Below are 272,780 nucleotides of genomic sequence, written 5' to 3' on the forward strand. Positions count from 1 at the left end.
CAAGGTGCCTGTTCAGTTTATCAGAAAGACAAAGAAGCAAATTGCGTGATATGGACACATCCATACTACTTCTAAACATTGTTGGTGGAAAAGTAAATTGACATGGGCTCCTGGGGATGGGGAGAGATTTGTTAAAGGATACAAAATTACAGCTAGGTAGGAAGGACAAATTCTAGTATTCTATAGCACTCTAGGGTGACGATAGTTAACAGTATGTTAACAATATGTATCTACAGTTCAAGTAGCTAGAAGGAAAATACTGAATCTTCCCAACACAAAGATGTGATAAATGTTTGAGATGATGGGTATGCTAATTACCCTGATCTGATCACTATGCATTGTATGTTTGGAAACATCACTATGTACCCCATAAGTATGTACAATTATTATGTGTCAATAGAAAATATTTATAGTAAAAAACCCTAGTGTATATTCTTCTGGAGAGCAATGTGGCCTCTGTATCAAAGCTTACAATATGCATATGCTTTCAACCAGAAATTTCACTTTCATTTATTAATCTTAAAGAAGTAGTAGTGGATATGTGCAAGGACTTATCCATGAAGTTATTTATGGAAGTGTTTTATAATAGGCAAACATTGGAAGTAGCCTAGATAGGCAATGATGGGCATTGGTTAAGGAACTCATGGTATGAACATATAACAGAAAAGTCTATAGCTATTAAGAATTATTTCTGTGTCCTTTTTGTTGATTTTACAATATGTGGATAATGGTTAGGCGTATAAGCTCTGAGGTCAGCCACCTGGCACTGAGCCTAAGCTTCAATTCTTGCTGGCCGTGTGACTTTGAGCAAGTAACTTAACCTGTCTGTGCCTTGGTTTCTTCATCTGTAAATTAGAGGCATATAGTAGTACCTACATCATAGATTGGTTATAAATATCAATTTAACTAAAACGCGTAGAATAATATTAAGCCTATAACATTAACCTGAGGAACATTAGCTATTTTTATTCTATTGCTAAGTGAATAAAATAAGCTACATTTTTGTTAAATATACTTTGTGTGTGCAGAAGAAATTATTTGTCCAGGAATCTAATTGCTAGAAAAATTAAAAAATTGCATTGCTCTACAAGATTTTTTACATGTCTAACCATGTAATGGAATCACATAGAGTTACAGGGCTTGAGAAAACAGTGATCCTCTTGGCTGCAGATGACGACAGGCTGCTGAAGGAATAGCTGTGCTGCAAGAAAAACGTGTGTGTGTGTGTTCTTAGAGATTACACACACTCAAACACACGTACACACAGATATACACACACCAAATGTGGGCCAAAATATTAATCAGAATCACTGCATCTCTGTAGTATTTTGTTCTTTTGGAAGTAAGATATCTAAACTCCAAAAAACATAAATTTAGAACAGTTGGGCTTTGGGTAAGTGCCATTCTTCTCTAATATGTCTGCATCTACATCTATATCAAATGAGAAAAACACAGAGGTCATACATCCAAAGATTAACAGTGATTATCTCTGCATGGTGCTTTTAGTTTGTGTGTTTCTGTGTTTTCTATTTTAGCATTTGTTTTTGCAAAGAAAAGCTATCTGATACAGTGAGGCTTTGTGTCCCCACCCTAAACACCTGGGGATTATAATTCAAGATTACACTTCATCTTAATCTTGAATTATAATCCCCAGGTGTTTAGGGAGAGACTGGGTGGGAAGTGATTGGATTATGGAGGCAGTTTCCCCCATCTTATTCTCGTGATAGTGGTTCTCATGAGAGCTGATGGTTTTGCAAGTGTCTGCCATTTCCCCTGCTTGCACTCTTTTCTCTGCTGCTGCCTTGTGAGAAGGTCCAAGCTTGCTTCCCTTTGCCTTCCACCATGATTCTAAGTTTCCTGAGGCCTTCCCAGCCATGCAGAACTGTGAGTCAATTAAACCTCTTTCCTTTAAAAATTACCCAGTGATATGGTTTGGCTGTGTCCCCACCAAAATCTCATTTTGTACTGTAGTTTCCATAATCCCCACGTGTCATAGGAAGGACCAGGTGGAGATAGTTAAATCATGGGGGTGGTTTACCCGTCCTGTTCTCATGATAGTGAGTTAGTTCTCACGAGATCTGATGGTTTCATAAAAGGCTTCGTCTTTCACTGGGCACCCATTCTTTCCCTTTTCTCTGCCATGCTGCGAAGAGGTGTCTTCTGCCGTGATTGCAAGTTTCCTGAGGTCTTCTCAGCCACGCTGAACTGTAAGTCAATTAAACCTCTTTCTTTTTTAAATTGCCCAGTCTCGGGTATGTCTTCATAGCAGCCTGAGAATGGACTAATACGCCCAGTCTTGGATATTTCTTTATAGCAGTGTGAAAATGGACTAATACACTATTTTTGATAAAAGAGGAGTAACCTTGCAAAAGGTTTAGGTGGGTCTTTAGTGTACCTGTTGACTTTTTCCCTCAGCGAAAACCACAGCCTTTATCCCTGTTTAATTGGTGTTTGTCTATGTGGCTGGGGGATCCTGTTCATGCTTCTCTAACCTCTTACCCTACTCTTTCTCTCTCACTCCATACCCAGCAGGGGAGGCTCTAGTTTGTTCCTAGACTGTGTGCCACTGGGCTGGGGGTGGCGGCTCCTCTGGGACGGGTGGAGGGACTGTGAGCAGAGCTGGGCTGGAGGCACAGCTGCTCTGGCTCTGGGCCCTTGGCCCTGCCTGGGTTGCTCTGTGCTGCTCTTCTCTCCCCTCAGGAGGCTCGGGTAGTTAAGCATTTGGAAGGGTGTCTCCTCCACAGACCCGCACTGAAAAAGATGTTCTAGAAAGCCCTTGCAGTTTACTTCAGCCTGCCTCCAGTCCTGGGTAAAGGAGAGCTCATTGTTCATGATGGACAGGCCAGGTTGCAGGGAAGCAGATGAGGTAAGAATAGAAACTGGGTCTTTGCCATCTCTCGGAGCCCCAGCAGAGGCACCAGTGCCATGGCAGTGGGTATCCTAAAGCATCCTATGGTCCTGGGTCTTTGTCACAGACAGATCAGGGTAAGTGTGATGTTAAGAAAACTGCAATGTGGGAGATGGTTCTCTCCAAAATTCTTGAGTACCTGACCGCCTTCAGAAGTACTCTACTGAACAGCACTAGCACCTAGGCAGTCACTGAGTGGACAGTACTGTCTGCCTGCCTTTCAGGACATCTCATCACCCACTCATTCCAGAAGCTGGCAGGATGTAGCTCGGGTATCCACTGTGATGGACTTGGTGACCTTCTGATCTTCTGGTCCCACAGACTTCTCTCCAGTGAAGTCTTCCCTATCTCTCACCACTGCCTCACCTTTTGACACAGGGATCTAGCTCTTCATTCTGATCCTGAAGACCCTGGTCAGAGCAGGCATGGGCAACCAGAGTGACCTAAGAATGCTTGACTCTTGATGATATTATGGCCAGTTCTGGGATCTGTTGTGCTGCAAAGAGGTGTGAATGGTACTGTGAAGTCCACTCAGACTCCCAGACTGCTCTGTCATGGATTAAGGGAAAGGGCAGTGGTGGAGCTAGCTCCAGGCCACATGCAGGTATGCAGTGTCCTCCCTGCACTGACTCCCTCGTTGCCTGCATTCCTCTCCTGCAGGAGGACATCCTTTGGACTCTGACCTCTTTGACAGCTTGGACCTGCTCTCTTTTCTCATCCTTACCTTCAGATTCGGATTTGTTTCTATAACCTCTTTGTCTTGATGTCTGAAGCTTTCCTTGGGGACAGTGGTGGTAGATGTCCCTTGACTGAGGACCCACACATGGATGTATCTCCTGTTCTTGAACCTGCCCTTTCACATCCTTGCCTAGCCCTGGCTCCACCCCTATCCTGGTCCCCTTGCCCAGGAGGAAAGACCCAGGGCAAAGATACAAATTCCTCTAAGTTGATTTGTGAATCTGGTGGGGCATGGTGGCTCAAACCTGTAATTTCAGCACTTTGGGAGGCTGGGTAGATCACCTGAGGTCAGGAGTTCGATACCAGCTGGGCCAACATGGTGAAACCCCATCTCTACTAAAAAAATACAAAAATTAGTTGGGCGTGGTGGTGGGCACCTATAATCCCAGCTACTTGTGAGGCTAAGGTAGGAGAATCACTTGAACCTGGGAGGTGGAGGTTGCAGTGAACTGAGTTTGTGCCACTGTACTCCAGCCTGGGCAACATAGCGAGGTTCTGTCTCAAAAAAAAATTATGAATCTAATGCAATTTTAATCAAAATTCTAGTGATTTTTTGTTTTTCTTGGAACGTGGCAAGCTAATTCTACCTTACTAAAACTGATCTAGTAGACGAAGTGGTTAAGACTAGTCAAAAGTTTTTCAAGACAAAAACAAACGTTATGGGAACTTGTACTGGAAAGTCAAAGTATCCTAGGATGCTATGGTTTTTTGCTCATAAAATGGAGGAAAAGATGCTTCCTTGCAGGATTTTTTTAAAAGATAATAAGGCATAATGTGTAAAGTCCGTGGGAACTGATAAGTGGCAGTGGAGATTATTTTATTCTTGATGTAGCTTAGATAAATGTGTGGGGTTGGGGGCACAGTGAAAGCAGCACCTGCCTTCTCATGTGTGCTGCTGAACCAGGAAGGACTTCTGGATGGGAAAGGGGAAGTGTCTGGTGTGAGACCCAGATGAGAAGGAAAAAACTCTAAGCACCCCCAGCTGACTGAATGGACCCCCTCTTGGCCAAGAGGACCCCAGAGAAACCTTGGAAGTTTCATTCCCAGCTATGACATGATGGGAGGTTGAACATGCCTCGTTGTCCCCCAACCCTCGCTAACCGCCATTAGGCTTTCTTCCCTAAGGGCTGAACAGAAGCCCTTTCAAAAGACTGCACCACTGAGTTCAACCAACCACCTGGAGCTGCTCCTGCCTTTGGCAGTTTTGACAAAACAACCCCTGATTCTCTCCTGATGAAAGACCACAGACCATGGGGTGGTTCTGTCCTGTTTAGGGAGGAAGTGCAGTGAGGGTTTTCATGTCCTCTGCTTCACCTTTGACATCAGAGGTCCTAAAACTACTCTTGTGTCATGCTAAGGCTGCATTTTTTGAATGTGGTCCCACAGGGAAGCATGAAGCTCACTTGCACATGAGCATGCTTCTCCTCTCATAAATATTCATGACTCCTCCTGTAGCTTATTGAATATGTATATTTGGCTGCCTAATATAGCATGAATCTGTCTTATGGATGTTTGTGGGGTTACGGGGATGAGCACAGTAAAACACCCTTGAAGTTCCTGTTTCTGGCTTCTGATTGTAAGCTATGATTCCCAGCCCACATGTTGCAATATTTTATGAGAATCAAAGCTCTCCTTTCTAAATTATGAACCTCGTCATTATTCCACTGTTACAGAGCACATCAAAGGTCTAGAGTAGCAGCTAGAATTGTGCTGCTGATCAAGGACACGTGTGGTTGAGGGCCTAAATCAGTCAGGAACTCACTGATACTTGTTGTATTACAGAGTGGATTCCCTAGTGGTTTGACCGTGGGCAAGTTACTTAACCTCTTTAGACCTTTCTTCTCTAATATGGAAAATGTGAATTAATAGCTACCACCTATAATATTGCTGCAAGCAGCAAATGGTAGTGTATGTAAAGCATTTAGCAATCTGCTTTGGTTTTTTGTTGAACTCTCTGGACAATATCTGGGTGCCCTATAATTTAACTCAATTCTAACGCTACCAGGATTTAGTGTAGACCCCGTAAGTCTGCCCCCCATTTCAGATGCCAATTGCAAGTGGTGGGTCCTCCCCAGGTCACCTACAACTTCTGTCTGACTTGGCTACAAATTGGGGGTTTCTACAACACCCTCCTTAGATTGGATAATTTGCTATAACGGCTCCTAGAACTCAGGGAAACACTTGCCTTATGTTTATCTGTTTGTTATAAAGGATACACCTCAGGAACAGCCGAACAGAAGGGATGCATAGGGCAGATTTGGGCCAATGTGCATGGAGCTTGATGATCTCTTTGGTTATGGCACATTCCTAGCACCTGGATGTGTTCATGAGGCTGAGAGCTCATCCTGTCTTGTTCAAGACAGGGCTTAGTCTCCAGCACCCTCTCCTTTTTTGGAGGTTGACTGGTGGGGCTGAATGTTTCCATCCTCTACTACTTGTTCTTTCTGGTGACCAGCCACATCCTGAGGCTCTCTAGAGGTCCCACCTTAAGTCACCTCATTAGCATGAACTCAGGTGTGACCAAAGACACTCCTCTTACTCTAGAAATTTCAAAAGTTTGAGGGACTCTGTGCTAGGAACCAGGAACAAAGATCAAATATATTTCTTGTTAGCTCGCAGTGTATTGCCTGGCACACAGGGAGTACTCCATGAGTGGTGGCAATGGTTATTTTGGAGGCAGATAGTTGATTTTGCTGTACTTTGCAGGGAAAGGGTGACTGAACCAGGAAACTGAGGGCTCTTGTGGTCCAGATCTAAAGCAAGAGCTCCAGGTTGGATGAGGAAAGAGGTAAGAACAAGATGGGAGATTCATAACATGCAGATACCCAGGGAGATGGGAGTGATTCTCTTAATATTTCCAAGTGCACTAGTAGTCACCCACATGGCCTTCAGTCTGTTCTGGAAGCAATCTCAGAACCATATGGGCAGGAAATTTTGGGCCTAGAATATCTGGGGGTGGTTCTCTGGACTTGTGAATTCCTTGCCATATCCAAGGTGAGGCTCCTGAATGTCAAGGTAGCATGCAGGGCCTTTGCTTGCCTGAGCTGAGGACTCTATTGCTTGTCTGGACAGCTTCTAACTAGCAAACTAGAAAAGGACACTTGTCCATCAGAGTTGTTTTTCTTCATTTTCTGTAGAGTCTTTCTCATGTGATTGCAGTCCAAAGCAATGCCTGGGGACCTTGTGCCTGAAGCATGAGGATCTTGTCTTTCTGGCTTTGTCCTCATGTTCTGTTTAGGTTTACAGCGGGAGACACACTGTGACGATGAGAGGATATCTCTTCTAAAAATGGATGTGAATTCTTTTCAAACCTTGAAGTTCCCCACCATCTGCACAGGACTGAGCTTGGAGAGGAGAGTTCTTTTCTTCCCTTAGGAAATCCTTATCATAGAGTGGCAGGATCCCCCCTGCCCTTCATGTGGGTGGCAAGCAGTGATAAAATCAGCATCTCTTCAGTCACCAGCTAACAGGGAGCAAGGGGATTAACTGGTGCTCATTTTGTAAGTCATTAAAAAATATGTTACCATGATGAACTCTGGGAGGAAATTTTATGGAAGCATTATTTACTATTCGGAGAATTTCAACTCTGAGTCCTAAAAGAGCCTCCCAAGCATCAAGGCTGGAAGTAGCTGCAAAAGGAATAATAACTTTCAATATTGGTGTCCATGTTTTACTGGGGCTGGGTCTCTCATTGCCTTCCTCATCAGAATGTAAAAACATCAGATTTTCTCAGCTCTCTTACAGTGTCACAAAATTAGGGACTACTTAGTGTTGCTGAGCACAGGAGACTGACAGTGCTTGCTTTGGGAACTGGTGCCTGGTGTAGTGGCCATAACACTATGTTCAGGAATGCCCTTAGTCTAGATATTCTGCCATGCTTCTAAAACTGTGTGCTTCCACGTGTGTTTATTGTGGCACTGTTCACAATAGCAAAGACCTGGAACCAACCTAACTGCCCATCAATGATAGACTGGATAAAGAAAATGTGGCACATATACACCATGGAATACTATGCAGCCATAAAACAGGATGAGTTCATGTTCTTTGCAGGGACATAGATGAAGCTGAAAACCATCATTCTCAGTAAACTAACACAAGAAAAGAAAACCAAACACCACATGTTCTCACTCATAAGTGGGAGCTGAACAGTGAGAACACATGGACACAGGCAGAGGAACCGTACATACCTGGGCCTGTCGGAGGATGGAGACAAGGGGGAGGAATAGCATTAGGAGAAATACCTAATGTAGATGATGGGGTGATGGATGCAGCAAACCACCATGGCACATGTATATCTAGGTGACAAACCTGCATGTTCTGTAAATATACGCTAGAACTTAAAATACACACCTATATCTATATATCTCTATCTGTCTATCTATATATCTCTGTGTGGTTTGATTTCAGGATGTTAGAACATTATCAGAAGTGGGTAGTTAATATGCTTTTGGAGAAAAACCATATTAAACATTTTACTAGAAGCTTTATTATACAAAGCAGAGAATTTGAAAAGCCATGCTGTAATTTAGGACAGCATTTGAATATTTTGCATCGTAGCAAGTTTCTCTTCTTTGCAAGAAGTGAGTTTGTTGTGGGGAGAGAAGAAACGTTATGCTGGTTCTGGACAGCTGGAAACTGAGCAGGTGCTTAATTGTGCTATGCCTCAGTTTCCTCATCTGTAAAAGAAACATACTCTGGACTTTAAAAGTTGGCTGTGAAGAGTAGGTTAGACAGTGTGTATAAAGTGCCTATCACAAGGAGGTGTTTGAAGCCACCTAATGCATGCCCTGGTTGCTAACCCTTTGCTCAGCTCTTGGTTCCACCTTTCATAGCTTCTTGAATCTCAAGATATCTCCTGGTTTAGACCATTTGCAGGGATCCAATCTCTCCACTTTGCTTTATTGCTGGCTCTTTGTCCTGTTCTGAATTTCGCTTCTTACCCAACTTTGGGTCCCACCATTGCCCTGACCTTTCCTAGCTCCCTGTGTGCTCCTTGTTAGGGAGAGTGGGTCCTGCCCACTCCTCAAGTATTCTTCCACCCATCCCATGAAGGAGTGAGTAGCTTAATCTGATGGTGAATCTGGACAAAATAAACTGGTAGGCTCAGCTCTAAGACTCCTTTTATCATTTTGGGATGAGCTGCCTCCAGGGAGCAGCGGTTTCTTTTAGCTTTTCCACGCTGTGTCAGCCTTGGGCAGACTCCTCCATAACCTACCTGGTATGGGTATCCTGGTTTTGCACTGCCTATAGGGCATCCCCTCACAAAGCTCATTTGTCCACAGATATTAGCTGTGTCCTTCAACTTGACTCTTTAATAAAGAATAAAACTGAGAGTCTATTGTATAGTGGGGCAAATTGGTTAAGAAATTGGTCTCTGGAGTTCAAGTACCTCGGTTCAAATCCAAGCTCTGACACGCACTCGGAGTGAAAATTTTTTATGTGAAAATTTTGCAAATCCCTAAACTCCACTGAGCCTCAGTTTTCCTTCTGTATAAAAACAGGAAACAATAGAATCTACTTCATGGTTCTGTTGGGAGCATTACATGAGTTAGTGTATGTACAACATTTGGAGCAATGCCTGCCCTGGTAGGCCACACCTGAGTGTTGGCTAACTGTACATAACAGTGTATTCAGAGCTTGCCCAGGGAAGGTGGAGAAGAGCATCACTTGGGCACTTCAGAGACCCATTCCTAGGTCCTCCTCCTCTACTGGTACCCTCAAGAATGGCTTCAGAGCCAGGGCCCTCCTGACCACCCCCCAGCACCTGCCTTGGTCATGCTTCCCATGTACGTCCACTTAATCCATGTGTGTTACTTCTCTAGGCTTCAGATAGATTATTATCTCTGCTGGAGGAGAAGGGAGCAAAATGAAATTGGAGTATTTGCCGCCTCCTCTCATCAGTTACCATCACCCCATCCGCCGAGACCACAGGCTGCCTCCTACATATTCATGTTATTAATTCAAAGAGTGCTAGGATTCCCCATCTGTTTTTTCCCCCAGCTTTCAAAAACTTTTGCCTGCTCTGGATTTCAACCTTCAGGGAATCGTTCTTGCAGATATGAACCACTGGTTGGTAATAATCTTTGATCATTGATTTTCCATTGTTTCTTAGTAGGCTTCTTTAAATGCTGAGCTCTTTTGAGAGCACCCCAGACCTTCTACCCCTTCAATAGCTATTTACTACCTGATCCCCTTTGTCATTTGGGAAACCTTTATTGACCAGTGGCTATGGGCTGGGTGTCTATGGGAAGGTAAGATAACTGCCCCAGAAGGATTTGTAGTCCAGTGGTGCTTAAACTGTGCTCCACAGTGCCCTATGTGCCCTCTAGAGGCCCCTCGGAAGTCACCATGGAGATAGTGTGTGTGTGTGTTAGGGGTTCTGAGTGGGTGGGGTCTTACCCTACTCCCAGTATCAGTCCAGAACTGCTTTGTTATCCTTTCTTTTGCATATTGTGCTTCTGAGTAAGATTTCATCCAAAGAAAGGATTGCACTGTTAAAAAAAAAAAAGGTTGAAAAACCATTGACCTAATTTTTTCCACTGAATTTCTTTGACATGGCTTTTTATAGTGGTTTGACCCTCCCAGCTTGTGTTTGGCCAACAGAATGACAGAGCTATCTGGCCAATGTCTTGGCACCAGTCACCTACAGACTCAACCAGAGAGGACCTCTGAAGCTGTCCCTTCAGCAAGTGACGCTCACCTTTTGTATTGGAGAAAGATGTTTTGTGGTCAACTTTAGTATTATTTGCAATAGTAAGTAAATAAAGAATTTGCTGGGGAGAGGTACCACACATAAATTGACTCTGAAGGCAGTCTCAAAAGAGTTTCAAAAATATTTTAGGCAGTGACAACACTATTGAAATACACTTAGGTCCCTAAAAATACTAGAAGCTCTAAAATAAGCTCTCAAAGTTGTTTTGTAGGACCCATAATATCAAACTCTTACTTTCCAAAGGACAGGGGACAGGACTTTGCTTTAACTTTGTGGTGTGTTTGTTATGGCAAAAACCCAGGGATCTAAGATAATCAGGGGCTGATGGCTCAATCACTGATCTATAGAGATGTGTCTAATATAACCAATCAACATCTAGCTCATTCTGTTTTTATAAAAATATTTAAGCAATTCACATGTTTGCATGATCATAGAGAATTTCTGGAAGATATTCTAGCATGTTAGCTTCATAGAGGAAGCCTTATGTTTTTATTGTTCGTTCGCTAATGTGGTCAAAGGTGATGCCTGGCATGTAATACATTTTTAATAGCTATGCATTGAATGCATTAACTCACAAGAAAGTGGTAAGGGTGGTTACCTCTAAGTAGGACTAGAGATTGTTGAAACTATTATTTTTCAATTTATATCCACATGTGGCATTTATATGAAGAGGGCAGGAAGACCATCTGCTTTTCTCTTTGTATTTGCTCCTTTACTCACAGATAGGAAGAAATTTCTGCCTTTGCTTTCACTGCTATCCTTTGGCCTTATGACTCCTCAATGGCCCACCCAAACCAAAAAGGAATGCACAATCTGGCTGGTTGTTCTTGGACTACATATTCTTAGTGGGGAAGATTCCACTCTTCCTCACTCATTTCCCATCTCCATTGCTAAGATCATGGCCTCCCTTCCAGAAGAAGACCTGGTTATGATGGTACTCTCATTTTCAGCTTTTCCATTAGTGTCTGGTTTATGGGGCTAGAGGCATGTAAGTGTTGAAATTTGTTCTTGTCTTAGTTTATTTGGGCTACTGTAACAAAATAACATAAATAGGTGGCTTATACACAACAGAAATTTATTTCTCACAGCTGGAGGCTGGGAAGTTCAAAAGTAAGGCACTGGCAGATTTGGTGTCTGGTAAAGGCCCATTTTCTGGTTCATAGGTGGACATGTCCTCACTGGAAACTTTATGCAGCAGAAGGCACAAGAAAACTATCTGAGCTGGAGTCCTCTTCCTCCTCCTCCCCCTCCTCCCCCTCCTCTTTCCCCTTCCTCCCCCTCCCCCTCCTCTTTCCCCTTCCTCCCCCTCCTCCCCCTCCTCGCCCTCTTCCCCCTCCTCCCCCAAGAATCTTGCTCTGTTGCCCAGGCTGGAGTGCAGTGGCATCATCTTGGCTCACTGCAACCTTTGCTTCCTGGGTTCAAGCGATTCTCCTGCCTCAGTCTTCCAAGTAGCTGGGATTACAGACATGCACCACCATGCCCAACTAATTTTTGTATTTTTAGTAGATACGGGATTTCACCATGTTGCCCAGGGTGGTCTCAAGCTTCTGAGCTCAGGTGATTCATTGGCCTTGGCCTCTGAATGTGCTGGGATTACAGGCATGAGGGATTACAGGCTGAGATTACAGACCACACCCAGCTGGGTCTCTTCCTATAAGGACAAAAATCTCATTGACGAAGGCTTTGCCCTCATGATCTAATTATTTCCCAAAGGCCCCACCTCCAAACAGTTTTACAATGGGAATGATGTTTTAACATATGGATTTTGGAGGGACACATAGCATTCCTCAAACCTGGACATTTTTAGATGGAAGCAAGTTGGGTATAGGAAACCCTGAGTGAGACAGAGCAGCCCAGCAGAGATGCTTTAATTTTGGGAACACAAGCTCTCCTGGTGATTAATAAAAACTGTAAGTTGTTTCCCATTTGACTCTTGTCCTCCTATGTACAGTTTTTGCAAATGAGGGCTGCAGTGTTGTATGTGATAGCATTCAGAAACCCAGAGCCCATCCCAACCTCATGACATTGTAGTGCCATGGTAAACTTGTTTAGTTTACCGTGTGCATATATAATTTTGAAATGAGTGTACGGATCACTGTAATAACATGTGAGGAGTGAGTACGAATGAAGTATTTTTTCCTCCACCTGCACAACAGAATAAAATAGTTGTTTTTTATACATTCTGTTGAAGGCAATTTGTATTGATAAACAGGAGCATTAATAATAATAATTGGCTGGCAGAATGATTTGGCATTAAGAGTCCTTTTGTCTAAGAAAACTAGTCCATAGAATCATTAAATACTTTCATTAAAGTTGAAAAGTGAAGAAACAGAGTTACCCCAAAATTCTGGAGTCTGAAGCAGAGACTGAACAAATTCAGCATGACTGAGTATAAGGAGTAAGTGCTATGTAATGCCCAAAAAAGGATTGTAATGTTGCCACACATACCTCAGAAAAGTTGCCCTACTAGGGACTCCATGTGGATGGACACTTTTGCTGTTCTGAGATGTCTGTGATTTGTGCTAATAGGTATCAGTATTGTGTTAACAATAAGAGCAATTGCAACAACAACAGCTAAGATGCATTGAATGTTTATTATGAACTACACAGACATTCTTTACATGTATCAGTCCAACGAGGAATGTTATCCCATATTACAGATAAGGAAATTAATACTCAGATTAATTAGGTCACATACTGCTAAGGGGAAGGGGGTGGGGTCAGTGGTGTGCTGAAGTTGGCTTGCACAGGTTTCCGAGAACTGACTGTGCACATCTCTCCCCAATAGTGTGTTCAGCACCACCATGTTGCTAGCTTGAATTTGGCCATTGTGGGAGAATTTACATCCCCCAAATTATATATATATATATCTATATAATATCTATATCTAGATATCTAGATCTATATATAGATATATATAATATATAGATATAGATATATAGATATATATAATATATAGACATAATTTATATATTATACATATTATATATTATATATTATATATATTATACATGCTATATCTATATAATCTATATCTATATAATATATATATAATCTGTATAATATACATATTATATTCTATATAATATAGAATATAATATATAAATAATATAAATAATATATAATATAATATAAATATATTATATTATATATTATACAATTATGTAATATAGATATAAAATTATATATCTATATAATATATATATCTATATTACATAGATGTATATGTATATTACATATACATATATAATATATATATACATATATACATATATATTTTTTTCCCCCAGATAACTCACTGACAAACATTCTAATAAATCACTAGATAGGATTCAAACCCAGGAGGTTTGACTGGACAGCATTTTGGGAAAGATGGATGCTTCCAGGCCAAAGTATTGATAATATTATTAACAAATTTCTTACTGTGTGAACCACTTTTATTTGGCTATTTTATTGCTTGCAGCCAAATGTGCCCTGATTTATTTTTAACACTTTCTCATAGAGTTGTTATGAGGGTTAAATGAGATGATGCATTTGAACCAGTCAGGGCAGGGCTTTACATGGTAAATGTTAGCACTGCTATGAAGGAACACATAGCAGAGATATGGTCCTAACATCATTGCAGTCATCTGTTTCTAGATAATTCTCTACTTCCGCAGAAGCCAATGAGTGGCAAAGTATGTTATCTGTACTTCATCTCTCTTCTATAGTCTGCAGCCCAAGGTAAAAGATAGATGAGTTAAAAAGAGAAGTCATCAGAATAATCCAGTTGTGTTAGTCTACAAACCAGTTATGCCACTACCAAGCTCCACAAAAACAAAGCCTGAACAATTGCAAACTTTTATGTACCTTAGGATGCCCTCCCAACCTGCACCTGCCCTCCCTTTTCCAGCCTCTGTGGGGCTTTGGGAGTAAGGTCAGAGTCATGCCGATTGATCCTGAATTGTGACCAAAAGGGCATCTGTAGCACATGACACCATTTGGCAAAACCCAGATCAAATTTTAAGAGATACGGCGGTATTGAAGTGGTGTCATTGGTCTGGGGTAACAAGTGAGGTTCATGGTCTCACGCCAAGGAAATTGAAGATGTGGACACACAGGGAGTGGGTTTTAGAGTAGAAGTTTAATAGGTGAAAGAAAGGAGAGCGCTTCTTTGTGCAGGGGAAGGGGCCTGAGTGGGTTTCCCGGGTTTGGGGTGAGAGTTAGATGAGCTTGAGGAGGTGGTGTCTCATTTACATAGGGCATAGTAGATCCCTTGGACCTAGTGTGCTATTTACATAGTGCCGGAGGAGGGTGGCCATCCTACCCTAATCTTTTATTATGCAAATAAGGTCTTTACCTGGCCCACGCCACGTTACCTGCACAAGTGGCAACAAAGAAAAGGGAAGGGAAAACCTCCTGGAATATACCTGACTTCCAGGTAGCCCTTTTTTATTGGTACAGCTGCCGGTATTTACCTATGCAAACTTCCAGCTTGCTTATCTTTGCCTGCAGCTTGATTTTTCAGGCTGCTTTTTGTTAGAAAGAAATGATTTTCGGCTGCTTGTTATTAAAAAGAAATTCCACCGAGAGCTCTTTTACTTTTAATAACTGCCTAAATAATTTCTTTTTCTTTCCACTCCCCTCCGCTCCCCTCCGTTCCCCTCTGCTCCCCTCCCCTCCCCTTTCTTTGCAGCTGTGTGGTCCGTGATCTTCTCTAACCGTTGCCCTCATAACCTATCGCCGTGATTTTGCGTAACTTTGTATGTCCTGTCCTGAACACATCCAACATTTTCATGTGTCAGACTTCTAATAGCACCTTCCCCTGCTACCTGCCTCTACACCTGAAGATCCAGGTGTATTATGGTCCTTGTCCATATCTTGAATGCAGCCCCTGTACACCCGATGTCCTATCTACCATATTTATTATTATTTGTTGCAATATACTTTCTATTTTGTTTTTTAAAGTGAGGATTATATATATTTTTTAAATGAGATTCTTTTTTTTTTTGTTTTTTGAGATGGAGTCTGGCTCTGTTGCACAGACTGGAGTACAGTGGCACAATCTCAATCTCGGCTCACTGCAACCTCTGCCTCCCTCATTCAAGTGATTCTCCTGCCTCAGCCTTCCAAGTAGCTGGGACTAGGGGTGCCTGCCACCATGCCTGGCTAATATTTTGTGTATTTTTGTAGAGATGGGATTTCACCATGTTAGCCAGGATGGTCTCGATCTGCTGATCTTGTGATCCACCCGCCTCGGCCTCCCAAAGTGCTGGGATTACAGATGTGAGCCATTGCATCCAGCCTAAAATGAGATTCTTGAAGAAAATAATAGTGTTACCTCTGGGAGGCAAGCTTAAAGTCACCTTATATTTTGCTCTTCCCATACTTATTTTCTACATTTTCTATAATACATGAGTGATTTCTGTAACAAAAAAGTGCTACTTACAAAAGGATAAATGAAGACAAATCTTAAAATAAATCTTAATCTCTATTCATCCAAGAAGCAAAGGACACTTTGCAAACTATTACGATCTACCCTATTTAGCGGGCTGGAGACACGAACTTTCTTTGTCTGCACTACCCACTCCATTTCTTGAGAGACATTAACAACACACCATGATTGAAGAACTAGGGTGTTATGTGTTTAAAGAAAGAGGTTTAAAATATTTTATTAGAGAACACATATCAATATTGAACAACACTTAAATAGATGGCATCCATAGTTATAAGGACAATATAAATTCTTATAATTTGAACAGTCACTTTCAACAAATAAATTCATTTTTATCAGTGGGCATGATCTATGAAGAATATTTTTTCAATAATTTATTCATCTGCTTAGTACTATATACATTCATTTTCTTTGAAAAGAAACATAAAACCAACGTGATTGTTTACCACATCACATCATAAACAGATGGACCAGTAAAAATGGCGTGTAGCAAATTCAGAAACACTTAAACAGCACATTCCAAGGATACTGAGTCCATTTAAGAGAAATTAAACGCTTTGAAGCCATTGTAGTCAGCCTGGGTATCGTATATATGCATCGATACAAAATGTCACAAATTCAAGTATAATGATTCACACACATAAATATATTATTCTGACATAGAGAATGCTCCCTTGAATAGTATAGAGTGCATACCAAACTCTCAGCACAATTCAGATTAACTTTTTTATTTTTGTGAAATGGAAGAAAAGGTAATGACATTGCCAACTTAGTCGACCAAATACCAAACCTGGAAAAGGTGGACGTGGTTCACAAACGCTCCACAGTTAGAAATTGCACCTTACAGGGATTGTATTTGTCACAACAATTGCTAAAGGTTACAGAAAAACAGTAGCAGCTAAAATCAGCCAGTCAGCCCACATTTGCTTCTCTGGCAACGTGGAAATGCTGTGTTTGTATTTTGAACAAACGTAACAAGAAGACGAGCAGAAATGCTGCAGCAAGCCAGGAAATGTCACTGGGTTCGTGGTTAAATGGCGTCAGCTTTATTTACTAAAGTATAATTTTAATTTCACAGGCAAAATGAACCTCCAATTTTTTTTCCTTAGCTCCAGCAAGTCAAATCCTTCTAAACTGCTAGTTGATTGCAAAAGTGCAGCTTCAAGTCTGTCCCATTTGCTTCCATTTCCCCCACCACCTTTGCTCCATTTGTAACACAAGTAGAAACTCTTTTTGTCTTTCTTTTTTATCTTTGAGATGGAGTCTCGCTCTGTTGCCAGGCTGGAGTGCAGTGGCCAGATTTCAGCTCACTGCAACCTCCGCCTCCCAGGTTCAAGCGATTCTCCTGCCTCACCCTCCTGAGTGGCTGGGACTATAGGCGTGCACCACCATGCCCAGCTAATTTTTGTATTTTTATTAGAGCCGGGGTTTCACCATGTTGGCCAGGATGGCCTCAGTCTCTTGACCTCACAATCCGCCCTCCTAGGCCTCCCAGAGTGTTGGGATTACAGGCATGAGCCATTGCACCCGGCCCAGACACTCTTTCATAAGCTTCAATGCAGTATGAGATGTGACCCTTTGATGATGTGAAAGCCAGCCTTGGGGATGTTATAGTGATTCAGTTATTTTCTGGGTGGTTTTTGTTTTTTTATTGTTGTTGTTGGAAAAAGTTGTTTTTTAAAAACATGCTGCATAACATCGTCTTGCTAAAAACAATTCCTCAATTAGTAGTAACACTGAATTGCCTTGTATATGATTTGCTTGTTAAGGCATCCAAAGCATTTGGTTATTCTTAAGAATTAAGCACCTCCATTCTTGAGCAAATATTTATTTGTATGAAGAGAAAGAAATAGACCTTCTTCTCCTTTTTTTTTTTTTTTTTTTTTCTGTTTAGCCATCTCACTGTAATGCTGCACTAAGCCTTGAGAACAAAGAGAATCAGACAACTGGGAAAACAAGGCTTTGTGATTTTCAGCCAAGCCAAACACAGTCACTCTGTCAGGAGAGCCCTGGACTCACCACTGACTGACTGTTTCAGTGATTCTCTCTTGGCTTAAAAAAAAGAGTGAGAAGAAGAGCAGTCATGTGGTTTGCCTGGGGGGACTTGGGGAATGGGGGTGTGTACAGCCAAGTGGCCACCATGATAAGCAAGACTGCCTTCCCTGTGCCCCGAGCTGTGGGAGGAGGCAGCACCCCCAGCACACACCCGAGGTTCACCAGCCCCTGGGCCTTTGCACAGATTCCTTACTTCCTTGCCTGGAACAACTGCTTCTGTTCCCCACCCCATTGTGTCCTCTAGGATTCACCATAGAGATCACCACTTTTGAGAATCCTAACTGCAGCCTGCAGGGGCCCTTCACCAAGCTCCCATGGCCCTGTATCAATCTCGTAGGTTCTTGGAGGGCAAGGACTCTGTCTCTGCTCTTGTTAATTTCCACTTCCTGGACTGGGCCCTGGAGCACAGTCAGCCCTTACTGAATATTATAGCGTGAATAAAGAAATGAGAGAGCAGAGAGTGCAACAGCAGCTCTCTTTGAATGAAGAAGCTTTTATTCTGCAGCATGAGTTACATGTCTATGAATGTTCTAGAATTTGAGGAACACTTACTTTTACAAGTGAAAAGTGCCTAACTTCTTTTTCTTTTAAAAATATTTTATTCTAAAAAATTTCAAACATGCACAGACATGGAAGAACTGTATGTGGCCTTGTCTGTCATTCTTATTTCGTCTATCACCATTGCTTACCCACTTTTGGCAAGACAATTTTAAAGCAAATTGTAAACATACTTCGATATGTACCTACCAGTTAAGGACAATGCCATTATCACATCTAACAAAATTTAAAGTAACCATCTAATTATCTAACATCAAATAGGACCCAGCCTATGCTTAATCTTCTCCAATTACTTCAAAAATGACTTTTTACACTTAGTTTCAATAAAGATCTAAACCAACAAAGCTTATACATTATACTTGATGAATGTATCTCTTAAGAATATTTGACCCCATAAATTTCCCTTTTTTAGAATGCCATTTACTTATTGAAGAAACTTGGGTGTCTTACGGAATTTCCAACACCCTACATGTGGCTGATGATTCTCAATGAACTTTTAAGAATGAAATGGGGGAGGGATTTGCAAAAAATCAAGCTATTTGTCCCCAAAGACTCGTTTCTTCTTTCCCTTAGCATTCGTAATCATTCCTAATCATTAATTCATAATCATAATAATCACTAAGTTACTGTTTTTCCTGCATGAACAACAGTAATATGTTGGATTTGTGTCTTAGTCAGATGAATGCTTGATAAAGAAGTAAATCCATGTGTCAGGCAAGGCTCCTGGCTCCTGGGCTCCTGGGGTCGATTCCAAATACAGTGGGTAGCAGGACAAGTGGTGGGTTTCATGCTCCCCTTCCTTGGGCAGTAAGGACAACAGTTGTGGACAGGAAGCTGGCTTCATGTCATGGGTGTGTGTCCCTTTAAAAGACAAGGTTGACTAACCTTTAATTAATCATGCATTTTTAATATCCTAGGCATCATGCATCAACATGATTACAATTTTATCTTTCTGTAGAGTAAGAATTCTTACACCAAACTTAATGTATCCATTTTTACAAGTTCAGACTTTGGTAGAGTGAGTTCTTAAATTGAGAACCCCTCTAATTTCCTCATTAGCCAGACTGATCACATTCTGCTCCCTGTGAGATGATGCTTTTGGTCTTCTTTCTCCAAACACTGACAGAACTGAACACTCTTCTTTTTAATTTGGGCCAACACCAATCCGTTCATCCTTAAAGCTGCTTCTCAAAATCCAGAAGACTGAAATAGCCATAGACTGTGTTTATATAAAGCAGAGTTGGACCAAGAACCTCATCCCCGAAAGTGACTTTTTTTTGAGATTCGGAGTCACGAGAGACCATTTGGCAGGGAGATGGCAGCAAGTCCCTGCCAAATTCAGCCTCCAAGCATGGCTGACTGCCCTGTCAGCCTGAGTCATGGTGAGCTGAGCTTGCAGTGTGGACTTCCCTGTGAAGACACCTCCCTAGAAGGCTCCTGGAGACCACTTAAAGGGCGCCCTAGAGATGTCTAGACGCGACTAGCAGAACCTGAAATTAGCACTGAGATTGTGACCTGGAGCTTCCATGAGATAGATTTCAATTTGAAGTGAAATCAAAATGGCCTCTGTTCACGAATGGGAATTTGCTGTTTTATCTTGTTAAACATTTACTTCCAACAGTTGCCCAAGCCAAGAGGTGCTCAGCCCTATTTCCTTAGGTGACTTTACATCTAAGCTTTGCTTCAAATGCTGTACTGTCTTCCAGTGATCACAACTACTTCTCTTTTCCATAACATCAGTTATATAAACACACACCCATGCACACACACACACACAGGCACACACACACACATTTTCTATAATGATGGCATTTTATGTAGAATCCTTCATAGGACAACTATGATAATTGAAAATACCTCCTATTGCAAAGCAAGTAGCCAGTGTGAGGAAGATGACAAACACCAGCCTTGGATACTCTTGTTCTGGGTTGTCTACAATTCAGAGAGCTTGATGGAAATCTTCAATGTAGTGCAGTTTGCCTGATTTTTAAAAGCTAAGACAAATTTTCCAAGTGGGGGTATTTCCAACCCAAAGAAAACAGTGTAGCGTGGAATAACCGAGCATTGGGATTTGGTGCCTAGCACCTTGAATGTAGGAATGACAGGACGCAAGCTGTGGTGCAGCAGGTGCTTTGGGACCTGCTTTCTAATGACAGAGAAATGAATGTCTTCAGGTGGGGATGACCAGCTCCTGGAAATGAAAACCTGAAGTGAGATAAAGAGCAAAGGAAAGTGAAGGACTTGTTTTCTCTTTTCCTGCACTTGGCATTTTCAGTGCTTGAAGATGCCTTACCCGTGATCTAATTTATAGTTGCATCTTATTTAGCTAGCATTTGAGAGGGGAAATGAAGATGGGAAAAGAGTGTTAGCCTTTATTGGGGGCCTACTATGATTTCATAGCTTTATCAGCTTATAAGCGTTTCATGTACACAATTTTATCTGCTAATCCCGTTTCACAGGTGAGGAAAATGGCTCAAGAGAGGTCACGTGCCTTGTTTAGGGCCACTTAAGTAGGTACAGAGATGGGGACTGCAATTATGCCCAGGTGTGTGGCTTTCAGTCCATCATCGGCCGTCTCTCAACTCCATTTTCAAGGTCCTTCCAGTGCCCTTCCTAGCATGGGCCTTGGGGTGGCGTTGGGAAGGTTGCATTTAGCAAGCTAAGAGGTGAGCACAGGAGCACACCAGGAGAACATACAAGACAGCCAACTCTTTCCGGTCTTTCTCTTTTTTCAAAACTCCCTGCAGACTTGACTCTTTTTGCTCTTCTCATACCCATATTGTTGTATTTATTCTCTGGGAAAATATTTCTTTTGTAATGTGACTACGAAATCTCATACCTTACCAAAAAGCTCGGCATGTAGTTGATACTCCAAAAATATGATTTTTACTTTTTAAACTTTAGCTCTGCAAAAATCATCATGGATGCATTATGGGGAGCAAAATGATTTTGTTGTCAGCATTGTTGGGATAAGTTTCCGTGTTAATACTGGAGAGTGAATTGCTTGTGACTTGTTACACCCAAAGATAAAAATAGTTTGTTTTCCCTCACATCTGATGAAGAAAGCATGTGTTTTTGATTCGGCTTTAAATGCTGAGGCAGAATTTCTGTTGCACGAATGTCACCTCGCATTTATTGAAGTTTAGGTATCAGGGTTGTATGTGATGTTCAGAAGAGGAAGATGGGGCCAGGCAAGCTGCTGGGAATGGAGACGAGAGCAAGCAAGGTACCTCAATTTTTACTCAATTACTTCCTAATAAAAGTTTGACTCTTTTTTTTTAAGTATGTAGAAAACTAGCAATAAATTGTTATTTAAATATTTGTAATGCTTGCTTTGATCTTAAAAATACTTCACAGGTGTTCTTTTTAATAGCTTTTTACTCGTCAGATTGAATTTGAGCATCCTTATTTGTAGATTCAAGCTGCTTATTCAGCATCCCATTCATCAAGGTTCCCTCCTTCTCTGCTCTTTATGATCACTGTCACCTCTGTCATGACTCCAGGACTGACTGGGGGAGGCACTCTGGGGCGTGAAGTACTCTGCCTGATGCTCAGCTTTTGACTAATGGGCCACAACCCTCCCATCACCTGAGACTTCAATTAGCCTGTCTTTTCATTATGAGAGATAAGGCTGCATTTAACAACAGGAATGAAGACAAGGGAGGGGAAGAAATGCAATTTTTAAGGATAAATCAGTAAGCCATTGCTATACTTATTCGAACCTAGTTTTGGATGGCTTTTGGCTTGAATAGACCGAATACTTTTGTAGGATTTGCCTTTTGTTGTGATTTTCCCCCTGTTGTTTCCAGAGTGGACTGAAGCTGGTGCATCACGTGACTCTAGACAGCAAGGGTGTTCTGATGTGATTGATACTGTGGAACCAGAAACACTTCCAACCTGAGAGTCCCCAGGGAGGGAGGAGAGGGGATAGGAGGCCACAGCGGCATTGTCTTTTGCCCAGCAAACACAACAGCACATGCCATGTAGTTAGAACAGTCCTCATTCTTCCAAATGAGGATAAATGCACGTTGTTTCTCAGGAACCAGGGCAGAAAAGAATATATCACTCTGTGGCTGTCAGGGAAACACTATGAGGGCAATACAAGGGGCTTGGGTTCAGTGATTAAGTAGAAATGGCATGGGATTTTTCAAGAGGCACAAGGTGGGCAGGCCAGGATGCCCTGAGACTAGGTAGAGTGGGCAGCTGCGCAGCAGGACTATCTCATTGCGCTCATGAGGGCTTAGTCTTTTAGAGTGGAAGGTGGTCTTCAGAAGGTTGAAATTAAGACAGCTTTTAGCAGGGCCTGGCTGTCTGTGTCCTCATATTGAATCCAGACAGTGCAGCTTCCTTTCCTCTTTTCTGTCTTTCTTAGGCTATAAGAAGAGTAGAGGAAAAACTACCTGAGGCTGTTTGGCACCCATTTTTCAAGCCAATACTGATAGAGGGCAGACAGCACTGACATACCCTTAACCCACCTATCGCTGGCATGGAGAGCCCGGGGTGATCATAGGGCTCTCATGTGGTCCTCAATGCCCCAGTTCCCAAGACTGGGCTCTGCTGTTGATTCTTAAGCCATCTTGGTCTGTCTTGCCCTCCCCTTGGAGTCTAGGGTCTGTCTTATTTAAGGATGGGGCTCTGCTTTCTTGGGTAAAGATGGTCTCTGGGTGAGCATATGCCCAACTGACTTAAGATGTCTGGGATTCCCCACTGCTGACCTGGGGTTCCCCACTGCTGTGCTCTGCACAACTAACTGGGATCTTACTGTCCCTAAGAATCATCAGGGTCATCAGCCTGAGCCTTTCTGGGTGGATTGTCTGATGTTTCCAGGTCCCTGGGGACTGGCCTCCCAGTCGGTGTCTGTAACTAGTGGTTAGATCTGATTACTTGCTCTGCTGTGCACCCCTCTCTCTGTGCCTCCTTTGGGGCTGGAGTACTGCCATGGGCATGCTAAGTGACAGAACATTGCTGCCATCCAGGAGTTCTCCTCTAGTTGAGAAAACAGAACTTATATAAGTACTGTGTATACAAGGTATCCTTTAAAATACTTTAAATAGATATAGTCTTTTAAAAACAACAGAAAGATTACAATAGAGTACAGAATTAGCTGCCAAATATGTTCTACAGACAGTTGCTATAAGAACTTGGAGAGAAATTGGGATGATCAAAAAGGGCCGAATTTAAACTTCTGATCTGGGAAAAGAATTATGGGTACATTTCGTATGGGCAGAAATGAAAGAGTGAGGAGGGAGTCCTTATGGGCTCAATTGAGTCTCCCACAGATTCCTATGTTGAAGTCCTAACCCTCAGGACCTCAGAATGTGACTATATTCAGCAACAGTGCCTTTAAAGGCATGGTGTGGTTAAATGAGGTGATGAGGGTGGACCCTAATCCGATAAAACAGGTGTCTTTATAATAAGAAATTAGGACAGAGAAATGCACAGAGGATAAACCACATGAAGACACAGGGAGAAGGTAACTATCTACAAGTTAAAGAGAGATGCCTCAGAAGAAACAACCAGCCAACACCTTGATCTTGGACTCTCCAGCCTCCATAATGGTGTGATAATAAATTTCTGTTGTTGAAGCCACCCCGTTTGTTTGTTACGATTGGCCCAGGACACTAATATGGGTGGTGGGATACAAACGCATGGAGCTGTGCTGTATCTGCAAAGCAGGAGCATACTGGTTGGTAGAAGATCCTTTGTTGTGGATCTTCTGAAAAAGTGGAAAAGTTCCTGGAACAAGAATATGATGAGTTGGCAGAAGGACTCCGTGAACAAGTTCCAGTAGCACATGGGCTGCTGGGGACAGGGACAAAGAGCAGAGTTTCAGAAGAGAAAGAACACCCTTTGCCTGGCTGACAGTTCTGCTTAGGGTATACATTCTGAAGGGTTAAGCATTGCTTAATGCCAACATAAAACCAGGTTTACTTTATGGGATTAATCAAAGGCCTTGAAGGCCCTCAAGCATTCTTAAGAGGGAAAGTCAACAGGAAAGGAACAAGAAGGACAAGAGACAGAAGATGCAGAAGAAGAGAAAGAGAAGCTGATTTTGCTGGGCTCAGTAGAGACTTTTGAACCATTAGAGAGTGGTAAGAGGTGCACAGGTTGTGGGGCTGATAGAAATACTGCAACCACTCACTCTGACCACCAGCTCTTTTCTAAAATGTGGCTGCTTGTTGTTTATACCTTTCACTTGGAAGTAATTGTATACGAACAGAAAGGCAGCACTGCAAGCAGAGGATAAAAGTCCGTGGGGGCCTTCAGAATGTCCTCACTCTCCTGGCACCATCTCCTGCCCTGGGCTCTCTGGATGCTGTGGGCCTGGAGCTCACAGAGTCAGGCTGATCTGGGAAGGTGATGGAGTTGCTGAGGGCAGCCCCGTCTTGTCCACCAGAGCATGCATTCCATGGGAAATGGCACCCTCTGGAGCAAGGACACTCACCTCAGCCTTTTTCATTGCTGTAAGTTTAGCAAAAAGGGGAGGGTGGAATTATGGAGAAGACAGCATCAGGAAAGGAGGTGGGAAAGATGAAAGGGCACAGGATCAAGACCCACAGGAAGGGAAGGTAGGGGAGGCTGCCACGTAGCATCATCCCAAGGTAATAGAGGTGTAATTACTGAATGGCCTCAGTATTTCCAGGTTCTTCCATATCAGTTCTGCACCCACCACCTCCATGCCCCACCCGAGAGCCCTGCTGTGGAGTCTCCTCTCTCAACACTGTGGGCACTGTGCCCTTGACTGCAGGAACGGCACTTTATTTCTGATCAGGAGAGTCTTTTTCTTCCTCGTTGCCCATCAGGACTGGAGAGAGGAAGGAATAAGAAGTCCCTCCAACAAAGTATGTCAGCTCAGAGAAACAGGAATCTGGTATCCCCAGGAGAAGGCTAAATTTGCTTCCCCATAGTAATATCATTTGTCTTCCAGTTAGGCAAAGAAAAAGGAAAAATAAGAAAAGAAAGAAGTGGAGGAGGAGGAGGAAGAGGAAAAGGAGGAGAGAAAAATTCTGAATCCTGTCTGTCTTTTGAAAATACCCCACTGTACTAAGCATACTTTCTGAACCCCATGACTCTTCTTGGTGAGCTCCAGGCAGGCCCTCAAATACCCTGGTGTGGGGTTCCATGTCCAGGAGGTCTTCCCAAGGAGCCAAGTGTGACACGGAGATTCTTTGGGGGGCCTCTGGGGCCCTCCACTTGGGCAGGTTCCAAGGGTCTGGGAGGAATTTTAGGTTGGCCTTGGTCAAGAGGTGTGTATTTATTGTTGCTACTCTTACGGTCAGCCAGATTGTGCTGTGGGGATTTCCCTGATGGGGCAAGGAGCTGAACAATGTTGAGGCCCCCCGGGCTCCAGTGGACCTTCCTGCTCTACAGAGGACAGCAGTGGGGGTGACAGGTGCTCACCTCTTACCCTGATGCCTGCTTGGAAGGTCAAATGATAAATGGAATGGGCCCACTCTGAATATGGACTTGTCACTTTATCCAATGACTCATGCAGATTGGGTACATGAATTTAGCTAAATAGAGATGTATCAATGGCATATTAAAAAATATTTGTAGTTTGAACACCGAATCCCATTGTTTAGCATCATCTGTGCTATACTATCAGCTAGTAATGGCACGGATCATGATGGCAAACTACGGCCCATGAGCTCGCTCTGGCCTACAGTCTGGTTTTTTTTTGTTTGTTTTGCTTTGTTTGAGAGAAGAAGGGTTTTGTTTAACATTTTGGAGGGTTGTCTCCCTCCCTGAAAAAAGTCAAAACAAATAAGAATATGTGATAGAGTCTGTATGACCCCACAATGCCTAAAATATTTACTATCTAGTCACATGCAGAAAAAGTTTGCAAACTACTAATGTACATTAAATAGATTTTTTTTTTTTGGCTCATCTGGAAACATCCTCCCCCTCCCCCATTTATAACAATGCCTCTTGGAAAAATGCATTTTTGACTTTGGAACAGATGAACATGGACTCCATCCAGCTTGTAGGCTGGGGACTCTCTGTGCCTCTCTGTCTTTTTCATGCCAAGTGCAGCGTGGGGTGCAGGAGACGTTATTTGCTGCTGGCGATGACCAGTGTGTATGCAATGACCCACCGGCTAACCGGGAAAAGAATTATTCCCCAAACTCCCTTTGGGACCTCTGCATTCCTGAGGACAGTAAGGTGACAATCACTGCCTTACTTGTCACCCTGTGGAGCAAACCGAGAGCTTCCTGCCCTGCCTAGTTCTTTGGCTCTGCTGCTGCCATCTAGGGATAAAGAACAGAATCACATGTGCGTGTCTTTCAGTCAATCACAGAAGCAAAGACAAATATGCCTTCGGCCCCTGGAACAGTGCGGTGCTGCCCAGCCATGGCAGAGATACGACCGGAGAGAAGGTGCCAATAGAGCTGGAATTATAGATCAGGGACAAATGAGTGAGATATGAAAGTCAGAGTGTTGGGAAACACAGTGGGCCTGGGAAACACTAAGGTGCCATGGAAAAAGGAGTCGGAGGCTGGATTTGGGGATATTCCAAGAAACCTTTAAATCTCCCACCTCCTCTTTTCTTTATATGCTAAAGTGTAGGCAATAATCTCTTTCTTCTCCTTCTACTGCACAGGGATGACTTAAGATAAGCAAAATTACTTTGACAAATATAAAGTGCTATATAAATGGACAGAAATAGTAAACTTAAGTTGGGATTTTTTGTCTTAGCTTTCTCTCTACTGCATTTGAGTGCACCTATGGAATCCAGGCTTTTGAAGAAGCCAGTGCCTTTATTTTTTTTTTTAACTCCAAATACAGTGTACATTTGCTCTTAGATTTTCTGCCTAATTAAGCCTGTAGTTTTCATAGTTTAGCAATAATCATTTCCAGCTTATAATGTGGCTTCACTGAATATGATATGGCGAAAAAGTAAAGTAATAACTCCTGAGCCACATGGAAAGGAAAGGCAATTATTTTGTCTTTTGAAATGAATAAGCCACAAGCTTTAGGGCAGTTCCTTGCTTATCAGTTGCAGCAAGGCATGACTCAACCATCCTGCTTTGAGCAATGTCTATGGTAAATCTTCCTGCTGCTAAACCCCTCCACCCACAAACCCCACAACCTTCTTTTAGGTGAGAGAACCAGCAACTCATGTTGCAGCAGCAAAGTAGAAATGACATTTTCCTGCATAGAGAAGATAAGGCCATTTTTAGCCCCTCTTCCACAACATTTGGGTCTGGGGAGCATGAACAAGCTAAGGCTGATGGGAGCAGCAGCAAGGGACTGGTGTCCTCTGCTGAAATCCTAACTTGCTTTTGTCAGCCCAGCCCCACAATGGTCATCTCCACTCACTCAGCTCCCAGGGACTCTGGAGGGCCAGGAGGCCACAGCTGCCATTGCTTTCTGAAGATGGTGAGCACCACAGCAGCCTGGCTCAGCCCAGCTCCCCAGCACAGTCTGCAGACACGGAGCAGGTGCAAACAGGGTTCCAACTGGGCTCCACTGGAGCTGTGCGCAGGTGGTTTCATGGTTAAAAGTCCTAGTAGTGTAAAAAAAATCAGAGTAACTGGTGAGCATACCTCTGATGTCTCCACATTTGCCTCCTCTGCTTTCTTTTTATCTGTTTTCTTCTTGGAGAGTTTACCTCCCATCTGCTTGGGCGCCCTGTGCTGATGAGCAGCGCTCTTTCCTTAATTAAGTCAACAAGTATTCATACACAGAGGCAGCATCTTTTATGACCAAAGGACCTGAAAAGACCAGTCCCAGAAGCAATTGAGAAAGTTTGTCAAGCTCTTATTAAGTAGCCGTGCTCGAAGAGTGAACAATTACCTGCCCAAGCAAATAGTTCCTAAAATGTTCTCACTCCCAAGTCTTAACCATGAAACCTACTGGGCCAGAAGGTTGGGATATCCAGTTTTCACTTGTGAAAAGAAGTTAGGAACAAGTAATGTCACCTGATACATAGCCATAGCTTCCAACTGGTGCCTCATTTTTCAAAGACTGTCTAGGTCTTCAGCTACCTGGAGGTCAGCATTCTGAACCCTTTCCCCATGGTGACATCAAAAAATTCACATACTTGATATGCTCTCTGCAATTCTTGGTGAAATATCTATAATCCCTTCCCCTCTGTCCAACTAAAAAAAAAAAACAGTTGGAATACAGGCGAGTGAGAGTGATGTTGTATTTGTTTTCATTTATTTTTTTTAAAAGGGATGTACTTCCCAAAAAGTGTTTCTGTGAACTGTGGTTGGTCATCAATAACTTCAACACAACACTCAATATGTGTCCTATCTGCAATGGGATTGTACCGTTCTTGGCCAATGTGGCGTCTTCTGCATTCTCTTACATGCCCATCTTCCCCCAACATGGCATAGTATGTCCTTGCAAGGATGTCATCACATTCCAGGCCATCATCACATTCCAGGCCATTAACTCCTAAAAATGTGGTGCAGTCTGATGGTTAGAAGTGCAGACACCAAACCCTTCCACGGATGCCCTGCTCTTGGGTTTGACTGGGCTGGAGATTTGGCAGCATGTTTGCCATGGTTAATTTGGAGGCAAATCCAAAGGGAAGAAAACATTAAAAAGTTTGGCTGTGCCTTGGCATCCTCAGCACACCCAATCCAAATGGGAAAAGTCTTACCCCCATTCTTTTGAAGAAGGGGAGCTATGGAAAATGTACAGGTTCAGAATAGGGAGATGCAGGTTTCAATCGTGGTTGTCCCTTGGCCTTGGGCAAGTCCTTAACCTCTCACGATGATCAGATTTTTATGTGTATAATAGGAGTAGCAGAGTTTCCAGGGAGTTTAGAGGCAATGGGTACAAAATTTCCTGCAGATTCCTGGCACACAGTAAGACCTAACAGAAAAATCTTAAGAGAATATTTATTTATCCAAACACTACTGTCTACCATGGAATATTTATTTTTGAATATTTTGTAGAGTTTTAGATTTGCTATGTGATTATAAGCAGAAACCCTCTTGGAGGAGACATGAGAGAGGAAAAGGAAAGATAACTGATGAGTAAAATGCTTTTCTGAAGTCCGTGACATAATCTGGGGAAATTTTTGAATAATGAGATTCAGGGTCTCTCTTAATGCGTGCAGTTTGAGTTGCAGAATAAGCTCAAATTTCCCCTGTCCCATAATGTCACATTGATTTTTGTCATGTTTAGACAATCCCAAAGCAACTACTTTTTATAACACATTAGAGAAGACATCGTTACTCTGGGTAAATTCTTCCAACCCCAAATAGAAGCAGTAAACATGTGAGTATAAATATGACAATTATTTTCTGTACTGCAACAATTTTAGATAATTTTTGGCATGCTTAAAAGTACAGAGATTTAGGAGAAATGAGCAAATCATATATTGTTTACCCTACTTTGACTAAGTTTTGGGAGACATTATCAATTTCTTGTAAAATTGGTGTATCATGCTATGGGAAAGGAAAAATACGTTAAAAGTTTACCTCCCTGGAGAGAGGGGACTGGAGAAGAGTGTAGCAAATAATTATTTACGGATAGTTTTACATGATAGAATTGTTATGGTTTTATTCTGATGACCAAAAAATTCTCTAGTTGTTTATTTTGATTAGATGTGGCATTAGTGCCAGATTTCCTGTGTTTCTAAGCTTTCCCATATCTAAAATTTAAATGTATCTGTGAAGATGTTTAATGATCATCTCAACCATGGAACCATAATTTATTGAATAAAAATGATAACCATTCTTCCCATGGGAATGCTCTTCCTGGAAGGGGGAGTGGGGCAAGTGATTTTCTTATTCAGATCCTGGACCAAGCTCTTCTCAACAATGAAACTGATCTTTCCTATCAAGGCAGAAGCGAAGTGAGGGTTTGCATATTCATGTTCTTCTTAGACGCTTGCCTCTGTAATAGGATATCCACATCTGGCCGAGCTCTTATGGGACATGCAGAGAGAACAGAAGACTAAAAATCTGGCCGACATCTCAGTGCCAGAATCCAAGTTCTGAACACAAGGCTGAATATGTATCTGGCCAGTAAGAAGACACTTTTCAGAAAAAGGCTGAAAAAAGTCACAACCCAGGTCTAAACACAACCTATAACAAAACCCAAATCCACATGCAAACATACCATCTATTGCAATGTGGAAAGAGACTTGTTTTTTTAGAAGGATTTAAGGAAATTATCATTTTGCTGCAAGGGAAGAAGAAAAAGATTTCAAGGCCACTACTCTTGCTGTGAAGGTTACGGCTGCTTTGATTTTCTTAGAGGAAATTACCTTAATAGAGGAAAGAGGCCAGGCAAATGGTCTTTCATTTTAGATTACTGATTGTCGAGAATTATTCCAAAAATATAACTCTGATTTAAAATTCTTATTGTGGAATGACAGCCACATTTTGATTTTTACATATAGTTGCCATCTTCACCATTAATAATCTATAGCTTGTGCAGCCCTAATCCAAAATTCTGAAATCCGAAAGGCTCTAAGATCCGAGATTGTTTGAGCACCAACATAATGTATAGGTGGGAAATTCCACACCTGATCTCCTGTCTATGGGTTGTAGTCCAAAACAGCCAATTAAAAATATTGTATAAAATTACCCTCAGGCTATGTGTATGAGGTGTGTATGAAACATAAATGAATTCTGTGTTTAGACTTGGGTCCTATCTCTGAGATACTTGATTATGTGTATGCAAATCTTTCAAAATTTGAAAAAAATCTGTAATCTGAATCACTTCTGGTTCCAGGAATTTTGGAAAGGAGATACGCAAGTTGTGTACTGAGTTATTATGGTTTACCAAAATCTGGTATACATAAAGCAAAATACAGCATGTTCCCCAAGTTCTTGCAGAAAAGTAGGAATAGATTAAGTTGAATTGACTACCAGATCTTTTTCCTGAACAAATGGGCTTCTATCAAAAAATGTTTGCAAACTCTTGCTTTAGACAGTTCTTTGTGGTCCATCAGTATCTGTCTGAAGCTAAGCATTAGCATTTTTCAAAGTTCGGGGAGAATGTACTTGGATCATAAGGCTCATTCCAACATGCCACAGGCGAAGCTTATTCATTATGCAATAGTGAAGCAGATGAGAAGTAATGAGAGCCAATCTTTTGCCTTTCAAAATATTATAAGCTCTGGATTTTCATAACAGAGTTCTGGAATAGGTAAGTGATTTGCCAAGAAAGGCTTTTCTAAGCCATGTTGAAATGACTGTGCAGTAAGTGAACAGCCTCTATCTTTGCAAGAAATTAATAGCCCTCCAAGCTCTTGGTCTTTAAAGATACAACAGAGGAAGCCTATCATCATCTGATCTTGGAACAGTTTAATGGATTTTTCTCTCTAGTAGTTAAATGGAAAGAACGATGCTCTTGTCTACTGTCTTATCTTGGGAAAAGCCATACTGCCCTGATTTGTTCTTTCAACCCTCTCCTGACCCAAGGATAGAGAATGCTACATTCTGAGACATCATGAGCGTCCCTCACTCTCATTGGGAAATGAGAGGCAGCATCCATTCAAAGTGCGGCCAAAGGTAAACCTCACTGTCAAGTTTCCCTCAAGCTGAGAAACTGGATGTATTAGAAAGGGTGGAGTTTCAGGACTTGCTCTAAAAATAATGTGTCTGGATCTCGGCCACCATCTTATGCTCTTCCTCTCTAGGCCATCTCCCCATAAATGTCAAATGTGGCTGTCAGTAGGTTCAGCCTGAAAATAAAATCCCCTCACTTCCATCAAGAAATAGCTCCAAACTTAGAGTGTGTGCTCAAAATATTCATGATGAAATCATAATCTTATATTTATAGTCTTTTGGATTGTGCATGAAATTCTGTTTCCCATGGTGGTTTTCGTTGAAGCGGGTGCAGAGTGACCGAGAAAGCATTAGCTGCAGGGAAATGCTGTTCAGTATGGTTCTGAACTGGTTGGTTGTGAGACACTCTCCCTCTTCCCTGCACCCTACCCGCTGCCTGATGAGGTGGGTCTACCCCCCACCCCATTCCCAGAAGGTCCCCTCTTTGATTGGTCCTGTCTTGTCCTCCAGGAAGAGCTCGCCTTCCAAGAAGAAAGTGGAATGGGTACCTAAGACTATTCCCCTTTCCTCTGCATCTTTCCTGTCCTAGACTTCTTCCCCGTTTTCACTGAGGGAGATGGTGTGGACCTTAATGGTTGGAACTTGATGGTTCTTGTCAAGGCTGGGGGTTGAGGGCCCTACACAGCAGCAGACCTGCAAAAAGCTTTTACTTCTCACCCGGGCTGTGGTGCAGGAGGATTGGTCTTTGGACACTGTAATCCTGGCAGATCCTCGGGGCATGGAAGAGAAAAATTTCCATTCACAAATGCCATCCGTCTTGGAGATCCTGTAGAAGGTCTCTCCTGATCCCACGGGGATGCGCACCATGTCCTTGTGCTGCCCTTCCAGGGCCTGGCTGGGGGGGTGCAGGGTGTAGCCCAGGGCATGTTTGGAAGACTGCCTTCTGCGGAGACACTGGATTCTCAAGACGTTCTGAAAGGCCTTTTTGAACTCTTGGCTGGAGCATGGGTATATGATGGGGTTGATGCAGCTGTTTAGATATCCAAGCCAAAATACTATTTTAAAAACGGTTTCAGAGGGCTTGAAATCAGGGAAGAAAGACCCTGGAAGAAAACACACAGATTCATACATATTATTTGCAAGTCAGCAGGCCACTTGGCTAGAAAAACAATCAAACAAACATCTTCATATATTTTTAAAACGTTTAAAATGATCCCAAACCCATTGGAGTTTCTCACATTTGACTGACTAGCTCCCAAGAAAGTCACCCTTTTGCAGTGTCTTCAAAGACCATTCCTACTTGGTCCGTGTGTGTTACCAATTACTGGAGCAGGCCCGGTGGATACGGCTGCATTGGCTCTCAGTGACCAATGGCTACTATAAGTTTTACCAAATGAAAATGTGAAATTCAGACTGAGTCCACATAGGCAAAGTGTTTTGCCTAAATTGAAAAGTAAGTTGGAATCCATGCAGATAATCCGTATTAAAATTCAGTTACCTGGACATGCCCTTTATTCTCTGATGCAGTGTCATGTAAAATATACAACTTCAGTGTTGATGAATTCCTTCCCTCCTGAATATTAGAATTACGGATTTTGATGAGAGTCTCAACTTTACACAATATTGACCTTACCACCTTTGGACCAGTGATTCTCAATCAATTTTTCTAGATGATGCCTTTGATGTCACCATGAGATCCCCTTGTCAGTATCTCCTGATGACTCCCAAATGAATGTCATTTGCTTCACATTCAGGGACCTAACCAGCTTTCTAATATGATTGCTTATTATTATTTTTCTCTAGCCAGACTCATTACACTTTTTCTCTAGGCCATTGGTCACTTTTTTTGTCCTCTCAAGTTGGGCCACTGTGTCCTTGATGCCCCTTTCCACCTTCTCTATCTACCCAAACCCTGCTTGTTGATGTGCACCGCAGGAACCAGGCCTCAGGACCCTTCATGTCCTGCACAGAGACTGCTACGGGGCTTTTGGCAGCAGAAGAACAAAACTGTGAAGTCTTAAAGGAGGGATTATGTTCTCCAATTACTCAATTTACAAATTTTAAAAATGCTTGTTAGCCTTTTCCCAGCTGCTGACAAGATGCTCTACCCTTCTGAGCTGAGGCCGCATTGGCATGAGGCCCTCAGTGCATCCAGCACTAGCACTGCTCCTGGTAGCCCAGCCTTGCACTTGTCCGCACCACGGACTCTGTCTCAGAGCTCACCTGCACTGACTCAGCCCTTGTTCTGCATAACTCTGAGGTGATCATATAGAAGATAAGGTTAATATTCTTACTAAAGCAGCTGGGGTAAATGATGATGGCTTTTGGCCTAGCTTGTCTTCCAAGGCCCTGGCCATTGTGAAGATCAGGAGCCTCCTCTGCAGTAGAGGTGCGGGACAGGAGGACTTGCTCCAGCAGCTGGCGGTGCACCTGCAGGAGGTCCCGCCCCTCCATCATTGCTGCCCAGGCCAAGGAGAAGAAAGTGGAAGCAAAGAAAGAAGAATCTGAAGAGTCTGACGATAACATGGGCTTCGTTTGTTTTTGGGTAACCCTATTTTAGAACATGTTCGATAAAAAGCTGAACTCTTAAAAATGCTTATTAAAGAGATAGTCACAAACCTCATTGCTATAATACTGATAAGAGTGATGGATAAAGGGTATGGGACTCCCAATCAGATGTTCTTTATTCTCAGATTCTCAGATTGCCACAGGCTTTTACTAAAGGAGCTCTATGAATTATGCAATCTCAAACGTCCCTCTTCACTCCTTTCAGAGAAATTGCAAAATAACATCTTGACTTTCCTTTCACTTCCTTTCTTTTTTTCTTCACTCCCAAGCTCCTTTTCCTTCTCCATGGGCTTTTAGTCACAGCTTTGTGTACAGTTGGCAGAGTGGCTTTGGAGAAGTCCTGTGATCCCTTTGGGCGTTCAGTTTTCTTATCTGAAAAAGGAGTAGGTTGAATGGATGATTCCTAATGGCCCTGAACAATTTTTGTTGTTGTTGTTTCAAACTTAAGGTCTTGATTTTATGTCTTCCTTTTCCTCTCTGCTCTGTGGGCCTATCAGTGTCGTGACAAATCGCCGGTGCTCTTAAAATCTACTCTGGCTTGGGAGGCCGAGGCGGGTGGATCACGAGGTCAAGAGATCGAGACCATCCTGGTCAACATGGTGAAACCCCGTCTCTACTAAAAATACAAAAAATTAGCCGGGCATGGTGGCGCCTGCCTGTAATCCCAGCTACTCAGGAGGCTGAGGCAGGAGAATTGCCTGAACCCAGGAGGCGGAGGTTGCGGTGAGCCGAGATCACGCCATTGCACTCCAGCCTGGGTAACAAGAGCGAAACTCCGTCTCAAAAAAAAAAAAAAAAAAAAAATCTACTCTGGCAAACAGTGCTAGTCAAAAAGTGCATCAGTATAGACAAAGAGTAAACTTAAATATTGAAGAACCCAAAGAAGACAAAATAGTGTGGTTGTTGATGGGAGCATTTATTACCTCTGAAGCACACTCCCTGCTGAGTTCCATGTGTCTCAAATTCACACACACACACACGCAATGGGTGTTTATTTAGGAAGAAAACATGTTAACTGAGAAAGTTTTGTTCTTTAGCTCTAAAGCTTTTAGTGTTGTCCTATAATTATAATAAAGTTTATAGTCTTTCAGTGTCTGATTTAAGCCAGGCAAGGCACTGTGCTGAACACTTTCCATATGATTTAATCATCATGAGTAACAATGAAGAGTTGTGACTCATATCAATATCCCCATTTTACAAATGAAGAAACTGTGGTGTAGTAAGTTTGAATAGCTCAGCTTAGGTCACTCACATAGTTACTGGTAGGCTTGAAATTGGACAGCGTGATTTCAGGACCCATGCTCCTTTATGGAATCTCCAAATATATTGGAATAATACATCTCTTAGGAGAGAGGATGGCCTATGGGAAGTGATGAAGTATGCAGCTGGGGGAAGCCAAATTGAAGAAAACGCTTTTCTGAACCTCATCTGTGATGGAAAAAAATGGTTAATGCCAACATGACTAATGGTTTTGTGCAAATGCAGTCAGTTCCAGGAAGAAATTTGTCTTACATTGTGATACCTATATATTGTCCAATATTTCCTCCTAATAGTGACAGTGATGTGATTAGGGAAACCCATTTCACAAAGACCTGCCTGGGCCTGTGCTTAATGACTGCAAGAATGTCTGAGCTGAGCACACCAAAACTCACCTTGTCTGGGAATGTCACTACTCTGTAAATCAGCGAGGGAAGGGAGGGTCTTTTCCTTACTGAAGAATTTCAATTTTTGAAAAAGAAAAAAAATAAATGCACTATGAATGTGCATGCTAATAAAAACGATTTGAGAGTCTTGGGACTTCCCACAATTCCTTCAAGGACACCCATTCTGCTTCAGAGCCCAGTTTTACACTCATAAACCTCAACATTTCCTTTCAGTCACTTTCTTTCCATAGAGCCAAGCTCTTGGGCCCTCTCTGTAGTCTCTTGCTGTGTTCCTGTCTTCACAGGTGAATCCTGGCCTCCCCCTTTCCATACCCCACTCAACACACTCATTTCTTCAATGTGGCTCAGATTTAAGTATAGGGTGAGAAAGAGAGTTGGTTAAAACAAATTTTCACTAAGATCTGAATGTCAGTTACTCTCTAGCCCTAACCCCAGGAATATTTTATTTTTAACCTAAGCAAATCTCTAGATGTTGGATTTTCAGACAGTGAGTGGGAGATGCTTCCAGGCCAGAGACCTTCCCGTAAATGACAACGTTTTATTTATCCCATCAAGTGTGTGACAGCAGCCAGATGTGTGTAAGCATAGCAGGGATTTGGATGCTCCCAAACTGACAATTCCACCAGGGGCAGGTTTCAGGATTCATTCTCATGCTTGGAGTATTCTTCCCTTGTGACAGGGAGTGCGTTGCGGGAGCCATGTGATTTTCTTTGAGCAATTGCTGACTGGGTGGGGTTAGGGGAGAAACTCATAGCTATGCTTCCTTCAGGAACTTTCCAAAGAGTGAGAAAAGACAGCAAAGGTGCTAGGCATGGTGGCTCATGCCTGTAATCCCTGCACTTTGGGAGGCCAAGGTGGGTGGATCGCTTGAGGCCAGGAGTTTGAGACCGGCCTAGGCAATATGGTGAAGCTTCATCTTTACTAAAAATACAAAAATTAGCTGGGTGTGGTGGCATGTGCCTGTAGTTCCAGCTACTTGGGAGGCTGAGGCAGAAGGATTGCTTGAACCCGGGAGATGGAGGTTGTAGTGAGCCGGGAGTGTGCCACTGCAGTACAGCCTGGGCAATGGGCAATGGGAGTAAAACCCTGTCTCAAAAAAAACAAAACAAACAAAAAAAAAGGGCTCTTCCCCTCCTTATTGACATTATTTCCATCCTCATATGTCTTCCTTCATTTTTCCTCTCCTAGGAAGGAGAGATGGGGCTGGAATCAGGCTTCAATAGCAGCTGCCTGGTGCCAATCAGGGTTCCCTCCTCCTGCTCTCATCTTCTCTGCCCAGACCTTCCCGCCCCAGCGCCCTTTTCTCTGAACTCTGCATTAGTTCTATCTCCAGCCTCCATTCTTCTCAAATATCTTTCTTTCTGAGGACTGGCAGTGCCTTTTATGGTGGGAAGACAGCTGGAGAATGCATGTCCCTGGCCTCCACCCATCAGGACCTAGAGTGTCAGGGCTGAACCAGCCTGGTTTACAGGTGGATGGATGCCTTGACCCCATCACTGGGTGGGGACGTCCATTTGAGCAGCCGTCTATCCGATCAGCTTTGCTCTCTCATGGAGCTTCAGAATCCAGTACAATGCTGGAGTCTTGAAGGCATTTTCCGAGTTTTTGCTGCATGAATGGCCGACCCTCAGACTGACTGACTGACTGGCTGACTGAATGACTGTGTCTCTGTTTTCTTGCCATGGCTCTGCTTCACAGTGTGGCTTGGTTTTCTTCTCTGCTTGACAGCTTAGCCCCTATTCTCTCCCAACCCTGCTTTCCTTCAGCTGTCTCATTCCCCTTTTTTGCCCACCATTCCTGTTTGGTCATCTGGGTTTTTTTTCCTGTAATGTTATTTCACTATCATTTTTTCCTTGCTCTATCATCTGGCATCGGACCCTCTAGTTTTTCTGGTCATGCTTCCTAGGAAGAGCCAGACTTCTGAATCACCCACATGAGAATAAGGGTTCCTGTTTCTTTGGTAATAAAATACCAAAGCATAGCTATGATTTTCTCCTCAACAATCTCTGCCTCAAGAGGAGCCAACAGCTCCTCACTTAATCCTGGAGCACCTTGCCCTGCAGCTAACACCATCCTTTGCATGTGAATTTGCCTGGTTTAATTCTTGGACTTTGGAAAATCCCCGCACTCTATGGATTCGTCCTTCACTGAGTTTCTTTCTACCATTTGGTCTGCTGCAGAATTTCTGTCCCTTTCCTGACCTTTCAGACACCCTGACCAACTTACACTGGTCAGACTGAGGTAGATAGAACAGGTGTTTACGGCCAAACACCATCAACATTCCTATCTTTGTAGATTCAGAATCCTTACTTCCACTGTAAAGGCCCGTAGATGCCAAAAAGAAATGGAAACAAAGAATTTACAATGTTGCCTCTATGTCTTCTCTGAATGCTCTATCAGTTGGGAACATCTGACTTCACTTTTGATCTGGGGCTCATCTAATAGGCTTATGGGTGGCACTAGGAGTCATCTCAGTAAAGGCTTGACCACTAGAATCACCTTTTCTTATAAAATTACTGCAAAGTGTGCCTCAATGGCTCCAATACAAGATAAAACCCTTTCTTTTTCTGCCCATGTTGGTCTCCTCCATGAGTTTGCTACACCAGTGAGTCGTACGGTTTGCTTCAAAAGTTGAGGAGAGTAGAAACTGAGTTCTAGAATTCCCACCCAGTACTGGTCGTTAGAGGGTTTCCCCTTAGTTCAAATGTTTCTCTCAGAAACATTTGACTCGGTATGGAAGCTGAAAGTTGTGAGGCAGTCTTCTTGGTTCCAGCCTCCAGCTTTTGTGTTTCATTTTATCCCCTGGAAAACTTGACATCTTAATGACAACTTTGAGAGACACTGGCCTGTGATAAACCCTAATTAGCTGGAGTCGCAGAAGACTAGAATGTGAAGACTGGCAGGCACTTAGAGATCAGTGCTGTCAACCTGTCCTTTACAGGTGAAGACAGCAAGGCTGGAGACAGGAGTAGCTCCCCAAAATCACACAGCTAGACCCAAACTCGGCTCCCCCTCACCCACTTCCTCTCCTGATCTTTGTGTGCCATTTAGCAACCCTACAAGGGCGTGGAAGGGTACTATGTCCAGCTTTGGCTGAATGGCAACAGGTTTTGCAGAGATAAGGAGAAAGAAGAAATTGGAGAGGAGTATCCTCAATAATTGCAGCTGGAAATTATTGGAAAGCAGCTGCCTGGTCCCAATCTGGGTTCCCTCCTCCTGCTTTCTCCTTGGCTGCCCAAACCTTCCTGCTCCAGCACCCTTTTCTCTGAACTCTGCATTAGTTCTATCTCCAGCCTCCATTCTTCTCAAATATCTTTCTTTCTGAGGACTGGCAGTGCCTTTTATGGTGGGAAGACAGCTGGAGAATGCGTGTCCCTCACACTAAATAAAAGGGATTTTTAAATCCCTTTTATTTTAAAAGTCAGAGTGTGCTGTTCAGACGGGTTTGTCGGCAGCACATCACATTCTGAGAATTGGAGTTTGAATGATCTCCATTTAAAAAAATGTGGACTCCAAAGAAGAAGCTAATGTTACGTGAACCACAGGAGAAAATAACCCTTAATTGTTTCTCCTTGCACAGCTAGTGGTCTCTCCGATGTGGCTGGTACACATCCAATGAACAGAGGAGAGACAGGCCAAGGAGCTCCAGTGCCAGTAACATTCAGGCCAGACCTGATGGCGCCTTCTTACCAGGAAGAAAACTGCTCCATCAAATTAAACCCCAGAGACAAGCTGTAGAATCAGAGTTTAAGAGCAATGTGCTATCCCATAGTCTACCAGATGCCTTTGTGCTAAACTACCTTGGCCTGAGCCCTCCTTGGGTTTATGTGTGGCTACCTGGGCAGCTCTCAGTCAGCAAGACGTTTTTAAATATTTCTTTTTTTTTTTTTGAGACGGAGTCTTGCTGTGTCACCCAGGCTGGAGTGCAGTGGTATGATCTTGGCTCACTGCAACCTCTGCACCTCCCACGTTCAAGTGATTCTCCTGCCTCAGCCTCCCGAGTAGTTGGAACTACAGGTGCACACCACCACGCCTGGCTATTTTTTGTATTTTTAGTAGAGATATGGGGTTTCACCATATTTGTCAGGCTGGTCTTGAACTCCCGACTTTGTGATCTGCCCACCTTGGCCTCCCAAAGTGCTGGGATTACAGGGGTGGGCCACCGAGCTCGGCTGACATTTTTCGATTATCTGCCTTAGACGGTGGCCAGGGCTCTCTAAGAAGGTGTCCAGATAAAGCATGGACTGTAACCTTAGGTTTTCAATCTCAGGTTCACAGACAGACTTCCCATAACTGACATTAAATGTGTACAGCCAGAGATACGTTCTCCTGGGAAAAGCCCTTAGCTTCTATTAGCTTTTCACAGTGATCTCTGGTGATAGTAAAGGTGGTCCATCCTGGATCCCAGGTGGAGAGGACAAGCTGTACCCTAGCTGGGGAACCTCACTTAGCCTGTATGTCCTAGTGATAGAATCAAGCTTACCAACAGAGCAAGCAGATGTGACTTCACTGTGCCAGTCTTTTCTTCCCCTGTTTAACTGGGACTTGAAATTGTGCGGTTCTCCACTCATGTATCTGAGTAAAGTCATGGGCATGCTCACTTGAGAGTGTTGGCACTGGAGTCTTTTCTGAACTTTCTGGCAGAAAGTTTGAGTGGTAGGCAAAGTGAGGAAGGCTGCACCAAGCACGAAGGGAATTAGCTCTCCTCCTGCATGGAGCACAGTATGGGAGCACGGCATGGGAGGGTGCAGTGAGTAAGGGGAACAGGGCACACTGCGCTGGGTACACAGCCCCAAAGGAGACAGGCTCAGGGCATCCTGGGGGCCTGCCCAATGTGGGATGGAAGCGCTGTCCACTTTTCCAGGGACTGGGCTATGTTCGTCTATGGTTACTGTCAAAAACCATGGCTCCTTCCAATCCAGGGAAGGAAAGAGGTCAGCTGGGGAGATGTCCTCTCATCCCTCAAACTTCTGCAACTGGCAGCTAAAGCACTCTTGATGAGATCTGCCTGGCTGGCCAAGCAGAGCTCTGTGGAATCAAGAATTTCATCCTGGATGAGTCTGAGTTGCTCAGATTACAACTTGTCAAATGGTTTGTCTCACCAGTTAACAAAGCCCAGGCAGCATTTATCCTTTCAGGAAAAAGGAGCAGGTCCACTCGAATGCATGATTTGGACCCCAATGCCCATAGGAACTCTGGAAAGAGTAACAGGGGACCCCTTATGCTAGACCGAGAGAGAGCGTTTCTCCCTAGAAGACCTCCTTGTATCAAATAAATACTTTGATTTGAAACACTCTCAAAACATAGCAAGGTTCCCTACCCCATCCCCTTAATTTAAAAGATTATTTGTTCAGAAAAAAGCTAGCGATAAGCAAGTCATCATGTGCTTTTATGGGCTGCTTCCTTAAAAGCAGATCTCCTTGCATGAGCCAGTGTATTTTCCAAGCCTTGCCACTTTTACTAAGGTCATTGTTTCACGAATCTGTCACTTAAAATGTATATTTTTTTTATTGTCTTGGCACAAAAGCTCTCCCTGAGACCACCAGTGTAAAGAAGAGTAATCTTCAAACTCGCACCTGCTGAGTGGCTTATTTATTTCATGGTACATATCACAGTTTGTACGTTTTCTTATTTACTTGTTTTCTTTGATCGTCTCCTCCTCCAGAGCACAGGTGCTATGCTCTCCAATGGCAGGAGACCCAGTTATCTCTCTCACTGCAGTGCGAGGTCAGGGCAGGAACCCAATTAATGGTTTCTGCCAGAAGTATGTGTATCTACTTCCTTCCCTGACCTTTTTTGCCTCTTACATTCCAACTAGTCACTAAACCCCACAGTTGTCTTTCCTTGAAACGCCTTCCAAATTTGCCTCGTCCACCACCTCCATCCCAAGTACCCCTGAATGGTGAACTCGTTGTTTAAAGCTGGGTGAGTCATTTTTCCTTCTTGTGCCTCAGTTACCTCATCTGTAAACTTAAAGACTTAGAACAGTAATGGATACTACCCCTTCCTGTCTGTAAGAGTAGCTGCTTCTAGGCAAATGGAAGCAGTCAAAAGGGGAAAACAGGCCCATGGCAAGCAGGATGATGAAGGAACATGGTGGAGAGATGGCTAGAAGGGAAGGCGGCAAGCTTTGGAAGGAAGATGGGAAACTGAGGTTTGGGGGAGGGCTTTGAGAAGACACCCTGATACCTATCCTACGGGTGTACTCTGAGATCACAGAAAGGAGGGGTGGGAGGAGAATCCAAAGGCTGCTGTCATGGAGTGCACCTGTGTAGGGACCGAGGCAACTCTCTGATTGCACCAAGCAGGAATGGAATTAGCTCTGTTCCTGCATGGAGCACAGACAGTTTTGGCTGCTGGTGGCTTCAGAACTCATGTGCTCTTTAACAATACACTGGTTGCACACCTCCACATCTGGGGCCTGGGAGGCTAAGGCTGTGTTCATCTCGTCCTCTTCAAGGAGATGGAATGGAAAGGGTAGAAACCATGAGGGGAAAATTCCCAGAAATAACTAAAGGGAGGGGAGGCGTATCAAGGGGCTCAGTATTGTAGCTAAGGAAACCTCATAATGGGGTATCTGCAAGACTTGGGTTGTGCTTTTTTTTTTGAGACAGAGTTTCACTCTGTCACCCAGGCCAGAGTGCAGTGACATGATCTTGGCTCACTGCAACCTCTGCATCCTGGGTTCAAGAGATTTTCCTGCCTCAGCCTCCCAAGTAGCTGGGACTACAGGCATGTGCCACCATGCCTAGCTAATTTTTATAATTTTAATACAGATGGGATTTCACCATGTTGGCCAGGATGGTCTTGATCTCTTGACCTTGTGATCTGCCTGCCTCAGCCTCCCAAAGTGCTGTGATTACAGGTGTGAGCCACCGTGCCCAGCTCATTATCTTTTTGTTGCTGATAAGATCAAGTTCAAGCTCCTCACTCTGTCATTCAAGGCCCTTCATTATTTGGTTCCACCAGCCCTACACAACCTTCTCCTCTATTCCTCATTCACTTAACACGCAATTTACTTAGCACCTGCTCAGGCCAGGCAGTGCCATAGATATGGTCAGGAACATGCGAAGGTGTTTACCTTCTACGAGTATCTTCAGCAAATGCCTGTTGACTTGAATCATGAGTTTCCAACACCAAGGCTTTCTTCCTGCCAGGTGGACTTTCCACTCTAACTTCGTTAGTCTGCTGAGGTGACTGTGACCTCAGCCCCTGTGGTTGTGGTTCTCTGCTGCATTCTTCTGCTCTTTGCCAGTGATCTGTCCCTCTCCCCTCTGTCTACTCAAACTTGAATCTGTCCAGTTCTTTCTGTCTTCAAGGCTGTGTTCAAAATCCCACTCATGCACGAGCCCTTCTTTGTTATAATATAACTTCCTTTCTTGCCGTTTCCCCTATGGATTTAGCACCAGTTACTTTTCTGCATAGCAGGGAAAACCCCCAGGGCCACAGACCACTACCAGTCTGTGGCCTGTTAGAAACCAGGCCACACAGCAGGAGGTGAGTGGTGGGCAGGCGAAGCTTCATCAATATTTACAACTTACAGCCGCTCCCCATCGCTCACATTACCGTCTAAGCTCTGTCTCCTGTCAGATCAGCAGTGGCATCAGATGCTAATAGGAACACCAACCTTATGGTGAACTGTGCATGCGAGGAATCCAGGTTGTGCACTCCTTATGAACATCTAATGCCTGATCATCTGTTACTGTCTCCCATCACCCCCAGATGGGACTGCCTAGGTTCAGGAAAACAAGCTCAGGGTTCCCACTGATTCTACATTATGGTGAGTTGTATAATTATTTCATTATATATTACAATGTAATAAAAATAGAAATAAAGTGCACAGTAAATGTAATGCTCTTGAATAATCCTGAAACCATCCTCCCATCTCCAGGACCATGAAAAAATTGTATCATGAAACCAGTCCCTGGTGCCAAAAAGATTGGGGACCACTGCTCTATAGCACTTATCACCACTTTCTGTGCTTTACTTATTTCTATTTTTGGTTCCTTTTCTTGACTATAAACTCCCTTGAAGGAAGAGCTTGTTGTCTTTTTAATTTACTGCTGTATCCTCAAAACCCATAATGGTGTACAGCATTTAGTAGGCTCTCAACAATATTGCTGAATGAATGACACAGTCAATCCTCATGGTTTTAGTCTCCTTAAAGACACACCCTCCTTTTATCCTTCATTCGTATCTCTCTAAGTGATGAACATGATTCTCAATGAATGTTTATTGAGTCAATGGATGACATTTGTTGATGGAATAAAACAACATTTTGAATACAACTCCTGCTTCAATTGCTGACAACTGGACACAGATTCTTAAATTCAGAAACAGAGCCTGTTTTAACTTACATTCCAAGGAGATCTTTCGGATCTTTAAGACACGCACATTTACATGAAAACAAGACCATTCTCCAAATAATTGTATACAGCTAAGTTGCAGGCGCTTCATAAAATGATTACTTCCAGTACTTATAAAAACATTTTATAGGGTCCCGGAGGAAGGATTGAAGCCTGTAATTCAGATGTGATAGTCATAATTTCCTCTCATATTTGTGGGATTCGAGTCCAAAGTCAAACACCACACATCTGAAGCACTGACACAACCAAAACTGATCTCTCAAGGAGGAAGTGTGAGACTTTTTCAGGACTCTGTCCCGTTATATTCAGCTTAAAGGCTAAGGCAGGTTGAGGTCCTCATCCTTGCCAGCAAGGACACAAGTGAGTTGGTTCATGCTTGAGTAGTCACAGGTGAACAGGGGAGCAGGAAAATGGGTTTTTGGTTCTGGACTGCTGCAAAGATGCTTAAATCTGAGTGCTCTGGACAGTTCCCTACTTGGAAAGCACATACCAGGTCCTCTTCCAGGCCACTGGCTCACCCAGAGGTATGGCCCTTGTATCTTCCAGCAGCATCTTCTAGCTCTGTGCAAAGTAGAAATATGAATAACCCCTTGGTCTTCACTCCCAGCTCCTGCACAGCTCCCTCCCCTGCTTGGGTTAAGCTAGGGATGAAGATTAGCTGTAGGTCTTTGCTCTTTCTCCCACGCCACTTGGGTGAACAGTCTTAGGCTCCATCTGGACTAGAACACCTGACCAGGGCCTGACCTCCATCAATCATGGGACCTGTATTCAAATGGAATAATACATATATATAGGAATTATAACAGCTCATTTAAAACATACAGAATGTCTTTTTTGAAGCTATAATATGGCTTCTAAGTATAGCTGGGCAGACCAATTTTAAAATGCAGAAAGGGATTGGGGCAATTTCTTCTTTAATTTTAAAAGGTAATAGAGTATGGTACTGTTTTGATTATAGACATTTTTGAAAATAGGAATTGGTCATGCCTCCCTCCTTTATAATAAATGCCACATTTAGAAAGCTCAGCTTTGCTTGCAAGAGATATCCTCGTTCTTTTCAAACTTAACGAAGCCTTCTGCATTATCAACTGAGAACTGGCTGGTACTTTCAGGGGGAAGACCAAGGTCAGGGCAGCTCATTCATTTCATGCCTTCAGTTTCTTTCTTTTCCCTGATGACTCCTAAATCTTTAAGCCTAGACCATCTCTGCCTCCTCAGCTCCAGTCCTGCATACACAGGACGATTAGCAGACACAACAAATACCAGACATCCCTCCTGATGTTCCCAAACCATCTCATCCTTAACATCATCGAACTGAACTCACCATCTCCCACAAAACAGACTCTTGCTCCTCTGCTTCACTTTTGGCAGCCTTCCTCTCAGTTGTCCAAGCCAAAAACCCACTGTCATCCTCAACCCTGCACTCTCCAACTTTTTCTACAACATCCAATCACCCAGCCCTGACTATGAAAGCTCTGCATGCCTGCATGCCTGGGTCACCTTACCTTTTCCTAGGTGACCTTTATGGAATGCAATTCTAATTCAGTGATGTTTCCACCTAAAGGCCTCAAACACTCTCCAGTACTCTTAGATGAAGCTCGGTGTCTGTAGCATGGCCCATTGAGCCATATGATCTGCTCTTGCCTTCCTCTCCTGGCCTGCCTTTCATTCCCTTTCCTATCCCCTGTTCTGGCCACTTTGACCTCTTTTTTAATTTTTAATTCCTTTTTGAGACAGAGTCTCACTCTCTCACCCAGACTGGAGTGCTGTGGTACAGTCTCGGCTCACTGCAACCTCTGCCTCCCTGGCTCAAGCAATTCACCTTCCTCAGCCTCCCAGGTAGCTGGAATTAACAGGTGCATGCTACTACCACCTGGCTAATTTTTGTATTTTTAGTAGAGATGAGGTTTCGCCATGTTGGCCAGGCTGGTCTTGAACTCCTGACCTCAAATGATCCACCCACCTCAGCCTCCCAAAGTGCTGGGATTACATACCCTGATCTATTAATCTATGGAATACTTCTCTGCACCAGGCCCTGCACTTCTGCTCTTCTCCTTGCATGGAGTGTCCTCTCCACCTCTGTCCCCTCCATTCACTCTTTACTTTTTTTTTTTTTTATGAGACAGTTTCACTCTGTCGCCTAGGCTGTGGTGCAATGGTGCGATCTTGACTTATTGCAACCTCTGCCTCGTGGGTTCAAGTGATTCTCCTGCCTCAGCCTCCCAAATAGCTGGGATTACAGGCACGCACCACTACACCTGGCTGATTTTGTATTTTTAGTAGAGATGGGGTTTCTCCATGTTGGTCAGGGTGGTCTTGAACTCCTGACTTAAGGTGATCCACCCTCCTTGGCCTCCCAAAATGCTGGGATTACAGGCATGAGCCACCACACCCGGCCTCACCCTTTACATCTTAGCTTATATCCCCTTTCATCAGGGGAATGATTTTTGCTCCCCTCCACCCATCCACCATACCTCAGACTCCATACTGGGTGTGTGTGGGTCTCTCATTAAATACTATCAAAGCATCCTAAACTTTTTCTTCATAGCTCAAGAAATTGTTCTTATATATTATGTGAGGGATGATTTGTTCAGCATGTCTCCCTATATAAATTTCATAAAGATAAGATTTGTGCCTGGTACATTGTAGGTGTTAAATAAATATTTGTTCATGAATAAAACATTTATAGAGCACTCATTATGTGCCAGACATCATGCAAAATATTACAAAAACATTATCCCATTTAATTCTCCCAAGAACACGATGTGACTATATTATCAAACTCATCTTACAGAATGAGGAAACTGAGGCTTAAGGAGTTTAATTTGCAACTAAGGAAAGTGGCTGAGCTCAGATTCAAATCCAGCCTTGATTCCCAAACTCATGTTTTAAATTTCTAGATGATGCTATCTGCGAGTCTGTCACTGCTTTGCTGGCTTTATAGTGAAAGTAGTGCATAGTGTCATAGTACTTGAAGTTCAAAACAAAGACAATCATCAGAATATCCAAAAAAATTAATCACACATTCCATGTCCTATTTTTCAGAAAGCAAACACATGTATAATTCAAATCATTAACAGGAAAGTTAAATTCTTGAATGTTAATAATTAGGTTTGTTCAGAATAGACATGTTTGGACATGAAAAAAAAACCACGCATACTATATTCTGTCCAAAAAGCCTTTGATAAAATGCAACTAGTAAAGTATGCCTAAAAAATAATCAGGTAAGATTGGTCAGAAAGTGCGATTTGTTATTTATAACAAAATCTGAGTGAAAGTATAGGACTAAAAGGAGAATTGCCATCTGTAGTTTTTAGATATGGAGAGAAGGGAAAAGTGAAGGAGTGATAACAGAACTAGTTACCATCTCGTGTGCTGCATAAAAATATCAATGCCTGACACAGACTTCTTAGTTCTTAGTTCTTGTTCCCCAGGGAGGAAATCCTGATAGCTCATTTAGTGGTTGAGGGATGGGGGGCAAGTTTGTTCCCTTTTCTATGCCTCAGTTTCCTGGCACATGTAAGTGCAGTTTCTGGCTGTAAGCATTTGCTCATTTGCTATCCCAGCGCTATGATCAGTTTCCTTCTTCCGCATGTAGCAGCTCTGCATCTACTTTCAGGGTATCTGCTCAGTCATTAGTGCTTATCTTGACTATTTTTTTTTTAACATTTGGGAATAATTTCCAAGGTCAGAAACTGGACATTGAGTACATCTTCCTGCAGAGATGCCCCTGGATCTGTGGTTCTGGCTTACACAATGGTTACCCAGACGTCACACCTGTCAGCTGCTCTGAGAATCCCTGAGTATTTCAAGATAGTTTCTCTTATTCAGAGTGTTTGGGAAAAAGACACAGAGTGAAATGTGTTCACATTTCTTGCATAGTCTGTTGTCTAATACTACCTAACTATGGCTACAGAAAGGTAAGGTATAATTTTATTTATTGGAGATTTTTTTTTAAAGACTAAGTTGAGTCTAACTGGGGAAATAATAGGTGTGTTTCTGCAAGTTGTGCTAAGTCCACTCTAGAGCTAAGGCCACATGTTTATTACATTGGATTTCTTGCTGGAGTTTTTTCCTCATGGATACCTGGGCTTTCTATCACATCTGGCACTTTGTTTCTTCTTTTTGTCACCTATAGAAAAAAAAGTCTCTTAGAAGTTGGTTAGACATAATTTTTGAAAAACAGTTTGAAAAGTTTTTAAGTTTCATGATCTCATAACCCGTGTGGAGAGTTCTTCCGCGCACCATGAGGGTGATGATGGTGGCACTAGCACTAGCAATAGTAACTATAACAGTAGATGTAACTTATTGGTATTTTCAAGCGTCCAGCAATGTGCCAAGTAGTTTCATGCAGTACCTCATCACCTCATCTCAACCCTGTAAAGTATGCATTGTTTATCCCCATTTTACAAATGAGGACAATGAGACTTGGAGAGTATAATAACTTGCCAAAAAACAATCAGCCAGTAAGAGTAAAGCTGAGTTCAAACCCATGCTTGCCTGGCTCCAGATCCTGCCCTGTACCCCTTGAACTTGCTAAGAATCTGTACAACCCACTGCCTGGTTTCTCTGCTACTGTGCAGCGCTGTGTGCTTATTGCTAAATTTTCACTGGCAAAATCAGATTCTGATTTAGACAACAAAAGCAAAGCAGTTTAAATCAATTATTAAGAAATTAGTTTTTTTTTTCATGGTTAAAAAGATTTTTTTAAAAAAATTTTGCTTTAAGTTCTGGGGCACATGTGCTGAATGTGCAGGTTTGTTTCCTAGGTATACATGTGCCCTGGTGGCCTGCCACACCCACCAACCCGTCATCCAGGTTCCAAGCCCCACATGCATTAGGCATCTGTCCCAATGCCCCCTCCCCTTCTTCCCCACCCCCCAACAGGCCCCTGGGTGTGATAGTCCCCCAAATTGTTTTTAAAAAGGGTAACATTCATATGGAACCACAGAAGAACCCAAATGACCAAAGCAATCCTGAGCAAAAGAACAAAGCTAGAGGCACCATGCTACATGGCTTCAAAATATATTGTGAAGCTATAGTAACCAAGGCAGCATGGTACTGACATAAAAACAGACACATAGACCGATGGAATAGAGAATCCAGAAATTAATCCATGTATTTGCAGCTGTTTTTCAACAAAGGTGCCAAAAACATACAATGGGGAAAGAATAGTCATTTTGATAAATGGTGCTGGGAAAATTGGATATCCATATGCAGAATAAAACTAAACTCCTATCTCTCACCTTATACAAAAATTCACCAAAGTGGTTTAAAAACTTAAATGTAAGACTCAAAACTATAAATATACTAGAAGAAAATGTGAGGGAAATGCTTCAGGACACTGAACTGGAAAAAAATAAGACCTCAAAAACACAGGCTACAAAAGCAAAAATAGACAAATGGGATTATATCAAACGAAAAACCTACACAGCAAAGGAAACAAGCTATGCATCTGACAAGGGATTAATACCCAGAATATAAAAGGAACTAAACTGCTAAACAGTGAAAAATGTGATAATCCAACTAAAAAGTGCAAATAATGTGAACAGACATTTCTCAAGACATACAAATGGCTAACAAATACATAAAAATATCACAAATCATCAGATATATGCAAATCCAAACCATATTAAAAATGTCTATTATCAAAAAGACAAAACATAACACATGCTGGTGAGGATGTGAAGAAAAGGGAACTATTATACACTGTTGGTGGGAATGTAAACTAGTATAGCCATTATAAAGAACAATATGAAGGTTCCTCAAAAAACCAAATACAAGTAGAACTACCATGATCCAGCAATCCCACTACTGGGTCTATAGCCAAAGGAAAGGAAATCAGTATTCTGATTCCTGTGTTTTTTGCACTCCTGTGTTTATTGCAGTGCTATTCACTATAACCAAGATACAAATCAACCTAAGTATCCATCAACAGATGAATGTATAACAGAAATGTGGTATATATACACAATAGGATACTACTCAGCCTTATAATAGAATGAAATTCTGTCATTTGTGGCAAAATGGTTGAGCCTGGACGACATTGTGTTAGGTAAAATAAGCCAGAAACAGAAAGACAAATACCATGTGTTCTCACTCATATGTAGAAGCTAGAAAAGTTGATCTTATAGAAGCGGAGATTAGAATAGTGGTTACTGAAGGCTGGGAAGAATCGTAAGGAGGGGGACAGGGAGAGATTGGGTAAAAGATACAAAATTACAGATAGGAGGAATAAGTTCTAGTGTTCTATAGCACTGTAAGACGACTATAGTTAAAAAAGTTATGATATATTTTTGGATAGCTACAAGAGAAGATTTTGAATGTTCCCAACACAAAGGAATGATCTTATACATGTTTTAAGTGATGAACATCTTGTTAATCACTATAATTTGACAACTATACACTGTATATATCAAAACATCATGATGTACACCATAAATATAATATGTATGATTATTTTGTGTCAATTAAAGAAATAAAAATAAATTGTTAGAAACATCCTAACATAGATATTTATAGTGGGTTTCTTTTTGGAATGTTTGATCTATATTTAGGCACCAAAACAGTTTGAAGAAAGTCATAGCAACTATGTTTAAAAATTATGTTTTTTTTTTTTTTGCATTTTAGGTTTTGGGGTACATGTGAAAATCATGCAAGGTTGTTGCATAGGTGCATACGTGGCAGTGTGATTTGCTGCCTTCCTCCCCTTCTCCTATATCTGGCATTTCTCCCCATGCTATCCCTCCCCAGCTCCCCACTCCCCCCCAACAGACCCCAGTGTATAGTGCTCCCCTCCCTGTGTCCATGTGTTCTCATTGTTCAACACCCACCTATGAGTGAGAACATGTGGTGTTTGATTTAAAAATTATGTTTTTTAAGATACAAAATTAATATACACCAAATTTGTACAATCTGTGATATTCACAATCAGTATGCCCCCCATGCACATGTAGGTGCATGTGCACACACACACACACTCACAGTACAAAAATCAACCATGATGCTACAGTCTAGAAATAAGAACAAATTTTAAACTATGATTTTATTTAGAGCACATGCTTTTGTGACCACCCTTTTTTCATGTAATATATCATGAACATTTTTCTATTTTATTTTCATTACAGAACACATTTTTTCATGGCATCTTAGTATTTCATCGCAGGAATATAACAAAATTTATTTATCTACTTCTGTAAATTTGAATATTTTGGTTATTTCCAGTTTTCTCTATTATAAAGAACTATAAAATAAATATTTGTGTGGATAGATTTGGAGTATTTTCTTAAGTTACATTTCTAGAAAAAGAATTCTGGGTCATATAATATAAATTTTATATGGTTTTTTTATCCATATTGCCAAATTTGTATCTGGAGAGGATATACCTATTTTTCCTTATCCAGCAATGAAAAGTAATGACAGTATGATGATGATGATGGCAGCAAATTATGAGTGCCCACTGGGTGCTCAATTCCTAGAGTTTCACATGCAGCAGCTGATCTAATTTTCCCATCTGTTCAGTGAGGTTGGGTGCCACCAAGTCTGTTTTATACAGCCATGTTTTATCTGCATAAGCGCTAAGAAAGACATGCGTGCCGAAGACTATAAAGGTCTGCCTGACCTGGCCTCTGCTAATTGGCAAGAAAACATTTAACAGCCATGCTAAAACTCTTTTTACTTCTTAAACTGCCCAGATTTTCCTAACTGAAAGCTTTTGTATTCATTCATGTTCCTTCTTTTAGAGATGCTCTTCCCTTGGGTGTGCAGGTTTCTCTTTTATGTCTCAGCCCAGAGGCTGTTAAGTGAGGTTGGGTGCCACAAAGATGCATGTTCTAAACATGCAATCTAAAGGATACTTCTGTCCTTACTTCCCAATACCCCTAACAGCAGCCTCCCTATCACATCAGCCCACTCTATTTCTTTAATGGCTCTTGCCCTTTTCTGAAACATATAAAAATTTTCTGTTTCACCCATGAAATGTAATTTCCTGAAGGAAAAGGAGCCCTAGAATAGGGCCTGGTAAACAGTAGGAACACAATACATGCTTGCAGGCTGATGAATAAATGCCCATATGAAACGACAGCTAAAAAGCAGCCATCAGGATTGGAACCCAGGTCTGCTTTTGAAACTTGCTTTAATCATCGTAATATACAGAAGATGTTTCCTCTCCCATCCTCAGCAGCAGTATGTATTTATTTGCTCTTTGCCAATTTGATAGGTAAAATATGATATCTTTTTATATTTTATTAATTATTTGTATTTCTGCTTTTATTAATTACCTCTGCCCATTTTTTCCATTGGTCAGTCATCTTTTCTCATTATTTGTATTTCTCAATATTTGTATTAGACCACTAAATATATCCTTGCCAGGTAAGATAACAGGTAGAAAAGAAGAATACATGATTAATTTCATAGATGTAGAAAGACATTAAGTAGAATTAATTACCAATCCTAGATAAAATCCTTTTAATGCATGTAGGCTGGAAGGATGCTCTCTTACTAGCACAAAGAAGACCTGTAAGTTCCATCACAATATTTCATAAAGAAATACTAAAAACATAGACATTTAGATCAGTACTTTGTCACTCACCCTTTGACTCAGCTTCTTTATGTAGTAAATGTTTACTTTGTAAGCATCAAATTAATTAATTAATGTAGAGAGGAATATATACATCAATGTCTGGCACATAGTAAGGTCATATACATTGGTGATTATTATTATTACCACTATCTAACATATGCAATTAAAATAATGAGTTTGTAACCATTCATTAACTCTTGCTTATATTTTTAGTACATCCATGCTTACCCTTTCATGAGTAAAATTAAAACATGTTCAAATATGTGAATTATAAAAATTAAATGGATTAAAGCTCTGTATTTAAGAGCTTAAGTTAAGAAAAATGTTGAATATATACTGTTTGTAAAAGACACAAAAGATGGTTACAAAAATAATACAGTTTGGAAATATATACTAAGTCTAGTTAAAAAAAAAAACTGAGACAGCAATATTAGTATTAAACAAAGCAGACTCCATGACACAAGGCATTTCATGGAATAGACAGAATTATTTTAGGTTTATAAAAGTCATGCTTACCAATAGAGCTATATTTAGTAAATTGTATGTACCGAGAGATAGCAAATATGTAGGTATATGTATGTATGTTTTAAAAATGCTTAAGAACTGATATAATTTTACTTGAAGTAGATGACTAAAATACAACAAAATTTGTATCAAGTTTTCAGTTTAAGAGTAAATCAAAACTGCAATGACAGATGACTTAGAAAATACTGAAAATGAGAGCTTCATGAAAGAAACCAAAGTTATTCTCCTCTGTGAACGCTTAGATGAGTTATATTTAAACAAGAAAGACGCAAATAGCTTAATTTGGACATTAGGGTAAATAAATTGGAAAAGAACTACAAATTAAAATAAAGGAAGCAAAAATTAATGAATTAAAAACTGGAAAATCATTAGGGTTAATTAATACATTTAAACTGGACATGTCTCTGACAAGCCTAACCAGAAAATAAGAAGAAAAGCATAATTGTCCATCAGTAATGAGAAATAATACATTTTCAGATGCTTAAAGAAGTGAAAACAATTTCAAGTAAAAAACCATATGCAGATAATATGAAGAATTTTGATAAATTTGAAGATATTTGTCAAATTTTATTCAAAGAGACGTAATACCTGAAAACTATGATTATAGAAGACAAAAAAATTGACAAAATTTATCCTTTGAAATTGTTGGATCCAAATAGTTTATATTCATGCTATATAAGTATTTTCAGAGTCTTTAAGTCTGTAAAAAACTTCCTAATTCACTTTCAAAGCTAGCATAATCCTGATCCCAAAACTGAGAAGCAGAGTCAAATCAAAAGAAAACAAAAATAGGAACAACCCACAGTCACCACAAAACACACAATTCCACAGATTTATATCATTTGGAAATGAAGTTGAAATATAATAAAAGTTGTCATTGTATCTGCCAATCTATTAAGTAAAAACAAACCATAACTAAGTAGGACAGGAACTGGCAAACTTTTGGGGTTTTATTATTTTATTATTTTTTATTTTATTTTTTAAAAATTTATTTATTTTACTTTAGGTGCACACTATATCTGGCATTTCTCCCCATGTTATCCCTCCCCTCCCTCCCCACCCCTTGATGTCTCTCCCCTACCACCCCAACTGCCCCCAGTGTGTGATGCTCCTCTCCTTGAGTCCACGTGTTCTCGTTGTTCAACACCCACCTATGAGTGAGAACATATGGTGTTTGCCTTTCTATTCTTGTGTCACTTTGCTGAGCATGATAGTTTTCAGATTCATCCAAGTCCCTACAAAGGACACGAACTCATCATTTTTTTAAGGCTGTGTGGTATTCCGTGGTATATATGTACCACATTTCCTTTGTCCAGTCTATCATTGATGGGCATGTGGGTTGGTTCCAGGTCTTTGCTATTGTACACAGGGCTGCAGTGAACATACTTGTGCATGTGTCTTTATAGCAGAACGATTTATAGTTCTTTGGGTATATACCCAGTAGTGGGATTGCTGGGTCAAATGGAATTTCTATTTCTAGATCCTTGAGAAATCGCCACAATGTATTCCACAATGGTTGAACTAATGTACACTCCCACCAACTGTGTAAGAGTGTTCCTATTTCTCCACATCCTCTCCAGCATCTGTTGTCTCCAGATTGTTTAATGATCGCCATTCTAACTGGCTTGAGATGATACCTCAGTGTGGTTTTGATTTGCATTTTTCTAATGACCAGTGATGATGAGCATTTTTTCATATGTTTGTTGGCCTCATATATGTCCTCTTTTGAAAAGTGTCTGTTCATATCCTTCACGAAAATATGGAACGCTTCATGAAGTTGTGTGTCATCCTTGTGCAGGGGCCATGCTAATCTTCTCTGTATCGTTCCAATTTTAGTATATGTGCTGCCGAAGCAAGCACGGGTTTTATTATTAAAAACATCAGGGAATAATGGAATAATTAGCAGGAAGGGGACACTTTCATTTTAAAGATTAAAGTTGTAACCTGAGGTGGCTCTTTTTGTACACAGCGATACATCATTAGATTCTGTATCATCTTCATGCAACTTTATCTGTCTCTTCATTGTCGTCAGAATAAATTAAGAGAAAAAGTGAAATTTAGGAGAAAAGAAGCTTGCTATCTCTGATCCTGGTAATAGATAGTCTGTGTGGTTCTTCTGGCCTCAGAATTGTGGTTCATGAATTTTGCATGAATTTTGGGGTACAGGGCTAGATAGTAAATATTTTAGGCTAGCAGTGTGGTCTCTGTTTCTATTATTCAGCTCTGTCACTCCAGCTTGAATGCAGCCATAGTTGTTAGGTAAATGAATGTGTGTGGCTATGCTTTAACAAAACTTTGTGAACACTAAAATTTGAATTTCATGTAATTTTCCTGTGTCACAAAATAGATTCTTTTATTTTTTAAAATCTTTTAAAAATGTAAAAATTGTATTTAATTCATGTGGCCATACCAAAAAAAAGAATACAGGTTGGATTTGACCTATGAGCTCTAGTTAGCTAACATTTAAGGGTGGATTTATCCTTCACTTTAAAGGGAATTGAGAACAAAAGTGTTTCTTCTGTTCTTTGATTATTAAGAATATTATTATGAACAAGAAACAGATGTCTAAAATTATAATCAATGAACAGTGTTCTAGAAGATTCAGTCAATATAATGAGAGAAGAAAAGAAAGGAGATATAAATGATGGAAAAGGCACCTTATTAAGATTTGTATCCTGTGTACTATAATAATTTGTTACCTGGAAAATAAATGGTGTATTCTTAAAAAAATCTTTTTTCTTAACTTTGAATTCTAAAAAAACCTAGAAGCAATGATTAGTGCAGTTGCAATGAATATTCAGGTCCTTCAAACACCATCTCCTACTAAAAAAGGACCAAGACTCCTTAGAGAAATGGCTGATTCCAGGTCTGGGCAGGAAACATACAAGAACAGACTTACTGCCACAGGTCAGATAGCCATAAAGACTGCAGTATTGTGTTAGAAGAACTCAGGAACTAACTTGAATAACAACCATTGGCCAATGATGAGACAATGTGAGACTCGATGAGGATTCACAAAAGATTAAAAATCACTACAAGGACTAATACTTTGTTTCAATTAGTAAGCTCTCAGTGATGCTGGGGGAAAAGAGACCTTCATTTATTACCTTTGAAGGAAACTAATAACTGCCTTATTATTTTGAAAATTGATAAATAAAGAACTAGGTGTATATCCCATCTTTCCTATAAAATCTACACCTCAGTTAATCAAATGGTTGATGAGTGGAAGTTGCTCCATCTAGGTGTTTTCCAACTAATAAATGAAGGTGGAATGATAGAATGTCACCATTTGCAACACTAATAAATAAAATAAATTAATAAATTTAGGCAATCACTCTTATTAGTAATATTTTGAAAGGACAATAAAACATGTACATCCTGATGGAAGTATATATCATCTAAGCATTACTTTTACAACAAACAAAGTGATAAATCCTTCTAAGTTGAATAACCAACTTCCAGGAACTGTAAGGAGAAGGAGACTACATTAAATGATACCATTGTGATGAAGTCAGCAAAATTCAGACTATGGAAAATTGTTTATTCAAAGAAAAATTAAATGGAAATTCCAAGAAAAAAGACAAGGGAGAACTTGAACAAGAAACAAGCTTAGACGTATAAACCATATCATATGAACCTGATTTGGATCTCAATTCAAATAAAAAAGTTCTAAAAGTGTCCTGAGAAAATTCAAGATAGTTGATAATAAAAATTGTTGTCGGCTTTTGTTTAGATATAATAGTATTATTGCTATACTTTTCAAAAAATCAGTATTGTTCAGTGGTATATAGTTAAATATTTACAGATAAAATGACATGCTGTCTATAATTTGCTTCCAAAGCATCTGAGTGGAGTGAGGAATGTGAATAAAATAAAACTGCCTGTGAATTAGTTTACAATTATTAAAGTTGTGTGATAGTTACATCAGCTTCATTACGTAATTTCTATACTTTTATATACATTTGATAATATCCATAATAATTACTTAACATATTAAAAAAGAATAAAAGTACATAACTAAAAAATAACTCACTGATTACCTACAACATTTTGTTACCTGTATCTGCATTTATAAGTTTTTTAAATAGCTTTCTTAAATAAATTTGCTTTTTAATTCATCCTATTTGAAAGCCAAATGCATTCCCAGCTGTGAAGGACACAAAGAGGTGGGATTTTGTTCCTGACCTCCTGGATTCATTATGAAACAAGACTCCTAGAAATCCTACAGTAATTCATAGCCTACAATGCCGCAAAGACATGGAGGAACGATTCGAGGACAAGTGTATCCTACCCGTGGACTCAGAGAACAGACACCATGGGGACATATGAGACAGCAGAGCAGAGGATATTTTAAGTGAAGGGGAATGATTCTAAAAGGAAGGGGTCAGAGTGAACAAAGATAAAGAGATGATTATTTAGAAAGGGGGGTACAAGATGAAGGGACACCCCTGAAATTGGGCACAAGCACGTAGATTTGATACCATGATTATCAGGCAGCCTCTGTAATATGTGATCACAGGAAGCTCTTGCATTGGCTTGTTTTAAAGGCAGATGTGTTCAGGATGTATTGGAGAGGTTTATTCCCTCACTGAGCAAATTTTTTTAGAGATGAGACTAGAATCGAGAGTGAAGTGAAGGGAGTCGTATTAGAGCATCAATTCTCTCAATGTTCTCTTCCAGAGGAGCTGCAAAGTGAACGATATATTTACGATCATACTAAGAAAGTATTTTCCTTTGCCATTATCATTCTGTTGTGAGAGTAGAATGAAATGTTCCAGAGATGAAATGATGTGTGTTATTGTAACAGATTAAATGAAGAGCAGATACGAGGATCTATCTATCGTTTACAGCCCGACACCAAAGAGATTTGCAAAAATGTAAAACAACATCACCCTTCTCACCTTTTTAAATTTGGAAAATATACTTTGTTTTCACAAAAGTGTGTTATTTATGTTAATATGCAATGGGTTTATTATTATTATTTATTTATTTTTGAAACAGGGTCTTGCTCTGTTGCCCAGGCTAGAGTGCAATGGTGGGATCACAGCTCACCACAGCCTTGAACTCCTGGGCTCAAGCAATCCTCCTGCCTCAGCCTCCTGAATAGCTGAGATTACATGCATGAGGCATCATGCCTGGCTAATTTTTTGATTTTTTTTGCGAAGATGTGGTCTCATTATGTTACCCAGGCTGGTTGCAAACTGCTGAGCTCGAGTGATCCTCCAGCCTTGGCTTCCCAAAGTGCTGAGATTACAGGTGTGAGCCTTCACACATGACCTTTTATTGTTAAAGGAATTAATAAATATTTTTAAATTTCTCAGTTTTAATTTTGAATATGGCAAATATCAACAGATAGAGTCTACATACACAAAAACTCTTCAATGTCATATGTAATTTTAAGGGTATATAGGGATCTTGAGACCAACAGATCTGGGAATTACTACATTTGAGTGTTTATTGAGGCTATGGAGAAGATGGATTTGAGAGGAATTTCAAAGGAAAAGTGATCATGACATGGTGTTTACTTCAATAAATAATCATTAAGCACTCACAATGTCCAAGATCTTAGACCCGAAGTAGAAAGACACAAGGTGTCTTCAGGTGGTCAATGTAGAGGTCTGTTTGGTTTAGATACAAATTGTCATCTGCATTGAGAAGTAAGTTAGTTTTTTTTTTTTTTTTTTTTTTTTTTTTGAGATAGAATCTTGCTTGTTGCCCAGACTAGAGTTCAATGGCATCATCTATGCTCACTGCAACTTCCACCTCCCAGGCTCAAGCAATTCTCCTGTCTCAGCCTCTTGAGTAGCTGGGATTATAGGCGCTCACCACCACACCCGGCTACTTTTTGATTTTTTAGTAGAGATAGGGTTTAACCATGTTGGCCAGGATGGTCTCGAACTCCTCACCTCAAGTGATCCTCCCATCTCAGCATCCCAAAGTGCTGGGATTATAGGTGTAAGCCCCTGCGCCTGGCTAGTCAGTCTTGAATAACTTCTAGTGATGTTCCAAGTGATGTATTCTTTAAGAGAATTGGATGGGCCAGGTTCTAAATCTCACTCAGAAATGCATGGCTTTTTTTAAACCTACATAGAAAGAATGTTTTCTCAAAAGGACTCAGTATCTTAAGCAGAATCAAATATACTTATCCATTTGCTTACACAAGTCATAAACTCTGTCAGCTCTCACCTACCTCCTGCTTATTCTCATTTACTTTTGTTCAAAGGACATATTTTTATTCCCAAATTATTTCCTCAGACAGGGATAATAATTCAGTATCTTGACATTCATTTAATGCATGTGCACAGGAAGTCAAGTCATTTGACTAGAGTCTAATGAAAAGCAGAACTAGAATGGTATCTGCCTGTGAAAAGACACAAAGTTTAGAGAATACATTAAAGTTTACAAAAAGAAGATTTTGGGGGGTTATGTAGGTTACCATTATTAAATACTCAAATAAGATTATTTCTATAAGAAAGAGTTTAAAACACCACTCACCTACCACCATCCCCATGACAAAATTAAACACTCTCCTTGTGCTCCCATGAGTACTACAATTTTTCTCCTATAGTATTACCAACACCTCTGCTATATGACAGTTTGTTAGATTTCCTTCTTTTTTCCTCTCTGCCCAGGGAGATCTTGCAGAGCAGGTGTTTTGCTTTATTCCCATTTGATTTCCAACAATCCCTTACATGGTGCATTCTATCTAGCAAGTCTCAATAATGGATGTTGAATTTAATGAGCTAAAGAAAGTCCTGAACGTTGCCAAGATTGCTCTTGTTCATTTAATGTATGCAGTTGTTCAAAAGTTCATTAGTGGGGTTTAGCTATGACACAGTAATGGGTATGATATACTATTCTGCTGTAAAAAAAGAGATGTAATTGATTATAATATATGAAGTCCCTGTTTTTAAATATTTAGGATTTTGATCTTCTGGAGAAGAAAACACATGAGATGAGCTCGATGTTACTCTGGCTTTCTCCTTCAGGGAATTTTAAAGATTGTGGCACAGAGAAGTTGGGCCCTAACAAAACTGATCTCTGGGTGGAGAAAACAGACATTGGCACTCAGGGATACTGAACTGAATGAAATTTGCAAGGCCAGGTGCCACAGAGGAAGGAGCTGTGCAGTGACATCCAGTGAATCTATATGCTGGGTCTCAGTGAAACTACGGCCAAATATTTGAATCTAGGGTCAAATATACCCAGTGCAATCATAGGGTAATTGCCTGCAAGAATACTAGTAGATGGGTTTATTTGATTCTTTGAGGCATGGCCTTAAGCTTTGCCATTACTTTTAAGGCTAAAGCAGTGCTACTTTAAGATACACTTTCCTGGGGTCTCAGCTGTGCCCAGATTATGGAATGAGCTCTCTATTGTAGCTTGTTTCACCTTCAATGTCTCATGTGTGACCTTTGGAGTCTCTGCTGAGTTTGCAGCCTTCTGGGACAATAAGTGAATATTTTAGACTTTATGCCAATAAATTAAACAATCTAAATGAATTTAACAAATTCTTTGAAGTACACAAATTTTCAAAAGTGATTTAAGAAGAAAGAACACTTGAATAAATCAGTTTATGTGGAAATGCAAATAATCTAGAATTGCTAATTCAATTTAGAAAAAAATAAAGTCGGAGGAGTTATGTTACTTGACTTCAGGATGTATTAAAAAGATTATCATCTGGTGGGCACAGTGGCTCACACCTGTAATCCCAGCACTTTGGGAGGCCAAGGAGGGTGGATCACTTGAAGTCAGGAGTTCTAGACCAACCTGATCATCATGGTGAAATCCTGTTTCTACTAAAAATACAAAAATTAGCCAGGCAAGGTGGTGCATGCCTGTAATCCCAGCTACTTGGGAGGCTGAGGCATGAGAATCACTTGAATCTAGGAGGCGGAGGTTGCAGTGAGCTGAGATCGTGCCACTGCACCCCAGCCTGGGTTACAGAGTGAGATTCTGTCTTAAAAAAAGAGAAAAAATGATCATCATCAAAACAATATTACATTAGTATAAGGATAGGCTAATAGATGAATAGAAGAGAACAGAAACTCCAGGAACAGGCCAAGACTCGAAAATGGACTTTTCAAAAAAGGTATATAAGTAATTCAATGGGGGAAAGTAGTTCAATGAAGGAAAGTCTTTTCAACAAATGGTGTAAGAGTAAATGAATTTCTATATTCAAAAAGATCATCCTTGAACCTAGAAGAAATGGATATATATTCCTAGATACATACAACCTACCAAGACTGAACCATGAAGAAATCCAAATCTGAATAGACCAATAATAAGTAATAATATCAAAGCCATAATAAAAATGTCCTAGCAAAGAAAAGCCTGAAACCCAATCAATGGCTTTATTGTTGAATTCCATCAAATATTCAAAGAAAAACTAATAACAATTCTACTCAAACTATTTCAAAAAATAGAAGAAGGAATACTTCCAAATACTCATTATATGAGGCCCGTATTACCTTGCTACCAAAACACATGAAAAATAATCAAAAAGAGACATCAAAAAAGCCCCAAAACTACAGAATAATATCTCTGATGAAAATTGATGCAAAAATACTCAACAAAACACTCGTAAACCAAATTCAACAAAATACTAAAAAGATTATTCATCATTACCAAGTGAGATTCATTCTAGGGATGCAAGGATGGTTCAACATATGTAAATCAATCAGTGTGATAGAGCATATCAACAGAATGAAGGACAAAAACTGTATGATCATTTCAATTATTGCTGAAAAAGCGTTTGATAAAATTCAACATCCTTTCATGATAAAAAGCCTCAGAAAACTGGATCTAGAAAGAACATTTTCCAGCACAATAAAAACCATATATGACAGACCCAAAGCTAGTATTATATTGACTGGGAAGAAGTGAAAGCCTTTCCTCTAAGATGTAGAATGAGACAAAGATCTTCACTTTCACTGCTGTTATGTGACATAGTTTTGTGAGTCCTAACTAGAGCAGTCAGACAAGAGAAAGAAAGTAAACGCATCCAAATTGGAAAGAAGTCAAATTATCCTTGTTTGCAGATACAACCTTATGTTTGAAATATAAAATATATTCTTGTTTGTATATAATCTTATGTTTGAAAAAAACCTAAAGACTCCACCAAAAGGCGATTAGAACTGATTTAAAAAATCAGTAAAGTTGCAGGATACAAAAATCAGTAGCATTTTTATATGCCAATAGCAAATGGTTTGAAAAAGACTTTAAAAAAGTAATTCAATTTACAATAGCTACAAATAAAATACCTAGGAATAAACTTAACCAAAGAAGTCCCAAAAATTTCTACAATGAAAACTATAGAACACTTGTGAAAGAAACTAAAGAAGAGACACAAAAAATGGAGCTATTCTATGTTCATTAATTGGAAAAATCAATATTGTTAAAATGTCCATACTACGTAAAGCAATATACAGATTCGGTGCAATCCTTATCAAAATACCAATGAGATTCTTCTTAAAAATAAAAGAAATAATCTTAGAATTTATATGGAGCCACAAAAGATCCAGAATAGCCAAAGATATCCAAAACAAAAAGATCAAAACTGGAGGACTCACACTACCTGACTTCAGATTACACTACAGAGCTATGGTAACAAAAATAACACGGTACTGGCATAAAAATAGGCACACAGACAAATGAAACTGAATAAAGAACCTAGAAATAAATTCATATATCTACAGTGAAGTCATTTTTGACAAAGGTGTCATGAATATATATTGGAGAAAGAATAGTCTTTTCAATAAATGGTGCTGGGAAACTGGATATCCACATACAGAAGAATCAAACTAGACCCCTATCTCTTGAAATATACAAAAATCAAATTAAAATTAATTAAAGACTTAAATCTAAGCCCTAAAAGTATGAAACTACTAAAAGAAAACATCGGAGAAACTCTTCTGGATGTTGGACTGGCATACATTTCTTGAGTAATAGCCCAAAGCACAGGCAACCAAAGCAAAAATGGACAAATGGAATCACATCCAGTTAACAAGCTTTTGTGCAGCAAAGGAGGCAATCAACAAACTGAAGAGATAATCCACAGAATGGGAGGAAATATTTGCAAACTATCCATCTAAAAAACCTAATAACCAAAATATACAAGGAGCTCAAACGACTCAATAAGAAAAAATACAATAATTTGATTAAAAATGGGTGGAAGATATGAATAGACATTTCTTAAAAGAAGACACACAAATGGCAAACAGGCATATGAAAATGTGCTCAACATTATTCATCATCAGAGAAATGCAAATCAAAACTACAATGAGATCTCTCACCCCAGTAAAAATGGCTTTTATTCAAAAGACAATAACAAATGCTGGTGAGAATGCGGATAAAAGGGAACCCTCATACCTTGTTATTAGGAGTGTGAATTACTATAGCTGCTATGGAGAACAGAATGGGGGCTCCTCAAAAAACTAAAAATAGAGCTACCATATTTTCCAGCAATCTGATGGCTAGGTATATACCTAAGAAAAACGAAATCAATATATTGAAGAGACATCTGCATTCCCATGTTTTTGGCAGCACTATTCACAATAGCCACGATATGGAAGCAACCTAAATATCCATCAACAGCTGAATGAATAAAGCAAATGTGGTACATATACACAATGGAGTACTATTCAGCTGTAAAAAGAATGAGATCCTGTCACTTGCAACAACATGGATGGAACTGGAGAACATTTTGTTAAGTGAAGTAAGGCAGGCAAGGAAAGACAAACTTTGCATATTCTCACCTATTTTGGGGAGACATGAAAACACATCCACATGCAGGCTTGTCTATGAGTGTTCAAAGAGGCTTTATTTGTAAATCCCCAAAGTAGAAACAGTCTAAATTTCATCAATATGTAGAATTATAAAACATTATACCTATACTCTAGAATAAAAAAGAATAGACTATTGATACATGTAATGTGCATCTCAAAATCATTATCATGAATGAAAGAGGCCAAAAAGATTCATGCTGCATGATTTTCTTCATGTAGGAATCTAGAAATTGCAAGGTAATCTATAGTGATGGTAAATGGATCAATATTTTCCCAGGGACAGAATTTGTAACTCCATGGATTCCATGGGTGTCAGAGTTGTGCTCTGACTTATCTAACTTATATTTGATGAACAAATGATCACATAAAGTGAAAAATCAACCTCCAGACTCAAAGTTTGGAGTCTAATTCCAGAATAACACTGATAACCTCTGTGTGTCCCATTGGAAGAACATATGATGCTTCGAGGATGGTTGTGTCAGAGATAAGATGAGATGGTGTGTGAAAAATAATAGCAATTATAAGATCTGATAGAAATTTAATTTATTCTTGTTTGCTATTAATAGCTAGAGATAAGCCTGAAATTGGAATTTCATAGCTCATCAGTGAGGGCAATAAAGGATATGCATCAAATAAGCTTTGGAGTCCCACCCCCCCCGTCTCTCTCTCTCTCTCACACACACACACACACACACACACACACGTGCACTTATGCAGCACACACACAAACATACATGACTCGGGTTTCATAGACATTGTTTCTGAAGATAAAGGATATGGCTGTGAATTTTGTTTCTAATGCCGTTGGTGATTTGCATGCTAATTCTAGCCTAGCAATCAATCCTAAAAGATCAGTTAGACTATGCCCCACTGTGGCCACTGAAAATGGGGCTCTCACCTCTGCCTACCTGGCTCTTCACTTGAAATCACCTTCCTTGTCTGTCCACTCTCAATTTACGCCTGTTGCCTCAGTATGGTTATTAATTGTGGTTTCTTAACATTTTGAGTGATATGAGCTAGACAGTAAATTAACATTGAATTAGTATTTCCTGGTTTGGGTCTACAAGGTGGGAATTATTCCCACTTTAAATAAAGATGAGGCAAATTGCTCGTCTACTATGCTAACACATTGCCTTAAAGAAGGGAGACCAAGACTTCGGGTAATACAAGACTGAATACTTACTGCATGTCTACTCTATGCCCAGTACTTTCTAAATGCTTTCCATATATTAGCTCATTTAATTTTCCAAAAATGCTAGGAGGATATCAATACATTAGTGTTATTACAGATTAGGAAACAGTCATGAGAGGCTAAGTAACTTGCCCAAGGCCATGCAACAAGTGAGAGATGGAACTGGATTTGAACTCTGGTACCCCAGCTCCAGAGCTGGTGGGTAATAATTTCTTGCTGTGAAAAGTATTACAAGGCTCTCTTTTTGTGTTGGTTCTACCTGGTACAAAAACTTTGATGAGCCAAGAGTTACTGGAACTTTAGTAAGCTCATTAATTGAACAGATTTATTGTTATAGCATTTTCCCCCCACAAAGGTTTGACATTATTAACAGAGCCAAAGGTAAGCTATGTTGGCCCTTGGTAAAGACGTAGCTTATCAGAGCCTGGGAAGCTGAGGGTTGTGGCTGGTTCTCCTTTTCTAGGATATTCCCTGAGGTCACTTCTAACAGACCAATGTACTTGCTCTTCCTACTTTATACTTCCAGGCACGGGGCAGCTTTACGCAATGAGTAATGACCAAACTCCCAAATGCTCCCTTTCTATCCTGCCTCTCTTCCCCTTACTCCAAGAATGGGGAATTAGCACTGCCCTGTTTTTAACTAGGTTGCAATTCATGCAGCCTCCTAATTGCAAAATCACTCCCCTGCAGCTTTCCTCCAGACAAGGTGGAACTGGCCCCAGAAGCTGAGTGCTTACACCAAAGATTTTTTTTTTAATTGAAAGCTGCCTTCTGTTTTGCTCTTCCGTTGTAGCGTCACAGATAACGGGGTGCAAAAAGCCCTTTATCCTGTTAGTAGTGGCCTTAGGTAAGAAAAAAAAGAGCATGATTCAAATTTTCTGTGGCCTCTGGCTCAGTTGTAATGGAATGTAAGTGCAATGCCAGAGCCTGGTAAAAATAGAAACTCTCCAGTGTCCAGAATCCTATCCAGATGGTGTGGGAATCCAGATAGTAACTCATCACTAAGGAGGGTCACCATGAATTAATGGGGAAGTGTCATGCCTCACACTGGGGAGTAAATGAAATGGGCTGTAGTTTAGAGTGGAACCTCTCATATCACCAGAGAGTCCCAGGTTGCTCCTTAAATCTCTTTACTCTGGCTTAATTGAAAGTTCGGTCATTACATAAGGCTGTGTGCCTGGAAGAAGGAAGTAGGAAGAGCAAGCGCAGTGGCCGCTGCTAGAAGTGGCCTTATGGAACATCCTAGAAAAGGAGAACCAGCCACAACACTGAGCTTCCCAGAGTGGGTGGGGAGGAGGCCGGCATCTGTGATAATGAGAGAAGATGCCTAGAGGGAGCTGGCCCCAAACTCTGATAAGCTGTGTCTTTACCAAGGGCCAATATAGCTTGGCTTTTGCTCTGTTAATGTCAAACTTAGGTCTAGGGGAAAGTGCTATAAAAACAAACGTGTGCAATGAATGGGCTTACTAAAATTCCAGTAACTCTTGGCTTGTCAAAACCTCAACAAAACTTGAATCATGCTTTTTTTTTTCCCTTACTTAAGGCCACTATTGTCAGGTAGAATCAACACAAAAAGAAGCCTTGTAATGTTTTTCACAGCAAGTAATTATTACCCTTCATATGAATTAGAAATTTAACCCCTTTCCGTTAAAGCCCCCTAAAAGGAATTAGCTTTGGGCCCTGGGCAAGCCACTGAACTCTGCTAGTCTCCCCTTCTTTATCAATGTCATGAGGGTGATCATATCCATTTTCGCAGGGCTACTTCTTTTGGAAAATAAATAACAAGAAGGTACAGGAATCGATCGATCCAAGATGGCCACTTAGGAGGAACTCGGGAATGTAGCTCCGAGAGAAAGCACAGAGGGTGAGTGGACGCCGTATTTCCAGACTGATTTTTACTGCCCACAGACCAGGAGATTCACAGGCAGAGGAGCCACACGGGTCGCCAGCGCCGCTGGTTTGAACAGCGCAGCTGCTGGGCCTGCGCCCTGAGGCAACAGCTCACTGTACAGAGTGAGAGAGTCTGAGTCCCCTATAAGCCAGCAAGGGGAGCTGAAACGGGGAGCCAGGCCAGCGCCACGAATCTCAGAGCCGCGGCTTTAACCAACGCAGCGGCTCTGGAGGCAGAGCAGATGAGACGGTGTCCCCTCTTAGCCGGCAAGGGGACCTGAAACAAGGAGTGAAGCCAGGAGATTCCCGAGCAAAAAAAAGCGCCACTGCAAACACAACTGAACCCGGAACGGTCCAGCTCTGTGGAGGAGGGGCGTTCTCCATAGGCACCCTGCAGTTCCCAGGGCAATCTACCAAGGCAACCCGCCACTACACAGACTCCGTCACTACAGGGGCGGGCCAACATAGTGGAAGCAGTTCTAACTACGCCCATATAAACAGGACTGCAGGGAAGTTCACACGGAAGCTGGGCGGAGCCCACAGCAGCTTAGCGAAGCCTCTGCAGGCTGAGTGTGACTAGGCTGCCACCTTGTGGGCAGGGAAAACAGCAACGGCACAGGGGAAAATCATAAAGGCCTAACTCCCTGGGACAGAACACCTCGGGGGAAGAATAGGGGGTTTATGAGTTCTACCGCTGCAGACTTAAAATTACCAAAATCAGAAAGACAACAACTACAAAGTCAACAGGTGGATAAATCCACAAAGATGGGAAGAAACCAGCGCAAAAAGGATGAAAACACCCAAAACCAGAACACTTCTCCTCCTATAAGGGATCACAACTCCTCACCAGCAAGGGAACAAGACTGGATGGAGAATGAGTGTGATGAAATGACAGAACCAGCTTTCAGAAAGTGGATAATAAGAAACTTCCGTGAGCTAAAAGAACATGTTCTAACCCAATGCAAAGAAACTAAGAACCTTGAAAAAAGACTTGACGAAATGCTAACGAGAATGGACAACTTAGGAATATGAGCGAATTGATGGAGCTGAAAAACACAACACGAGAACTTCGTGAAGCATGCACAAGTTTCAACAGCCGAATTGACCAAGCAGAAGAAAGGGTATCAGAGGTCGAAGATCAACTCAATGAAATAAAACGAGAAGGCAAGATTAGAGAAAACAGGGTAAAAAGGAATGAACAAAGTCAACAAGAAATATGGGACTATGTGAAAAGACCTAATCTACATTTGATAGGTGTACCTGAATGTGACGAAGAGAATGCATCCAAGCTGGAAAATACTCTTCAGGATATTATCCAGGAAAACTTCCCCAACCTAGCAAGGCAGGCCAATATTCAAGCCCAGGAAATACAGAGAACACCACAAAGATATTCCTCTGGAAGAGCAACCCCAAGACACATAATCATCAGATTCACCAGGGTTGAAATGAAGGAGAAAATACTAAGGGCAGCCAGAGAGAAAGGTCGGGTTACCCACAAAGGGAAGCCCATCAGACTCACTGCAGATCTCTCAGCAGAAACCCTACAGGCCAGAAGAGAGTGGGGGCCGATATTCAACATCCTTAAGGAAAAGAACTTTCAACCCAGAATTTCATATCCAGCCAAACTAAGCTTCATAAGTGAAGGAAAAATAAAATCCTTTGGGAACAAGCAAGTACTCAGAGAGTTCATCACCACCAGACCAGCTCTACAAGAGCTCCTGAAGGAGGCACTACACATAGAAAAGAACAACCAGTACCAGCCACTCCAAAAACACATGAAAAGGTAAAGAGCATCAACAACATGAAGAATCTGCATCAACCAAAGGGCAAAACAGCCACCTAGCATCAAAATGACAGGATCAAATTCACACATAACAATATTAACCCTAAATGTAAATGGACTAAATGCCCCAATCAAAAGACATAGACTGGCAAATTGGATAAAAAGCCAAAACCCATCAGTGTGCTGTATCCAGGAAACCCATCTCACATGCAAGGATACACAAAGGCTCAAAATAAAGGGATGGAGGAAGATTTACCAAGCAAATGGAGAGCAAAAAAAAGCAGGAGTTGCAATTCTCATCTCCGATAAAATAGACTTTAAAGCAACAAAGATCAAAAGAGACAAAGGACATTACATAATGGTAAAAGGATCAATGCAGCAAGAAGAGCTAACGATCCTAAATATATATGCACCTAATACAGGAGCACCCAGATACATAAGGCAAGTTCTTAAAGACTTACAAAGAGACTTAGACTCCCATACAATAATAGTGGGAGACTTCAACACACCATAGTCAATATTAGACAGATCAACGAGACAGAAAATTAACAAGGATATCCAGGACTTGAACTCAGACCTGGAACAAGCAAACCTAATAGACATTTACAGAACTCTCCACCCCAAATCCACAGAATATGCATTCTTCTCAGCACCACATCACACCTACTCTAAAATTGACCACATAATTGGAAGTAAATCACTCCTCAGCAAATGCAAAAGAACAGAAACCATAACAAACAGTCTCTCAGACCACAGTGCAATCAAGTTAGAACTCAGAATTCAGAAACCAACCCAGAACCGCACAGCTACATGGAAAATGAACAACTGGCTCTTGAATGTTGGCTGGATAAACAATGAAATGAAGGCAGAAATAAAGACATTCTTCGAAACCAACGAGAACGAAGACACCACATACCAGACTCTCTGGGACACATTTAAAGCAGTCTCTAGAGGAAAATATATAGCAATAAGTGCCCACATGAGAAGAAAGGAGAGATCTAAAATTGACACCCTATCATCAAAATTGAAAGAGCTAGAGGAGCAAGATCAAAAAAACTCAAAACCTAGCAGAAGACAAGAAATAACTAAGATCAAAGCAGAATTGAAGGAGATAGAGACACGAAAAACCCTACAAAAAATCAATAAATCCAGGAGCTGGTTTTTTGAAAAGATCAACAAAATAGACAGACCACTAGCCAGATTAATAAAAAAGAAAAGAGAGAATAACCAAATAGATGCAATAAAAAATGACAAAGGGGATATCACCACAGATTCCACAGAAATTCAATCCATCATCAGAGATTATTACAAACAACTCTATGCACATAAACTAGAAAACTTGGAGGAAATGGATAAATTCCTGGACAGTTGCCTCCTCCCAAGCCTAAACCAGGAAGAAGTCGAAACCCTGAATAGACCAATAACAAGGTCTGAAGTCGAGGCAGCAATTAAGAGCCTACCACCCAAAAAAAGCCCAGGTCCAGATGAGTTCACAGCAGAATTCTACCAGACATACAAAGAGGAACTGATACCATTCCTACTGAAACTATTCCAAATAATCCAAAAAGAGGGAATCCTTCCCAAATCATTTTATGAGACCAACATCATCCTAATACCAAAACCCGGCAGAGACTCAACAAGAAAAGAAAACTACAGGCCAATATCCATGATGAACATAGATGCAAAAATCTTCAATAAAATACTGGCAAGCCGATTACAACAGCACATCCAAAAGCTTACCCACCATGATCAAGTAGGATTCATCCTGGGGATGCAAGGCTGGTTCAATATACGCAAGTCTATAAATGTAATTCACCACATAAACAGAACCAAAGACAAAAACCACATGATTATCTCAATTGATGCAGAGAAGGCCTTCGACAAAATTCAACAGCCCTTTATGCTAAAAACTCTCAATAAACTAGGTATCGATGGAACGTATCTCAAAATAATAAAAGCTATTTACGACAAACCGACAGCCAATATCATACTGAACGGGCAAAAACTGGAAGCATTCCCTTTGAAATCTGGCACTAGACAAGGATGCCCTCTCTCACCACTCCTATTCAATATAGTATTGGAAGTTCTAGCCAGAGCAATCAGGCAAGAAAAAGAAATAAATGGTATTCACTTAGGAAAGGAGGAAGTCAAATTGTCTCTATTTGCAGATGACATGATTGTATATCTAGAAGACCCCATCATCTCAGCCCAAAATCTCCTGAAACTGATAAGCAACTTCAGCAAAGTCTCAGGATACAAAATCAATGTGCAAAAATCACAGGCATTCCTATACACCAATAACAGACTTAAAGAGAGCCAAATCAAGAACGAACTGCCATTCACAATTGCTACAAAGAGAATAAAATACCTAGGAATACAACTAACAAGGAATGTAAAGGATCTCTTCAAGGAGAACTACAAACCACTACTCAACGAAATAAGAGAGGACACAAACAGATGGAGAAACATTCCATGTTCATGGTTAGGAAGAATAAATATCGTGAAAATGGTCATACTGCCCAAAGTAATATACAGATTCAATGCTATCCCCATCAAGCTACCAATGACCTTCTTCACAGAACTGGAAAAAACCACCTTAAACTTCATATGGAACCAAAAGAGAGCCCGCATAACCAAGTCAATTCTAAGCAAAAAGAACAAAGCGGGAGGCATCACACTACCGCACATCAAACTATACTACAAGGCTACAGTAATCAAAACAGCATGGTACTGGTACCAAAACAGAGATATAGACCAATGGAACAGAACAGAGGCGTCAGAGGCAACACAACATATCTACAACCACCCGATCTTTGACAAACCTGATAAAAACAAGCAATGGGGAAAGGATTCCCTGTTCAATAAGTGGTGTTGGGAAAACTGGCTAGCCATATGCAGAAAGCAGAAACTCGACCCCTTCCTGACACCTTACACTAAAATTGACTCCAGATGGATTAAAGACTTAAACATAAGACCTAACACCATAAAAACCCTAGAAGGAAACCTAGGCAAAACCATTCAGGACATAGGCGTAGGCAAGGACTTTATGACCAAAACACCAAAAGCATTGGCAACAAAAGCCAAAATAGACAAATGGGACCTAATCAAACTCCACAGCTTCTGCACAGCAAAAGAAACAGTCAATAGAGTGAATCGGCAACCAACAGAATGGGAAAAAATTTTTGCAGCCTACCCGTCTGACAAAGGGCTGATATCCAGAATTTACAACGAGCTAAAAAAGATTTACAAGAAAAAACAAGCCCATTCAAAAGTGGGCGAAGGATATGAACAGATACTTTACAAAAGAAGACATACATGAGGCCAACAAACATATGAAAAAATGCTCATCATCACTGGTCATTAGAGAAATGCAAATCAAAACTACATTGAGATACCATCTCACACCAGTTAGAATAGCGATCATTAAAAAATCTGGAGACAACAGATGCTGGAGAGGATGTGGAGAAATAGGAACACCTTTACACTGTTGGTGGGAGTGTAAATTAGTTCAACCATTGTGGAAAACAGTGTGGCGATTCCTCAAGGACCTAGAAATAGAAATTCCATTTGACCCAGCAATCCCATTACTGGGTATATATCCAGAGGATTATAAATCGTTCTACTATAAGGACACATGCACACGAATGTTCATTGCAGCACGGTTTACAATAACAAAGACCTGGAACCAGCCCAAATGCCCATCGATGATAGACTGGACAGGAAAAATGTGGCACATATACACCATGGAATATTATGCAGCCATTAAAAACGAGGAGTTCGCGTCCTTTGTAGGGACATGGATGAACCTGGAAACCATCATTCTCAGGAAACTGACACAAGAACACAAAATCAAACACCACATGTTCTCACTCATAGGTGGGTGTTGAACAAGGAGAACACATGGACACGGAGGGGAGCACTATACACGGGGGTCTGTTGTGGGGGAGTGGGGGGGACAGCGGGGGGGTGGGGAGTTGGGGAGGGATAGCATGGGGAGAAATGCCAGATATGGGTGAAGGGGAGGAAGGCAGCAAATCATACTGCCACGTATGCACCTATGCAACAACCTTGCATGATTTTCACATGTACCCCCAAACCTAAAATGCAATAAAAAAAAAAAAAAGAAGGTACAGGAATCAAGGAGGGTGACAAGCACATGGGTGGCTAAAAATTTTAACTGAAGAAGTCAAAGCAATACAATTGATTGGCACCACTAAGAAAGAGTGTAAGAGAACTGGAGGGAACCCCTCTGCTGGTCCGTTTTTACTATTTGGATTAAATGTCACCTCTATCATGTTTCGTTGTTAATCTCAGTGTCTGTCTCTCTTAATAAATAGACAGTGATCCTTCTAAGTGGGGAGGACCATGGCATGTTCACATCTGGGGTCCATTATAGCATTTCGTGCAAAAAGGTGCTTGGATGTTTATTGAAAAAAAGAATGAGTGAAGATTTGGAATAGTGGAAAACATTGGGAAGGGTGTTTGTTTTGGTGGGAATGTAGTGTGATGAAAACTAGGGAGTTACTTAGAATGTCCAGGAAAAGACAGAAGAGGGTGGCCTGGCTGGAAAACAGGGACTGGGGAGTGCTGAGCAAGAGACACACCAAAGAGGCCAGGACCCATCTACCTTATCTCCTCACCTATACATTTTGTTCCCCTCCTACCTTTGCAAGGTTCAAGCCTCACAAGATGGCTCCCTGTCTCCACCATCACCTTCTGCTCCTCTTTGGAAATGGAACCACAGTTCCCAAGCTCTCTATACTAGACACAGGGCTCTGCACTCTGCACTTACTTTTCTAAGTTCATACTTTGAATAGGTAATACATTTACGTGGCTCAAAAATTAGAACAATATAACAGGTTATACTTTGAGATGTCATACCCTTGACTACATCTAACCTATTCCCCTTCAATCCCTACACATAATTCTTTTAATTAGTTTCTTATTCTTCCAGTGTTTTATGCAAATATAAGAAGGTATGTCTATATATTTTTGCTTATGTTTCCTACACAAAAGGTTACATACTACGTATATTTCTACATATTGCTTTTTTCACTTAATACACCCTGATCCTCCTTTCCATATCAGTGTTTAAAGATCTTCATTTTTTTATAGCTGTGTAGTATTCCATCGTATGTATTTATTATAGTTTATTCAACCAGTCTTCTATTGCTGAATTTTTTTCATTATATGCACTGTGGAAATGAATAGCTAGTAATTTTGAACAGTTTTTGAATTTAGCCTTTTGCCTGATCATTAATGCCTTTTTTTCTTTGGTGATCTTGGCAATTCTTAGAACTTCATAGATCACTTCTATGCTGATGACAAAGCCCCCTTGCCGTGTGCATCTCCTCTCCTGCTTCTAGCTGCCTTCCTGATCTATTACGATGTGTTATCTCACAAACACCTAAACAGCCACTCTAAACTTGACCTCATTTTCTCCTCCCACCCTCCTCTGCTTAGGAGGTTTTCTTAATGAAAAGAATATGCTGAGATGTCACATTCTCTCTCCTTCTCACTAAGATGAGAAACTTAACTTGCCTGTGATTTCTTCCCTTCCCTGAACTCTGCATCCAGTAGGTGCAACAAACACATTGCTTTCTTGCACAAAATTTTGGACATATGTCCTTTCTTTTTGTTCTTAATGTCATAAGTAACTGATTTTTCCACATCTCTCTTACATGTCATCTGCAATCATCTAGACAGCTTTGGTAGGAAAAGTCTCACAACTTTGGTGGGATCATTTTTCTGCCATTACTTGTATCACAGTGCCAATGAAGAAAGTGTACATTGCTGTTTGAGAAACTTGCTGTCTTTTTATTGGTGGGTGAGCTTTTTAGGAGTAGACACCTGCCTCATTCACCACAATACCCTTAGCACCTGCCATGATGCTGGGCATAAGATATGTGTTCAGCAAATAACTGTTGAATTTGTCTTCGTGATATAATTTCAATGGGCATTTCCAATCTTACCTTCCATTATTCCTCTAAATGAACTTTATTGCTAAAGTCAATTTGTACTACTGTCCAGATATACTATTTAACTTTCATGACTTGGATTATGCCATTCTCTCTGCCTAGAATATTCTTCCTTCTGTCTCTATGTGCTTCTCTGTTCACATACTGAAAAGCCAACACTTTCCAAGGCCCAGCACCTCTGAGAAGTTCTATCTCATTACCCTGAAAACACTGGGCCCAAAAGAAAGTAACTTCCTCAGTAGAGGAAATGGAACTAGAGATGTCATACCCTTGACTTTATCTATCCTATCGCCCTTCAATCACTAAATGTAATCCTTTTAAACAGCTTCATGTTTATTCTTTCAGTGTTTTATGCAAATATATTAAGTATATCTATATATTATTTGCTTATGTTGCCTACACAAAAGGTTGCTTACTACATAGACTTCTACATGCTGCTTTTTTTACTTAATACACCCTGATCCTCTTTTCTCTATCGATGTGTAAAGATCTTCATCCTTTTTTATAGCTGTGTAGTATTCCACTGTATGTATTTAGCATAGTTTATTCAACTAGTCTTCTGTTGCTGGATTTGTTTCATTATATAAACAGTAGAAATGAATAACTAGTAGTTTTGAACAGTTTTTGAACTTAGCCTTTTACCTGATTACCTGGTTTCTCAGCTCTCATGAGCCTAGAAAGAGCAGAGACTCTAAGATCCAGAACTACCCATTCTATTTCTCAGTGAGCCATGGCATCCTGCCTTGGAGGCTAGAATGATACTTGCCTTACAACTTTATTGGTTAATAGGGAGGATCCCATGGAATGATGGCATTAGTAATCATTTATAAAAACACAAAATCTTATAAACTGTAGTGAAGTATATAGTGCATTTCTATTCAATTAAATAAACATGTATTAAGCTCCTACCTCTACGTATACTGAACAATGTGCTGCTACAAATGGAATGGTCTCTTCCCACAAAGGGCTGAGGAAGAGAGCTATGGCTTTATTGAAGCTATTGATTTAGCCTCAATAAATGCAGAAGGATGTCATCTATTCATATGAAGATAAAAGAGTTACAGTTATGGACATGGCTTACTCTCTAAATAGCTTGCTATATAATTTTGGCAAAGTCCCTTGAACAGTTTGGTCCTTAGACATCCTAGGTTGTTCACGAAACTTTCTTCTTAGATTATTACACCCTGTTCTGTGTCTCAGTTGCAATTTTTATCCCAGCAGAGGAACCCTGGTTCTAAGAAGGAGATGTGCTCTTGAACACTGGCTGCCTTATTACTTCCTGCCCTTCAACTGAGCTCCACTTGCTTGCACATATCATTTTTGTTAACCATGAATGCTTTAACAAACTCAGAGGTCAAATCAATAAAGCGAAGATTTTTGACCAATTCTGGTCATCACAAGTACCAAAGCAAACGTTTACGAAAGGGTCGCCGTTCAAGTTCTAGTAATTCAGGGCAAATGCCACTTTGGGTTAATTTCATGCTGCATTTCTGAATTCCCAAAGCAATTTCTACTGAATGTCATCATGATTACGGATTTTTTTCCCTTGATCCATCCTAAGACTTGGTAACAGGAAACAAGCCTAAAACAGCCACTGTCTTTCACTAGGGAGAGAGATTCCGTGTGTACCCTGAAGGAAACCATCTTCTAGAATCTGCCAGCTGTGTGATGATGGAGAATGAAATGGAGAATTTTTCAAGGATCTCAGTTGAAGGTAACAGTATTTATGGGATGATCTAAAACAACTCAAATAAGAAAGCAAGCTTTAAGTAACAATACTAGTAAGGCAGCTCTGGCATGGTCCAACTTAAAATATGGCCAGTGATTTGTTTGTAAAAAATTAGCTATTTCACTGGAGAGATGGCACAGAACTTTAGAGGAGACCTGGACTCACTTTTCAGGTCCCATTCTTCAACCTCAACATGCCCACTCCCATAGAATTATATATGGCCAACACATCTTTGTTTCTTAGATGGCAAGTTTTGTAGTTACTCTTAATGAGTATGCTTCCTACTCAACTGACCCTAAATAGTCTGGAAGCAAAATAAAGAGAATTGCCCTAATTCAACTATGATTAATCAATTCGCTGAAAAATCAATTACCTAAAAAAAAAATTCAAGATTCACTTGGCATGACCTTTTAGTCTTTCATCATTTCCCACAATTGTGCTCCTGTGTTCGAACAGCTTTGGAAGGAAATTAATAGATAAAGATGAAGGAACTGTTTTGAATCCATACAAGACATGGTTTATCAAACACTTAGTTCACTAACAAACATAGATGAACGCTGGGTGCATTTCTTCATCATCATTTTGTGTGAGGCTTTAGGGGAAGAAACAGAAATAAAGGCTGGATTCTGTCCATTTGGGTTTCACTGTCTAGCTTTCTAAAGACAAATTGGTATTTACACCAATCTCTCCTTGTCACTGGCACTAAGCTCCAGTCTGCTAGAACCCACGCAAAAAATTTTCTGAACTGACGGGAGCATCACTTTTGAGATTACTCTCAAATTTCTTCTATTTTTTAGATGGACATAACTTAAAGATTTGTGAAGTTCCAAATCTTCAGATATAGAACATTTCCAGCACCTCAGAAGGCTCCCTCATGCTCCCTTCCTATAAAATTAACAACTATTCCCACCTCTAACACTACAGCTTAGTTTGATCTGCTTTTGAATATAAATTAGGTCACCTGGAATGTACTATTTGTGTCTGACTTTGTTTACTCAACATTACCTCTTCATGACTCACCCACATTGTCATAGATAGATAGATAGATAGATAGATAGATAGATAGATAGATAGATAAATCAGTGCTTTGTTCCTTTTTATTGTATAGTAGGAATATAACACAATTTATTTACCTATTCCACAGGTGATGGGCATTGGTGCTATTTCCTGCTGTTAGGCTATTACAAACAAAGCAGCCAAATACATTCCTTTTTTTTTCTTTTTCTTTTTTTTGAGATGGAGTCTTGCTCTATCACCAGGCTGGAGTGCAGTGGCACGATCTTGGCTAATTGCAACCTCTGTTTTCCAAGTTCAAACGATTCTCCTGCCTCAGCCTCCCAAGTAGCTGGGACTACAGGCGTGCATCACCACAGCCAGCTAATTTTGTATTTTTGGTAAAGACAGGGTTTCACCATGTTGGCCAGGATGGTCTCGATCTCTTGACCTTGTGATCTGCTCACCTTGGCCTCTCAAAGTGCTGGGAGTACAGGTGTGAGCCACTGCAGCCGAACAACATTCTTATGAATATCCTTTGGCTGATATGTCTTTTCTAGACATCAAAATTTCTTATTTAATACATTACATGTTTTCTAGCTTGGAAGACAAAGACAGTGAGATCTAATGAAACAAGAGGCTGAGAAAACTGGACCGGATTAGATGCATCCAGAGGTAAGCTGCGCAAAGACTGTGTCTTTTCCATCGTTGATGTTCGCTTCTTCCTCCTCTTCTGCTCCCACTTTTAGCGGTGGCAATTCCTGCTCTCACATTTTTCTTCTGAGGCTTTTCTCTGACTTATCTCCATATTCTCTCAACTGACAATCACTCAGAAAATTTATTAACAAATAACTGATACTTTGGTTAAAATAATAGTTACACTACTCTCCTGAATAATCCGATAACTAATAGGTTTAAATAATAATGATACTACTTTCCTAATGACATGTGCACATTTATAGGAAACAGGGATCTATTTTTAGTGGAGAAATTTTAGACGTGAGTACAGTTCAGGAGATAGTTTTTGAGTAGGTAAAAGTGATTTTCAGTACCAGTAAATCATAAAATAAACATCTTTCTTGTAAAGCCAGTTCTTAATACATCCAAAAAAGGGAGTTGCCTTTTTAATAATATATTTAATTTTTTAAATATGCTGATGAAGACCTCTAGTTTGATCTACAATTCTCAGAGTTGCACTATCATCTAACTACAATTTTCCACTGTTAACTGTAGCCATGCCTTTCCTGTCAATTACAAGCTAAGGGACAGATAATAAGACTATGCTTGCATTAATAGTAAAACATACTAGGGAAAAGTTTTTCAGTTAGAGTTTCAGAAAGTCGTTCAGTTGCTGTGAAAGAGTGGAAACTGATAAATATTTGCTTCATTCTATTATAAACACGGCAGGCAACCTAACCTAAGTCACCAAAGGAGCAGGTAAAATTATTTTCAGTGACATCGTGGGGCTAGGGTTTTTAAAGTAAGATTAAGAAGGAGGCAAAACAACTATAAAGCATCCTTTTGTTTTTTTCTTTCCTAACCCACTCATCTAACTTCCTGCCTAATTGAGCTTTCTTCTTACAAATAAGTGAATTAATTAAGACCCTACTTGCAAGAAAGCCTGGGTTATAAAAGGGATCTTAATTCACCTTGCATCCATCCATCCATTTATCTATTAATCCAGCCAATCATCCCTCAGATGCTTGGCTTGGATCCCAGGCCAGTAGGTTACACTGTGGACATCCATTCTGTGCTTGACTGTTTCCAGTGATATGGAATTCATACAAGCCAAGCAGCCAGCTTGCTTCTGACATGGTAACAAAGTCACCTTATTAGAAGGTAATCAATAGGTAATTTTGCTAAGTTGGCATTTTTTCGCCTTATTTTATTTCCCATTGTTAAAACTTTTTTTTTTCAAACACTAGGTAAATATGATATTAAAAACAAAAAGCAATTTCATATGTAAATGTCTTTTTAGACTAGACTAAAAAACCTGGACACAGTAAAGGATGATGTTGACAGCTGACATTTTTCTATCTGACTTGGAGCAGGTGAAAGATTTCTCTACAAGGGACATGGTCCTGCTGAGTCAATCCAGTGATTCTCAGCTCAGGCCAAGCTTTGTAAACTGGGGCCCACAGATGTGGTTTGTTTGGCTCACACAATATTTTTAAAATAATGAGTTAGTTGCCAAGTTTTAAAATTAGACTATTTTACATAAAATTTGAGTCTGGCTGATCCTAAGAAAAAGAGGGTGCTTATTTTCATAATTTTTTTTTTCTTAGCTTTAAAACACTGGTTTTAGTGATTACTATCTTTTATGATGAAAGAAAAAACACTTCCTGGACTTAGATAATTACTTTTTAAATTTGTTTCATTTATTTATCTTGTAAAGACAAGGTCTTGCTCTGTTACCCAGGCTGGAGTGCAGTGATGGGATCATAGATTACTCCAGCTTGAAATTCCTGGGTTTAAGCAGTCTTCCCACCTCTGCCTCCTGAGTAGCTGGGACTGCAGAATAGCTGAGACTTCAGGTGTGATTCACCACACCTGGCTAATTTTAAAAAGTATTTGTAGAGATAGGGTCTTGCTATGTTGGCTAGGCTGGTCTTAAACTCCCGGCCGCAAGGAATCTTTGACCTCCCAAAGGCCAAAGATTTCAGGTATGAGCCACTGTGTCTAGCCAAGCGATTCCTTTCATTTAGCTTTAATTTTACTTCTGTTAAATAATTTAAATTTAGTACTTATTTAAGGTTAAGAAATACATATCATCTGTTTTATAATTTTCTTTCTCTCCATCTATTTACTCATCTATCTGTCCTTCCATTTAGAGAGATGTCTAGATTTGTTTTGGCCAAATGATAGTGGCGGTTACTTCTGTATGGTGGAATTTTAGATGAACTTTAACTTTCTATTTTGTATTTTACTTTGCTGAATTTTCAGTACTTGACACGTTTCATTTTTATATAACAATAGTCCTTGTCATTTAAGAAGTCCTTTAAAATTAAAATATGTCTCTCTTATCCCTTGAACTGAACCTTTAATGGATGTGATTAAGTAAAGTCTAAATTAATGGTGAATGCCAGTTTTCAGGAAACAAAAAAAATTTTAAAATTTGATATTTCTTGTTAGACAACATTCTCCCGTGATACCAAATATTTATATACTTTACTCATTTTAGTAATTCAGAAAACATGTGTTTTATTTCTTTTGTTGGTGAATGTAATTTAGATATATGGGCCAGAGTATCAAAAATTTCCACTACCAAATCCTCACGAACATACTGGGTTAAATCTTGTGGCAAAATATAATAAGATAACACTTTTAAATAGATACTTGAAATCTCACGCAAATTTCCTTTTCTGGAAATAGGGCATTCTAGAATACTGAAAAATATTTTGCCAGAAAGCATCCAGACAGAGCGGAAAATTTGATAAGCTCTCTTTCACATGCATGGTTAGGTTTGCAAGATAGCAATCTTTTTCCAAGACAGCAAAAAATTCTCCAAAGCACTAAAACAAGAGGTAGCTGAAAATCTAAGTATTAATATAACAGTGACTTCAACCTGCCTTATGGGATTTGTTGGTCTTGACAATCCAGTGATGTAAGTTTCATAAGCCACATCAGGACAGAAGATGAGGCCTTGGGCTTACATAAGATTGGAAGGAATATAAATGGAGATCCCTCTGTGCAAGCTTGAACCCTCAAAGGGCTAGGCCAGGCTAGACCGTTAGTGAAAGGTAGATAACTAGGAACCTGATCAGTTTCACTGGATACTGTTTGTGGGAGAGAAAGGTCTCTGTTGAGTACTGAACAAGAATAAAAATAAAGCATACCAAAACTTTTAGAATGCAGCCAAAGCAATACTTGAAAATGTGCAGCCTCAGATACTTCTACTAGGGAAGAACAAGGCTGAAAATTAATGAGCAAAGTAGTTGTCTCTGTTCCCTGTAAAACAAAGAGTAAGGCAGTGATTAGGTGCTAATGCTTCATTGGCGAGTTTCCAGGGCAGAAGGAGTGAGAGAAAAGGGAAACGAGTCAGGGAAGGAGGAGAAGCAAGGGAGAGAGTGAGTCCATGTGCTGCTGGTTGCTTTATCATGAGCCTTGAAAAGAGGTAGCTGGTTTCCCAGCAGGTGTACCCATTTGGTCACTCTTTTAGATTTCCAGAAAAGCAAGACAGAGAAACAACACCTCACAGCAGCATCCTGAGGAGGTGTCCCTTTTAGTGTAGGCCTGAGGAGGTGGGGAGGAGCAGCCCTGCAGGAGAGGTGTAAAATCCCACCTGGATCTGTCTTCCCTATATTTCCTTTGGAACAAAAACCTTAAATTGACGTGATAAGGACACAAACCCTGTCGCCTTTAAGGAATTGGAGAAAATCCACTGAAACTGGGGAAGGGCATTGGAAAAACCGTATTCCATGAAAGTGCGGGCAGAGTTGCTGGGTTCAGACCTATTGACTGGGGACAAGGCAGATCACTGGAGACTCCTCTCCTGAGACCCGAGGATGCGGTGCCCGGCAAGGACAGAGACTTAACCAGAGCATCAGAGCACACCCATGTGCTGGCCCTGGAACCAGTGTAACACACATGGAGTAACAAGTAACAGTGGTCCACGTCTGGGAGAAGGGCAAAAACAAGAAGAGAGGTGCTCATGGTGTGTGTGTGTGTGTGTGTGTGTGTGTGTGTGTGCATGCGCACATGTGCACACCCGCATTGTGTGCACACACTCATGTACACACGCTTAACACACTGAGGCAGCATGCACGGCACCCAGACCAGAGCACCTGTGCCCTGGTCACAAACACTTGAGTGGACACTAGCTCACCCACACCTCCATGTGGCACCTCAGCATCCAACAGCTGCTCAGCAGCTTGTCCACACGCCTTCTTTTAGCACAAGGGGAAGTACTAAAGGGGAAAATGAAGACACTGTGGAAGCCCTGGCATGCCAACCCCCATCGTACAGGAGTTCAAAACCCCCTCTCTTTGCAACAAACTAACTCAAATGTATCATAGACTCAAATGTAAAACTGCAAATTGTAAAACATCTAAAAGAAAATTTAGTGGAAAAATCTTTGTGATCTGGAGTTAGTCGAGGATTCTGGGGTTAAATATTTCTTAGCTACAACTCCAAAAGCATGATCTGCAAAAGAAAGAGGATAAATTGGGCTTCATCAAAATGAAAAACTTTAAGACTTTAAGGAGTCTGTGCTGAGAGAATGAAGGGCAAGCCATATACTAGGATAAAATATTTACAAATCATATATCTGATAAATGACTTGTATTCAGAATACATAAAACCCTCAAACTAAGTAATAAGAAAACAGACATTTCAATAAAAATAGAAGTCAAATATTTGAACACATATTTCACCAAAAAGATATGCAAATGTCAAATAAGTAAATGAAAAGATGCTCAATATCATTAGTCTTTAGGAAAATGAAAACTAAAGCAATGATGAGATGCACTTTACATGTATTAGAATAGCTAAAACCAAAATGAAAACAAAAACACTCTGAAAATTTTGTGGACTGGATTGTTCGCATATTGCTTAAAAGAATGCAAAATGATACAACCACTTTGGAAAACAGCTTGGTGGTTTCTTAGAAAGTTAAACATGTGAGCCGGGCATGGTGGCTCATGCCTGTAATCCCAGCACTTTGGGAGGCCAAGGCAGGTGGATCCTTTGAGTCCAGGAGTTTGAGAGCAGCCTGGGAAACATGCAAAACCCAGCTTCTACAAAAAATACAAAAATTAGCTGGGTATGGTGGCCAGTGCCTGTAGACCCAGCTACCAGGGAGGCTGACATTGGAGGATTGATTGAGCCTGGGAGGTTGAGGCTGCAGTGAACTGTGATTGTGTCACTGCATTCCAGCCTGGGTGACAAAGCGAGACCCTGTCTCAAGTAAACAAAAATAAGTTAAGCTTATCCTACCAGCCAGAAATTCATTTGTTGATATTTACCCTAATTAAATGAAAACTAGTTCATTCAAAACCCGTATATGAATGCTTACACTGGCTTTAGTTTTAAGAACCAAAATCTGGAAATAACACAGACATACATCCCTCAGCTGGGGACTGATGAATACACTGTGGTATATCCACATAGTGGAATGCTACTCAGCAACAGTAAGGAACATCCCAGCAACACATGAATGAATCTCAAATGCATTACACTGAGTAAATGAAGCCTGACTCTAAAGGCTACAAACTGTATGACTCCATTTGTGTGACATTTTTACAAAGACAACACTATAGAGACAAAAAGTCAGTGGTTGCCAGGGATGCCAGTGGTGGACAGATGGTTTGACTCTAAGGAGACGTAAGAAAACTTCTCACGTGGTGATAGAACTTTCCTATCTTTTTTATGGTCATGGCACATGTCTGCAGAAATTTGTCATGACTCACAGAACTGGACACTACAAAAGTAAATTTTACTCTATATAAATTAAATCTTAATGTTAAAAATGGAATAATATTAAGTAAAGAAGAATTCCTTGGAATCTCATTATCCAAAGACAACATTATTAACATTTTTTGCTTTAAAATTTTCTGAAATCATTTTTTAAAATCTGTGCTTGCTGTTTCTCACACATGAACAACAGACCCAGAAAACTTTACAGATGAGTTTCACCAAACATTCAAGGAATTGATGGCTTAAATATTTCAAATCATAATACATAGGAAAAGGGACAAAATTTTCCTTGTTCATTTTATATGACTATAATAAAAGAACAAAAGTGAAATTCTGGAGCAAATAATACATTAAAAAAGAGTCAAAGAGAAAATTCCTGAGCTGGATAATACAATAATACCTCTGGAAATGAGGTAGAGAGCTTTAACAGCAGACTTGATCAAGGAAAAGAAAGAAGCTCTGAACAAAAAGGCCAGGAATTTGAAGTTATCCAGAGAAGAAAAAGTAAAAAAATTAAAAAGAGTGAAGAAAGCCTCCAGGATTTATAAAATGTCATCAAGTAAAACAATATATGCATAATGAAGAACAGTAATACACATACACATTGGATAACGTGGAAGAAATGAATAAATTCCTAGAAGCCTACAACTTACTAAGACTGAGTTACGAAGAAATAGAAAATTGAAACAGACTTATAATGAGTAAGAAGGTTGAATTAGTAATAAAAAGTCTCCCACTAAAGAAAGCCCAATTCCTGATAACATCCCTGGTGAATACTACCAGACATTTAAGAAGAACATCAGTGTCAATCCTTCTCAAACTCTTCCAAAAATTTGAAGAGGAAACACTTCCAATCTCATTTTGTGTGGGTAGCATTACCCTGATAGAAAAGCACCCCCCACAAAAAAAACCCATAACTAAAAATAGCATTAGCATATGACCCACAAACCCCACTACTTGATACATATCCAAAGAATTTGAAGTCAGTATGTCAAAGAGATACCTGTACTCCGTGTTCATTGCAGTGTTATTCACAGTAGCCAAGATACGGAAACAATCTAGGTGTCTATCAATAGATGAATGGATAAAGGAAATGTGGTATATAAATACAATTGAATATTATTTAACCTTAAAAAAGAAAATCCTGCCATTTGGGAGAACACGAACGAACCTGGAGGACTTTATGCTAAGTGAAATAATCCAGACACAGAAAGGCAAATACCATGTGATGTCACTTATCTGTTGAATCCAAAAAAGTCAAACTCATAAATGCAGAGTAGAATGGTGATTGCCATGGTAGGGCATGGAGGAAATGCCGTGTTAGTCAAGGGGTACAGAATTTCAGTTATGCATGAGGAATAATTTCTGGAAACCTAACGTACAGCATGGTAACTATAGTTGATAATACATACATTGTATACTTAAAATTTGCTGCATAGATTTTTTTTGTTCTCATCCCTTCATGGCCCTCTAAAAAGATAACTATGTGAGATGATGCATGTGTTAACTAGCTTGATTGTGGTGAATATTTCGCAATGTATATGTGTATCAAAATATAATGTGTGCCTTAAATGTATACAGGTTTTTTTTTGTTAATTATTACCTCAATAATGCTGGAAAAAAAGTTTAAATCTCAGCCTCAGGGATGCCTTCTTGACTAAACAGCTTTGATCACCATAGGTTTACTTTGTCTCTGTCCAGCTGGATAGTACAGCCATTCTCTTCTCAGTGTAGACTTTTCACCACCTTCCCCGTGGCGTAGACCGAGTGAGCATTTTCTGATTCTTTGCAACCACCTTACAAATCCATGCATTTGTGGGCACATGTACCATATGCTCACATGTATATGACAATATGCAAGCACTGTTAAAAAGAATTGACTTGATGACACTGAGATTCTGAGAAGATGCAGCTTCTATAAGTGATGAGCGTATATAGCTAGTCACATTTAAAAAAAAGTAGAATTTATTTTGAGTTAATTGTAGATTCATATATGGTTGTAAGAAATGATACAGGCAGATTTAGTGTAACCTTTACCAGATGCATTAGGCCATTTTTTGTTGTTGTTGAGACAGAGTCTCGCTTTGTTGCCCAGGCTGGAGTGCAGTGGCACGATCTCAGCTCACTGCAAACTCCACCTCCAGGGTTCAAGCGATTCTCCTGCCTCAGCCTCCTGTGTAGCTGGGATAACAGGCGGGTGACACCACGCCCGGCTAATTTTTGTATTTTTAGTAGAAATGGGGTTTCACCGTTTAGCCAGGCTGGTCTTGAACTCCTGATCTCAGGTGATCTACCCACCTTGGCATCCCAAAGCGCTGAGATTACAGGTGTGAGCCACCATGCCTGGTCACATTAGGCCATTTTTTGTGTTGCTATGAAGAAATACCTGAGGCTGGATGAGTTATAAAGAAGGAGGTTTAATTGGCTCATGTTGCTGCAGGCTATACAAACATGGTGCTAGCATCTGCTTCTGGTGAGGGCCTCAGGAAACACACAGTCATGGTGGAAGGCTAAGGGAGACCAGGCAATATCACATGGTGATAGTGGGAACAAGAGAGAGCAGGGAGTGGGGAGGCCTCAGACTTTTAAACAAACAGATCTCGAGTGAACTGAAACTCACTTCACCACAGAGATGGTGCTAAGCCATTCATGAGGAAGGCAACCCCCTGATCCAATCACCTCCCACCAGGCCCCACCTCCAACACTGGGAATCACATTTCAACATGAGATTTGGAGGGGACAAACATTCAAACCATGTTACCAGGTTTCATCTAGTGGCAACTCTTGCAAAACTACAGTAGAATATCACAACCAGGATATTGACAATACAGTCGAGATACAGAATCGTTTCATCCTGGCAAGGAGCTCTCAAATAGCCCTTTTATAGCCATACTCACTTCCCTCCTGCCCCACCCCGATTGTCACTCCTGGCAACCACTAATCTGTTCTCCATTTCTATAATTTTTTCATTTCAAGAATGTTATATAAATAGAATTATACAGTATGCAATCATTTTGGGATTGGTTTTTTCCATTTAGCATAATTTTCTGGTGCTTCATCTAGAGAATGTTGCATGTATCGATAGCTCACTCATTTTTATTGCTAAGTAGAGCTGTATTACCATTTGCTTAACCCTTCATTCACTAACAAATATCTGGATTGATTTCAGTTTGGGGCTATTACACATAAAACTGCTGTAAAAACTCCTGTAAAAGTTTTTGTGTGACCATAAATTTTGATCTCTCTAGAATATGTGATCAGAACAATTACTGTGTTGTATGCTAAGTGCATGTTCAGATTTCTAAGAAATTGTGAAAGTTTTTCCAAAGTATGTATCATGGTTGAGAGAGAAAACTGTGGAGTCAGACCAAGCGATATCCACCATTTTTCAGTTGTATTTGTCTTGATAAGAGAGCAAATCTCTCCAAGACTCAGATTCTTTGTCTACAAAGCTATGCCTACTTCACAGAATGTTTTGCTAAATTGTCTGAGGGTTAAAAGGGATTATACAAACAAGTTCTTATCATGCACCTACTCAGAACTCGAAATGTGGCCAGGATCGTTGAGGAAGTGAAGCTTTTTATCTACTCAATTTTAAATCATTTAAATTCAAATAGCCACATGTGGCTACTATATCAGACTGCACAGATTTACATTGTTATGAAATGAAGATTACAATGATCCTTACAGGGCTAATGCAGAATGAAAAAAAAAAAGGAAAAGACAGCTGTGTTGAAAACATTGTAGTGTACATCCTAAGGTGCTATTTATAGACAGTAACCCAAGGATGGTTTAGATACAGGCTGTAATAGTCTGTTCATGCATTGCTATAAAGGAATGCCTGAGACTGGGTAATTTGTAAATTAAATTACAGAACTTTAATTGCCTCATGGTTCTGCAGGCTATGCAGGAAGCATGGTGGCTTCTGCTTCTGGGGAGATCTCAGAAAACTTACAATCACGGTGGAAGGTGAAGGGGAAGCAGGCATGTGACTGGAGCGGAAGCAAGAAAGAGGTGGGAGGAGGTGCCACACACTTTTAATAACCAGATCTCATGAGAACTCACTATCATGATGACAGCACCAAGGGGAGATGGTGTTAAACTATGAGAAACCACCCCTATGATTCAGTCACCTCCCACTGGGTTCCATGTCCAGCATTAGGGATTACAATTTGATAGGAGATTTGGGAGGGGGGGCGGACACAGATCCAAAATACATCACCGGCCAAGAACATTTTTCTCTCCTTTCCAACTGTGAAGTCTAATTTTCTGTTATGGATATTAACAGAAGAACAAACACCAGCAAGAAATGAGCAAAAAATGGGGGAGGGCAGTATCCTGAAGCAGAATGTGTGGCTAACCTTTCTCTGAAGTGTGCTCCTCTCTGTGACACATGCTCATATGGCCACATGGTATAGTGTCTGCCTTCCACACTCTGTCACGTGCTGGAGGCTGGGCATGGGTGGTGATTTCCATCTGCTTCCTCATGGAGCACAGCCTCACGGAATTCACCATCGATATAGGTCATGAATGGGAAGGCACACCAGCATAATATCTTTGTCCCTGGTGAGACCTATCTCTAATACCTTCTAAAACATTAGCCAGAGAAAGTGGAGGTGGTCCATTGACAGGTTATTATTGTTCTCCCATGAAATCTGTGAGTTCTGTGAAGAACAAAACCTTCCCTCCATCTTGGCAGTTGGGATGAACACACTGGCTCAGGGAGCACCAGGCTAGGGATCGGGCTGCTCAGGCTATCAACATATTTGTGTCACCACCTATCTAAGTGGCACCAGGAAGCCCACCTCCCTTTTTTCTATAAGACAGAGGATCAGGACAAGATGACCTAGGATTCCTACCATGACCATCATTTCTTCATTTATACTTGACACCTGCATATTTTTGCAATTTCAAGGGCACAGTCACTCTCTGATGTGTGTTATAATTATAGTTGTTGAAGTGAGGAACCAGAGGTGCCATAAGACTGTGGGTCGGTCAAAGCCCCGCAATATAATAAGATGGTGGCAGAATTAGAAATGAAATCTTCATACTCCAAGCCTTTCTTTGGGTCTTCGTTCCATACTATGTTACTCTGAGCTCATTTAGAAGAAGGTATTGCCCAGGGCTGGAAAATGGGGTGCCTAATGAATAGAGCTAATGAATAGAGCTACTTCTCTCTTCTTCCCCTGCCTCTCCTTGCTCAGCCCCCACACCTGCTATACTGGCCTTTGTTTGGATGTAGTAGGAGAGAGAAGAAAAGCAGAACAAAAGAGGTATGGGCAAGTAAAGAGAAAATAGTAGAAAGATAACAGAAAGGATGTATAGTAGTTTTCCATCTGTTCAGAAAGAAAGGCACTTAGAGCTTCAGAAGAGCCACAGTTTTAAAGAATCATGAACAGTTAAGGAAGGACCCAGAGGTGAAGTGACTCATCCTGGGTAACAGGGGTCTATTTAATAAGTAAAAACTAATAAAGGATGACAAAGCCTAGGAATTAAGGCCAACTAGAGTCTCCATCTCAGCCCTATTGCATGCCCAGTGGGAAGCCACGGTCAAGGTGGCCTCCTCCAAGCTTTGTTTTTCTCATCTCTGAAAAGGAGGTCATGATACCAGCATCATAGGGTTCTTGTGAAGATCAAACAAGATAATGCCTGTAATACAGCTGTCCAAAATGTAAGAGCATAATAGAAGAGAAAATTGATGAGTTTGGGCTAGAACCCAGATATTCCAGTTCAATCAAGTGCTCTTCCCAGTGGAACATGCTGCCCCTCCCACTTCCTCCCTTTTTTACTCAATGCCAGTGAACTCCCTTAAGCCCTCTAATTAGCTAAATAAAGAGTGCAGACAGGGTCTAGGTTAAAAATTGCTTTCTGAGCCAAGTGAAATCTCTAGGGAAGTGAAGTAAAAAACACACACACTCACACACACACACATGGCCAATTACCACAGCATCATTTCATTTCCTTAGAGTGACTAATACCCAGAGACAGTCACTTAAACACTAATTGCAGGAGAACAGGTAGAAATCATGTTAAATGAGCCCATCTTTATTCCTGGAAGAAAAGACAGCAAGGCTATCTGATGCATGAGTATGTCTGCCTCTTAATCATCTGCAGGAAGAGGGGGTGGCTTCCTTCTCTGATTGAACATTGGATTTTGATGGCATCGTAGTTCTTGAACTAGCTGGCAGATCTGCAGCATGGAACTGAGTTACCAGTGGAGGAACATGTCACCTTCCTTCTGACAGCGTTTGACTGTTCAGAATTCAAGCATGGCATAAAATAATGCCTGCATGTTGCAGAGAGACACCGCCCCCCACAGCCCCCATATGTCCCACCCTGAGCTTGCCAGGCCTTCCAGGGTCTTGGTCCTGACATCTGTGTTGGGAGAGGCGAGACAGCTCCTTCATTAGGGCATGGGAGTAATAGAGACGTGTTCACTCCCTTGCTTGTTTTCTTCTTTCTGACTGTAGCTTCTTTTCTTTTCTTTCTGCCTTTAACCATTCTTCCCTGAAACACTCAAATGGGATAGTTTGATTGTTTGACAAAACATGGGGAGGTTGGGCAGGGAGGAAGATGGGACTTGTTTGTTTTCTAATTCTGCCCTACTTCATTTCCTGTAAAATGACCATGAACACTTTTCACTGGTCATCCTGGAGCCTCTCATCCCCCAAAAGCCATACCACCCCAACTTCTAGTTGTCAGCTATTCTTGTCAAAACTTCCTAATTTTGATACTTAGATCCCACTTATTCCCTAAATCCCGGGTCAAGTTTCACATCCTCCACAAAGTCTTTTTTAACTATGTCAGTTCACAGAGCAACTGTCGTTCTTGAAGAAAAATCAGAATTTAGCTTGTAATGATATATAAATTGTACATGCATGCTAATTTATCCTCTCCCTCCTGATTTAACAATCCTTAAGAGAACAGTCTCTTTTGTATCCTGCAGGTGTTCTGGTTTGATACTAAAGGTTGATTGACTATTTGTTACTTCCTTAAAACAGAAAAATCCACTTCCAAGTTCTGCACACTGCTGTTTGCATGAGGGTATGAACCCCATTCCTTGAATTCCTACAATGTTCCAGGTGCTGAGCTGGGCACTGGCCGTGTCAAAAACACATTCTGTCCAGAGAGTGCTTACCTATTCTTCCTGAGGAGATGGCCAGGTCACTTATACACTGAATTCATTCTCCTCGTGGAGATCATGAACAAAGGGTACATTCCAGCTGAGCTAGTACTTCCTGCCCCTCAAAGCTCAGCTCGAGCTGAGTTTCCTTCTGTGGCCTTCCTCAGGCCATGGAACTTTAAGTTTCTTCATTTTTTCCGTAAGACAATGAAAGGAAGAATGCTACAGTAATTAACTGAAGTCTCATGAGATGATCTCTTGTATCTATTTTCAGTGGGTAGTTGGGTGTTACTGATTGGCAAGCAGTTCTCCTGCAGACCAAATTCAGGGATCCAGGCTCTGTCCATTTGTAGCTCTGCCACCCACAAAGGCCTTGGAGTGACCTGCATCCAGGGGGCAATGGCAGGGTCACATTATGACTCTTATGGCTCCAATGACTCTTACCTTCATAGGCTCCTTCTTCCATGCAAAGTGTTAAAAATTATATTGTATAACTCTATTGGTAAAAAGATGACTATATTGTATACAAATACGTTTTCTTTGACCAAAAGTCTGTTTTGTTGTCTCGATTTTAAAGAAATGAAGACATTTCCTGAGGCCTTAACAGTCTTGCAGACCTGTGCTCATCTTTGTCTGTGCTTACCTCCCAGTCTGACCACTGTGATGCTCCTTGGTCCTATGCCCTTGGCTCCAGCATGTGTCACCTTTCTTTGCCTTCTTGGTATGTTCCTGTCAGCCTCCCCAGACAGAGAGAAAGATCTTGGGTCTTATGCTAGCTCCCTAGCACATTGTATCATGCCTTGCATAGGGCGAAGGTCTCCCAGTCTGATCCCTGAATAGGACCTGTAGGAGAGCTGTCTGCCAACCAGAAGCACCCAGTTACCAACTGGAAATAGATTCAAGAGATCATCTCATAAGACTTCAGTCAATTACCATAACATTCTTCACTTCAGATTTTAGGAAAAATGAAAAAACTTAGGGTTACACAGTCTGAGGGAGGCCACAAGTTTATATGTATTGATGACACAGCCATGCATGATCGTGCCCATTCGGCATCTTGATAACCCTCAGTTTCCTCATCTGTAAAATGGGGTGCAAGAACTGAATCCCCCTCGTGGTACAGTGTGACGATGAAATTAGATGATTCATGCAATGTGCTTAAAATAGCATCTGGCACATGGTAAGCACTAAATAAAGGTTAACCTTTCTATTATTATGACTTAATACAACAATGATTCACGTTTGTGAAATAATTGGGTTTTTCTAAAAACTGCCACAGGATGGTACCATAGCTATCATTTTAATGTCTCACTGCAGCCAAAACTTGTTTAAGGGAAATGTTGAAATTGAATGGAAATCTTGTAGACAGATGTGGATTTAAATTCCAGCTTTGCCACTTGCTAGCTTAGTGACACATGATACCTATTTAAATTCTCTGAGTGTCTTAGTCTGTTTGGGCTGCTATAACAAGATGCCCTAAATTAGCTGGCATATAAAAAACAGAAATATATTTCTTATAGTTCTGGATGCCAGGAAGTCCAGTAACCAGGTGCCAGAAGATGTGGTGTCTGGTGAGGTCCGCTTTCTGGTTCATGGAAGGCTCCTTCTATCCATGTCCTCACAAGGTGGAAGGGACAAGTCAGAACTGCCCTGGGAAAGGCACAGCCGGAAAACAAGATGGTGCCTGGGGAACTTTCTCAAAAGTGGGGTAGCAATAAGCTATATGCACTCCTTAAAGCAAAGATACTTCAAAGATCCCAATTCATCCCACATTTTTAATAAATATGTCATTCTAATAGAATTTTCCTTGGCATTTAAAATTATAATATGAATTTTACCCATAGGGAAAAAAAGGATGATTGAATGAATGAAAAAAGGAAAAACGGTCAGTAATATGATAAAATGCGTAATAACCTCTTAAAGAAATACAGCTACAAGTTAAATAATCCTGGATTTCACATCTGGAAACAAGAAATACTCCCTGTGTTTGGAGTTTATTATAAAGATAGGCAAAAAGGCTGCAGTGGAATTCAGAACAGCCTAGTAGAAAATTAAAACCTGGAAAAAAAGCAATTCCATAACACATCACTTATAGACAGCCCCACAGGCCCCTACTATGTTTTTTGCAGAAGAACATGAAAATCCTTAGCTAAGGTGCAAACAAGCTAAGTAGAGGTCAAAGCATTTGGGAAATAGTGGCTCCACACTCCTGAATGTCAAGAGTGTATGTCTTGGGGGTGGGGATGGATGGGGAACTGGGGTGTTTCAGGGAGAAGGAATGTCTGATGATCAAAGATAGCACCCAGTGTATATGAGAGTGACCACTGCCCTGAGCCTCTAATGGATTCCATTCTGAGATCTATGTCAGAAGTGTCAATAATTCAGTCTATCCATTTATCACCTCCCGCCCAGAGCTGACTCTGCTTCTGGGATTGCTTCTGGACAGGTCCCCTGAAGAGAAAGCCGAAGGATGGGTAGACACACAAGACCAGTATTAGAAGAGATGCTTCATGGTTTATTTCTTCTGCACCTGCCCTCAAAGCTTGAAGGCAGCTCTTGATGCCCTTATTTCAAAGAAAGGGGAGAAACTTGGCTGTGACATTATGGTGCTCCCTAAGATCTTGCACTCTAAAAGCTGGCTTGGAGCCTTGTTTTCTTCTGGCATCTCCAGAACCTCAAACATACTCATCAAGACTCCCTTGTTCATGGTAGGATAACACATGACTGGACCACAGGGAAATAAACAGCCATGAAAAGATGACACTCTGAACCCAGACAATATTTTCCTAACATAGAAAGGGGAAGAGTTAACAGAGGGTTAAACCAAAGACAGTTTGGCTGGAGAGACAGCATAGTCAAAACTTCTCATCAGTTGTGGCTGTAATAAGAGTTTGCCGAGATGAGGATTTATTTAAGGAATTAACCAAGAAATAAGCTGTTCTGCCCACAGTCATCGCAGCTGCCAAAACTCAAATTATTTGCTTACCCTGAGATGATCCTAGGGGAAGGCACAATTCAAGTTCTACCAGAGTGTCAACTACTCCCTCTGGGCCTGTGTTAACTCCCTTGGAATGGTAAAATTGCTTCTACAGCCTGCCAGAACCCAGCTAGGTTGTTGCAGTAGCCTCCCAGATGAGGTTAGGGTCATTGAGGATGGGAGGGAGTCTTTCTCTCACCCTTTTTCTCTTTATCTTATACACACAAAGTTAAATGACTGAATGAAAGCCCAAGATATTGGTCTGTAGAAGTGTCTTCGTTCTCATGGATGCACTGTTTCTTCCTGGACTTTGGGGAACTGAGATCTTTTATAGTTGAAGAAATATACTTGGGAGATGGGTCTAGTTGGGGCTTTGCCGCTGCAGTCTCTGGAGCTGTAACCTAATCACATATCCTTGGCAGCAAAGGCAAGATCCCCTGCTGACTTGTCAAACTCTCACATGGATGTTAAGAAGATTAAGATAATAGCATGCTTAACATAGCTAATAAGAGAGATTTAAAACAATTGGCAGAAATGGATTAAGTTATGAAATGCTTATTATGGATAATGATTCTGTGTCACAAAAACAGCATATAGGGTCAGGCTAATTTCACACAGGAGTAAGGGGAGAGGAGATGCCAATGATGATGACAAGGCAGAGAGAGAGAAGAGGGGGAGTGGGGAGTGGGAGGGGGAAAGAGAGAGAAAGAAAGAGAGGAGAGAGGCGGGAGAGAGAAAGAGAGACGGTGCGGGGAGAGAGAGCCTGCAATGCCTTGCCTGGTGCTCAAGTGGGCAGGCTGATACTGAGCTCTGCTGTGACTGCCCAGTGCCAGCCCCCTCCCCACACCCCACCACTGATCATGGCCAGTTTGGAAAGGCTATAGAGGTCACAGAATTGCCAGGTTACACCCAATGTCCTAGACACTGGAGGAGGTGCATCTGTGCCCAAATATCCTAAATAGATTTTCCTAAATTTAAGAATAGCCACTTCAATCTGTTTTCTTTCCAGCCTAGGTAGATCAGCCACATGCCCGTTGTCTTCTTGCTTTCTTTCCAGGACAAGAAGAACATAGTTTCACTTGCAAGGAACAAAGGACTGTTTTGGGCCCTGAGGGGAACATGCTGCATGCATCCTCCTTCCCATCCTGGCACCTTCTGTGCCATCTAGTGCTCCTTGTTGTGGTCTCTGGGGCTGTCAGCAGCCACTACCCCTGCACTGTGGGCTCCCTGCCCTGTGGAGTCCCGTGCTCCAGGCTGGCTCCCACTTCTCCCTAAGGGATGCCTGGGCCTGGCGGTGTGGTTTGTACGCTGGAGTAGGGAAAGAGGCCTGCTGGTCTCGGCCCACATTTATCATCCATTTAGAGAAAGAAATCACCTGAGAACCCAAGGATACTTCTCAGGCCCACCAACCTTCTCTTCCTCCTCCCAATCTCCCCTCCCTTTCACAAGAGAAGGGACGAGATTGGGTTTGCAATGAGAAATGTTAAAGTTGTGAACAGAGTCTTTGGAGTGGATTAGCCCTTGATCTGCAGGTGGGATCTCCAGGTGGGATGCTCACGGTGAGAGCAGGCAGCAGGCTACTCTCCTGCCTTGCTGGTGAAACCGTGTCCCAGACCCCTGAGAAAGTGACCTGGCAACATCATTAAAATTACAAGCACACATGCTCTTTAAACCAGAAGTCGCCCTCTTAGGAGTCTCTCCCACAGAAGTAAAAGCATCTAGGTACAAAGGGACCCCTGTAAACAATGTGCACTCTTTGTGGAGGCAAAAGTCTAGAAACTAGATAAGTATCCTTTGACAGAGGAAAGGAGGAATCAATAGATTACAGACAGCGTTCAGAGAAAACTTAATGAAGACACTGGCAGATACAAATCAGGTCAGGGACATGGACGTGGGTTTTCTTGGGAGAAATGAAGGAAGCTGAAGTTGGTGTATGGCACAAGACATGAATAGGGGTTGGTCACTCCCACCAAATAAAAAAAATAAAAAGAGAAAAATGATGACACTTTAACAATTCAAGCAGATTGTCTAGGGCAGGGAAGTAGAGTGAGAAACAGACTCTGGGAGGTGGACTTGGGGATGGAGGTTTGCCTGCAGGAGGATGTGCCTTCCATGTCACATCTGTTGGGGAGGGAGGCAAACAGAATGGGGTGGAGGGAGAAGCTGGGCTGCCATGCAGTCAGGACAAAAGCCTCAGCCCATCCCAGGGAAGCTGGCATTGCTCTGGACAGCTGTCCAGTCATTGGATGTGGGCTGCCCCCAGGAAGAAGGAGGCTCTCATCTGCAGAGGGCAGCCGCCAGGACTGAGACCCAGCTGGGAGCTGCCAGACATTGGCCTTCCCAGCACCACAGGGAATGGACCCAGAGGGCACACAGCAGTGTCCATTGCACAGGTGCACGGTCACATGTATGTATATTGGTAAAGTTATAGATATACATGTGTGTGGAAATAGATAAAGGATGAGAGTAGGCAGAAGAAAAGAGGGCCTCTGATTCTCAGAGTGTAAAATTTATTTCCAGTGGGAAACAGACAAGACTTCCAGCCTGGGCAGTTTCAGTGGTGACACTGGCCAGATGATTTCCCTTGACCTTGCCACACGGAAGCCAGGCACCCAGCCCCCCATCATCTTAGCTCCTGAGAACTCTGCCTTCTATTTTTGAATGGGTTGGAAATAGAACCAAGGGATAAATTTTGTCTCCTTTTCCTTGTCAGGGATGGGTGCCTTGAATACGAGTTCAAATTGGAACCAGGAATAAAATTCAAAGTAAACACCTCAGAAATACACCCAGCTATCTCCATGGCAGAACTTTGCATAGGGTGCTGGAAAATTCAGGCAACTGCACTGACCCAGCCCAAACTAAGAAGGCCAGGAATGACTCAGTCACTCTTCGTGAGAGCAATTAAGATGCTATAAAAAAATGCAGGAAACTGAGAAATAGACATACACTCAGTCCCTAAATCCCACCTTCTCCTAGCACCATATTGCTAAGGCAAAGCAGAGACAATTCATCTGGCTTGCCTATTTTCACCAAGATTGTCTTTCATACTCCAGTGAATGAGATTTTGTTTCTATCAGCAAGCATTTGAGAAACTATGGAGAGGAAGAGGAGGCTGGCATATGGCTTCAAAATAATTTATTCTGTTGAGATGAAGGCAAAGCCTGTTATATTTCAGTAGGATATCTTCATTTATTCAGCGTTGTTCTGGAAATAATAGTTAATGCGATGAGCCAAGGAAAAGTGAGATATATGTATTGAGAAGGAGAAGCAGAGTTAGTAAATATTGATAATTTTTTTAAATGTCTGGATAACCCAAATTATTAGTGGTATATAATAAAGCAGGAAGGTAACTGGGTAAACATTAAATATATTCAAATCTATAGCTTTCTTATATGCCAGCATTAATTATAATTAGAATGTAAAGGAAGACAAGATTCCTCTCACAGTAGCAACAAAACTATAAAATACCAAGGGATGCATTTAATAAACAATGTATGCAATAAACGATAGAGAAAGCTACAAAAAATGAACTGACTTAAAAGAAGTGATGCATTCTGGGAGGGAAGTCTTTAGATTGTGAATATATCTGCTTTATCCATTCTAATTTATAAATTAACAGCATTCCAACCAAGAGTCTACTTAGAACTAAACAAAATAGTTCTAAATTTTACCTGGAAGAATAATTATAGGTGAAAAGCTGAAATGAGATGGGCAGAAGCGGGAAGCTTTCTCTATTTGATATTAGGATTTTTTTTTTTTTCCTGAGACGAAGTCTCACTCTATAGTCCAGGCTGGAGTACAGTGGCTCAGTCTCGGCTCACTGCAACCTCCACCTCCTGGGTTTAACCGATTCTCCTGCCTTAGCCTCCTGAGTAGCTGAGATTACAGGCACGCACCACCACACCCAGCTAATATTTGTGTTTTTAGCAGAGACAGGGTTTCACCATGTTGGTCAGGCTGGTCTCTAATTCCTGACCTCAGATGATCTGCCTGCCTCAGCCTCCCAGACTACTGGGATTACAGGGGTGAGCCACTGCACCCGGCCTAGGATTTGTTTTTAAGTTGCATTCTTTTAGAGATAGGATGACTAAAATACAAGTCAGGCTGTCTGCTGATTATTCAGCCATTTCTGATGTTTCCAGACATGGAAATTAGTATTCTCTCTTTCTTCAGTTGACTGTAGACTCTCATGAGTGTTATATAGCCTTGTAGAGCACAACAATCTCCACCTAGGTCCCACCAGCCCAGAAGAAACACCAGCCCCTATGGTCAGATAGCTCTTCACTTTGGACCTGTATTCCTCTGACTACTCAGTGCATCTCCAAGGGTGGAGCATCAAAGCATGTCCTCTGGCTGGGTCTATAGGACACCAGCATCTGGCAGAAAAGTGACCTATCCAGTTTTAATGCTGGACTTTTTCCACTCCCTGCAGACTTTTCGCTGGATAGGTAAAACATGCAGACTTCTATTTTAATTCTTTACTTGTTTCCTAGGATTTTTGATGCCACACATACCAGAGCTTCTCAAATCATCAGTGTAAAGAGCCAGTTTTTCTCAAACCCATTGTGCACTACGACTTTTTTTTTTAATGTATGAAAATAAATAGTAAAAAATGAAATTAGAAAGCCAATGTCAAGCAAATACAAGCCCCTATTTTTACTACTACATTTCCTAGAAATCAGGTTACTCTGTCATGTTGCCATACATGTCCCTAAACACTTATTTTCTTTGGTGACCTGGCCCTTGTCTGCTGACTGCACTATTATATAATTCATCACAGATGGACTGGCTGCTGCTTTAGCTAGTGATTCTTCATGCCTTGTGATCTATGTAACAAGACAATCTTACATTTTTATAACATGTAACTTTTGTAGTATGCAAATTTTTTCCTTCTCCAGCAATGCTATTCTGAATTAATTGAGGCAGCTTTTTACAAACCCAGTTTCCCAGGTAATGTATTAGTCTGTTCTCACACTGCTATAAGGAAATACCTAAGACTGGGTAATTTATAAAAGAAAGAGGCTTAATTGACTCAGTTCTGAAGAGCTGGGGAGGCCTTAAGAAACTTACAATTATGCTGGAAGGGGAAGCAAACATGTCCTTTGCAGGGTGGCAGGAGAGAGAAGAATGAGAGCCTAGTTAAGGGAGAAGCCCCTTGTAAAACCATCAGATCTTATGAGAACTTACTATTACGAGAATAGCATGGGGGAAACCGCCCCCATGATTCAATTACCTTTCACTGGTCCCTCTCACAATACATGGGGATTATGCAAACTACAACTCAAGGTGAGACTTGGGTGGGGATATACCCAAACTATGTCAGGTAGGAAATGCAGTTCCTCACAGAGACATTCAGTGACATGGTGAATGGGGTTACTGACAAAGCTGGAATGCACCCTGGAATGCCCTCTCTGATTCATTATTTTGTGTTCTTTCCACTCCTTCCCCCCTGCTTTTCCAATGCATTTTTATTCATAGTTAAGTCATGATTCAGGGCTCCAGGGTGGGGATCACCATGTCCCCAGGTTCCCCTTTGCCTGGGAGAAGGATGTAGGATGTAGGAGGGGTGAGATGCAGCCTGTTCAGATCTTTCCAGGAAATGTGTCTTTAGCCCAGTTGTCATCCTAGGCTAAGACTCAGGAGCAGGGCAGAAGAACTTGTGCACACACTAGTATCATTCACACATAGAGATGTCAGCCACTTCAGTGGTCATTGCCTTTTCACAGAAAGTCCAAGAAGTTCTGCCAGCAGTTCCTAGTCTGGTTGGGGAAGCATCTGTCAAAAGGTACAGTCTTGTAGTTCTTCATTTTGGTTCTTATGTCTTTTGCCAAGATGCTGACTTCTAAAGATGCTCATGATGCAGTTGATAGTTCAGTGTGACCCTCAGCAAAGACATCAATGTTGGATCTTGTTCCACTCTTTCTTTTTTTTTTTTTTTTTTTTTGAGACGGAGTTTCGCTCTTGTTACCCAGGCTGGAGTGCAATGGTGCAATCTCGGCTCACCACAACCTCCGCCTCCTGGGTTCACGCATTTCTTCTGCCTCAGCCTCTGGAATAGCTGAGATTACAGGCATGCGCCACCGTGCCCAGCTAATTTTTTGTATTTTTAGTAGAGACAGGGTTTCACCATGTTGACCAGGATGGTCTCAATCTCTTGACCTCGTGATCCACCCACCTCAGCCTCCCAAAGTGTTGGGATTACAGGCGTGAGCCACCGCGCCCGGCCTGTTCCACTCTTTAATGCATCTGTGTCCATGGCAATGAATGAAGCTACTGATCGCTGACTCATTAAGTCTAATCCCATGGCCCTGACAAAGCATTGTAAATGCTAATCCTGCAAAAGTCCCTTCTACCATTCTTTGCACCTTGAAGAGAAAACCCACGAAACTGAACAATGCCAGAGGCCTGACCAGTGTCTACAGTTGGGATATGTTATAGCACAGGAAAAAAAGATTTGCTTTATGAGACGATTTTGCAAGGGCTATTTTGACACCCACCTGAGTGAGCTGATACGTTTGGAGAAGGCTCACTGAATAGAAGCTCAGTACCTCTCATGTATGCTCAGAATGTTCCCACATTTACTGGCTTTGATTCCTGTCTCAATATATTACTTTAGTTTCTACCAAAGTAACGTAGAAGACAGAGAACTGAAATTGTGTTTCAGTGGCTGTGCACAGTGCAGTGTACAACCAGGACAATTCAGATGTTTTGTGGCTTGAGTTGCTCCAGTTGGCTGTCTATACCAATCACAAGACTCGTATTTCTCGGGGCTGTGCAAATTTAAGCCAAGTAGTTGAGTACAAACCAGGACAGGCGTTTAATGCTGCAGATGTTCCACACCATGTTTTCTTTTATTCAGGCACCAAAAAGCTGCGTGCTTAGTTTTTTAGTTTATAAGACCACATTTAAGTACTTTGGACAATTGATGTGTTTTTCCCTTTTACATTCAGATATTTAACAACCCAAGGCACAGGTCCAGGCTTTGTATGAATCTGTATCTGAAGAAGCCAAGTTAGAGCAGCTTACACATCCAAGTCACTGATACCATCTTCTGAGGCTCAGTGATGGGTAGAAAATCCAGACCCTTCACTTTGCTGCTCATATAAAATAGGGCACAGTAACTGGGATCTCTGTGCTCTCCAACAGTGTAGGACTGGACTTTGAGTCTCTTCGATTTAATTCAATAAATATTTATTCAGGACTTTCTACTGTGCTTAGGCCTTGAGGATTCGAAGCTGATTAAGACTGATTCAGGTTAGGCCTATGGAACACAATTTAGAGCTTAAAAGATGATCACTTAAGCCACTTCCATCATTCAGCTGATGAAGAACTGAGGCCTGGAGAGAAGGACGCTTCCCAAGGGCACAAAGCAAGGGAGAACCAGGGTCATCTGAACATTTGAAATGCTAAAAATGTAGATGCCATTACTATCAAAGAAAGAAGTGGTAGAAGAGACAAGTACTGTGTCCAAGTCCCTATTCTGTAGCTTTGGGCTTAGATGTCGATCCATTCCTCACCTGGACACAGAGGAAAGGCCTCCCTCCTCAATGTCTGCATAGGGTCACCCCCTCAGGTAAACCACCTGTGTTTCTTCTCACGTGTCCCCTCAGCTCTGGAACCAGAGTTAAGGCCACCTGACCCTCACTGTGTGACCAGCTCTATTCTGGGAAGGTCAGACATTAAACCCAGTATAACGAAGACCAGGTCTTTACACTCGAGATTTTTGTCACTTCAATAGATCTCAAGACAGACTTGCATGCAAATTTGTGTATTTAACAATGCACTATGCATGCTAATTATATTAAAAGGATATGCTATAATGATGGACTATGCATGCTAATAATATTAGAAGGCAATGAGGGTGCTAGTTAAGTGGTGCTTCACTTCTTTATGAAGAATGTTTGGACATCCTGAACTTCATATTGGAAAACCAGCCTCCTGACTGTATGTGTACAATTATTTTGGTCCTTTATTGGGCTTGATTACATGCTAGTCTCCACCTTGAAATCAGGGTCTGTTCCTGTCTGGCGCCCAGTAGACTCTCAATGTTTCTTGAATAAAGTAAATAAAAGATATTTTGAGATCTTAGTCCACTCTGAGATGGCTTTCCAGAAGAGAAAAACTGGGATTTATTTTAAGAAATAGAAGTCTTTTGGTGGAAGGAGGCATATTTCTTCCTTAGTGCCCTCATGAAGCCTAGAAAATAGGAACAGGACTTGGGGTGGGGTGGTGGGAAGGGTGTAGGGGAAGAAAGGCACAAACTGTTCGTAGGATTCCCCCATGGCTAGAGAGACGCTCTCGGAGGCAGGCTAACTCTGCCAAGGTCAAGGAGCGAACAGGAATGGAAGCCTTGACCCTCGGCACAGCCTCACACCACATGTTCTGTGTAGGAGACACCTTTGTATGGAGCTTTGCACTGACCTTGGGAAATAACTTCCATCTGGAATCCTGGGTGAATCACAGGAAGACAATCTGCAATTTCTCAAGTTTTCACTTGGCTGGGGTTGTCGAATCTGCGTTCTGACCCTTATGAAACACTATTGCCCAAGAACATTCAAATGGATGCGACATTTGTAAATTAAAAGCCTGCTGCTTTAATTCCTTTCCAATGGATGTAGTTAGACATATAGAGAAGTCACAGTTGGATGCAGCTAGAGGTTTGACTTTGAGAGGATGGGAGACTGGAAATCCCTGGGCATTTGGTCAGCGCAGTAACAGAGTGCTAGGGTTTGGGAAGGTAGTTGTTGGGTAGGAGAGGGTGTCGCATGCAATATTTTTCTCTCTGGTATTTGTCCCGGGAGATGCATATTGACACCTGAACTTTGTGACACAGCTGAGCCCTGCTCCACTGGCTTCTATACAAACAAAATGATGCAAACCAGCTGGGGTCAAAGCGGTTACCATGGAAACCCTAGACTTTGGTTTGGAAAGTAAAAGTAAAAGACATTTACGATGACCACAGCAATGGTTTGTACCAATGCACTTCTTGGGAAGGTTCTTTTTTATCCTGAACTTTAGCATTCTTTTTTTTTTTTCTTGCCCTGTGGAATTTGGCAAAAGAAAAATTTAAAATCAGATTGGAAATATTACCTTCCCATTAAATAGCTAAAACAGGAAGTCTTGATTTATTCAAACCATATTTGCAAAAGACAAATTTAACTCTAAATGGAGAAACTGCTTAAAGGTCAAGTTTTGTCTTGGATACTTTGAAAGAGTTGCTAAGCATTTTTGTCCCCTATGGAGGCTGGGTCGACACCAGGAGGTGTTATTTGTGTAATTTCCCCTCAACCATTTTTCCAGCTCTCAGTAATGAGAGGAGAATTATGGTTATAGAGAGCAAACACAGCCTTATGTGGGCATGATCAGAGTTGCAGCAAGCAGTCACGATAGCAGGAATACGCTGGTTGCATGAGTGCACTGGGTGAAGAATACAGGGGGTGTTAAGGGCACCAGAGAGAACAGGTTCCAGCTTCTACTGTCACTTACTTGCTGCATATCTTGGGCCAGTTACTTAACCACCCTCTGCCACACTTTCCTCAGGTTGGAAATGAGAATCAAAATACCCATTGCTCCCAAACGTTCACATGGATTTAATGAAACAAAGCACGTAAAGGGCAAACTGAAATCCAAATGGAAAGCAATCACAAGAAAGAATCCAGTGGAAGGGAAGTGGGGAGTAGCAGGCAGTTCAGGCTGACACATTGGTTTCAAGCAACTGTTCCAGTCTCAGAAAATGACAGCTCCCTTTATGCTCCACTGCCTGAGCCCCCAAAGGCTACCCCACTCTAGCATCTCCTTTCTTACTCCATTCCAACTGTGAAGGCATCTGGCTTTCCCAGATACCCTCTTCATTCGAATCTGCTCAACCACTGCCTACAGATTCCCCCTTCTTCTGTACTCATCTTTCTTTTCTTGGGGAAAAAAAAAAACCCACCAAAATTTGACCCTTGGTGGAGCCCTTGATGGTGACAGTACAATCTTTCATCCCGTTGCTTTGTCCTCTTAGCTCCTGGCTCTGTTCCCCATCTCCACTTTCATTTCCACATCCTCCATGACAAGCCTCCCGTCCCTAACATTCTGCTGAAACTGTTCCTAGATCCACAACTCCTACCCCAGCACAAGAGAAAGCTGGTGACATTCCTATGCAATGACATCTCTTCCCGACTCTGCATCAGCTTTGATAGGTCACAAATCACCTCAGATTACTAAACACTATTTTTTTTCTAATTTTCTTTCTTCTTGACTTCTCTGCTGTATTTGACATTGGCATCACCTTCTCTTCACTAAAATTCTCTCTTCTTTTTGTTGCCAGGATTTTATGCTATGCTGAGTCTCCCACTTTTCCAAAACGTCATGCAATTTCTGCTTGTTCTTCTTTTTTTTATTTTTATTTTTATTGCATTTTAGGTTTTGGGGTACATGTGAAGAACATGCAAGATTGTTGCATAGGTGCATACGTGGCAGTGTGATTTGCTGCCTTCCTCCCCTTCACCTAGATCTGGCATTTCTCCCCATGCCATCTCTCCCCAACTCCCCACCCCCCGCTGTCCCTCCCCTATTTCCCCCCAACAGACCCCAGTGTGTAGTGCTCCCCTCCCTGTGTCCATGTGTTCTCATTGTTCAACACCCGCCTATGAGTGAGAACATGCAGTGTTTGATTTTGTGTTCTTTTGTCAGTTTCCTGAGAATGATGGTTTCCAGGTTAATCCATGTCCCTACAAAGGATGCGAACTCATTGTTTTTGATGGCTGCATAATATTCCATGGTGTATATGTGCCACATTTTCCCTGTTCAGTCTATCATCGATGGGCATTTGGGTTGGTTCCAGGTCTTTGCTATTGTAAACTGTGCTGCAATGAACATTCGTGTGCATGTGTCCTTATAGTAGAACGATTTATAATCCTTTGGATATATACCCAGTAATGGGATTGCTGGGTCAAATGGAATTTCTATTTCTAGGTCCTTGAGGAATCGCCACACTGTCTTCCACAATGGTTGAACTAATTTACACTCCCACCAACAGTGTAAAGGTGTTCCTATTTCTCCACATCCTCTCCAGCATCTGTTGTCTCCAGATTTTTTAATGATCGCCATTCTGACTGGTGTGAGATGGTATCTCAATGTAGTTTTGATTTGCATTTCTCTAATGACCAGTGATGATGAGCATTTTTTCCTATGTTTGTTGGCCTTGTGTATGTCTTCTTTTGTAAAGTATCTGTTCATATCCTTCACCCACTTTTGAATGGGCTTGTTTTTTTCTTGTAAATCTGTTTTAGTTCTTTGTAAATTCTGGATATCAGCCCTTTGTCAGACGGGTAGGCTGCAAAAATTTTTTCGCATTCTGTTGGTTGCCGATTCACTCTAGTGACTGTTTCTTTTGCTGTGCAGAAGCTGTGGAGTTTGATAAGGTCCCATTTGTCTATTTTGGCTTTTGTTGCCAATGCTCTGCTTGTTCTTCTTCATGCCAACATATTCTAAAGTTCAGCTCTCCTGAGGAGGTGACCCATTTCCTTAGCTTTGCTATTTTCTATTCCCATGACTCTCATCTCAAGAGCTCTCCCTCACCAAATGCCAATATTTCTACTGGTCTCTAGGTCAACCCTGTCCAATAGAACATTCTGAGAAGATGGAAATATTCTATATCTGTGCTGTCCAGTGCAGTGGCCATTAGCCCTATGAAGTTATGGAGCACTTGAAATGCAGTTAGCCTGACTGCAAAACTGAATTTTTAATTTTATCTAATTTCAATTTCAATTTAATTTCTTATATGTGGCTAGAGGCTACCATATTGAACAGCACAGTTACAGGTAGTTTCACTTAAACACCATAATTTCAGGCAATTTATGGTCAATACTAAAGGCTTTCTGGAACCAACTCCTCTCCAGCATCTCTGTCTGCAGACAACTACTCCCTACTTCATGCAAAGCTCAAAAGTCTCTTTCATTAATTTCACTCTGATTCCTCAGACGTAGTCTCTCATTCCCATTGACTTGCCTTGAAATATCCCTGTTCTCCCCCCGACCTTCTGTATCTTACTGCCACACCCCTGGACAGGTCCTCATTCAAACCTAAACAGCCAGCCTGAATCTCTCACTTCAGCACACCTTGCCATCACTGCAGACCTGATCTTATTCTAACACTGCTCTACAGTGTTGGTTCCCTGCCTCAGACCCCCAGTGGCTCCCACTTCCTCTTATTTTATGGCCAAAATATTTGACTGATTTTCAAAAAGACACCCAGAATAATATTGTCTCACCAAGTCTTCTGGTCAATGTTTTTTCCATGACTCACACACTCACTCACTCTCTCTCTCTACATACACACACACACACACACTCAATTGAGGATTATCTCATGAGCTCATGAATGTGCTGTGTTCACTCCTGTCTTGGAGCTTCTATTGGCTTTTCAAATCCTACCTTTGAAGACCCAGTTGAAGACTCCTTCCTTCTATGGAAATTTCCGCAATTAAGACCTGTCTGGCATATCTCCCCTCTGGATTCTTAGAGCATTTATAATGAACATTATCTTGTCCTGATGATTATTGTTTCACATGTGTTATCCTTTTCCCCAAATCAGACTTGAAGAAAGTAGCTTCTCTTCTTCCTGACCTCTGGAAGACTTAGCTCAGAACTGAGCACCCAGTAGATGATTAGTGCTTTGTGAATATGTCTTGATTAATCAGCAAGTGCAGGATAAGAACTGGATGTGACAACATCTGAGAACTCAGTGAACATTAGACTCGCCTTGTTAATAATTTACTCCCTTTGTCCCCCAGTTTCCTGCTCATCCCTCTATTTCTCCTGGCCCTTTCCAGCTTCAGTTCCTCTCATTTGTCTGCTTCTTCCCTTTGTCCAGTAAACCACACGAGATAATCAGGGTCGGGGTAGAAAGTGTAGGACTGTCTATTTTCTCTTGGAACTGATGGCCATGGCAAATGCCTTGTTTGCCATATGATCAACATGGCTCTGTGGGGCAGTTAAAACTATATAGACTAACTTTTTTGTCAGATAAAATGGGGATAAAAATACCTCCTCATTATCATATAGAGGAACTATGGAATTAAATGAAACTACACTTGAATAATGGACTAAGAATGTAGGATTGGATGTACCAGAGTCACAATGCACCTGCCTCATAGATAAGCTGGGCATTTTTATTTTAAAGGATGATCCACAAGGACGATGTTTAAAACAAAGGAACTGATTCAAGTGCAACATTTCACATTGTGTAAATATCTGAAGGAATTCACAAACGGAGCACAATGGCTGCAGAGACAGAGTGGTAAAGTGCCTAATATATTGGCGAACACATGCTGTGCCTAAATGTTAGGTGCATAAAGCAAGTTGGGATTATTTGTTTCCCTTTGTGTTTTTCTAATCAAAGATTTTAAAATCATGAGAGTTTTGAGCATCATGAGATAACCAATGCTGTAATACAAGTCCACCATTCCTTTTTCAAAACCTTTGGTATTAGATGTGTTTTGGAAATCAGGATTTTTCAGATTTTATAAAGGTCATATGGATCATATGTTGTATATTGTATACTACTACCAGTGGGATTTGGATCAGCACCCTACAATCAAACACATAAATATTTCTGCAATACAATGTGTAAACTATAAAATCTATAAATGGACTCACCTGACAGATTGGGTTCACTGACAAATGAGTTCTGATAACATCAGACTTTGGCCCCAAATTATTATTATTATTATTTTTTTGAGACAGGTTTCGCTCTTGTTACCCAGGCTGGAGTGCAATGGTGCGATCTCGGCTCACTGCAACCTCCGCCTCCTTGGCCCCAAATTATTAATGTAGAACTTTCCATTTTCAGAGCTTTTGAACTTAGGAATACAAAGACATTGTATACCTGTACTATTCTACATCGTTTTCTTTAAAAAGAGGTAGTCTTTTTGAAAGTTTCTATTAAACTTTTAGAAATGTGAAAAATAGTGGGTAGCAATTCCAGAACTAACTATGAAGCTACAGTAATCAAAACAGTGTGGTGCTGTCATAAAGACAGAAGACATATGAAATGTGATACAATTCCATTTGTATCACATTTGTATTCACATTTGGGGAAGTTGCTATGAAAAACTATTTGGCAGTTCCTTTATTAGCTAAATGTAGAAGTTTCATATGACCCAGCAATTCAACTCCTAGGGGTATACCTGAAAGAACTGAAAACAGGTACTCAAACAAAACTTGTACATGAATGTTCATAGCAATGCTAGTCACAGTAATCACAAGGCAGAAACAACTTAAATGTCCATCAACAGATGAATGGATAAATAAAACACGGTATATCCATACAAATAAATAGTATTCAGTCATACAAAAGGAATGAAGTACTGAAACATGCCACAACATGGATGAAACATGATAACATTATGCAGAATGAAGAAGGACACACAAAATGTCACATATATGATCCCATTCATATGCAGTATCAGGAATCAGCACATCCATACGGATTGATGACTGCCAGGGACTTGAGGGGTGGGGAATGCAGAGTGACTGCTAATGGGACCCAGATTTCATTCTAGGGTCATGAAGTGTTTTGGAATTAGATAGTGGTGATGGTTGGATAGCATGGTCAGTGTATTAAATGCTACTGAATTTTACAATTTAAAATGATTAAAATTGTGAATTTCACATTATGTGAATTTAATCACAATGCAACAAATAGTGAGTAGACAACTATTGCCTCTTTGGGGACCTCGAGGCATCTGGAGACCTGAGGATTTGTTTGGCTTGTTTGTTTTGTTTTGAATCACTAGCTAAGATGTTGGCAGCACAGTAAATAAAATCTGAACAATAATAGTAACCGATGTCTGCTTTAAATGTGCTGTTTCTAATGTATTTTGGTAAATTTCAGGAATTCCTGTAGCATAAACCAGAGTTTGTTGATCTTGGAACTGTTGCCATTTTGGGCTGGTTAATTCTCTGTTGTGGCGGCTGTCCTGTGGTTGTGGGACATTTGGCAGCATCCCTGGTCCAACCTACACAATGCCAGCAGCATCACCCACTCCAATTGTGACACTGTGACAAAAAGAGATCTTGGGCTGGGCGCAGTGGCTCATACCTGTAATCCTAGCACTTTGGGAGACCGAGGCAGGCAAATAACTTGAGGTCAGGAGGTCGAGACCAGCCTGGCCAACATGGAGAAATCCCGTTTCTACTAAAAATACAAAAATTAGCTGGCCATGGTGGCAGGTGCCTGTAATCCCAACTACTTGGGAGGCTGAGGCAGGAGAATTGCTTGAACTCAGGAGGTGGAGGTTGCAGTGAGCCGAAATTGCACCATTGTACTCTAGCCTGGGCAGCAGAACGTGGCACCATCTCAAAACAAACAAACAGCCAGGTGTGGTGGCTTATGCTTGTAATTCCAACACTTTGGGAGGCAGAGGCAGGCAGATCACGAGGTCAGGAGTTTGAGACCAGCCTGACCACCTGGGTTAGGTGAAACCTTGTCTCTACAAGAATACAAAAATTAGCCTGGCATAGTGGTGTGCACCTGTAATCCCAGCTATTCAGGAGGCTGAGGCAGGAGAATCGCTAGAACCCGGGAGGTGGAGGTTGCAGTGAGCCAAGATTGTACAACTGCACTCCAGCCTGGGTAACAGAGTGAGACTCTGTCTCAAAAACAAACAAATACACACACAGACACACACACACCCCCTAAAAAACCAAAACCTCCAAAAAACCACACAAACAAAATCAAAAATATCTCCAGAACTTTCCAAGTGCCTCCTGGAAGTCAAAATCACCCCCAGTTGAGAACTATTGATGTGACCTCTTTAGGAATAGTTTATTATTCTGGGATTTTATTCTGTCCCAAAGTTTCTTTTTAAAAACCCATTTCTGAGATTGGTCTTTACAAGACGACAGCAAACTCATGAAACGAAAAAAAAAAACATGAAAATTCCAGGTAAACATCAAAAACCTTTTTCATTAAGAGGAACTAAACTATGTGGTCCACTTGTAGAGAGCAGGTTTCTCACTGGCTACGAATGCCCCAGCAAGAAGCTAAATGTGGACAGCACATAAAAAAAGTGAGTGTGCAATGTTCCCTTTTCAAACCCTTTTTGGGCAAAGACGACTGCTCTGCCAGCATTCCAGAATAATGACAGCTCATGTGCCCTTTGTCAACCTTGCCTCCTTCTCCTTTGAAATACAAACCACACTTCTTCCCGAACTTCTTCTGATACCATTTAATGAGTCTGGGATCAGACACTGTCAGCACAGAGAGCAACCTGTGCTCTGGATCCCCCTCGGCAGCTGCTGCCAGCAGGAAGGGAGGGCTGAGTGTTCAGGACGCAGGCTTCCCTGGCTGCTTCACCCGCACCGTGCTGCCTTTATCGATTTTATGTCTTGAGTTTCTTAGTGGGATTTCTTTTGCACAAAGAGTTCTGAAGCTGAGAAGTTTGAAAGCCACTGGCTCAACCCAAGCGCCTCTCCTACAGATGAGGACACTAGAGTGCAGAGGGAAGGGAAGAACCAGGTGTGATCCGAGGGCTTTTAACTGTAGCTAGAATCCTTTCCTCTGTTCCAGGGAAGGCAGTCAGGCAGCTACTGCAAGATGTCACTTAATCCCTTGTGTGCCTCAGTTTCCTCATCTCTACATGAGCAAAGCAACCTCTATCTTCCTGGCTACTTCTGGGATTTAAATTAGACACGGTGCCATGCAACTACCACTAATATGGACGGAAAGTTTGTGTCCTCCCCAAATCCACATGTTGAAACCCTAAGCCTCAGTGTGATGCGTTAGGAGGTGGGGCCTTTGGGAGTGATTAGGATTAGATGATGTCATGAGGGTAAACCCCATGATGAGATTCATGCCCTTATGTAAAGAGAAAGGGACCAGAGAGCTCTCTGTCTCTCTTCATCAGGTGAGGATGCAGGGAGGTATCCATCTGTGACCCAGAAGGAGAACCCTCACCAAGAGCCTGACCATGCTGGCACCCTGATCTCGGACTTCTATCCCCCAGAGCTCTGAGAAACCAATGTCAACTGTCTAAGCTGCCCAGTCTATACCCGCCCAGGTTTTCTATTATGGCAGCCTGAACTGACAAGGCTACCACCTAACATCACACAGATCCCCAGGTGTGTGAATAGTTTCACTTCTTTTATTCCTAGTAAAAGACTCATTAAACTCTTCACAGGTTTTACACAATTCTCTTGTGATCACAGCCACAAGAGAAAGCTCAGCTTACTGAACTGTGTAGGGATTCTGCTACTGTCTGAAGACCCATAGGTGTCTTCCTCTAACTGTTGAGAGTCAAAAACTACAGGAGGATGGGTCTGCTTTGTCTTGAACCACAAACTTCTGAGGACTGAAGGAGAGAATTGCACTGCAGGTGACTCTCACTTCTGCTTCACACTTTAATATCCCTGTGAGAAGGAGCCTGAACATAGGCAGTGACTTCTAGACAGAGCCGAACTCTCAGATCCTCTTTCTAAATTCTCAATCCATCTAAAAGAATATACTTACAGGTGAAATTTTACCTCCCTGCTAAAAACCTTAGGGAAAGCCAATGTTCATAAACCAGAGTCTCTGAGAAGTTTCTGGAAACTACAGTTTGGTTAGAATCAGCCTGAATAAAGAACTGATGAGTACTCAGTTCACATCAACAGAAGACGGGAAAGATGGGATGGCTCCAGTTACTTCTCAGGAATAGCCCCGAGGGCTTGGAAAAATAGAAACTGTGACACACACAGGATCAGAGCAGCTTGTCAAAGGCAAATCTCAATGCTCACATCTAGGCAGGATGGGAAGAACCCTCGGCTTTCCCAGGCAAGGTCAGCAGACGGGGGAGGTTCTCTAGGACAGGTGCCCAGGCGATCAGTCATGTCACCTGGAGGAGAGGGCACGACACCCCCTGCACCAAGCAGACAAGAGAAAGGGCCTTTGCTGTGCAAAATTAAAACGCGTTACTTCCATCTCCTGATGGATAAACAGATCTGTACTCTCGCAGATTCAAACCGCAACAAAGACAATCAATTCCCTTCTCCTCTTAATCTGTATCTGAAAGATTTGAAGAGGAAGCCACCCAGTTTCAAACAAAGCCTATTTCAAATTTTAACACCAGGTCACCCTCTATGAGGTTGAACAAAAAGAGAAAAAGTACTGTTCCCATGAAAAGCTTCAGCTATTCAATAGAGAAGATTGATCTGAGCAATGAGAGCAAGTGTTCACCTTTAAAATGGTGATACAGAAGAAGATCTCTAAGTTGTATTCAAACAAGACTTAAGCAGCTGTTGGCTCATAAAGTAAGGGTAGGTGGCAATGAAGATGGACAGTGTGCTCACCAAGTGGAGTAGGATGGTGGGAATATGGAGATTGTGTATTACAAAAACCAAATAAGTAAAGTGGAACATGAACTTGAGAAATTCAAATGGAAATTAAGAAGATAGTAAAAAGTGACTAATGAGAGAGAAATGCAAAAGAAAAAGAGGGCAGGTATAGGAATTGAAATTCCAAGAGGAAGAGCAAAGCGGAGGACATGATCATCAAAGGAGGCTGCCTTTGGCTTCAGAGCAAAGGGTGCACTGGGTCTCAGGCAATAGCAATGAAAAGTTACCTCAAACAGAAGTCCCCAGGAGATATATTTTTTCAATTTAATAGAGAAAAAATTTTATCAGCATCTTGGTTGAAAAATAAATGCATAAAGAAATACTTGACAAAAAAACAAAAATCAAGGGGACCTCACATCATTTATGAAGCATTAAATACCAAGAAATGAAGAAGGAAAAAGAGTATTTTAAAATGCAAAAAAAACAAAACAAAAAACAAAGCTCACTTGAATTCTATGTCACATAAATTCTTGTCTTTCGTGTGTTAAGGCTCAGGCCTGTAAGGGCTGAGAAAATATGTTTTGTTAATATCTTTTTTTGTTGTTGTTATCAGGGACTTTCTCTTTTGCCCAGGCTGTAGTGCAGTGTGGAAATCTTGGCTTACTGCAACCTTCGCCTCCTGGGTTTGATTCTTGTGCCTCAGCCTCCTGAATAGCTAGAATTACAGGTGTGTGCCACCACGCCTGACTCACTTTTGTATTTTTAGTAGATATTGGGTTTTGCCGTGTTGGCTAGGCTGGTCTCAAACTCCTGGCCTCAAGTGATCTGCCCACCTTGGCCTCCCAAATTGCTGGGATTACAGGCGTGAGTCACTGCACATGGACTTTGCTTATATCTTTATTGGTGAATGAAATGTTTGGTACTTTAGTCTTCTCTAATATAATAATTAATATTTTAAACTTTGTGGGCCATACAGTCTCTGTAGCATATACCCAAGACCACTACTGTCGCATGGAAGCACCACAGATAATATGTCCATTACAGGGCATGGCCAATCCAGCTGGTAGAACTTTACTCACAAAAGCAGGCCATGGTTTGCTCAACTCTGCTCCATCTGGGAGAGTAAGAAAAATCTAGAGCACAGGAGTGAGTAAATCATAATATACAACAGGAGGACAATCAGTAAACTATAGAAAGATACAAAAGACAGGAGAGGCAATACAAAATTTAATGAAAATAATCTAGATTTAAAATGCGCTATTTTATTAACTAGAAGGTAGAGGTTTTAAGGAGAAGAGAAAATTAGAGTGTGCTAAACTTCTTAGCTTCCATGGGCAAAGGTGGGTGGTGGAGTAACAGTAAGCAAGAACTGAAGGTTTAAACTTGCTTTTGAAAAGCTCAAAAGTAATGTCTAGTAAAATAAAAAGCAGGAGACAAGCTTTCCAAACCACCACAGAATTAAAAAGTAAAGAAAAAAATGACCCATTTTATGAAAGACTGAAAATAGTGAAAATGAAGGAAGCATAGCGTCAGAAAGCATATGATAAGATGACAAAAATCACACCAAATAATCTGTCATCATAAATGAAAAATAGTTAAATCCTTATTAATGACAAATACTCAGATTGGAGACATGGATTATGAGAAATCCATTTGATGTGAAATACACAAGCTGATACTTAAAATGATGAGCTAATGTGATCAAAAATAGATTAGAGATTGAAATATTAATTTTTTTCAAATGTGCATGTCCAGGAAAAATAATTAAATAGAACAAAAAGTCTATCTTTAAATGAAGATATTATTGACTTGATCTTTTATGCATGAAGGAACAACATAAGCATATATAAAGCAAAATTTGTTAAAAATGTAAGAAATAATTGGACAAAAACCCGGTAGCAAAGGGAAACTTTATCATACCTGTCTCAATATTTGACAAATAAAGTAGATAATAGATAAAGGTAAGATAGATAAAGATGAATGAATAAGGAAAATCTGGAAAACAACACTATTAATGTTTGTTAATATATACATTAAAAATTAAATCATTAAGTGTGTGTGTGTATTAAGTCATTAAGAAAATCTCAATAGACTCCATAAGCTAAAAATTATTGATTTCACACTCTCTGACCACAGTGCAGTAAATTAGAAATTAAATTTGAGAAAGTGAGAGATAAAATTGCCAATTATTTTCAAACGAACAAACAACACAACAAATCCTTTCCTGTCTACACAGGAGAAGGGCAATAGTAAAAGCAGAAAGACAGACTGATTGGATGAGAGCGCTGCCTACCCACACATATGGGAAGAATCTAAACTTTGCTTAGAAGCAAATGTACAGCTTGGGTTGTTTTTAATCTTAGGCAAGAAAGAATTAAAATACACGAACTAAACATTCTGGTTAAGCTAATATTGAAGAGCAAAATATAACCAGAAAATAAAAGGGAGAAATCTCTAGAGATTACATTAATGCACTGGAAAAGAGATTAAAATGACTAATAAATTCAGGACTGGGATTCTTTGAAAAAAACTAATAAAATATACATGCTTTCAGAAAGTTCAAGTGAAGACAAAAAGAAGAAAGATAGCAAAGAAATAAAAAGTTACAGAATTTCAAAGAATTAAAAAGTTACAGAATTTATTTACAGAAATAAAAAGTTACAGAAGTCTATGCTAAAAACTTGAACCTCAATGAGAAGGCAAACGGAAAATAAGAAAATAAAGATTATCAAATCTGACAATCAGAATAGACTACTATCCATGGAAGAAATAGAAACCAGTCTCAAAGAATTGCATCCATAAAAGGAGCTGGGCCTGAATGTTTTATGGGCAAGTTTTTCAAACCTTCAAGGAACACATAATTCTTATGCTATTTAAACTGTTACAGATCATAGAACAAAAAATGAAAAGTGTCACAATTTGCTTTGTGAAATTAACATAAACATGCTACCAAAATGCAACAAAGACAGTGGATTAAAATAAAACATTCACACAGAAATACAGATGCAAATGAAAAGTGAAATATTTCCTGTGATACAGCAACATGAAGAAGGGTAATATCACTTGACTGAGTAGAATTTAATCCAAGAATACATGGATAGGTTAATAATATGAAATAAAATTTTATCAAATCAATGTCAATGAAATCAGATTATATGGATGGATATCAGTAAAGCAAATGTGTAATTTAACAAAATTAACAATTCATTTTTGATTGAATTGTATTAAAAATGCTCACAAAATTCATTTTAAATCTAGATCTGTATAGTTCTATAAACTATAGAAATACATTTTTTATATGATGAAGTATATCAATCTAAAATCAATGAACAGTGTCATATCTGCCAAAATATCAAAGCAGCCTTTCCCAACTTCATTGTTATAATCAATTTTCCACGAGATATTAGCAGGTGTGATTAAAAGTAAAGTGTAAACCATAGTTCAAAAGTAGTTTGGGAAGTAAATGAAGTGACAAAGTGAGTCCAGAGTTTTCCTGGTAGAATGAATGTACAAGAATAGACAAAATAATTTTGAAAAACAATATCCGTCCAGGCCTTAAACTTGAAGAATATTAAAATGTATTATGCAACCACAGTCATTAAAATAATGTGACAGCAATACTAGAGCAGAGAGACAGATAAATGGAAAAAAAGTGAGTGTGTTCCAAAATAGATCCGAAGTTCTTTTTAATATAACAAATGTGGTTTTCCAAATAAGAGAGGAAATGATAGATTATTTGGTCTTTTGAAACTATCTGGCTAACCATTTCAAAATAAATACAGTGAGGTATAATCTAGCAAAATATAAACCCGAATTCCAGGTAGGTTACAAATGATGCTCTAAAAGAATGAGGAGGAAATAGACTCACATTGTGAAGGTCTCTCTGAGCATCGCTGAGAAGGCACATGCCATGAAAAAATGAAAATATTTGACTACATAAAAAATTTAAATGTCCTATTTGTAAAAAACCATAAAACAACAGGATGCAAATAGCCAAGTGGAAAAGATAGTTTTAAGTATGTATAAGGATTATACTATTTAAAGATACTCCTCATCTTTATTGCTTTCTTAGTAAACCTCTCCCTTTCTGCCATCCACTCGCCTTTGCTGTTCCATAGAAGGTGGAAAAAAGGAGGAGTGACCCCTCTAGCCAGAAAAAGGAAGAGGAAAGGCTTCTCTGTCTTCCCTGAGGCACTGTGAGAAATGTAGGGAAGAAGGTAGTAGAAAGAGACAGTGGGCATTTGTTCTGAGCTCTCTCTCTCTGTCAGCAAGAGTGGTAGGAATGCCTAAAGATTGGCTGGGCACAGTGGTGCACTTCTGTAGTTCCAACTACTCAGGAGGCTGAGAAGAGAGGATCACTTGATCCCAGGGGTTCTAGGCTGCAGTGAGCCATGGTTGTGCCACTGCAGTCCAGCCTAGGTGACAGAGCAAGATCCTGCCTGTAACAAAAAAATGCCTGAAGTTAAAGACGGAGGCAGAGGTTCTTTCTCCCCTTCTCCATTCTTGGAATGTCGATTCTTTACATGAGAGCCGCCATACCTGTGAATGTGGCAGCCAGCGTGGTGAGGCAGAGAGCGTAGTGTGGAAGAAACCCACTGGGCTCTCTGTACCCTGAGACTGGGATGGAAACATTGCTGAGAATTTGGTGCAGGAGGTTGTCAAAGTTGTTCACAGGGCTGTAGGGACAAAGTGACTCCCTGGCTAACAGCAACAGCCTGTGTCACTGGTGCCAGGAACCAATGGAGTCACAGTCAAACCCTCTCTGACTACCATGAGGTTTGTAAGCCCCTAGGCCTGGTCAATACGTTAGAGGGCAGATCTGAAAGGCCCTGTGCTGTGGTCTGAATGTCTGTACCCCACCGATATTCCTATATTGGAATCCTAGCCCCCAATATGATGACATAAGGAAATGGGGCTTTTGGGAGGTGAGGCAGAAAGAGGCCCCAGGGAGCTGCCTCACTCCTGCCACCAAGTGAGCACACAGCCAGAAGGTGCTATCCATGAAGCAGAAGGTAGGCCCTATTCAGACATTAAATCTATTGGTACCTTGAACTCAGACTTCCAGCCTCCAGGACTGTGAAAAACAAATCCCTGTTGTTTATAAACCCCCCAGTTGATGGCATTTTGTTATAGCAGCCTGAATGGATTAAGACACCAAGCCATCCAAAAGACACTGAATATGCAAAGATGCTGCATAAATTACTGGATTTGAATAAGCTTACTAGATTTAACTGAAAGTGTATGTGCACGCATGTGTGCATGTGTTTGTGCACGTGTGTGTGTGCCGGGGGGGCATGTGTGTGTGTGTTTGTGTGCACATGTGAATACATGCATATGTGTATTTCCATGGAAGTTTGTAGAAAAGATCACATCAAATTTTGGAAAATAAGCTACATTTTCTTGGCCCATCTGAATATAGTGTGAGAAGAACGGCAACCCAGGATTTATGGTAAACAGGAAATTATCTATCTTCAATGTATTAAATGAGCTTACCAATAAAAAAAGACAGAAAAACTGCTGTATAAAAAGTGGCCAAAAAGCACAGATAGACAGTTTCATAAGAGGAGAAATATAAGTGACTGATAAAAATATAAAAAGAAATGTTCAAATGAAAACACATGGACGCAGGGAGGGGAACATCACACACCAGGGCCTCTTGGGGGTTGGGAGGCAAGGAGAAAGAGAGCATTAGGACAAATATCTAATGCATGTGGGGCTTAAAACCTAGATCATGGGTTGATAGGTGCAGCCAACCACCATGGCACATGTATACCTATGTAACGAACCTGCACGTTCTGCACATGTATCCAAGAACTTAAAGGGAAAAAAAAAAAAAAGGAAAAATAAAAAAAAAGAATGTTCAAATAGCAAAGAAATACAAAGCATAAAAATGAAAAGCCAACTAGGCAAGTGTCAAACTGGTAAACCAAATAGCAGGGCTAAAATATAGTAAACTTGTTAAACAAAGAAAATGCCTTAGAAAACTGTTTTCACATCCACTGTGAAACCATGAGGTGACAGAACACAGCAACGACTTTGTTACTAAGTGACTAAGGATTATTACTCCATCCAAGTAATAACTCACCTGTCTATAGCATGACTTGAAAGAGTCAGCTATTGTTCAAAGCATTGTTAGGGCTCATTGTTGACGTCTTCTGAGCCTGCAGCACATTCTTTTGAAAATGATGGTAAATCTTCATTGACATTGATAATGTCTTGTGGAAAGAGCCAAAATTAATTTAAAGCCAAGTGCGGTTACACTATTTCTGATCACGAGAAAGGTTTTCTCATAAATCTAAGCTCTGAAGGCAGTGACAAAAGAGGCATTCCAGAACAATGTGGCAGCTCACAGAAATAAGTTTTTTAAATGGCACAGTAGAAGGATTGCACTTGGCAGAATTCAGCTCCCCTGTCCTGTGTAAAGGTCTCCCAACTGGTCTATCCACAATCTTCTTTTCACTAAGGCTTTGATATTCTGAAATGCTGTATAAACTCAATCATGTCATTTCTGCTTGTCTTTGGATAAAAACACAAATTTGTATAAATGGCTATAGAGCCTTGTTTAGTCTGGTTCTTCTCTTTCCAACTTCACTGGACACCAGTTATCTCTTGGCCTCTTGTTTCTGGCCACAGTGGCCTTCTAGAAAGCCATTATGAGCATTAAGCCGGCCCCACTAAAGTCTTTGCACGTTCTCTTCTCTCCTTCCCCATTTTTGTCACAAACACCTACTCATTCAATAGATCTGGGCTCAATAGTCAAGCCCTCCTTCCCAGCAAGATCTTTCTAGCCTCCCAGTCCAGGACCACCCTTAGCCACAGGACATATTTTCAAGGCATCATTTATGTTCCCTTCATTGTTCTGTACACAGTTTTTGATAACTTTTTGTGGCTGTCTGATTAATGTCTGTCTCCTTCTGGAGATTAGAAGCCTGCAGGGAGGCAGGAACCCCAACTGGTTTTACTTGGTACATTGCATGAAGCCTGGCATGTGGGAAGTTCTCAGTATAAATGATGGATGAGGGAGAAAAGTAATTTGGCACACTTGGGAGGTCAGTGATCTGCAAGAGGACTACAATGATCTGCCCTTCTTGCATCCACCTGCTGCTCTCCCACCAAGAGATGAGTCCATCTGGCTTTCCCTTGAACCTAGGCTGGTCCCCTGACTTGCTGTGGCTGCAGAATGAAACAGCAGTGGTGCTGGACCAGATGTTAGCCTAGCTCTTCAAAGGCCTCACAGCTTCTGCCTTGGCTTTCTTGGGGAAGAACTGCCATGCTATATGAAAGGTGGTTTCGGCCATGGAGGGAAGAGAGGCCACTAAGACTCATGGCCAACTTCAACTGCCAGGCAAGTTGGGTGCTGACTTCTGTCCACAGAAGTCTTCTGTCTATGTGAGACATAAACGGCTCTTGCTTTAAGCCACTACCTTTTGGGATGGTTTGTGGTACAGTAAGAGTATCTGAAACACTGGCTTCTTATCTTAAAATAAATTCTAGCCAGGTATGGTGGCTCATGCCTATAATCCCAATGCTGTGGGAGGTTAAAAGAAAAGGATTGCTTGAGCCTAGGAGCTCAAGACCAGCCTGGACAACATAGCAAGACTCCATCTCTATAAAAATAAAATATAAAAGCCAGGCGTGGTGGTGCATGCCTATAGTTTCAGTTACTCAGGAGGCTGAGGTGGGAGGATCACTTGAGTTCAAGGCTGCAGTGAGCTATGATTACCACTGCACTCCAGTCTGGGTGAAAGAATAAGATCCTGTCACTAAAAATACAAATAAATAAAATAAATCCTAATGGCATTAGTTTCTCTTCACAGCACTATCTCTAAGAGGTAAACCTTTTCCATGAGAACCAGGGGCCTGCTCCCTTTATACCTGTAGTGAAGCAAGCCTCAACCCCTGGTTATCTTGGGCATCCACAGAGGGTTTGCGGTTATCATATGTCGTTGTATGTACTTGTCTTTTTTCCTTGTTATTTTTCATATAGCATCATTCAAAACTTTCCTAGATATCTAATTGTTCAGATGTTCTGCTCCATTAGGGCAGGGATTTTTGTGTCTTTATCTCCAGTGATTCTATAACTTCCTGGCATACAGTAGATGCTCAGTGAAATTCTTCTTCTTCTTCTGAATGAATGAATCATTCTCTGCCTCACTACCTCCACTTGATAAATCCCCTGCCAGCTCTGCCCTTCCCAAACATCCAATCTTAAAACACATTCTCCTGTCCCATCAATGTGCTGCCTTCTGTTCATTTATAAACATAATTCTCAAATATTCTGTGTCTATGGAAGCCACATCTCAGCCCAATACTGCCTCCTTTGATTCAGTGGCAATAGCAATCAATGGCTTAGGTCCTATAATAACACTGGATTTTGTGTTTAACTCAGATAACATATCCAGAATTCAGACATGTAACTATGTTTTCCGTGAATTTTGCCTGCTCCATCGTCTTCTTTCCAGTGCTTCCTATTTCTCGGAATGCCAAGGAAATCCACCCTTCATGGCAACATCTGTGTGTTGACATACATCAGTAATGGTCTGTGAATCATTTGAATTCTAGTAAGATGAACATTCATTGCCATTTACTCTGTGGTGGGCACTATGCTGGGCAGCTGACCTATATGACACCCCCTGTTATAGAAAAGAGAAGCCTAGGTTTAAATCTCAGGTCAACAGTTTCTCCAGTCAGCAGCACACTGCCTCTGGAACTAGTGGGCTCTAGACAATGGGATGAAATCAACAAAGATGATTCCGACTTCAGGTGCTGGAGCTTCCTGGGAAGCAGAGTCCTCATCCTTCCTTCTTTTTTGTATGTCGAAGGCTAACATCCTCATAGTCTTTCTACTCATCTCCATGACCAAAATTTGCTTTTTGAAAGGATTTGCTCCAAAGTATAAATGACTGCTAGCCACCTCACATTAGAAATGACTGCCAACAACCTTTCATGGGACCTCCCTCCCTTGAAGGGGTTCTGAATTTCAACCAAACGTTTAGGATGCAAAAAGGGAACAAGACTAGCAAGATTTAGACTTGGAAACAGGCAAGTCAGATTCCTCCCAACACCCACGCTATTCATTGCAGTAAGCAACCCAGCCTTAGTTGGGGGAAGCTTGGGGAAAAGGGAATGTGAGACTTCTCACAATATACAGGAAGAACCTTCACAATCAAATAGCCTACCCACCTGAGTTTCCTGGGTCAGTCCCTATTAAACATGGGTGTTTCACTTCTCAACTGTGCTTAGCACACTCATCCCTGCTTTGGTTTTAGTTTTTAATCCCTTTTCTCCCTGCAGCCTAGTGCAGACCAACAGCCTCTTCTTTCTAAAAGAGCACATCATATTTAAGAATGTATGTCCCTTGTGTATAATAATATGATAGTATATTTATTCTTCTGTTCACATTTTGCATGAAAATCATACTTAAGACAGTTAATTAAAAAAAAAAAAAACATATAACATCTAGTTGATGACCCAGCAGAAATAGTTCCATCTTTTTTAAGTCTCTGCTCTGTCAATGGCCATGCTTATAGAAGCTTCTCAGTGACCACCAGACAGTTCACTGCTATACTCCTTAGCACTGTGTAATAATGTCACTCTGAGCAGCATCCTGAGCACCATGTAATATCACTCTGAGCACCAATCTCACAGACTTGCATTAATTGTTGACAAATTGTCTCCTTAACTAGACTGTGAGGCCCTTGAGGGCACTGTACTTTACTCATCTTTTTTATTCTGTGTAGCTCAGAGCCTGGTGCTTATTGCACAGGCGGTACATTCTTGGAGGAAATCATCTCTTACTCAATTTGTGTCAGGAGGAAATTGAGGAGCACAGATTGACAGGTTTAGGAATCCTTTGCACACCTGAGCAGCTACTCAACCCTGTGGACTGTATGTTCCCTACTTCCCTCCTGTCATATAACTTTTTTTTTTTTTTTTCTCACTGCAATGTCTGTCTCCTGGATTCAAGTGATTCTCCAGCCTCAGCCTACCAAGTAGCTGGGATTACAGGCATGGACCACCATGCCCAGCTAATTTTTGTGTTTTTAGTAGAGATGAGGTTTCACCATGTTGGCCAGGCTGGTCTCAAACTCCTGACCTCAAGTGATCCACCTGCTCTGTATCCCAAAGTGCTGGGATTACAGGCATGAGCCACCATGTCTGGCACCTTACTAGGATTTAAAGGAAGCAAACTGATTCTGAGGGCTCCTACTTCTCTGCACCACAACATCTTCTCCTCCACACTGCCGACTCCCTGGGAGAGCAGATCCAAGAGTGGGCTATGATTAGACAGAGTGTCCACCTCCCCTAGATGACTCCAGGACCCAGGTTATTGTTTCTCATCTCCCTACATAGCTCAGTCACCACCAGACTCCAAAATCCCAGGCCACCCATCGTCACCTTGGCTCCTTCTACCACCTGGCTGTGGATGCTCCCCAACGTGACCTAGTCTGTGTCTCTTCACAAACACGTTCTTGGAGACTCATAGTTGGTCCTCAGCAATGCCTCCAGTATCCCTCAGCTACTTAGCTGTAAGAGGAAAACACACAACCCTCCTGACTGCTCTACTTTAATGTTATGACCATAAATCGCAAATAGGCCTCAGGACTTCCCAGTGCCTCTACTGAACTTCCATACTATGTTTACTCTCCCACTCTAAAAGATGAATCTTTCACACCTTCTCTGCTGCACAAACTGCTATCATTTCCCATTCACGCCTCACTCTTAGCTGATGATCTCCCTTCATATTTCACTGAGGACATAAACATATCCTGAAGAGATCACTCTCTCTCTCCCTCCATCTCTACATGCCTCCGGGCTCATGCACTTTGCTTTCATCGTCACTTCCCAGTGCTTCCCTTGGGCACTGAATCGCATCTCCTCTCTTGCCTGTCCCATCAGTGCCTCTTTATTTCACCATTCCCATCAGAATGCAAATATCATGTCATATCCCTACCTCCCACTGTTGAAAGCTCTCTCTACACCCCTCCAGCTACACCACATTTCCTAGCTCCACTGTCTAGCAAAACCTTTCACAACAGTTGTCTATTTTCCCGTTCCCACTTTTTCATCCTTTGTTCTTTCTAGAAAGTACACAATTAGGCTTTTGGTTCCATCATGCCCCTGGAGCTGTGAGCCTCACAAAACTTCCTCCTATCACTAAGGACCTCCTTACTGCCAAATCCAATGTTGCCTCCCAGTCCTCTTCTAATCTGACGTCTCAGCTGCGTGTGCCACAGTTGATTACTCCTGCCTTGTAGGACATCAAACTCTCCTGATTTTTCTTCTCCCAGGCTACTCCTTTGCAATCTTGTTTGCTGGTTGTTTTTCCTCTTTTTCCTGATCCCCAAGTATCAGAATTCCCCAGAGGCTCTGTTCTTATCTTTCTTTCCTCTCTTTATCTTCTTTCTCCTCAATATCTCCATTCCTGTAGCTTTAAAGATGTTGATATATCCCAAATTTATACCTGTAGCCAGCCTCCTCTCTAAGCTCCAAATCTATGTACAGTATCTAACTCCCTACTTAGCATGGCTACTTCTGTGTCTATTGAATGCTTCTCAACACAGTGTATAGAAAACAAAGGCTTCTACTTCTCACTCCCTGCAGCCCCTGGTAACCCTGTAACTCTTAGTAAAATGCACTACTATTTACTCAGCTGTTCAGGCCCTTTTTCTCACACCATTGTCCAAACTCATCAACTCTACCTTTGAAGTAAGTGCTGAATCTGATCACTTCTTACCACCTCTACCTGTCCCACCTGAGTCCAAGGTGTCACTACCTCTATCCCCTCGATGCCTTTTAACTAGTCTCTGCTTCTGCTCTTGTCCCCAAACAGCTCATTTTTCCCCCAACAACCAGAATGATCCTTTAAAAATACAAATGAGACCAGCCACTCACCTGCTAAACACCCCTGAATGACTTCCCATCACAATTAGAATAATATGTAAATTTTACTTTAGCCTAAAATACCCCACATGACTTTGGTGTTGTCTACCTCCCTGATCTCTTCTTGAACTTGACTGCCCCCTCCCCGTCTGTAGTTGAGCTGTACTGGCCTCCGTGATCTTCACTAAACAGGTCAGGCTGTTTCCCATCTGTGTACTCACTGTTCTCTCTGCCCAGGAAGCTCTTCTTCCTAGATCTTGCAAGCTTTGCTCTTCAGTCCAGTCAGAACTCTGCTCAAATATCACCTCTTTAGACAGAATTTTCCTCACTAACCACTAAGGCAGGCTCTCATTGTCTTTGTCACTTTCTAGCTTCTCATCCTGTCAAATTTTTGATAGTACTTGCTGATCCTTGATTTTTCAGGATCCATTCATTGGCTTATGGCTATCCTTTCCAAATGCAAACTTCTCATTGGCAAGAACTTTTCTGCCCTGTTCATCCAAAGTGCCTAAAACGAAGGGTCCACAAATACTTTTTGAGAGAGCCGATGTGTGAATAAATGTGCAAAGGGGCTCAGGTAAAGAGTGTAATTTCTATAATTTCAAAATTGCGTTGTATTTCCAGGAGCAGAGTAAGTAATACTGATGGGCAGGCACAGTGGAAGGCCAGGTTGGATTAGAAGGGCCTCTCTGGCAGCCCAGGACAGACATTTCTGCAATGATAGACATGACCTGTATCTCTGCTGTCTAAAACAGTAGTCACTGGCCACACGTGGCTATTGAGTACTTTAGAGGTGGTCGGTGGGACTGAGGAATTGAGGAACTGAGTATTAATTTTATTTAATTTTAACTCACATTTAAATAGCTATCCAGGGCTGGTGGTCATGGTATTAGAACCTGAAGCATCCCTTCCCAGGACCTGTGATTGCAGGATAATTCTGCATACCTCACTGAGTTGTTGAGAAGACTAATGAAATAAAAAACTTGGGAAAATGTCTGAAACATAAACTGTACAAAATAAATAGTTGCTATTATTCCACAAAGTTGCAAATCAAAGTACTTTAAGTACATGTCATTTAAACTAGGCCGTAAAGCACTTGAAATGGACTTTTATTAATGCTTACTATGATGTTTTGTTTTCTTAGAGTTTGTGGATAATTGATGTTTGGGTCTATATTTGAGCTTACAAACTAAAAATAGCATGAAACCATTTTGGGATCTCATTGAAAGAGATAGATTACTCTGCCAAGTGGATCAGCTTGCCGATACTTATAACAAACTAATTAATTTTGACAACAACTAATTTAGCATCTGCAAAAATTGGATTTGTAACATTATGTGTACTGTATTATTTTCAAACAGTGTCATCTGCACCTTCCTGGATGATTTTGATAAGAGAAGTATTTGTTTTAATACTTAAAATTAAAAAATAAGTATTTACTTATTGGAAACAAGATTAATTATTAAGGCTTAAATTGGTTTGGACATAAAATCATTTTTCCTTAGTAGCTCACCATAATTCCTTCCATGCTGAATCCAGAAAATAAAATTAGCACAGATATAGAATATAAACAGACCATTAAACAAACCCTTATGAATAACCTAATGCAATAATAAAATCACACATTTGTCCCAAATAAGCATGGTACTTATTTTCAGGCCAAGAGAATTTGCATTCTGTAGCAGAGTGAAAATGGCATTCCACCCTCAGCCTAAGCACTTGCTGGAGACTCTGAGAATAGAGAGAGCAGATGCATTTAAATTAAACACATGCTTATAGGCATAAAAGGCATAAAGAATAGTTGACATTCTTATTAAAGAGACCAATTAATCTGCATCAGTTGGAAGGCACTTTACAGTTGAAAAAGTGCTCTAGGACCTAATATAAATGAGACTGGACTAGAAAGAGAAGGAAAATTCACATTTCAACAGGGGAAACTTGTCTAATTGCCATAGAGTTATGCTGTTTGAAATGCTAATCCTTCCTCTCCCATCCCAGACTGGGAGTTTGGGGTACCAGAAGGGGAGGAGGATGAAGACCCCCAGATGCTAAAGTGAGGGGTGGTCAAGACTTACCAATGGGCATCACTAAGAAAAAAGGCAGCCAGCAGAGGACGAAGCAGCCCACCACGATGCCCAGCGTTTTGGCCGCTTTCTTCTCCCGGGAGAACTTGAGGAGCCTCACCGAGAAGTGCGTCTTGGTCTTGGCGCTGGCCACCCCGCTGCCTCCTGCCGGGGCGTTTTTCCGATGGATGCGGAGCGTCACTTGCTCTGAGTCCGACTTGTCAGTCTTGAGGCCGGACTTGAGGCCCCTGCTCTCCCTCTTGGCCACCACGTAGACGCGGCAGTACATGACCAGGATGATGGCCAGCGGCAGGTAGAAGGAGCCCAGCGCTGAGAAGAGCACGTAACCCGGCTCCTCGTTGATCTGGCAGATGGTCTCGTCCTCGGGGGCCGGCTGCCTCCAGCCGAATAGGGGCCCGATGGAGATGACCAGGGAGAGTGCCCAGACGCAGAGCAGAGCCATGAGACCCCTCCTCTGGGTGACGATGGTAGGGTAGCGCAGCGGGTAGCTCACGCCGATGTAGCGGTCGATGGAGATGATGCAGAGCCCCATGATGGACGCGGTGCAGCACAGCACGTCCACTGCTGCCCAGATGTTGCAGAAGACCCTGCCGAAGGCCCAATAGCCTAGGACCTCGAAGATGGCGGAGAAGGGCAGCACCGTGGAGGTGAGCAGGAGGTCGGCCACCGCCAGGTTGACGATGTAGTAGTGAGTGACTGAGTGCAGGTGTCTGTGACAGGCCACGGAGAGGATCACTAGGATGTTCCCCAGCACCCCAAAAAGAATGAGGCCCCCCAAGATGACCCCGAGCAGAATGGCCTTGGAAATGTTCACCGGTGCCGGCGGTTGGGTGCAGTTGGAGCTGTCGGAAGCATTTCCGGAGAGAAACACCATGATCCCAGCCGGGCCGGGAGAGGTCCGGCTCTCCAGGGCCACCCCCGGGCGGGCGCAGAGGAGGGAGCGCGGGAGCCGGGAATCAAAAGGTCTCGGCTGAAGGGAACCCTGCCAACTGGGTTTGGCTGGGGGTGAGAGCGCGCGCGTGGGTGGGAAACAACCCTGGCCAGCCCTGGGAACCCTCAGAAGGCCACGCAAAGGGGCAGGGCATGAAAGGCGACATGGCCAGGGGCGCGCGGGGCTGCCGGGAACCCTCTCCACCTGCTGGGCTGGCCTGACCCGGGATCCCGACTCCCTCCCTACCCGAGGCTGGGTACGAAGATCCAGGAGACTCCTTGCAACATGCAATCCAAGAATTACGAGAGTTTGCTTTTCCGCACTGTCTGACTCGTCCTGGTTTGGGGAAGATTCAGCATTTTGCACATAATTTGGAATTCAAAACTCCACCGCCAGTCTCCCCAGCAAACCAAAGGATCAGCCGTCGACGCTCAAAGGCCGGGACCGATGGCATCTGGGCGCTGCTCCTGGTCCGCAGTTATCTACATTTTGAGCTGCCCCACCGAGGGCTGTTGCTCGCTGCAGCTTCTAGGCGCGCGGGGCAGGGGACGTGGATGTGCAATATGTGCCGAGACCCAGGCGGCTGCGGGGCATCCTTTGACCGCGTCCACCTGAAAGAGCGCAAAGAGAAAGGCGGGCTGTGAGCTAGGCGCCCCAGGGAGAGAGGCCGTGCTCAGGTCGATGGGCTGCGAGACGCCAGGCGGGCGCAGGGCTGGTTATGCCGTCCACAGGCCGCTTAGCCCTGCTGCGGAGGAGGCAGCTGCGGAGGAGGCAACTCCGGAGCGCATCTCGCGCTCACACGACTGGGAACCTGCCTCGCGCGCTCTACCGCGTCACCTCTGCCGGAGTTCAGGATCCGAAGCGACAAACAAAAACAAATCCCCCAACCCCAGGATCCAGCGCTCAAAGCCTGGATTGCGTGCGCCGGTACCACGAAATCAAAATCCCCGAAGCCACCGAAGGGCGATTGCGGTTGCGAGTGTGTCGCACCGATTTAGCCAGGGAATTCCGAGGATGTGCTCGGTGTCCATTAGAACAGGTTGCCTCGCAGTCACCTGGAGGGGGCGGCCTGGGAGAGGGAACCACTGCGACCCAGGGACCGCAGGGCCAGGACCACGCGCACGCTCACGCCCACGCCAGTGGAATTCTCACTCGGGTGTGCAGGGCGCGCCCGTGTGTCCACCAGCCAAGCAGTCCTGAGAACCAGGTCCCGAGCAAAGCCGGGAGAGACCAGAGCACTGAACGAGACCCAGGTCTGTCCACGACGCCTTTGCAATCCTTACTGTTGGCCACCCGAAGGGCTCCAGCTGCCAGCCGCAGCAGGACTGCCGGGGGACGTGGGGGGAGGACGTTCCTCCGCAGAGGGAGCTTTGCAAGGGACAGTCACTGCGGATTTTGCAGGCTTAAACATAAAGCCGGTATGCCAGCGGGTGGGAGCCACCTTGGATTTTCTGGTCTGGGGGCCACCATCTACACAAGAAACCTGGGTTTCCACAACTGCGAACCCACCGCAGGCACTCGGCGGGCGTGAGAAAGTGCCCACCTTGCCTTCTGGGATTAGGCCCTGAGGCGGGACGTAGGGCAAAAAAAACTCTTGTTAAAATCGCAAGTTCTCTGGGCCTGGTGGCTCACGCCTGTAATCCCACCACTTTGGGAGGCCGAGGCGGGCGGATCACGAGGTCAGGAGTTCGAGACTAGCCTGGCCAACATGGTGAAACCCCCGTCTCTAGTAAAAATGCAAAAATTAGCCGAGTGTGGTAGCACGCGCCTGTAATCCCAGCTACTTGGGAGACTGAGGCAGGAGAATCTCTTGAACCTGGGAAGGCGGAGGTTGCAGTGAGCCAAGATCGTGCCACTGCACTCCTGCCTGGTCGACAGAGTGAGACTCTGTCTCAAATAAATAAATAATAAAAAATGCAAGTTCAAGATCTCACAGGTGGTATTAATAACGTGTCGTTGCAGAAACCCTTTTCCTCCTACCTCGGGTGATCAACACAGGGTTAAAAGGACACTTGTTAAGTAGAAGGCAACTTCGCAGAATGTGTAAGGGAATCGGAGGTGGCGTGGGGGGCCGGTATAAAATCTAGTGGAAAAAGCGGGAGGCACTGGGAAAAGTAGAGGTTCCGTCTCTCCAGACGACGGGGGAGGTCTGCCCTTACCACTCGGCCCTGCGGGACGCCGGCCCCGCGCACTCACCTTGAAGCGCCGCTGCAGAACCACCCGCTCGCGCGCTGGGGAGGCGAACCCGGCCTTGGTCCCGGGAACTGCCTGCCTGCTCTTCTCTGGAGGCGGAGAGGAGACCGTCTCTCGGAGGAACCAAATCCTCGTCCTTTTGCACCCGCTGACTCACCCCTCCACCACCAATGTCCGTAAGCTCCTGGCCCTCTGTCACTTTACCTGCATTTTTTAAAATAGAGTCAAAATAGGAAAAGAAAAAAAAATACAGATAAGCGGTAACTCTACAATCACCCTTTTAATATTCAGCTCCCCTACACCAGAAAAGAATGGCAAGGAACTTTGCAGCTCTCGCTGACGTAACACAGGCAGTAGCCCAGCTAGTACCGTAATCTCCTGCTGCTACCGTATTACTCTAAGGCAACAGGCATAACTGCTTGTACAGCTGTAATGTTTTCCTCCTGTCTAGAGGGGGTTGGGTTCTAACGTTTCTTTAAAAAGGGGTGTGTGGGTGTTTGTGTACGCACGCGCGCACGCGTGAATGTGTAGAGTCATTTGTAGTAAATAACTTCTTCAAATGGTCTGATTTTAAAAATAAAGAAAAATTGACACCTTTGCTAGATATTGCTGTGTGTATGGTGTGTTCAAAGGAAATGTGCTACAAAGTAACTTTGAACAGCTTGATTTGATTAACATTTGGCCGAGGCTTTGTTAAAAATCAAGAAGCATATTAAGAATATTGTTATTCCAAATATGCAAGTAAATTATAAGATATTTTAAATAGCAAGTAAAATAAGATAAATTTGATAAATCTGATTGTAATGAAATTATATTTTCAGGAAGATAAAGTGAACATATCTAAGCCTTATTTAATATGATCCACTTCTAATTTCTTTAGACAAATGAATTTTAGGAGAATTATGGCCACAGAGTTTAGTATTTTTTAAATGCCACACATTGTTTTCCAATTTTCTTGAGAAAATGATATCCTTTCAGGAATGCTACTTCTCTTTAATTCACTAATAGCTAGAATATGAAAAGCTGGCACCACCATTCTTATTACCTTTTCCTTGTAAATTCCATACTTTGTTTACCTTATGATTGAATAAAGTCATATGTGTTTCAGGATATTGGAAACATATAAAAATTTTTCCCACTCTGATTCCCACCGCCTAAGTCATCTTCTTTCATCTTTATTGACTGAGACAAAGTTGAATGTTCTTATTTACTAGATCCCCTTAAACTTAGGAACAAAGAGATAACTTTAAGCAGTAGTGTGCACTTAAATTCCCTCCTGTGAACAAAATTATATTAAAATGATTAACTTTTCTAAGTAAGATAATGTTTGGAAGACTCTTTAATAGCAGTAAATCTCAAAATGCTTCAGAGGAATGCCCATGAGAGAGCCAGGGAGTCCTATGTTATTGAAGACCTAATATTCATGTTTCTTTATTGTATACAAAATCCTCCACCTCTGCCTCACACCTATAGGGATAGAACTCACACCTAACACATTTGATTTGAATTTATTATTATTATTATTATTTGAGGTGGAGTCTTGCTCTGTTGCCCAGGCTGTTGTGCAGTGGTGCAATCTCAACTCACTGCAACCTCTGCCTCCCAGGTTCAAGCAATTCTCCTGCCTCAGCCTCCCAAAGTGCTGGGATTACAGGTGTGAACCACCACGCCCGGCTGAATTTAATATTTTTTAAAACTGAATTTTGTGCCATAGGAGGAGCATCCTGGTTGAGCAGACAGCTCGCCCTCTGATTACTAAGTCACCTGCTCTCTCTGAGATTCAATCCCCTTAGGAGGAAGCTTGATCTCAATTCCCTGCACTTCTAGTACTTTATCATCAAATATGTATATAATGTCTGTGCTTCAGAAATCCTATCCATCAGAGGGATATACACTATTTAGTTTCATATTCATTAACCTGATGCCGTGAATGCAAATTCTTCATTAAGATGTGTTCCATGGTAGATAAGGGAAGTAGTGTTATCAGCAAGAAAAGCGACTGAAAATTGCTCAGCTCTGCAAGGTCTAAATTACAAAGGTCTTTGTAACTCCCAGTCCCCACTTTCCAGCAGTTAGGAATACACATAATCCACCCCTGCACCCACCTCCAACAATTAACTAGTTAATGCCAAGATAGGGAAGAGCAGCTCTTCATGCTGCTAGCAGGTAGGTCTTTCAAAGCTGCTTCTCAGCCTGTCACCATCAATCTTTGCAAAACGAGCTCTCAGAACCAATTTTTCAGTCACCTACCATTGATTCACAAACAGGAAACTATCCATCTGTTGGTTACTCTTTAAGAAATGGTCGACATGGACATCCCAGAAGGTGTCTGATTTGGTCGCATGGGTAGGTGAAGTGAAGAGGAGTATGCTCTGGGGTCATAAAGATGCTATTCTGATCCTCCTGTGAGACCATGGCAAAACCTTGGTTTCCTAATTTTTAAAGGGAGATAATGAACCCCACAAGGTTGTTATTAGGGTTGAAAGAAATTATCTTTCTCTAAAACTTAGCTCATAATGCTCACTAAGTCTATTATTAATCTTATTAACTCCCTTTCTGCTCATTTTATGTGTTACTTCATAGTGAAATATATTTCTAACCTAGGTCATCCATGAACACTGGTAAATTTAGCTGGAGGATGTGCTAAGTGTCTTGAGGGTTACACTTGAGCCAAGTGATGTAATCAGAATGATCCAACATAGCTGAGTTGGGAGAGCTGGCCCTAGTCACTGGCTACTTCTTTTCTTCCCACTTTCCCCCTTGTCCTGTGTCTTGAGGGGCCATGCAAAAGTGTGTGAACACTCAGCTCATATATCCAGAAAGCTGCCTTCTTGGCCTCGGGCCTTAGGGTGCACACACTTGTGATGTTGTCTGCCCAGAGAGGATGGTCCTGAAAGTGATTGTGTGGCCATCTGGGGCAAGCGATCTGAGTCCCAGGGCATGGTCTAGAAGCGGGGGGCACAGGCTCCAGGTAGGCATATCGCATTAGTCTTATGGCCAAAAGGAGTCAAATCTGGGCTTCTAAAGCCTGAAACCCTAGCCAGGGAGGTTTCTTGTCTTGATCTGAGGGTGATATTCTGAAGACTTCAGGTGTGATGGAAACTGAAGGATCCACTGAAGGAGTGGTTGTGGAAAGACTCATAAAATGATATTGCTTGATTTAGAATTTGTGGAATCAACAGGATTGAGATTTGTAGACAAAAGTGAGAAAGGTGAACCATTAGCAGCCACATTTTAGAGTGATGTGTGTGTGCGTGTGTGCACACACACGTGTGTCAGGAACGCTAGAGGAATGAGTCTGATTGGAGAAGGGCTGAGCAATGAACACACACCTATGCGTTGACTGGCAGGACTTTCTTTTTCTTTTTCTTTTTCTTTTTCTTTTTTGAGACGAAGTTTCGCTCTTGTTGCCCAGGCTGGAGTGCAATGGCACGATCTCAGGTCACCACAACCTCTGCCTCCCAGGTTAAAGTGATTATCCTGCTCAGCCTCCCAAGTAGTTGGGATTAAAGGCATGTGCCACCATGCCTGGCTAATTTTTTGTATTTTTAGTAGAGATGGGATTTCTCCGTGTTGATAAGGCTGGTTTCGAACTCCCAACCTCAGGTGATCTGGCCAGATTGGCAGGACTTTCTTAGTGACCAGTGAGGAAGTCAGCAAGTGTGGTAGGCTTAGGGGTTTAAAAAATAATCTGTCTATCATTCTCTTAGAAAACAATACACAATGAAATTAGGAGCAGTGTTCTGGAATTTATGATTACAAATGACAGAGTAGAAGACTTAATGTCAGTATCTACCCAAAAGACCTGGCTTTTCAACTAATTCTCCTAAGGCTTAAGATGTTAAAGAGGGAATAAAATGAAAAATATTTCTCAGAAAGATATTGATGCAGTATCGAGTCACAGTCCTCCAAAGAAGGATTGTGTTCTAATCCTTTATCGAACTGAGAACACTGCACAGTCCACAGATACTGCTGAGGGATCTCTTTGATGAGATAATAATTCTGTCTTGGGTATCATTTGTCCAAATTCTCATCGCCCCGAGAAAATAACATAATCCAAGTTTTGCGAGTCATGCCACTCCCCATCCCTACATTGTGGGAATATCATGGTAGGAATATGGGGTCAAGTCAGCCTATAGCTGATCAGCAAATGATTCCTTAAAAAAAAAAAAGACTTTGCTCTTGCATAGCAAATCTGAGCTGACACATATCAATCAAATTCTCGCAATATGTTTGTCAATATTATGTGGAAATGGAAGTAAAAGAAAGTCAATATGTGTACCAAGTGCACACATTTTTACTTCATCTTTATTTGCTGATGGGCTGTTTCAGGCACATTAAAGTGCTTATTGACTTGTATTTAATTATAAAATTTGTGCTCATAATAGCACATTTGGAAAAGTCAGAAATGTATGAAAATAAAAGTTATCTGTAATCCTGCCACTGGAAAAATAGCCACTGTTAAATATTTGTCATATTTTCTCATATTTTGCTAATGTGTATAAATTATATATATGGAAAAAATATATATACACACACACGTACCAGGAAATATTTTATGTGCATGTATTTATTATGTATACCTGTATTTCATATATTGTATATTGTATACATTATATAAAATTGGGTGATCATACTTTACCTATAAATATCTTACTTTTCCACTTACATTATTTCATGAACTCATTGTATTATTACATTTATACCAAAACATGATTTATAAGAGTTCTACAGTGATTCTATTCTATGTATATGCCATTGTCTGAATGTTTGTGTTCTCCCCAAAATTCATATGTTCGAACCTAACTTCCGCGGTGATTGTATTAGGAGGTGGGGTTTTCGTGAGGTGATTAGGTCATGAGGGTTCTACCCCCAGGGATGGAATTAGTGCCTTTGTACAAGAGGGAGCCTCTTTGCCCTTCTGTCATGTGAGAACATGTAGAAGGCAACATCTAGGAGGAATTGGCCCTTGCCGAGCACCAAATCTTCTGGCAGTTTGATCTTGGACTTCTCAGCCTCCCGAGGAATACATTTCTTTTGTTGATAAATTATCCAGTCTAAGGTATTTGTTATAGCAGCCGGAGCAGACTAAGACACTATATGTTATGATAAATTAGATATTTAAATTTTCAGGCTTTAAAATAATTTCTTATCTATAACTTGAACTGTGATAAATACTCTTATCTATTTATTATTTTAAGTTCTGGGATACATGTGCTGACTGTGCAGGTTTGTTACATAGGTATACATGTGCCATGGTGGTTTGCTGCACTTGTCAACCCATCATCCAGGTTTTAGGCCCCGCATGCATTGGGTGTTTGTACTAATACTCTCCCTCCCCTTGTGCCCCACCCCGACAGACCCCATTGTGTATTGTTCCCCTCCTTGTGTCCATGCATTCTCATTGTTCAGCTCCCACTTATGAGAAAGAACATGCACTATTTGGTTTTCTTTTTTTTTTGAGATGGAGTTTCGCTCTTGTTACCCAGGCTGGAGTGCAATGGCGCGATCGTGGCTCACCACTATTTGGTTTTCTGTTCCTATGTTAGGTTGCTGAGAATGATGACTTCCAGCTTCATTCATGTCCCTGCAAAGGACATGAACTCATTCTTTTTTATGGCTGCATAGTATTACATGGTGTATATGTGCCACATTCATAAATACTCTTATATATAACATTGTACTCTAAATTTTCCTTAAGATTAATTTTTCTTAAGATTAATTTTTCTTATGATTAATTTCTATTCAAAATTAGAACAACAACAATTATGAACATTTAAGAGGTTATAATAGATACTGCCCTCTAGAAAGTTCTTATAAATGTAAATGTAAAATGTAAACTCCCAACAAGAGTACAAAACAGAACCTGTTTCATTTTTTAACTTTTTTATTTTTTGTCTCTTGCCAACTTGGACTATTTATAATAAACTAGACAAATACATAAATATATGTAAATAAACCTTAGCCAACTTGATAAGTAAAAAAATCTCATTTTTAAAAATTTGTATTCTTTAATTATGATTTTAGTTTTATACTTTATTTGGCATTCATGTTTCTGTTAGCCAGGTGATACAGTTTGGCTGTGTGTCGCCACCCAAATCGCATCTTGAATTCTAATCCCCAGGTATCAAGGGAGAGACCTGGTGGGAGGAGACTGGATCATGGGGATGGGTTCCCCCATGCTGTTCTTGTGATAGTGAGGGAGTTCTCATGAGATCTGATGGCTTTAAAAATGACACTTTCTCCTGCACTCCCTCTCTCTCCTGCTGCTCTGTGAAGAAGGTGCCTTGCTTTCCCTTCACCTTTCACCCTGATTGTAAGTTTTCTGAGGCCTCTCCAGCCATGCAGAACTGTGAGTCAGTTAAACTTCTTTTGTTTATAAATTACCCAGTCTCAGTGTGAAAATGCATTAATACACCAGGATTTGGTCAGAAACTGTAGTTGTCTCATGTAGGAAGGATTTAATACAGGTAATCAGGAGCTTATAATATTTCTAGGTTAAATTGGGAAACAGACTAGAGAAAGCTACTGTTAGCTTCTGGGAATTCTGAAGTGCAGGTGTATCAGGAAACCATGCTGGTGATTTCAGATGCCTGAAGCACCAGTGATGTGCAGGTCACCCAGGAGCTCCTGGGAAAACCTTACCTCTACTGTTGGCTGAAGTCTTCATCCTTGCACAGCACTGTTACCGGGTGAGAAATGCCTTCTGCTTCTCTTCCACTTTCCAGAATCTCAGAAAATTCCTCTCATTGGTGAATTGTGACCCAGAATCCTGAGGCACGGATTATTTTAGCCTTTGAAATGCAGAGAAGAGCATAGAAAGGAAAAGAATGAGCCTGAGTGGATAATAGACAATTTGGTATAATGTCCATTACCCGTTTTGATATTGGTATTTTCCTCTTTTATCTTATTGATTTGTAAGAATGCCTTATATATTATGGTGGCCTTGAAAACATGCCATTTTATCTGCTGCAAGGAGCAAAATTGACTTAGTTTGTCTTAGATTTTGCTCTTCTGGATCCATTCCTGTATTCATGCCACACTTTCTATAGGCTGTTCTTAACCAGTGGCAAAGCAGGGCAAAGGTTCTAATGCAGGCTCATTACTGTAATATATGGGATTTCTTGAATTGGTGAATTTGTCTCAGGTCAGCTAAAACTTTCTTATAACTGTGCAATAGTCTGACACTTTTCTTTCCCTTCTTTTTCAGAGGGTGTTAACTTGGATCATAGTCTGGAGGCACTCCTTATCTTTTTGAGTCAATTAAACCTCATTCCTTTACAAATTACCCCATCTCAGGTATGTCTTTACTAGCAGCGTGAGAATTAGTCTGTTCTCATGCTGCTAATAAAGACATACCTGAGACTGGGTAATTTATAAAGGAAAGAGGTTTACTTGACTCACAGTTGCACATGGCTGGGGGTGCTTCATTATCATGGCTGAAAGCCTTACATGGTGGTAGGAAAGAGAGCTTGTGCAGGGGAATTCCCCTTTATAAAACCATCAGATCTCATGAGACTCATTCACCACGATGAGAACAGCATGGGAAAGGCCCTCCCCTGTGATTCAGTTACCTCCCACCGGGTCCTTCCCATGACATGTGGGAATTATGGGAGCTACAATTCAAGATGAGATTTGGGTGGGGGCACAGCCAAACCAGATCACTTTCCCAGCTCCCTTCCTCCTTGTCTTTACAAGCACTTCCCAGTGAATCTCTTGTATGATGAAATCTTATCTTGGTTTATGCTTCTTGGAGGGCCAAAGGTAACACATTCATTAAAGATATTAGCACTTCGTGATATTTGTTGCCATTTCTTCTTATAGACATTTAAAAGAAAAATGTCATGAATTTATATGAAGAGAGAGGGTCTCCATATAAGTTCTTCCATAATCAGTATATAAAGTATCATATTATTTATACCTGGGTAACCCGTTAGCTTCAAACATTTTGTGCAGATTTTATAGAATTTGACTTATCAGTGATTTTTCTCTATGATCAGGATGGTTGGCCTCATGAAAGAACCTGTAGGGGCTTCCTTACTTCTCTCAGAGAATTTTCCTAAAATTAACCTACATGAAGAAGATAAGAATTTGTACCAGCTTTAAAATTCTCTCCTTCTGAAATGAAAAGATTAAGTATTGATAAGGAGCAGCCCTTCAATTTTCTGGCTGAAGATCAACAGATAATAACACTATTACTTTAAAAGCTTAAAATCAGAGTGTTTTGTCTCTTTTATTGATGGTAAGTTTGAGTTCTGGATCAATATTCAGAGTTTCTCTAGTCTTTTTAATTTAACGGCCAGTGTATTTACTTTCTGAACGAAGATGTGGGACATGTATTGATAAAATGGTTTTGTTCCTCTCTCCAGCATCAGAAAAACAAAACAGAATAATTTTTACTGTTCTTTTTTTCTTACTTACTGAAACCACCTTTATCACCTTTTCTACGCCCTTGTAGCAGTCAAATGAATCCAATTATGAGGAATTAAGCCTATAAGAAAAGATATACATCAGAAGTCAAGTCAGTCTGATTTTATCAGAAGTACCAATTGTACCTTGGAATCCTTGGCAAGAATGGTTGAATAATCAGCTGAGAAAATCTCGGGGGAAAAAAGCCTTGAAAGCTGAGGATCTTGATAATCTATTTGATATTTTTGATGACAAATGAGTTTATAAATATGAAGAGAGAAAATTAATGATATAAACACGAGTTTAAACTAACATGGGGGAATTCATCTCCATTAGCTAAATTTCTAATAAATTCCTGTTATTGATCTCTAGTTTTATACTACTGTGATTAGAAAAGATACTTAATATCACTTTAATCCTTCTACATTTGTTCAGATTTGTTTTGTGTTAACATATGCCTATTTTGAAGAATATTTTGTGTGTACTTGAGAAGAATGTGTATTCTGCTATTCTATATGTGTAGAATGTTCTACACGTGTAGAACGTTCTACATGTGTCTGTTAGATCCATTTAATCTAAAGTATAGTTTTAGCCCAATGTTTCATTATTTACTTTCTGTCTGAAAGAGTTGTCCTTTGTTGAAAGTGGGGTATTGAAGTCACCTACCAGTATTGTATTACAATGTGTTTTTCCCTTCAGGTACTTTAGTATTTGCTGTATATATTCAGCTGCCCCAGTGTCACTTATGTATTGATTTACAATTATCATTTTCTCTTAAGTTGATCCCATTATCATTATATAATGTCTTTGTCTATTTTTAAAATTTTTAACTTAAACTTTATTTTGTCTGAAGTAAAGTATAAGTTTCAGATTACCCCTGCTCTCTTTTGGCTCCCATCTGCATAGAATAATATCTTTTCCATTTCTTCACCTTCAGTCTGTGTGTGTCCTTAAAAGTGAGATGAATCTCTCATACACGACATATATTTGGGTCTTTAAAAAAATCCATTTAGCCACTCTATGTCTTTTTATTGGAGAACTTAATCTATTTACATTCAAAGAAATTATTGATAAATAAGGACTTAGCCACGGTCATTTTGTAAATCATTTTCTGTTTTGTATTTAATCAATATTTTGTTTCTTTCTTCCTCTTTTGCTGTCTTTGTGTTTTGATGGTTTTCTGTAGTGGAATGTTTTGAATCCTTTCTATTTATATTTTGTGCATTTACTATAGATTTTTGTTTTGTGGTTACTATGAGACTTATTACATAAAACATTTTATACTTAAAACAGGCTATTTAAAGCTAATAACAGTTTAACTTTGGTTGCATACAACAATTCGGCACTTTTACTTTCTCCTCCCCACATTTTATGTTTTCAATGCCAAAATCAATATCACTTTGTAATTTGTTCTCTTTACAGCTTATTTCAGCTAGAGTTGTTTTTAATAGTTTTGCCTTTTAATCCTTGTACTGTAGATAAAGTTCCTTTAAAAACTACCATTACAATCCCAGAATATTCTGAATATGACTCTGTATTACTTATACCACTCAGTTTTGTGCTTTTGTATGTTTTATGTTGTTTATTATCAGTCTTTTGTTTTAGCTTAAAAAATGCCCTTTAGTGATACCTGTAAGACAGGGCTAGTGGTGATGAACTCCCTTAGCTTTGTCCGGGAAAGCTTTTATTTTTTTCTTAATTCTGAAGTACAGATTTTTCAGCTAAAATCATTCTTGGTTGTCAGGTTTTGGTTTTTGTTTCTGTTTTTTGTTTGTTTGTTTGTTTGTTTTTAACTTCAGCTCTCTGCATATATCATCTCACTCTCTCATGGTATGCAGGGTTTCTGTGGAGAAGTCTACTGATAGCCATTTTAGGACTCCCTTGTATGTGATATATTTCTTATCTCTTGCCACTCTCAGAATTTTTTCTTTGTCTTTGGTTTTTGATAATTTGGTTGTTATGTGTCTTAGTGAACTCCTCTTTGGGTTAAATATTACTGAAGCCTTTGTGCTTGCTAAACTTGGGTTTTTGCATTTTTCTCATATTTGGGAAGTTTTCAGCCATTATTTCTTTAGTTATGCTTACTGGTTCTTTATCTGTCTCTTATCCTTTTGAACTCCTGTTATAAAAATGTTAGTTCTGATGAGAACACATGGACACAGGGAGGGAATTATCATACACTGGGGACCATTGGGGGATGTAGGAAAGGGGAGGGAGAGTATTAGGACAAATACCTAATGCATGTGGGGCTTAAAACCTAGATGGTGGGTTGATGGGTACAGCAAACCACTATGGCACATGTATACCTATGTAACAAACCTACACATTCAGCACATAACTCAAGTAAAAAATAATAAATACATAAAATAAAAGAAAATAAAGCTTCAAAAAATGTTAGTTCTCTTAATGGTGTACCATAACTCCTGCAGGCTTTCTTCATTATTTATAATTCTTTTTCTTTTGGCTTCTCTGACTGGATAATTTCAAATACTCATCTTCAAGCTCACTGATTTTTTTTTTTTTTTTTTTTTTTTTTTGAGACGGAGTTTCACTCTTGCTGCCCAGGCTAGAGTGCGATGGTACGATCTTGGCTTACCACAACCTTCACCTCCTGAGTTCAGGGGATTCTCCTGCCTCAGCCTCCCAAGTAGCTGGGATTACAGGCAAGCACCAGCACACTTGGCTAATTTTTTTTTTTTTTTTTTTAAGTAGAGATGAGGTTTCTCCATGTTGGTCAGGCTCGTCTCTAACTCTCGACCTCAGGTGATCTGCCTGTGTCAGCCTCCCAAAGTGCTGGGATTACAGGCATGTTCCACCATGCCCAGTCTTTTTTTTTTTTTTTTTTTTTTTTAATGAGACAGTGTCTCACTTTGTCATCCAGGATGGAGTGCAGTGGTGTGCTCTTGGCTCACTGCAGCCTCGAGCTTCTGGGCTAAAGCAATCCTCCCAACTCAGCCTCCCAAGTAGCTGGGACTACAGGCATGTGGCACCACACCTAGCTAATTTTTTGTATTTTTTTTTTCTTTTTGTAGAGATGGGGTTTTGCCATGTTTCCCAGTCTGGTCTTTAACTCCTGAGCTCAAGCCTTGGCCTCCCAAAGTGCTAGAATTACAGTTTTGAGGCACCACACTTGGCCTAATTCTTTTCTTTTTTCTTGATTGAATCCACTATTGAAGCTTGTTATTATAGTTTTCCATTGAATTTTTTAGTTCATTTTATTCATTTCTAGAATTACTACTTTTTAAAATTTTTGTTTCTGTTTCTTTCTCAAACTTTAAATTTGTTTTCATAGATTTCCCAAATTTTATTTAAGTTCGTATTAATATATTCTTGTGATTCATTGAACGTCAAGAGAATTTTTCTAAATTCTTTGTTAGCCATTTCTTAGATCTTCATTTAGTGTTCATTGTTAGGGTTTTATTAGTTTCCTTTGGTGGTGTTATGATTCTCTGATTTTTTTTGGTAATTCTTGGGTCCTTGCATTGGTGTCTACGCATTTAAGGAGACAGTCACCTGTTCTGGACTCTACAGGTGTTATTAGCAGGGATAGATTTTCATTATTCAATCTAGCTCTGATCCTGGATGGGCCAGCTTATACCAACCCTGAGCAGACAGAGATTCCTGTGAGTTTCTTTAGTTGAGTGGGCTACTGTCCTTGCTCTGAGGTCTGGAGGGACTACTGGCTAGGTTCCACCATTTGGCAAGACTGTTGACTGGGCTCTGCAAACAGGCCTAGCTGCTGGCTAGGCACTGCAATAACCACCCATTGGGCAGATTTGCAGTGTGTATTCCCTGGCCAGGTGGCACTACTGTTTGCATTTTGCAGTTGGGTAGGGCTGCAGGCTGGGCTTTGAGGTCAGGTGGAGTTACAGCTCAGGGTAAATGGGTCCAGAGACTTTGCTCCACAGAATTGTCTTTCCTTGCTCCATAAAACTGCCTTTCTTTGTTCCATACAACTGTCTTTCTTTGCTCCACAGAGATGTCTGATTGAGACTTGTCTTTCTGTCTGGGTGGGGCTTTGGAGGGAATTCTGAGGCTAGGCTTACTTTTTTGGATTCCCAAGTTGAGCAAGACCAGCCTCTCTTCTCTGTTGAAATGTGCTGTGGCAGGTGTTTTTCTGCCTGAGTGGAGCCTTGGTTTAGGCTCTGAGGCTGGGTCACACATTCCAAGGCCAAGGCTTGAGCTCAAGAGTTCAAGACCAGCCTGTTTGAACTCCCACGTCTGGCAGGTTAAGCCTCTGTTCTCTGCAGAAATGTACTGTGGCAGGCATCTTCCTGCCTGGGTGGGACCTTGGGATAGGATTTGAGGTTGGGCTTGGAGACTGGCTGTATAGAAACTCAAGCCAGGTTGAACTTCTCACAGTGCTTCTGGGAGCAACCAGCTCAGCTTTGCAGGTGAGCTATATGATTGGCTGTTATCTCTGATCTGTCACCACCACTGTTAGGAACAGAGAACTACCATCAAGATCCGTACACTGGTCACTGTGGAGTTCACCTCCTTTTTTCGTTTCTACCTGACTCAAGGTGGTCTAGCACTGCCATTATCCCCATTGTTTCATATCTGGCAAGATAGAGGTGGGCTTCCTGGGAAGTATCTCAGAATGTTAGGGAAACTGGCTGTTGGCTTCCAGTTTTCTTTTCCCACTACGGAAATTGTGAGCTCAGGGGAATCCTCTCTATGTGGCACTATGCTGACTTGGGAGAGGGAGAGGGAATGACATCATCGAAATGAGGTTGTCCTTTCTAATGCAGTTTTTATTTGATTCTATGGTCCATTTGTGTGTCTCAGTTTTTATTTGATTCTATGGTCCATTTGTGTGTCCATTTGTGTGTTCTCTAGAACACACCAAAGGTGTTCTTGTCTGTGGATAGTTGCTAGTTGGACTTTCTTTCGGGGAAAGTAAAGCCTGTGGCCTCCTATTAAGCTATCTTGCCCACTCTGTTATGTCAATTTTTATTTTGTTTTCAGATAGTAGTTGATTACATGCAGTTGTGAGACATAAATACAGAGAGATCCTATGTACCCTTTATCAGCTTCCCCACTTGTAATATCTTACAAAACCATAGTATACTATTACAACCAGTGTATCGATATTGACATGCTCAAGATATACAACAGTTCCATCACCACAAGGAGGCTTTTATGCCCACCTCCTTTTCCTTCCACACCCTCGCCTCTCCCATACCCCTACAACAACTAATCTGTTTTCTCTTTCTTTGAATATTTTTTATTTCAAAATGTTACATAAAAAGGAAACACATAGTCGGTAACCTTTTTGGGATTGCCTTTTTTTTTTTTTTTTTTTGAGACAGAGCCTCACTCTGTCACCAGGAGCCAGGCTGGAGTGCAGTGGCGTGACCTTGGCTCACTGCAACCTCCACCTCCCGGGTTCAAGCAGTTCTCCTGCCTCAGCCTCCCAAGTAGCTGGGACTACAGGCATGCGCCACCACACCCAGTTAATTTTTTTATATTTTTAGTAGAGACGGGGTTTCACCATGTTGGCCAGGATGGTCTCGATCTCTTGACCTCATGATCTGCCCGCCTCAGCCTACCAAAGTGCTGGGATTACAGGCGTGAGCCACCGCGCCCGGCCAGGATTGCCTTTTAAAAGTCAGTTTAATATCCCAGATATTTATTTAGGGTGTTCCATGTGACAGTAATTCATTCCTTTTTATTGATTAATAATATTCCATGATGTATATGCTCCACAATTAGTTTAACCATTCACCTTTTGAAGGACAATTATGTTGTTTTCAGTTTTGGGTTGTTATGAATAAAGGTACTATAAACATTTGTGTATAGGCATTTATGTGAACATAAATTTTCAGGTTTGTTGCATAAATGTCCAAATGTGTCATTGCTGGGTTGTATGTTGTGCACATGTTTATTTTTATAAGAAACTGCTAATCTATTTTCCAGTACCCATTTACATGACTATCAGCAATATAGCTTCTCCACATTTTTACTACCGTTTGATTTTGTGAGACTTTTATGAAAAAAAAGCTAGTCATTCTGAGGAGGTATGTAATGATGTCTCATTGTGGCTTTAATTTGCATTTCCTTAATGGTTAGTGATTCTGAACACCTTTTTATGAGGTTATTTGCCATCTGAATATCACCTTCAGTGTAATGTCTGTTCATGTCTTTTGACTATTTTCTATTTGGAATTTTTTTTCTGTTAGGTTGAGTAATTCGTAGTATATATTCTAGATATTAGTTCTTTGTTGGATATGTGGTTTGCAAATAATTTCTCCAAGTTTTTATTTTATCTTTTCATCCTCTTAACAAGAGCAAGTGTTTTTAAGTATGAATGAGATCAGTTCATCAATTTTTTCTTTTATGGGTCATGCTTTTGGTGTCAAGTCTAAGAATTCTGTCTAACCTTAGATCCTATTTTTTCCTATTTTCTCGAAAGTGCCATAGTTTTAATGATTAACTTTTAAACATTGTTGTTTTCAGTTTTCATTAGTATTGGTTTTGTATCTAATACATTTTTAAATTCTGATTTTAAATTTAATTGCATTGGGATCATAATGTGTTACTTTGCCTTCTCTTCCATTAACTTCTGCTGTTTTTAAATTACTTTTCTTTTTTAAAAAAACATTCTTTTTAGTCTTATGTGAATATATTTTTTGGGCACTTTAGACTTCAGCAGTTGAATGTTTTATAATTTAAAGTTTCTTTGCAAATCAAATGCAGCTACAGCAATAAAATAACTGAATTCCACTTAATACTCCACAATGTTTGATTTGATATCTAGTGTTTTCATAGTCATTCAGTTCTATATATTTCACACATTTCCAATATGGTTTTCTTTTTTATCTATTAATTAAGTAGCAGTGTGATTTCCTTAGTATCAAAATTTATTATTTTAATATTGATATGTAATTTAATTGCATAGATGTCTGGGAATACCATCTATGTGGTATTTACTCTATAAAATTCTTGAGACTCACTTTGTAATCTAGAACTTAGCCAATTTTTGAACTGTTTTCTATGTGCTTGGAAAACATGAGTAGTCTCTATTTGTTGAGTGCAGGGATACCTATACCACTGTTAGATAAAACATATTAATTTAGTTATGAGGATTTTATTTATTCTCACAAATTTTAGGTCTGCTGAATCCACTAGTCTCTGATAGAAGTGGCCTAATATATTCCACTCTGATTACAGATTTAATATTTTCTTCTTATAATTCTTTTTTAATGTATGTTTTATTCTTGTAAGAATAGCAACCTTTAATAGTTCTTTCACAGATGTTTCATATATTGTATAAAATTTTCTTTATGTACATTTGAAAACATCCTTATTTCATGTTTTCTCTTGAAAGATAGTTTCATTGGTGATAAAATTCTAATATATTTCTCTTTACCATTTAGACGATTAATCATTTTTGCTGATGATAATTTCGCTATTGATGTAGTCATCATTTTTTGTAATAATCTTTTATCTCTAGTAACTCTTAGAGTCTTATTTTTACCTTTTATGTTCTAAAATTTCACAAAATGTGAATTTGTTTCTATTCCATTAGATACTACTTGCGTCATTTCAAAACGAAGATTCATGTAATTCTTTAATTCCTGAAAATTCTCATTATCTTTTGTTTAAACTTCTTAAATTGTAGCAAAATACACAGTGCACCAATTGTAAATGTACAATTTAATAGATTATCACAACTGCCAAAGTATGAACCAGAACATTGCCACAAGCCCTAGAAGCCTCCTTCATAGCTAATCATCCTCTTCCCCATAGGTAAATACTATCTTGATGTCTAATTTTATACTTAGGCCTATTTTTGAACTTTATGCAAATCATACAGCATATATTCAATCATGTTTAGCTTCTTTAATTCAAGATTATATTTGTGAGACTTAATCATGCTGTTTTCTATGGATCATGCTGCTTCTTATAAATTATATAGAGCATTTATTGACACTTTATTCATTTATTTCTGTGTATGAATATACCAATATTTATGTATCCTTTATACTCTTAGTGGTCATTTAGATTATGTCCAGTGTTTAACTATTGTGGATAATGTTGCTATGAACATGCTGTTAAAATATTTTGATGCGGCTGGGCGCGGGGGCTCATGCCTATAATCCCAGCACTTTGGGAGGCCGAGGCAGGTGGATCACGAGGTCAAGAGATCAAGACCATCCTGGTCAACATGGTGAAACCCCGTGTCTACTAAAAATACAAAAAATTAGCTGGGCATGGTGGCGCGTGACTGTAATCCCAGCTACTCAGGAGGCTGAGGCAGGAGAATTGCCTGAACCCAGGAGGCAGAGGTTGTGGTGAGCCAAGATCGCGCCATTGCACTCCAGCCTGGGTAACAAGAGCGAAACTCCGACTCAAAAAAAAAATTTTTTTTTGATGCGTAAGTACCTGAATTTTTATTTCTATGTCTATTTCTAGAAAATGAAATTGCTGGATCATAGGTCAAGTATAAATTCTGTACGTTCTTCTTTAGTAAATATCGACATATACTTTTTCAAAGCAGTGGTACCAATTACATTTCTATTAATAGTACAAGATTCTCTGTTACGAGTCTTCTTAGTTTCAGCCATTTTGGTGTGTAGGAATAGCTCATTGTAGCTTTAGTTTGCATTTTCCTTGTTACTAATGAGGTTGAGCAACTTTTCATATGTTTATTGGATATTTGACTATCTTTTATTGCGATTTTTCTGGTTAGTTCTTTTTCTGAAATTTCTACTATGAAATTTCTATTGTGCTCTCACTACTCATTCAGCAGATTTGCTCTCCCCTCCAATACACTCATGTCTAAATCATAAACACAGTTCAAAACGCATCCAAATGTTACCTTTTCTGTTATTCTTTACCTAATATACCCAGCCAAAGCACATCTATTTATCTAGCAAACTTTCCAGAATGTTTATATAAGTGTTGGTAATTATCACTTTGTTCTTAAGTTCATAGTTATTTTTATTTGCTTGATCTCCTGCAATATAGCTGACATGCCAGGGCACAGGCACTGTTGGTATTATGTATGATTTCTAGCATAGTATTAGGATGTTGCAAAAGTAGTTGTGGCTCTCACCACTAAAAGTAATGGCAATAACTGTAATTACTTTTGCACTCACTTAGCATTTGGCTAGGGTGACTATATGTCCCATTTTCTCAGAATAGCACAGGTTGATTCTACATCCTTCTGGTCCTGATGGCTCATCTAGTTAGCACTTCTTTCTGTTCTCAACATTACTCTGGTTTATTATATTAGAATCTAAAAAGAAAAAAGAGTTGACAGCAATGATAACTTAACAATTAAATTGATGTTGAATGAGGGAAAAGAGATACTTCTAAGTGACTTAAATATTGTGGTGCCATTGGTATAGTAAAGTCAGATGGAAGAGATTTGTGAGTCTGCTACTAAATGTGATGCATATGGCTTGGATACATTGAGTTTGAGGTCACTGGTGAGAAATGGGGCAGAACGCAGAGTTATGCACCGAGTTTTAGATAGACAGGGGTAATGGAAGCCCCAGGAGTGATGCTGTGAGCTGACTTTCATATTCCTTACATAGGGATTTAGCAGGGAGCAAGACAAAGTCCCTGCTCTTATAGAGCTTATAAGAATTGGAATAGGCACATTACATAATTATTTGTGAGTGATTTTATCATTTACGAGATGGAGCTGAGGAGAGAGTTTGAGAACACTTAAAAATATTGGGAAGTGCTCACGTTTTCAGGGGAGCATAAGGATGAGGGCCCAGAGAATAAAAGAGCTGGCAGAGTTAAATGGTAAGCATTTCAAGGTTTTTAAAAGAAAGATGTGGTCTGATATTGAATGCTGAAGATTAAAATAGACTGGAGAATTGGAGATAGTGTTTTATATTTTTGTATGCTTTTCATATTTTTATGTTTGCACAAACAAAATACAAACAAAATTTGTAATACAATTTTTGAAATAGGTATGCTTGATTATCATATTGACCACAATTTGTTGAAGTTCTTATTTAACTTTTTAGGGAGACGTATCTTAAGAATCTATGGCCATACTGCCGTGAACATACCTGCTTTCACCTGAGAAATACCTTAAAAGTCTCATGGGAACAATAAAAATTCACTTTGTGTCTTGACAGTTGCCCAAGTTTGGCAACAACTGATAGCTGTTCAATTCCTAAATGTATTAAGCAAGAAAGCATTGTGGCCACAAACAGCCAACAGCATTTAGTTAAATGTGCATTCCTCCTTACCAAAGTATATTATATTAATTTTTAGCAAAATCTCAATTTCTCTTTTTTTAAAGAAATGAGCCACCACTCATTTTAATTTTAAGAGGACAAAATCTTTGGCATTTGAAAATTGACCTCTACAAATATGTTTTATGAAAATATTTTTTTTCCTTTGTGGTTTTGAGCCTTTGTGGAAAGTTAGGAAACCACAATTTTTCCTTAAAAGCAGCTTCCCACACAAAGAAAATAATAGCTTCTGAGAAAAGTTAGAAGCTTTCTAATAATTTATAATTCAAACCAATATTTCTTTGGGATTTTCCCACACTCTATCTGTCACTGGAACTGTATATATACAAACTAAACCATAATGTCATCAGAGTAATTATGTTTTCGAGAATTAGGTAACATTAACAATAATAACAGCTAACATTTAAATGGAACTTATAGTTTGCAAAGAACTTTCACGTACATTATCTCATTGGATTCTTTGAGCAACCTTATAAGATGCTTATCTATGACCCATGTTTTCAAGATGAAATAACCGAAGATTAGAGAAGTCCAATGAGCAGGCCCTCCCTTGGAGGGAGAAAACTAGGTTTTCTGAACCTACATCATTAACTCTTCAATAAGAAAATGTTCTATAAAATGAACTTATTATTGTGTTGGAAGTACCACCAAAGTAAAGAATATTGCTAACATTTAGCAGGTCAATTTGACCTTTCTCATGGGTTGCTAGCTGGATCTTGTGGGCCAAATCCAGTTTTGCAGCCTAAATTTTTGTAGTAGAGTCCTCCAGTGCAGAGTGCTTTTGTAATACTTATAATGTTTGTAAAAAACAAACAAAAGCAAGAAAACAAAGAATATGCAGTTTACATGTACGTGACATGCAAAGTCTGAAATACTTACAATCTGGTCCTCTACAGGCATGTTTTATTGAACGCTGTTTATAGCAGTGTAGGTATTGGGCACAGCAGGAGGCTTTGCTGGCAAATGCCCCCTCAGGCCGAAGGCTTTAGGGGAAGAGTTGTCTAGGCTGTTTTCAGTGCACCCCTGAAAGTGGTATACCTGGCAGAAAGAAACACCTCACAGAAAGTCTCTATGAATTGACCTATGTAGATTATGAAGCTAGGGAGCTGAACCTGAGCAGAAAAGGGTAATTGGTTTGAATCCTGGCTTCCACTGGGCAGCTTCTGACTACAGAACCAGGTTTGCTGTGCATTTAATATTGTACACTTGATACTGGGCATCCTTCAGCATTGTGTGTAGGAGAACAATTAAGGAGGCTCTCTATATTTCAAGATTCTCCAAGAATTTTCTGGAATGTTTGATGTAGAGCCCTATATCAAAGTAGCTTAAGGAGTATTTTTCAATAGTGAGCACAAAACCAGGCAGGTTTTCCCCATTCTCATTTTCGAATTCACTGCAGTTGTGTGAGAAGAAGTAATGGGGATTAGGGAGCTGAATAGGTTTCCTTCCACTTGACATACGGCTTTAGTCTCTTATATTTATCATTTAAAAGATTTAATATAGGATGATGATTGCTAAAGATGGCATCTTAACAGTCTTTTATTAAATACCTACTCTGTAAAGACGGTGTCAAGTGCTAGGACTATGAAGATGAATGAGACACTCTACCTGTCCTCAAGGATTTCAGGGACTGACGAGGGAGGTGAACATGTAATTAATTGCATGAATACATTATAGTAAGCATTAAAGAGAAAATATAGTAAGTATTAAAGACATACTTCTCTTCCAGTTAAGAAGTTCTACACATTAATGGCAAGTGGCACCAACACCAAAAACCATGTAAGCCTCCAATTAGGTGTTGAACTAGGAATCCCACCACTGACTAGTAGCAATTCAGACAGGTAAAACCAGAAATTACATCTGTTTGCTGTGTCTGCCTGAGAAAGTTACAAGGAACCCAGTCACAGTCCAGCTCCAGCAATCAAAGCAGCTATGGGAAAGTGAGTGTAATAACTGTTGCAGGGAAGTCCCTGGGGCACTGGCACATGGACAGGTATTGCCACATGACAGCTACTTGAAGTGGCTCTGTCCTCAGTGTTTTGAATCACATGCAAACGTGACCTTCATCCGCTGCCATCACGAACTGCCTCTGCTTTTTCACATGCCAGTGTTCCCTACCCACTTTAAGATGTCACAGTTTCTAATTTACCATGGAGTAAAATAAGCTTCCACACCAAAACAAGTCTCCCCCTGGCAAGATATTTCCCTCTATACTCCAAGATTCCAAAAGAAGAGTTTGCTACACTGGCCTTTAGTCCCTGGGTATTGCTGCCTGGAGCCCACAGAATTACTCTCTCACGCTCTGGAGTTACTTTGAGTATTAGGACAGTTTGAGTTGTCCCAGGCTTCCAGATGAATTATGAGAAATTGGCAGTGGGAGAAGTGGTATCAAAACCAGAGAAAGCAATAAGTGTTGATGCCAGGCCAAATTCAAATGGAAATAGTTATTCTTCTTTTAGGCCCATGAAAACTTAGGTTCATGCAAAGCATTCAGGGGAAGCCTTCTTTGACTGTGTCACCCAACAAATATTTACTGGGTGCTTATCCTGGGTCATTGCAGCATATACCCACTAAGAATACCTTCCCCTGCAAGAAAGACTACCTGGAGCTAAATCAGCTAGAAAAGTAAGAGGCATCTGTTTCAAAGGCAAAAGCAAAACTGATCTAAGACACTTCAGGATTTTCATCTTTGTAGGAAGAAATGTAAATAGGTTCTAGTTCCAGCTTGTGAGAGAGCTTGTCCCATGCTGTGCTGCAAACAGCATGTACTGTGGGGAGATGCAGTGATGGTTCCTGACAGATGGACCATGACTTTAGGTGTGGGGGCATCTGGAAGGGAATGTTCTTTAAAGTGGGAGAAATTCAGCGGTATCAAGTAAAGATACCTTGTTTACTTTTAGATTGTATCCTACTCCAGTCAATTTCATCCGACTCATTTTTATGGCAGTTGTTAATGGAAGACTGGGCTTACATTACATTCGGGTGAGTCTGGAGAAGGGAAGAACTGACCACCAAAAACCAGAGGAAAGCAGGCTATATTCTGCGTTTCTTTGGACTTCTCTTTGTGGAGTTAGATTGGAACCATGGATGTCTTTTCTCAGGCTTTCATCCTCCTTGCTTCTGAGACATGCCACAGTTACCCAAAATGAGAGGGATCTGAAGGTTAATCTAAAGAAGGCAAGCTCCCCCACTGCCACCTTGTGTGAATTTGAGCAACTCATTCCATAACGCTTCATCTTTGCAGGCATAGGTGACACCGTATTTCTTTATTTTTTAGGTTAACACTTGCACAAGCCCTCACCTGCCGGTCTTTATTCTCTAATCCAAATCTGCCGAAATCCAAGCTTTAGAAGTGGACGTTGATGTCCATTCAATTTCTTCACACTGTACCCACCCAGTGGTGAGTAGTTGATGAAAGCACAGACTCTGTGACCAGAGTCCCTGGGATTGAGTGCTGACCCCACTATTTATGACCAATCTGATCTTGGATAAGTTACTTAATTTCCCTGTGCCTCATTTTTCTCAGTGATGAGGTGTAGATAATAAGAACAGGTCTTCATCAGGTCTTCATGATGATTAAATTAGTTCTGTTTATATCCATGTCTTAGCTCCAGCATCTATAACCAAATACTGTAGACTGGATGGCTTAAACAACATACATTTGTTTCTTATACTTCTGGAGGCTGGAAAGTCCAGTATCAGGGTACGAGCAGGTTCATTCCTGTTAAGGACCTTCTTTCTGGCTTGTAGATATCTTCCTTCTTCTTATGTTTTCACATAGCAGAGAGAAAGAGAGCACTCCTGTCTGATTAGTGTCTGATAAAGACACTAATCCCACACAAGGCACTCTCACCTCAGCTACATCTGATCATCTCCTAAGGGCCCCATCTTTTAAAACATCACATTGGGGGTTAGAATTTCAACATCAGTGCTGATTTAGGTTTATCCTTATATCTATCCCTTTTGTCATTTTTCTTTTCTTTCTATATCTCCAACCTTTATTTGAGATTACTTTATTTGTGCCTAAAGAACATCCTTTAGTTTTCTTTTAGTATGGGTTTGCTGGAAGCAAATACTCTCATTTTTGTGTATCTGAAAATGTTTTTTGTTGATCTTTATCCTCAAAGGATATTTTCAGCGGAGTATCGAGTTTTATGTTGGTAGTTATTTTGTTTGAGTATTTTGAAGGTCATTTTCCACTGTGTTCTAGTTTCTGATATTGCTGCTGAGAGGTAGGCTTTAGTCTGTCACTCCTTGGAACATAATCTGTTCTTTTACCTGTGTCTGCTTTTAAGACTTTTCTTTAGTTTTCTGCAATTATGCATTATGTATTATGATCTACCTAGGTGTGAATTTCTTTTTTGTTTATCCTACTTGGACTTCTTAAATCTACAGATTTATGTCTTTTATTCGTTTTGAAAAATTCTCAGTCATTATCTCTTCAATTATTGTATTATTTTCTCTTTTACTTTCTGGGATTTTAATCAACTATATGTTAGATCTTGCTACTGGATTTCCCACATCTCTTCTCTCTTCTTTGTTTTGTCATGCTAAGCTTTTTTTCTTGATAAAATTTTCTAACCTATGTGCTAGTTCACTAAATTTCTCTTCACTAAATTTACTCTGCTATTAAATATATTAACATAAATGAGTAAATTTCTAGGATAACCACAAAACACATAGTAAAACAGTGTACACATTTTAAACTAATTAAATTTTAATTTTGATTATTATTTTTTCTAGTTCTAGAATTTTGGGGGGTAGGGGGTGGCAGTTACTTTCAACCATAAACTGTTATTTATGTTGGAATACAAGAAGCAGTGGAAGAGTTGTTTGGAAGGTTTAGGACCAGGAAAAGTCTGGGAGATGGGAAGGAGTTTGGAAGCAGTTGTAAATTCTGACAGCTGAGGATTGAAGTTCTAGGAAGCAGCCAGAGCAGAAAAGAGCAGGAAGGTGAGGTTGAGATCCACCTCTGCAGAGAGCAGAGCAGGATGCAGGGGCACTGTGGAGGGACTCTGAGTATGGAGTGATCTATTCGTTCCTATTTTCCCTGCTACCTGCTGGACCTCACAGGTCTGGGGTAGGCACTCAATAGAACTAAGAGTAGCAAAAATCCCGTAACTGAAATTAATTTCTAATCCCCAAGTAAGACAAAAAAACTAAAATTCTTTGCCAGAAGACAACATAGATTGATGAAAGTATTGTGGTAAAGCAAAATCATAATAAATAAAAGTAATATTTTAATGTTACTCTCTCTCTCTGTGTTCAGTATTCTGTATAATCCTTCAACTGTTCTACCTTCAGCAACTCTTACTATGAAAGTATAATAAGGAGATAGAGGTCAAAGACTACCAAGTTTCAGTTTTGCAGGCTGTGTAAGCCTAGCCCTCTAATGTACAGCACAAGGACTAGAGTTTATAATATTTTATTGTACACTGGAAATGTGCATAGTTACCACACACAAAAAAGGCAAATATGTGAAATGATAGTTATGTTAATTTAGTTGACTGTAGTAATCATTTCACTATGTATATATACATATATATACATATATTAAAACATCATGTTGTTCAATAAATATATACAATAAATGAATTAAAAATACAATAGAAGCATCTTCCCACAATTAAATTTTAAAAAAGAAGGAAGATTATATTTAAAACTAGAATGATAAATGAGAATTGAATTAACAACTTTTAAGTTTTCTTTATCAATATGAACTGTGTAACCAATTTTGTTTTTGCAATTTTAGGCACTTTGTGATTTTATAACCTGCCTAAATGTTTGCAGGGCCTTCCTGCTGAGAAAACATCAGGCATTTAATCCACGTGATTTCTTTTGCCTGTTCATTGCTAACACACTTCAAAAATTCACATCCTAAAAAAAGATTATATTAAAGAAATGCAAATATGGCTCAATTGATATATCTCCTAGGACTAAAGCATTTTTGGAGGTATTTGCTTTGTTAAAAATGACAATAAACCTTCTCTTTACTCTTGTTAGAACCTAAGAGGTCAGAGGTGAAAGTAGTTGCAGTGTTGGAAGGAAGTGGACACTGTACTGGTTTTTTCATTGCCAAATTGAGAGTGGGGACAGCATCTGAGGAGGGATTGGCATAAGGGTGGAGTGACTGAAGCTCCTGTCAGTCCATAGCAGTGGGAGGGACTACTGTGGTGATGGTGTCCATGGTGCAACAGATGGCCCAGAGGAAGTGGAGTTGGTGGCTCTGGGGTAGCAGCTGTGTTGGCTTAGCTGCGGACCACCTGTGGGCAGGACAGAATCCAGGAATCCGAATGTGGTTGTAGAGTTGTACCTAGGAGTCAAGAAACCTTGCCTGTCCTTTAAATTCTGTCACTGTATTAGTCTGTTCTCACACTGCTATGTAGAAATACCTAAGACTGGGTAATTTATAAAGAAAGGTTTAATTGACTCACGGTTCCACATGGCTGGTAAGGCCTCAGGAAGCTTACAATCATGGCGGAAGACACCTCTTCACAGGGTGGCAGGAGAGGGAATGAGTGCAGCAGGGGAAATGCCAGATGCTTATAAAACCATTAGAACTCGTGAGAACTCACTCTCAGGAGAGCAGCAAGGGGGAAACTGCCTCCACGCCTCAATTTTCTCCCATCAAGACACTTGAGCATTATGGGAATTACAATTCAAGTTGAGATTTGGGTGGAGACACAGCCAAATCATATCAGTCACCAACCAGTTATGTAGCCTCAGGTAACTTTCCAGTCACCTTAGGCAGCAATTTCCACATCTCTAAAAGTGAGAGTGTTGAAATAAAATGTTCTCCAATATCCTTCCCAGCTCGATAAGACTCTGGTATTATCATTGTATTCTCATACCTTATATTGTTTCTACTGTTGGAAAATTAAAAATTTTTATAATGTAAAGATTTAAGAATTAAAAAGTATTTTAAAATATTTTAGATATGTATTTTAATAAGTATTTTAAATATATAATTTTGAATAAAATATTCAAATTTAATTTTAGTAAGAATATTTCTAATGAAAAATTGTAAGCATAGAGAAAAGTAGATAAAATATTATAATACTCTGAATAATCCTCTATATTCAATAACTATAAGCATTTTGCTACATTTGCTTTATCTATTTTTTGCTTAATTTTAAAAAATTATGAATATGTTGACATTCTTCATGCCTAATACTTCAGAATATCTCTATAAAAATAAAGACATCTGCCTGCATTATAATATTATTATTACATCTAACAAAAATAATAATAATTATTATTTGACATTTCTAATACCCAGCCTGTAGTCAGATATCCCCAGTTGTATACCAAATATTTTCTACCTTTGGTTTGTTTGAACTAATCAAGGTCCACACATTTTATGTGGTCATTATGCATTAAAAATCTCTTTTAATAAATATCAATTTCCTCCACCTTTTTAATGTGACATTAACTTATTGAAGAAAATGAAATTTTGATGCCAAATAAATGATTTGCCTGCATCTTCTTTAGCAGAAGTACAATACTATGCAGCATTGAATTGGTTTATAAGCATCATTTAACTCAAAACCCCTTTCCAATAACCCTGTTCCCAGTAAGAAACAAAACACAACAAAACTGACATCTTTGGCTCAGACAACTGTGACTCAAAGCAGCCAGCTCCTATCCCCAGACTCAGGGGTCACAGTTTATCAGGGAGTCAGGCCAGGGTGCTGGATCAGTGGTTGGTAACTGCACACAGAGACAGAAAGAAAATGCTTTCCTTGCTGAATGGGGAGAAATTTAATGGAGGACATTAAATCTGCAATATCATTCACAAGGAGTTTCTATTTTATTAGATACATGCTTCGAGTTTCTTCTGTCCTAGTGGAATTTTTAAAAACATCCAGCCACCTTTTTCCATTACAAAAGTTATAATTTTTAATAGACTTCTTGAGGCTATTTTAACCAAAGATTATGATTTTTTTGTTTTATTGAATGCAAGTAAGATGAGGTTTGGGGGGACTTTAAACTTTGATCAAACAATTTGGGATAAAGCTGCTTTTATTATGCAGGATTCTCACTAGCAGTATTATTTTTTAAAAATAATTTCAACTTTTGTTTTAGATTCAGGGGTATATTTGCAGGTTTGTTACATGGGTACATTATGTGGTGTTGAGGTCTGGGATGTGAATGATCCCATCACCCAGGTAGTGAGAATAGTACCCACTGTTTTCAAATTAGTTTTCAAGTCTTTCCCCTTTCCTTCCCTCCCCACTCTAGTAGTCCCTGGTGTCTATCGTTGCCATCTTTAGGTATCTTAGGACAATGCTATTTACAGTACAGTTTGTAACTCCCATATTTTGGCCTGTGCTATCAATCGAGCATTTGAATCTGTAATGCTGTTAAACATAGGCTGCTAACATTCTTCTTGGCTCTTCTGAAATTTGTATATCCTTTTTTGTTTGTTTCACTAAGTACTGAGCACGGAAAGTTGCAGTTAACAGAGAGGAAAGAATGATTTTTATTTTTTATTTTATTATTACTATTTTTTTTTTTTTCTGAGATGGAGTCTCGCTTTGTCACCCAGGCTGGAGTGCAGTGGCATGATCTTGGCTCACTGCAACCTCCGCTTCCTGGGCTCAAGCGATTCTCCTGCCTCAGCCTCCTGATTAGCTGGGACTACAGATGCATGCCACCACACCAGGCTAATTTTTGTATTTTTAGTAGAGACGGGGTTTTGCCATGTTGGCCAGGCTGGTCTCAAACTCCTGGCCTCAGGTGATCCACCCGCCTCGGACTCCCAAAGTGCTGAGATTACAGGCATGAGCCACCAAGCCAGATCAAGAATGATTTTTAAATCCTATGATTCTTTTAAAAATTTGATGAAAACAGCTAGGCGTAAATAGTAATATTATTCTTATTCATTTATCTTTATTTAAAAGTAATATAGTCTCATTCTGCAAAATTAATTATCACAGAACAAATATAGAAGCAGAAAAAGTGTTTATCTGATCAATAATCTGATTGTCAAGTCATTGCTGTTAAAATGGTAACATATTCTCATTTTTATGCATCTTACAGGTAAAAATGTATGATGTTATATTCATATGTTTATTATGGAAAACTTCTAGGTGCCAGCACTATAATTGGTATTTGTGATAGTCACTGGTGCTGTTTATCCATATTTTGGTTCCCTTCTTTCCCGCATGTGGCATGATTGCATTCCCCTATCTCCTTTGAAGTTAGGTGTAGCCATGACACACTGCAGAAAGAAACTGTAAGATCAGCCACGTGACTTGCTAAATTCCTTCCCTTTGCCTTGGTGGCAGGTGAAGCTCCAGATAGTAGACTTTATCAGCCTGAGTGCCTGATTGAAGATTATTTGGAACAGAGCCCTCAGTCAACCTTTGATGGATTTGAAGTGTGAGTAAAAAATCAGTTTTTGTTGTTTTGATACTGGCTATTTGGAGTTGATTCTTATCGGAATATCCAGACTGCTAAAGTTTTTACATATATTATCTGATGTAATTATCAAAAGTGATCCTAAGAGGTGTATGTTTCCATCCCCTTTGAACAGATGAGGAAACTGAGGCTCAGAGAGCTTAAATAACCTGTGATATGTAACACTGCAAATGAATGTTGAGGCCAGAATTACACCCAGGTCTGCGTGATGCTCCTCTTCCTTCCAGTGTACCCTGACTGTACCAAATCATTTTTTTATTTGTTCAAAATTCTGTGAACATACTTTTATAGGCTGTATAAGATTCTACCATACAGCCCATCATCTGTTTATACACTCACTAATTTTTGGATGTTTGCATTTTAAATGTCTTTCTATTAAAGGAAGATTGTAACAGTTAGTGTAAAATAGTTTGTCTGAACTCCCTTCTGGGACCAGGTAGGATTTGGCTAAGGCTTAGGTTTTAAAGGCCAGAGGAGAAAGTGGGAAAAGAATAGACTGAGCCTGCATCCACCAGCCATGGAGTCAAGAGACTGCTTCCAGAGGCAAACGAGAGTCAAGAACCACATGGGTTTCCCAGTCAAGAACCAGTCTGAAATAGATTGAGCGGAGGACAAACCAAAGCCAGGGCTATGGAGCTGGAAATGGAGAAAGACAAACCAAGCAGATACAGGAAGAGAGAGGGTGATAGGCGGATCCTGAAGACTTTCTCTAAGGTGCTAGGGTACAGAGGCAGGAAATTTGCATAAGAGTAGATGTCAGTATTTATTTGGTGTTTCCTGTGTATTAGATGTTATGCAAGAAACCAGCCATAAACTACTCATTTATCCTTACACAGTTCTCATCTGCTTTAGATATGAGAAACTAAGATTCAAAAAGGTTGAGAAAGTTTCTTAAAAGTCTTATAACAAATAAGAGAAACTGGGATTGAATCTAAAATTTGCCTACGCCAAACCACCATGCTATTCTACTCATGGCTTCACCATGGGTGGGGAGAAAGGTGTTAAGGATGCTGAGCTCATTATAAATTCGAAGATGGCTTTTCACATATTTTTTTCTAGAATAAAATAAAAGTCCTAGGCCTGAAGCCATGGACTAACTAATAAGCACTATTTTAAAATGTAATCCAAACAGAACAGGGGGAGTTAAATAACACAAGCACACAGGCACAATGCATGCTCTACTATTGTAAAGTTTTTAATTGAACTCTACGTTTTTCCAGGTTTAAATAGAATCCTCCACCCACCCTACCCCACAAATTCATCACAAATTAGGACTTCAGAACTTTGAAATCTCACCTGTATCTCTGTTTTTAGGTCCTTGACCAGTGAGGTCAAAACTTGGGTTTACTGTTACTCAGTTGGTCAGCACCTGTAGCTTCTAGCAGAGAAAGAAGGATCATCCTTGCTTTTTAGGAAACGAAGGTTATGAAAATTTAACACCACAAGTAAAGCTAACTTTTCAAACACATTTAGCCAAATTATACAAGCATCTAACCAGATTTTATGGTTGGTAGCTTCTGCGTAAGAAAGAAATTAAAGTAGAAGGAAGCTACTCTGGAGAAAAGCTTTTTTGTTTAGTGGAAAGGCCCCCCTGCCTTGCTGTGAATATCAGGATCTTCAATCCCCATCCTTTTCCCTCTTTGTCAGTGGGTCTTTATTACTCTTTACCAATGGTCCCCGAAACCTGCCCCCTGTGTCTGGGCTCAGCTTAGCCAGCTAAACTGTTAGACTCTTACTTCAGATTCTCATTATTTCTATGATATTCTCCTTGTGCTCATCCATTTTGAAAAAATTAATAGGCTTTAACCTGTTTTTTAGAGCAATTTCAGGTTTACAGAAAAATTGAGGAGAAAGTACAGAGTTCCCATCTACCCCCTCAGCACCCCCACCCTCCATTTCCCCTGTTAATAACATCTTGTATTATGTGGTCCATTTGTTTCAAGTAATGAACCCATATGGATACATCATTATTAACCAGACTCCATAGTTTAGGACTATGTTGTGCATTCTGTGAGTTTTGGCAAATGCACAAATGACAGTATCCACCATGGCGGTATCATACAGAATAGTTTTCACATCTCTAAAAATGCTTTGTGCTTCCCCTGTTCATCCCTTTCTTCCCCCATCCCCTGGCAGCCACTCTGCTGTTATTGTCGCCACAGTTTTGCCGTTTCCAAAATGTCATGTACTCGGAATCATGCAGTGTGTAGCCTCACACATCCACTGTTCATTACCGGTCTCCTCCTCATTGCCCACCTGCTCCCAGCCCACTCACCTTGTTCTCTCTTCTCGCTAGGCTGGCTCCTTGACACTTTTGGTGTTTGATGTTCTGCAGATGGATTCCATGCCCACCAGAAGTGTGGTTCACCTCTGACCTGGTGCTCACTTGGCTCAGTACAGGGAATTAGATGCACTATTATTATTTATCAGCTACCTCTTGGAGACTGTCTAAGGAGTGTTGACTTATTTAAAAATGGGTTTGCAGATATCTCTTGGACATACTGATTTCCTTGTCTTTGGAGAAACATCTGCTAGTGGGACTGCTGGATCATATGGTAGTTCTATTTGTGTTTTTTAAAGGAACCGCCTTACTGTTTTCCATAGTGTCTGTTCTAGTTTACTTTCCCACCAACAGCATATAAGAGTTTTCCTTTCTAGGTAAGGCGCAGTAGCTCATGCCTGTAATCCCAGCTCTTTGGGAGGTCAAGGCAAGAGGATCACTTAAGCACATAAGTTTGATATCAGACTGGGCCAAATAGGCATAGCAAGACCCTGTCTCTATAAAATAATAATAATAATAATAATAATAATAATAATAATAATAGCAGCCAGATGTATGCCTGTAGTCCTAGTTACTTCAAAGCCTGAGGTAGGAGAATCTCTTGAGCCCAGAAGTTTAAGACTATAGTGGATCATGCCACTGCACTCCCTTTTCTCCATGTCCCACGTCCTCACCAGCATTTGTTATATTTTTGTCTTTATGATAATAACCATTCTACCTGTGATGAGATAATATCTCATTGTGTCTTTGATTACATTTTCCTGATGATTAGTGATGTGGGGCATTTAAAAAATACATTTGATAGCCATTTTAATATCTTCTTTTGAGAAATTACTGTTCAGATCATTTGCCCATTTTAAAATCACATTGTTTATTTTTTTGTTGTTGACATGTTTGTGTTCCTTATACAATCTGGTAATTAATCCCCTATTGGATGAATTAGTTTGCAAATATTTTTTCCCATTCTGTAAGTTGTCTTTTCACTTTGTTGATTGTTTCCTTTGCTGTGGAGAAGCTTTTTACTTTTATAGAATTCCATTTGTTTATTGCAGACCTATTCACAATAGCCAAGATATGGAATTAACCTAATTGTCCATCGACAGATGAATGGTTTAAGAAAATGTGGTATATATACACAGTGGAATACTATTCAGCCATGAAAAATAATAAATAATGTCCTTTTATAAAAATAAGCATAAAAATATTATAAAATAATAAATATTGTCATTTTCTGCAACATGGATGAGCAAAGAGGACATTTTGTTAAGTGAAATAAGCCATCAACAGAAATTTAAACACCATGTTATTACTCATATATGGAAGCCAAAGAAGCGGATCTAACAGAACTAAAGAGTAAAACAGAGGTTACTAGAGGATGAGAAGGGTAGGGGGAAGGGAACAATAGGGAGAGATTTGTCAAAAGTAGGCATCCCCAAGATGTAGGCCATTAATCTGTACTGGTCCATGGCCTGTTAGGAACCAGGCACACCAGAAGGTAAGGGCAGGTGAGCAAGTGAAGCTTCATCTGTATTTACAGCTGCTCCCCATCACTCCCATTACCACCTGAGCTCCACCTCCTGTCAGATTAGCTGCAACACTAGATTCTCATAGGAGCATGAACCCTATTGTGAACTGTGCATGTGAGGGATCTGGGTTGCAGGCTCCTTAAGAGAATCTAATGCCTGATGATCTGTCACTGTCTCCCATCACTCCCAGATGGGATCATCTAGTTTTAGGAAAACAAGCTCAGGGCTTCCACTGATTCTACATTATGGTAAGTTGTGTAATTATTTCATTAGGTATCACAGTGTAATAATAATTGAAATAAAGTGCACAATAAATGTAATGTACTTGAATTATCCTGAAACTATCCTCTTCACAGTCCGTAGAAAAATTGTCTTCCATGAAACTAGCTCCTGGCACCAGAAAGTTTGGGGACTGACTGCTTTATTAAAGGATACAAAATTACAGCTAGAGAGGAGGAATAAGTTTCAGTGTTCTATAGCACTGTGGAATCACTATAGTTAAAAATGTATTATCTATTTTCAAATAGCTAGAAGGAGGATATTGAATGTTCCCAACACAAAGAAATGATAAATGTTTGAGATGATGGATATGCTAATTACCATGATCTTATCACTTACATTGTATGTCTGGAAACATCGCTATGTACTCCATAAATATATACAACTATTATGTATCAATTTTAAAAATTAACAGTTTCTAAAAAAAAGAATTTGAAAGTAATCCAATAGTTTAGTGTTTTTAGCAAATGTAAGTCTCCAGCTTGGCTTGTTATTTCAGCAGCCTATTCTGTCACCTAGTTCTAGACATTATGCCAACTCAAAGGGATGGGGTTGATCTTCAGCAGAGTCCTTCAGAGTCTCATATTATACATTTTATTGTGACAAGTCGTGTCTAACCATAATATTGAATTGCTCTTCATAAAGAAAACAGTAAGCTTTTGGTGAAGGTAAGAATCTATTCTATTCTGAATAATTGTTGAAAAGAAGTCCTATGGCATCTGTTTCCTGTAAATAGAAGGTGCATGTTTGTAATACTCTATTTTGATGCAGTTTTTATTGATGAAAGATTTCTACTATATTCTGTATGAATAGAAAGGATTACTACTCATATGAGCTGAGCCACAGTGGAAAGTTTCCTGCAAAGTCAGTGAAAAATAGCATGTGGATTACTGGGAGGATGTAAAAATGCAAGCAGTCTCCTGCGACACGGGGAGGAAGCATTAAGTGCTCAAGTTGGACACATACAACAAAAATAAAATATAGGCAACATTAAACTGTGAGAATTCCTTAAAGTGCCCATAAAAATAGGTACAAAAGTACACATAGTTTGGGACTTTTAGCCCAGTACAGTAATACATATTGTATGTATTAGTATCGTGTATATACAAAATCTATAAAATGTAATTTTATGGTATTATAAATTATATCATTTAAAACTGTTATTTTCCTTTCCTTTAAAAAGTACCAAACATATCTCAATACATTTATATACATGTGATACTGGCAGCTAGTTTGAGATAATCTTTATTATGCTAATGAAGATGACTTCGGTGCTTCCTTATTTAAAATTTGCAAGGACAGATGTTGAATATTGCCTAATATCTTTTTTGGCTTCTAATAGGACCACCATATGACTTTTCTCTTTCGCTTTATTAATGTGATTTGTGTCAGCTGATCTCTTAATATTAAGTCAGTCTTGTTGTTCTCAGACGAGCCTTTCTTGACTATGGTCTATTATTGTTTTGAACAATTGCTGAATTTTATTGTATTTTCTGAAGTCTTTCTAGTGCTATCATTTTCAGGCTTGGATATCAGAGTAAAACAAATTGGGAAGCTTTCTATATCCTTTGTTATTATCTGGAGTAGTTGAGACCATATGGGAATAATTTATTGTTTGAAAATTTGGAAGAATACATTTAATAGCCTTAGTAGCATCCCACAAATGTTGATATATATAGTGTTTTCATTGTCATAATCTGAACAGTTCTTTAACAGTGGTATTGATCTCGTCTTTGATCCCAGAATTATTCAGAACGTGGTCCAGGAGTTTGAGAATTATTTTTGTTGTGTCTTTTCTTGTTGTTGTTGTAAGTTTAATTTTATTGCATCGTAGTCAAGACTGTGGTCTGTACAATTTCTATATTTAATTTGTTTTGTTTTGGCTATTAAGACTATTTTTGTAAGCTTGAACAGGAGATATTTTTATGCTTAAATGGTAAAGTGTTAACTATCTAATGACTCTTGTTAAGGATATTGTTCAAATGCTCTATATTTTGGATGTTAATCTGCCTTAGACTGAGGATGTATATTTGAAGCTATTTCACTACTATTTTATTTCTGTTGGTTTCTATTTATGTTTCTAGCCGGTTTTGCTTTATGTATTTTGGGTCAATGTTATGTGGCAGAAAAAAGTTTGTGATAGCTGTACTTTAATTTTGGACTGTATATTTTGACAATATTACATAACTTTTTTCTATATAGTATTGTCAATTTTGTGTTTCTTTTCATTTAGTTTATGTTTGCTAGTATTAGTGTTTTTCATTTTTTCTTTGACTTTTCCTATACAAATATGAGTTATTCTTATCTTTTATTTATTCTGCAATAATTTAGAAGTTATATAATATTTAATTTTACTCTTGCTTACCTGTAAGTTTTAAAAATCATATTTGAATCTAGTTTTCCTAAACTCAAAGGAAACTTACAACAATATTATTGATTTTCCAACACATAAACCATGAGATAAGACATTTTCATATTTTATTTTTGTCACTACTGCCTCTACTCTTCTCCATTCTATATCCTAAATTGTATTTATGAATGTTCAGACCCATATTATTACCTTTATATTATGAATCACCTCTTTTAAAATGTTTTACTTTGTATTGGTATCATTTAACTCAATCTGTATATGATAGCGTTTCATGCCTTACTGTACCTTTTTATTCTACTTTATTCCCATTTATGAATGTAATGTAGTCTAGTTCCTGTAGGATAATTCTGAATAACTTTTTCTGGTTTAGTCTGTGGATAATATACTTTGTAATCTCTTGTAGATCTGAAAGTGTCTTTCTGTTATTCTTATGTACACGTTTAAATGGAGTGCAGAATTCTGGAGTCACAATATTTTACCTCAAAATTGTAGATGTTGCTCTGTTGTCTTACAGTGTTTAGTGTTGCAAGGAAGTCCGATGTCCTTCTGATTTTCATTCTTTTGAAGGTGATTGTTTTTCTCTCCAGATGCCTTACATTTTTTTTTTTTTTTTTTTGAGACAGTCTCATTGGATGCCCAGGCTGTAGTGCAGTGGCACAATCTCAGCTCACTACAGCCTCCGTCTCTTGACAGTCCATGGGTTCAAGCGATTCTCCTGCCTCAGTCTCCCAAGTAGCTGGGATTACAGGCACCCGCCACCACACCCAGCTAATTTTTAATATTTTTAGTAGACACAGGTCTCACCATGTTGGCCAGGCTGCTCTCAAACTCCTGACCTCAAATGATCCGCCCTCTTCGGCATCCCAAATACTGTGATTATCAGGCATGAGCCATGATGCCCAGACATCATCCAAATGCCATTTGGACATTTTATTTGGCCTTACATTTTTTAAACATTTGATATGATGTCTTTGACCTTGACCTTGTAGATTGTAGGCCCTTTTCACCTGTAGACTTATGTTTACATTGCTTTGAAAAATTTTCTTCTATGCTTTTAGAAAACGTTAGTACTATTGTTCTATTCTGTTCTTTACCCTTGGGACTACAGTTAAATATATTTTATATATCCCTGTTTTTCCTGTCACAGATTATATCATCTTCATTTTTCTTATTTCTTCTGTGTACTTAGAGAAGTAGCTTGTCTTCTACTTCACTGATTAGATCTGTAGCATATAATCAATATTCAACATCACATTGCACCCTTTAATTCAAAAATTGTAGTTTTCATGACAATTTTCTTTTCTGGTCTCAAACAGTTTATTTTTTAATGAATACCTGCTCTAATCTCATACCTGCAGTGCCCTTTTGAAACTGAGAACAAAGACTCTGCAATTTCTTTAAAATGCCAGTTTCTGATAACAACTGTAGATTTCAGAAGATGACATTTATTCCCCTTGATATGAAATATGGTGGTTTCAGTGGCTTTCTGCTTAGTCCTCCCAAGGGAGGGAGGTCCAGGTTTACCAGTGTTAGCTTACAGAGTTAGGATTTGATGAGCTTTGTGTGTGCGTTCTTTATGTAAGAATGGATGGCTCTTGTCTCCTTCAGGACCTTTCAGTCTAGTTGGAGGAAGACAGCGCAGCTGGACTTTTCTGTGGTTTACTTTACTACAGTGTTGGGTGGCCTCTCTCCCAGCCCCACTTCAATACTGGTTATTGTGCAGCCTCTGGGAGCCCGAATCAGGGCTGGGGCATCTCAATAGGGGGCGAATCCCCAACGAGGCAGCTCCCTGCTGTGCTTCTTCTGGGTGGTTGCAGCCCTGGAGAACCTCCAGCAGATGCTGGTAGGGTGGAAATGTCACTGCCCATGCCCAACTCCCTGCAGGTGACACCAGTGCCTTCAGCACTCGTCCTTCCTCCTCCATATTATAGGATCCAAGTAGAGTTTTGCTGGATTCTCTTCCACCTATTTTCTGGGCAAACAGTACGGTAGTAGATCATTCTTTCTTTTCATTAAATCCTGTCTCACTTCACTATTTCTAAATGACATCATGAAGACTTCAGTGCTTCTGGAACACCTGTGTGTATATAATCTTTCCTTGAACTCCAGCACTGGGTATTGACTTTTTTCTTCTTTGTATAGTCTTTATAGCCATTTAAGCAGGAATTGGGGAGGAGCAATTCGATATATGTGTACATCTCATCCTCTTGGCTGGTCTTCATGTGGTTTCTGAATACTTTCTGTTAGACATGCATATCTCTAAGTAGACAGCACAGAGCTGGCCTTAGTTTTGTTTTGTTTTCTGCTGTTTACAAGAGACTCACTTTTTTTCAACTTTTATTGTGGATTCAAGGGGTACAGGTGCAGGTTTGTTACCTGGGTGTATTGCGTGATACTGAAGTATGGGGTACAAATGATCCTGTCACCTAGGTAGTGAGGATAGTATCCAATAGGTGGTTTTTCAGCCTTTGTCCTCTCCACCCTCTCACCTCCAGTAGATGCTAGTGTCCATCATTTCTGTCTCTAGGTCCACGTGTCCCACTTATAAGTGAGAAGATGTGGTATTTGGTTTTCTGTTTCTGTGTTAATTCTCTTAGGATAATGGCTTTCAGCTGCATCTATGTTTCTGCAAAGGATATAATTTCATTATATTTTATGGCCACATAGTCTTCCATGGTGTATCTGTACCATATTTTCTTTATGCCACCCACCATTGGTGGGCATCTAGGTCTTTGCTATTGTGAATAGTGTTGCATGAACACATAAGTCTTTTTTGATCGAACAATTAATTTTCCTTTGGGTATATACCCAGTAATAGAATTGCTGGATCAATTAGAAGTTCTCTTTCTAGTTCTTTGAGAAATCTCCAAACTGCCTTCTACTGTAATTGAGCTAATTTACATTCCCACCAACAGCATATATGTTCCTTTTTCTCTGCCGTCTTGCCAACATCTGTTATTTTTTGACTTTTTATTAATAGTCATTCTAACTGGTGTGAGGTGGTATCTCATTGTGGTTTTGATTTGCATTTCTCTGATGATTAGTGATGCTGAGCATTTTTTCATATGTTTCATGGTTGCTTGTATAGCTTCTTTTGAGAAATGTCTGTTTGTTCTTTGCTCACTTCACTATTTCTAAATGGAATTATGAATGCTTTAATGCTTCTGGAACATGTGAGTGTGAGTGTGTTTGTGTGTGTGTGAGTGTGAGCTTTCCTTGAATTGCAGTGATATATTCCTTGATAGTGATATTTTTCTCTTTTTCATGGTCTGTATAGCCATTTAAGTGGAAATTGGGGAGGAGTGATTTGATGTTTGTACAAACATCGTCCTCTTGGCTGGTTTTCACGTTGCTTCTAAATGCTTTCTGAGTCTCATGTATATCTCTAAGTAGACAGCAGAGAGCAGGCCTTAGGTTTTCTTATATTTTCCACAGCCCAATCAATGCTTTGCATATCCTTTACCTTTTATAAACACTGGAGGAATTGAATTGAATTCTAATGATATCTTCCCCACTTCCCTACTTCTAAATCCAGGCTTTAAATATCAATATTTTTGATGGCTGGGATTCTTCTAAAATAAGAATTGAGTCTCTAGTTCTCTTTTTCAGTTTCAGAAATAAAAAGGTAATATTAGAGCACCAGATAAGAGAAATTTTCTATAATTCATTTAATAAAATAATTGGGTTAATATGCTGGGTCTGTAGCATTACAGGTGAAATCTATGCTTCATTGCTTTCACACTGAATGAATTACCAGGGAAGCCAATAGACTGAAAATGAGAATAACAGTCTGTCTTTCCCTGGCTTCTCCTGCTGTCCCTGCCTTCATATTCAGCTTGTGCCCAAAGTACAAGACAACAGGAGAATACTGTTTAAATCTCTTCTGAAATGTTCACACAGATATGGTCCTGATAGCTGTCATAAAAGTCAAAACTAAGCCACTGAATTAGTTGAAGAAGTCATCTGTGAAGGCTGTGTCTGAGAATATTGGCCTACTAAAGATGGCTAGCTGCAGAAAAGACATCAGTATAGCCCATTTTCCAGTTTTATTTCTTATTTCTCCCCTAGTGATGGAAACACCCACCTGATCATGGGGTTGAGCAGTTTGACTCTCGTTTTGTCGAGAGACAGTGCAGTGGGGGTCAGCCTGAGCTGCTTTAACAACACACTACAGCCTGAGTGTCTTCTGCAACATTTATCTATCAATCACAGCCCTGAAGGCTGGGAAGTCTAAGATCAAGGTTAGAATAAGATTTGGTTCCTAGTGAGGCCTCTTTTCCTGGCTTGTAGATTACACCATCTCACTGTGTTTTCACATGGCAGAGAGAGAGACAGAGGAGAGTAAGAAAGAGACAGAAAGAGAGAGGATGCATGCTCTCTGCTATTTTTTATTATTAAGTACAACATTAGTTTTATCATTGTATCATGGTCCCACCCTTCAACCTCATTTAAACTTAACTACCTCTGCATAGGCCCCATTTCCAAATGCAGTCACATTGTGGGTTAGGGCTACAACATACAAATTTTGGGAAGACACTATTCAATCCTAGTAGGTGGCCTGGAGGATATGGGTGTATGTGGAGAGATTTGGACCAGGAATCAGAAAGCTCCTTTTCTTCCCTGGTTGCTATATGAATTCAACAAGTAATTTAACATTTTGAGTCTTATTGATCTCATCCGGAGGATATGCATGTGATAATCGCAAGGCTCCTGCCAGCTGGGCCCTCCAGGGTCCTATGGTTCATGCTAACATTGCACACGGTCCAGTCTGTCCATTGAGTTCAGCTGCCTAGCCTCCCATATGCATGCTGTGCTTGGCCAGATATCATTCCTTTGTCTACAATGTCACAGTGCCCAGAAAGCCCTTCTCTTACCAGATTGCCAAATGCAGGGGCCTTTCAGAATACCTCCATTCATCCATCTATCCATTTACTCTATGATTTTCTCTTTTGCTTTGTTCCAGGTGATGCTTTAGGTGCTGGGGATGTCTGTGCTCTGATGAATTCTATGTTTTAGTGGATTTGCATGGATAGAAGGGACAATAACAAACAAACAAATATATAGTATGTCAGATGGTCATGAGTACCATGGAGAAAAATAAAAGTAGGGTAAGAGAGTGAAGTGTCCTGGAAAGGATGGAAGGGTGGGAGGCTGTTATTTTATATCTAATTGTCAGAAAAGATCTCTGTGCAGATATGCAGAGAATGTGAACTAGCCCAGCATGCATGGGGTGCAGAGGCCCTAGAGGGGCAGGGCAGTAAGCACCAGCAGTATGCGTGGTGTGGCCGGGGAATAGGGAGCAAAGAGAGGAGTGAAAGGAAATCAGATGAGAAAGGCAGAGTCCCGTCGCTGGCAAGCCTTTGTTAAGTCTCCAGAGACTCAAGTGGTTGCCTTTTCTATTTTGACCAGAACTTAACACTTCTTTGCAGGAGGATGGTTTGTTAGGATCTCACTCCTCTGTGCCAGAAACAAAACACTCTGGATGGATATGTTTAAAATGTAAATTGAATCCCATTAGTCACTTGCTTAAACCACTTCACTATTTCTTCTTCATTTTATTATATAACAAAATCAAAACCTTTCACCAGAACTCCCCACAGGTCCTTTCTTATCATCCTAACTTCATTTTGGCCCTGTTCCCCATCCCTGCATGGCTTGCTAAGCTCCACTCACTGGATCTCTTTCCAGTTCCAAGAATCCTGCAAGCTCATCTTCCCTCAGGGCTACTGACGCTGAAAGTTTCTCTAGCTGGTCCTCACTTCTTAATTTATATAGTATAGTAATGGGGACTAACTCAGTAATAACAAAATTTGATTTTATTCTGTTCTCTAGATACTGAGATAATTAAGAGCAACCTCTTCAGGCTTTGTGTGAATTTCAGAAGAATATCCACATTTTACAATTGGCAAACTGAGGCAATGGTCTCACAGTATAATATGATGACATAATCTTACATTCTTAAGAACTGATGCTAGGAACCACCATTTAAAATAAATGTTTATATTATTATTCTTTCAATAATATTGCTATTAGTCTTGTAATATACTTGTATTCTGGGAATACTTTTACTTACTTTTAAATGTAGCCCAACTTTGCAAGGAAAATGCTCTCTTAATAGTTGAAAGATGGCAGTGTGCTACTGGCTTATATTTTACCAACATTGCTTCTCCCTGGTGCATTTTTAGGTGTAGAGCCATTTCATTGTCACAGCAGAATAATTGCCATTTTCAAAGCCACCCCTCAGAACCAAGCAGTAAAATGTAAAAATTCGTTTACAACCAGCAGTTGTGAGATCTTGCATACTAGGGTGCATTTCTAGGACAAGCATTTAAGATACTTGAGCTCTTCTTCAAACCATTCTAACATTATCTCCAGCTACTAAAAATAAAACAAGTAAGTCATACTTTTAGGACCATGTTTGTAATTCTTTTAGAAAGAATAAGAAGATGATAGCCATATAATATTTGAAGGTGAATTTGAATATGAATACCATATGATATGTGAAAACCTATGAAATAGGCTTCAATGTTTTAATACTCCCCACCAATAACACTGTACACTTTTTTGACATCTTTTATGCTCCAATTGATACAGATGTAGAAATTTACATCAGAGGCTTGGAGGAAAATTATATATCTAAACTGAGTGCTATTGTTCCTTCATGCTTTCTCTTCCTTATAAGGAAGCTTTGCAAGAAACTTGATCCCAAGAGGTCACCTTCCCCTGTAAAATGTAGTAAACACCTTTTTCAAAGGTGAGAAAGGAGGGGGTTGAATTTGGGAGACAGTGGTGTTCCAGAAAGGATGGAACAATGCGTGGCTGTCGAACACAGCTGCACACTAAAATTACCTGGAGCATTTTCAAAACTATTGATGCCTTGGTCTCACCCCCCAGAGTTTCTGGTTTAACTGATGTGGGGTGCAGCCTGGCATCATGATTTTTCAAAGCTCCTCAGGTGATTCTAATGTGCACCCAAGGTTGAGGCCACTGGAGTAGTGGCCATGGGCTTGAGTAACAACTGGAGGGAGTCAAGTGTGTCACACAGACTCCATGATCTTCCTTCCTGTACGTGAAAAGTGGATAAATACCAGCATTTTTACAGGGCTATTGTAAGGATCTAATAAAATGATGAATATGAAATTTCACTGAAAAGTATAAAGGGCTGAACCAGTGTTGATCTTCTCAGAGATATATTCAGACCCTTTTGCTCCAGAAAAATAACAATCTAATTTGCACAAAAGTCATGCTTCAATCATTTTTACAGAAAACAAAAGTCCTGCCAATTTTTGAAATAGTTGTTCACCACCCTGGTAGATTTTAGAATCAGTGAATTTTTTAGAAAATCACTGACCATTTTGTATGATATGTAGATTTTATACTAACAGAGGAATATGTAAATGCTATTACTAAAACAGATATATTTAGCTGTTTGTATATATATATATATATGTATACAGGCATACAAACACATACATTATACAGCTGTACAAATAGATACAAACAGCTAAATATATCTGTTTTAGTAATAGCATTTACATATTCCTCTATTAGTATATTTCCCTTGGGGTAACTGATTATATATATATATATTACACACATATGGGAAAGACTGAGGTGGGGTGGGTAGATTAGCAGACCAGCAGTAGAATTTTATCTCTGCATAAATTGGAAGCATTGAGAAAAAAAGGAAGTCACTGACAGAATAAGGAAAACAGAGGTCTCTACTAATGTGCAGAAACCTGCAAAGGAGAGGGAACTTGTTAAAATAAAAGTTAAGGAAGATAAGAACATGGAGGTGATTGATGAAATTGACATCATGAAGGAGTTTTGAGACTTACACATGGTTAATATCCAGTGAGCTGTGGGAAATGAAATTCAAGGAAGATGAATTGAAAAATGAACAAAAATTACCAAAAAGAGGAGTGGAGAAAAAGCATCAAGGGGACTATGACGCCAATGGAGAATTTATTCATAAGATGCTGGAATTAGTAGAGTATCCTTAGATACTGGTAGGAGTGACCTACGGAGGAAAGAGTGATGATGGTGAGAAGGGTAACTGCAGGACTGAGATCCTTCAGAAAGGGTGATGAGATGCCATACTAAAGGAGTCTGATAGGAAAATGAATCATACATTTGTAATAGGAGAGAACACTGAGATTATAGATATGGATGTCAGCTTATTATAAATTTGAGGATGGGAGATTTTCAACTTTATCAGTGAAGTGCGATGTAAGATCATCAGCTAAGAATGTTGGGAGTTGGACCCTTCGGGCCAGAGGAGAAGGTAGAAAATTGTTGTCCTACAGTGTGGAAAATAGGCTTATCAGGCAGATGAGGTAGGATTGCTGATGAGTGTTTGATGTCACTTTGTTGTCACTGGTCATGAATTTAACATGAAGTAAGTCAGTTTTTTGGTCCATTCTTAGGCACAGGTGCAGGCAAGGTAAAGGTCTGGGTTTCAACAGGATGATGGTTTTGTTCAGGGAGAAGAATGAGGGGAATTGTTGTGTTAGTAAGTTTGGTTTCATGAAACACTGGACACTTACCAGTTGGGTTTGGGCAGGGGAATGTACAAAATGTGATTATAGAACCCGCTCTTTCAAATGTCTTTCTTAAATCAGTGCATGACTTCTGCCTTCCTCTCCCTAGCCAATAGCCAGATTTGGGATGAGGCCTATTGGGAAGCTTCAAACAGGTGGTCATCTCTAAGGTGCTTTAAATTATTAAAATATATCAGAAATACAGGACCAGTTAGCTCAGGTCTTCATACCCTGTCCTCATAGTTCTGACATAGTGGACTGAACGGTGGCCACCAGAACGTATAATATGATCTGATTTGGAAAAGTGGTCTTTACAAATGCAATTAAGGATCTCGAGATTAGATCATCTCTAAATCCAATGACAAGTGATCCTTATAAGGTAAGTGAAGGAGAAAACACACAGAGGAGAAGGCAATGTTAAAAAGAAAGAAGAAAGAAGGAAGGAAGGAAGGAAAGAAGAAAGAAAAGAAGGAAGGGAAGGGAAAAAAGGAAAGAGAAAGAAAGAAAGAAAAATAAATAAGAAAGAAAAAATTGACCAGAATAGGCAAAATTACACACACCTAAAATAAATTAATGGTTGCCTAGGGCTAGGGACTGGGATGGAAAGTGACAGCTCATGGGTATCATGACTCACTGCATGCAGTGAGAGCAAAAATATTTCAAAATTAGATTGTGGTGATGTAAAGCTTTGAAAATATACTAACATCGAAAATATACTATCATCAAGTTGTATACTTTAAGTGAATGTATGATACGTGAATTATTTCTCAATAAAGCTGTGAACAAAAGAGAAACAAACAAAAAAGAAAGCAGAGGCAGAGGTTGGAGTTATGCAGCTGTAAACCAAGGAACAGCTGGAGCTACCAGAAGTTGGAAGAGGCCAGGAAGGATTCTTCCCCTAGAGGCTTCAGAGGGAGTGTGGCCTGCCGGCACCTTGACCTTGGACTTCTGGCTTCCAGAACTGTGGGAAAATAAATTTCAGTTGTTTTGAGCTACCGAGTTTGTGGTAACTTGTTATGGGAGCTCCAGGAAGCAAACACAACTGTCAACATGGAAATAGTTCCTGCTCCCAATCAAAGGAACAGTATCCCTAAGTAAATAGAAACAATAATAAAACTAGTAAATCTTGCCAGTGCTGACCTAGGTCTGTTGAGTGCATTTGTGGCATGCATATGACAACTTTTAGGGCCCATAATCTGGCCAGTCACTGATCTTCAGCTGTATTAGTCCATTATCATGCTGCTGATAAAGACACACCTGAGACTGGGCAATTTACAAAAGAAAGAGGTTTAACTGGACTTGAAGTTCCACGTGGCTGGAGAGGCCTCACAATCACGATGGAAGAAGAGGAGCAAGTCACATCTTACGTGGAAGGCAGTGGGCAAAGAGAGACTGTGCCAGCAGGGAAAATGCCAGATGCTTATAAAACCATCAGATCTCATGAGAACTCACTATCACAAGAACAGTAGGGAGGAAACCACCCCCATGATGCAATTATCTCCACCTGGCCCCAGCCTTGACATGGGAGGATTATTATAATTCAAGATGAGATTTGGGTGGGGATACAGCCAAACCATATCATTGATCAATTGGTAGACAGTTACCTGAAAATGTCAGCAGAGCCACCTGAAATTCTGAAATGAATAGTGGATGGCATGGGCCTGGGACTCATTTTCTTATCTAAAATAAAAAGCAGTAATATCTCATCTGAGAACTTAGTTTTTTTGAAAATTGAAAGAGAAAACTCAATGGAGAATGATTATGAAAGAAAAGGGAATGTTGTGTTAATTTGTTTTTTTTTTTTAGTGGAAGTAAATTAATAAGTGATTCTGTTCTTCTATTTTGGGTAAACATTTGCACAGGATCTGATTTCTATCTCAGTTTTAAATAGAAATTTAAAAAGAATAATTGTTGACTTTCTGCTCTTTCAGATAATTAATGTCAAAACAGTAACTGGAAATTGGTGGGATTAGAATAGGGCTCTTTTGCATGTGAAAATGGAAACCTGGGATTTCACTGCTGCTGCTTACGTCAGTCATGAGGCTCTTGCTCCACGGCCTGGTGCCCCTGACTGAGCAAACGGTGAGTGCGTTGTATCATGAGAGCAGGAGTCCCAGGTGATCATGGCTTTCTCTCTCAGGCTTCCAGTGTGTACAGAAGAAACTCAAAATGGCAACAGGGGGTCAAGCCCCAGTTTTGCTGTTGACAATCTTACCGTGGAGAACAGGGCTTGAACCTGAGCCTAAGTGGGGCATTTTTTTCCTCCTCTGAGTTTGAGGTAACTGGCCCTCACTGAAGAGCAGAGGGCTGACTGCAGTTATCCACCCAGAGGCTAGAACAGAAGGATCAGAGGCCTGGCTGGGCTGTCAGAGGAAAGAGGGCCAGGGAATGTGCTGGTCAGTTCACAGGTAAATCCACTGGGCGGGCCCAGAGGCTAATAACTGAACCGGATAAGTGAGCAGGATAAAGGGAGCCCTGGCTATTTCTTTTAATGTGACTGTAGAGAATATACCTACTCTGTACCTATCTGCCCCCACTCCCACCCCCAACCCTACTGACTGAACTCACTGATTGGGAAGCTGGATGGGAATAAGGATCCCCAACATGAGGCATAGGTGAAAAAATGTCCATTTATTTTAAAGTTTCCAATAACTGCTGCTTCACTAATTGAATATATTATAGGACAATTGCTCATGGGAAAAAGTTAAAAATGTCTCTGATTACTTAATAAACTTAAAATGATTAAGCTGTATTTATAACCATCAATACAAAAAGAACATTTAATTTCTCCATGGGAACTTTTCACTTGATAACGTTTCTGTTGTCAAAGAGACTGTGTCAGAAAATCAGAACATTTTTTTTCCAGCATGAAAGCAAAAAAAAAAAAAAAACCCAAACAATAAAACAGATTTATCTTATCCTTAGTTCAGTAATGCTATCTAGTTATGTGATGAACTGTGAAATGATAAGCAATTCCAAATAAGTTTTAAATTCAGCACAAGTAATAAAGTCCTTAATATGAATTCAATGAAATAGATATACAATTCCATTAATCACTGAAAGCAATTTCTGGATGTCACATGGCTTGTCCTGCCCCTGCCTCGTCCGATATGAGGTTAGGTATTTTCAGAGCCTGTAATCCAGGGAAATACTAGGAAGGGAGGGAAAGGAGATGTGGAAACAGGGGTTTAGTATTTATTATTCTCTGATACTATGTAGTTAAAAAAATCCCACCTCCCATTCCTCCATCATTTTAGGGGCTCAAAATGGTAATGAAAAGCTTCATTATGGACAAGGCGTGGTGGCTTATGCCTGTAATCCCAGCACTTTGGGAGGCCAAGATGGGAGGATTACTTGAGGTCAGGAGTTCAAGACCAGCCTGGCCAACATGCTGAAACTTGTCTCTATTAAAATTACAAAATTTAGCCATGTACAATCCTGAGTAGCTGGCATTACAGGTGGGCATGGTGGCAGGCATCTATAATTCCAGCTATTCAGGAGGCTGAGGCAGGAAACTTGCTTGAACCTGGGAGGTGGAGTTTGTAGTGAGCTGAGATTGTGTCACTGCACTCCAGCCAGGGCAACAGAAGGAGACTCTGTCTAAAAAAAAAATTTTTTTTTTCATCATGATTGGGCATATGAAGTAACTATTCTCTCACAACCCACTTTCTTAACAGTATGTGACACTTTTATCAGTTCTTTTCTGGAGATGCACATCTCCATTTATGTTACTAAAATCTATCCATATAAAAGGAATTGATTTTTATAAACTTCAAGGTAGTAGTTTTATGAATTTAGTAGAATGACTCCCTTAAAACTGTAAAACATTAGTAATTACCCTTCTCATGTGAAGGACAGACCACAGACAATAAACTTGTAAGAACAAAGGGAAACTCGAACTGGAAGTTACTTTGGTTGTATTGCCAGCCAACGATGTTTCTACCTTTTCTCTACTGTTCCCATTAACTCATTTTGAAACACATTTAACAATTATTATTTTTATTAATACTCAAGATTTTCATGTATGTATGGGGTACATGTGATATTTTGGTTCACGCATACAGTGTGTAATGATTGCAGTATTTAGGATATCCATCACATCAAACATTTATTACTTCTTTGTGTTGGGAATTTTTCAGTTAACCACAGCATATTATATATTTCAAAATAGCTACAAAAGAAAATTAGGAAATTGGAGCATATTTTGATGACATACTTTTCTAGTTTCTTTAAACAGCATGGATGGGGGATCTTCTCTGTTATCCTCACTGAAACAATGACATCCCCATCCATGAGAATTATTGCTTATTACTTATTACCATGATTCAGATGCTGGTGTTAGTGCTTTACATTTGTTAATGTATTCAATCATTATGATAAACCATACAAAGAAGGTGTATTAGGTCATTCTTGCATTGCTGTAAAGAAATACCTGAGGCTGGATCATTTATTAAAAATGAGGTTTGATTGGCTCACAGTTATGCAGACTGTATGGGAAGCATAGTGCTGGCATACACTTCTAAGGAGGCCTCGGAAGCTTCCAATCATGGCGGAAGGCAAAGAGGGAGCAGGCACGTCACGTGGTGAAAACAAGAGCAAGATGGAGAAAGGTGCCACACACCTTCAAACAACCGGATCTCATCAGAACTCATTTACTATTGTGAGGACGTGACCAATCCATGAGGAACCTGATTTCATGACCCAAACACCTCCCATTAGGCCCCACCTTCAACACTGGAGATCACATTTCAACATGAGATTTGGAGAAACAAATATGCAGAGGGTACTGGTTTTTATCCAGTTTTACAGACGACAAAGGAGGGGCACTGGTGATACAGGCCCAGGTAGTCAGACTCAAGCACACGCTCCACCCATCAGGCTACCCTTCCATTCTCCACCTTTATTTTCAAAGGCCATTTTGTTCACAGGGAATCCTGAACTGTCTCTTCCCTTGAGTCCTCTTCCCGTAAATGTTGTTGAGAATTCTCAGAAGGTTAAAGGACTTGCTAAAATGTGCACAATGAGTGAAGCTGAATTTAAAACCAGGCCTTCTGATCTCAAATCCTATTAGCTTTAATGACATCACACTACTGGATATAGCTGAAGTTTTCAACTTAGGAGAAACTGGCTCTGAAACAAAATAGTTGGCACTATTTCACTTCTTTCAGAAATAAAATCAGATGGATTTGAGAATTAAATCTGGTAAATCAAACCATAAAAGTACTGCAGGAAATTTTGGTGAATATGTAATCTTGGGGTGGCAAGGGCCATTCTAAAAATGGCCCTAAAGTATGAAAGATGGATACATTAGATTTCACAAAAATTAAAAAGTCAGTATGTAAAAACACTGCATATAAAAAGAAAAGGCAGGCTGGGAGCGGTGGCTCATGCCTGTAATCCCAGCACTTTGGGAGGCCAAGGTGGGAGGATCACCTGAGGTCAGGAGTTTGAGACCAGCCTGGCCAATATGGTAAACTCCATCTCTACTAAAAATACAAAAATTAGCCGGTGTGGTGGCAGGCATCTGTAATCTCAGCTACTCGGGAGTCCAAGGCAGGAGAATTGCTTGAACTGGGGAGGTGGAGATTGCAGTGAGTCAAGATCACACCATTGCACTCCAGCCTGGGCGATAAGAGTGAGACTTTAATCTCAAAAAAAAAAAAAAATTGGCAGAAGGAATGTGCACATTCTTTTCTTGCTAACTTGCTTAGCCTCAGGCAATTTCTGTTACCTTTGAGTGAAGTAAAACCTAAATCATGGTCTTCACTGGGAGTGGATTCCCCCTGCCAGGACTTTGACAATCTCTGGAGACATTTTTGATTGTGAGGACTGTGTGGGGGTTGTTGCTACTGGCATCTAGCAGGAAGACGCCAGGCATCCTGCAATGTACAGGACAGCCCTTATGACAGGGAATGATCTAGTCTAAGCGTCAGCAGTGCCTAGATGGAGAAATACTGACCTCCAGATGTAAATATTCCTTCAAACAATCTCTCAGAACAAAAACAAAACAAAACAAAACAAACTAAAACAAAACAAAACAAAACAAAACAAATCGGCACCAGCCTGGGTTGGCCAATATTTTGGAAAGAAAGAGGGCTTTGGTTTTATTTCTGATTTATTTTGCACACCAACCACTCTCAGACTTTTCACAAATAAAAGGGAAGTTACAGGCATTATGGCTGTAAAGTCAAAGTAACAGGTTTCACCATGGCACACACAGAGTCAAGTATATTTTTTAGACTCTCTCTATTTTTTTTTGTAATCCCCACTTCAAAACCCCAAATCAAAACTTATCTAAATATCTTTGGTAAAAATACACATTCAAGTTTTGCATTATTTGGATTCTTACCCCTTTAACTCTGCGTTACATGTTTTCCTGCTGCATTGTTAACTTTCTAGCTAGCGTTAATGGGCATTTTATATTAACCCCTTCTAAGGTTTTTGTCCAAAAGTAAAAACATATTGACCTAATGTCATAGTGTGTTTTACTATCATTTTAAAATTATTTTAATTTGTGTGTCTTTTATTTTCATGGCCCACTGGTTTCACTTGTTTCTGAGAATAAGTTCATATGGCTTGGCTTAATTTCACAGATGCATATAAAAGTTCCCTTTAGTTGCCGTAGAAGTAACTTTTTTATGAGCATGTGTTCTAGAAATGTTCACAGCTTCTCCATTAGGAACACTCAGATGATTGGAAAGTTACTAAGACTGGGGTTCCAAGAAAAAAAAAAAACAGTGGATAAGTGTTTAACTCCTTTAGCGTTGATTCTTTCCTGAAAGGCAAATCTTTAAGACCTCTGGTTCATTATATGTTAAATGTGGTTTATCATTAGGAATTTCATCTGGTTATAAGTGACAGGCATGATCACTGACTTGAGCAGAATAGGATTTTATTGTTTCACTTTTGTAAAGTCGATCTGGAGACAGGCAGTCTAGGACTGAGGTGGTGTGGTGGCACCATCTGTTCATTTCAAATTGAAGCTCCTTGCTTTGAGTTGGTTTATGCTCAGCGCATGGCTTCTGCCTTCAAAGTCCCCTGTTGTTCACGTTGAGGACTGGACCTCCAGCCATCACCTGCACATTTCATTCCAGAGAAAATTAGGGAAAGCAGGACAAAAGGGTGGCCATGCCTTTTAAGGAGGTGTCCTAGCAGTCCCATGTAATAATTCTGCTAACATCTCATTGCTGGAATTTAATCTCTGTCAGGGAGGTTGGGAAATGTGGTCCTTGAGCTGTGTACATTGCCATCTCCAGTAAGATTGGGATTCTGTTACTAATGAGAAGAGAGACTAGAAGATGAGTTATACAGTTAGCAGTCTCTCTGACAAGTATTTCCAAACTTTTTTTTTTTTTTTTTTTGAGACGGAGTTTCACTCTTGTTACCCAGCCTGGAGTGCAATGGTGCGATCTCGGCTCACTGCAATCTCCGCCTCCTGGGTTCAGGCAATTCTCCTGCCTTAGCCTCCTGAGTAGCTGGGATTACAGGCACGCGCCACCATGCCCAGCTAATTTTTTTATTAGTAGAGACGGGGTTTCACCATGTTGACCAGGATGGTCTCGATCTCTTGACCTCGTGATCCACCCGCCTCGGCCTCCCAAAGTGCTGGGATTATAGGTCTGAAATACCTCACTCAGCCATAACAAACTTTAAAAAATTGTGGTTGTTAAATTATAGGTGTCAAAAACAATGTTTTAATTCAGTTTTCTTAATCGGAGCATTCCATTCATGGAACAATACCCCATTTTTCCTCTAGTCCTCACCAAAAATGAACTGGGATCGGGTTAAATATATTTAAAGAAATCTTTGTATTATTTATTTTTCTTTCCTGTTTTCCTCTTAGTAGTGTTGGTGTAAGTTAGTTGTTCTGAATATGTTCAGGGGTGTTTGAATCTGTTGTGTTTTCTGGGGTCATTTGTAAGGCACATATTCTCCCTATACCTCAAAAATAATTCTACTTTTACCACTAAACTAAGGCATTCTGGAAAGTATATGGCTGTTAATAGCACACACCCTTATACTCAAATATCATTTCTACCACTTAATAGCTGTGAGATTTTCAGCAAATTAATTTTCCTAAAATATGTCTTCATTTATAAGAGTGATGATGATATCTATCTTGTTGATTTTTTAGGATTAAAGAAAAATAATACATTGTAGGCACTTTATAAATGTTAGTTTCTTTTTGTGAAGAGTACAAGTTACGTATATCATAAAAAAGCTTCAGGCACTTCTCTGAAAGTGAAGAACCAGAGGAAGACGGGGCATAGGCAAGGAATCAGAACTATTAAGATGGTGATGGCTTGGTCTAGGAATTCATGTCAAGGAATGGAGGAGCCTTGATTATAGCATGCAGGTTAGTATATTCAATCTCACTCTTACATATAATACCATCATTGTATAAACACACACACACACACACACACACACACACACCCCACGCTATGTGAAAACAAATCATGAAATATCAACAGAAATGCAACAGCAAAAGAGAATTTGTATTTTCTAGAATTGTACATTGTGATTCTAAAATTTCTTGGCTTTAGAAAGTGGCATTGGTCTGATTCAGGTTTATTCTTGGCTCTCACATGAAAACAGCAGGCCTGGCCAAAGGCTAAATTATAAATCTTTCAGGTTTGACTTTGGCAAGCCTCCTCCTTTCAGCACCTTCCTCAACTCCAGGACAAAGTGGGGGCTGGGGGACGAATGGGAAGGTGTTGACCAAAAAAAGATGAGGCTGTGTGAAGACATTTTTTCCAGCTATAGGGATGTGAAGAAATGGTGCAAGACATATCATTTCTTGAGGTGCAAATTTCCTACTTTGAGAAACACTGCCTTGAGAGATAGCTCCAAAACATGTTCCCTTTTTCTGGAAGACTGTAGCTGATGAAAGCATTTCACCCAGACCTGGATCAGTCAGAGGGAGTTCCAAAAAAGGCAAAAGTACGTTAAGAGCACATTTGTTGAGAAAATCATAAGATATTAGTCTCTACAGCAGCTTTTCATCTCTCTTCATGTATCATCTTCCTTCATTTATGAATATTTCTTGACTCAGCCTATTTCCAAGGTATTGACTTCACAATACCTACAATCTCCAACTTCACCAGCTGTAGGCATTTGATCCGCCAAGAGGTTCAGCTGACTCTAGTCCTTGTACCAATATCAGAGATCAGAGTCTCCCAATGTCTTGCCTCCTTATTGCTGGTATTTGGGGCCTGGGTTGATTTACTTCATGTAAGTGAATATCTGCCTTGGTTTTCTGACCTGCAGTGCAGCTTGTCTTAAGCCTGGTCTTGAACTTCATTCAGTAAGTTGTGCCAGGGCCTTGACATGGTTGACCAAGATTAGATTTCTTTCACCAGGGACAATCTCATCCTTGCTTTACCCAGGCATTCTAGGTGAAGTGTATCTCAAATGCTTCCTCCTAATGGAGGTGTGTGAATTTTTATTGTCTGGTCCAATAATTGTATCAAGTTATCTTCCATATTGCTATTACTCCAACTGTAATAGGTTTGCTGAGCCTCACTGGGCACAGTGATAGGCATGTTTGGTGCTATCGTTTGAATGTATGTGTCCCTTCAAAGTTCATGTGTTGGAACTTAAACCTTAAGGTGATGGTTTGAGAGGTGGGGACCCTTGGAATGTGATTAAGTCATGAAAGATTCACCCTCTTGATTAGTGCTGTTAGAAAAGAGTTTGAAGCAAGTAACCTAGTGTCTCTTGCCCTTTGATCTCTTCTGCCATGTGAAGACACAGCATTTGTCTCCTCTGGAAGATGCAATAATAAGGCACCACCTTGGAGGCAGAGAACAGTCATTATCAGCAACAGTCTTCTGGCTCCATGTTCTTGGATTTCACAGCTGCCAGAACCATGAAACAATCGATTTCTGTTGTGTATAAATTACCTAGTAGGTGGTATTTTATTATAGTAGCAGGAACAGACTACAACAATTGGTCACTCTATTTGAGTGAGTTAGACGTTCTAATAGTAGTCACACAAGGCTGTATGACCACAGCCGCATACCTCACAGCAAAGCTCCTAAAGTAGAGTGCTGATTACAGCAATAATTGCATTTGGACAACATAATTGTGTGGGTGAAAGATTGGCATAAAAGATTAGGATCAGGGCCGGGCGCGGTGGCTCACGCCTGTAATCCCAGCACTTTGGGAGGCTGAGGCGGGTGGATCACGAGGTCAAGAGATCGAGACCATCCTGGTCAACATGGTGAAACCCCGTCTCTACTAAAAATACAAAAAATTAGCTGGGCACGGTGGCGCGTGCCTGTAATCCCAGCTACTCAGGAGGCTGAGGCAGGAGAATTGCCTGAACCCGGGAGGCGGAGGTTGCGGTGAGCCGAGATTGCGCCATTGCACTCCAACCTGGGTAACGAGCAAAACTCCGTCTCAAAAAAAAAAAAAAAAAAAAAAGATTAGGATCAGAAAGAATATCAGAGGAGGCTCATTTGAAATGTCATCTTCATACGGTGTTAAACTCAGGTATGTTTTTAGGTTGGTTTTAGGTTGGTTTTATTCAGTTGAGCTTTCAGTCCGTCCCTGCATCTTTACTACACTACCATAATTATTTGAACTTTAAATACAAGTTTTAGTGTATTATTAAAACACTTTATACGATATTTTTTTCAAAATTTTCTTATGAGGATTTACTTGGCTTCAATTATTTGGGGAAATGTTTTCCTTTTCTGATCTCTTTCGTATTTTTGGCATTTTCCTCTGCATTACTGAGAAAATTTCTTAAGGTTTTATCATGTATTCTATTTGATGCAGTATTGATTCTGTTATCCTCTGGGTCAAAAGTCATTAATAAAGTTATCATTCAGGATATCACCAGATCCAGGGTAGAATAAATAATGTTACAAAATAATCTAGTTGCACTACAAACATAGGAAACAACTTCAGTGAGAGTGGTGAGGGAGAAAGTGTTGAACTTACTACATGTGAAAATGAGTTGAGACTCTAAGACTAAAGGCAAGGGGAGCTGCACATAAACACTGTGCTCTAGTTGATACAGTTGTTTCATAGAGGGGTGCAAACTAACAATTCCCATACCACTACACATGTATACTGGAATTGAACAATTACATAAATGGATGGCAAATAGTGCAAGTAAGGTTTTTCACTGTTGGAGTAGGAGGTTATAAATAAGCAAGAGAAGGAGAAGAAAATGATCCCTGTGGCAATTGATTAGATTTGTCAGCCTCTGTAAGAACTTATGCTTAGCTTAATACAGCTATAGATGGGTATGTATGGAATAGTTATAGATATGTATATATTCTTGAGTTAATGTATACACATATATTTTCTTGTTCTGTCAGCTGAGAGGTGGGCCTAGAAGCAATGGCACTCCATTAGCAATGAGCATCCGTAGCACCCAGATCTTGGTTTCTAATACCTTTCTCCAATAAAAGGAACAAGGGCTCTTTGGAGAAATAGCTGATTTTTGAACTGGGTAGGGAAGGAAATATACAAGATGAGCTTTTAGCATCTTATAGTGCCAGAAAGTAAGAAAGTGCCAAAACAAAATATCTGCAATGATGGGGGTATGCCAAAGGGATACAGGAGCCAAGTGAAAGAGCTTCCAATGGCCAAAGCCAGAACAATTTGAGCAATAAAATAAAGTATTATTGGATTATAACCAAAAGAACAAGATAAATATTTATGAGTCTATACTTATATAAGTAAATGATTGAATAAATAAATATATGTGAAAGATTAAACAAATTGCCCACATAGAAAATTTCAAATAATTTATGTGGATACTCTGCCCTTAAAAAGGTGGAATATAACTCCTCACTCCTTAAGTGTCAGCTCTGCATAGTGACTTCTTTTCAAAGAATACAGTATAGATGGGGGGAAAATAACTTTGCAGGGGAGAAATACCACCAACACTACTTCAACCAGCTGAACAAGTCCTATATCAATAATTCTAAGTCATGTTGGTCACATATTCTCCCTATATGATGTGATAAAAATTGTATTTTACCTCTGTGGTCTTCCTTCCCAAAGCAAGTAACCCCAGCCATCATGAGAAAAATAATCAACTAAATCCCAGTTGAGGTATATACTATAAAATATGTGACTAGTACTCTTCAAAACTGTCAAGGTTATCAAAACAAGGAAAGACTTAGAAACTGTCAAAGAGCCTAGGGAGATATGATAAATAAAACTATTGTGGTATCCTGGGCAGGATTCTGGAATATAAAATAGATATTAGGTAAATCCTAAGAAAATTCAAATAAATTATGAGCTTTAGTTTGAATACAAAGTGCATTTATATATAAATGCATTAATTGTGACAAAAACACTATACTAATGTGAAGTATAAATAATAAGAAAAACTGGGTGTGGGATATATGGTACCTTTTTGTATTATCTTTGAAATTTTTACATAAACATAACATTATTCTCAAAAAAGTTTAGTTTCAAAAAGGATTTATGGCATTTTTTAATGTTGCCAGCTTTCTAATCATCTATCTCATCTTTTTTTCATTTTTACATAGAATTTTGCCTTAATTTCCCTGTGAAAGATACCAGATCTTCTTTAAAATTTCATTCCATTTCCTGTAAGTTTTAAAAGCATGTTCTCTAGACTTTCACATCTGATAAAAGTGAAACAGGGACTAGAGTTGAAGAACTTGAAGTTACCTTCAAGTATAAGGTAACTTATATTTGAAACATCCAAAATAGAAACAAAATAAAACAGATGATATACACAAAACAATAGTTTTTAAGACACTATATCAAACAGTGAAGGACAGTGAACCCTAATAAATGGGAAACAAATGAAGTAAGCCCTGTAATTGTCCAAGCTTACTGCCTTGAGAAAGCACCAGAACAAGGAGGGGGAACCCACGGGAAGCACGATAGGCTCTTTGAATTAAGAAAACATAGCTGAAAGTCCAGGTGGAACCTGGCTGCCAGAGTCTGTAGGACAGAGTACTGGGGAGGAGAAAACTATGTAGAAGGAGAATACTGAAGCTCTCCAGAGATCCACTTTGAGTGTTCAGCATTGTATAGCATGGCATATGAGAAAGAAAATAGTTGGGAGAAGAAAATTCAAAATAATTGCAGAGAATAGTGCCTGGTGTTCATCCGGGCCTCAAAAAGTGCCTGTATCCAACAGTCAGAGTGGGAAACTTTATAATTAATGGATCATTGGATAGAGTACCCAGAAGGGTTTTGACTCAGTAGTGGGAAATAATGATTACTATAGCTTAAATGTTTCTTTGGTCCTGTCTAGCAAATCGTCATAGCAAGATCCAAAAGGATCAAACCGTCTCCAAAATTCTTAATTACACACCAGAACAAAGCTTGAGAATATAGAAATTAAAAAAAATCTACCATCCAACAAGGCAAAATTAACAATATCTGATATCCAATTAAAGATTGATAGATATACACAGAAGCAGGGAAGTATGACCTATTATGAGAAGAGAAATAGTCAATGAAAATCAACCTAAAACTAACACAGATATGGAGACTCAGCAGACAAGGACAGTAAAATAGTTATTATAATTGAATTCTGCATGGTAACAATGTTAAATAGAGAAATGTAAGTTATTTTAACAATTGAAATGAAACCTCTAAGATGAAAACTAAACTATGTAAGATGAAAAATGCAGGGATGTGATTAATGGCAGATTAGACGTTGCAGAAAAATATTATTAAACTTGAAGACAAAGCGTTGGAAACTTTCAAGATAAAGCATAGAAAAAAATGTTTAATGAAAAGAGCATCAGTAAGTTGTGAGACATCATTAAAGAGCATTTATATGCAATTAAGTCTCCAAAAGAGAAAAGCGATAAGGGAACAGAACAAAATATTTGAAGAAATTATGACTGAATGTTTTCCAAGTTTGATGACAACTATAAACCCATAGCTTGAAGAATCTAAGTAAATTCCAAATAAAAGAAACAAAGAAAGCTACAATAAGGCATGCCATAATGAAATTTCTCAGAACCAGTGATAAAAAAAGAAAGCTTACAAGGAGGCAAAGTATAAATTATGAATAAGAGAACAAAGATGAATGTGAAAGATTTCTTGTCAGGAATAATTTAAGCAAGACAGTGAAGTAACATCTTGAAAATATTGAATGAAAAAATTGTCAATTTAGAATTCTCTACCCAGAAAAAAAAACTTTAAAAAATGAAGAGACTTTGGGAGGCCGAGGCGGGTAGATCACGAGGTCAACAGATTGAGACCATCCTGGTCAACATGGTGAAACCCCGTCTCTACTAAAAATACCAAAAATTAGCTGGGGTGGCGCGTGCCTGTAATCCCAGCTACTCAGGAGGCTGAGGCAGGAGAATTGCCTGAACCCAGGAGGCGGAGGTTGCAGTGAGCCGAGATCGCGCCATTGCACTCCAGCCTGGGTAACAAGAGCAAAACTCCGTCTCAAAAAAAAAAAAAAAAAAAAGAAGAAGAAAAAATGAAGACATTTTCAGGTAAAAAAATTGTCATCAGTTCTACAAGAAATGATAAATATTTATGCACCTAATAATAAAGGTTCAAAATACATGAACCAAATTCTGATTGAGGTATAAGGAAAAATAGACAAATCCACAATTATAGTTGGAGATTTCTATACCTCTCCTTCAATGATTGATAGAACAGGTATATAGAAAATCAGTAAGCATATAGGAGACTTAAACACCACCAACAACGAACTTGAAATTTATAGGATATTCTACCCAGCAACAACAACAAAAACACATATTAGTTTCAAGTGTACACAAAACATTTATCAAGATAACATATATTCAGGGCCACATGACAAGACTAAATAAATTTTAAAGAATTCAAATTATATGAAGTGTGTTCCCTCAACTAGAATGAATTAAATAAAAAATCAATAATAAAAAGAAAGACCTTTGTAACTATTTAAAAATATTTGGAAAATAACACACTTTAAAAAAACTCAAGGATTGAAAGGAAATCCAAAGAAAAATTCGGAAGTGTTTTTAGCTAATTAAAAACAGCATATAAAAATGTGTGGGATGCTACAAAGCCGTATTTAGGGTGCAGTTTGTAGTACAATAACTGCATTATAAATTTAACATAGCAAACTATACAGTATATTATAGAGTATAGGAAACTATAAGATAATAAAATTCTCAAATCAGTGATCACTGCTCCAACTTAACAACTGGAAAAAAAAAAGAGAAAACAAAATCCAAAGTGAGCAAAAAAGGTAATAATCAATGTCAGAGCAAAACTAAATGATATAGAAAACAGTTAAACATTATATAAAATCATTAAAACCAAAAGGTATGTCTTTGAGAAAAATGAATACAATTGATAATCCTCTAGAGAAACTAGAAGAAAAGGAGAGAACACACAAACTACCAATATCAGAAATTAGAGAGGTGATATCACACTACTACCTACAAATATTAAGTGGATAATGAAAGAATATTATGAACAACCTTATATCAGTAACTTCAGTTTAGATCAAATGAATAAATTCCTTGAAAGATGTAATCACCAAATTTCTCTCAAGAAGCAATACAGGACAACTTTTGGGATGATGCCCTGAGAATCCTCTTCTGATAGAGGCTCCACTCTGTATAGTTGTTGTCAAGAAGGCTTTCTTTTTTCCAAGTCGAGGGTTATGGCATCTCCCTGGAAGGAGAAGGTTGCCACCTTGTTACCCCTTTAGATCTTTGTTGCGGAAGTGTAATTCCAGACTTACGCGGTCAGGAGTTTGGAGGTCCCTTCCTCCACCCAATTCTTCTTCGTGGGGTAGAAGCTCTATTCCAAGAACAAAACATGGAGAATATGGGGGCTCTGATTATACTCACCCTAGCTTGCTCATGGGGCAGAATTTCCACACTATAATAGGCAAGATGAAATAAACAGAGACTACTGCCCCCACGCAGTACTCTAATCATAAATTCCAGTGTTGCTCAAAGAGAAGTGGGCCACTATTCCTGTTCCTGACTACAGAGCAGTGGCTCAGAGACTTTCCTAGGAGAGGGAACAGATCATAAGAAGAGAAAGCTCCAAAGCTCTCCTCAAAAGAACAGTTTTAATTTAAAATAAAGTGTTGGAAAGTTAAAAGTCAAAGGGCACTTTTGAAAGCAATAGAAATTTTGGTAACAGGCAATTAAGAAGAAACTTGTAGCTCAATGAGAGTAACAAGCTAAACTGTAGGCTAGCTAGTTTATTGGAGAGAATGAGCACTTCTGTGATTAGAAAAAAGTTCAAAGACTGGCCTGAAAAACTGCGCTTGTGAAGATGCCTAAATTTAATTAATCAGACTGTGGAGCAATTTATGCCCCATGGCATCGTCAAAACGAATAGAATAATCAGCTGGCAATTAGTGGAGCTAACAGCTGGCTGTGATACCAACAGAGACAGACAGCCTAATGGGGAAAGAAATAGTCAAACTGCTGTTATCACAGGATAACTGTTTTTCCTGAAGGCTGTACCCTCTGAGTAAGAATATCAGAGATTTCATACTGTGGGGGAAATATACCTAACTAAAATAGTCCATTCAAATTATTAAACAAATAAACAAAAATTCTGGAGAATTGGGAAAGGTGTGATAGGGTTTAGCATTCAGAGTTGCTACCATATGGACTAAAAAAAGTACCATTCAAATAAATATATAAGACATGAAGAAGCAGGAAAGTGTGACCCATATGCAGGAAAAAGTTAGAGCAACATCACTGTATTTCAATGAGATTAAGTATAAATCTGAAGTAGTTTCTTTCAAGTTAAAATGTATATGGTAAACTGTAAAACAATTACTAAAGAAATAACTAAAAAAAAGCTAAAGGATACTTGAAGCAACTAAAATGCTACATTACAAAATATTTACTTAGTGTAATAAAAAAAGCAGTAGAGAAGAAACAGAAGAACAAAAAGAAAAACATGAGACATGGGGAAAACAAAAAGTAAAATGACAGAAATAAACCCAACTTTATCAACAATAGCATTAAGTGAAAATGACTTAAATAATTTTAAAAAAGGCAGAGAATGTCAAACTAGATTGGAAAACAAGGTTTAATTATATACCATCTCTAGGAGATAAACTTTGGATTCAAAAGATGCAAATAGATTGGAAGTAAAGGGAAGAAAAGTATATATAACATACAAAGAGCAACCAAAAAGAAAGCTGAAGTGGCTATAACAATATCAGAGAAAATATGTTTTCAAAATAAACTTTAAAACAAAAATGTTTTAAAGAGAAACATTTTTAATGATAAAGGATAAATAAATTAGAAAGATATAACAACTACCTATACATGTATATTATATGCACCTAACAACAGAACCTTCAACACCATAGAACTAAAGAGAGAAATAGATAATTTTCACAATACAGTTGGAAACTTTAACATGTTACCTTCAACAATAGATAGAACAAGTAGGCAAAAAAGCAAAAAGGAAATAAAAGACCTGAACAATACTATAAACCACTAGCCCTAACAGACATGTATGAAACACTCCATCTTCAACAACATCAGAATATAGATTCTTGTCAAGCACATATGGAACATTATCCAGTAAATAAAATGGTAAGGCATAAAACAAGCTTCAATAAGTATAAAGAAATAGAAGTAATACAAAATATGTTCTCCAACCACAATTGAATGAAATTAGAAATGAATAGTGGAAAGAAATTAGGGAAACACATTTGTAAATAAGTAGATCAATAAAGAATTATCAAAAAAGAGGAATTGGAAAATCATTTGAGATGAATGAATTTGAAGACACAACATACCATAACATATGAGATGCAGCTGGAAAAAATTAGTGCTTAGAGGTTAATTATAGTTGTAAATGCCTATATTAAAAATGAAGAAAGAACTCATATTAACAACCTTATCTTCCACATGAAGACACTGGAAAAAGTCACAGCAAACTAAATTTAAAGTAAACAGAATAAAGAGAATAATAGTGGTTACAGTGGAAATTAGTAAAATCTAGAATAGAAAAGCAATACAGAAAATAAATGATTTTCAATACAAAAATAACTTATCATTCATATCTTTTAAACGATCAAAAAATTGAAAAATCTTTAGCTAGATTAATCAAGGAAAAAAGAAGAGTCAAATTATTAGAATCAGGAATGAAACAAAAGACATCACTACAGATCTAACAGAAATAAAAAAGTATTATAATGAGAACGATATAAACAATTGTATGCCAAAAATTTAAGTAATTAGATAAAATGTACAAATTCTTAGAAAGACACAAACTATAGAAGATGACTCAGAAAGAAACAGAAAACTTGAATACACCTATAACAAATTATAACAAGTGAAGAAATTGAATTAATAACCACAAACCTACCTGCAAGAAAAAGCCTAGGCCTAGATGGTTTTGCCAACGAATTCTAGCAAACCTATAAAAAATAATTAACACCAATTCTTCAGAAAGCCTCCCAAAAAACTAGACAAGAAAGGACAATTTCCCAGCTTATTTTAGAGGCTAGCATTATACTGATACTAAAATCAAAATATCAAAAGGAAACAAAACTGGAAACCAATGTTATCTTCTAGAATTTTCATAGTGTCAGTTCCCTAATCCCATCTTGAGTTGATTTTTGTATAAGGTGAGAGTTGAGGATCCAGTTTCATCCTCCTATGTGTGGCTAGCCAATTATCCCAGCATCATTTGTTGAAAAGGGTGTCCTTTCCCCACTTTATGTTTTTGTTTGCTTTGTCGAAGATCAGTTGGCTGTAAGTATTTGGGTTTATTTCTAGGTTCTCTTTTCTGTCCTATTGGTCTGTGTGCCTGTTTTTATACCAGTACCATGCTGTTTTGGTGCGGCCTCTTAGTATAGTTTAACATCAGGTAGTGTGATACCTCCAGATTTTTTCTTTTTGGTTAGTCTTGCTTTGGCTATGTGGGCTTTTCTTGGGTTTCATATGAATTTTAGAATTGTTTTTTCTAATTCTGTGAAGAATGATGGTGGTATTTTGATAGGAATTGCATTGAATTTGTAGATTGCTTTTGGTCATTTTCAAATATTGATTCTACCCATTCATGAGCATGAGATGTGTTTCCATTTATTTATGTCATCTATGATTTCTTTCAGCAGTGTTTTGTAGTTTTCCTTGTAGAGATCTTTTGATTCCTTGGTTAGGTATATTCCTAAGCATTTTGTTTTTTTGCAGCTATTGTAAAAGGGGTTGAGTTCTTAATTTGATTATCTGCTTGGTTGCTGTTGGTGTATAGAGGAGCTACTGATTTGTGTACATGAATCTTGTATCCAGAAACTTTGCTGAATCCTTTTATCAGTTCTAGGAATTTTCTGGAGGAGTCTTTAGGGTTTTCAAGGTAAACGATCATATCATCAGCAAACAGTGACAGTTTGGCTTTCTCTTTCCCAGTTTAAATGCCCTTTATTTCTTTCTCTTGCCTGATTGCTCTGGCTAGGACTTCCAGTACCATATTGAATAGGAGTGGTGAGAGTGGACATCCTTGTCTTGTTCCAGTTCTCAAAGGGAATGCTTTCAACTTTTCCCCATCCAGTATTATGTTTGCTGTGAGTTTGTCATAGATGGCTTTTATTAAATTATGGTATGTCCCTTGTATGCCGACTTTGCTGAGAGTTTTAATCATAAAGGGATGCTGTATTTTGTCAAATGCTTTTTCCACATCTGTTGAGATTATCATGTGATTTTTCTTTTTAATTCTGTTTATGTGGTGTATCACATTTAACGACTTGCATATGTTAAACCATCCCTGCATCCCTGGTATGAAAACCACTTGATCATGGTAGATTATCTTTTTGATATGTTGGATTTGATTAGCTAGTATTTTGTTAAGAATTTTAGCATCTATGTTCATCAAGGATATGGGTCTGTAGTTTTCTTTTTAGGTTATGTTCTCTGGTTTTGATATTAGGGTGATGTTGGCTTCATATAATGAATTAGGGAGGGTTCCTTCTTTCTCTATCTTGTGGAATAGGGTCATTGTGTAATGTCCCTCTTTGTCTCTTTTAACTGCTGTTGCTTTAAAGTTTGTTTTGTGTGTTATAAAAGTAAGTATCTCTGCTTGCTTTTGGTGTCCATTTTCATGAAATACCTTTTTCCACCCCTTTACTTTATGTGAGTCTTTGTGTTAGGTGAGTCTCCTGAAGGCAGCAGATAGTTAGTTGGTGAGTTCTTACCCATTCTGTGGTTCTGCATTTTTTTTTTTTTTTTTTTTTTTTGAGATGGAGTCTCTCTCTGTTACCTAGGCTGAAGTCCAATGGTGCAATCTTGGCTCATTGCAACCTCCATCTCGGGGGTTCAAGCGATTCTCCTGCCTCAGTCTCCCTAGTAGTTAAGATTACAGGTACTTACCACATTACCTGGCTAATTTTTGTATTTTTAGTAGAGATGGTGTTTTGCCATGTTGGTCAGGCTGGTCTTGAACTCCTGACTTTAGGTGATTGGCCCACCTCGGCCTCCCAAGGTTCTGGGATTATAGGGATGAGCCACTGCACTGAGCATGTGGTTCTGTATCTTTTAAGTGGAGTATTTAGGCCATTTACATTCAATGTTAGCATTGAAATGTGAGATACTGTTGCATTCATCATACTCTTTGTTGCCTGTGTACTTTGGTTTTTTGCTTTTTGTTTTTTTGTTTTTAACGTGTATTTTTGTTTTATAGGTCCTGTGTGATCTATGCTTTAAAGAGGTTCTGTTTTAATGTGTTTCCAGGAATTTTTTTTTTTTTTTTTAGAATTTAGAGCTCCTTTTAGCAGTTTTTATAGTGGTGGTTTCGTAATGGCGAATTCTCTCAGCATTTGTTTGTCTGAAAAAGATCGTATCTTTCCTTCATATATGATGCTTAGTTTCACTGGATACAAAATTCTTGACTGATGATTGTTTTGTTTGAGGAAGCTGAAGATAGGGTCCCAGTTCCTTCTAGCTTGTAGGGTTTCTGCTGAGAAATCTGCTGTTAATCTGATAGGTTTTCCTTTATAGTTTACCTGGTGCTTCTGTCTCACATCTCTTAAGTTTTTTTGCTTCATCTTAACTTTGGATAACCTGATGACAATGTGTCTAGGCAGTGATCTTTTTGCAATAAATTTCCCAGGTGTTCTTTGTGCTTCTTGTATTTGGATGTCTAGGTCTTTAGCAAGGCTTGGGAAGTTTTCCTTTATTCTTTCCCCAAGTATGTTTTCCAAGCTTTTAGAATTCTCTTCTTCCTCAGGAATACTGATTATGCTTATGTTTGGTCATTTAACATAATCCCAGATTTCTTGGAGGGCTTGTTCACAGTTTCTTATTCTTTTTTCTTTGTTTTTGTTGGAATGGGTTAATTCAAAGATCTTGTCTTTCAGCTCTGAATTTCTTTCTTCTACTTGTTCAAATCTATTGCTGAGACTTTCCAGAGCATTTTGTATTTCTAAAAGTGTGTCCAAAGTTTCCTGAATTTTTGATTGTTTTTCCTTTAAGCTATCTATTTTCTTGAATATTTCTCCCTTCACGTCTTATATTGTTTTTTTTTTTTTTATTTCCTTGTGCTGGGCTTTGCCTTTCTCTGGTGTCTCCCTGATTAGCTTAATAACTAACCTCCTGAATTCTTTTTCAGGTAAATCAGAAATTTCTTCTTGCTTTGAGTCTATTGCTGGTGAATTAGTGTGATTTTTGGGAGGTGTTAAACAGCCTTGTTTTGTCATATTACCAGGGTTAGTTTTCTAGTTCCTTCTCATTTGGGTAGGCTCTGTCAAAGGAAAGGTCTAGGGCTGAAGGCTGTTACTCAGATCCTTTTGTCCCACAGAGTGTTTCCCTGATGTAGTACTCTCCCCTTTTCCTGTGGATGTGGCTTCCTGTGAGCCTAACTGCTGCGATTATTGTTCTCTTCTGGGTCTAGCCACCCAGTGGGTCTACCCAGCTCTGGGCTAGTACTGGGGGTTGTCTGCACAGAGTCCTGTGATGTGAACCCTCTATGTGTCTCTCAGCCATGGATACCAGCGCTTGTTCCAGTGGAGGTGGCAGGGGTGGTGCAATGGCCTCCCTGAGGTTTCTTAGCTTTGGTGGTGCTCTATTTTTGTGCTGGTTGGCCTCCTGCTCGGAGATGGTGCTTTCCAGAGAGCATCAGCTGTTGTAGTATGGAGAGAAACTGGTGGTGGGTGGGACTCTAGAACTCCCAAGATTATATGTCCTTCGTCTTCAGTTACCCAGGTGGGTAGGGAAGGACCATCAGGTGGGGTCAGGGATAGGCATGTCTGAGCTCTGACTCTCCTTAGGAGGATCTTGCTGTGGCTGCTGTGGAGGATGGGGGTGGGATTCCCAGATTACTGGAGTTGTGTACCTGGGAGTATTATGGCTAAATCTGCTGAGTCATGAAGGTTGTCAGGGAAGTGGGGGAAAGCCAGCAGCATAGGCCTCATCCAGCTCCCACACACACTGAAGGGCTGGTCTCACTCCCACTGTGCCCCTATCAACATCCCCGAGTCTGTTTCCAGGTGGTGGGCAAAATGGGCTTGAAGTCTCACCCCAGGCTACCCACCTTCCAGCTGCGAAAGAAAAGGGCTCGGTTCTTCACCAGATTTGTGCCCTACCCTGAGTTCTGGCCAGGAGCCTTCTTGCCCAGTTCAAATTGTTACAAAGTTCATCTAGAGATTTCTTTCTCCCTGTGGAGTTTTAACCCCTGCTCCTCTGGCCGCCCTCCCTATAGATTCCTGTGGTGGCAGGCAGGAATGGGCTGCCTGGCGACCCAGTGAGCTCCCAGTGTCTTCCTGCTGCTTCCTCAACCCCTGTATTTTGCTCAGCTCTCTAAATTGAATCAGCTCCAGGTAAGGTCGGAAACTTCTCCCACAGACGTTCACTTTCTCCAGGGGATGTGTATGTTCGGGAGAGGAGGCTCTCCTTTCCCACCTCTATAGTTGGGAGATTCAAAGTATTTAGGGTGTCTCCTGGGTCATGCAGGAGCAGTCTGCTTCCTTCACAGGAGCTGTGCATCCTCTTGGGATTGCTGTTTGTTCTTGCAGTCGATCTCGAGCTTCAATTCACAATGCGAGCCTCCGCACACTGCTCTGTCCAGAGCTGCAGTGTAGTCCTGCCTCAGGTCTGCCATGATGGTCCCTAAACCTGAAAATCTTATTCAAATGACAGATATATGTGGGCTCAATTTATTATCTTAGGTTCCAGTTTGGGGTTACATATTTCAGTTTAGGTTATAATTCCTGTGTGTGCTGCGTGATATATACTATGTTTGTTTATGTGCTGTGTCTTCTTTGCTCCTTTTTAGAATTTACTTTGGTAGTTAAGAAGGCTTTTATTTAAATTCACGTGGTTACTTTGGTACTGGTATGTTTTTACAGTTTTCTCTTATTTATTTTCTGCTGTTTCAGTTTTATTGGTTTTCCATTGCTGCCATAACAAAGGACAACAAACTTAGTGACTTAAAACAAAACAAATTTATTATCTTACAGGCTAAGATCACAGTCTCATCAGGGATGCAGCCCTTTCTGGAGGCTCCAGGGGACAATCTGTTTCCTTGCTCATGCAGATTTCTGGCAGAATTCATTCCTTGTGGTTGTAGAATTGAGGTTGCCTTTTCCTTGCAATCTGTCAGCTGAGGGCCATTCCAGCTGCCAGATGCTGCCCACATTGCTTGGCATGTAGCTTCCTTCCACCATCTTCAGGACCAGTGGCCCATTGAGCCCCTCTTATGTTTCACATCTCTCCTATCTCCTCTTCCATTATCACATCTCTCTGACTGACCCTCTGCCTTCTTATATCACTTTTACGAGCCCATGTGATTACATTGGTCGCATCTGAATCATCAAGGATAATCTGTCTTTTTTAAGACTTGTGGCATGAACCTTATCTATATATAACAGCCACTTTTCTGTGTAACTTGACATTGTCAGAAGTCTCAGGGCTTAAGCATGGACGTCTTTCTAAGTCATTATTCTGCCTTTCACACCAGTTTTAAATGGTATTCCTTAACTCTCATTTATTACCTTTACATCCATTAATGATCTTATTTTATTTTTAAAAATTCCTTTTCCTGACATTTATTTTAGTCACATACTTTCTACTTTCTCAGAACACACAATGTTTGCACATTATTCTTCCATTCATGTCCTCACCCATAGTGACCTCACTTTTCAATTTAGATATACAAATAAACATATTACATCCTCATTTTCATTCTTTGCCAAAGATTTCTCTGTCATTACTTGGTAGAATGGAGCTTCCTCTCTACAATATTTTGCCATAAGGGTATGTGAGTAGAATGTATTCCCTAAGGACCTGAAGGTTAAAACTATGTCCATAGCAATGATGCTTCAAGATCACTTAGCTTGTTAAAGTAAATAAGCAGGAGATCATTAGCCTGAGGCTATCTCTGCACTTTTTCTGCATAACAAGCCACAATCTAACTTAGCAAACAAATCCAAATGTAACACAAGAGTATATTTTTTGTAACAAATAGCCAGGTTTCAGGCAATGACAAACAGCCCTGCTTCCACCAGTCACAGGCTGTCAACTGATTAGACCATGTCCAAATAAGGCAAATGCCTAGCTGTAGCCAATTAAGTGATTTCTCTGCTTTCATGTTCCGCTTACAAAGGTTTACCGTTCATGCCACTGGCCTAAGCTCTCTGTGCCCCTTCTGGTGCTAAGTGCTGCTTGATTAATGAATTGTTCCTGATTAATGAATTGCTCAGATAAACTCTGTTAAAGTTAATTGGTCTGAAGTTTTTCTTCTAACAAGCTGTCTTAATCTGTTTTGTGCTGCTGTAACAGAATACCTGAGACTAGGTCATTTGTAATAAACAAAAAGTCACTGGCTTATGGTTCTGGAGGCTGAGAAGTCCAATACTGAGGGGCTGGCATCCAAAAAGGGTCTTCTTGCTATGTCGTTTGATGGTGGAAGATAGAAGGGCAAGAGAGGTTGAGTGAGAGAGACAAAAGGGAGCTGAGCTTGTACTGTTATACAGAATCCATGTATAATGGCACTGATTCATTCATGATGGCAGAACCCTGACAACCTAGTTGCCTCTCAATAGGTTCCTCTTCCCAACACTGTTGCAGGTGGGATTAAGCTTCCTACACATATTTTTGGAGGACACATTCAAACCTCTATAATTCACTCTTTTGTCAGACATATTTCCTATTTTTTGTGGTGGAATACTAGACATTAGAATGGGCATTGAGATATGTCATATACCTAGAGCTAATTTTAGAGGTAGAATTTTTTTTTCACAGAAGATGTATGAGTTGATCATACTGGAATAGTGGGTGTTATGCCTGGATTCATAGAACTATAGTGGTTAGTAGAAGTGTTTTAATAACAAAGTTAGTTGCAAATATTTGTGATAAAATACAATCCTTGGCTTCTTTCTCTCTCTCTCTCTCTCCTCCTTTCTTCCTTCCTTCCTTCCTTCTCTCTCTCTTTTTGTGTATATTGAAAATACTGCTCTGCTGTTTCCATGCTTTGTGCATTTCTCTTGAGAAGTCACATGTCAGCCTCACTTTCTTCTTATTGCTTGCTTGTTTTTTTTGTCTGGAGCCCAGATAATTTTTTTTATTGCCTTTAAGATCTACTTGTTCTTCTAGGCTATGTCTTAGAACTGATCATGTAGAATAATTTTTCTGAGGTATATCGTGTGTCCACTCAATATATAGATTTGAATTTTGTCTATTTCTAAAACATTTTCTTGAATTATAGTTTCAAATATTAGTTCTGTTTCATTGCTTCATGTTTATTCTTCAAGGACTCCAATTACATATATTGAATATTCTTTTTATTCTGATTTTCAACTACTTTCTCTCTACCCCCTTTTACTTCTTTATTCATTTTTAATCTTAGTTCTTTACCTGCCTTTTTTCATTATTCTTTATTATTCTTTTCTACTCTATTCCATTGGGGTCGTTGTAATTTATTCTCCATTTCTGAGTGGATTTTCTTTGCCTTTCCTTTTATTTTTGTCTTGATCTTGATTAGCTCTTGTTCCATTTCTTTCTGTGTTTTGCATATTTGTAATATTAGTTTTTGAATTTCAAATTCTAAGAATGTAAAAAGTATTTCTAAGATGCTCATTTGGAGATACTTAATTCAGTTTGAAGTATCATGTTAGTGCTCTCTTCTGCTTCTTGACTGATGTTTTGTGGGGGAATTTTTATTTTCTGTTTTCTTTTTTCAGGAACATTGTGTACAGTTGGTCTGTTTTTTTTTTTTTTTTTTTTTTTTTTTCCTATTCCTAGCATTTTATAGGCTGTGCAGTAAAATGAATTTTATTCCATGGGTTGCCATGCCTTGCCTTGTAGTTTTCTTTCACTTCTGCAGGATCTTTAATTTCCTCTGTTGCTTCTTTTTTCCCCTTCATTGCTATATTCTTTAAGGGGACTACATTATCTCTATCTCCTTCTCAAACCCTGGAAGCATGCTTCTATCAGGCTGCTGCTACCAGTCCCACCCACTTTCAAGCTACTTCTCTGTGGCTGATACTGTGAAACAGCAAACCTCCAGTCTGTGCTGGGTATTTTAGCACTTAGATTTTTTTCTTTCTTGGGGAGATGGGGAGGGAGGTTTTGTCTAGTTTATCTCTCTCTTCTATGCTCTTCTTTTCAGAGTCCCTCAACTCTTTGTTCCCTGATACTTCTCTGCTTGGAGTAGCAGCTGGAGCTCAGGCTTTTTTGAAATTTGGTGTCTATTTCTCTGCTTACAGGTAATTGGAAGTTGGTAATAGCCTCTGCGTTTAGGTAATGCTGAAGGCATGAGTTATGCATGGCATTATTTGCACTTCGTGGTGATCTTAGCTGTTTGGGGCATGTTGTGTGAGTGATTTAGATTTAGCTGACTGCTATCTTTCTAAGGTCAAACAGCACTCACCTGGCACAGGGCTTTTGACCTGTGTTAGAGAAGTGAGTTCCCAGTGCTCTGATTCCTTTTCTTCTAAGGCCCAGTCATGCCTCCATTTCTTGTTCGTTTATGTTAGCAGCTGTGAAAGGGCATCTACTGGGATCAGCTTTTATTTCTGGCTGCATCTAGCCACTTTCTCAGTATGAGGATCTATGAAGTAGTTATCAGCTTTTTCCTTTCACCTGGCTTCATTGACATCAAATCAAAAAACAATGCCTCAAAAGTGGATGCCCCTTTTGCCTGGGATCCAGCACCCACATAGACTCTCCTGCTTGTTCTATGCCACTTGTCCTGCAGCACTGGCAGGGAGAACTTGGAAGGAGTTCCATGCTGACTCTGCAGTCTTTCCCAAATGCGAATATTTGTTTTGTGGGAAAGAGTTAACTGCCTGCCAGGTTGCCAGGCACTTATGTAGGCATTTTGAATGTCAGCTTATTTAATCCCTAAACTAACTCTGAAACTGTTCAAGGACACACTGTTGAGAAAGGCACAAGACCAAATTCAAGCCCTGGTATGTTTATTCCAAATGCTCTTTCCTACCTCTATTTTATATTGAATAATCATTTCAGCAAAAGGAAAGGTGTCTTCTCCAGGCATAAACACTGGCTGATCCTTTCTGTAAAGCATGTCCACATATTCAACAATGTGGCCAGGAGCAGTGGCTCACATCTGTAATCCCAGCATTTTGAGAGGGTCGAGTGGGTGGATCACCTGAGGTCAGGAGTTCAAGAGCAGCCTGGCCAACATGGTGAAACCCTGTCTCTACTAAAAATAGAAAAATTATCTGGGTGTGGTGGTGCATGCCTGTAGTCCTAGCTATTCAGGAGGCTGATGGCAGATGATTCGCTTGAACTTGGGAGCTGAAGGTTGCAGTGAGCCAAGATAGCGCCATTGCACTACAACCTGGACGACAGAGTAAGAACAAAAAACAAACCAAAAAACAAATATTCAACAATGCTCATGCATCTATGTATGTATGTATGTGTGTATGTATGTATGTATATTCTTAAATTAGCCACATTTTGGCTGAAACCTCCACATTGCTCTTCCTCTGGCTTCTATAGCAATGAACTCTCTGATGTCTTTCTTTTTCATAATGAACAAAAACCACTCCTCTAAAAAAACCTAAAAGAGGAAATACTATGTCTTCTATGGTATACTCAGAGTCAGTTTAACTGGGAGAATGTTGACTGTGGAGGGAGAAGACAGCATAAATCTTCTGGGTGAACTGGGTAAGGAACTTCACTTTCCTGGCCCTGAGATTAGCCTGTTAAATGGAAGTATTGGGTTGGGCAACTTCTAAATGTCTTCTAGTCTCTACTGTTCATGAATCCTGCAGTGTCTACAGTCATCATCCAAATACAGATGATTGTTCACCCCTATGCTCTATTGTAAGAGTGACCGGGATTAGCTTGTGGCTTAAGCTCTATTTGGTAGATACTTGGAATGAAGATGGATCTAAACCTTTATAAGATTTAGATTTCTGAAGACACTGAAGGGAAGTTCTTGAGGTTCTTTTAGTATTAGTAAGTATGAAAATGCTAATTAATTTATTGGCATGATTTGCTACCTAATGAGATGACAGCACTCTGATACACTAAGCCTGTGAGAACTTGCTAACCTCAGAGTTCTTATAATTTAGTTTTACCTCCTGCTGAATCATTTTTCTAATGGCATGAATCTGGTCTCATTTGAACTCCTCTGCATTTTTTTTTTTTTTTCTGATTTCCCTGCTGAAACACTTCCTGCCTGCATCTTAAAGACTAAAGATTAGGAATTTTAACTGGAGAACTGGAGAATTACTGAATGAGTATGCAATTAGTTGCTGAAAGATGTGCCAATTGTCATTGGAAATATAATTTCCCCCAGATTTGCAAGAAGGGATTTGGTTACAGAGTGTTCTCCACATTGGTGATTTGAGCTATTGTGCTTGCCAGGTCTTTAAATAGGCACCTGAACTTTATATTCTTGGCTCAAAACCTAACAGACTACATTTTATTGCGTTAAGCCTGCCTTCAATTTGGGTTTCAAGTTTTATTGATTTATTGGTTGATAAGAAATATTTTAAAATGGCTATTTCTTCTTTGCTATTTTGCAAAAATTGTGTTAGTGATTTCTGTACACAGATAAATATGCCCTAAATATTATTGCACTTTTATGTTTCAGAAACTGACCATCTATCCTCTTTTAGGAATAGAAATTGTCAAAATAGAAGGCCAATGTTCCCTATCAAAGTAAACAATTTTAGAGATTAAAAAAAAGCATCTGAGAGATGTTAGCCATCTCATTTTTGCAGATGATGAAATCACGATGCTGGAGAGTTGAATGTCATGTTCAAGGTCACAGAGCCTGCTACTGCATAGAACCACATCTAGTGCCTCTTTAGTCTAGCGATTGTGTCCCCAGACCACATGGCCTGTCCAGCATTACTTAAGTTAATCATCTTATTTTAATTTCTTTCATTGGTCTAGTGGATCAAACATTGGATGGAATTTTAAAGCCTGGCTCTGAGCCCTGCCTGACTTTTCAACTTGCTAATTGTGTGATACTAAGCCTCAATCTTGGAGCCATTTATTTTTCATCTGTAAGGCAAGGATAAGAATATTTACATTGCAGAACTAGTAGAGCGATGAAATGAGGCAATATTTGAGAAAGCATACGCCAAAAAATTGTGTACAAATACCACTGAGGGGTATCTAAAAATGTTTGGTTGCCTATCTATAGAATTATTTTATAGATGATTTTATGACATCAAGAGTTTCGGTGAAATAAACCTTTAACAGAAGGAAAATAACTCATGATCTCACATAGATGATCCCCAGCTTACATGGTTTGACTTAGGATTTTTTTAATTTCACGATGGTGCAAAAGCATACAAATTCACTAGAAACTGTACTTTAATACAGTATTTAATACATTGCATTTAGATATTCGGCACCTCACTATAAAATAGGCTTTGTGTTAGATGATTTTGCCCAACTGTAAGCTGATGTAAGTGTTCTGAGCATGTTTAAGTTAGGCAAGGCTAAGCTGTGGTGTTTAGTAGATTAGGTATATTCAGTGCATTTTCAACTTGTGATACTTTCAACTTATGTTGGTTTTATCAGGACATAATCCCATCATAGGTCAAGAAGCATCTGTACATGGAATCTACAAACGTCAAACTCATAGAAACAGAGAGTAAAATGGTGGTTACCAGAAATGGGGGTTGAGGGGATTGAGAGGATGTTAGTCAAAACACAAAATTTTAGATAAAAAATATCTGAAGGAATAAATCAAGAGAAGTAAGGTCAAGAGATCTACTGTTTACACAGAGTTAATAACAATATATTGTATACTTGAAATTGCCAAGAGAGTAGATTTTAAATGTTCTCACCACAAAATAGTGTTACATATGTGAGGTAATGCGTGTGTTAAACAGCTTGATTTAGCCATTCTTTAATGTACACATATACCAAAACATCATAGTTATACACCTTAACTGTACGCAATTTTTACTTGTTAATTAAAAAGATAGAGTTTCTATATCCAGCTCCCTCTGTAACTTAGATAATGATTCTAAAAGAGAGTTACCGCTTCTCCCATTGTTGCCCAAGGCATAGCTGTCAAGAGAGAAAATCATGTATATGAAGAACTTAGTCAAATCAGTCGGCAGTTTTAATAATCATACTTTTAATCACCATGATTGTTTGGCCTACTCCGGATCAGATCTTTCCTGACATTGTTTATTCTCTGAAGGTTGCAATCTATATCTTATTCAGTGTTCACCATAGACATAATAAATGCTCTCTAGTTTATGTTACATGTAAAGTATGGAGGTTGTCTTTTCAACAGGCCATTGCCAACAAAGTCTGGGAAGGGATTTTCTTAGGTATGAAAGGAACTTGGCCAGGCGCAGTGGCTCACACCTGTAATCCCAGCACTTTGGGAGGCTGACGCGGGCAGATTCAAGAGATCGAGACCATCCTGGCCAACATGGTAAAACCCTGTCTCTACTAAAAATACAAAAAAATTAGCTGGGCGTGGTGGCATGTGCTTGTGGTCCCAGCCACTCGGGAGGCTGAGGCAGAAGAATTGCTTGAACCCAGGAGGTGGAGGCTGCAGTAAGCCGAGATTGCACCACTGCACTCCAGCCTGGCGACAGAGCAAGACTCCATCTCAAAAAAAAAAAAAAAAAAAAAAGGAACTTGAAACAACTAAGCTGATCAATGAGTCTGGGCATCAAATAACCAAATGAGTAGGTCATATCATTTCATCACACTTGTGTTTACGGAACCATCACCACAATCAAGATACAAAAGGATTCTATCACTACACGATTCCCTCATGTCCCCCTTTCTAGTTCTTTACATCCACCCCTCTTTCACCAATCATCCCTAAACCCAGGCAATCACTAATTTGGTTTCCATCTCTGTAATGTTGTCATTTTGAGAATGGGACATAAATGGAATCATACAGTTTGTGATCTTTTGGGACTGGCTTTTTTCACTCAGCCCGATTCCTTTGAGATTCATCAAAATTGTTACGTGCAACAGTTCATTGCTTTTTTGCTGCTGATCAGTATTTCAGTATTCCAAGGAATAGATGTATTATAATCTGTCTAATCATTCACCTGCTGAGGGATATTTTGTTTGTTTCCAGCTTCGGCTGTTACAAATACCTTTGTTTTATTTGTTTTTAAACGGACAGGGTCTCACTCTATCACCTAGGCTGGAGTGCAGTGGTGCAACCATAGTTCACTGTAACTTTGAACTCCCAGGCTCAAGCAATTATCCCACCTCAGTTTGTTAAGTAGCCAGGGCTACAGGTGTATGCCACCATGCACTACTAATGTTTTTATTTTTTGTAGAGATAGAGTCTCACTATGTTGTCCAGGCTGATCTTAAACCCCTGGCCTCAAGTGAGCCTCCTTCCCTGGCCTCCCAAAGTACTGAGAACATTTTTTAAAAATAAATTTTACTGTGTATATTTGAGGTTTACAACATGACGTTCATTTCTATGGGGTGAGTGCCCAAGAGCACAATGCTGGATCCTATAGTAGGAGCATGTTGACTTTTTTTTTTTTTTTGAGACGGAGTTTCACTCTTGTTACCCAGGCTGGAGTGTAATGGCACGATCTCAGCTCACCGCAACCTCCGCCTCCTGGGTTCAAGCAATTCGCCTACGTCAGCCTCCTGAGTAGCTGGGACTGCAGGCGTGCGCCACCATGCCCACCTAATTTTTGTATTTTTAGTAGAGACAGGGTTTCACCATGTTGACCAGGATGGTCTCTATCTCTTGACCTCATGATCCACCCGCCTCGGCCTCCCAAAATGCTGAGATTATAGGCGTGAACCACTGTGCCTGGCCGCATATTGACTTTTTATAACTACATTGCCACACTATTTTTCAGAGTGACTGTACCTTTTTACAATTCCACCAGCAGCATATGAATGATTCAGTCTCTCTGCATACTTACCAGCAGTTGGTGTTATATTAGTTTTCATGTTAGACATCTTGATGGCTGTGTCGTGATATTTCATCACGGTCTTACTTTATATTTCCCTAATGGCTAGTGATGTTAGACGCTTTTCACGAGTTCTCTTCCATCCATATATTCTCTTAGCCAAAATGTCTGCTTTTATCTTTTGTTCATTTCCTCATTGAATTGTGTTTTTTAACTTTGAGTTTTGATGATTTTTATATATTCTGGGTATGAGTCCTTTGTCAAATATGTGGCTTTCAAATATTTTCATCCTCCTTAACAGATTAGAAGTTTTTAATTTTGATGAAGTCCAATTTATGGATTTTTAAGGAATTGTACTTTGGGTGTAAGTCTGAGATTGCCTTCCAGAAATATTGTTTGAATTTACATTCCTAGTAGAAATAATTATTTTTCTAATCCTCATCATTCATTGATTAAAATATGCCAATTTAATGGACAAAATAATAACTTTTAAGATAAATGGCTTTTAATAATGTATTTAAGTTTTGCGTTTATTGCTTATGAATTTCCTGTTCATCTCCTGTGTTCATGTTTCTAAAGGTAATTTTCTTTTTCTAATGTATTTCTTATATATTAAAAAAAAACTGGGCTGCACAGCAGATGAGAGGCATGCAGGAGAGCATTATTGCCTGGGCCCCATCTCCTGTCAGATCAGCAGCGGCATTAGGTTCTCATAGGAGCGCAAACCCTGTTATGAACTGCACATGCAAGGAATGTAGGTTGCGTGCTCCTTATGAAAATCTAACTAATGATCACAGTTTCATCTTAAAACCATCATCACCCATGGCAGCCTCATCCATGGAAAAATTATCTTCCACAAAACCAGTCCCTGGTGCTAAAAAGATTGGGAACCACTAGGCTAACACACTGCCCTTGGTTCTATTGTTCAAGGCACAGTGGTATGTCTGGATGGTCATGTTATGCTGTACCGATTTCCTTTCACAGGTTATTCACAGGGTCCTTGTTCCTCATTCCTACAGATTAAAGATGTGGCTAAAATGTCAGAGGATGTGGGTGGAGGACTGGAGACAGAATGACAAACTTGAACTCCACTTTCCCACATTATTTGTAAAATTAAACCTTCTCTCTTATTCGTTAGAAAAAAAGTGCTTAAACGAGGGAATAGCTAAAACAGAGAAACTGTGCAGCATTGCTTCTATGATCTCAATTGGGTTAAACTGGCAGTATTCAATCACCAAAGAAATAGTGATCTCATGCTGAAGATACAGCTTCACCACATACAACTAAAAGAACCAAATCTTTCCCCCAAGCATGTCATATTTAAAAGCCTATGTTAGAAGCTACAACTGTCTGTCTAGTACCCAATCCTTTGGATATTGGTTTAAATGTTTTGCATAAGAGAAGAATAAATTGGACTCCTTTTTTTCTGCTTATCTGTAGCATTTGGGGTTTTATTAAGTCCAGTGTGAAGCAGACCAAGAATATTTTCTTCCTACCTTTCATTGATCTTCCTATTTCACCTTCTAATTCTTTTCATTGATTAAGCCATGCCCCCCTGAGGATCTGATGGGAAAGAAAGGAATCAGAGACTCAGAATGTTCACTTGAGCTGGAAAACAACTGCAGGATAAATTTCCCTGTAGGAGTCTGGAGGGACCTGTTTAGTAGGGCTACTCTGTAGGCCAAGAGTTAACTGCAAGCTAGAGAGCCCCTGTTAATTTTTGCATTAGTCTGCCTTTTGCATTCAGCAGTAAAGTCCTACCTAAATGAAAATGATTTTTCAGGAAGGAAAACCAAGAGTGAGTTGCAAGGAGCTGGTGGCTTAGAGAGCAGGCTCTGAAGTCAGTCAAACTCCTGCCCAGTCACTACCCCCGTTCGAGTTATTACAGGCAACAGGGGAAGCTTATTCCTCTTTGTCACAGGCAAAATTTTGAAAGAAGCATTTTTCTTCTCTGTTAAATACACTCTTACCCATTAAGCAGCCCCCTGTGCTGGCATCTGGCTCTCTTCCTGCAGCTAGGGGTTCTCCCCTCTGGTGTTAGGTCCAACCCAAGCCTTAGTAGTTCTGCCTTATTGAGATTTAGGCCTCTGTTGGAAGAGAGGAGCTGACCTTTCAGAGCCAAAGTGGTCATGCTGGCAGAGGGCATCCGGTTCTCCAAGTGTCTCGCTGAATTCCTGCTATGACTTTGCAAAATTCTAGATTCTGGGGAGGTATTGGCTTGTGCCAGACACTGTGGGAAGCCTGGTACCTGCACTGTCTTATTCGACTCCCACAGTTAATAAGGAGTAGTTACTGTAGTAGCTCCTCAATGTCATCTAATACCTAGTCCACAATATTTTTTAACTTTTATTTTAGGTTCAGGGGATACATGAGCAGGTTTGTTACATGGATAAATTTCAAGATGCTGAGGTTTGCGGTACAAATGATCCCATCACCCAGGTAGTGAGCATAGTACCCAATTGGTAGTTTTTCAACCCATGCCCCTTTCCCATACTCTTGCCTTGGGTAGGCCCCAGTGTCTATTGTTCCCTTCTTTATGTCCATGTGTACTCAGTGTTTTGTTTCCACTTATAAGTAAGAGTACATGGTATTTGGTTTTCTGTTCCTACATTAATTATGTTAGGATAAGGGCCTCCAGCTGCATCCATGATGTGGTAAAGAACATGATTTTGTTCTTTTTTATGGCTATGTAGTATTCCATGGCATATATGTACCATATTTTCTTTATCCAGTCCAACATAGATGGACATCTAGGCTGATTCCATGTCTTTGCTATAGTAGTTCCCATTTTTTTAATGACTGTGTAAATCACCTGTATAAATGGCTAATTCAAATTAAATCATACAGACATACCATGATTTATTTAATGTATTCAAAGTGGCTAGATATTTAATTTGTTTCTAATTTAGGGCTATTATAAGCAAAATTGTTCTTTTGCTTTTGTAACTAAATCTTAGCACATTTCCTTAGTATTTTCTCATGGTAAATGTCTAGAAGTAAAACTGCTATTGCACAGGTGTTACCAATTTTAAGATTTGTGATAAGTAACTGGGAGACTCTTTTCCAGAATAGCTCAATCAGTTTCTCAGCAATGGAAACTATTTAATAGCTCTTTCTCTGTGCCTTCACCAAAACAGAGTATTTCCCTTTCTGGCTACCTTTTTGGCTATTATCATAGACGAACATGGAATTGCCTTGAGCTTGCTTTTATTTGCTAACTTTAGTGTGTATACTGGCCATCTGCATTTCTTCTTTGGCAAATTACCCACTGTCTTAGTCCATTTGTGCTGCTATAACAAAATAGCAGAGACAGGGTAATGTTTAAAGAACAGAAATGTATTTCTCACAGTTGTGGAGGTCGGGAAGTCCAAGATGAAGTTGCTGGCATCTGGTAAGGGCCTTCTTGCAGCATCCTCACATGGCACCACACAGAAGGGCAAGACAGCAAGCTAACTGAACACTGTGTGAAGCTGTTTTATAAAGGCCTTCATCCCATTAATGAGGAAAGAGCCCTCAGGAACTAATTACCTTGGAGGGGCCCACTCCTTAATATTAGCACATTGGCAACATCTGAATTTTGGAGAGGACGCATTCAAACTATAGCACCTGCTTACATATTTTCTTTTAAAAGAAGTGCTCATCTTTTTCATGAGTTTTAAAAGCTCTTTTATATAAAAATGTTAACCCTTTTTTCATTATAGTATAGTACACGGCAAATACTTTCTCCATTTATTTGTGTCTAAACTTTTGCTTTTCTTTTTGTTTTAAGACATTCATAACTACCAATCTTTTCCTTTATGCTTGCTCTAGGATAATTTTTATAAATACCTTTCCAGCTCAACACCCAAGATTATATAGTCATATATCATATATATCTTATCTTAATATTTTGTTTAACATAATATTTAATTTATATGGGACTAACTAATATAAAGTGTAACTAACCTATGACTTCATTATTTCTATATATTCAGTTTTTTTCAAGATCACATATAGACTGATAGATGTAGATTTATATATATGTATATATATCATCTAATATCCAATTTTCCAAGATGATGTATAGAAAGATAGACTATATATATATCTGATATTCATATATATACATATGTAAATATGTGTGTGTGTATATATATATATATCTCCTTTGGTATATATCTCTATATATCTGTCTCCATATGTATGATCTTGGAAGAACTGCATAGATTTCTGTCTGTCATCTACTTTCTCATGTTTATTTTAAACACGTTTTCTTTTTCTTCTTTATTATTTATCTAATCAACTATAATTACAGAGCTCCCATTATATTCTATACACAGCAATTAATAGGTGCAGAGGGTATCTTTGTGAACAAGACAGAAAAAGTCTCTTTCATTTTGGAGACATTGCAAAAATAGGGGGCTTAATAAAAAAGTCACAAGTAACTATACAATGGAATTTTAACTCTATGAAGAAAATTAAGCAAGGGAAAGGAATAAGTGAGTGATGAAGACAGGCAGAACAAATTCAGAAAATTCAATAAGTTTGTCTGAGGATGTGACATTTGACCAGAGACAATGATTAGCCTCACTATTTGTGTTTTATTAGTGTCTTCAAAGAATAAGCCACTGGATTTATTTATCAGGTCTACTGGTTTTCTATTTTCTGTTTCATTAATTTATATTCATATATTTATTTAGTTCTTCTTTTACAGCTCCTTGAGAGACATTGAGGCTTTTTGGATAGCACCCTAGAATAAGAAAATGCTCACATTTCTGTCTCTCAGTCTGACTGGAAGGGATTATTACTTCCTTGCCTTGGAGAGGTCACATTTTCCTGCAGAGCTCCAGGAAAGAGCAAATTGAACATTGACCATAGTCTGCACTTTCTCCCTCAAAAGCACTGCCCTCCAACTTTAATGAGAAGATTTACAGGTCATTTTTAAAATGGCTACTCTTTATTCTAGAATTTCCTTTTCCCTGGAAAGAAGAGAAAAGATTTCTTTTCTTTCCTGATACTTTCAGGAGCACCCAGCGGTCAGATGATTGCAAGGAAAAAAGAAACATTCTTTGACCCTGAGGGTGGTACTTTTATTCAGTTGGCACTTACTAAACCATAGCTTCTGCAGCATTAATGCAGCCTGAAGCAGGAATCTATCTACAAGAAAGTGCTTTTTCATGCTAATTTTAAATTCAGGATTCATACTACCGAAATGGAACAGAGAAGAGTAACTTGCTGTGAAATAGCATTAGTTCTATTTGAAGCTGGAAAATTCACTGAAGTTCTAGTTCCCAGGCTAGGCTAGTCCATTTATCCAATTTGCCTTTCATGTTCACAGAAAACTCGTTTTGTCCATTTCACTATTCAGGATGATTTTTAAATTGCATCACACCTGTTCAAAAGCTGAGAGGAAGCACAGAGACCACATACTGAAGATAGAAAGTATTATGCTTCACAGTGAAATAATGATTAAGAGGCCCCAAAACATCACCCATCAGACAGCCACACTAATCCCAGACACATCCAAGTCTAAAGACCAGGAGTGCACAATTACAGTGCTTGGGTTACTTTCATCAGTAGCAGAGAGGCTGGCTGTTTGCACATGGATAAATAGCTTATTCATTTGTGTTGGAATATATAAATATATACATATATATTTGTTACTTTGAAATGTAGATGAAAAGTTCAAGTCCGTAACTCCATGGCAAGAGAAATAAACTCAGGCAGAGTTATTATCAAGCATCTGGACACCATGGAAACAGTTTTAAGAAAGACAGAATTAATTAGTTACCGTTTTTCTCAATTCTGTATGCTGAGACTTCTAAAAGTATATTCTTTAAACACAAATCTAGAGAAAGAGAGAGAGAGAAAGATTCTGGAAACAGTTTATTGTCATCTCCTTCTTAGAGATCCATCATGTATGTCTTCGTAATAAAGACATTAAAAATTTCAATAGTAAAGAAATCCATCTAATTTTACTCCACCAAGCATTTCCCACAAAGTCTTAAGAAATCAGCATTTAATAAAATACATATTAGAAAATGTTGTCCTCTTCCAACTACTATTTGCTGAATAGAAAACTTCCAGAATATATAGCACATTCTTTGTCAGTTACCCTGCTAATTTGGGGTCAAGCTCACCTTGACTCTCAATATTTTAAACTATTATAGAAAATAATTCTGATTCTATCAGTTTTTCTATTTTATACTTATTGTGCAAAGGTATTACTGTCTTTATTCTTAAACTCCTTCCACACACCTGATACCCCTTCCACACACCTGATACCCCTTCCACACACCTGATACCCCTTCACCTACTTAATGGGTTTTCTAACTCTGATTTTCTTGTTTTGAGACAAGAATATTTTGGAATTTACAAAAGTAAATTTGGGGCACAGTACTTAAGTCAATTCACAATATGAAATCTGGTTTCAGGAGATGATAAAAATACCTTAAGCCCTCATGTTACGTGGTAGTAGGTTCATAGAATTTGGGGCCGGTAGTCATTTTTGCAATCCTATAGTTATTACAGTGTTTGTACATTTTAGTTAATTACAAAGGATTTTGAACCAATGAGAGATTTAATGGTAAATTATTCTTTTTTTTTTAAGGAAGAAACTGTAGAATAATTGATATTGCCAGTGGAATCGGGGACAGGAGATCTAGTTTCTCGACCTGCCCACTGCCACTAATGAGTTCTAAGTTATCTGAAAATCCATAAACCTAAGCTCTGTGCTTGAGATTCTCCAGCTGTTAAATGAGAATCATGCAAACCCACTCACCATATCTGTCAGGGTAAATTGAGGTAAATTGTGTATAATTGTGTTGAAAAAGTTAAGAATACTCTATGCATGGAAAATAATTTCCTTGACATTATATTCGCACCCCCTATATTGCTTTGGCTTTCTTATGAACTGGAAGCTATCATTACATCAAAGGAAGGGGATGATCTGGCACCATAATGGAACTGCAGGTACAGCTAGCTCTAGGCAAAGTTGTGAAGAAAGAAAACTTGGTCATCTTCCTGCATGGATTCTCCTTCTCCTTTTTTTTTTTGAGATGGAGTCTCGCTCTGTTGCCAGGCTAGAGTGCAGTGGCACAATCTAGGCTCACTGCAACCTCTGCCTCCTGGGTTCAAGCTCTTCTCCTGCCTCAGCCTCCCAAGTAGCTGAAATTACAGGTGCACACCACCATGCCCAGCTGATTTTTTGAATTTTTAGTAGAGACAGGGATTCACCATGTTAGCCAGGATGGTCTTGATCTCCTGACTTTGTGATCAGCCCACCTCGGCCTCCCAAAGTGCTGGGATTACAGGCGTGAGCCACCATGCCCAGCAGAAAAATTTACTTAAAGGAAATTTCTAGAAACCAGGTAGATTATGCTTACTTTATGAATAAAGCAATAGTTAATTTGAAAAATCCTAATATTACATGTGGAATTTCATCAATTAACAAGGCATTGAGGAGGGCTGGGGAAACTTTACTAGCCCTTTTCCAGAAATCTTTTCTATTACACCCAAACATTTCGAGGTATGAATTGGCACCCCCATTTTACAGATAAGGAGATAGACTCATTGAAGTTACTTGTCCTGGCTTCAAAGACCATAAACCAGAAGAACCAGGATTTGTCACCTGTCTGACTCAAAACTTATTCTCTTTCTTTACATCCTATGATATCAGTGGGTGGGGCCAAATAACCCCAGAGTTTCAGATAGAAAGAGAAGCGAACGAGTTATCAGATTCTCCATTCTTTATTTGGATGTTAGTTGTCAAGAAGTCAGACCGTGGAAAGTATTGTCCAGTATCAGTGAAATATAAGTTCTAATAAACACTATTAGAAGGTATAGCGATCTAACATAGTAGTTACAAGCCAGAGATGTGGAAGAGATTGCATGTTCTGTTATCTGGTCTCTGTTAGTTATTCAATGTGTATATTGAACAAATTAGTTCAACCTTCTATATACCTCAATTTCCTCATCTGCAAAATGGAGACACATACAGTACCAACATTTTTGGCTTTGTATCAGGATTATAAATTTAAAAATTTAACTTACTGTCAGTTCTGCTATAACACTTGTTTTGAAAATGGGAATTTGCTCCCATATAGTTAATACTTTAGGGAAGAATTTGAGCATTCACTTGAATGCTGCATTGTTGTGTGCATAATTTTATTCATGAGAAATGCTAGATGAGTACAGAAATCTGCATTTAGCTGAGTGGGGTTAATGTAGAAATATACAAAATGTTTGCATGCACACACCTGTACACGCATACAACAGTTATGCACAAATACACCCTTAAGCAGCTACCCTCTCCGTTAGTTCACTGCACATATCATGAACCACATCTAGTGTTTCCATTTTCCTTTCCACTTCAGATGCTCCTCCTTCCTCAGATACTCCTGATTTATCCAAAATAACTCAGACCAGCAGCCCCTTCCGAAGCCCAATTCCACAAGGAAACTTCTTGTTAAAGTCCCAGGTTTATTCTAGTATGTGTTTCTTCATCATCCAATATATGTAAAAGCTTGCCTCATTTTTACTGGTTTTCTAACTTTTTTAATGTGTTACTGATGCAGTTTTTGAGTGTTGTAGCTCAACCCCATTTTTTCCATAAGTTTTTTTATCACATGATTTTGCACAATGTGATTTTTTGCAATGCAAATATCTCATTATAAAAGAACTGACTATATTTAGAACAGTGCCTGGTACACAATAAAACATTCAACAAATTGTTGTTATTATGCTAAACAGACAGAATTCCTTTGACCAAATGTTAAATCTGTTTCATTATGAAAGAAGAAAGAATGCTAATGTATTTTAAATCATGGATAGAATTCAATCACTTAATATTCACTCAACAAATAATTACTGGTTGCCTCCTAGGTGCCTGGTGCTGGGCTAGCTGAATACAAAACCAGGGGGAAAAGATGTAGTCTTTTTTTTGCATTCAGCCAGACCACAGAACTGAAGGTTTAGTCAAGGAGACAGACAACTAAACCAGCAAACTAAGTGTCCACCCCCCACCCCCAGATGCTGCCACAAGGCCAGTACAAAGTTCACTCCTGCCAGTGCCCAAAAGCACTCACCCCAGCTCCTGCACTTGCTCACCATGGGTGGGTGATTTTGGAAAAGGCAATATTTGAGCAAACCCCCAAGCAAAGTCTACTGGGGTGCTTTGCTAGTCAGTACAATGCAGCAATAATTAATCTAGTATAAGAAGGCTCAGAGAAAAAATGACTTTAAAGCCAAGTTCCGAACAATGTGTAAGACTTTCCCAGAGAGAACCGCTGGGAGTGGAGAGTGTACGGTGTTCTAAGTACAGTTAAAGCAAAGGCCTGGAGGAAGGAAACATCCCACTGAATGAAGTTCTTGTCTTGTGTAATGAGAGGCAGGGAGAGGTAAGGAAGGAGGCTGAAGAGGAAGACAGACACAGGTAAAGAAGTACCTGCTAAAACCTACCAAGAACTCTTGAGTTTTATTCTAACAGTGATGGGAGGTGATTGAAAGGTTTTGAGAAGGGGATTCAGGTTTTCACTTTAGAAGGTCCCTCTGGCTATAAGTGAACAATGGACTGAAGAAGGACAAGATGGAGCAGATCAACTCATTCTGGGAAGTTATTGCATAAATATGGACAAAAAAACAATATTGCATAGGCTTGGAGTTACAATGTAGAAAAATTAGAAAGCTGTGGAAGCAAGATATTTTTCCTTGACGTCTTTGTGGGTGGGAACTGGAGTGCACAGGTGCTGAAACTAGCTGGCTGCTTTGGCACTGACAGGAGTGAACTCCACTCACTGGGACCCGCTGCACTGGGATGAGGAGCATACAGGTAAGCAGGTGCAGGAGCTGGGTTGAGTGCTTTTGGGCACAGCAGGAGTGAACTTTGTACTGGCCCTGTGGCAGTGTCTGGGGATGGGGGGTGCCTGTGACCTCTGAAGCCCCAGAGAAAGTGTTACAGTACTCTTTTGGCTCTGCCATCTGCATGAACAAATTGAAGATGGTGAATGCAGGGGATTTTATTGCTGATGAAAGTGGCTTTCAGTGGGAAGGGGAACTGAAAAAGGGGTAGAGTGGGAAGGTAATCTTCCTCTGAAGTCCAGCTCTCTCTGGCCAGATTCTTCTCTGAAGTTACACCATCAAGCTGTCCTTCTGAAGTCAAGCCACTTCTCTCTGGCATCCAACTGTAGTCTCTGACATCTAGTTGCTTCTTTTCTTTCTGCCAGCTGAGCCTGAGGTTTTTATGGACACAGGATGTGGGGCAGGGTGGGCATGGGAGGTTTTGGAAAAGGCAGTATTTGAGCAGGAAAACAGGAATGCAAGTTTTCACTTTGGGCCGCAGTTCCAGGCTTGAGGGTAGGATCCTTGCGAGGGACCCACCCTCTTCTGCCCAGAATTTCTCTGCCTCCTATCCCTATCACTGGGAGGTAGAATTAACTAAATTCAGTGGAGTGTGGTGAGGGGAGGAGAGTGAGTGAGAAGCAAGAATCTAGGATGACTCTCAGGTTCTGGGTGAACTACTTTCTGAGAAAATAAACTTGAAGAGAAAAACAGATTTGGAAGGGAATATGATGGGTTTTCAGCAGACTGGGCTGTTCAGACAGGAATTAGGGTGGTCACAGGAGAATAAGAATTCCAGACAGCAATTTCTCATGACTAGATGCTATGGGCTGATAAGACTCTGAAAAACAAGGTGTGGGCCAAGCTGGCTAAGACTGACTAGAACCAACATGATGCTGGAATTGACCTAGGTTTCACCTAGAACCTCATTATATGCTCATTTACATAATTACCCACCCACCAGTGCCATGACAGTTCCAGGAACACCCATATTTGGTGTAAAAATGGGTGACTCCATAATTCCAAGGAATCACCACCTTTTTCCAGGAATTTTCATGAATATCCCACCCCTTGGTTTAATAAATTCATAAAGACAGATACCCCAAACCCCACTGGGTGACTCTGTCTTGAGTACGCCCACACTCCCTTTGCTCGAGTGTGTAGTTTTCCCATTACAATATATCTCTCTACTTTCATTATTTTCAGACTCATCTTTGAATTCTTTGTTTCATTCATGTCAAAAGCCTGGAAACTGGTTGGAGTCAAGGTCTCACCAGCATTTGGACCTCCCCCAGCCCACCAGTATCATGTTCACCATAGAATTATCATGGAATCAAAAGCTATGCAGGATAGAAAGGCTTAGGCCCAGTAGAGACCCAGGACTTTAAGGGCCCAATGAATTTCAGACAGAATGAAGTCTCAGTGGATTTTAAAACTCAATTGTATTTGGTAAAATATGACTTTATGGCTTCTAAGAGAAAAGTGTTTGGTAGACTCTACACCAAGAGTCTAGAATTCAGATCTCTTATAAACAAGAGAGCTTGGTTTTATTTTAGCCTATCCAAAATCATGCTATGAAAAGTTTTGATGAGGTAAGTGTAAATAAATCAGAAAATACTGTAAATGTTTACATGATCACAAAATGAAAAGAAAGAATGTTTAGGACAAAGTACATTCTGAGTCCTTCTGAACCAAAAACATTTTTACAAAGGGTATAAAATGTGCAAAAACAGCCAAACTGAGGCCCATCCATCCTTAATTATAACCAGAATAACATGAAAAGAAACCAAAAGACATGACCCAACCTGCTTCCTTGAATGGTAATGAAAACCCATGAAACACGCTATTATTTTCTGCTTTCTACCACAGCAGGCATTCTAAAGGGATGGGAAGTACAGTGATGTCATTTATTTCTTAAGGCATGATTGGTTTTGTCATTTGATTTCTGACTTGGCTAAACTTGTAGAATAAACTGGTACTCTCTGACTCCACTTAGCTTCAGTTTTTAACTAAGCCTAGAAAATAAGACAGTGAAGCACTGCATTGCTATAATTAGGGTCTCTAAATGTGTATGGTTTCAGATATACTGTATCATTACACTGTATGTACAAAGCTGGAATAAACACTAGGCTTTCTGGGCAAAATGCTTATAAAACAACTAATTGCAATTTACCTTTGTTCTACTTGTGGAGTTTGTCTTAGTATCTGCCAACTGATGTCTTATTTAAATAAAGATCCTTTAAAAGTAAAATTTACTTTTGTCACATCTGAAAAAATTGCAGTGACCAAATAAGGTATATTTTAGCTAACTGCATTTAATTTGTTACTGTGAGAACATAACCTGAAAGTGGAGATTTAATGTTTTAAAAAATTCTGTAGGTACATAGTAGGTATGAGTTCATGAGATGTTTTGATACAAGCATGCAATAGATAATAAACACATCATGGAAAATGGGATATCTATCTCCTCAAGCATTTATCCATTATATTACAAACAATCCAATTATACTCTTTTACTTATTTTAAGATGTACAATTAAATTATTATTGAATAGCCACCCTGTTGGGCTATCAAATACCGGGTCCTTATTCATTCTTTCTGACTATATTTTTGTGAGAACATGCCACGTTTATCTTTCTGTTCCTGGTTTATTTCACTGAACAAAATGATCTCCAGTTCCACACATGTTGCTGCAAATAACTGAATATCATTCTTTTTTAATGGCTGAATATATACTCCATTGTGTATAAGTACCACATTTTCTTTACCCATTCATCTGTTGATGAACACTTGGGTTTCATGTTTAATTTGTTTTTCCAACAATTACTCTGGTGAACTGATAGGGACCAGATTTACAAATGGGCAGAATTTGTTTTTTTGTTTTTTTTGTTTTTTTTTTTGAGACGGAGTTTCACTCTCGTTACCCAGGCTGGAGTGCAATGGCACGATCTCGGCTCACCGCAACCTCCGCCTCCTGGGTTCAGGCAATTCTCCTGCCTCAGCCTCCTGAGTAACTGGGATTACAGGCACGCGCCACCATGCCCAGCTAATTTTTTTTGTATTAGTAGAAACGGGGTTTCACCGTGTTGACCAGGATGGTCTCGATCTCTTGACCTCGTGATCCACCCGCCTCGGCCTCCCAAAGTGCTGGGATTACAGGCTTGAGCCACCGCGCCCGGCCAGAATTTGTTTTCTCTGTCCTTGGAACTTGTGGATATTAAGTGAAGGGAAAACAAACTATTCTTGATTTGGTTTTAAATAACTCATGGGTAAATGAAGCCACAAACTATAAATTACAAAGGCTTTCAGAAGGGCAGGGTGAGACACACAGGGGTACTGGTAGCAGAGAATGCAAAGGTGAGCTTCATGAGACCGAACATGGCCACATAGGCAAGGTGGGCATGCAGAGGACTTGAGACAGCACAAGGACCCATCTCAGGGACGCGTGTGCCCCCCAAAGCATGGAAATAAAGGAAAATTGTGAGTTCCTTCAGTGTTAATTCCAGGCATCTAGCTAGCCATGAAAAGCGAATGATTATCTTGATAAATAAGGAAGTAATAGTAACTTAAAAGTAATAACTGAGGAAGTTAGAGTCAGGGGATGCTTTGTTTCCTATGGAAATTAAAGTAGCATCTTAGCATACTCTGAGTTGTTTTTCAGACACCTGGACCCCTACCACATGAATCTACTGGCTGGCACATAGACCTCAGATAAGGGGGAGTTAAAAACTGAATGCTGACTGCTCCTTTTGTTCTCAACTTCTTCCCAAAGGGCCCGAAGGAGGTCATGCCCACGAGTGAAACATTCTAACATTCTTCTCTGCTGACCCCAACATTTTAAACAAAGCTTCTCTTCCTCTATCAATTGCAAATCAGAAAATCTTTGAATTTGCCTATGACCTGTAAGCCACCCCTGTACCCCCTACCCCTCACCTAAACTTTAAGATATCGTACCCTTTTAGGCCAAAACTAATGTGTAAACTACAGGTGTTGATTTGCAATTTTGCTTGCAGCTTCTACTTTCCTGAAATTAAACCCTGCCCTTAAAAACCCTTACCTGCAAACCATCGGGGTGGTCAGGGTTTGAGCATTAGCTACCTGGTCCTCTTTGCTTGGCACACTGCCAATAAATACCTTCCTTTTTCAACATCAGCATCAAACTTGGTGTGGCTATCTGGTCTTACTGTGCTGGGTGAGTGTAACCCAGTTCAGTTCTGTAACAGGCTGAGCTGAGTAAACCTTCCCATAGTTGAATGGTAGGAGACTAGTTATTCATCAACTATTAGAGGTCCAACCTGGGGAGAAAAAAATTTAGTCTTTATTTTGTCTCTCTTGTCAGATTGTGGAGGGGGTCAAGCAAGTGTCAAATGTGTGTGTGTGTGTGTGTGTGCACACGCGTGCACGTGTGTGTGTGTGTGTTCTAGGGAAGGGGGTGGGGAATGAGGGTAGATTAGAAGAAATGGCTTAATTCAAATGCCACAGAATATGCAGGTAGAAACAGTATATGAGAATCAGTAAGGTGTTCTCTGAAATTTGATCAGTGGTATCCTGGATAAAGTAGACTGTAGACTGTGCCGTGTACAGTTCTTTAATTAAGAACTTGGGGTCTGTAGTCACACTTCCTGGGGCAAAATTCTGCCTCTTATTTTGTGACCTTGGGCAAGTTACCTCACCTTGCAAAACCTGTTTCCTTACCTGTAAAATGAGAATAATCACAGTATCTATGTCCTAAGATTGAAATGAGACTTCAGCGGCAATCTGGATTAAACACTTAGTACATGGCTCAGCATGGAGAAAATGCTTCATAAATGGCAGTTCCTATAATGACATTTTTATTAGTGTTACTTATATTCTCTGTTTGTCATAAAAAGTGTTCTGCTTTTGTATTAGTCTGAGTTCTCTGGAGAAACTATATATATAGTTATATATATAATATTTATTTATATAGCTATATATAATATATAGTTATATATAATATATATTTATATAGCTATATATATAATATATGTTATATATAATATATATTATATATATTATATATAACTATAGCTATATATATAATATATAGTTATATATAATATATATTTATATAGCTATATATATACACACACATACACACACACACACACATATATATATATATATATATAGCTATATATACATAACTAAAAGGAATTGGTCATGCAATTCCTGGAGGCTAAGAACTCCAAGATCTGTGGTTCATGCTGGAGGGTAAGGAGAGCTAGTGATATAGTTCAGTCCCAGGTTCAAGGACCTGAGAACTAAGACAGTCTATGGTGTGATCTCTAGGTCTAGTCCAAGTCCAAGTCTGAAGGCAAAGTCCAATGTTCCAGCTCCAAGACAGTCAGGAAAGGAGAAAGAATTCTTTCTTACTCAGATTTTTATTTTATTTAGGCATTCAACAGATTGGATGAATGTTCTACTGGTTTACTCAATGTGAGGATTCCCATATCGAATTTAAAAGTGAAAGCCAAATGGCAAAGACATAGAATTAACCTAGGTGCCCATCAATGATGGATTGGATAAAGAAAGCGTAATACATATATACCGTGGAATACTACCCAGCCATAAACAGGGTTGAAATGATGTTCTTTGCAGCAACATGAATGCAGCTGGAGGCCATTATATTAAGTGAATTAACACAAGAACAGAAAAACAAATACCACATGTTCTTACTTATAAGTGGGAGCTAACCAGTGGGATATGAACACAAAGATGGCAACAATACACACTGGGGACTACTGGAAAGGGAAGGGAGGAAGTGGAGCAAGGGTTTAAGACCTAACTGTTGCATGCTATGCTCATTACCTCAGTGACAGGATCATTCGTTTCCCAAATCTCAGCATCATACAATATCCCCAGGGGGTACATGTGCCCCCTGGATCTAAAATAAAGGTTGAAAAAAATGAAAATGAAAGCCACATATACCCAATAGAAATGAACATCTGTGTTCACCAAAATGTGTGCTCTGAAATATTCATAATTGCACCGTTCTAAACTGGAAACCCAAACCCCATCAACAGAATAATGGATAAACGATACAATGACTATCACGACCAAAATGATGAGCAAAAGAACCCACAGGCACAACATATGGGTTTGATCCATCTAAGTATCAAAAGTATGATTTCACTCATCTAATCATCAAAACAGGGACAATAACTTGATGGACCTCAGAGGAGTGTTTATCTTCAGAGGATGTGTGACTGAGGGACATGAGCAGCGGCTCCAGGGTATTGGTAATTTTCTGTTTTTTATTCTGGTTGCTCTGTATATGATATATTCAGTTTGTGAAAATTCATTAATATGTGCCCTTATGACAATAGATACTTTTATTTAAATATATTATACTTCAATGCAGAAACAGAAAAAATATTCCAAAAAAAATAGAATCAAGCATTTATCTTGACTTCTCTGTGTGAGCAGTATGTCTAGGTAATCAAATAGTAGAAGAGGGAAGGACCTCTTTCTATGTGTTTTATCTGGTAAATGAAAAGGAAATGATGGAATTGGAAATCACCATTCTGCAACTACCAATGAATGAATGGATCTAAGCACGGGCACCAACAGCTGCTAAGATCACAGAAGGAGAGACAACCAGATGGAGGCTGACGAAAGTGTCCGACATCACCTGGTCTTGCCAAAGGACTTGAACCTGAGTCCGATCCAGCCTCTGCATCAGCTGCCAATTTGCAGGAAATCCAGAGGACAGAGGAACTGCAGTATGAGTATGCAATTAACAGAATGAGCCTGTGGAATATTCCAAATGCCCTGGATTTCTCAAAAAGTAAATTGTGGCTGGGTGCAGTGGCTCATACCTGTAATCCCAGCACTTTGGAAAGCCGAGACGGACAGATCACTTGACGTCAGGAGTTCGAAACCAGCCTGGACAACATGGTGAAACCCTGACTCTAGTAAAAATACAAAAAAATTAGCTAGGCATGATAGTGGTTGCCTGTAATCCCAGCCACTTGGGAGGTTTAGGCAGGAGAATCACTTGAACCTGGGAGACAGAGGTTGTAGTGAGCTGGGATCATGCCATTGTACTCCAGCCTGGGTGACAAGAGTGAGACTCTGTCTCAGACCAAAAACAAAAGAAAATTGAAAGAAAAAAATGAGATTGAGAAGAAATTTGTGGATTAAAATTGTGATATAATGTTAACTTTAAAAAAAATAAGATTAAACATAGTCTCTAGGAATTGGGGTGATCTGTATAAGAGTAGTTACTTTTAGGGGAGGCGAGGGGATTGTGAGAGAGATGTAAAGGCTATGGTGGTCACATTAGTGTTCCCTCTTGGTCTTCTATAGTCTATGAGTTTGGACAAATTTATAGTAATATGTTTTTATGGTTACAGTATCATATCCATCCATGAATTTTTAAAATTTAATAACATTTTATTAGACCATTCTCACATCACTATAAATAAGGATCTGCGACTTGATAATTTATAAAAAAACAAAAGAGGTTTAATTGGCTCATGGTTCTGCAGGCTATACAGGAAGCATAGTGCTGGCATCTGCTTATCTTCTGGGGAGGCCTCAGGAAACTGGCAATTTGGCAGAAGGCGAAGGGGAAGCAGGCATGCCTTACATGGCCAGAGCAGGAATAAGGGAGAGAGGGAGGGCAGGTGCTACATATATTTAAATAACCACATCTCACCACAACTCTCTCACTATCAGGGGAACAGCACCAAGGGGGAAATTGACTCTTATGATCCAATCACCTCCTGCCAGGTCCCACCTACAACATTGGAGGTTAAAATTCAACATGATATTTGGGTGGGGACACAGGTCTAAACCGTATCTACATTTTAACTTACAGATTTCTAACTGGTTCTATTTTATATTCACTGCTTCCTATTTCATTTCTGCCACTTAAAAAATATTGTCTTTTTCTTGGAAAAAAAATGTAAGATGTTAGTTTTACATTTTTTTTTCAAGAAACTAAATTTACTTAATTCAAACCATCCATCGGGTGCTACATTATTCATATTTATCTAAAAGGATTTAATCTTTGCTTTCGAAAATTTCTTGGTCATTTTTCTTATACTTATTTTCATTCACAAGTTCATTTTGAGCAAAGTTTTCTTTTTATCCCTCCCTTTCTCTTCTTCCTCATGCCCCTTCTTCCCCTCCTCTTTCTTCCATCCTTGTCACTGATTCTCTTCCCTATTCCCTCTCTCTCTTTCTCTCCAACCCCATATGTCTGTTTCCATCCACCCTCTCAGGAGCTCATCCCTAAAACTTTCAGATTGTATATTGGGAAGTGGTTCAGAACCCCTCCCCATAGTGATACTGGGGTTGCTGTGGATCTCATCACTAAGCTTGGCCATTGCTGATGGAGAGATATATCTGTGTCCCCCCACTTCCTTGGTTGGGACCCTTCACTCCACTCCAAGCACAGGCAGGGGTGGGCAGCAACTTTTGTAACCACCTTTCCTGAGTGAAGGAGACTGCTCGAGGCCCTCTTTTCAATCAGGGGCTGCTGGCTCTGCACTCCTGCCTCTTGTAGAGTCTTTTTATGATCTTGACACTGTAACAGAGGAATTCTGGGCCACTTTAGTTTCTGGGGGACCCAAAGTCTGTGAAGCCCACAGATTCCGCCTTGACTAGTCCTTTGCATTTCTGCCCCCTCTCTGGAGCCACAAGCTGTTAATTTTTGTGCTTGGGTCTGTCCTTTAATTTTCTATCCCCTAATATTATCTTTCAATGATATATGCACAGAACAGAGTGTAGCTCTAAGCACAAATTTAAAATTCTTTCTGTAAAAGAAGCACTCCTCATAAAGGATTTTTAACTCTGTGACTACTAAGAAATATAATAACCACCATTCCTATGAATTCAAATAATTCTGTTGAAACTAAGTTCAACAGACTGAAACTCGTTCCATTAGCCAGAAAAGCTCAAGTGGTTTCTCCCTTATTATATGATGGTTATGCATTTCAGCTCTAAGACCAATTATCTTCCTATTGGAGCAACGGGTTCTCCAGACTAGAAAAGTATGCTTTAAATTTATAAATATTGAGGGTTTTTTTAAAAAGGAAATCTTTGTTCATCATATAATTTTTATGTGATAAGTGGCATTCCATAAAAATATAAGTAGCTCTAAAATAAATATAATGAACTGTACTCTTTCAGCAATGCCAGGGCAAATCTGGTACCTTTTGTTCCATCCAGCTAGTGCATCCTTTTCATATTAGTCTTCTTTCAAATATTAGATTAAAAAATGGTACTGTGGGAACATGCATGAAACTACTAGAGAAGAAGTAAAATACAGCTTCTTCTCATTTTGTTAGTTATGATCATCTTGTACTTTGGTCAATTAGATAGTTGTCTCATTGATGGCCAGGTCTTCCTTATGTAGGCGTTTTTATCACGGGTCAGTTTCTTGTCAATATCATCGTCATTTTCTTGAACTACTTGCATTATTAGTGCCTTAGTCACAGATGCGCTAAACTCTCCAAAATAAGAAAATATATTGACAGAAGTTGGAATCACTTCCAAATCATGCACAAACATCAAAATCCCAAGAGTTGGAATCACTTCTGATTTTGCCCAACTTTTGAAAGCTCATCCTTGGATTGAGATTGTAGTAGCAAAACAAAACAAACAAAAAGGTAGTGCCTTAAGAGAATGGACAAAATTTTTAAACAAAAAGAAGACATATAATTAATTAATTGAGCAAAAATGTTAAACAAAAATTCCCTTCTTTTCCTACAGCATTGTGAAAAAAAATTGTTAATTTGGTTGAAGAAAACAAAGCAAGAAAAGAAAGAAAATTCTATCTTTAGAAATTGATGATGGAATGCTGGCTAAAGACTGCATAATGAATTTGTACTTTTATTTCTGCATCTTCCAAAAACAGAAAATGGAAGAAAGGGGATTTTATTTGCAACAAAAGGTATAAACCCACATGATGAGCATAGGTGAAACTGTTAGGACAAAGGTGGCTTACGCCTGTAATCCTAGAATTTTAGGGGGCCAAAGTGAGCAGTTCACCTGAGATCAGGAATTTGAGACCAGCCTGGCCAACATGACGAAACCCCGTCTCTACTAAAAATACAAAAATTAGCTGCGCTTGGTGGCACACACCTGTAATCCCAGCTACATGGGTGGCTAAGGCATAAGAATCTCTTGAACCCAGGAAACGGTGGTTGCAGTGAGCCAGGATCACACCATTGCACTCCAGCCTGGATGACAAGAGTGAAATTTTGTCTCAAAAAAAAAAAAAAAAAAAAAAAAAACAGTTTTGGAAAATAGAAAGGAGGAAAAATGGTGATTGACTAATTAGACCTGATAGAGTTGAATGCCAGGTTGGCAGGAGAAAAAGTGGAGGATCACTTTTCCTCAGGCTTCTGGGGAAAGACTGTAGGAAGGATGTTAGAGATGAAAACAAATCAGCAGGTAAAAAACAACTCAGGGGCCGGGCGCGGTGGCTCATGCCTGTAATCCCAGCTACTCAGGAGGCTGAGGCAGGAGAATTGCCTGAACCCAGGAGGCGGAGGTTGCGGTGAGCCGAGATTGAGCCATTGCACTCCAGCCTGGGTAACAAGAGCGAAACTCCGTCTCAAAAAATAAAAATAAAAAAACAACTCAGAAGAATTGAGATTAAGGGGATTAAAACTTTGAAACAATTCCTAGTATCTTCCAAGAGGTAAGAAATGATGAATGATTCTGCATCTATGAAACAAGTGCAGGATGCCATAGATGATTACTAGATAGAGGTATAGATAGATAGATAGATAGATAGACAGACAGACAGACAGACAGACAGACAGACACACTACAAACAGAGAGACATTCAGAAAATAAAGAGTTCTTGGAAAATTAAATGAAACACGACAGCAGAAAACCTCAAAAAAGGAGATTTGGAAATAGATTTGAAGAAATATACCAGGAAATAGAAGGAAAAGGCAGTGATAGGAAACAGAGAAAAATGAAAACAAAAGATAATTAGAGGATTCCTATAACCAACCCTAACCCTAACCCTAACCCAGCATCTGAATAATTGGAGTTCCACAAAGAGAATAGAGAAAACAAAATGGGAAATGTGATCAAAGAAATACTTCTAAAAAATATCCTAGAATGGAAGTATGTGAATTTCCAGAAAGAAAGGATGCAGTGAGTGTCCAGAATAATGGTTAAAAATGACCCACATTAAGGCACATCATTGTGAAATATCAAAACAATGACAATAAAAAATGAGATCCATAAAACAGGGGTGAAGGGAAGTAAATAAAGTTCCTGGTTTGAGGATTCTTCAAATCCTCTTCAGATCCATCGATCAGGTCCTCTGTGGCTTCAACTGTGTCTCATAAAAAGACAGATTCCCTTTTCACCCTGAAAAACTAGAGGCAGGTTATAGTTTGCAGTTTTTCTGCTTCTCATACGTAAAGGGCATTTGCTTATGGATAACTTGGTGCAAGATGCAATGGAGATCATAGTGTTCTTAACTCCAATATCCAGAAGTGGCTTTGAACTTGATTCAAAGAAACATGACAACAGTAAAGAAGAAACAAACAAAATAACCAAAAAACAAACAAACAAAAAAAGGAGATGTGGAAATATATTTGAAGAGATCTACCAGGAAATAGGAGGAAAAGGCAGAGATAGGAAACAGAAAACATGAAAATAGAAGATAATTAGAGGATTCCTATACCTAACACTAACCCTAACCCAACATCTGAATAATAGGAGTTATAGAAAGAGAGAATAGAGAAAACAAAATGGGAAATGTGACCGAATAAATACTTTTAAAAAATATCCTAGAATGTAAGTATGTGAATTTCCAAATTGAGGGGATGGACTGAGTGTATCCACCTGACATGGCCAGCAAAGGCAGAAATGTCCATCTGTGTGGGGGCCCCTGTTCCTCTGGCCAGTCCTCCTTGAGAACACAGGGATTCACCTACACCACTTATCAGACCTTGCACCCTTCACCTTTTGCTCCAGATTACCCCTCATCATCACCCCTTCTGCACCCACAGCTTCATCTGGACAGCAGCAGTGTTAGTTGTGACAGCTCCCCAAAGCCCACTGTTTATCAAGGATCTGAGGAGGCTTATGTGGGAATGGGAGCTATCAAGGCTCAACAACCTCTCACTCCCAGTTTGATACAACCTCTCCTCTTCACTCTCCTATCACATACTCCCCACATTCCGTCTCTTAATATCTCCCCTCCCACACATCTTGACCAGCATCTCTTCATCAATAACACAATCATTAGAGGTCCTTCATTTTGTAATCTAACTTTACATTGATAATTCTTAGGTTGTCATTTTTTTTCCCTCAAAACACTGAAGACCTGGCTTCACTGTCCTGGAATTAAACATTGTTGACAAGTTATCCAGCTATGACTTGAAAACACATGAGTCTTCAAAAATTTTTGATTTAATTAGTTTACTGATTGAAGTAGAAATTTGTCTGTGTGGTTTCTTTCTGTAGCCAATTATCCTCTCTATCATCTCTCTCAAAAAAGAGTTTGTTTTTGTTTTTCCTTTAGGAACATGACTTCACTGGCCTTGTAAAGAAGAAACAAAAATACTGCATTTCAAAATACAGCACATGCTCACATTCACTGGGGTAGATGATAACTTGGCTAAAATCAATTATTATTTCTGCTTATGGGTAAGGCTAGGAAAATTGCTATGTGAACAACAGTTCTTTTGAAATTTGTCATGAAAGTTCACACACACAACACATACACACACAGTGTACACACACACATACATTCTACTGGCAGTTATTTTTAATTGATCAATATGGGGCAGCGACGTATACATGAATCCATCGTGTTAGGCTCTTATCTGAAAAGTGTCCAAATGGTAATATGATAGCATTGTAAATTTCAATAGCGAAGAACTCAAGATTAGGTTTATACTGTAATCACCTCTGGTCAGCTGCGTAAATTTTAGAAAATTAAACCTGTTCTCTCACCCAGGGAAACTGAAGGGAGGCTGTTATTCTTTCTCTTCATCATTTGATAGTTAGAGCAGAAACTGACTTAGGGGTGACAAACAAATATTCTTGAAGTAGCAACAAAAAAATCAGAGTCAGCAAGGGATTATTTCTGGCAGTTGCAGCTGAGTCCAGAGCCTGGTGGCTTGGACACCACTCATAGGCCGTTCCTAGGCCAGGAACTTGACCCATCCCCTCCCTTTAGTCCTGCTCAAGCCTGTTTCTCCAGCCTTCTGATACCTCCCAATGGACTGCCTTCTTGCTAAGCTTCAGATTCAGTTTCAGTAGTTCGTAACCAAGGAAGCATGATCAATTCTGAGGAAGCTTGTGACTTCATGGCTGTTGAACCAAACTTCTTTGGGGAATATTGAAAGAGTTTGGCATGTCTGCGCATGATGAAGATGTGTAGAGCATCCTTTTTCCTTAAAGTAGCAAAAACCAGATGTCTCACAAGCATCAGAGGGGCTCCATCTGTGCAGAGTGGGAAGTCATTACTTTCAGTGAAAGTGGTTTGGCAAAATAAACTATTTACCATCTCCAAAACATTGGCAATCTTTGTTATTTCAAAAGGAGCTCACATAATAAGATTTTTTGATGGCATTAGCATGTAAATAGTGAATATAAAAAAGGAGGTGATTGCATAAAAATATGTCTGTAGTTTCAACAGTTGCATACTGAAGGGGAATAAGGACGCTGTCAATTGCTTGATGACTTGCTTCAAAATGTTAAAAGCAATGTCAACTATTCCAGAACGTGTCATTAGACAAAAAAAAAAAAAAAAATCACTTCCAGTTTTTCCTCTATTCTACTCCACAAACCAGCTTGACTATTTGGAACACGTGACTTTACTTAAGCCTCTCCAGTAGAGTGACGCTTCCTGAGTTTGGCAACTTTCTAGAATATGTTGAGAAAAGGTTTTTGTGAGACAGTAAATTCAGTATTTAGAAAGGTTCCAGCTTCTTCAAGTTAAGATTTCCTCACTTCACCACGGCCTCACCTAAAATATTGTGTTTAGATCTATTTTCAGGATGAGCAGGTGTGAAGTGCTTTATCAGTTTCCTGGATTAATACTTCAATTGACAAGTCTTTCTGGCCCAGAAAACACTATGGCTTTTGTGTTCTACCATCACGTCACATCAACAATACAAGTGAAAGTGTGTTTACTGGAGTCATCATCCTTTCATTTCTTTGACACTGCAACTTAAATGGGTCTGTAATAAAAATAATAAATCATTCCTTGGTAATGCTATTTCAACTGACTTGTGAAACTCATTTATTTTGCATTTGTAATTAGTTTAATCTGCAAAGATCCATGTAACTTTTATGTTCACTAAGGAGAGTGTATGATATTTAAGAAATTTATGTAACAAACAAAAGACATCAGATTTCACCATTCATCCAAAACTTTAATAACTTTTAATCCTTATGTATACATGAAGATTATAACAACATTTAGAATGCATGTCATTCCTGAGATTCAGCCACAGTCAAGGAGAGAGTTGCTTGGTTTTATTTTGTCTTGTTTACCTTTGTAATATAGTGATTTCTGATAGCTTTCACAGTTGTCTTGCAAAGATTTTTTAGATGTGTAGCATTTTTGCAAAATAATAATATATGAATATATATGAGACTGTGGAATAATCACATGATTATTCCAAATGCCCTGGATTTCTCAAAAAGTAAATTGCAGCCGGGCATGGTGGCTCATGCCTATAATCCCAGCACTTTGGGAGGCCGAGGCAGGCAGATCATGTTATCCCTCTCCCTTCCCCCCACTGTCCCTCCTGTAGCCCCCACAATAGACCCCAGTGTGTGATGCTCCCTTCCCTGTGTCCACGTGCTCTCATTGTTCAACACCCGCCTATGAGTGAAAGCATATGGTGTTTGATTTTCTGTTCTTGTGTCAGTTTGCTGAGAATAATGGTTTCCAGATTCATCCATGTCCCTACAAAGGACACGAACTCATTTTTTTTTATGGCTGCATAGTATTCCATGGTGTATATGTGCCACATTTTCTTTGTACAGTCTATCATTGATGGACAGTTGGGTTGGTTCCAGGTCTTTGCTATTGTAAACAGTACCTCGATGAGCATATGTATGCATGTGTCTTTATAACAGAACGATTTATAGTCCGTTGGGCATATATCCAGTAATGAGATTGCTCGGTCAAATGGAATTTCTATTTCTAGATCCTTGAGGAATGGCCACACTGTCTTCCACAATGGTTGAACTAATTTACACTCCCACCAACAGTGTAAAAGTGTTCCTATTTCTCCACATCCTCTTCAGCATCTGTTGTCTCCAGGTTTTTTAATGATCACCATTCTAACTGGCATAAGATGGTAGCTCAATGGGGTTTTGATTTGCCTTTCTCTAATGACCAGTGATGGTGAGCATTTTTTTCATATGTTTGTTGGCTTGATATATGTCTTCTTTTGCAAAGTGTCTGTTCATATCCTTTCCCCACTTTTGAATGGGTTTGCTTGTTTTTTTTTTTTTTTTTTTTTTTTGTAAATCTGTTTTAGTTCTTTGTAGATTCTGGTTATTAGCCCTTTGTCAGATGGGTAGATTGCAAAAATATTTTCCCATTCTGTTGGTTGCCAGTTCACGCTAATGATTGTTGCTTTTGCTGTACAGAAGCTCTGAAGTTTAATTAGATCCCATTTGTCTATTTTGGCTTTTGTTGCCAATGCTTTCAGTGTTTTAGTCATGAAGTCCTTGCCTATGCCTATGTCCTGAATGGTTTTGCCTAGGTTTTCTTCTAGGGTTTTATTGTGTTAGGTCTTATGTGTAAATCCTTAATCCATCTGGAGTTAATTTTAGTGTAAGGTGTCAGGAAGGGGTCTAGTTTCTGCTTTCTGCACAATGCTTACCCATTTTCCCAACATCATTTATTAAACAGGGGATCCTTTCCTCATTGCTTGTTTTTGTCAGGTTTGTCAAAGATCAGATGGTTGTAGACGTGCGGTGTTGCTTCCAAGGCCTCTGTTCTGTTCCATTGGTCTATGCCTCTGTTTTGATACCAGTACCATGCTGTTTTTATTACTGTCACCTTGTGGTATAGTTTGAGGTCCAGCAGCATGATGCCTCCCGTTTTGTTCTTTTTGCTTGGGATTGTCTTGGCTATGCGGGCTCTCTTTTGGTTTTATATGAAGTTTAAAGTGTTTTTTTCTCAGTAAAAACGCCCTTCAAAAAATCAATAAATTCAGGAGCTGGTGTTTGAAAAGATCAACAAAATAGACAGACTGCTAGCCAGATTAATGGAAAAAAAAAAAAAAGAGAAGATTCAAGTAGATATAAGAAAAAATGATAAAGGGGATATCACCACCAATCCCAAGAAATACAAACTACCATCAGAAATTACTACAAACAACTCTATGTACATAAATCAGTAAACTGGAAAAATGGATACATTCCTGGACACTTGCACCCTCCCAAGACTAAACCAGGAAGAAGTTGAAACCCTGAATAGACCAATAACAAGGGCTGAAGTAGAGGCTGCAATTAATAGCCTACCAACCAAAAAAGTCCAGGTCCAAATAGGTTCACAGCCTAATTCTACCAGATGTACAAAGAGGAGCTGGTACCATTCCTTCTGAAACAATTCCAAACAACACAAAAAGAGGGAATCCTCCCCAACTCATTTTATGAGACCAACATCATCCTGAGACTAAAACCAGACAGAGACTCAACAAAAAAAGAAAACTTCAGGTCCATCTCCATGAGGAACATAGATGCAAAAATCTTCAATAAAATACTGGCAAACTGATTGCAACAGTACATTAAAAAGATTATCCATCACAACCAAGTAGGCTTCATCCCAGGGATGCAAGGCTGGTTCAACATACACAAGTCTGTAAACGTAATCCATCATATAAATAGAACCAAAGACAAAAATCACATGATTATCTCCATAGATGCAGAGAAGGCCTTCAACAAAATTCAACAGCCCTTTATGCTAAAAACTCTCAATAAACTAGGTAAAGATGGAACGTCTCTCAAAATAATAAAAGCTATTTATGACAAACCTACAGCCAATATCATACTGAATGGGCAAAAACTGGAAACATTCCCTTTGAAATCTGGCACTAGACAAGGATGCCCTCTCTCACAACTCCTATTCAACATAGTATTGGAAGTTCTAGCCAGAATAATCAGGCAAGAAAAACAATTAAAGGGTATTCAGTTAGGAAATGAGGAAGTCAAATTGTCTCTATTTGCAGATGACATGATTGTGTATTTAGAAGACCCCATCATCTCAGCCCCAAATCTCCTGAAACTGATAAGCATCTTCAGCAAAGTCTCAGGATACAAAATCAATGTGCAGAAATCACAAGCATTCCTATACACCAATAACAGACAAACAGAGAGTCAAATCAAGAGCGAACTCCCATTCACAATTGCTGCAAAGAGAATAAATACCTAGGAATACAACTAGCAAAGGATGTGAAGGACTTCTTCAAGGAGAACTACAAACCACTGCTCAAGGAAATAAGAGAAGACACAAACAGATGGAAAAACATTCCATGCTCATAGTTAGGAAGAGTCAATATTGTGAAAATGGCCATACTGCCCAAAGTAATTTATAGATTCAACACTATCCCCATCAAACTACCAATGACCTTCTTCACTTTCATTCTTGATGATATTTTCACTGGATATAGAATTCTGGGTTGCAGTTTTTAACTTTTTTATTCTCCACTTTAAAAATGTTGATCCACTGTCTTCCAGCCTTATGATTTTTTTTATAAATCAGCCACTAATTGAATCATTGGTCCTTTGTTTGTAATATATCAAGATTTATTCCTTTGTCTTTCAACAATCCGATTATATGATGTTCTTTAACATGGACTTCTTTGTATTTTGTTTTGCTTAGTATTTGTTTAGCATCTATGTCTACACAAATCTGTCTTTCATAAATTCAGACAATCTTTAGACCTTCCTCAGTTGGGATTCTTTGCATCTCTTCCACACATATATGCTTCAGGGGTTAGTCAGAGATTTGGCAGAGAGAGATTGGGGATCCCCTGTCTGGCTTGTTCCCCTACAGGATTCCCCAACTCTCTTCAGCTTTCACAATTTTATATTTTCTCTTTTTTGGTTGACAGGACAGAAAGAATATAGTTTTTTCCACATGAGCTCCTGCCTGTGTTCTGTGCTTTGTGTAGATTAAACTTAGTCTTGGGCTAAAAGCCTGTGGAATGGAAATTTACTCATATATATCTCTCTAAAAATATAAAAATATCTTTAGAAATGTAGTGTAACCTAAGTGTACAGTGTTTATAAAATCTATAGTAGTGTACAGTTATGCCCTAGGCCTTTACATTCATTCACCTCTCACCCACTGTCCCCCTAGAGTAGCTTCCAGTCCTGCAAGCTCTGTTCATACCAAGTTCCCTAGACAGGTGTACCATGTTTTATCTTTTGTATTGTATTTTTACTGTGGTTAGATACACAAATACTTCCCATTGTATTACAGTTGCCTACAGTATTCAGTACAGTGACATGCTATACAGGTTTATAGCCTAGAAGCAGTAGACTATATCATGGAGCCTTGGTGAGTAGTAGGCTATACCACCTAGGTTTGTTAAGTACACTCCATGATGTTCACACAGTGATAAAATTGCCTAATGATGGGTTTCTCATCATGTGTCCCCATCATTAAGTGACACAGGACTGTACTCTGCACTCAGCAAACATTTCATCTGCTTAGTGTTCTTTATGTTGAGAAATGACTTAATGTTTATTCCCCCAAAATCTGAATCCTTGAGAGTCCTTTGTGTATGAGTCTGCTAAGGTCTTATGTTGAATTTTACTAATGGAGGTGCTTTAGATTTCTTATAGTAATAATAATGAAAGACAGTCGTATGAATGCGAGGAAAATGATAGTTTGCTCCCATTATGTAATAATAATCTGATTTTCCTTCACAATGATGACCAATCACTCTTGCCAACATCTAATATCCCCTTTTCCCAAAAAGTTTCTTGTTTCTTGAGTAGTCTCAAATGACCAGTTTAACCCCTTGTTGAATGGAAATATGTGTGGCCCCAAAAGGAATATTCTTCTCTTGGAGACAAAGACTCTTAGGGTATGAGGAGAAAATATTTTGCAAGTGATTTATTGAGATCATAACAAGAAATGCCATTTTATCTTTAATTTGGGGTCTACTAGATCCAAGTATTTTGGCTATCAGAAAAATAATATCCTATAGATTTCTTGTTCAAAATATATACTGTATTCTATAGAAAACTGTCTCAGCATTACAATGTATTATCTGTATTATGTGAGTCAAGTATTATCTGAGACCATTCAACTCTACTCTAGAGTAAGCTGATTTTGGTAAATGAGAAGACCAGGAAATCTCATGAATGTAAGGCTATTGTGTTACTTCTTTGCTATAAAATATCTTCCTTTTTCAAAACAGTGTTTTGTGAAATGCCATGATGGTGATCAAGGTATTCAGTAAATCCTTATGTTACTAGTGGCAGGAGCATTATGTGCAGTGAAGGCAAATATGCATCCAGGATATGTGTCTAGTCCAGTAAGGGAAAATCACAGTCCCCTCCATCATAGAAGGGGTATGATATACTTAACCTGCCACCAGGTGGAGGATCACTCCTCTGAAGGTATGATGTGCCAATCAGGATTGGCTACTGGTACTGACAAGTTGGTCCCTGGGCAATGGTGGTCAGGATGGCCTTGGAAAAGGGGAAATATATTGTTACACATGTCATTTGTAATGTGCCCTTAACCACTGGACACACTGCAAGACATCACTGCATGGAACAGAAAACCAAATTTTGCACATTCTTACTTTTAAGTGGGAGCTAAACACTGCATTCTCATGGACATAAAGATGGGAACAATAGACAATGGAGACTACTAGAGGCAGGAGGGAGGGAGAGGAAGAAGAGTTTAATAACTACCTGTTAGGTACTATGCCCACTACCTGGGTGATGAGATTATTTGCCTCCTAAACCTCAGCACCATGTGATATACCCATGTAACAAACCTGCACATGTACCCCCCATATCTAAAATAAAAGTAAAAATTATTTTAAAAAGACTTCACCAGAGTGAGACTCCACTTCAAAAAATAAAATAAAAGACTCCATTGCATTGCAAAGCCATAACATTGTTATGTTTTTCATCCTCAGCTATACACATCTTTAAGAGACATGTTAGTACCTGCTCCTTTCTGCTCTCAGGTTCCGTCATCATGACATCCCTGTCACAGAAGGCCAGGGTGATGTTCAGGCATGGTGGCGAAATGGTCAAGGCTCCTAGAATTTGTATTGTGATACAGAACTGAAAATTGCCCTAACAGACATCAAAAAGTAATCGTGGATTCCTGATTTTTTTCTTGTAAGAACAAGCTTTTTCTGGGTTCTCTGCATATTGGTATTGAAAAAACAAAGACAAAAATTAAAAAGCTTATGAGTAGCTGTGTACAATCGTTAGGAGCTACAATTGCTGCTATCACCTGATTTACCTTGCCGTAATCTGTCATCTTCTAAGATACTTCCATATTCTTCACAGGTCAGTTGGTGAGTTTAGATGTAAATATGACACCAAGCACCATCCTTGCAACTTTCAAGTCTTTGATGGTAACATTGATCTTGACAACTTTACCCATTTGCAAAGAAACTTTATATTTACGATTTTGGAGGAAAATAAGAGTTCCACGGGTTCTTATTTGGCTATTTCTATCATAATAGGCCTTACTCAGTGGATCAGTGAGCCAGGCACTTCTCTCTAGTCATGCACACAGGATCCAGGAAGGACAGCCTTGGAGTTCTACTCTCCACATAAAGTAGACTCCAGGCAAAACGACATTTCTCAGATAGCCTCCATAGCAAAGTTGGTAGAGTGTAGTGATGTCATGAGTTCCCAGACTTGTTGCACCAGTATTCAATAATCTCTAAAACAACCAGGTGTTTTCCTTTATTATTGTATGGGCTCCCTAGTAAAAGGGCTCAGGTCTCTTTGGGGAAAGGGTGGGAAGAACAGTGACCACATGTACTTGTGATGTTGTCAGGACTCCAACTGCCTCTTCATTCAAAGGGCTATGAGTTTCTGAGCTGATTCAAATGCAGGAATTGGGTAAGAGGCTGTTACTCTCTATTTGATGCTAAAACCAGACCTTTGTTTATCCATCCTGAACTTTTCTATTACACAGATCTAATAGGACATTTGTAAACTATCGATGAATTTTGTGTCCAGAGACTTTACTATCCCCTAACAAGTAGCAAAGATCCCTGTTGGTTGAAGCATGTTCTTCCCACTGTGGTCCAGCTGCCTAATATTTGGTCCTTACCCATCTTATCTCTGACAGTTGGATGCTGCTATTTGACATCTAGAAAGACCACGTCAGTGGTAGCATCTTCCACTCACATTACCAGCCTAAAGAAAGCCAGCTACAGAGATTTTTATAGATGTTGATACTCCTCTCCCATATGCAGTTATCTACATCCTGGCAGGAGCCATGTCTTCCAGGTTCACTGGGAGATAGGATTAGTGAAGAGTTCACAGTCCAGTCTTCTACATTCTTATCTCTCTAGGACTTTGGTATCTTTCCTGCTCATTAGACTGAGGAATTTCTGCATATCAATTTCTCTTAGAGAAGGCCACCACTGAGTTCAGTTTCCTTCTGTCAAAAGAGCAAGTTGCTAGAGGCACTTCAGGGTGGTCAAGCTAACTCATTTAACCTAGACTACCTTTAAAGAGCATGCCTAGGGAAATATTTAGCCTAATCCAAAACTGTGTCCAGCCCTCACTAGCCCAACTCCCTCAGAATCTGTAAATTGCCATTTGGGGCTTGTGCTGGGCCCTGTTGGCCAGTGCAGATGCTCAGGTAGGACAAGACACTGGCACGAGTGAGGCAAAGCAACTTTATTACCACATGTAGGCACAAGGATAAACACAAGCCTCGGGTCCTCAGTGAGCCAGCCTTTCAGCGCTAAGGAAAGCGGTACGATGCAGATGGAATCTCATCTGCCTGTGTTCCATGTTCCACTGCAGCTGAGGGACCCTGAAAGTACTTCATTCTGGGTTTTATACCCTGGGTGCAACTCGGATTGCTAAGCCTAAGTACTGCAGAACATCTTAGTCTGGTAAGAAGGAAGATGCAGCCTGGGATGTTCTGGATATTTCCTCCTTATCTCAGGATGTTACATTGCAAGCAAGAGGGTGAAGAGCTGGGCCAGCCAAGGCCACCCCGGGACCTGTCCCTCTGTAGGCAGTACTAAAGCTTTCTTAGTTACATAGACTTAATGGGACTTTAGAGAACCATCCGTTATATTTTTTTTCCCCTAGAGACTTTACTATCCTTTAAAAGTATGTGTGAAACATACATCTTTTAAAGTTTCTGTTAATGGGCAATTCTTACAAATCATTGGTGTGTAAACCTCTTCCTAGGTACAGTTTGTTTTTTGTATCCCAGGGCTCTCAAGGCTCTGCATCTAGTTACAGGTTAGAGACAATTTTGGGGAGTGGTGGGAAAAAGGCCTGGGGTACTTTTTAAGAGGTTAATGCTATGAATGGAGCCATTAAGAGGTCTTTAAGCAAGACAGGAAGAAGATCATCAGATTGGGAAGGAGGGGTGTTTCCCATTATTCAGGGAGCTCAGGTCTTTGAGGGTTAGGAGTATATGGCCCTCAGATCTTTGGTTCCAATTCCCATATTCAAGATTATAGTCATTCCTCTTTGATGCCTTAATATCCACCGATTAAATCAGGTAATACTGTGAATTCCTCTGACTCTGAATTTTGGCAGCCCTCAGACTCAAACCTTGACTTTGATTTTTGGCTACAGCAGCCCTCTGTCTGCTGTAAAGATAAGTGATTCTTTCATCAGAGCCGTAGAAATCAAAGAAAGTCCCTGGTTTTCTGACCATGCCTTGGGCTAACAAATAAAGACTTGGGAAATTGTTTTCTTTCTTTAAGCTCTTCAGCTCAGATGCAGGCAGCTTACCTTATCATCTTTGCATTCCATTTATTTGAAGGCTTCTTGACAGCAGACACTTCTAGAATCAATTACTACACCCATTGGGGTTCTAAGTTGCAAAGAGCAGGACTCACTGGAGCTAGTTCAAGCAGCAAACTAATTTATTAAATCATATGAGAGGCTCCTGGAGGCTGCAGATGGGCCAGGGAGCAGCTTAAACAATGACATAGACAGCTTGCTCCAGGGGAAATTTGACAGGTGCTGCCATGCACTGTGTCATGGCCTGCACCATGATGCTGGGGGAGGTGGTGCCACCACTGGGACCTCTTACTGTTATGTCTCAGCCAAGACCCACTAGCCTTCCTGAAATGCTTTGAGGGCATCGCCCCCTTCACATCACTCTTTTCTGAGCTGCAGTCTCCAGTGGGTGCACTGGATTGGCAGAGTTTATGTCACATGCCTGCACTCTACTCTCAATGAGTCTAGGAGAGCAAGGTGTTCCTTTGACTGTGGGTGAGGGCACAAGGTGAGAAATTCTGCAAACTTTAGATAGGGATTTGAAAGGTATTATGAATACTTTACAAATATGAAGGCAGCTGTGGACTTTAACCAGTGCCCACTGCAAAGAGCCAGCTCCAAATATTACCTGCCCCAAATGCCATCTCCTATTGCCCAATCTAAATTGGCTCACACCCAGGTTACCCTCCATGCCTATTCACATCTTTTAAGGCATATATCATATTTTGCAACTATCTTGCTGATGTATTTATTTGCTCTTTTTCTGTCTCTCACCTAATTAAAATGTAAAGCTCTAGAAGAGTTTATCACAGTTCCTGGCAGATGGTTGGTACTCTGTAAATATTTGTTGAATTAATGTAGCTGTAAAATAAGATGTTTCTGAATAATGATTGCAATGCTGGTTTTCAAACTGTTTGACACTTTTTTCCCAAGGTGCTGCTGGACGGCCACCCAGGTGGGGGATCCCCATCTGGGTCTGGGCTCTGATCTGACCCTGCCCCTGCATCAACTCAAGAAGTTTAATTTCTTCATTGTCAGTGAAACGATAAACATTAGGGTTTTAAAAATTACTTATTTAACAGTGATTTTTTTTTTTTGAGACAGAGTTTCACTCCTGTTGCCCAGGCTGGAGTGCAATGGCTCGATCTTGGCTTACCACAACCTCTGCCTCCCAGGTTCAAGCGATTCTTCTGCCTCAGACTCCCCCATAGATGGGATTACAGGCAGGTGCTACCATACCTGGATAATTTTGTATTTTTAGTAGAGACAGGGTTTCTCCATGTTGGTTAGGCTAGTCTCGAACTCCCAACCTCAGGTGATCTACCTACCTCAGCCTCCCAAAGTGCTGGGATTACAGGCATGAGCCACCATGCCTGGTCAACGGTGATTTTTTTTTGACACCACAAATTGTAAAGTATTTCCTCCTTGGGTTAAGTCATTTATATAGGAATGCATGGTTTGCTGCAATAAAGTGATATAGGTGGCCTTAATAATTTTGTATTCCTGAAATCTTTACCCTGAATTGGAAACCTATTAGGTTTTTTGTCTGTTCAGAACTCTACAAGAGCTTGCCATTCCCTGGAATACCAACTCACCCCAGCACTCAGAGCCCCCAACAACTTGCTATCCCCCTTTCTTTCCATCTTTGTTTTCTTTCTGTCCTGCATAGTGAGCTCACATTTCAATCCATGTGTGATGAACACACTCTCAGAATGCCAGAACTGAAAAGGACTCCAAAAGCAATCTTGTCAAACCTCTTGTTTAAAACAGGAAAATGCTAAACCCCAGAGAGGTTAGCTGATAGTAACATAGTACACACTAAATATTTCATGGACTGAATAAATTTCCCAAGATCATACTCGTACATAGTGGAATGGTTGAACTTCAAAAGCAGCCTCTGAGCATTTTTATCCAGTGTTTAAGTTTTTGTTGTGGTCCTATTAATAGGTAACATTTACTGAGGACTTACTAAGTGCCAGGTATATATAGGAACACATTTAATCCTTGCAATATCCTTATGGAGAAGGTCACTATTGTTATCCCACTTCACAGTTGAGAAAACTGAGGCCCAGTAAAAGTTATGTAATTTAATCATAGCTGCCTAGTTAATAAGTGCCAGAGTGAGGATTTGAACTCCAGAGCCTGTGCGCATAATGACTGGGTGACGCTGCCTACTGTGGGCTGAACTATCTTTCCTCAAAATTTGTGTGTTAACTTTCTAACCCCCAGGAACTTGTAATGTGATTAAGTTGAACTTTGACAGGATCTTTAGAGAGCTAATGACAGTAAAATTAGGTCACTGGGATGGGCCCTAATCCAAAAGGACTGGTGTCTTATAAGGAGAAGAGATTAGGATGCAGTCATGCACAAAGGGCAGACCATGTGAGGACGCAGGGAGAAGGTGGCCATCCACAAGCCAAGGAGAGAGGCTTAGAAGAAACCTATCCTGCTGACACCTTGATCTCAGACTTCCAGCCGCCAGAACAGTGCGAACATAAATTTCTGTTGTTTAAACCAGGGGGTCCCCAATCCCCAGATCATGGACCTGTATTGCTCTGTGGCCTGTTAGGTGAGTGACTGCCGATCAGCAAGGGTTATGGCCTGAGCTCCGCCTGCTGTCAGATCAGCAGCAGTGTTAGATTCTCACAGAAGCACAAATGCTACTGTGAACTGTGCATACAAGGGATCTAGGCTGCATGCTCCTTATGAGAATCTAACTAATGGCTGATGATCCGAGGTGGAACAGTTTCATCTTGAAACCATCATTCCTCCCCTACACTGCCCCCACACCCCGCCATCTGTGGAAAAATTGTCTTCCATGAAACCCGTCGCTGGTGTCAAAAAGGTTGGATGGGGACCGTTGGTTTAAACCACTCAGCCTATGACACTTTGCACAGCAGCCTGAGCAAACTAAGACACTGGCTGCCCTCACATGGATACTGATTCCCACATCCCCCAAAGCCTTGGCATCGTCTTTCATGTCATTCCCTCCATCTCCAATGTCCCACTTTTTACCTCCCTTCTTTCATCCCTCCACCATGTCCCTATTGTATCTGAACCACCTTAGTTACTGTCTCCTCCATGAAGTTTTTAAAAATTAACCCCTAAAATATGCAGTTGCCATATTCTTGTCCTTCCTAAACCTTCTCTGTCTCTCTATGGTGGGCTTAATACATTCTGCCTTGATTTGTGATAAATCTGTGCAACTGCTTTATACGTCCGTACTAGATAATGAGTTGTCTAAAGACGATGGCTAGGAGGAATTTGTCTTTGTTCAGTTCAAGTTATATTTACGAGGTCTCTGCTGGATGCACCCAGCGCTATGCCAGGAGGTCAGAGTACAAGGCTAAGGCATGGTCTGTGTCCTGAGGCACCCACTGTCTAGTAAAGGAAGCTTTACGTTCTTGGCAATACCCATACTACCTCACATTTTTTATTATCTATTATGGCTTGGTTGCATTTAATTGAAAATTGATTTACCCCAAAGAAGATAAATTAAAGATGTAAATGAGAGCAGATCGTTTTATAAAATAGCACCATCCTCTGAGGCAAGAGATCTTTATTCCTGGTTGATAAGCTGGGTGTGGCCATCCAGGGAAGGTGGCCACAGCCACCCCAGGTAACTCCTTGGCAAGTGCATCTGAAGCCTGGGACATCACTGTCAGACTAACATAAAATCCAGAGGTCTCTTTGTAATAACTGCGTAGCAGAGGCTTTCATTAGATAAACTTGGATCTGAAGATTGATACAGTGACCAAGCAAGCTGGATACTTCTATATCAGAGCACGAAGCTCCTGCCTTGTGGCAGGCAGCTGAGGCTGGATCAATGCATGTGTCTGATCATCTCAGACTCTGTAAGACCCGACCTTCCTCACTGATGCCACCTCAAGATGAATGCTGATGGCAGACAGACTTCTGTGGGAATTATGAAAGACTGATTTCATCATATCTACTCAGAAGTCACTTGTCTCTGGTACCCAGGTATAGGGTGGTGTAGGACAAGTGAAGGAATGGAAAGAGCTCCTCTGTGCTTCATATTTGACCTTGCTTGTGGTTTTGTTACAAAAGCCTGGACATTATGAGTCAATAATGAAATTATTCCATCCTTTTTAGGGAGAGTATTATATTCCCAATTATTTCATGAGAGCTATATAATGTTTTATTAATGACTCCAATCTAGCCTAACATCATTCCAAAACAGGTTAAAAGCACTCTTGAAATTGCTGCAAACTAAAAATGCAAGGTAGGCATGGCCAACAAAGTTCCAAATATTCTACATGCTTGGACCTTGAAGTGAGAGTAGTGGGAAGGAAGGATAAAGAGAAGTGGAGGAAGAGAAGGTAGGGAAGAGGGAAGGGGAAGTAGAGGAGGAGGCCTGGTCAGGTGTGGTGGTATCACACCTGTAATCCCAACACTTTGGGAGGCTGGGATAGGAGGATCACTGGGTTAGGAGCTCAGGAGTTCGAGACCAGTCTGGGTAATGTAAGAAGACTCTATGTCTACAAAAAATAAATTAGTCAGATGTGGTGGCACACACCTGTGGTCCCAACTACTCAGGAGGCTGAGGCAGGAGGCTCCCTTGAGCCCAGGAGGTCAAGGCTGCAATAAGCCATGATTACACCACTGCACTCCAGCCTGGGAAACAGAGTGAGATCCCTTCTTAAAAAAAAAAAAAAAAAAAAAAAGAGAGAGGCTGGATCATTCTCACTTAAGGAGATTCTCCTGCCCCTTTTCAGAATCTTCACACTGAAGGTTAGATCTCTTTCTTCTATTTATAACCTCTCTGTATCAGGACCCTTCTCACTGGTTTTTGAAGATGGTCCTTCACTTACATCCACTCCACAGAGTCGTGACTCCATTTATAGATTCCAAGTAGAGAAGCTGATGAAAAATTTGGGATAAACTTCAAAGAGGGAGGAGCGCTGCCCTGTCTTCTGAGGAGAAACAGAAGCGGTGGATGAGCAGGTGGTGGAGAAGATTATGTGTGTAGAAGCAGGTGTTCTGAGATTATGTGTGTAGTAACACCCTGTAGGGAACACGGAATTTGGGTGATGTATTTTTAAAGCACATTAACCATTACACACACAATGGAACGAACAGGTGGATGCAAACGGTAATCTCAAGATGGGTTAATCCAGTTGTGGCCTCAGTCATCAAACCTAAAACTTTCTGTTGTTTTCTTGAAAGCAACCAATAATTAGAGACTCTGGATTACAGAAATACTTGCTAAAAAGAGGCAGAATGAAATCATTGTTAAACCTTACATTTTAAAGTTATATTGATGCTGTTTTTTTTTTTTTTTACAAAGAAGCTGATGAAAGTGGGGTACTCCCCACTCCACCCTAAACTAGTTTTTTTCTTGTTCCCTTTGGCATTGGCCTGTGTCCTTAGTCTAACACTATGAGGATCTTCACAGGCTTTGGGCTCGTTAACTTTTTACTCTCAGAATCCTGTAGCTGATCCTCGGGAGGTGCGTGTTGTCTGCCTCGGGCAAGCTTAGAGCTTCTGCAGACACTTTGTAAGACAACCTGGCAGCCTTTTCCCATTAGCAGCAGGGCCTAGGTTCACACCTGCCACCTCCGTGACTGATTTTATATCCTCTTTCCCACGTGTTCTGTCTTTTCTTCAGAGAACAGGAATCTTGCATGATCTTGGCTTCTCTAATGAGGTTATTCCGTAGGCAGGCAGCCCTGAGTTGACTATGAACATGTACCTCAGTTACCTATGCATTGAAGTCATTTCTGTACACGTTAAAGAATGGAAAGAGACAGGAGAAATAATCCAGTCCCATGATTCTCAATGTCCTAGTCAGTTCCAGCTACTATGACAAAATACTTCAAACTGAGAGGTTTAAATAGCAAACTTATTTTTCACAGTTCTCAAGACTGGGAAGTCCAAGGTTAAGGTATCTAGAGATTCAGTGTCTGGTAATGGTTCTCTTCCTGGTTTGCAAATGGCCACCTTCTTGTTGAAATTTCACATGGCAGAGAGAAAGGAAGAGAACTCTCATGTTTCTTCTTAGAACACTGATGACAGGCTCTATCCTGTGACTTAACTGTCTCCCAAAGGCCCCACCTGCAGATATTATCACATTGGGGATTAGGGCTTCAACATATGAATTGGGGGGGGGGGGGGCGGGTGGAGCACAAACATCCAACATTCAGCCTATAGGACTCAATAAAGAAAAACTGTCCCCCTCCCCAGAAAGTGTGTTGGAAATTTGTGGAGACCTTTTCGGTTATCATAGAGGTTGGGGGTAGCACCAGCACTTAGTGGGGACCTGCGACATGCTGCAACATACGACCTGGGGAAGCTTTCTCCCAGGCTAAGAGAAAACTACATACTCTACAACTTTTTTAAATGCTCTACTGGACCTTCTCAGGACTTTTTATAATTATCCAAGCCTTGATTTTAGTTTACCTAAAAGGATAAAATATATTTTATGTATACATGTGAATGAATTTGTTGGTTATAGAAACTGAGCGAGGAAAGCATTAAGCTTTCTTTTCAACTTCCGTGGATGCAACAGTATGCATTGATCTGTGTAGCTGCTATAGTCACAGAGGTTCTATGGATGGTTTCCTGGACTATGCTATTGTATCATCCATTGCAGTTGGGTCTGAACATTTACACATGAAAATAACGTTTTATAATTAATTATAAATTATATTTTTATATTATGGTTGGGACACTTAATTTTTAAAAATTATGTCTGGGCATCAATTACATTATTTATAAATTTCATTGCAAAGGGGCATTGCAAAATGTGTGTTAATAAAGGATACAACAGTTCAGATTCCATTCGTGAATGTTTCAGCATTGATTTAACTAGTCTTTGATTGATGCACACTTGGGCTATTTCTAATGTTTTAATTTTACAAATAATGTTGCAGTGAAGAACTTTATAGATATCATTTCACATGTTCACAGTGTTTGAATTTTATTAGTTAATAACATTAACAATCCAGGAAATTTTTCACATCAAGGTTTGGGTTTCTGCTTTCTGATAACAGTGAAATTCTAGCGATCCTGGAGCTTTCGTTTCTGCCTGGTAATGTCTGGGACTGAGAAGTAGCTGCCCACTTTTGACAAGCTATGTTAGTCGGCTCAGGCTGCCATAACAAAATATCACACACTGGGTGGCTTAAACAACAGACATTTATTTCTCACAGTTTTGGAGGCTAGAAAGTCCAAGTCGAGGTTCTGGCAAGGTAGGTTTTATTCTGAAGCCTCTTATCTTGGCTTGTAGGTGGCCATCACCTTGCTGTGTTCTCATATGATGTCTCCTTTATGCACTCTCAAAGATAGAAAGGGAGACAGAGAGAGACAGAGAGAGAGTGAGTTATCTAGTGTCTCATTTTATAAGGTTACCCATCTTATCAGAGTAAGGCTTCACCTTTATGAACTCATTTAACCTATCTCCAAATACAGTCACATTGGGAGTTAGGGCTTCAATATATGGATTTGGAATGGGAGGAACACAATGTATTCTATACCACAAGGCATGTCCCTCCAGTTGCTATGGCAAAAGATTGTGTATATCTTGCCAGAAAATGCTGCCCAGGGTTCTGGAGAGGGTGGCTGCCTGAGGTCCCTTCACTGTCCAGGTCCTGAAAGACTCTTGTTTGTGAACTGTCTCTTCACAAAGCAAGTCCACCACTTGCTGAATTTATCATTCTGAGCGTCGAAAACTTTCTCACAAAGTCTCAGTCCAGTCTCTTGCCTTAGCTGTTGTAAATAGGCTCTCATCCCTTCCTCTTCCTGTTTGTTTGCAGGTTTGGCATAAATCGCATTAAGTGGAAAAACAGGCTCTCCAGGAATGGGAAAATTAGTGATTCCCAGTGTATTCATTTCTTTCTCACCTTGGCTTTTGGATTGCACTTTTGGAGTTTCTTCAGACACTCAGAAATGTAGAGAGTTATATATATCAAGGTCCTATCAGCTTCCTTCTTAATTTCATAGTTTTTGAAGAAGACATTGGCCTTGAAGTAATAGATGGCTTCATCCACATTATCTGTATCTTTTGTCTCTCTGGGGGCAGGTCCTTTGAATTGACTTCTGATAGGTAACAGTGCCATGTTTCCAATGAGTTTAGTGTCAGGATCCATGAGAGAAGACTGGTAAGCCGGCATCTTGGCGGCGCCTGGGTTTCAACCCAGAGGAGCAGGATTGAGTTACAGCGGTGCGCTCCTGGTCTGGCAGCCGGGTCGGGCTGCTGTATTTCTTATAACAAAAATCAGAGGCAGGCCAAGGGCGGTGGCTCAAGTCTGTAATTCCAACACTTTGGGAGGCCAAGGTGGGAGAATTGCTGGAGTCCAGGAGTTCGAGACCAGCCTAGGCAACATAGTAAAACCCCGTCTCAAAAAAAAAAATTAACAAACAAATAAAAAGAAATTATGTCACTATTAGGTCTATGGCTCTATCAAAAAGTTAGAAAATTCAAGAGAACCTATAATAGCCATAAGTTTCAAACAAAATGGAGGATACATATTTAGTGGAAGTAAATATTTTTATATGTATATTCAAACAGAATGTGATTTTTGTCAAAGAATAGGACTTCAGGTGCCATTGTGAAACCAACAGAAAAGCACAAACTTAGTCTGAGTCACATAATTGGGTCATCTGCTTGGCCCTGTATACATCTGAGTTTGGGACCTCTGCGTGATTCTGTTTTGACTCCTAAAATATCTGCCTCCAATTATGTTGCATTGCCTTTCTTCACATATCATGCAAATTACAAATATTGAGAAAAAACAAACAGAACAGATACTCCCCAGCCTCAGACACAGCAGCAAAATTCTAGCATGGATTCATTGATTTTGTTGTTGTCGTTGTTTTCATTTTTTGCTTTTGTTTTTGTTTTGAGACAGAGTCTCACTCGATTGCCCAGGCTGGAATGCAGTGTCATGATCTCGAATCACTGCAACCTCCACCTCCCAGGTTCAAGGGATTCTCGTGCCTCAGCTTCCCAAGTAGATGAGATTACAGGCGTTCACCACCATGCCCAGCTAATTTTTGTATTGTTAGAAGAGACAGGATTTCACCATGTTGGCCAGGTTGTTTGCCAGGAGTTGGCCAAACTCCTGACCTCAAGTGATCTGCTCACCTTGGCCTCCCAAAGTGCTGGGATTACAGGTGTGAGCCACTGTGTCCTGCCTTTTCTTTTCTTTCTTTCTTGCTTTTTTTTTTTTTAATGCTCTTAGAAATTTCTTTAAGTCTGTGGAACTGCCAATCTTTGAGAAATGGATTGCTACGTTCTCTTTCCCTATGCACTGCAGACATCATTTAATCAGTTTTCCAGTCTCATAAATACACTGCCATGTGAAGAGTGGAAGCCATGTCCCTGTGCTGCTACAGACTCAAGCTGAGCTGGCTGAGCTACTTGCCTTGTTCAACTCTTCAGCTCAGAAGGAAGCCAGGTTATTTGTGTTTGTTCATTTCCTCTCCCAAACATGAGCTTGCTGCTTGCTGCAGTACAACAGGCTATGAATTCAAAATAGGATCGAGCTGTCCAGTGGGTTACACTTCAAATGAATGTTCAGTCTTGACCATGGCCTCAGATTGTCTAAGCCACAAAATGGGGGAAGGGAGCAGCACACAGAGGAAAACAGGTTTCTGTAGAATTTCCAGATTTTCTTGAGCTTAATGGGGTCAGACATTCTAATGTGAATAATCTTTCTAGAGGCAAATAAACCCTCTTTTTCAAGGTAAATAAAAGCGATGCTTGTTACAGTCTATGCAAACGCCATAAGCAACAGTTTCAAAGCAAAAACAAGGTGAACTAACATGTTTCCTATTTTCCAAGTCCTAGATTTCTTTCCTAGGCTCTGCATGTGGGACACAACAAATAACCCTCCTTTGTTGGACTTGATCTGCAACTTCAACTTTAGTGAAACTCGCCTTTTGTTCTGAAAGAAAAAGTTTTCCCCTTACTGGTGTCATTTTGATGTTGTAACAATCACAGTGCCACACCCCTGAGAACATTTGCCACAAGTCTGAAAGAAAAAGGCATCAGCCAGGGAAGAAATTATTGCATGTTGGCTGACATTGCAAGGCATAGTGACTACTGTTTCTTGTGTTTATGAAGCCTGAAGGAAATAGGGCCATCATTTCAAAGCGGGGCAATTATTGAACATTTATATATAGTTTATCAAGTGCTTTATACACTTTTATCTCATTTAATCCTCCAACAGTTTAATAAATATGAAAACCATGAGAGATAAGTAATTATCCTAACTTTCCAGAGCTGCATGTGGCAGAACTGAAATTCTGAGTCCAGTCTCTTTGTTCATTCATTCATCCATTCATTCATTCCATTGCATTCAACAAAAGTCGAGTTCATAATGTTTGTCTAACCCCAAAGCTTATGCTCTTTACCCTGAGGTCCTATGATTCCTTTAAAAAGTCAAACTATGTCAAAAATAATATTTTAGAAGGCTGTTCTTGTGTCAGAGAAGTGAGAGCTGGTGGAGTCATCAGGGCCAAAAGTCATCAACTATGAAGCAATCTTGACAGGTCAGGCTAGGAAAATCCTTTAACCCAGACTCTCAGCCCATCTTTGGGGAGTGGTAGATCATCTGTATAAATGCAGATCACTCTTACACATACCACGGGGTAATGCCTGTTTGTTCTATAGGGTCCTTTGGCCCACTTACAGATTACAAGAGATAAGGCAAGGCTAGCCAAGAGAAAGATGCTAATAAACTTGATACAGGTTGCTGCTGGATGTTGTTTGGATCTATTTTGGTTTTCTTTAAGCTGTCATCTACTTCAGTGGGCTGAAACAGTGAAGAGAAATTCAACATAAAATAAGAAATGGGTGAAAACTTGTGGTTCTTATCATAAGAACCAAAAGGACATTTTTAAAGTAATAAGATAGAGCTTACATTGGCCTTAAACCTGCTTATTTTCTTTAGCAACAAGAAAACAAAGAGACTTAGAGTACAATAAATTCTTTCTTTATTCGTGTGTTGCCATCTAAATACTCCATACACGTAGATATTTCTTTGTATTTTTTATGAATGACTTTTAAGATTTCCTTCAAGAAGATTAGGTTAAAATTAATCCTCTGTCAATAAGTGAAAGCTGATGATCTTACAGAAGAAAATCTATCTGATGGAATATTAGGCTGACAGGCACACTTTAATATTACAATTGCAAAAGATAAATTCTCTTCCTTGCTTGTTTTGGAAACAAAGGAAGCCATGAAGTATCTGGATTCTTTTTGCTTTACAGGAGTAATGAGAAAATGGACAAAAAAAATCTCAGCTCTGTGGCTGTACAGCCTGATTCTGAACATCAGGCATGTGCACGCCAGGCAGAAAGCACAGGAGACTTGACTTGACTGCTGAGATAATTCATTTTTTATTTCTGGCAAGTCTTACGTTTAAACATGATGCCCAACCACACTGTTTCAGACAACATAACCAAATGGCATGTCCAATATTTCGATTAAAAAAAAAAGAGCAGTTGTCAGTAATCACTGCCTTTTTTTATTTTTTGTTTTTTTTGAGACAGGGTCTCACTGTGTCACTGAGGCTGGAGTGCCATCTTGAACTCCTGGGTTCAAGTGATCCTCTGACCTCATCCTCCTGAGTAGCTGGGACTATAGGCACCTGGTCAGCATGTCTGGCTAATTTTTTAATTTTTTGTCTTGCTGTGTTGCTCTGGCTGGTCTTGAACTCCTGGCCTTTACAGATTGTTGCACCTCAGCCTCCTGAAATGGGGGGATTACAGCTATGAGACAGTGTGCCCAGCCCATCACTGACTTTGTGATCCTTGATGTAACACGAAAGAAGGTGGAACAGAATCCCCCTCCCAGAAAAGACGATAGTTCCCATTTCTTCATATTTGAATTTCCTGCCTTACCTTGGAAGAGGAACAGATGGCAAGGATGAAAGGAAAAGGTGATTAGAAGATAAATTAATTTGAAAATACAAAAAAAAAAGTAAAAAGTTCATCTTCCAGTTGTTGCAGCCACCAGGAAAGGCTGATGAAACAGCAGGTAGAGCCTCGGGGTCACCATTCTCAGACCTCAGTGAACAGGCAGAGCTGTGGGCAGCCAGAGCTCTGCCCACCAAAGGGCATCTGCTCTATCACTCTGCAAGCTTTAGCACAGGGCAGTGTTAACTCAGGGCCTCCTGGGGAGTCTCAGGAAGGGGTGGAAATGTCTGAGATCAACTAAAAAAAATATTCACCTTCCAGAGTTAACTACAATTTTCCATGTTGGTTCTTTCCCGTAGTCTCTTCCTTTTGCAGAGTTCTTTGCATTTTTAATAGATTTTTAAGATTACTTCCATTTTTGTGATTGTTTCAAAACTAACATGCATGAGTTATAGAGTTTATAAAAAACAGAGAAACAAATGAAAGCAATTCACTTTTCAACCATACAGAAGAAATGCCCACAGTTAACATTTGCAGGTGGTATTAATTTTTTCATACTGTATATTGAGTGTCATTTTGGACAAAAAGAAACTGAGGTTCAAAAATTTCAGGCTTGAAAATGAACAAGGTTGGTATAGGAGATGGGGCAAAGCAAAAACAAAAACAAAGTGGCTGATTTTTTTCTTCTGTTCTCTTCAACATTTAATACAAGACTGCTCTGTGACTAGATGTGTGTGGTTTTCTCCACATATGGAACAATTAATTCTCCAGCAGACTCCAGGCTCGACATCCTAACATGTAACTCAATTCTGACACTATCTATGCGGAGATAGTGTTGGATCCCACAGGTTAAGGTTTTTACATCATCAATGCAGTTTTCACATTTCCTATTAAATAGTTCATCCTTTCTCCCACTTATCTGAATTTCCAGAAAAATTGTATAATAAATCTTGATTTATACATGCTTCTATTTCTAGATGTTCTAACCTGGCCCATTGAGCAGTCTTTATTTCTGTGTTAATATACAGGAAATCTTTATTATTTGCCAAGATAACCCTTAATATTTTCTTTCTTTATTTTTTTATTTTTATTTTTTGAGACAGAGTCTTACTCAGTCTGTCGCCCAGGCTGGAGTGCAGTGGTGCAATCTCAGCTCACGGCAACCTCTGCTTCTCAGGTTCAAGTGATTCTCCTGCCTCAGCCTCCAGAGTAGCTGGGACTACAGGCATGTGTCACCACGCCCAGCTAATTTTTTCATTTTTAGTAGAGGCATGGTTTCACCATGTTGTCCAGGCTGGTCTCGAGCTCCTGACCTCAAGTGATCCACCTGCCTCAACTTTCCAAAGTGCTGGGATTGCAGGTGTGAGCTGCCGTGCCCAGCCAACCCTCAATATTTTCTTGAGGTTATTATCCTCTTCCAACACATGTGGCCAGTCATGTGCACTGTCCCCCACTAGCACATTGGGACAGTTGGGCCTACATGAGCCAGTTGGCACTTCCTACACCTCAAGTCTCAGAAAATGGTTCTAGAATTGTCATGTGACCCAAACTGGGCCTTGGGAGTTTTCAGCTGGAGCAAATGAGGAAGATTGCCCTGGCATTTGCAATCTGGGTACTGGAGGGAAGTGATACCTTTCCAGCCATATAGGAAGCCCAATTGCAAAGAAGGGAGGAAATGAGAACCCAGAACAGGGGGGCTAAGCCAAATAAAAGAAGCAAAATACCTAGGCTACATGGAATCGGATTCAGTCGGGATTCTGTCATCTGGTTTTTCCAGTTATGGGAATTAATGAATTCCCTTATTTTTGGATGAGACTGGTTTGTGTTTCTGCCTTAGCTGGTAACATCTGTCTAAGTGTTTCATACACAATAAGGGGCCATACAAATTTGAGGTAGTGGTAACATCTGAGAAAAATAATCATTTCTTCTAATATTAGTCATCCTAAAACTCTTAGTCCAAGTTTCTTCATATAGTGTAAACCACAATTTAAACTCTACCTATATTATAGAAGTATTTTATAGATAAATGAAAAATATATATGAAATCTAAAAACTGAAGAGACGAAAGTATTATTTTAATCATGGGCATATTTATTTTCCTTAACTTTGCCCATCTTATTTGAGAGATATTACTTTCATGTCTTTATCTATGCTACAGCCTCCTAATAGGTTCATTATGGTTTTAAAGGTAAGTTATAATTAGATTTCTATAAGGTCAACACTATTTGGCAATATTGGGAAAGCAGCTGATTTGTATTATCTGCTTCTGTTCATGTAAAATTCACAAGAAGAAAGACGATTTTATTTTTCACTACAAGCTGCCAAGTCCAAGCATAATCAATGGAGAAATGTCTCAGATAAATGGTACCTGCAGCTGTCACATCAAACCAGATGGTAACAAAATCTCCATATACACTAAGGTGTCTAAATGTTCAATGTATTCAAAGACTGCTTTCATTCCCAAAGTAGCTTTTACAGTGGTTCAAAGCCCCAATTTTTTTTTTTTTTTTGAGACAGGGTCTCACTCTGTCATGCACGTTGGAGTGCAGTGGCGTGATCTCAGCTCACTGCAAACTTTGCCTTCTGGGCTCAAGTGATCCCCCTACTTTAGCCTCCTGAGTACCTGGGTCTACAGGCATGCACCCTCATGCTTAGCTAATTTTTAAATTTTTTGTGGAGATGGAGTCTTCCAGGATAAGCCCTATATTTCTTAAAGAACAGCACAAATAATGAGAAATGATTGTTAAATTATTTAATTGCCCCACACTGTAAAATTATTGATGTGTATAAGAATTTCTGTTAGTTGATTGAAGTAGGCAGAAAAATGATGTTTCTTTGTGTATAGTTTTGTTTTAACACCATTAGATAAACTGGTTCTGCTTTATTCTCTTGAAAAAGATTTTTGTTTGAGTCATAACATCTTGCCGAAGAACACCATGATATTTTAATTTAACAGGAATTAATTAATCTTTAAACCTCTAAAATTAATTCCATCCTTCCTGAAGAAAAACAAATGGAAATGGTCAGGATTCCCACAATGAAACACACAGGAATCCCAGCCCTATCCTTGCCTCTGGTTTTATCTGTTTAATTGGTTGGTTGGTTGTCTTAATTCGGAGATTATATATTCTTATACATAATCTCTTTAAAACTTCAAAACCATATTCCAGGGGAGAAAATAAGGTTTATGTCATAAACCTTATTTATGGAGAAAACCAGTTTCTGTGTCTTTTTATCTCTGCTGTGGTTCATCGTTAAGGAGATGTAATTTAGTCAATATCTTTGACTGGCCTGCTATATTCATATTGAACAAACGTTTTTCAGAACAACTGTTGTGTGTCTAGTGCCTTGTTTTCACTCATTTTATCTTAATTTTGACAACAACCTTATGAAGTGAGTATTTCATTTTAAGTGAAGAAACTTCAGGTTTAGAGTGATTTGTCCAAATAACCAGTACTGAGATAACAATATTTGTTCAAGTTGCGCAACTAAAGAGAGTCAGAATTTCAACTCAGGTCTTTCCAATCTATATCATGTGCATTTTTGACCCTGTTCCCTCTGCGAGCTAAACTTTGAATAATTGAAAGTATCATGGATGATACATCTAATTTTGAGATTTGATGAATCTCAAATGCATTATGCTAAGCAAAAGAAGCCAGATACACAAAAGAGTATATACTATCTAAAGCCATGTATATGAAATCCAAATATAGACAAAACTAAGGCATATAGATTGAACACAGGCAGTGGTTGACACTTGCACAATGAATGCTCAGCAGTGTAGAGTAGACTGAAGGAAACACGAGGCAAATTTTTTATGGGGGATAGAAGTGTTCTATATCTTGTTACTTGGATACACACAATTGTCAAAACTCTTTGAATGACTGAACACCTAAAACCTGTACTTTTCATTGTGCATTAATCACATCTCAATTTTTTTTTAAAAAAAGAGAATATTCCGGTGGCTCATGCCTGTAATCCCAGCACTTTGGGAGGCCGAGGCGGGCGGATCACGAGGTCAAGAGATCGAGACCATCCTGGTCAACATGGTGAAACCCCGTCTCTACTAAAAATACAAAAAATTAGCTGGGCACGGTGGTGCGTGCCTGTAATCCCAGCTACTCAGGAGGCTGAGGTAGGAGAATTGCCTGAACCCGGGAGGCGGAGGTTGCAGTGAGCCGAGATCACGCCATTGCACTCCAGCCTGGGTAATAAGAGTGAAACTCCGTCTCAAAAAAAAAAAAAAAAAAAAAGAATATTCTACTTAAATGACCTAAAATGCAGTTTCAGGTACTTCTACTCTGGTAGTCTTCAAAGTTGATATATAGAAATTTCTACTTTGAAATAGAAAACAAAAAATAATACTTTTAATGTCAACAATGTCTTTCACTACAAACTTGGTCATAATCACTGACTTAGGTTTAGTGAGAAGATTCAGGAGAAATTTGGGCTACGAGGCACAATCGCCAGGAATTCTTACTTTTATCAAGATTCTAAATAATAATCGTATTAATGTTATTAAGCATTAACTGAACATTTTCTGAGCACCAGAAGTTAAATGCTTCACTGCCTCTTCTCACTTCATCCACACATCAATTTAATGAGGCAAGTAACATTATAATCATCACCCTCTGAAAGATAAACTCTCCAAGACTTAGAGAAGTCAGATGGCACATCCAAAATCCCAAAAGTAGGTGTTGGGCTGGAAACTTGCTGAAGAGAATCTGAATCTCAGCTCTATTTTGTATACTACTTAATATTGCTTTCAATGACAGTGCTAATGAAAAATTCAAGGGAATGAAGAAAAATGTTGAATGGTTAGCATTAACTTTTGCCTTTTTCTACTCTTGTATTTTCTAGATATTCTGCATTAAGTATGGGTTAATTTTTTAGGTAATAAACTAGTCTAAAATGATAGATAATAGAATTTAAGTGTGGGGTTGAACCTCAAAATATTTTGCAAGTTAAAAAATGAACTCTCATATAGATAATGTAAATATTCTGTTTCAGTGCTGTGGACTAAAACTACATTTTTGCATTTCTCTGTGGCATCAGAAAGCTTATTATAAGTACATAGCACAAATGTATTATTTTTCTGGCTTGAAGAAAAATATCCAATGGTACCCCTATCTTGTAAAATTTAAAAATGAAGGATGAAATCACATTATGGTGACCCTGCCTGTGTGACATTTTCACCTTAGGACTGATGTCTTGTGTTTGAAACCTGATTAAATCTGATTAACATGTGTAGTGATAGCTTACAATGATTTAAGGAATGATCCTCACGGAGGAAATTGATAACTCTGCAATGCAAATCTTTATACTAATGGGTTAAGATGAAATACTGTGAGGTTTCCTCAGCACTTACTATGCTCAGAATTTAGATAAGGGAAAAAGTAAGTCAGACATCTATAGCTGATGTTAATTCCAGCTACCATGGCCCCTAACATGATGGTTTTTTTTTTTTTTTTTTTTTTTTTTTTTTGCCAAAGCATAAGGTTATTCTCTAGATTTACAAATCTACAAATTATCAAAATGTTATGGATTTTAAAACTAAATTACAGCCACCAGCCCACATTGTTCTTCCCTTTTGTTCCATCCACCTGTCCATTGAATTCTCACTTTCAAGTCAATCTAATCCACTCAAGTTTTGGGAACCATGAAGCTAGCATCATGACGAAAAATACGAAAGTATTTCGAAAGTACAGAAACGCAACATTGCTGATTCCCATCATGCTAGTCATTTTCACTTCTTATCCAAATTATTCTACCTTGGCCTTCCTCTGGTATGCCAATACTCATTTAGAAAACCACAAATAGTCTTTGGTTATTTACTCATCTTTACTTCCTCTGTACAGTAGATTTCTTTGTGCCTCCTGGGTGCATTCTTGTTTGCTGGAATATTTCCTCCAAGAGTGATTTCAAAGACAGTCTCTGTGTTCATCCTTCTGAGGCAATTGTATACTTGAGAATGTTTTTATTGCACTTAATAGCTCAACTGGATGAAAATATTCTAGGTTAAATTTTACTTTTTCCTTTAGCATGTTAAAAAATATTAGCCTAGTGTCATCCAATATCGTTGGTGCAAAGTCTAACATCAATTTGATTTTTGTTTCTTTTTCTCAGGAAGCACTTCTTTTACTTTGATGGTCTTAAATTTAGTAAAAGTGTGGGTTTTTCTTATCTATTCTCTTACTTTCACATTCCATGATCTTTCTTTTATAATAAAACATTCTCAATCTTTATTTCTTTAAATATTTTCTCCCCTTTATTCATTTATTTATTTGTCTATCAATTCACTTGTTTATTTAAGACAGGGTCTTGCCCTGTCACCCAGGCTGGAGTACAGAGGAATGATCATGGCTCACTGCAGCCTTGAGTTCCTGGGCTCAAGTGACTCTCCCGCCTCAGCCTCTCAAATAGCTGGCACTACAGGCATACACCACCATGCCTAACTAATTTTTGTATTTTTTGTGGAGATGGGGTTTTGGATGTTACCGAGGCTGGTGTCGAACTCATGGGCTCACTGATCCTCCTGCTTCCGCCTCCCAAAGTGCTGGGATTACAGGTGTGAGCCACCATGCCTGGCCTCCTCTTCATTTATTGTATTTTCTTCCGAAGCTTCTTTTACTCTTCCTACTAACATGTCTTTTATATTTTAGGCTTTTTAATACATACTTGATTGTTTCCCAGAGGATTCCCTTACATGTTTTTTTCGGTTTGCTGGCTCACTCCAAAGCAAAGATTATGTTGCACTATTGCACTCCAGCCTGGGCAATAGGGCAAGACCCTGTCCCCCCAAAAGAAAAAAGTAATAATAAGATAAAAATTTTAATATATTACATTGATTATTTTAAACTTTTTTCCAAAAAAAAGACCTTAAGAATTTTTAAGCCAAAGATATAAATATAACACTTAATAAAGGAAAAAATACAAAATTACAGCGAAAGAAAGGGGAGGATGCAGACACACTAATATAAGGGCTAGAATAGATGCTATATTTGAGAGTTTGGCAATGGTCTGACTGAAATCTCATTAAACCTATTCATTTTTGGAAAAAGATCAGAGTCACTGGAGGAATCACATTTTGATTCACAGAAGGCCACTTGATATGGTTCATCTATGGCCCCACCAAAATCACTTCTTGAATTCCCATGTTTGTGGGAGGGACCCGTGGGAGGTAATTGAATTATTGGGGCAGGTCTTTCCTCTGCTGTTCTCCTGATAGTCAGTTAGTCTCATGAGATCTGATTTTTTTTTTAAAGAAGAGTTTCCTTGTGCAAGCTCTTTCTTTTCCTGCTATCACCCATGTAAGATGTGACTTGCTCTTCCTTTCCTTCCACCATGATTGTGAGGTCTCCCCAGCCATGTGGAACTGTAAGTCCATTAAAACTCTTTTTCTTCCCAGTTTTGGCTATGTCTTTATCAGCAGTGTGAAAACAAACTAATATACCACTTGGCATGTTATTTACTTAAATGCAAAGTAAATCCACTTACCTTTCATTGAGCTCATCCACCATAAAGAAGGCCTGCAGTTTCACGGAATGGTTTCATAATATCCAAGCAGTGTGGGATAATGCCTTTTAAGGCTTGAGATAAGAGCCAGGAGCAAAACTGAACAAGAAAGATCCAGAACTAATTTAATGTGCTTTGTTTTGAGAATTAGTTTAAGGCACCCTGTGTCTTCATAGTCATATATCTGCAGCATAACTTGGCTGTCCACACACTGTGAAATAATTTTAAAATTTGTAGCCTTGATTTCCAGTAGGAAGAGACATTACTTTCTTGTTTATTGGACAAAGCAACTGGCATTTAGGCTGACTAGAATGTTTTAAGTGACTAATGAAACAACTGCCAGTGTTTCAAGCTTCCATTAGATATTTGCAACCTTTGCAAATGGTCTTAAAGAGGTAAAATGTCTTATTTAGAGCACTATATAAATAATATCCCACAATAAAATATTGCTTTCTAAGTCTATAGCTATAATTTTTTATCACTTAGAGAATTATACACACATTGTGGAAAAGCTATACTTTTTTCAACGCCCTTTATTTTGCTGCAGAGAAAAATATACTAAGAGAAAATTCAACTTCAGACACAGTTTGATATTTTCAAACTCATTAAAATTGTCTTTCAGTTTTGGAGAGGGCCTTGACTGTGTGTTCATGTTAGGGGTAAATTTAAAGTATGTAGCTTTGTGCATTCATTCACCCCACCTACAGATTTTCAGCCCCTTAAACCACTTTGCACGTATTTATTGACAACTTACTATGTGCCAGGCATTGTGTTAGGTGTCGGGAACACATGGTGAAAGGAAAGAATGAGAGCGTCTTTGCACTCATGGAATTTGTGATGTAGATGTAAAAAACAGATGCATAGTAACCCAATGACCATTTTGCTAAGTATCATAAAATAAAAGCACAGGGTGCCAAGAAGCCATATAGGGGTATCTAACTGATGCAAGTTTGAGGGAGGGTTTTTCTAGGGAAGAGCCACGTTGATTGAGACCATACATCTGTGTGGGAGTTATGGAGGGGAGGTGGGCAGCAGGAAGCGTGTTTTGGGTAGAGGATATGCATATGAAACCTGGGAGGCGGGAAAGAACTTGGCATGTCTGACAGCTAAAAAAGAAAAGAAAAGAAAAAGACAAAACTGCTGGAGCTTAGAAAACCAGGAAGAGAGGTAAGGCATATTAAGTTAAGAAGTAGGTGAGAAAAAAATCACACAGGCCCTTGCCAACCACATGAAGAATTTTGGATTTTATCCTAAATGATGTAGAAGGGTGATATGATCAGATTTGCCTTTCAGAAAGATCCCCTGGCTGCCTTGCAGAGAATGGATTGAGCAGATTAGCTGGAGGCCACTTGGTCATATTGCCAAGGATGGCAATGGCTGGGTGGAGCAAGATTTGTGGCAAGGGAGAGGGAGTGAAGTGGATGGCTTGGAATTAGGAGGAAGAGCCAGTGTGATCTGATGCACACTGAGGAATTCAACCAGGTAACTGTCCCAGGGGCTAGCAGCACAGATTTAGCTACCAGCTCATTTAGATATGAGCTCATATTTAGCCAGTAAAGGAGGCCTGCAAGTGATGCAGGATAGAGTAGCCCCCAGATTGTGGCTTAGTCAGGGAGGGTTCTTGGCTTTGCCCAGGAAAGAACTGAAGGATAAGCCATGAGTGTTAGACAGCAATCCTTTTTTTTTTTTTTTTAAGACAATCTTGCTCCATCACATAGGCTGGAGCACAGTGGCATGATCTCCTCCACCTCCCAGGTTCGAGTGATCCTCTGGCCTCAGCCTCCTGAGTAGCTAGGATTACAGGCATGCACTACCACACCCAGCTAATTTTTGTATTTTTACAAGATGGGGTTTCACTATGTTGGCCAGGCCTGTCTCAAACTTCTGACCTCAAGCGATTGACCCTGCTCGGCCTCCGGAAGTGCTGGATTTACAGGCATGAAACACTGGGCCTGCCTACAGTAATCTTTTATGGAATGCTCCTGCTCCTTGCAGAGCAGGGCTAACTCATAGGTAATACAGGCAGAGTAATTATATTTATGCCCACTTTCAGTTGCATGCAAATAAAGGGGCAGGTTAATGTAAATTGAGGGGAAGTTTATGTAGAACTTTCTAGGAAAAGGGTAGTAACTTCTGGGTCATTGCCACAGAAAGGGTGGTAACTTCCCAGTCGTTGCCACAGCATTTGTAAACTGTCATGGCGCTGGTGGGAGTGTCTTATGCTAATGAGAAATGAGTGCAGCTAGGGATTGCTTTCCTCACCATCTGCTGGTTCCCATCAGTTTCTTCACTTCATCCTATCCGGACTAGAAAACAAGCCTGGCAGGTCTCCTACTTCATGAGGGCATGAGGGAGGCAATGTGGATTTGGAGGAATGTGGGCAGCAAGTCTCACTGGATCTCTACCATGGCTTTGTGAAGAAGCTCAGAAGCTGTGATGGGGGCTGGTGTTCTGTGTGTTTGTGGTCACCAGGTGTGGGCAGGGGCAGCAGACAGGAAGCACCAGACACCAGGCCCTGCTCAGGATGGCAGACAGGGTCTGATCTGTGCTATGCATGGAACCAGTGACCACCGTGGTCCCAGAGCCTTTCCCTCAATGACTTGGCAGCAGGCTGACAGCTGGCATTTCTCTCCCAGCACAGGCCTTCTGGGTCTGCTTCGTTAACAGAGGTGCCTCTGTTGCATCTTCCCTGAGTGTAGAGTTTGAAGGTTGTTGTCTTAAGCCATATCCCAAGAGGGAAGACAGCTACAGAACTAAACAAGGATTGAAAGAAACAAGGATTGGAACAAACATTATGAAAACATCACAGTAGAACATCTTCTCCCAGAAACTACCTTTTCTCATGTTTACATTCTTTGAAAAAAACATCAAATAAAGCATCAGAGTCGGATTCTACTCCTGGGTGTCTGACTGTGGCCCATGGTTTCCCCTTGACCCCTGGGCACTCCGCTTCAGTCACACAGACCTCCAAGTTGCTCCTTCCCCAGGGACTGTGCTTTTGCACTTTTTCTGCCTAAACTTCTTTAACCCTAAAATTCTCACTGAGCTCCCCCTTGCTTTGGCCGTTTCTTTGAAGCACACCCAAGATGTCCTTCCCCCACTCTGCCACCCCATCTCGCTTCTCTGCTTTTTCTCATAGTAGTTATCACCGTCTAACGTAATTCGTTTTTTGTTTGTTTGTTTGGAGACAGGTTTTTGCTCTGTTGCCCAAGCTGGACAGTGAGCAATCACAGAACACTGCAGCCTCAACCTCCTGGGCTCAAGTAACCTTTCTACTTCAGTCTCCCAAGTAGCCAAGACTACAGGCACATGCCACAACACCTGGTTAGTTTTTGTATTTTTCTATTTGTAGAAACAGAGTTTCGCCATGTTGCCCAGGCTGGTCTCAAACTCCTGAGCTCAAGTGATCTGTCTGCCTTGGCCTCCCAAAGTGCTGGGATTACTGGTGCGAGCCACTGTGCCTGACCACACAATTAATTGTTTTTATTCATTTGCTTATTTTCTTCCATTTAAACGCAAGTTCTGTAAAGGTAGATAGTACGCTTTGACTCTGCAACCCCACCCAAATCTCACCTTGAGTTGTAATCCCCATGTGTCAAAGGAAGGAGGGGATTGGATCTTGGGAGTGATTTCTCCCATGCTGTTTTCATGATAGTGAGTGAGTTCTCACAAGATCTGATGGTTTTATACGTGTTTGGTAGCTCCTCTCTTGCTTGTTTTCTCTCCTGCCACCTTGTGAAGAGGTGCCTGGTCCTCCTTTGCCTTCTGCCATGATTGTAAGTTTCCCAGGGCCTTCCCAGCCATGCGAAACTGTGAGTCAATTAAATCTCTTTTGTTTATAAATTACCCAGTCTCAGGTAGTATCTTTATAGCAGTGTAACAGTGGACTAATACAATGGAGTTTTAGTTTTCTATATCGCTAGCTCTTAGAACAGAGCCTTTCACAAAAAGGACCATTTGTAAGTATTTGTTGAATGAATGAATAACCTTTTAAGATGTGATCACTTTTAAAAAGTTGACTGGGGCCTCTCTCAGACACATCATGAGCCCAAATAAATTCCAATAAATTAAAATTCTGCTGTAGCTGGGCGTGGTGACTCATACCTATAATCCCAGCACTTTGAAAGGCCAAGGTAGGTGGATCACTTGAGGCCGGGAGTTCGAGAGCAGCCTAGCCAACATGGCAAAATTATCTCTATGAAAAATGGCAAAGATTAACCAGATATGTTGGTGCGCACCTATAGTCCCAGCTACTGGGGAGGCTGAGGCACAAGAATGGCTTGAACCCGGGAGGTGGAGGTTGCAGTGAGCTGAGATCATCCACTGCTCTCCAGCCTGGGCAACAGAGTGAGATCCTGTCACAAAGAAAAAAACAAAAAATTCTGCTATAAAAAATAAAACTGTGAACTACTGGCAAAAGCTTATGCAAGGATGTGGGAAATTAACCTTCTCGTATATAAATATTAAAAATATTATAATAATCAGGCTTGTTGTGCTAGGACTTCCACTTCTAGTTACTTATTTTAAGAAAGGAAATAAAGATGTATACAAACATTTAAGGGCAACAATAGCCACATTATTGCGTATATTAATAATAATCAGGAACAACCAGAGATTGTTAAAAATTCAATAATAAAAGGTTAGTGGAGTAATTTTATCATTTTATGTTTTATGTAGAGTTAATTTACCTCTACAATGGAATGCTGTATAGTCATTAAATATTCTGTAAAGAAATATCTGATGTAAAGAAATATGTTCAATGTATGTAATTGAGTGAAAAAATTACAAAGATATATGTATACAGTAGTCCTCCCTTATCCAGAGTTTTTATTTTGGTGGTTTCAGTTACCCTAAGTCAATGTCAGTCCATATCAAATGGAAAATTCCAGATATAAACAATTCCTAAGTTATAAATTACTAGCTATTCTGAGTAGCAAAATGACATCTCGGCCATGCTGCCTCCTCTTACCCAGGAAGTGAATCATCCCTTTGTCCAGTGTGACCACACTGTCTACAATGCATGCCCATTAGTCACTTAGCAGTGGTGTAGGTTATCAGATTGACTGTCAAGGTATCACAGAGTTTGTTTTCAAGGCACTCTTATTGTACTTAATAATGGCCACAAAGTGCAAGACTAGTGATGCTGGCAATTGAGATATGTCAAAGAGAAGCCATAAAGTGCTTCCTTTAAGTGAAAAGGTAAAAGCTCTCTACTTCGTAAAGAAAGAAAAAAATTGTAAACGGAGGTTGTAAGATCTAATATTTGTTCTCTAGCAAGAGCAAATGTTCTATCTGTGAAATTGTGTAGAAGGAAAAACTAACTTGTACATATTATATATGGAGTTTGGTACTATCCAAGATTTCAGATATCCCTGGGGGTCTTAGAACATGATCCCATTTTCTGAGAAGCCTATGTATGGGTTAATAAAAAAGATACCAGGCAAAAGATTAACAGTGTTTATCACTATTGGCCTATGTATTTTTCCAAAGCATTAAAAATGTATTGCAGTCGTCTGTCCGTATATGTGGGGTACTGGTTCTGGGACTGTCCTTGTGTGCTCAAATCTGCACATACCAAGTTCTACACTAGGCCCTGCAGAACCCATGTACAGGAGAGGTCGGCCATCTGCATATGCAGATTTCACATTCCTCCAATTGGATATTTTCCATCTATGTTTGGTTGAAAACAAAGCTGCATATAAGTGGATCTGTGCAGTGCATATCTACTGTTCATGGACTTATCCCTTAAAAGAATAGAGAGACTCTAAAATGTTAGCAGCATTTAAAGTGCAAGTAGTATAAGGCCTGGAACCCATGGGTAACTTCGTAGAGATGGGGGCATTTCGTATGACTTTTGAGGGTCACAGGGTTTTTTCATGTTGGGAAGGAGGGAAGAGTTATGAGAGTAAAATCTGTTCAGGGAACAGTGAGAAATATGGTATGTTGGGAGATGAGGGTGGAAAGTAAGACCAGCAACTTAGTCCAAGTGATATGTGATATTAAGAAACCTGAACTCTTTCTTTTGAATAATGAAGAGCCAATGAAGATATCAACTGAGGGAGGTAATGTGATCAGATTTGAATATGTCAGCAAATGTCCCAGAACCTCCTGGGTTTCCTGGCTTCTCTCTGCTTTCAGGAGAGCTCATACTCAAATTGGTCATTGTATTTTATTATTAAATGTGGTTTTCCTTGAGACATTTGCAATAGGAATGTTCTTCATGTCCCTGTCATTCTTATAAATTTTTAAGTTACATGTTTAAACCTGTAAGTACTTTAGCATAAATACTTTCATATGTGTACACATAGAAGAACCTTTGCATAAATCCATTAATACGATTATACCAAATAAGCTTTTTAGAGCATTTTTATAACAAATGTGATTCTATCCATAGTTTTTTCCCCCCATGCACACTTAAGTATATAGTGGCATATACACACCCACACAGAGACATATGTAAGGTGCTTGTCATCATTTACTTTACAGAAAAATGGAATTAGACTATACACACTTTACTGACTGTTTACCTTTCTCTCATCAATAAGTGGAATTATCTCCAAATTAACTGGTACTGTTCCAAGTCCTTCTTTTTATCAACTGCAATATATCTCACCCGTGCTGTGTAGTCTTCTTTTCAGTTATTTTTTTTACCGATAGATTAACATTGTTTCCAGTTTTTCATCACTACCATGCAATAAGCATTCTCATATATTATGTTTGTATGAAATAAACCCCCAAAGCAGGGCTGCTGGATCAAAGTTTATAGGTAATTATAATTGGAATAAGCAGGAGCCTGATTACTTTCCAAAAAGACTGTAACACTGCATCTGCAATGGCATGAGGAAGATACATTCTTTTGTCCAAATTCTCACCAGCAATAGATATTATAACACTTTTTGATGTTATGTTGCCGGTCTGATGGGTATAAGGTGATATCTTAAGATTCTTTTAATTTGCATTTCTCTTACCACTTGTGAATTTCAGCAACTTTTCACGTGATATCTTCACATATTGGATTTGTACTCTGTGGATTATTATTCTATTCTCTTTTCTATATTTGAGCCTCTTCATAATCTTTTTTGCTATCTGGCTAGCTGACTGGTCAATTTTCATGGCCTTCATCAACACAGAGTCCATGAGTACTGTGAGAATTAGCATTTTTAAAATGTGAACTAATTTCTCTGTACATGCCAATACGCAAGCCAGATAAACTCCAGGCGGGAGGACCCAGCTCATTTATTCACATTCGTTTTCTGTGGCAAAATGAGTGAAGAGAACACAAATCCCAGATTCTTGGAATACATAAATCAGTCAGGTGCTTTATGGAAAAATGCAGGTCTGTAGCAGTGGGATAAGGTCTCTCCAGCTGTGTCAAACGCCACCTTGGACACATAAACTAACCTCAAGTAAAGCAGCCCTGGGCACAACAGGAATCAGGATGACAGATGTGACTCTGGCAGTCCCGAAGGACTCTCTGATAGGGTGGCGCGTGTCCCTCTCCTTGATTAATCAGTCCAAGTTCGCCATTCTAATCTATGCCAGCCAGCTGCATGCAGCAGATTATTACCAAGTCAATACGGATCACAGCCAACTGCTGGAGGGGCTTGGCCATTACGCCATCCTGCAGTGCAGTCAGCAAGACCAACTCCTTCCCCTGGGGCCCTTTAATAAATTAAAATGATGTAGATTGCTTGGTCTCCTTGTCACTACGATGGAAAAAATCAAGAGAACCCAGCCCTGTGTTTATGCCTAACATTGGGTGATTTTCTGAGGAGATGTTGCTGGTGGGTTTATGCCTGCTGAGAATTATCTGCCGTCAGCCACCACCCAAAATTATCCATCTGTCCGTCACATTCTCCTCCAGCATTAGTGGAGGGCATGGGCCACTCCAACCGGTTCTAACCAATTTTCTCCAAAGTAGTTGTTTAAAGAAGAAATTTCTAATCTCTCTGTTTCTTGTTTCAAAGCAGTAACCTCTTCGACAGAAAAGAAAAGAAGAAGAACAAGAAGAAGAAAGAAAAAAGAGGAGGAGGAGGAAATAATTATATGGCCACAAACATAAAAGAGGAAAAGGCCAAGGCCATCCCTGTATGTTTGACAGAGATTGAAAATAAAATCAAGAGAGATTAATTGATTCATCCAATTACAACTTGTTCAGTGGCTTGATCAAGACTCTTAACACATACACCCTGACTATAAGGTGAGTATTATAACAGAATGTTCATGGGTGGTTTTCAGGGAACCTGTGGAACCTCTAGAAGTGCATTAAAAATGTGTGTGTTTGTGTGTGTGTCTGCTTTTTTTTTTGCAGGAAAGAGTTCATGGTTATGTCAGATTCCCACATGGGATCCAGGCTGGAAATGAGTTAAACATTTCTGTTCTAGAAGAAGCTCAACTCTTCAAAAAAAGGCAGTAACACACGTTTAGAACAGAATAGAAACCTCAAAGATACACCATATGACCCAGGTACTAGAAGGCATCAAAGTTTTGGTAGAGGGGCAAAGGAGATTGTAATTCGCTTTCAACTCTTGGTTTTATTATCTGATGTGATTTTTTTTTTCTTTCATGAGGCAGATGTGGTGAAATGGAGCTTTGAGTGTCCTTTGTTTGGGACTTTCATTCTTTGACAGCCAAGGAGCCCTACTATGAGGCTTGGGGATGGGAGCATGAAGGGGTGCCCTTAGCACACTCTGGTCAAGGGCTCACCAGCTCTTAGCTGTCCCCATCTTTTGTGAGGATGATGCGGAGGACCAGCTAGACCAGGTGGGATGAGAGAACAGAAGACAGGGCTAGTTCGACATTTGTTTAGACCTTCCTTGTCTCTAGGGAGTAGCAAAAGCCATGACTTTCACACTATTCAGCCAGATTCACAAGAGCAACAGATCAGATCCCAGGTTCAGGTAGGAGTCTAAGTAAAGGGCATGTACATTTACCTGGAAGGGCCCCTCTGTTCTTCCCTCAGAGGCTCAGTGCAGGAATAAGTGAGTCAGGGATATAAAACTTGGGGACTGACTGTACTCAGTATGACTAACACAATTTACTGTGTTAGTGGCATCTAACTTCATTCAGGCATCCAGCAGACGCCATGAGTGGGCTGTGTTGGGGAAAAGCAAACTTATTTTAAGAGCAGTGCCAGGAAATCTAGATTTGCAAAGTAAGTCTGATATCCAACCACTAAAACACTATGGCATACCTACATGAGTGTGGGTATATGTAAAAGACTTCTCTATGGTAAAGAGAAATTATTTTAAATGACCACCTCTTTAAAGGTTCCACAACACCACGATTCTTCAATAACGGAAATACTTAAGAAATAGAGGCTACTCTTACATCCTCATCTTTTATCATATGTGATTTCATGTGCAAATAACTAGCATGCCTAAGAATAGCATGTTCCTTCTTCTGATAACCAGCAAATAGTATCTATTGCTGTTAAATGTGTGTTTTTCCTTCCCAAGTATAGTAAACACACACCTCAGTCCTTTCCTAAGTCTCAGGGGTCTCATGAACAGCATTATTTTGGCTCCAGTCAGCTTTTTCTTTTCTTTTTTGTTTTTTGACACTAAGTCTTGCTCTGTCACCCAGGCTGGAGTGCAGTGGCATGATCTTGGATCACTGCAATCTCCACCTCCTGGATTCCAGGCATTCTCCTGCCTCAGCCTCCCGAGTATCTGGGATTACATGCGCCTGCCACCATGCCTGGCTAATTTTGAATTTTTAGTAGAGATGGGGTTTCTCCATGTTGGCCAGGCTGGTCTCAAACTCCTGACCTCAAGTGATCTGCCTGCCTTGGCCTCCCAAAGTGCTGGGATTACAGGCGTGAGACACCGTGCGCCTATCTACAGCAGAATTTTAATTTATTGGAATTTATTTTGGCTCATGATATATCTAAGAGAGGTATTTTCCAATATGCACACTTAACGTTCTTTAAAAAAGAAGTAAAAGCCCTAATTTTTAGTAAGGTCTATGGCCCTCCAGAAGAAAGCTGCATTTCTCTGCACTCTGCGCTAAGCTCTAGCTAATGGAATGTGAGTGAAAGTGAGGTGTGCAAGCTCTTAGTCTTGTTCTTAAAGAGTGGACCCTTTCCTTTCTTCATCCCCCTGCTTGCGTTTTAATATGTTTGTGGTGACATCCTGGAATGTGCAAAAAGTGCCATTCTAGTGATGGCAGAACAGCCAGATAAAGGAACTTGGACAGTCCGTAAATCTGAGCCATATTCCACCCTGGACTGCCTCTATGTCTTCATATTGATGGACTTACCTCTGGTTCATCTTCACATCACTGATGTGTCCTTTGAGATCCCAGTTTTATGACTGAAGGATTTTGTCCCAGTCTCCCATGCCTGTGTGTCCATGAAAATCAAATCCCAAGGTCATCTTGTTCCGCAAATCCCCTTGAAGCCAAGGTCATCTCAGTCCTCTGTGTGCCTATCTAAGTAGCTACCTTTACTTACATTTTAGATCACAGCCTCTTTCTTGCTAGGGCATCAATGCTACCAGAAGAGGCATTGCTCTCATGCTAGCCAGGGTTTTTCTTTGTTTTCAGCAAGAGAGTCAGTCTGGATAATTTGCCCGCCATATCAATGGTAAGAATGTGCATGGGTGGTTTTCAGGAAACCTGTGAGTCTTGACTTGCTATCTTGCTATCTTGAGTGGCCAGTGCTTAGCCCTGGATAAGGATGGAGTTGCATCTCCTGGTGCTGCTATGAGAAGCCCCTCTGCAGCTGTTACCCGAGGACAATGACCTCACTGTGAGCCTGATTGCCTCTCATATAGTGCTGGGTATGCTGCAGAGCCCATAAAGGATTTTTTTTTGGATGAATCTCTAAACAGCAGAGTATATTATGCTAGAAATATTGTCATGATTATTTATCCCTTAAAATACAGGACTACAAACTATAAAAAGGAGAATCCACGAGTATATGCAGAAATTCTGTTGCTAAGTGATGTCTTTGTTCCTAGAGTGCTTACCTCTCCCCATATAATGCTAGGAGCTTCTATTTTTCTTCCACTAGGTGAAAACTGAAATCACTGATTAAGTGAAACAAACAGAACGGCAATTACCACTTCTTGTGATTGAGTGTCAGATTCAAATCAGTAAAAGGCAATGAAAAGCATACAAATCTTTTTTTCTGACCTTTTTTCTTTTTTTTCAGACAATTTTCTCATGCAATCATTTTTAATAAATCATCATTCGATTTGTTCCCTTTCCAGAGTAATTCTTGGCACTTCATGTGCAGACCCATTGCCATAGCCACAGTGTGGTCTGCATCTCAGTGACCTCATGACTCATGCAACATCTTCCCCTCTGCTCTGTGGGATACCGCCAGGAATGGTTTTGCTAACACACAACAAAACAACTCCTCAGAAAGTTTCAGCAATTGTTGTCACCAATGACATTTATTCCTGCAGAATTTGTTAATAATATCAGAATTTTTGAGTATTTAGTATACCCCAGGTATTGAATTCAACACCTCAAATGCATAATTTCATTTAATTATGCCAATAAACTATGATGTGAACACATACATTTCCTTTTTCCAAATGAGACAACCAAGGCTTAGCCTCTGATTTGCCCAAGGTTACTCAGATGGTATTTTAGTTGGCCCAGGTTGCCATAACAACATAGCACAGACTGAATGGTTTAGACCATAGACATCAATTTCTAACAATTCTGGAGGCTGGGAAGTCCAAGATTAAGGAACTGGCAGATTCAGTGTCTGGTGAGGACTCTCTTCCTGGCTTGCAGACAGCCTCCATTGCTCTATGTCCTTACATGGTGAAGAGAGAGAGCTTCAGTTAACTGGCATCTCTTCTTATAAGGGCACTAATTCCATCATGAGACCCCTATTTTCATGACTTCATCTAACTCCAATTACTTTCTAATGGCCTCATCTCCAAATACCATTACATTAGAAATTAGGGCTTCAACATAGGAATTCTGGGGAGACACACATTCGGTTCATAGCAGATGGTGAGAAATGAGTGGATTTAAAGGCCCTACTTGACCTGGCTTCTACCCTCATGCACTGGGCTCCAGCCAAACTAACCTTCTCTTTGTTTCTCAAAACCTTTTACTTGCCCTGCTACAGAATGCTTTGTGCCCTCTGCCTCCAAGTCTTGACCCACCTGAATCCTTCTGTCATGTAGGTTCAGTTCAAGCACCACCTCCTCTGAGTCTGTCCTTCACCACTAATTTAAAGTCCATCCCCAACTCTGACCCAATCTCTCTCTCAGGTCATCCAGTTTGCTCCTCAACATTTGTTCGTACATAAATTTACTTACCTATTTTCTTTTCCTTCTCTAGAGTGTAAGCTTCATGAGAGCAGGAAGTAGGCCTTTCTTGTTTGCATCTGTGTCTCCATAAGCTTGAAGAGTACTGATATGGCTTGGATCTGTGTCTCTGCCCAAATCTCATGTTCAATTGCAATTCTCAATGTTAAAGGTGAGGCCTGCTAGGAGGTAATTGGATCATGGGGGTGGATCCTTCGTAAATGGTTTAGCACCATCCCTTTGGTGCTGTTCTCATGACAGAGTTCTCAGAAGATCTGGTTGTTTAAAAGTGTCCCCAACTCTTCCTCCTGCTCTGGCTGTGTGAAGATGTGTCTGCTTCCCCTTCACCTTCCACCATGATTATAAGTTTCCTGAGGCTTCCCCAGTCATGCTGCCTGTAAAGCCTGTACCATGAGCCAATTAAACCTCTTTGCTTTACAAATTACTCAGTCTCAGGTACTTCTTTAGAGCAGTGCAAGAACAGACTAATACACATAAGTGGCACATAATCAATGGAGGATGCATGAATGAATATCCACTCCAACACCACCCCTCTTCAGCGCCAAGCTATCCTGGTGGATTCAGTGCTTTGCCTTCAGTTGAAGGGGACATGTGGGTCAAAGGGGTACATGCACATTAGCTGACACCTGGAGCTCTCCACAGGGAATATCAAGAGGACTCTAGGACATGTCATTTAGGAAGTTAGAATACTCCTTTCTCTGAACCCTCACTGTACTAGTCTGTTTTTGTGCTGCTGATAAAGACATACCTGAGACTGGATAATTTATAAAGAAAAAGAAATTTAATGGATTCACAGTTTCGCATGGCTGGGGAGGCCTCACAATCAAGGCTGAAGGCGAAAGACACTTCTTACATGGTGGCAGCTAGAGAGAATGTGAGCCAAGTGAAAGGGGTTTCCCCTTATAAAGCCATCAGATCTCGTGAAACTTATGCAACACCACAAGAACAGTATGGGGGAAACTGCCCCATGATTCAATTATCTCCCACCAGGCCCCTCCCATAACATGGGAATTATGGGAGCTACAATTCAAGATGAGATTTGGGTGGGGACACAGCCAAACCATATCACTCACCTAGGGGAATTCAGATTCCTTCCTTTAATCCCAGCTATGACCTGAATGTTTATGTCCCCCCCAAAATTTATATGTTGAAACCCTAACCCCCAATGTGATGGTATTTGGAGGTGGGGCCTTTGGAAGGTGATTAGGTTTAGATGAATTCATGAAGGTGGGACCCCCTTATAAAAGGAGGAAAAGATACCAGAGCTTTCTCTCTGCCATGTGAGCCCACGGCACCCATAACAAGAAGTCAGCTATCTGCAAATCAGGGAAAGAGCCCTTACCAGGAACCAAATCTATTGGCATCTTGGTCTTGGACTTTTAGCCTCCAAAACTATGAGAAATAAATGTCTATTGTTTAACTCACCCAGTCTATGGTATTTTGTTATGGCAGGAGGAGCTGACTAAGGCAATACCCAAGTCATTCCATCTTATGTCACGCACCCGTGGAGACTTGGGAAATTACCTTCCCACTATTGATTGCTAACTTACCACTCACCCAGCCTCCCAGTTCGTGTCTTCTTTGTGGCCATTCCCTGTGAATATGACTCATTATCTCATGGCCTGTCTTTCCTAGAGGTTGCACGTGAGTGAGTCGAGTCTCTTTTTGCCTTTAGGCTGGGCCACTGCTCCTTCACTGCAGGCTGCCTTCTCACCTGTTGACGTCCTCTGGCCAGCAAAACCATCCCAGACTGATTCGGGCAGTTGACTGGCATAGCCTCAAGCTGTGGCTGGTTTCACAGGAGATGCACTATGGACCCACCCTGCCTTCCCCTCATCTGTCCAACCCCAGCATTCCTGGTCTCCTCTGTGCTGCTCTGGCACCAAAAGACATCCACAGAGCCTGGTGCTCACCTCTGTTCTGAGGAGGAGTGTGTTTCTCCTATCACCACAAAAAGGTGAGACTCCTCTGATTTTGTTCATTTTCTCTCTGGGCAAGATCTCTTTCATCCCATCCAAAATTTTCCTTGCTAACTATGCAAATTAATTTTCTCTACTTTCGATTGAGAATGTCCATATACTCCCTAAGATGCTCCACATCTTTTTATAGGTTTTCGTATTTGGAGGTTTCTATTTTTGTTTTGTTACAACTGAAGATATTAAAGCACATTTTCTATGTCTTCAGTGCAGCTCCTGTTGAGCAGAATGCTTTACAAATGTATGTTTACCACCTAAACAAACAAACAAAATTAGTAAAAGCCTTCTATTTGCCAGGCATTACCCTAGGTGTTTTTTCTGGGAGGTGTTAGTGACTGTGTAACTCAATGCATTAAAATGATGAACATTTTGCAAAGCTCTGTAGTAATAAAACATAAATGACTGCCTGTTGGCATTCTTAGGTACTCTGTTTTTTTGGAGACCAGCTCTGTTTGGGTTTTTTAATTAACTTACATCTTTATTGCCTAGGGAATGCTGAGACAGTTGGGTCAGTCTTCCAAATGCCAAGTGAGACTATTTGAATTTGGGAAAAAAAGAAACAAACCAAAAATGCCAGGTCAGAGGCATGAAACCAGAATCCCAAAGTGACTCTTCATCATTGTGTGACAAGTTTCAGAATGAAAAAGAAGGATATTGGGAAACTGACTTAGATTGCATTTTTCATTGGCACCATGAAAACAAACACAAAGTCAGGGACCAGGAAAATCAGAATTGAACTATCGCATTTATTTGAGTGTTTAGTTTATATTAGGTTGAAAATCTTGCAAATCATATAAAGACACAAACTTTGCTTAACCATGTGTCAGGTAAATGCCTCTGGCAGGTAAATGTGTCTGTTTCCTACTCTTACACAGTTCAGATGATAATTCTTAGCTGGTATAATCACCAGAAGGTCTCCTGGTCTAATCCATGAATAACTGGCTCACTCCCAAGATGAAAACTGGTCACAAGTCATTAATTCAATTACTTAAGGAACATCTATCAAGCGCTTAATATATACTAGACATTAAGTTAGATGCTTGTACTATCCCAGGGAACTTAGAGGTTGTTATTTTTAAAAGTTGATATCCATATAGATATGGAGGCAAAGCCTTCGGTGACTGAGGGATAGTGACTAGGAGACCCATGGAAACAAGGAGTGGTGGGCCCTGGT

At 40.0% G+C, this 272,780-nt stretch overlaps 1 protein-coding gene, 1 long non-coding RNA gene, 1 other non-coding gene and 1 pseudogene across 6 annotated transcripts; 1 reads left to right on the top strand and 3 right to left on the bottom strand.

The window, feature by feature from the left end:
* Nucleotides 1-19,142: 19,142 nt before the first annotated feature.
* Nucleotides 19,143-130,210, bottom strand: ADRA1A (adrenoceptor alpha 1A). Of its 4 annotated transcripts, none has more exons than XM_012435160.3 (5): nt 129,847-130,209; nt 126,711-128,261; nt 32,601-32,986; nt 27,727-27,913; nt 19,178-19,266 (listed from the first exon to the last, which is right to left on the bottom strand). In XM_012435160.3, the coding sequence occupies exons 2-4, from the start codon at nt 127,591-127,593 to the stop codon at nt 27,905-27,907; spliced, it is 1,278 nt and encodes a 425-aa protein (XP_012290583.2). In that variant the 5' UTR covers nt 127,594-128,261; nt 129,847-130,209; the 3' UTR covers nt 19,178-19,266; nt 27,727-27,904. The 4 variants fall into 4 exon arrangements, with proteins under 4 accessions (XP_012290581.2, XP_012290583.2, XP_012290582.2 ...); XM_012435159.3 differs by lacking the exon at nt 27,727-27,913 and adding an exon at nt 27,954-28,121 and having other exon boundaries at nt 19,184-19,266; XM_012435158.3 differs by lacking the exon at nt 27,727-27,913 and having other exon boundaries at nt 19,143-19,266.
* Nucleotides 55,341-55,447, bottom strand: LOC135271491 (U6 spliceosomal RNA). Its single transcript, XR_010339655.1, has one exon. It is a non-coding gene; the product is annotated as a U6 spliceosomal RNA (small nuclear RNA).
* Nucleotides 130,211-214,419: 84,209 nt separating the features above from the next.
* LOC105705342 (uncharacterized) lies at nt 214,420-271,635 on the top strand. Its single transcript, XR_010339606.1, has 4 exons — nt 214,420-214,990; nt 265,305-265,537; nt 265,649-265,803; nt 271,306-271,635. It is a non-coding gene; the product is annotated as an uncharacterized LOC105705342 (long non-coding RNA).
* On the bottom strand, nt 245,536-246,071 carry LOC105705337 (actin-related protein 2/3 complex subunit 3-like; annotated as a pseudogene).
* Nucleotides 271,636-272,780: the final 1,145 nt, after the last annotated feature.

Source organism: Aotus nancymaae, unplaced genomic scaffold (assembly GCF_030222135.1).
Source record: "Aotus nancymaae isolate 86718 unplaced genomic scaffold, 86718_ANA_hifiasm-v0.15.2.pri h1tg000079l, whole genome shotgun sequence".
Taxonomy (NCBI): domain Eukaryota; kingdom Metazoa; phylum Chordata; class Mammalia; order Primates; family Aotidae; genus Aotus; species Aotus nancymaae.

Coding starts and splice junctions, on each gene's coding strand:
- ADRA1A (XM_064368719.1), bottom strand. CDS start 127,593: ATGGTGTTTCTCTCCGGAAATGCTTCCGACAGCTCCAACTGCACCCAA. Junction 32,987..126,710: donor TTTCTTAGTGATGCCCATTG/GTAAGTCTTGAC, acceptor GTTTTCTTCCAG/GGTCTTTCTTCCCTGATTTC.